The 288,358-nt window shown below is 33.1% G+C and overlaps 6 protein-coding genes across 7 annotated transcripts; 3 read left to right on the forward strand and 3 right to left on the reverse strand.

Moving 5' to 3' along the window:
- The first annotated feature begins 6,419 nt into the window (after positions 1 to 6,419).
- On the forward strand, positions 6,420 to 19,468 carry LOC126883507 (proteasome subunit beta type-2-like). The gene is made up of 3 exons (XM_050649116.1): positions 6,420 to 6,628; positions 14,512 to 14,705; positions 19,093 to 19,468. The coding sequence occupies exons 1-3, from the start codon at positions 6,538 to 6,540 to the stop codon at positions 19,408 to 19,410; spliced, it is 603 nt and encodes a 200-aa protein (XP_050505073.1). The 5' UTR covers positions 6,420 to 6,537; the 3' UTR covers positions 19,411 to 19,468.
- Positions 19,469 to 28,657: 9,189 nt separating this feature from the next.
- On the reverse strand, positions 28,658 to 71,449 carry LOC126883508 (minor histocompatibility antigen H13). The gene is made up of 5 exons (XM_050649117.1): positions 71,207 to 71,449; positions 48,827 to 48,996; positions 46,342 to 46,700; positions 37,293 to 37,602; positions 28,658 to 28,919 (listed from the first exon to the last, which is right to left on the reverse strand). The coding sequence occupies exons 1-5, from the start codon at positions 71,393 to 71,395 to the stop codon at positions 28,835 to 28,837; spliced, it is 1,113 nt and encodes a 370-aa protein (XP_050505074.1). The 5' UTR covers positions 71,396 to 71,449; the 3' UTR covers positions 28,658 to 28,834.
- Positions 71,450 to 72,280: 831 nt separating this feature from the next.
- Positions 72,281 to 116,906, forward strand: LOC126883509 (neuralized-like protein 2). 2 transcript variants are annotated; one of them, XM_050649119.1, is made up of 4 exons: positions 72,281 to 72,694; positions 91,635 to 92,057; positions 101,728 to 101,880; positions 116,650 to 116,906. In XM_050649119.1, exons 1-3 carry the CDS (start codon positions 72,445 to 72,447, stop codon positions 101,841 to 101,843), a joined length of 789 nt encoding a protein of 262 aa, XP_050505076.1. In that variant the 5' UTR covers positions 72,281 to 72,444; the 3' UTR covers positions 101,844 to 101,880; positions 116,650 to 116,906. The 2 variants fall into 2 exon arrangements, with proteins under 2 accessions (XP_050505076.1, XP_050505077.1); XM_050649120.1 differs by having other exon boundaries at positions 101,728 to 101,874.
- A 6,892-nt stretch (positions 116,907 to 123,798) lies between these two features.
- LOC114329016 (homocysteine-responsive endoplasmic reticulum-resident ubiquitin-like domain member 2 protein) lies at positions 123,799 to 165,853 on the forward strand. Its single transcript, XM_028278029.2, has 3 exons — positions 123,799 to 124,102; positions 140,207 to 140,589; positions 155,396 to 165,853. Exons 1-3 carry the CDS (start codon positions 123,971 to 123,973, stop codon positions 155,817 to 155,819), a joined length of 939 nt encoding a protein of 312 aa, XP_028133830.1. The 5' UTR covers positions 123,799 to 123,970; the 3' UTR covers positions 155,820 to 165,853.
- LOC114329017 (dentin sialophosphoprotein-like) lies at positions 165,762 to 185,734 on the reverse strand. Its single transcript, XM_028278030.2, has 2 exons — positions 185,306 to 185,734; positions 165,762 to 178,349 (listed from the first exon to the last, which is right to left on the reverse strand). The coding sequence occupies exons 1-2, from the start codon at positions 185,732 to 185,734 to the stop codon at positions 176,361 to 176,363; spliced, it is 2,418 nt and encodes an 805-aa protein (XP_028133831.2). The 3' UTR covers positions 165,762 to 176,360.
- Positions 185,735 to 185,851: 117 nt separating this feature from the next.
- LOC114329018 (uncharacterized) lies at positions 185,852 to 186,088 on the reverse strand. Its single transcript, XM_028278032.2, has one exon. The coding sequence runs from the start codon at positions 186,086 to 186,088 to the stop codon at positions 185,852 to 185,854; it is 237 nt and encodes a 78-aa protein (XP_028133833.2).
- Between the last annotated feature and the right edge of the window lie 102,270 nt (positions 186,089 to 288,358).

Consider the following 288,358-nt stretch of genomic DNA (forward strand, 5'->3'; position numbering starts at 1 on the left):
TATATTATGGACGTCGAAAAATTAGATGTATTTCACTTAAAAGTAATGTAAATAATACCAATATTTAAACAAAAAGTTTATGATTTCGCTTTTAAAATCATTGAGCATAACTATTTCAAGCCAACCTTGATTTGACGCTATTTTTTTCTTTAAAAGTATCACAGGAGCTAAAATGATGAAAGTATCACAGTTGAGTCTAATTTTCAAATCGCGCGCGGTGATGACGTACTACCAAGCCTTTCTCCTCCTTTAAATACTATCACGTGACCACGGTACATGATTAACATAGTTGGTTCGAAAACTAAATTAATCGATTTATCGAATAATAGATACGTTTCGATAGGATTATTTTTTTTATATTATTCTGGTATTGAAATAGATTTTTAGTAAGACCAACTAGTTAATAGTAGAAGAAATTTAAAAACAAAAAGAAAATACGTAATACTAATTTAAAGTAAGTAGAATATAGTTTAACTGTAATTTAAAAATAATCGATTTTTAAAATCGATGATCATAACCACTAATATCAGCTTAGCTTAGCTTCTCACAACAAAAAGTGAAAGTGAAACGTGAAGAGCTTTATTTCCTTCGTTTTATTTTAGGCGGGTTTATTTATAATAATAAGATAGAGATTAGACATTTCTCAGACGTTTCATAAATGCAGATATTGCTCAACATTTTGGTTGCGGTATTTTACGGCTCAATTAAGATTAGTTATTTATCTAATTTGTCCTCAAAATCCAGAATTTAATTTAGATGGAAGAAAGGTTTGTATTTTCTTCCAAATATCGAGTAAGAGAAACAAATGATCCTTGAATGTTCTTATAAATAAAAGATTTTCCTGTTGCACTCTTCATGTTTTCCTGAACTAACGTCAAATTTTCTGTAGAAGTCAATGGATTTTGACATAAAACTTGTTTTAATAAACACAAATCGTCATCAGACGTAAATCTAATTCTTTTGCTACTGTCTGAGGTACCCATTTTAGCAAATTATTACGAATAAATTTGGTTTAAATGAAAGATAAACAACAAACATAACCTGAAAACGAAATAGCGCAACGAATACCGCACAGCGTAACGACTCCTGTAATAACGGCAGGCCGTATTTTCAATAACGCAGCGTAAGCCAGATATCACATCTGCGCATGCTCTACTGTCAAAATAACGCGTGCTGTAATACAGCAAGTGCAAAAAAGACTCAGCAATATCTCTCTAATGTCTTATCTACGTATTAACGTTTTCCTCACTGCTCGAGGGTTGAAGTGCCGATGATGCAATTAGAAAAAAACAAGAAAGTGTCGAAGTGTCCTTCTAGAAATAAAAAGTGAAAAGTGACCTGTGTACTCTGCCTGTGTTGTGTTTAGTGTTGGCAAATTCTTTAATGTGTCTTTAGGTCGGTACCATTTTTGGTTCATTATATTGTATAATAATAATTAATTATACAAGACAAATGTTTTAAAGTCTCTAAATTCTACTAAATAGATACATTGTTAATACTTTATATTATGCTTGTTTTATTTATATCATATGATAATAATTACGTGATTCATAAGTTAATTAAGGTCGAATTATTTACGTGAACCTAGGATGTATCTTTCACGTGAATACTAATATATACATTCCCTAAAAGATACGTTAATTAACACGTATTTGCAACGTGAATTTGCCGAAACATTTTATTGCTATTTAAGGTAAATAACACGTCTATTGAAGACGAGTTATTCACGTAATTTAAAGACGTATTTTCAATGTGACATTCCAACCAAATTTTCACGTGAAATTCACGTAAGCAATTTACGTATATTGGTGACAAATGTACCCAAAATTCACGTAATTAACACGTCGGTCTGTTTGCTGGGATGGTTCTCGCAGTAAAATTTAGGTTTTAAATGTTTCTATCTCGGTTATTTTTGTCGTAAAAAAATATTAAAAAAATAAAAAGCTTGAATAAAGTTAAAACTAAAATTTTGTTCTCTACCAATTTTTAAGTATATCGAGTATTTTTGGAGATATTATCAAAAGAAAATGAAATTCACGAAAATTTGAAAAATTCTAATTTTTTTTAATCGTATTTTTTTTTTCAAAAATATGCATTTTAAACCGGTCAAAATTGTTGAAGGTATTACTTATGTTAAAATAAATAAAGTATTGAATGGGTTACTATAAATTTTAATTTTTGTGGAAATGACGTAAGTTTCATTTTTCATTCTTCCCTAAAAAATCTGAAAGGGTCCTCTTATTTCCATCTTAACTTGCTTAATTTTGATGCTATCGACTTCTTATATAGCTTTTTGATAGTTACCTTTAAGTACTTTATTAAAATGTTTAGTATCTATATTTAACAAAGTGCATCGTTTTCCTGTTATTTAAGCTTGAATACTAAGATTTGAGTACTCGCGGAAAAAAAAATATACATTCAATTGCATATAACTCACTTTGTATATGTAATAAAGGATTTTTCGAATAAGGAGCTTATTTATTTTTATATTATCTTCGATTTTGGTACAACAACTTTTTTGAAGAAACTTATGGTTTTTGAGTTATTTATGAAAAACTGCTTTAAAACATGGATTTTTATCAGGAAAAATCAAAACTTTTGATCTTTAATAACTCAAAAACTATTGATTTATTGGAATTACTTTATATAACAAATTTTACTTATAATTTGTCCCTCTATCGATTAGTGGTATTATTTTTAATAAAATAATTTCCACCCCCGAGAAGGGGTGGCATCCCCCCCAGGGCAAAAGCGCAAGTTGGCACCATGTCACCTTTGTTTCTTGAGGTATCCTCTACATACTTACCAATTTTCATGAAAATCGATGGAGGTTCAACGAAATCGGAGGTGAAAACCTTCATTTGTTTCGAGCGTCTGTCATATGTTGAATAATCCCTGTATATTAATATTATACAACATATGACAGAAGCTCGAAACAAATGACAATTGATGAAAAGCCCTATTGAGTAGTGACTGCATCATTTAAGCTGTGAGACACTGTATATCAGTGGTGGCTTCGCTACATATTAAAATTATTTTGTTGATCTTTCCTTCCTTGATTTCCTTCTTTGCTTTCTTTAGCGTGCATACTAAACAAGTTATTTATGTACAGCAGCTTTTGTAGCCAATGGTTACTCTTGTTTGCTTTCTAGATTTTTTCTCATCAGGACTTCTGATTGCTTTTTGGTTTGTTACTTTCTACAATTCAGAGACAGAGTTTGGGGCTTATTATTCGTCCAAGTGTTGGAATGCTTGTGGGTTTTGATATATATGTACCAACTACCTACTAGGTTTGGGTTGAAAGGCTAAGGATTTGGTTGTGATAAATATTGTGGGATAATTGATTGCATTTGTGTGGATAAACCTGGCATCTGTTGATTTTGATCTTGGTAGTCCATCTTGAGCTGTGCAATTAGCACTAGGAAATAACTTTGTTGATATGACATATATCATTTACTTGATATCCAGTTTAAAAATACAGCACACCATTTTTAAATCCCTTTTTAACATCACTGCACTAGTAGTAGGATTGTTTCTGGTTTGTTAGTCGAAATAAAACACTTGTTTTATTTTTATTTATTTTGGCCACTCATAATATTAATAAAACTAATTATATTAATTATCAGTGTAATAATAATTGTAAATCTTCAAATATACAATAAGGTTTAACTAAAAACGCACTAAAATAATTTACATTTTAAAATTATTCACAGCCGAATGTTGCTAACTGCACCAATAGCTATTAAAAAATCTGAAATTCAAATCTGATATATTTGGATCATTTCTTCTTATATCTGCAATAAGAAATTGACCATCTGCATAATATAATACAGCAAAAAGTAATGGCTGTCAGTTCCTTTATAATTTCTATAGTATCCCTTCTGAGAGGTTGAAAGTTCACCATGTTTCCATCCATAGCTTCTAGACAATGTGAAAACTGCCATTTGCTATTAAATTTATTGCTAATTTAGAAAAATTATATGCAATTGTCGTGGAAAAGCTTACCCTTTTTAATGTGAGCCCTGTGCCTACATAGCGTAAAGCAACAATTAATCTGTAAAGAACAATATTGTTTAAATATAAATACATACTGTTAATTCAATCTTTGATTCGTACCTGTTCGCACTGTTGATGCTTTCACTCATAGATGTATTTTTTCCCAATGTCTTCTTGTACACAATTTAGTTTTTATTAGGGCTTTCATTTCATGGAAAAAGTCTAGGTCTAGCCTACATTCTTTCTTTTCTATTTTTTCTGCCTGATATGCCCGAACAGTGGTAATAGGTGCCCTACTTAGTACTTGACAACAAAGTAAAGTCACAACCACAACTGTCCACAAATCCCTTCAGCACTCCTCACTCCAGCCTTTTCATTTCATTTTCAATTTTCATTGTGGATTAGATTAAGTTCAAACAAGTTAGACAACTCTTAATACAGAAAATTTGATCAAACTAGACTGATCGTGAGAACACCGATTTTTAGAATTTCAACAAACTGCAATTGTGACGTCACTTTGACGTACTTCCTCAAGTACGTCAAGTTTGCTCAAACTGTTTGATCAAATTATTTGATGGTGAGACGCGGCCTTAATGTAAATGTATAGGTTAATATCGCTAAATGTTTTAGCTCGACTAGTTTTATTTCTTTTTATCTCACAACTTAATACGTTTTCCATCTTTTGTGCTATTTTGCCGGTTACTAGCGCGCTCATCACTGTATAATAAAATATGTCGTCGCTGTAATTCCAGTGTACTTAGCTGAACATGTAACGATATCCTTCCGCCCGGCATTCACCAGCTCGTCAGAAGAGACCCGTGCGCTCATCAATTCCAATGCACTTTCACTAGACTCCATCCACTCTATTGATGGAAGCCAGGCGTGGGGCCACCGAAATGGTATTTATTTAAAAAGAGAACCGAGGAAGAACAACAGTCTTGCGGCGATCAAGCTCTTAAACTCCCTGACTAACCAGTGTATTGAACAGCTAGGCCAATCTGGGTAGTGGAACTCTGTAGTGAAGAGATGCTCCGCTCGTAATTGAACAGGATCCGTGTAGTGGATATAGTGAATAGTTATTGATATATATTTTGATTGTGTAAGTATAAATAATTTGTACAAATTTTGTACTTACACTTGAGTAAGGTGTAAAGTTGACTTTACATTACATGATTTATCATGTGATTTGTCATATGATTTGGTCATGGAGTCGAATTTACATGTTTACACTGTGTGATTTGTCATATGATGTTGCATTGTTATATGGCTCGTTTTGTCATAAGCATTGTCATGCGGTTCGTCATGGGAAAAATCATATGATAAATCACATGATAAATCACATGATAAATCACGTGACCCGTCAAAATAGCCCGGTCAAAACAGCCCCGTCAAAAAAGGCCCGTCAAAATAGCCCGAACACAAAATAGCCTCGACAAAATAGCCCGCAAACAAAATAGACCCGACTAAATAGATCGCACACAAAATAGCCCCGGTCAAAACAGCCCCGGCTAAAATAGCCCCGGCAAAACAGCCTCTTATAAACAATTACAGAATTAGGATTTATATAAGGTGTCCAAAAACTTTTTTTAATTTAAGTTATTTGACAAAAAGGAAGAATGTATTTAATTTATTTAATTTAAAATGCATTTTACTGTTGCCCGAAAACAGAAAAAAATGTTTATATCATAAATTAATATTGATTTTCGCTTAACTTAAATGTTCAAACTTCCAAGAGGCAGGAAAAACAGGACTCGAGTTCTCTGAAAAGACAATTTTTATTTAATGTGGTTAAGATAAACATCTGAATAGAGGATAATTACCATTTCCGAAAAAATGTATTTTTAAGGAATTATTTCATGATGAATTCTGAAGGGAGCTTTTTTTTCGGGGCCATTTTGTCGGGGCTATTTTGTCGGCGGGCTATTATTCCGCGGCTATTTTGTCTGCAGGCTATTTTGTCGGAGCTTTTTTGACGGGGGTACCGATAAATCATGTAGTGTAAAGTCGACTTAAGGAGGTGCGAGTCTGTGCTTAATTGCTTCTTGTATTGCATTAATAGCATTTTTTTTGATAGTAATAAATACAATTTTATTTTTATTTTGCAGACGTCCGCCAAGGGAGCTTTCTCCGGAATGGGGCGAAGATAGAATACTATTTTATTTTATTATTTTAATTTTAAACTGTACATAAATATCCTCAATACATTTATTTTGTTTTAACCTGTGTTTTACTGAGTCTGTTGTCCTGAAACCTGAAAGAACTACCCGTCACAAACGATTCTAACTAAAAAGAAACAGACCTAGGACTTAAATATTTTGTGTTGGTAACATTTGACGTCACTATGACATGGATGACGTACAACGGTATTTATACTGTACGAACCATACAAATTTTCGATTCCACAAAATGCCTAAAACAACAACGTCAAACTGTCAAACATTGAAACGTCAAAGCATAAAACATAACCTATAATAAATAGCTGACTATCATTACATAGCGCTTTTTGTTATTGCAAATTGTCGGCCCGAGTTATTTTGTACAATGGAGTGTCTACTTGGTATCAAATTTAATGACTACGTTCTTGTTGCTGCAGATATGACTGCAGCGCAAAGCATAATTGTAATGAAAACAGGTAAGTCAGAGAAATAACATCAATATACATAATCATCATATAAGAGACCCTTCCTGCATTATTGGACATAGGTATCCAAAGTTCTCCATTCTCCTTTAGATAGTCTCCAGAAGATTCCCAGTATTATGTATTATTGCAACAGTGTCCCAAAAGATAGCAATACAGTCAGGATAAGAAAACTATTAACCCTCCCTTAGTCGCGTGGTCTACAATCCTAGACCACTCTCCTTTAAGTGGTCGCTAATTGCAGAAAACTGCACATACGTCCCCGTCCCGCTTAGTAGCTGCCACTAATACTTCCAACTTACTCTTCGGTTTGCTAAACACCGCTGATATGTTTGCATTAGGTATTTTTTTACCATTATTCAAAGAGCAGTGGTCTACAACTGTAGACTGTGCGACTAAGGGCGTTCCAGTTTTTAGTTGTGTATAATAAAGCTAATATGTAGCCTGCTGTGTATATAACGCTAATAATATAAATGAAAAAGATTCAAGAAGCGACTTCGTTAAAAACTTAGCATGGGAACTAATTAAACCGCAAATTGAATATGGGTCAACTATACTTTCCCTGCTAAGAGAACTTAGACGACGAGCGCATGTACTGCTCGGAGTTCAAGAAGTCATACCCCTCCCCATAATATTCCAACAAATTATGTGGGACGATGTTGTATTTGTGCACGAATTTGCAATATGTCAACAAGAAGGACATGCCAAAGATGTGACAAATTTGCATGCAAGGATCATCTCAGGGATATTTACACTGAATGTTTGACAGACTAAAATTGTGCCACTTTTACCATTTGATAGTGTTGTTCTTTTTTTTATTTTTAGTTCTATTCTTTATTATTTATCGCTATTGGTCATTCTATAAGTTCAAAGATAAAAAATATTTGTGTTTTTTACTAAGTTGAGCTTATTTTGGGGACCATTTTCATTTAGTTGTGAGTAAAGACCCAAAGAATCATGACCTCGTTTTTAATTTTACCACTGTCAAAATGAGAACAGCCAAGGAACAAAACATATCTAATATCAAAGTACGGACCTAAATAAATATGTTAAGTATTAACCATTAATTTGTTAATTTTGTCAAAATCCGGTATTATACGACAAAAACCTATTGGTCTACAATCTTAGACCGCACAACTAAGCTCATCAGCAATAACTGCGTGCCTAACGTAGGGTTGATTGATTTATATATCATACTTTATTTTTTGTCAGTGTTGCTTCTTCTTCTTAAAGTACCCTCTCCTCAATGAAGTTTGGCTACTACAATTATTGCAAACTCTTGTCTGTATTCAGCTGTTCAAAATTTAGCCCTGCTCATTGATGATAATCTTTTCACTCCTAGTCCTCTTTTTCACTATTAGTTGAGAGTGTTGATACTTATAGGGTTCGTCTTAGCCCCGTATTTATAGTCAGTACTCAAGACTGATCTCGAGATTGGTCTCAGCCAAGACGATCTTACGGCAACGTCGAGCTCAAGACCACGTTCTGTTTTATAAACGAGTCTTCGGCTGATCTCGGCCAAGATTGATCTCGAGGCTAGAAAATTATGGATTTTAAGCAATTTTGACATGGAACACCAACTAAAAACTGTCAATCGTCAAGTTAAATATCTTTACAATGTTTTTATATTTAATTTGTTTTTTGAAAATAGATTATTAAAATGTTTTCAGTTAAATAAATTTTATTTTATTGATTGAAAATTTACATTTTTATTTTTTCTAAATCTTACATGCTATTTTTTCAAAGGTTAATGACCTCTCATAATTTGTTTCCATTTAAGGATTTCTTTTCTTTGTGGTAAAGGATTGTATATTAAAGGAAAGTATAAATATATTCTTTGATATTACTCCAGTATAACAGAATACTGTGATATTACTTTATTCTTGGTTGGGAGTAATGGGGTTTAATGAAATATTCAAAGTTCTAAGAGAAAGCACTGGGAGATATCATTTATTTCTTATGAAAGAAAGCAAAGCAAATAAAACTCTGGTACTTCCTAGTATTACCTGCCTTTTTATTAATGGTGTAAGCTTTCTTCTATGTTTATATTCTTCATCTGACTTACAACAAAGAAGAAACCATGACAGGTGGAACTTGTATAAAATGCAATTACTATTTTCATGGGAATAAGCCTCAATTTAAGTTTGAAATTAAATTTATTTAATGTTTAAATTCTTAAAGACAGTCACATGCTATAAATTTTTTGTGACGGATATTATTGAGTTAAAGTTGATTTTATGTAATCGAATTAACTATATTTTAATAAAATCGTCCCAGGAATGCAACTCATAACTATTGGCGATTTTGTTTTAAAGTCATCTACTCTAAAATGTATAAATATATGTCTGAATGAGTCAGATAAAATTAAATTATTAGAAGAATTTTTATCAAGCAACTACAATATTGATATAAAATATTAACAATCTTACCCAAATAACAGCACAAAAGTAAATATAGCCTATCCATTTCTACTGGACATTAACGCTCCTCCTCCAGTTCTACACTTCTATATCATCCAAATCTCCTTACTGCTTCGAACAACTGGTCTTTCTCTTTTTTTTTTCCTCCAAAAATAATCTCATACATTCAAGTAATGTTGACCTAGCCACCTGACTTTCCATATATATTATTTTTTGCCAGTCCTAACTCAGAACTGCCAGCCCCTACCAGTACTATGTCTATTTTCATTTCATCTTTCTTATTCATTGTTTCAAGTGCCACAAGCATACAATGCCACTTAAAATAACTGCTTCATAATACATTTTTGCATTATAGTTGTCCTATATACATTTTTGACTTCAATCATATACCATCGATCTGCTTACTAGCTTACTCTTAGTAGTATCTTTTCTATTTCTTTTCTTCTTCCCATTTATCAATTATTGCCACTCCTAAATACTTGAATTGGTTGATATTTTCAATTTTGTATGCCTTTGTGCCTGTTTTTAGTGTGAAAAATTTATTCTATTTCATCTCTCCACACATTTCAATACACTTAATATTTTATTTTTGTTTCATTTATAGACATGCAATTTTCTTGCTTCACCTCTCAAGTTTCTAAACAACTTCAGCTTTTTTTCTTGTTAAGAGGACTATGTCATCTGCATAAATAATGGTATACAGTGATGAGCGTGCTATTAACTGGCAAAATGACACAAAATATGGAAACATATAGTACGTTGTGAAATAAAAGGAGATGAAACTAGTAGCGGTGTACAATTATCAATAGGAACCTATAAATTTACATTACATTACATAATTTCCCACCTTTAGACCTCTGTGACAGTTGTCATACTCCTCCCACACATCTAAAGGTGACAAGCTATGTAATGTAAATTTATAGGTTCCTATAGATAATTTTACATTTTTTTTATTTCACAACATATGTTTTCCATTTTTGGCGCTATTTTGCTGGTTATTAGAGTGCTCATCACAGTATTGCTGTTTACACGCCTGGACCTCGGAGGTAATCTACACTATGTCGACATGGTGTTTTTTTATTAGTTGGATTATACACATTGGTTATATATTATCATTAAAATATAGTCATATTGTCTTTCAACTAATTATGGGATATATCAGATTTTTATTAACATCCTAAGTGCTCTAAACTTTGTTGCAAACACACGCTACACACAGTTGCTCGAAATGACATAGTGTAGTTTACCTCCGAGGTCCAGATGTGTAATTAATTTTATATTTGGTAAGGAAAGGTTTGTCAAATAAATACTTATTTAAGAAGAGGGAAACTCATACTCATTTATTTTAAAATAAAATATAAAAAATACATATTAAGAAATAAAATAAAAAATAATATATCTAACATAATACAGATTCAATAATGTATTCTCAGAATAAATAAACAAATTCCAGTTGAACAAGAGAAAGACAGAAGGTTACTATATATTTATATTCCAAAAATATATGGCGAAAGTACAATAGTAGAGTAGCAGTAGACAGGTAGGTAAAATAAACGATGATAAATTGATAAAGCACTGGAAACAAGGATAAAGCACTAGAATCAGGCTAAATAGCATCTAAAATATGAAGACCAGAGAAGATATAATTTTGAACTATATAGGGCATACCACGATCCATATACATTCATCAAAATAGGATCACGTTCTAAGAGGAAAGATGGAAGCATATGAAATATAATTTTGAACTACGATCCATATACATTCATCAAAATAGGACCACATTCTAAGAGGAAGGATGGAAGCATATGAAATATAAAAAAAAAATACTACACTAGGGAGTTTTACTTCATGTTAATTTTACATATGAAATATAATTTTGAACTATACAGGGCATACCACGATCCATATACATTCATCAAAATAGGACCACATTCTAAGAGGAAGGATGGAAGCATATGAAATACTTTCCAAAATAAACACAGAAATGTCAGCTGGGCATATAACGAGAGAAAGACTATAGATTAGATATAAGGAACAAATAAAATAAGACATTGATATTTTAAAAATAAAAAATTGCAAGAACAAATCCTGAAATAGACTGGAATGGAGCTGTATTCCTCAAGAGACCAAAACTCAAATAAAAAGGGTTGTTGAACAATGATCATGATGACATTTTGAGAAATAATAGACAAAAAAATCAAACACAATAAGAGTAGGTATTCAATAATGTATTCTCATGCAAAATATTGTTGAAAAAAATGTCACCAAAAATTTAGAGATTGTTCCACATCATTAACATGTCTATTTACCACCAGATCATTATTTACCTAGATTGTAAGGTACTGCTGTAGCACATATATTATTACAAGACATGTATATAATTTGGTTGTAGACCTTGTTGAAGACAAGGAAACTCTCTTTTCCAGGTTCCAAATAGCTTTTCTACATTTCTTGTTCTCACATGAGTACTATTGTAAAAATATCTTATTTTCTTGATCATTACCTAAAAAGATATTTATGTCTATTAAATAACCTACTATTTATTTAGCAATTATCAATAAATACCTGGCTGTAATACTGGGGTAAGTAGATAGTGTCTGCATGCATACCCACTACTGTCATCTATTCCTATTAATAATCCTGGAATTTCACTTCTTTCCATTTCACAATTTCACTCTTAATGCTCTTAGATCAAATATTGAATGACTTGATAACCTTGTTGTTGAACAATAATATACATAATTTCTCTTCTAGTACCTACAAATTCATTTACATAATAAGAGCCTGAATAACATATATTGTATGTCTTTACAGTACCTGTACATTTTTGGAAAGTGGGCTTCCTCATAAAAACTGGTTATATTCCTATAAGTAGCATAAAACCTTTGTTGTTTAAGTTAATGCGCTGATTCGCTGATGAACTTCAATATTGTAATACTCCATTGTATTTTAGATTATATTTTTATCGCTTTTGTATACTTCCCGGGCGATTGTCTTCTCCAATATTATCAATAAACTCTAAAAATGCTTTTACTTCTTCATACATTTTTATTGTAATTAGAAAAATAAAATTATATGTTGGAACTGAATTAAAAATATTCAAAATTCAAACAATAACAAACAAAGTTAGGTTAGAATCGCGGTCTTGAGGAAGGTCGATCGATGACTTGAGATTCGGCTGTCATTTTACACTTCCCAAGACAGCGTCGTGTCTCGAGATCGATTTATAAAACACAAATTTGGTTCAAGGTCGGTCTTGAGCATCGACGCTGTCTTGAGACTCGACTATAAATACGGGCCTTAGGCTCTTGGATTAAATAATGTTGTGGAGGCTATTATACATATCTATTTGCTGCCTGAATTCTCCCTTTTAAACACTCCACTCTTTCAAAGTCCAAAGGCCATGAGTGCCAGAGTGGCCTAAGTGATAAGAACATTAGGTACTTTACATAATCAAAGAAAATGATCAGAAGCTCATAGGTAACTATCGTCCCATTTCTATTCTTAGTGCTATTCCTAAAGTTTTTGAGAGCATTATTTCCGATTATTTAAGTTATGACTTCTCGCCATTTATAGGGGTCCAACAATTTGGATTTACATCCAAAAAATCTGCAGAATTGGGTCTCATAATTGACTCTGTGTATACTGACTTTTCCAAAGCTTTCGACAAAGTTAATCATGAGCTCTTGATTCATAAACTTTATTTATACGGAGTTGATGGCCTTATATTGAAGTGGCTCAAGAGCTATCTTACGCAAAGATCGCAAATTGTCAGGGTTAATCATTACTATTCTCATACCATCTCTATTACCTCAGGTGTACCACAAGGATCACACTTGGGACCTCTGTTGTTTAATATATTTATCAATGATCTAATACCCTGTTACAAGTGGGTGAAACTTTGTTATTCGCTGATGATTTAAAATGTTTTAAAATAATCACATGTGAGGCTGATTCACTTAGTCTACAAGGTGATATTGATCGCCTATCTAACTGGTGTATGCAAAATGGTATGTGTTTGAATACATCCAAATACCATATTCTTCGTTTCCATCGAACTCATCATCCAATCATCTTCGAATATAGTATAAATAATCTGACATTACATTCTGCCTCTGAAACTAGGAATCTATGTGTGATCCTTGACTCCGCCCTTAGCTATAAATCACACATTTCCAGTACAATACAGAAGTCTATGAAGATGCTTGGCTTTATAAAAAGAACCACCAGAGACTTTACAAACATCTCAGCTATTAAATCCCTTTATTTCTCCCTGGTTAGATCTCATTTTGATTACTGTTCCACAATTTGGTCCCCCTATTACTTTACTCATAAACTGAAACTTCTGTCCAACACAATTTTCTGAGATATACTGCTACTAAGATGCATGTATCCTATGACTATTCTGTATTAGAGCGCATACTGAACTTACCTCCTCTTGAGGTACGCAGAAAACAAAGAGACTTAATAATTTTATTTAAAATTATCAATGGGCTCTGTAATTGCCCTGAGCTTCTCTCCAAAATATCTCTATTTGTCCCCAGTCGTTCGACTAGGCAGGTGCAAACCTTTTATGTCTCTTTTCATAGATTCAATTATTCTGACAACACATTTATTCCTAGAACTCTTCTATTAGCTAACTCATTAAATACCATCGAAATTTTTAATATATCAGTTTCCCGCTTTAAAAATCATATTTCTTCCCTAACTTTTTAATACTTTCGGCCAGAGCTTTTGTATTGTGATTAGTGTTACATGACCTTTATGTATTAGATAACTCAAAACTGTTACACCTTGGAACATTTCTGAATTGATTTAGGTGATATCTTTTGTTTGTAATTGTACTGACCTATATGTTATCTTATTCTTGGAACATTTCTGAATTGATTTAGGTGATATCTTTTGTTTGTAATTGTACTGACCTATATGTTATCTTATTCTTTTTTTTTTTTTTTCTTTTTTTGTAACTGTACTACTCATAGAATTATTTTTGCTCAAACCACTTTGTTATGTTATATTATGATAATTTGTTATATAATTGGTTAACATCAATGTTATATAATTTAGAACACTCTAACATTTATATCTGAATAGGGCTTGCCCGTGAATAAATAAATAAATAAATAAAAGAAGCTAACAATGTTCGATATTTTAGTAATTGTATGTTGACCAATAATCCTTTGTGGTCAACATAAAACTACTCAAACAATAGCAATAGGACATTGTTACCTTCTGATCATTTTCTTTGATTATGTAAAGTAATGGTCTAATTAGTTAGGCTAGTCTGGCTCTCATGGCCTCATATGGTTCTATTGTTACATTTTGCCCTATTCTTTTTTTGCCGTCTTTTTTGTCTGTTAATGCACATAATATTTCGTTTTCTCTTCATTGACCACTAGAACAGTTTTTTGCCTCTCACCCACATATTAATAACACTAAAAATAATTATATTTTTAGATGAAAACAAGCTTCATAAACTTTCCAATAAGCTTGTTATGGCTGTTTCTGGTGAGTCTGGGGATACTACACAGTTTGCAGAGTATATAGCAAAAAATATTCAACTTTACAAAATGAGGAATACCTATGAATTGAGTCCCAAAGAAGCTGCAGCATTTACTAGAAGAAATTTGGCAGATGCACTCAGAAGCAGAGTAAGAGATAATTATTATTTTTTCTAATTGTTCATACCCAAACACTAGAAAACTGTTTTTTTTTTCTAGTGTTTGTGTCTGATCAATGTTCTCACATATTTTTAACACTATTTGCTACATTTTCATGATTGATATAATCATAAAACTTCTCGAAAAACAAAGAGTGTGTGTAGTTTGTATGTACTTAAGAAATTATACTTCTTTGTCACTAGTTAAATAGATTTTAAAAATTTATTCAAAGTTACCTATTTAATCTTAACTCCACCCCCTTAATATAATTTTAGATCTAATAATTCGTTAACAAAAAACTGAACTACCAACTAGTCTACTAAAATGTAAATACCACAAAGATTGATTTTGATTGATTTCACAAGCAGTCACCCATCCAAATACTAACTACGCATGACACTGCTTGACTTCAGTGATTGGATGAGAACCAGTATATTCAGTGTGGTATGGCTGTTGCCGATTATAAATGAAACAAAATGAATTTTTGGGTCTTCTTTACCATTTTTTTCGTGAAACTAAACTTCAATAAAGATTTGCTAATAAATTATTATCAGTAGTAATTGCACAAGAGCTCTAAAATTATCGAATTTTTCTTGAGTGACACTTTGACAGTTTTACGGGCAGCCAAAGTCCGAAAATTGAATTTTTTAAGTTTTTTGGGTTATGATTGAAAATTATTCTCTGAAATCTTCTCTTTCCAACGATATATAACACATTATAGTATGCTTTTTCTCATGAGGATCTTTCAGTGCGTCACAGTTTTTCGATTTCTTTCTAACGCATTAAATTGCATGTGACAGAAAAAAACGCACGTCGGGGATTACATTTCGTCGGTGACATTTATAACATTTATTCTAGTTGTCAATAGATGGCGCTTTAATCGAAAAAAAAATTATTTACGAATTATATAATCTGTTCAATTTATAAGACTATACAAATCAAAGAAAATACTATTTTATAAATGCAATAAACACAATTGATTTGATCTTATGCCAAATTGCAAATAAAATGTGACAACTGTCAGATTTAACTAAAATGTCATGTCACTAAAATGTATATTATCATGGACTTACCTTTTTTTCTATCATTTGTGACGCACTGAAAAATGCTCATGAAAAGAAGCATATAAAATATCCATGGTTACAAAACTATTTGTTTTCTGAACGTCTGCACTCAACTTACCATGTACCGGTAGCGTTATAGCCTATTACGAGTGTTTTATGTTTTTGCGATTTGATGTCAGATATCTCTGGTTCCTTAGATGATAGAAGGTCCAAATTTTTACAGTAATTGTAGATAGATAATATCTAGTCCCGCGTAAATTTTTATTGAAAAATGTACAAAAACAAGTAAAATAAAAAATAAAATCGTAAACTTTTTTGGGTTTTTTTTGTAAGAGTATTTTAAAAAAATTTAAAATAAAATGTTTCTTTCGCTCTAACTTTACAAAAATCTACGCGGGACTAAACAATACATGTAGTTTCAAAATAAAACAAAAATTAGGTCTCTAAGTGCTTTGGTTACAGAGCTATATGACATAATGTTAACATTGTCGTTAAATGGGACTTTGGGTGCCCTTAATTTCACGACCCGAAGGGGAGTGAAATTATGTCAAAGTGTCACGAGGGCAAAAATTCGATAATAATTTTAGAGATCGAGTGCAATTTGCTGCGATTATTTCATGAATAAAACTGTTCAAAACCAAAATTTTATTGTAATTTATTTATGTAAATACAAATTAGTACAATTAAACACACAGTTGTTATAAAAATTTGACGGTTGAAAGTCATCACTTTTATAATTTTTAAAACATTAATTGTCATTGTACCGTATATTGCCTTGTATACCGTACGTAGGCCCTAGATATAGCAGACTACCCTGCTATACTCCCAAAGCCACGTGAGCGGTATAAAACGGGAGACTATTATTATTTATTTAATTGTCATTACCGTCACTGAATGTATTTTTTCGTAGCAACGAAAGGCATCTGACGTAATATACTTGACGACGGGAAATTATCAAAAATTATCGATTTAATTTAGATTTCTGTAGCTTTCTATTGGTCAGAATCTCCTATGAATGAAATAATCACTTTAATTTTTATTTCTGTAGCTTTCTATTGGTCAGAATCTTCTATGAATGAAATAATCAGTAAATATCTACTGATATCTATTTGCACTGATACATAACTTGAAAGATTTAGCAATTAACTTCAGTCTGTCATTTTTATCTTGTTGGTGTACACGGTCTTTAGACTGTCGTTTTTATAAAAATTCACTCTTGACATTTTTTCCAATCACTCCTAAAGAAGTATAACTTCAGAAATTACATTTTCAACATTTTTCAAGTAATTCAATAACACGTTGATGGACGGTGTGTCAAATGTATAAGCAAGTGTTGTGACATTATATGGATTTTGCAAAGTAGAATAGGGAAATTTCTGAATTTCTTTTAGCGCTTATAGATTATGGAAACAATGAGTTTTTTAACATTTTCGTAAACATGTGGACGACGACCATGGATGCTGTGTAACATTTTACCATTTTTACGGTCTACCGATTTTTTGTCACAACTCGTTATTTTAAAAATGTTGTCTATACTGCCTTCCTCAATTAAAACGCGGTATCCGCAAAAAAATTGAAAGTCGAGTTTTTGCTATATGTGGTTTCCTTGTGACTTTATTTATCCTTCTGCAATGTCTGAAAGCCGTATCATTTTATTTACTACCAAAATAAACAAATTGGAATATGCTGTCAACACATATCGAGTCCTGAGAAAAATACTTTGAGGGCCGACTTGTCGGTTTTAAGTTGGCTGCACATACCGCGTTTTATTTGAGGACAGCAGTATAGATGTTGTGTCACATTACATCAATGGAAATTAGATGTCTATAGACTTTCTGGTTGTCAATGTGTTAAATATTCAATATGATTCAAACCTATAAAGATTTTGGTCCTTTGTTTTTATAATTTAAAGGTGAAAACTTCGAATTTTTAATGATTTACAGGTCACACATCCCTTTCTAAACCATAACTCAAAGTATTGAAATTTTACAGGAGAGCGAAAACAAAATATTTGCTTTAATTATTTCCTACTATATTGTGTGTTCTAGTTCTAGTCTGTCTAGCAATTTTAGTACAGTGGAACCTCGATAACTCGGATTAATCGGGACCGCGGCCGATCCGGCTTATCGAAAATCCGGGTTAGCCGGAGAATATGGTAAAAATTAATAAAATACGGTATACTTACAGATAAACTCCGTTTGAATTGAAATAACTTGAAATATATATAAATATGCACAGTACCTCCTACACATCTAAATTACTAAAAACACGCAAACACAAACAACGTAAACAAACGGAACCAACAATATACAAGACTGTACTACACACAATACAGTCACAATCGATGTGATGTTATTTTTAAGAACAGTGAAAACTAAAGACCATTGTTTGAAAAAGAATTTTTTAAATAGGTAGTCTTTTAGTCTTTTTAAACAATGCTGTTTGAAATATATATTGTTTCTGCCGGCGCGGCGTGTGCCATGAGTCATTTTTACTATCGTATAGTTCAAATTACACAAATACACATTATCTCTCAAATAATATATTACATACATTTTTATTGCTGAAATGTTTATCTGATAATTAACTATGTATTTTGATAGGAAATAAGCCACAATTAAATTGAAAAATAATTTTATTAACATTTCGACGCCCAAATCGGGTGTCGTTGTCAAAATACAAAATACTGAAAATCAAAATCTGATAAAAATCGGTCCGGGTTAGCCGGACTTCCGGGTTATCGGGGGCCGACATATCGGGGTTCCACTTTAATTATTTTTGTTGTGAATTTAGTTACATTTTGACATATTAGACTTGGCTGGAAATTACTATACAACCAAAAACAGGTGCTCATAGCCAATATCAAAATGGGTCTGAGTTGACCGAACAGAGTTTATATGTCATTGTCTTTATTGTGTAACAATTCGATTTGCAATACTTTTTCCAGAAAAAAACAGTGAAAACACATTGGTTATTATAGTTATTTTTTTAATTATGTAATATGTTTTTCACAGCTAACTAGCTCTCCTTCGTGTTACAAGTTCAAGTGATACTGTTTGTACTGGACCATAAGCTTTGATTTTTAATTGTTACAATTATCATTTCGCTCCATCTACTGAAGTGCTTTTAAGGTTGCCATATTACAGTTTTCTGGGGAAAAGATGAGGCATAATGTATTTGATTGGTGAAATAAATACCAAAATAAAATTTTTTGAGTTAGTACACTTTTGAATGGGATGTGCGATGTATTTGTAATTATATCCTAATTTGTTTATTTTCAATTTACTTTATTATTTTAGTCTTTTACATTTTAGAGTGCATACCATGTAAACCTTCTTCTAGCTGGATATGATGACAAAGAAGGTCCTCAGCTATATTACATGGACTACCTAGCATCCATAGCAAGCGTTGATTATGCTGCTCATGGTTATGGAGGATTCTTTTCACTGTCAATTATGGATCGTAATTATCGGCAGAACCTTAGTAAAGAAGAAGGTTACGAACTTTTGAAAAAATGTGTGAAAGAAGTTCAGAAAAGATTGATCATCAATTTGCCTAACTTTAAGGTGCAGTGTGTTGATAAAAATGGCATCCAGGATATGCCTAATATCACTGCTAAGGATTTGGTTTAATTTAGTTTGATATAAGTTATGTATTTTTTTATTATTAAATAAACTGAATTTTCTTGTATTTTCTACCATTATTGTAGCATTTATTTCTATAGTAGGACAAGAAATTAGATAGGGTGGTATATGCTTGTAACAAAATTTACTAATTATACGGTAAACGCCACCCTACTAGATACATAGGAACATTGAGCTATTACAGTCATGGACCCTTCATTTGTTGCAGTGTTTGTTTTTATTTCAGAAAATGTATAGAAACTGAATATAGAACATATGTAGTAACAAATAATAGATCAGCTGTATTAAATATGGCTGATCTAATTTTGATGTTTATAGTTGTCATTTTGTTAAAGTTGTAAAAGTTTTAAAGTAAATATATATAATAATAAATATGGTGTTTGAATAAAGTTATTTTTTCTACGACCGTTTAATAATATGCTCATTATTCACTCTTTTTGAATAGATAATAACACCCATTACTTTACCCGTGAGTAATAGTTCATCACACACGGACTGAACTTACTCACGGGTTGAAGTTAGATTCAAGTGGTGCATGGCACTTTTACTAATATACTTATTATTAGCAAATAAAATTACTTAAACTTTATTAAAATAATCATTGTAATATATATCAAAAATTAACTTCGAAAAATGTTTAAAGGATTTTTAACTGTAACAATGATCAGTATATTTTTAACATTTAAATTTCAACATTTGACATTTTACGATTGACGTTATTAAAAGGTAAACATAAACAATGGACACTAATTCCGTAAAAGGGTTTACGGATATAAAATTTATACCAATGAATTGTGTTTCACTTACTGTTGATTGTACAATAGATTTTTATTAGGGGCAAACGTTATTTTTCATGTAATTGCCTTAAAATATGTCTTATTTTTAAAAGCCACCTCCATTACCTATATACCTACCATGACACTAATGACATTTCTATAATTCTAACAGTGTTGCCATAGTTATACAAAATATGTCTTCTTATGAAAAATAAAATCTAAAACAATTATTTTGAATAGTTTCTTGACAGTAACATGACAGGGATGAAAGTCACATCTGAGAACGGACCGGATTAGCTCATAAGCATAGCAATTAAGTACCTACCCATGTATCTAGTAGTGTGGCACTTACTGTATATAAGTAATATCTGTTCACACCATTGCAACGACTCCCTTTATATTTTAAGTAATATCAACGATGTGGGTATTTCAAGACTTCTTCTTTACGTGCCATCTCCGCGACGAAGGTTGGTAATCATCATTGCTATTCTCACTTTTGACACTACAGCCCGAAAGAGTTCAGTTGCGCTGCATCCAAACCATTCTCTGAGATTTCTCAGCCAGGACATTTTGCTCCTACGTATGTTGCGCCTTCCTTGAATCTTTCCCTGCACAATTATTTTAGGAGTTCATATCTGTCACCACGTGTTATATGACCCAAGTATTGAAGTTTTCTTATTTTGATGGAATCCAGTGTCTCCCTGCTGTTCTGTATTCTCCTTAGTACTTCCTCATTGGTTATTCTGCCTGTCCAGGAGATTCTTAGCATTCTTCGATACGTCTACATCTCAAATGCTTCCAGTCTATTGAGGCATTGTTTAGTGAGAGTCCATGTCTCCACACCATACAAAAGAACAGAAAATACATAACATTTTAGTACTCGCTTTCTAAGATTTAGGCTGAGGTCTCTACTGCATAATATTAGTGAATGCACTTCTAGCCTTTTCTATTCTAATTCGGATTTCTTTGGTATAATCGTTTGTTTCACTAATGTTTGTCCCTAAATAGTTATAATTCTGAACTCGTTTTATTATTTACGTGTAGATTGATGTTTCTATTATTTTTCTTTGATATAATCATGAATTTCAAGACTAGTCAAACATAACAAAAATTTTCAGGGCTTTCAACATTGCCAAGCAAATGAACTGTAGTTTTTTTTCAAGGGACATGTTATCACTATTTTGTTAGAGAATGGTAGAACCGTTAATGCTGAATGATATAAAAGCATTTGCTTACCAAAAGTGATGAGCTCCACAAAAACAACCGGAATTGTCGCAAATGTCTTGCATCAGGCTCATATAACATCCGAATATTTGAAGGCAAAAAACATCAATTTGGTGGGCCATCCTGCATAGTCTTGACTTGGTATCATTTAATTTATTTTTTTAAGACGCCATATGAGGCGGTCAAAGTGTAGTAAATTATTTTGGACTGATATAAATGATTTGTGGTTTGTTCGAATGCAAAAGTGTATTGATCTGAAAAGCAAATACTTTGAACAACAATAATTCTGAGTTTTCCCAAAATATGTCTTTCTCCTATTATTTTGCAAAACTTATAATTGAGAAAGTCAACTCAATGTGAAGACATAGAATTTTATTTAACAACCTACGTGCTTCGTGGAAGGTCATATAATGCCTTAGGGCAGATCCTTAGGGATTTCACCCATCCTTTGGATTTAATATTTAACATTCTAATGCAGTGATGGGCAAAGTACGGCCCGCGGGTCAACTCCGGCCCGCGAAAGTATTTAATCCGGCCCGCCGAGGGTCCATCGATATGGACAATATACATATATATCTTTAACACAAAAACCATTTTTTCTATAATTCTGGCACTACCTTATTTTTATGCAGAAACATTTTTTTTATCTTTAAACCGTTTTAATGCCCGTTCATTTTTTGTGCGTATTTCTTTTCTCTTTATAAATTATATAAAATCTGGCAACTGTGCAGTGTAGTACAACCCTCGCCACTCACAGCGGACGGGATGATCGCATCGTGCCAAAAGCTTAGATGGCTCGGCTGAAAAGAGAAAGATTTTACGGGCATTCTATGTAAGTGACAGAGATAGAGCTTAATTTTAATACACGTTTAATGAGACTATGTTAATTATGAGACTATTCGTGCCTGGCTCGACAAGGAAGATCTAATATTTTTTACCATGCTCATCATAGTGAATAGTGGATCGTAGATCCAAAAAGATTCTCGTACAGGGTAGTACATTAAATTTTCGAGTTTTTTTACGCGCTCGCTCGCTCGTTTTTGTATTTTTAATTATTACATTTTTAATGATTAAACTTTTTATTATAAACTATTTTTAAGTAATTTAAAATTTTTAATAAAAACCCGAGTTAAATTTAGCTTATCGTGATAGTCTAATTAAATACAATGAACAAGAAGTGGACAAAGAATCGATATGTTTTGAATCAAATTAAAAATTATATCAATATGGTTTTGTGGAGCTTTCGAGTTAGTTTTGAGAAATCACGACGAAAAGGAAAATTCAGAAAATAGAGGCATCTTTATGGAACTGTTCAACGTTAGCCGAATTAGACAACGACTTAGGTTCATATTCAAAGTTCCATATCTTCAAAAGCATGTACCTCAAAACTCCGGCATGCGGGGCTCTGGTGGAGTGGACTGCAATTCCCTAGCTACTCGTGGGAACAATATGGACAAAAATATGGAAACCAATATTCACGAACAACCCGTAGTAGAAAGCCCCGAAGGCACTACTACGCAGATAGCGAAACCGACCACAAGGAAGGCAGTCAGAGTCACCTCCTTAGAGGAGGTGGATCTGATGACAGACGAGGAGGTCCTTCATGCCAGGCTGGCTGGGGCCTCCAAGAAGAAGGTAAAAGATCTGGTGGGAAAAGGCCAGGATTACATTGAAGCCAAACGCTCGGTGATCAAGACCAATTTTACCAAGGTCTTTGGACGACAGGAGGGCAGTGCCGCTAAGTCTAAAGAGAAGGCGGAGCAAAAGCTGGAAATGGAAATGGCTACGCAAAAGCCTACAAAGAAACGGCAAAGGTCGGACCACAGCACGCCGCCAGCGGAAGTCAAAAAGAGGCCGAGAAAGTCAGAAATGACTTTTACACAAGCCCTTTGCTCGGCAAAGGTGGCGGTAGTATGTGATGGCTTCCCCGAAGTCAAGATGGAACCCACAAAGCTTAAGGCAGTGCAAACATCCATCTTGGAGGCTTTGGAGAGAACGCCAGAAGGAGGGCCGCAAATCAGGCTGCTAAAGAGCACGTTCAAACCCGGTTACCTGGTAATGACGTGCGCGGATAGTGCAAGCGCACAATGGCTCATCGACACTGCTCCCGCTCTAAAGCCTTGGGAAGGTGCAAACCTCCAGGCTAAGGACGAGAGTGAAGTCGAGAGGCCGTGTTCTTGCACTGTCTACATCCCAGACGAGGACGGAAAGAGGTTGGAGGCGGAAAGTGTGCTGACTCGATTAAGGGTCAGCAACCGAAAGCTCAACACTCTTTTATGGACCGTTTTGGGCAAAACACCTGCAGGAAAAGGGCAGGTATGGGTCCTCTCAATGGACAAAGAGTCCTTTGAGGAACTCAAAAAACTTCAAATGTGTCCTTACTTTGGCATAGGAAGAATTAAATTTCGTGTCAAGGATGATGGGCACATTGAGAAGGTTGCAGAGGCCGGACCAAGGGGGTTGCAAGGCGTAACTGCCACAACCTCGGCAGTTAAGTCTAAGCAAAAAAGAAAAGAAGTCAAACCTTCAGAGGCGCAAAGCTCTAAAGTAGCGTCAAAGAAGGTTAAGACTTCGAGCAAAAGCAAGGCTCCCCCTAAGGATGATAAGTCAAGGGAAGGAGCAAAAGAAGGAAAAATCCCGGAAGAAGTCCGCACCGACTTGCAGGGGAGTGCTACAGACCCGCCCAGAAGGCTAGAAGCCACTGAGCGTGTGGTCTCTCCCATGGAAGGGGTAGAGGACACGGGAAAACCCGAAAGATAGCCTTCAATTTAGAGGAAGGCAGAATAAAGATCCTGCAGGTCAACCTACATCATGCCAAATCTGCGTCGGCGGTTTTGTGCAGAAGGTTTGATATGGAAGGCCTGGACTTGGCCCTACTGCAGGAACCATGGCTCCACGGAGGGAGAGTTGCAGGCTTAAAGCCGCAACAAGGTAAGTTACTATACGATGCGAAAGGAGAGACACCTCGAGCATGCATTGTATATGGCAACGAAGTAAACTGTACACTGATTCCGGATCTTTGCTGCGGAGACTTTGTTACAGGTATTCTAACCGCTTCCACCGAGGAAGGTAGTAAAAGATGGTTGGTCTATTCTGCCTACTTCGCTGGAGAGAAGGTCTTCCGCCCAGGCATAGTAGAGGACGTTATAACCTACAGTCGAAGGGAGAACCTTCATCTAATACTGGGATGTGATGCCAATGCCCACCATCTGGCATGGGGGAGTACGAACATCAATAGTCGAGGTGAGTCTTTACTACAGTTCATCTTAAGCATGGGTTTAGAAATAGCCAATATAGGAAATAAACCTACCTTCGTTACGGCCACGCGCAGAGAAGTCTTAGATGTAACACTTTGCAGTGAAAAAACGTATGATACTATAAAGAATTGGCATGTGTCAGAGGAACCTTCATGTTCCGATCATAGGCACATTCGATTCGATTTAGCTACTTCGATTCGAATGGTGGCAAGATTCAGGAACCCGAGAGAGACGGATTGGGAAGGCTATAGAGGCTCACTCGAGAAGTCTCTCGAGGGAGGAATCGGCACCATAAGAGATAGGGAAGATCTCGAGCTGGCAATTGAAACGGTGAGCGGAGCTGTTCTGACCTCTTACCAGGAGAATTGTCCAGAGAGAGAAAAGAAAGGAAAGAAAAACACACCCTGGTGGAATGAACACTTACAAAAGCTTAGGGCAGATGTAAGAAGGCTATTCAATAAAGCCAAATTCAACCAGGAGTGGTCCATATATAGAGAAAAACTGACGCAATACAATAAGGAGATCCGAAAAGCCAAAAGAGACTCGTGGCGAAAGTTCTGCGAGGAAGTCGAACAGGCTCCCGCATGCTCCAGAATCCACAAGGTCCTGGCTAAGGATGGTATTGTGAATCAGGTCGGCCTCTTGAAGAAAGAGGACGAAACGTATGTGGAAACCCTGGAGGAAAGCTTAATAATGCTCACCAAGGCACATTTCCCCGGCTCATCTATTGACAATAATCCTCCGGTAGAGCTAGCTTATCCCAGAAGGCCTACTAAGGCGGACTGGAAATTAGCTACCGACATCACGAGACCGGAAAAAGTCAGGTGGGCGATCAATAAATTCCAGCCATATAAATCACCTGGAATGGACGGGATCTATCCAGCCTTCCTACAGAAGGGACAGGATGTGATTATCCCGCATCTAACAAAGATCTTTAAAGCTAGTTTGGCATGGAGATATATTCCAACTGCATGGCGAAGGGTGAAAGTCACATATATCCCCAAGGTTGGTAGGGTAATGGACCAGACCCCCAAGTCATACAGACCAATAAGTCTATCCTCTTTCCTAGCAAAAACGCTGGAAAGATTGATAGACAGGTATATTAGGGACGATGTGCTGATGGAAAAACCACTTAGCGATCGTCAATATGCATACCAGCCAGGAAAGTCAACTGACTTGGCACTGGATGATCTTAACAGACTGCTCTCAAAGTCGCTAGATGACACAGAGATAGCGGTGGCGACGTTTCTGGACGTGGAGGGAGCATTTAATAACGTCTCCTTCGAGTCTGTAACGGAAGCGCTTAAAAGGAGAGGAGTTCCTGCCTTCATATGCGAGTGGACAAAGACGACCTTAGCAAATAGGATCATGGTGTCCTCGTTAGGTGAAGCCACCATTGAAGCGAAGGCAGTAAGCGGCTGCCCACAAGGAGGAGTTCTATCCCCATTACTGTGGGCAACGCTTATGGACGACCTACTTAACACGCTGTCCAGGGAGGGTTTTTACTGTCTGGGATATGCGGACGACTTGGTAATTGTAGTTCGAGGACGCTTTACCAAAGTAATTTCAGAGAGACTTCAAGTCGCTCTGAGGATGGTGGACAGCTGGTGTGAGAAAGAAGGCCTGAAGGTTAACCCTCAAAAAACATCCGTTGTTCCCTTCACCAGGAAAAGAGCACTGCAAGGCTTACAGCCACTAGCGCTCAAGGGAGTAGAAATCCCATTCACAAGTCAGGCCAAGTACTTAGGTGTAATATTCGACCAGAGGCTGACATGGAATGCACACATTCAAAAAGTCACACAGAAGGCCATTATGGCCCTGAACAGATGTAGACGAATGTGTGGCAAGAATTGGGGGTTAAATCCTAAAATGAACCTCTGGCTATACACAAGGGTTATAAGGCCCATGCTAACTTACGGTTCAGTGGCGTGGTGGAACAAAACGCAACAGTCCGGGGCGATTCGATTGCTCAGTAGCACACAAAGACTTGCATGCTTGAGTGTTACGGGAGCCATGAGAACAGTCCCAACGGACGCGCTAGAAGTTATACTAAACCTACCACCTCTACATATATACATACAGAGTGAAGCCAGATCAACAGTACATCGGTTGATCCAGGGCCAAGCTCCAATAAGTATGATGCAGGGAACTGATAACTTAAGGCTATACCAGGACATAAAGGCAGACCCCGTTCTAGGAATGCCTGTAGACCGAATGGTTACGAGGTATAGTTTTAACAAAAATTTTCAAGTCACAATACCAAAAAGAGAGGACTGGGAAGCTGGTCCGCCGATAACGGCAAACTCAATATGGTATACGGACGGCTCCAAAACCGATATAGGTACAGGGGCTGGAATATATGGCTTAAAACCAAGGACGGAAGTCCGGGTATGTCTAGGGACATATGCGACCGTATTTCAAGCCGAAGTAGCTGCTATACAAAGGTGCGCTATGGAACTAATCAGTCGGAATCTAGATAACGACTCCATCGTTATCTATTCGGATAGTCAAGCGGCTCTGAAGGCTCTCAGTTCGGTACAGGTCGATTCATGGCTGGTATGGAACTGTTTGAGTGTCCTCTCTCAGGTGGGAAGTCGAAACAGATTGACACTTGCCTGGGTGCCGGGACATAAGGGTTATCGTGGCAACGAGAAGGCCGATGAATTGGCCCGAGAAGGCGCATCTACGCCACTGGTTGGTCCGGAACCCGTCTTTGGAATCACAAATACGATAAAAAGAGCAGCTATACAAAAATGGGCGCAACAGAGGTCTCTTGAATGGTGGAACAACTCCCCAGGACAGAGGCAGGCCAAACAGTTCATCAAAGGACATTCGGCTAAATTTACAACAGACTTACTTTCGCGCAGTCGAAGCACTGTCAGAATGATAGTGGGTCTGCTGACTGGACACTGTAGACTCAATAGACACTTGAGTCTCATAGGCCTGACAGAAGAGGACACCTGTCGGTTCTGTCTGGAAGAAGAGGAAACCGCTCTACACGTTCTGTGTCATTGCGAAGGTCTCGCACGAGTGCGGTTTCTAGAACTCGGTGAGGAAAAACCGGAAGCACCAGGCTACATGAAAAGGCCACTATCAAGGCTGTTAAGTCTCATTAAGAGGACTAAGCTAGATGAAGTGCTTTAAAAGAAAGGGGAAACACAATAGATCTACTAAGGTCGCAGTGTATCAGGCTCTATTGGCCGCCCCATTTTCTACATTCTACATTCTAGGTTCATATTCAAAGTTCCATATCTTCAAAAGCATGTACCTCAAAACAACACAAAATGAACTCCTTCAGTGCATCTTAGATGTTTATCACGAGGAAATAAGGAAATAAATTGAAAATTATCTTTGTGTTGCAGTGATTGACGATGAAACGACAGACGTCGCGTCGCTGGTGAATTTCTGTTAAGTTATAGTTTTCCGATATTTGTGTAAAGGGCGATAAGTTGAGAGATTTTACTTGTTGGACGGACATGATGCCAAATCAATCACTGAATGCATTTTAAATGTTTAAATTTCTTGACATCCCAGAAATGGTATATACCTACATAGTGTAAAAGTATCCGTACCTATTTTTTTAAATTTCTATTTTATACCTTTTTTGACAATATCGTGAACCCGTCACTAAAAATTTAGGCAGCTGCCCGAATTCTGGCACTACCTACTTAAAGTGATACGAGCCGCCACTGCCCTACTGTAGAATTTTTTGAACTTTGTGGCCCCCATTAAAAAAGTTTGCCCCAGCTACAGGAAACTCTTCCTGGTGGATTTTAAACATCATAGAAGTTTTCATGGACTTTCGTCCCTCGATAATAATGTAATCTTTCATTCTGCGTTTAAATTTTAAAAAAATACTTATTAGTTTTCTCGGGATTTGAAAAAAAAATGAATGCATTTAAAAAGCATTGACCCGAAATATTGCGCCTACGCTCTTAAAGTTACAGGTTCACTTCGTTGGTCGAAATAAAACACAAATTTTGATAAATAGGTTTCTAAACATTTTAATAGAAAACATAAAATAATTTAAAAACAACGTAAATTGCACTAGATCAAAGATGTTTTAAACAAATTTTTAATGTGCAGAGAAACAATTATAAAAAATATGGAAGAATGTGTCTGGTAACACATTGATTGTAACATCAATTTGTAGAACTATTTTACTTTTTTCACTTCTTGTTTATTTTCTGTTCCTTTTTTCTTTTCTCCTGCTTTTTTCTCTTCTGGGGCGTCCTCATATCTAAAAAGAAGTAAGTTTAATATCGCATATACATAGTGCAATCTTCAACAAAAATCTCAAACCGAAAACAGTAAATGTTTTCATTGGAAAGAATAGGACATTGAAATAAAAGTGGAAGAAACTGGAAGGGTCCGTACACCGTCTTGTAGGAAATACACTACCTAATCTACTGCATTGAGTTTTCAGCTGGAAGTAAACCCAAAGTAGTTCATATCGAGAGATTAGCTCGAATATACGACACCTAAATATTTAGGTATATTTAGGTAAAACCTCCGTTAACCGAAACCTGTTTAACCGAAACATCGTTTATCCGAAATGGGTGACATTTTCAATAATTTCATCAATAAAAAGTAAATTTTAAAAAAGCAATAAAATTAAGGAAAATGAACATGTTTAACAGTGTTTTTTTAAGAAATCTTCTATTTTCTTTTGTGTTTTCCTTTGACAACAATATTTTGCAGCTATATCTCGCCAATACTATGTTATTTGATACAAGAAGAATACAAAATACAATGTTATTTTTAACCGAAATTCTTGTTATCCGAAACGGCTTCACCCCCAATTGTTTCGGTTAACGGAGGTTTTACTGTACCTAGATATAATCCCAACATTGTTTTCTAAACTAAAACTCAATTAGGCATGCTATATAGTCATATATTTACTGACATCATAACCCACCGGTACAAACTTGACGGCAAACAAATTCAACAAATTTTTGCCAAAGCACGATTTCGAACTGATATTGGCGAGGAACCGCAAAGTGGGCGACGCCTGGTGGCGAATTTGAAAAGCATCAACTCTAGGAAAACATTGACTTTGTCATTAATTTGTGTACATATTTGCGGTCAGTTTATGTTGTAATTAACAATGATTTCGACTTAAAAAAACTACTGCAGTGTTCCTCAGTATTCATTCCTATTAAACTCTATGTAATGACGTAAACTAACCAATGCCAAATCACACATTTTGTTAATTTAACGTTTGTATTAAACGTAGTATTTTTTATTGTTTAAGCGACTGCAAAATTAAATAAATAAATAAAATGTAGTGTATATTCTGTACATGAATGTACATTGTTATGCAAAATATTCCGACCACCTCATAATTTCCAGAACACAATTATTATAAGATAAATTCACCTACTTAGTTTCCAGTTTTTATTTAATTAAAAATTGTTATCTGTTGGTGTAAAATAAATTGTAGTGTACCTATTAACTAAATTAAAAACAAAATTAGAAATTCTAATATAGATTAATAATTTTTAAAACGCTGTGTGATTATCGGGGGGCCAGATTTTTTTATGAAAAAAAGGTAAAAACAAATTAGTAGTTAGCATCAAATTTTAATGAATGCATACAGATGAAACATAATTTTGAGTCGTCTTTAACCTATAAGATGTCTTAGTGGTTACTTTGGCAAAACACTCGTGTAAATGATTTTAATTTAACGTTTTAGAACTGTGAGGTCAAATGACAAAATGAATTGTTTTCCTAGAGTTATCGTCCATATTTGAAATTTTGAGTGCCCTCTGACGGAATTTAATTTTGCGAATACGTATACGAGAAGAATTTGCACACTGCAAATTCGAACAATCAAAACTCAAACAAAAAAAAAGAATAATTGATAGTTGTACTTAACCGGTGATTTTGTCATCTAAACCGATTCGTAAATTCGATTCTTGTAAATTAGCTGAAAGGAGCAAAAAAGGGGCATGAAATACGGTGGTTCAGTATCGGCCGAACAAAAAGAGTTGAGCGAATCTATTGAGACGCATCCAATGCTAAAAAGGAAGTTCAATGTAAAAATCTGTATAAACTGAATGTATGTATAAACTGAAAGTCAAATAATTAGGAATGCACGTAGATTTAATGACATAACCCACCAGTACAAACTTGACGACAAATTCAACAAATTTTTCCTCATATATTAGTTTTTTTGCTAGGGTTAGGTTTAGCAGGAAAGCGCTGTTGCCAAATAAAAAACATATATGTATTTACCACAGCTGCTACCGGCTACACTGTAATGTACTTATTTCTCTTTGTCTTTAAGAGTGTGAAACAAAGATAACTATTTGTAATATAAGTGTCAAAGTCATGTCCTATAGAAGGTTATGTAAGATTTTGTTTTTTTTTATTATTTTTTTCTTCTTCTTTCATGGCCTTTCGAAGCTGTGTCCATCTAGCCAGCAACATTTCCTAAAATTAACGCCTAACTAAACCTACCACACAAGACTATTACGAACCTAATCGACCAATCAAGAATAGGGAAGGAAAAGTGAAGTTGGTTAAAAAATAAACTGTCGTTAAAATATAAACTAAATGAATAAAATATAATTTGAAAACAATAATTTGACATTACATTTAACCTCCAATATTATGATAGAAGTCAGTTACCATTTACCATTTACCATCTCACCAAATATAATAATGACGTCATATATACTCGTCACTACTTCTAGCCAATGAAATGCTCGCTGTAATATGAATGGCATGTCAAGAAAATCTGATTATTCCCTATATATTTTTTCAAATTTAAAATATGGCAACAAGGTGAAAATTACGTGCGAGCCTTATTGTCTGACTTTGGCCATATTTTTATTTTCATAAGTTATTTTCTTGGATCACAAATCAATATAAACAAAATAAAAATATTGTCAAACACTGACAGATATCAGGTAATCATTTTGAAGTATATTTACCAAATACTATAGATTGTAATACACACAACTCTTGACATTTCCCATTAATTTTGAGGAAGCAAAAAATAGCGCCATCTAGCGGTATGAGTATGATAACCAGAGCAATCTAACCTTACATTTATAAAACTGCTTTATTATTGTTTTTGTATAAGTGTTTGAACTATTTTTATTTTAATTTAATTTAGCAAAATTAGCTCGTTATTCAAAAATTTATAAAATTAAATTTGAATGTTTACGTCAAATTTTACGTTGTCAAAACGTAGTTCAACTCAAGCCGACAGTGGCGCTAGTGGCAACGTGCTTCCAGATTTCTGTGGGAGTTGGATGTATTACAGTCAATAGTATTTGTCTTTACCGACTACGAGAAACATTGACATATATCGTCGCCTTAATACTATAACTTGATAACTCGAAAATTGACGTTTTTGAGATAACTAGTTCACAAGATGTATTTTATTTGCCTCCATATTGTGTAAAAACTTGATAGCTCGCTCCAAACGAGTTAAGTATTTATTTATGACTGACGAAAGTTGATAAAACTTAAATGCCCCTAATATTCAGTGCTGAAAGTTGACAAGATAAGTTATCAAGCTATTATTTAATCGAAATAATCGTGAATACGACATACACTGAATGCTATAACTAGATATCTCGAGTTATCTAGTTGTAGCACGTGTTTTTTTGAAACCATTGAGCTTACCACATAATTGCTATCTGTTTATTCGGTTCATTTTAATGCAAGAATTCGAAAATTGTTAGCAGATCTGGCAGCCCCCATAGCAGAGGGCTAATTTTCAACAAAATAATGTTTAAAATATTAGTTGTGTTAAAAAGTTCACTTATATGCAACTTGGCACAACATGCGACATTACCAAATGTTAACATTATGGTAGTGCTAAAAGTTCATAACTTTAATTTTTCATGGTTTTTTCCATATTGGAAAACAAATTTGCACCGTATTCGTAAATAGATCAGTTGCCAAAAAGTTAAGGAACAGTATTTTAGAGCCGCAGAGTGAATTCCGTATTTACCAACATCATGGTAGCAGCACAAATATCATTAAAATCTTTAAACTCTCTTATCTCAAAACTACTAATTTCGAGTTATCAAGTTATAGTAGTTCTGACTGTTCTGAGATAAACCGGTTTAAATATTTTACAGAGATTTGTGCTGCTACTATGATGTTGGTACGTATGGAATTCAATCTGTAGCTTTAAAATACTGTTCCTTACCTTTTTGGCTACAGCCTATTCCACGAATATACGACTGTTTTGGATTATCGCGACAACGAATATTTTAAAAAATACCAAGTTTTTTGTAAAAGGTATATATTAAAATACCCTAAATAAGGGTCACAATACAAAACGTTTTCGGATTAAGGAATCCATCATCAGTGTTTAAAAGCCCTAAAATTAAGTATAACCTAATAAAATGAGATAAAAGTTAAAATTGACAGAGGTTTTCAAGAACAAGAGGCCATACTTACAAAATTTGCATGCCTGAGCCACCAAAATTTATTGGGTAAAAACCCTTTAAATGTAAATGATAAAGTTATTTTACATATTTATATAAAAATCATCTGATGTTAAAGATAAACCTGGATGTTACCCAGGGCAACACAGGACTCTCCCCACGTGGTTGGAACTTTTTTTGGAGAAAACCTCACATATTGGATTTCAATGGCCAACTGACAACTGAATTCAAAAGCAACCCAAAATGACATTAAGAACTGTCAATGCAACCTAGTTGTAATATTACTTCAGCCACAACGTTAAAGATTATTTTGAATGTTTAAGATAAAAAACAGTATCAAATTTACATATATTAAAATTAAAGATGTTCGCAAAAGATGAAAAATTTTTCCTTGAAATAATCCATTAATTAAGTATTCAAATATGAAAATAAAAATAAAATGTTTACGTTACAGGAAGTTATGCAGTCAACAATACCAATAGGTGTTGTATTGGTGGTATGAAATTATCAATACAATTAGACAAATAATGGTAAAGGCCTTATACGTGTAGACGTCTAAAAGCACAAAATAGTATGTAATGTGTACATATGTGTACGATTTTAAGAGTATTGATTAAATGATAATTGTTTAATGACTGATAACTTGCTTGGTAGTCGACCAAACATAAATTGCATAATGGTAGAAAAGTGATATGATAATTATAGAAATACTGTTTTGTTTTTATCTGATTGAAAATGAGACTAGAGTGGCTTGATGAAACTGAGTCCTCCAGAGACCTGACATCAAATTGGTTATAAATGAAGTGATCCTAAAATATGGGGGGGGGGGGGGAGTTGGAAGGTATGAAAAGTCTGACAGAGTATGTTGTGATATTGGACCATGGAAGATGTGTAATGTGTTGTTATGATATGAGAGTTATCTAATCTATAAGCTATGAGATAAGACTAAGAAGACAGGTTAGCTGGAATGAGACTCAATTCTGATGGATGTGGTTGTATATGTGATGTAGAAGCTAAATTTTGGAAAAGTAAAGCTGGTGTGAAATAATGAGAATGTAGGAGGATGAAGTACAAATGAATATTAGAGAGTTAAAGTAAGATGTTGCTTATCGACAATTGGGAGTGAAATAGATGTAAGTGGTAGTCATGTTTGGTGAAGCAAAGAAGAGAAAATTGTATCTGATGTGGTTTATGAAAAAAGTTGACGGTGTAGGGGTTGAAAAGCTCGGTAAAATGACACATGGCGATTGACACAATTAGGACTTCTCTGCTTCTCTTTAACTATTTCTAAGTCTTCATACAGGTCCAATTTTAGGAAGTTTTTTTTTGTGAAATATTATGTAGTAACGAGACATCTTCTGGGATATTAAGTGTATGTTTGTTTTGTACAAGATGTTGTGAGAAAGTAGAAGTGTTTTCTCTTTTGGTGTGCTCTAAGGTGCGTGAAGATAGGGATCTACAGGTCCTACCTATATGTGTAGCGTCACAATCAGAACATTGTAATCTATACACACCACTACGATCCATGTAGTTGATTGGGTCTTTGGAATTGGTAAGACACTGTCCTAGATTGTTGGGTACTTTTAAAGAAATGTGAGTATCAGTGGCGGTTATCCCTTTAGGTCAATTGGTCAATGACCTCCCTGTAATAATTGTACAATCAAACGATTATAATGTAATTATTTCCTTAAAAAAAGAAAATTTTCTGTATTAAAAATGTTCCGAATACAATAGTATCGTTCAAAGTTAAATTTTGCTTTTATTGTATTGTATTAAGATGCCGCCAGAAGATTACCGATAAATAAACATGAAATACGAGCTGTTTGACGATACCGAAAAGCCAAATTTATCTTTGACTGAAACTACACCGCAATATTACTCTTAAACAGCTAAATACGAACATTCACGATGGTCAAGAAATTTATTTGACCTCACTGTGAGAATACAGCATTGGGATTCCGAACGTTCACGAAAATACGCATTTATGCAAGTTGGTACTAAATCGTGGTCATTGACCGTAGACCGTATAACGTATAGTAGGTATCGTTTTCGTGACTATCTACGCAGGGAGTAAGTGGAAAGTGAACGTTGCTTTTCTACGTTAAAACGCATCAAGACGTTTTTAAGAAATATACTATGGGAGAGGACAGGTTGTGTGCTTTAGCTATGTTAACTATGGAGAAATCTTTAATTCGAACGATCACAAATTTCAACGAGCAAGTGATCGATCATTTCGCAAAATCTAAGGCCAGAAGAATCGATTTACTTTTTAAATCCGCATAAAAATGTAAGTTTTTATTTATTTTAGGTTTTGAGTTTAAGTAGTTTGTTGATATTCTGGCTGTTATAATTACATATTATATCATACTATTTATCTGATTTATTTGACAATTAGTAATGAAGACTTGTTCCTTTTACTTATTTCATATTTACTTGTCAAAAAAAGATCCGCTTAAATTTAAACAACATATTGCAAAATAAGTTATAAGAAACCAATACAGATGATGGAATAAGAAATTATTTAAAATGGGATTTGTAGGTCTTGTTTTTCCAAAAAAATCTTGAACCACCGGATATGACCTCCCCCTTCACTTACAGACCAGCCGCCACTGGTGAGTATTATCAACTCCTCTTTTAGGAATATATCTAATGTCTCCAGAAAGACGTTCATGAAGATATGGTAAGGAAGCATATGAGGGTTTGATGGATATTTTAGTATGCAACATATGAAGTACGAAAGTAAATTGCTCTAATAAGTATTCCAATAAACAACAATAATTTGCAATTTACTTTCGTTCTTCATATTCTGCACAGTAAAATATTCGTTGTCGCGATAATCCAAAACAGTCGTATATTCGTGGAATAGGGTTTACTGATTTATTTAGGGATACGATGCAAATTTGTGTTCTAATGTGCACTAATTTAGCACTACCATTATGTTAAAATTTGGAAATGTCGTGTCAAGTTGCATCTAAGTGAACTTTTTAACAAAAGTAATATTTTAAGCATTATTTTGGTGAAAATTAGCCCTTGTCAATGGATTATTACGGGTAGGCTACAGTGTTATTATTGACCAGCGTAAGGGCTAAACTAACATAAAAATAAAAAAAAGCATAATAGTGATGAAGTTGATAAGTTCTATAATATTACTCATATTCATGTTTCGTCAGTGTTATAATCGTTAATATCGTAATGTGGTGTCCAAAATAAAAAGGCAAGTTTGGGCTGAGCGACAATTTCTTTTACTAAAATCCAATCGCCTAAATACTAATGACAACCTGTTGAGGTTGCCAAAGCTGCTAAAAATTATCGAATTTTAGCATTAACATGAATCAAATCAACGGATAGCAATCAAGCGGTAGCCTCAATGGTTTCAGAATAACATACGCTACAACTAGATTACTAGAGTTAGCTAGTTGTAGCATTCCATGTACGATTATTTCGATTTACACCGATTCAAGCAATAACTTGATAACTCATCTTGCCAAGTTTTAGCGCTGAACGTTAGGGGCATTTTAATTTTATCAAGTTTCGTTAATCATAAATAAATCCTTAACCTGTTCGGAGCGAGTTATCAAGTCTTTGCACAGTATGGAGGAGCGTAACATACATCTTGTGAACTATAGTTATCTCAAAAACGCCAATTTTGGAGTTATCAAGTTGTAGTACTAAGACGACGGTATGATGTCATTAGTAATATGGTCCAATGAAATGTAAATTATAATGTCAGTGGTTTTATAATAGTCTTATTAATCCTAGCTTATCCTGTCACTGTCACATTCAAAATACGACCATGAGTGAAATATGACGTGAATTTTTTTTATTTAGCTTAAATGCCTAGACAACCATTGGCATGGTACAGTTGATTTCGCAATCAGATAGTGTAATGTGTAGTGTGTGTGTTGAGTAAATGTCTTGTTACTTAGTAAAGTCGACTTCATTGTCTTTACAAAGAGACGCTCATTGTATCCGAACGTCTGCGGTCCCTCCGGTGAGTACCGATCCCACAAGGATAGAAATTATTTTCATTTATTAATTTTTAATAAATGAAAATTTTCCTACTCAGCTGGGATTCGAACTCACAACCCTTGGATTGAAAGGTAAGCTCTCTTACCACTGAGCCACATAGGGGGAATTGAAAATTATTTTAATCCAAGTATATAATTTGTAGACTCTAGTTAAAAAATCTAATGTTTACTTACTTAAACATAGCAGTCAAATCTCCTTTAATTAAAGCTAATCCAAGAGGGGTTCCTATACATGCTGGAACTAAGTACAGTAAAGCTGGTTGTGCATGTTTGAATACATGCATAACTAACATCGTCGCTGTCAGTCCAAGAAAATATGCGATAACGGAGGCATTGAAATACGTTCTAGTTTGGCGTTTCAAACTGTTATCAAATCTCAATAATAAAGCTATGAATATACCAGGAATGATAATATCTCCTAAACCTAACATGGCAAAATTGTTAGCCGCAAATCCGTTTTGGAGTAGATCTTGTGGAAAGACAACTGAAATAGAAGAAAATATTTTAGCATATCAAAATATTTAACTTTTGGACAAAGAAATCAAACAAATATTCTGCTTTTTAGTCCAGGGTAATAAGGATTTTCTTGGGACACTCAAAGATCCAGGTAGCTGACTACTTTTTTAGTTATTGTAGACTTATAGGAAGAAAACCTACCTGTTTCCTGCCTAGAGTTCGCGTCCGTTTTTTAATTATTAACAATTTATTGCATATTGCAAATTTGTAATTGCATATTTGTAATGTACAGAAAAATTACATACAAATAAAAAAAGAACGATCAAAATATATTCAGTGAATCCCGAGATATAGAAAATGATAGTAGTTTTAAGTTGCCTTTTTTAGTTTTTGAACTCGTGCATTTGTCGGCTCCCAGCTCCCCCTTCACTTACCACGACTAGTCATCAATTGAACTACATTTTTAAAAATTCGTGTAAAATACCAGCTTTTCTAATATGTAAAATGACTTTTTCTACGGACAATATTTTTAAAGTTATTCTAAATGTTTATAAACTACAAAATTTCACAAATTTGGCATTAGGATTTTTGACTATATCAGATAACTTTTTTATCGTTTTTTAGTACATTTTGATAGTATCAGTTTTCTACTTTCATTTGGCATACGCAGAATTGGCCTATCTTCATTATTTTCTGTCTTACGTTATTGCAAAATAAAGGTCTCTGGGATAAACAATTAGAATAACTCTTAAACTAATTAATGGATTCGCCTCAAATTTTGAGGGTTTGTTAAGTACCCCAATACCCAACTTTGGGTGAAACACTAAAGTTCTAAGGTAGTTCTAGTAAAAGTTATGAACAAATAACTATTTTCACTTATTTTGCAGTTTAGTCTCTCATCAGGAGGCACATATGCTGCTCTCTCTGATCCAACCAAAACAAACCCCGACGTGCAGTCACGGATTGCAACGAACGAAATGGCATAGATGCCCTAGCGGCAACTGCTATCAAAAGACTAAGTTTTCAATCTAATGGCATATAAAACAACATGTTACTCTACATCCCACCAGACTGAAAACAATGGGAACCTTCTCTGGTTACACCTGGGAGGCTTCTACAATTTGCAAGCCATAACGGATGCTGAGACTAAGGAAGATATACATATATGCCTCTTGATGAGACTAATAAGTTTCGAAACCGGTAGAGGTGCTTGCTGCACTCTCTGATTGGACTAGAATATGGTGCGGCTGTATTTTCGTTTTGCAACGAAATTGAAAATGGTTATTCATATTTGATTTACATGTTTACTCTGATTGGAGTACGAAGGGAACCATTCTCGTTGGAACTTTACCACGCTGAGCAGATGGGACGTGAATTATAAATTGTAAAATTCCCTCATCTTCCTTAGTCTCAGCATCCGTTATGGCTTGCAAATTGTAGAAGCCTCGGAGGTGTAACCAGAGAAGGTTCCCATTGTTTTCAGTCTGGTGGGATGAGTGACATTATGTTGTTTTATATGCCATTAGATTGAAAACTTAGTCATTTTTTTAAATAGTTTTGTTCATATCATCAAATGATTCATTTATAGATTTATATAATTGTACGCAACAAATTCAGTCAAGTACAAGACGTCATTACTCACTTGTAAGGTTTTAGCTTATTATCATCTTATCAAGCGAACTTTTATTTCTTTTCACTACAATATAATTTAAAACAATACCTACTATAATTTACGAGTATACCTAAATTTTCTTCTACAACAATACCCATAGTGGGCGTTTATTGTTTAAATGTTAACTAAAAATTAATTTTCACCTGTCTTGAAGGTCTTGTCACTTGTAATTAATTTCCACTTCCTGATCTAGTCAAGCGAGGTGTGAGACAGGGCGATACTCTCTCACCTAAATTATTTATAACGGTCCTAGAATACGCCTTTAAAATGCTAAAGTGGGAAAATAAACGAATAAAAATAGTGTTGTTCTGAAGCTATTTCCTTGTGGCATTTTTATAATTAAGTATTTTCTCTGGGAAATAAGAAATATATCTTTCCATACTGAAAGAGGAAGTCAATAGAAAGAAAATACCACGATTAGTAAGTCAATAACATATCGAGTTAGTACAAATTTTATATTTTAGTATTACTTATTGTATATCTATGTATTATTAATATTATTTATAATTTAAACATATTAAAGTCAGAATTTGGTATTAGTTTTTTGAAGGTAAATGAAATGTAAGACCAAATACTTACGATGTCGGGATAGTATCACGAGGTTTTTTCCTGGTTTTCCCTCGTGATTTACTATGGAATCTCTAACGCGAGAATTTTACTGTCATCGTTGCATTTGGTTGTCTTTTTAAAGACAGATCACATGCTATGATTTTTTTGCGACGGATATTCTTGAGTTGGGATTGATTTCATGTAATCGAATGAACTATCTTTTAGTAAAGTCGTCCCAGGAACGCAACTCATAAATATTGGCGATATCATTTTAAAGTCTTCTACTTTAAAATGTATAATATACCTCTGAATTGCCAATATAAATGAGTCAGATTAAATAAATTATTAGAAGAATTTTTTTACTTAGCAACAACATTTTTGTTTATTTTAATAGTATTTTGTTTTTTGACAATGAAACCCGATTTGGGCTTCGAAACGTTAATACATTCATTTTTTAGTAAAATTGTGGCTTATTTCCCATAGAAAATACTTAAGAATAAAAATAGATGGAGAAATGCTCAATCATCTGCGTTTTGCCGACATAGTACTTATTACCGAAGATCTGGGTGAAGCACAACAAATACTACAAGAGTTAGAAAACGTATCTTCAACAATAGGTCTAAAAATGAACATCAGTAAGACCAAATTTATGACAAATTTAGTTCCCAGCGAACACCTAACCATCCAAAATCAAGTGGTAGAATTGACAGAAAAGTACCTACATATATCTTGGTCATGAAATCAGAATAGGCAAGGACAATCAGACCTGAGAATTTCAACGACGAATAACACTTGCTTTGGCGGCGTATGGTCCACTAAGAGACATCTTTAAGCCAAGCCGCACACCAAAGAAACATGAAACGAAAAACATGAAACATGAAACGAAAAACATGTTTCATGAAACTAAAACACTGCTAAACAAATCTCAAAGTCCGCCTACCAATGAAACGAGTGTGATTCATGCTTATGACACATTTTTATTTTCGGAGAGTTTCATAAATGGCCGGACGTATATTTGTTTAGCAGTGGTTTATTTCCATGAAACGTAATTTACGTTTCATGTTTCTTTGATGTGCGGTCGGGCTAAGAGCAACATCCCGATAGCTATGAAACGGAGGACATTCGTCCTATAACAGTATTGCCTTCTCTTTCAAAAATCTTGGAAAAAATTATGTACAATAGACTGTATACTCATGTTTCAAAAACTTTAATGGAAGAACAACATGGTTTCATAAACAAAAAATCAACTCAAAAAAATCTGTGCATTTTCAGTCACTATATTGCTTCGTCTATAAATAATTCTCAAGTTGATGTTATCTTTACTGATTTAGCAAAAGCCTTTGATAGAGTAAATCATTCAGTACTATTAAAAAAACTGAGGTCATATGCACTTTCTGACAAGCTTATAACATTTTTTGAATCTTACCTTACCAACCGTACTAATGTAGTCAAATTTGGGAACTGCTACTCAGACAGTTTTATAACCAGGTCAGGTGTACCGCAAGGTTCCATCCTTGGGCCTTTACTTTTTGTTATGTTCATAAATGACATCACCGATTATATAAAATTTGCCAAGTTTCTTCTATTTGCAGACGATTTAAAATTATTTCTTACAATAAAGAACGAACATGACTGTATTAATTTACAACAAGATATTCGAGGTATATCCACATTTTGTAAAAATAATGATTTGAACTTAAATGAGTCAAAATGTAAACTATTGACTTTTTCTAGAAAGCGAGAAATCATAAGAACAGATTATTTTATTAACGAAGTAACACTTGAAAGGTTAACAAAAATCAGAGATCTAGGGGTGTTATTCACTAGCAACTTCTCCTTTAATGAGCACATTCTCAAACTAACTAATGATTGCTAGAGACAGTTAGGCTTTATCCTAAGATCCAGTAAAGAATTTTATTGTGACACTACAATTAAGCTTTTTAATGCATATGTGAGGTCAAAACTCGAATACTGTTGTACCATATGGAGTCCCTCCACCATATCACATGGTGATATGATAGAGGATTCAGAAGAAATTTTTGAGGTCTTTAAATTTGAGGAAATTTGGGATTTATCCTTTTAAGGTTTCATATAACTTGCAGAGAATGCTTTTTGACACTGTGTTATTGAGCGAAAGACGTAGAAATGCCCAAATCATTTTCATATTTAATATAGTTTATCAAATCATAGATTCTCCTACGATTCTTTCATTTATAAATTTTAATGTACCAGACCAAAGACTTAGATGTAGACACACTTTATTTAAAATAACTCCAGAATATGCAAACTCCCCCATGGCAAACTGCTTAATGGCAATGAACGATTTTATCGTGAGTGAAGACCTTGACGTATATAATATGAAAAAGAGTACTATGCTCTACATAAACTGTGATACCCTTATTTATTGTTTTAACGTGTATTTGTTTTACTGTATTGTATAAATTATTGTATGTTCTTATTGTCTTGTATTGACCAACTGTGCATTTATAATTGGCATCATTGCTGTAAATGTGCAGTATAAATAAATAAATAAATAACATTTGACCAATGTGTTCTTCCTATTATGACATACGGAGCAGAAACTCTCACGCTCACAAAAACAACAGCACTAAAAATGCGAGTGGCACAAAGGCGCATGGAAAGATCGATTCTCGGCGTGACAAAAAAGACAAAATAAGGAACCAAGACCAACGTTATAAAAAGGTTCATTACTTCGGTCATATAATGAGAGGACCTCAATATCGTTTACTTCGGTTGATCATTCAGGGCAAAATCGAAGGAAAACGCTGGGTTGGAAGAAAACAACTGTCCTGGCTGCGTAACTTTAGACAATGGACAGGTCGAACGGTCGAGGATTTGTTTCATATAGCTGCCGACAGAGAAACATTTCATCAGCTTGTTAATACGACGACAGCCAACGCTTGAAAACAAGCACGGCACACAAAGAAGAAGAAGTTGCAGATGTATTATACCTACGTCCTTATTTGGTAATTTGTCTGAGCAAGACCATAAGTCAACCATTTTTGGGCTTTTCCTATCTCTCTAACCTGGTCTTCCTATCTGCACTTTGGCCTTAGACAAAATAACAGACCGGAAAACTCGCTGAATCACGTGAATTCTTATTCGTCTTAAGGTGCCTTCTCCATTACTGAAAGTTGGCTATAACTACAGCAAAATTCTCTCTATCTTGAGCTGTTCTTAGTATCGAACGTGTGACCATACCTGTCCAGTCTCTTACATTCTTTAGCCAGGAGCATTTTCTTCTTCCTGGACCTCTTTCCTTTTCTTTTCACTTCCAATATGAGTCATAGAAAGTTGTATTTTCCTCCTCTGTAAATGTCCTAGATAACTCGTTTTTCTGTATTTTACAATAATTAGGAGTTCTCTTCTCAGCACATCGTTGTTGGTCACATGCTCTGTCCAAGAGATCTTCAGCATCCTTCGAAAAACCCACATCTCAAAGGCCTCTATACGCCTCATACTTGTAATTCCGAGAGTCCATGTTTCCACTTAGTCCATTGAAATATTACATTTTTTAGGCCATACCTTGCATTTGTTAGCGGAGTCAATTTTATTTTTTTAATGTGTAGGAGGGATCAGTAGAAGCTTAAGTTCAAGTTTTTGGGGTCGCCACCCTTGTGCCCCGACCGCCATCTTGGAAGAGGGGTGCAAAGGGGTTTCGCGCTATATCTCGTAAACTACCAACCCTACGGAAAATCTAATAAAACATAAAATGTAGCAAATTACATTTTCTACGATTTTATTTCTATCACTTTTTATCGTCAGGTGACCAACAAAAAAGATATAAACAAAAATAAGTAAAATTTTTTTAACAAGTTTCCTTTTGAAGGTTCTAACTTTTTTTCAGTTCATTTTACAATAAAATAACATTATAGCAATTTTGTAGAGTTTTTCAGCGAACAATTTCCACTATAAAGATGTTTAATTCTATTTATTTATCTAGGTTTGACAGCGCTCCAAACTTGACCAGATTCTCGTATGCTCATAGGGATACAATAAAAACAAAACGTTAGATACAATACTATTATTAATCTACTTTTGACCTTTCTCCCCACTATAAAACCTACCCTAAGCATATATAGAAAAGGCCCAAGAAGTCGTTTGAGGACAAATTCGCCGGTCCAAAAGAAGAATGACGAAACCGAAACATGCAAAATTCTTCAGAAGAGCAAAAAACGATTTTTAAATATTTAAAATAGGGATTAAATGAAGAGTAATCGTTCAGGAGCATCGGTATGGCGTTTGTTTTTTGACAACGATGGCTTTTATTTTCATCGATATTGGTCCGAATTTCATTATCTTAATTTAGTCGCCCCATTTTCAACCCTATCTACAGTTGAACCCTTGCGTCATTATGCATCTGAAACCTATCTACCCTATCTACCCTTGCGTCATTATGCATCTGAAATAAGCACATTTTTACAGTTCGGTATTTTTGTATCATCTTTACATAGTATTTTAGAAGTTAATTGCTCAATAAACAGGAATTGACAAATTCTGCAGTTGTCATTTTTCTTCCGTACCGGACTGAATATCTGCCTGTTATTACTTTTATTATTATAATTTATCCTAAGTGGCACAGTAGTCGGTCCCCCTCTACTTAACTTATTCTTACAGTTGTGCTACCTATTTGGCCACGTGCAGTCGTATTAAAAATTGTGAAAAGTATTTTGAGTTTTATAGATAATATATTGAGAGTCTTGTGGGTAAAATTTATATTTTTGCGATTAGATAAGCATTTTGTGTTTTGTAAGCCCAGCCGCACACCAAAGAAACATGAAACGTAAATTACGTTTCATGGAAATAAAACAGTGCTAAACAAATAAACGTCCGCCCATTTATGAAACTCTTCGAAAATAAAAATGTGTCATGAGCATGAATCACACTCGTTTCATTGGTAGGCGGACTTTGAGATTTGTTTAGCAGTGTTTTAGGTTCATGAAACATGTTTTTCGTTTCATGTTTCTTTGGTGTGCGGCTGGGCTTAGAGCGCATCATGAGTGGTGCTTATTTTATTTGTAAGAAACCTCTAGGGAAAATTATTTGTCAGTGGGAAAGTCGAGCTAACTTTACTCACTGTTGTCGGCGAACGTTTTTCGTCTCTTTATATGGCGGAAATAAAGACGATTCTCGGGAAACCCTGAGATACAAACGATTCGCTAAAACAGTGACAAAAATGCATTAAATCTCTTCTCACTTCCTCCAATACAAGATGCAGCCCGTTTCCACAGACTCCGAGTATATCACCAGATTCAGTCATGGCTTGGTAAACATTGTGATCCAGAAAATTGGGACTGGAAAAAGCATGAAAAATTTTGGATACCAATCCAAACTTCCAAGCCTCCAGTACCACCGAGCTTAAGAAATTCATCTTTAGCAGATGCAATGTTCTCAAATGTTCAGCGGTGTGCCTCTATTGTGGTGGTGAAAGTTGCAGCAACATCGTGGACATATCAACATTAATTATTGAAGATGAATTACCGACAATGACGCCAACTTTAACTCTCATTATATCACAAAAATTCACCTCGGATACTGATTCAGATCTTGACTCGCAGCTTGGACCATCGAAAAAAATGAAAAAATAATAACTATTGTAGATCTTTTTCAACATATAATAATAAATAATATTATTTTGTCTAGAAATTGTGGGATACCACACAAAAAACGGGCCTCCAGACTCTACCTCATAGGTGGCCGGGAAAAGGGTCAAAAATAGCTTAATAATAGCATAGGAATGTTAAAATTATAATAAATAAATATATAGATAGAAAAGTAAGCCCAAGGTTTTGTTTTTATTGTATTCCTGTATTGTATTGTGAGAATTGCGAGAATCCGGTTAAGTTTGGAGCACTGTAAAACCTAGACAAATAAATAAATAAATAAAATTAAACAACTTTATAGTGGAAATTGTTCGTTGAAAAATCCTCTATAAAATCGCTTTGATGTTATTTTATTGTAAAATGAACGGAAAAAAGTTATAACCTCCAAAAGGAAACTTCTTACAAAATTTTCTCTTATTTTTGTTTATAACTTTTTTGTTGGTCACTTGACGATAAAATAGATATAAAATTGTAGAAAATTTAATTTGCTACCGGGGACAAGGGCGGCGACCGGGGACAAGGGCGGCGACCTCAAAAACTTAAACTTAAGCTTGTACTGAACCCCCCTATACATTAAAAAAATAAAATTGACTCCTCTAATAAATGCAACCCTAAATGTAACATTTCCATGGACTAACCCCATATAGCAATATATAATAAATTAATGTTTTTACAAATTGGTATCGGATGTCCAACGATAAGGTAGAGCTTATTAGGATTTTTTCCATTCTTTGAAAAGCGGACCTAGCTTACTTGGTTTCCAGCAACCAAAGATACTGGAATCTTTGTATGAGTTCTATCTGTTTGTTATAGATACGAATATTAATGTCGGCATTTGGTGAAAGTGTAACAGCCTGAATTACATTTCATAAATCGTTTATGCTAGATTAATATTTATGTAGTATATATGTACTTTACTTACGTTTAATTGGAGCCTCAAAGCTCTTGGCGACAGTAACCATAACGTCTGTACCAAATACCCAAAATATATCATAGACAAACAGTCCTCCGAGTAGAATACAACCAGTAGCAACATTATTGAGATGCAGCAGTTCAACGCCATGAATTGCAAACGCCAGTCCAAACAAATTATTAGCCACCCAATGCTTCTGGACCAAGTACCAGGCTCCTACTAATGAACATGCTATCAATGCTACAATGTCGTATGTGGAAAACCTATAGTCTATTAAGTACTCCGTATTGTCACCCTCTCCTTGTGTAAACATTATATGAAATGGAATGTTTGGTATTGCTGCTGGCACTAATTTACTTACAACAGGGCTGAAATTTAAGAATATTTATTAAAATTCAATTTTTTCCAAATATTTTTGGATATTTAATGGCTAAATAAATGTCTCTCTGTCTGTCTGGTACCGTCTCTCCTATTGGAGCTACGCTAGATCAGTACACCTGCTTCAAGATGTCTTAATAACTCTAGTACCAACAACATGGCGATCCTGCAAGTAAAGAGATTAATTTTTTCTATAGTACTTCCACTCTAACTTTTCCCATGCATGAAATTATTCACGAATTACTTTTTATACTAGGTCTCTTTTATACTCACACAAGCTAGTATCGCAAAATTAAGCCGCTTGTCCATAGAAACCACTTAATAAGTTAAACAAGGATAAACAACATGTTGTTTACTCTGAATTGTGACGTTTATGATTTAAGTGGCAGTGTCATTAGCACATGTGTTGGTTATTATTTGAATTTATTGTTTATTGGTTTTTCAACTTATTTAACTTTTAGTCTTTATATATTATTATGTTATTGTAATTTTTATTTTCAAACATAATTATTGTTATAACGACTAACTACTGTCCTCTCTTAATTTAATTACTTCCGGTAAGTAAGTACCTATTTATTCTTTAAGGAAAAGTGACAATAGTACATTTAACATTCCTGGACGACTGTGAAGATTGCTAAGTCGAGGCGCAAGCCGAGACTTAGCAACACAGAGTCCAAGAATGTGGCTTTTCCTACGAGGTAAACATACTATTTTTCCGCAAATCGTTTAAAATTCGACAGATATTGATTGATTTAAAAAAAACGCGATAATTTTATTCCCAAATAAATGGTGCTTTGAAATTCCTAATAAAATTACTTGGGTTACTATGTTTTCTATCATTTATGTAGAACACTAACAACTGTACGGAAATATCATTTCCTTACAGTAAGGAAATGACATTTCCTTACAGTAAGGAAGTCCTGACTTTTTCTTCAAGAAATTTTGACAGGAATGTCAAAATTTCCTGGCGATTTGCGGAAAATAATATTTATGAGTGTGGCTATAGTTCTGTCGAATGGAAACTTATTTGTTTATTTTCGAGATTATTGTTTACCTTTTGTTTTTTTTTCTAATTTATTCATTACAATTCTATATTTATCGCTATACTAGTGATACTCGGTATGATGTTCAGGCTGTTTAATGTTGAGTCGATCAATTCTCTCAATAGTGCAAAAAGATTAATACTTCAATAATTTAACTTTATAAAATACGTCGACGGGATAATAGCCATTTTCTAATTATTACCACTGACAATGACATATGTATCAATAATACTACATTTCGACGTATGTTTCAATTAATGTTTTGATTTAACTTGTTTGACAATGAATCGTGCATGGGAAAAGTTAGAGTTGAAGAACTATATCCGCTTTACATAAGTGAAATAACAGGAAAAAGTCTGTGGCCCTAGGCTGTCCCTCAGGGTAGGTAACCACCAAAATAAGGAGAAGGAAGAACATATCTTCATCTACTAGGTGGGGAATAATGGAGGAACATCAGAGGTGACCGAATCAAAGGAAAAATATCCGTTCCCGAACTACTAGGTGTTGCCGAGTTCACGCTGTGACTCATTGGATGGACGTTATATTCACATTGGAAGAAGCAATTGCGAAACCACATCCGTCATTAGATATGCAACTTCAGAGCTGCCGATGATAGATACGTCAAATCCGAGACCTAACAATTCATAAATGAATGGACAAAGGCACATTTGAAACATTTATGTGAGTAAATTATATTTTTCTCTTTCTCTTAAATACATTTTAACACTGTGTTTAACAACTAAAATATTAAGTTAAAAATAACGCAATTGTAAGGTACTTTTTTCTTTTTTCTCGAAAAGGAAAACCTAGAGAATAATTATAAAGTATATAAAATTATGGGTAGATAAGAATATAGAGATACATATATCAACTTTTTTTAAAAATCACATCTACATAAATTTATAATTTTATTCATTGCATTAATATTTAATTATATACATATATGCAATATGAAGACATACATGTCTACGATAGAGAAATAAAAGTATCAATATTTTAAGCCTATTTTCGACGAAAAATCTCAAGAGCCTAAACAATTATGTATGTATGTGTAATGTTATTATGTTATTTACCTTAATAAATGAGTTAGAGCTAAGACACCCAAGAAAAAGAAATATCCTGTTAACAAAAGATTTATATATTCTTTTGAAAATAATTTAAATACTATGTAGAGTCCAAAAAGGGAACATGAAGCTACAATTGGAAATACTGCTGCATCTCTTTTGGTCATTTTTTCTACTTTCTGAAAATAAATATAAAATTAGTGTAATTTTTATCTGAAAAATTATTGTTTGCTTTAAATTAGATTGAGAACACTAAAGTGTTATGTGTGGTCTCTGTTACTATATGGCTGTGAGAGCTGGACATTAAAAGAGTATGACGACAGCAAATTGAATTCATTTGAAATGTGGATGTACCCCCAAATGTTAAGAATAAGCTGGACCAGCGGAACTACGAATGAAGAAGTACCGAAAAGAATGAACACACGTCTCATCTGGTCAATATTATAAAAATTAGAAAGACATCATATCTACACCACATAAAGCTGCATAGAGAATATAAGTAGCTTGGGTAGGTAATACAGGTAATAGGTAATATTACCTACTTGAATAGGTATAATGAGTAGGTAATATTAGAAGGCAAGATCGAAGCTAAAAGATAGATAGATAAGGGGGCGTTCAAGTATTACGTAACGCGATTTTTGAAGATTTTTGACACCCCCTCCCTCCTATGTAACGCACCTTAACGGGGCATTCAAGTATCAAGTAACGCAATTTTTGAAGATTTTTGACCCCCCTCCCCTCAACCTGCATTACGTAATACTTGAACGGCCCCTAAATAGATAGACATCTTTATTGAAGTTATACTTGTTTAGGCGCGATTGAGAGTAAAATTTCATAATACTGCGCGCATGCGCACACAGACAGTATGCCGTTTAGTTGCTGAATATTTCAAGTTATGTATAAATATATCAGTGCAAGAAAAGGTGTGAAAAGAATATATTAGTGTTTTTAGTAAATGTATTATTTATTATAATTTTTGTGTCTTTGGATTTGTCTTCCTCGGGAATAAGATATTTTATAATAATAGTAAGTATATTTAAAGTATTTTTGTAACCTGTCAAAGCAAAAGGGATATAGCTCAGTGGTAGAGCGTGTGACCGGAGATCAAGAGGTCCCGGGTTCAAATCCCGGACGATTCATATTTTTTTATATATTTTTGGTATCGTTTTAATAAAAAATTTTTAAAAGTGGTAGGTAAAGAAAGTTAGTTTAATATTTAAATAAAATACAAATAACCTGTTAAGTATATTAATTTCGCTGAAATCATAATAATAGAAGTATAACTTCTTACGTGCGTACAAAGTACACATACATTCTTTTTTTTCAAATAGGTAGCCTAATATACAAAAAAATTTGTAACAAACAAATTTTTTACATATAAACAAAAGAACATCAATCAATAAAATGTTTAACAACAAAAAAAAGTAAATAAAAATATATAAGAATATTGTGTACTTTCACTATCAGTTCCAATATCACTATACAGGGTGGTGAATCGGAAAACGGGCCATAGGAAACTCAATGTAAAATTTTAAACTGTTGAATTCCTGCTTCCCTAATTTTGTTACATCAAATGTCATGAGAAGTTATTTGTAGAGGACTGAAATCTGCATTAAAAACCAAAGTTACAATTGTTCTACGATTTCAACACATTCCAAAATTTTGAAAAATATAATGTATTTACCGCAGTAGGTATGTGTGGGCATGTTAGGCCACACGTTACTATTTAACTGACAGTGAGAACACTATTGACTGAAGAAAATATCTTTATTATTAATACTTTCTCCTTAACTGAGGGTATCTGATCAACTTTATTGTGTTTTAAACAATAAATGATAAAATAAATAAAGAAATTGACAGTTCAAATTGTTAATATAATAAATTCATTGTCACCGAATGCAATTTTATACACATTATTGCACTGTGTGTGGCGTAACTTTGGCGTATTTCTCTGAAAATTGTATTATATTTTTACAAAATTTTGAATAATTATTATTCGTAGAAAAATATTAACAGTTGTTTTCAATACAGATTTCAATTCTCTACAAATAGTTTCTTATGACTTTTGATGTAAAATAATTAGGGAAGCATTAATTCAAAAGTTTAGAATTTTACATTGAGTTTCCTATGGCCCGTGTTCCAATTCACCACCCGGTATATCCCAAGAAAAACATTTAATTTATTCATAAAATCAATAACAAATTGCAATCAATTCAACAAGTTCACCAACTAAAAAGAATCAATAAAAATAAACAAAAAATATTGTGCACATTCTCTGCCAATTTAAATATTACTTTATATTTTTAAGGAAAACCTGTAATAATTTAATAATTAAAGGGTTTCCTTAAAAATATAAAGTATTATTTAAATTGGCAGATAATGTGCACAATATTTTATGTTTATTTTTATTGACTTTTTTTATAATAAATTAGTTATCTTAACTCTTAACTGTCCTGCAGTGTTTTAATTCATTAGACAATTCATTAAATTATATTAATGAGTTCAGTGAGCTGCTATAATTCACTTTAGAAAAGTATGTCATTTTTATTTCGAGCATCATGTAGGTATGTGTGTATTAGAAAAATTAATAAATTGCTGAAAATAATCTGGCGCTATATTGTTTTTAATTCTATCAAGCAAAATCAATGCAAAATCTTGAAAGCTTTGATATACCGAAAACCAGTTCAATGTATTAAGCATTAAATTTATTTGTGTCAATCGGCTAATTCTTAATATTATATGCATACCAAGATTTTGTAATTTCTGAAGTTGCCCCATTTTATTTAGGTTGAACCAACTGATGCACAATAATCAAAATGAGGTTGGATTATTGAATTATATACAGTAAGCCTAGTTTATAATAATAAATTTTTTGCTACTCTTCTAAAAAAGTATAATTTCTTGCTGATTTTTTTGTGCATATAAACAAAATGATCTTCCAATGAAAGAGTGTTATCAAGTTGAAATCCTAAGTATTTAATAGTTATTTCAATCTTTTCACCATTTATGGATAAATTAATGTTATTTATATTGATTTTGTTTTACTTATATTTACTGCTTATGATTAAAAGGGGTATAGGAAGAAAGAAAAAATCTTGGCTGTAAAACATCAGAGAGTGGACCCATACAACAGGAAATTACTTAATTCATCAAACCCAGAACAGAGAGAAATTTGCCATATTGATAGCCACCCTCAATAGAGAAGGCACTTAGGAGGAGAAGGCCTTAAATTATATGAATATTACAATTAAAAATACAGTAGAACCCCGATTATCCGGGTGCGGATTATCCGTGCTGCGGATTATCCGTGCTATGATTTTCTATTACTCAAATTGCATTTTTGAGGTTTCATCAAAATAGCGTCATCGTAAATCACTTAACAGAAACTCTATACGCCGAAAGAGAGGCTCATAATGAAAGATTTATTTTTTCTGGTATCTTTTCATGGTAGGTATATAGGGCAGTCAATGAGGGTATTTGGCTCCGAATTCCATCCTACTACATCGATTTACTTGATATTTTCACAGTAAGTAGGGAATAGCTCAAGAAACAAAGTCTACCCTATGCCGATGTGCACTTTTATCTTGGGGTTGGTTCCCACCTTTTCTCGGGGATGAAATTGTTTTGGTTAAAATAGCCACGGAAGAGCCTAGAGAACCTAATTTTAAGCAAAAACTGTTCTATAATTATTTTTTGAAAAGTCAATACTTTTTGAGTTATTCGTGGCTGACAATTGGCCATTTTTATTGAAAAATTACACCTTTTCGGACGGATTTTTGCGAATACCTTAAAAACTAGGCATCTAACAAAAAAAACTATAAAAAACATTTCTGTAGGTTATAAAAAAACAAGAGATTTGTTCCTTCAAAAATGTTCTAGTTAAAATACAAAGAGGGGTATGGTAGGTAAGAAGAGTTTGTTTTGTTGCTGCATGCTCAAATCGGTTTATTCAACTTGAAATAACAGAGAAACTATCGATTTTAAGTGTATAATGATACTAATAGCTTTTGTAGGGCTTGAAAAGACCTTAAAAATGAGCAATACTAAATGTCGATCACATTCAAACTAAGCGAGATATTCTGCAAAAAAGTTGATGACTAATGTATTTTAAGAAGAAATGAGAAGTATATTTAACCCCTCATCCATCAGAACTTAAATACATCGTTTTGCTTCTACAATACTTTTTACTATAGTGTTATTTCTATGTTCAAAAAGTTGGACTGGATTAAAATAAACGGTTTTGGAAAAAAATAAGATTAAATTATAGAGCGCATTTTTAAATTTTCTTAAAAATCTTCCTTTTCCTCCATGTAACTCGAAAAAGATAAGAGATACGAAAAAAAGATATTACACAAAAATGTAGGGCATTTTCAGATATAAATTTCCTTTTCATTTTACATTACTGTATTTCTTATCATTTTCAAGCTAAATGGAGAAAAAGGAAGATTTTTAAGAAAATTTAAAAATGCGTTCTATAATTTGATCTTTTTTTTTTCCAAAAACCATTAATTTTAAACCCGTCCAACTTTTTGAATATAGAAATAACACTATAATAAAAGGTATTGTAGAAGGAAAACGATGCATTTACATTTTGGTGGATGGGGGTTAAAATTACTTCTCATTTTTTCTTAAAATACATTAGTTATCAATTTTGTTTGCATCATATCTCGCTTAGTTTTAATGTGATGGACCTCTAATATAGCTCATTTTAAAGGTATTTTCAAGCACTACAAAAGGTATTAGTAGCATTATACACCTAAAGTTGACTGTTTCTCTGTTATTTCAAGTTGAATACACACAATTTGAGAATGTACCAAAAAACAAACTATTTTCACCTACCATATATCTTTTTGTATTATAACTAGAAGATTTATGAAGGCAAGTGTCTCTTTGTTTTTTTATAACCTACAAAAATGTTTAATATAGTTTTTTTAGTTAGATGCATAGTTTTTAAGGTACATATTCGCAAAAAACCGTTCGAAAAGGTATTTTGTTTCAATGAAAATGGCCAATTTTCAACCACGAATATCTCAAAAAGTATTGAGTTTTCAAAAAAAAAATTATAGAACAGTTTTTGCTTAGAATTAGGTTCTCTAGTGAATTCCGTGGTAATTTTACCCAAAAATTTTTCCACCCCTAAGAAGGGGTGGGAACTGCCCCCAAGATAAAAGCACACATCGGCATAGGGTAGACTTTGAATTCGGAGATCAGTAGAGGCTAGGCCCAAAATTTCATTAAAATCCATGCAGTAGGATAGAATTCGGAGGTAATATCCTATTCTTGCTCCCATTGACTGGAGTAATATATGTATGTGTATATACAGTGGAACCCCGATAAGTCGGCCCCCGATAACCCGGAAGTCCGGCTAACCCGGACCGATTTTCATCAGATAAACATTTTGAATTTCATTATTTTGTATTTTGACAACGACACGATTTGGGCGTCGAAACGTTAATAAAATTATTTTTCAATTTAATTGTGGCTTATTTCCCATCAAAATAGTTAATTATCAGACAAACCTTTCAACAATAAAAATGTATGTAATATAATATTTGACAGATGTGTATGTGTGTAAAAATGACTCAATGCACACGCCGCAGAAACAACAGGCACCTGTCTGTAGTACCTATTCCTTTTTATTTCAAACTGTCAGCATTGTTTAGGAAAGACTATTTAAAAAATTCTTTTATAAACAATGGTCTTTAGTTTTCACTGTTCTTAAATAACATTACATCGTTGTGACTGTATTGTGTGTCTTGTATTGTTCGCTTCCGTTTGCTTACGTTTGTGTTTGGTGTTTTTTTTTTCAGTAATTTTGATGTGTAGGTACTGTGCATATTTATAAATATATTTCATGTTATTTCAATTCTAACGGAGTTTATCTCTAAGTACACCGTATTTTATTAATTTTTACCATATTCTCCGGCTATCTCGGATTTTCGATAACCCGGATCGACCGCGGTCCCGATTAATCCGAGTTATCGAGGCTCCACTGTACTTATGTATTATACATAAGAAATACATGTTCGGATTATCCGTGCTTTCCAATTATCCGTGCCACCTCCGGTCCCGAGGAGCATGGATAATCGGGATTCTACTGTATTACTGAATTTCGACATTTGAATGCTATGCTAGAAATATGTTGTAACCGCCAATAGTTGCATATCGTCTGTGTCTTTCTAATACCTTGCAACCCCAAAATCACGATTGTTCAGGAAACGAGAAAAACTATAGCTATTCATACTCTCAGCAATGGGAATACGAGCTATTAGAAACCCATTTAATAATATAAGTAATGAAGTATGGCTTACAAGGTTTTTTGAACACGCGAGTTTAGCTTTACATTAAACAAATCTGCAAAAAACACATTTTCCAATTTTTGTGGGTTACGAGGTATTAGAACGACACAGACGATATGTGGTTTTTCTATGGAGCAATATTAGTATAGTATAGTTGATCCAAAAGATGGCATAACCCAGACATCCAAAGTGAAAGTTATCCTTCAACACCAAATTGTTCTATATGGTCCACACAATGTCCAGAAAAAAGTCACACTATTTTGAGCGTCGGGTTTGGGGGGGAGAGGGGGGAGAAATCGGTAAATTCGTAGCTTTTTAAGTTTTTCGAAAGTATTTCTAAAACTATGCGGTTTAGCATGAACAACCCTCTATACAAAATTGTTCTACATTGAATTTGAAATAAAAAGGCCCTATGCATAATCTTTCTAAAATGAATGGTTCCAAAGTTACGGAGGTAGTATAGTATAACTGGTCCAAAAAAAGGCCTAACCCAAACATCCAAAGTAAAAGTTTTCCTCCAACACCAAAATGTTCTGTATGGTCCACATATTGTTCAGTAAAAAGTTACACCATTTTGAGCGTCCGGTTTGGGAGGGAGATGGGAGAGAAGCCGGTAAATTAGTAGTTTTTTTACGTTTTTCGTCAATATTTCTAAAACTATGCTTTAGCGTAAACAATGTTATATACAGAAATGTTCTACATGAAATTTAAAACAAAAAATGTTCTATACATAATTCTTATAAAATCAACGGTTCCAGAGTTACGGAGGGTGAAAAGTCGAGGTTTTTGATACTTTTTATATTTTTTGGGCAATATTTATGATATAACTATACCAAAAACCCAGACATCCAAAGTGAAAGTTATCTTCCAACACCAAATTGTTCTATATGGTCCACATAATGTTCAGAAAAAAGTCACACCATTTTGAGCGTCGGGTTTGGGGGGAGGGGGGGAGAGGGGGGAGAAATCGGTAAATATAAAAAGTATCGAAAACCTCCACTTTTCACCCTCCGTAACTCTGGAACCGTTGATTTTATAACAATTATGTATCGAACCTTTTTTGTTTTAAATTTTATGTAGAACATTTTTCTATAGAATATTCCTTACGCTAAAGCATAGTCTTAGAAATATTGACGAAAAACGTAAAAAACTACTAATTTACCGACTTCTCCCCCATCTCCCCCCAAACCGGACGCTCAAAATGGTGTAACTTTTTACTGAACAATATGTGGACTATACAGAACAATTTGGTGTTGAAGGAAAACTTTTACTTTGGATGTCTGGGTTAGGCCTTTTTTTTGGGCCAATTATACTATACTACCTCCGTAACTTTGGAACCGTTCATTTTAGAAGAGTTATGCATAATACCTTTTTTATTTCAAATTTAATGTAGAACAATTTTGTGTAGAGGGTTGTTCATGCTAAACCGCTTAGTTTTAGAAATATTGACGAAAAACGTAAAAAACTACGAATTTGCAGATTTCTCCCCCCAAACCCGACGCTCAAAATGGTGTGACTTTTTTCTGAACATTACGTGGACCATATAGAACAATTTGGTGTTGGAGGATAACTTTCACTTTGGATGTCTGGGTTTGGGTCTAACTATACCATTTTCTATGCGCGAAATAATGTGCCTACTTCCAGTTGTGGGGAATATTATGAGACTTTACTTTATGCATCCTATAGTCTATCATATGCTTATAAAGATTCCTTTTTCCAAATGATCAATTATAACAAGTTTTTCAATTTGTTGACAAAATCTGATTTGGTGCTAACAACATTGTTTCAGCATAGTTTCAACTAACAACATAGGATTGATTCATTTACGGTCTACGCAGTAATGATTACTGCCTACACAGAAACCATAAGGGCATCTACATAAATATTATTTTACTAAACTATTTTTAATGCGACTAAGCCACAATTTTACCAAAAAAATGATTTTATTAACGTTTCGAAGCCCAAATCGGGTTTCGTTGTCAAAATACAAAATACTACTGATTTTTGTATTATTTTGTATTTTGACAACGAAACCCGATTTGGGCTTCGAAACGTTAATAAAATCATTTTTTTGGTAAAATTGTGGCTTATTCCCATTAAAAATAGTTGATTATAAAAATGCCACAAGGAAATAGCTTAAGAACAACATTATTTTACTCAATTAGAAAAAAGGCACAATTAACCATCAGATTGTATACCAGATCGAGATGCATGCAGCAGAATTAGGGATTGGATAGATAAATGGAAGAAAGCAAGTGGTGTGTTGTGTGCAGTGGCAAAGCATCCATGTAACCACTGTTACCATTGGTAACAGTTACAAATCTTGCAAATAAATATTTTATGACTACTACGAAATAATTCCATTTATATTTTTTACCAACAGAAATACTTGTTAATAGTACCTAATTCAGTAAATAGCCAACTAGACGCACGAAAATATTGGCGAGATATGTGAATCCATGGCACGTTATCATCGCTATCGCTCGGGACTAGCTCTGAAAATTTTGAAGGAACGACGGGTCTAGAGACGGCACGCGGGCATGCTGTGCATATCAGTATTGTAACCATTTTGAAGATTGGTAACGTTGGTTTAGTACCTATTACAGATTATAGTGTGCGTGCATTTAAACATGGAAGAGTGTTGCTACGTATTGCGTAATTGATCAACTACTTGAAAAGTCATTCTACTTGTATATTTTTTTTATATATTATTTTAAAGAAAAAAATGATATTATTGAAAATGGAAGAATTAAAATATAAACAATAGTTTTCAAAATCTGTTCTTTTTCCTACTTGTTCATTTTTTTATGTTAATTTTATGGTAAAATAATATGTTTAGTTTGTTTATTATTTATTGTTATACCTGTTACATATACATAATTACATACATATAATTTGGGAATAGTGATTTGTTTAATTTTAGCCCACAGGATTGAAAACAAAAACATATTTGGGAGGTTCAAAATATTTTTTTTAAATAAGATTTTTTTACATCTGGTTTTGGTAACACTTTAGAAAAAGTCACGCGTCGCCAGCAGTGGCGGCCGGTCAGGGTCGGCAGTGCCGACCCACACATTTATAGATATAGATTTTTTAAATATTTGTATCATGTGAAATAAACAAAAATCTATCAGATAATACAGACTAAATTTTATTCATGGGTTTTAAAAGAATTTGATCAATCCGAGCGTTAAGTGATCCCGGCGCATAACAGACTTCTCAAAAAATGAATGATCCGAGCCATTTATCTGACTTTTCGGCTAGCCGTCCCTAACATCCGTAGCTTGACAATTTACACGTAAAACTCAACGACATAACAAGTCGATGAGCAAGCGAACATTACTTCTCTCCGTGGGCAATAGCAGATACGGCATGGCAGGTTAAGCAGCGGCAAGTACGGCACATTTCGGTCTGCCGGTCGGTGTTTCATTTGGAAGCATGCATCGGTAGAAATTGTCAAAAATAATCACGCCGTTTTACGTCGTTTAATTAATATTGTAATTTTTTTAAGTTGTCAGGAATTATCATTTAGTGGACATGATGGATCGAAGCATTTGTTAAAAATCAAAGTAATTATAGAGAATTAATAAAATTGTTTTAGAAATACCTATTTACTTTCTGATTCGAAGTGTATTCGTAATACAGAATGAACTAATACATATAATCAAATAGTTAAATTTTGAATAACGTTGTTGAATCTGAGATTTAGAAAACCATTTGCTTTTCACTGAAAGTAGATGAAACTTCTGATTATCATGTCATTCACAATTATCAATTATTTTGTTCGATACGCGTTACGTGGTATTCTCCTTTTCATGAACATTTTTCAGTGCGTCACAAATTATAGAAAAAAAGGTAAGTCCGTGATAATACACATTTATGACATTTATTCTAACGTGACATTTTAGTTAAATCTGACAGTTGTCAAATTTTATTTTCAATTTGGAATAAAACCAAATCAATTGTGTCTATTGCATTTATAAAATGGTATTTTCTTTCATTTGTATAGTCTTATAAATTGTACAGATTATATTGATAATAGTATTATTTTATTTAATAAATAATTCTTTTTTGATTATGGCGCCATCTATCGACAACTAGAATAATCACCAAACTAGAATAATTACCAAAGTATTCACAGACGTGCCTTTTTTTCTGTCACATACAATTTAATGCGTTAGAGAGAAATCGAAAAACTGTGACGCACTGAAAGATGATCATGAGAAAAAGAATAATATTTATGAGAGGTTTTTAGGTTTTAGAGATGTGAGTAAAAGCAATAAGGCAGAATATATTTTTGTTGTTTTAAAGAACAGATTCAAATTTTGATACCAAAAATAAATTGGTAGGGCAAACTGGGGCAATCTTATGACGGCGTTGCTGTGATGAGTGGTGAATTGAATAGTCTCCAGGCAAAAGTTAAAACTATTGCATCACAAGCTTTATTTACTCATTATTATGCGCATATAATGAATTTAGTTTTACATTATACGTGTAAAAAATAAAGAATATCGTCTTTTCTTGCCAGTTTACCTCACCTAAACGGATTACTGCTTTAGAACAAATTTGTTTCGAAAAAAAAAAAAATCGAACAGTTTGTCAGACGCGATGAAATTTTAAATCTCGGTTAGTTTTATCTAAGCAGATTATCTCTTATAGTTTTAGTATCTGTAGCAGATTTTCGTGAACAGCTTTTGGAAGTTTTTGATTTTATTATCGAAGGCGATGATTTTGAAAGTGGCGATACCTCGATCCGTGAAGCAATCGGTTTGAGAACTTTATTAAATACTAATGATTCTTTCAATATTTTTTTAAATATTTTTAAGAGAGAGTTTGCCCAAGATATTCCTTGTTGTTCAAAATCAGTCAACTGACATTATTTATTCTAAAAATAGAATACGAAAGCTGGTGCAAAATCTCAGAGATTTTCGTAATGATAGTAGTTTCCAATATATACGCAGTAACGTTTTGGATTCGCTTGATATTTCCGAACCACCCCAAAAAAGACAACGACATGATACATATCTCGAAAAACGAGTAGGTATATCTTGAAATTTTGGATACCTACTATTATATGCAAATAGATACTCGTTTTTCGAATTTTGAAGATTTGCAATTTTTTGACCTCTTTGACGATTTAAAATTTAAAAGTTACGTTCGCCAAAGAATTTCCAAGATATTTATTATTACAAGTTAGGTACTTAAAAATTATGCTGGTCCAAATATTTTCAGAAAGTGGGATAAGTTGCACAATATGTATGTATAATTCTATGTAGTAAGTACTGCAATTCATTACAACAAACTGTTTATCAATTTTCTTATTACCACCAATTTCTGCCTAAAAAAAACGGGATTTACCTTGTCTCAAAAGAATCAACACGTATTGTCGAAACACCATGAAACAAGAGAGAATGTCAAGTACATCAAATAAAAAAAAAGCAAAAAACAAAAAAATCTCCTATGATGAATTAAGCCTTTTAGTTTGATGGTATACCTATATGAGGAGACAAAAAAAACCTTGCCGACCCTGTCTCCAAGGCCACGAGCCGCCACTACGTCGCCACTGGTTGTGTGATAGAAAAATTCCAATTAAGCTGAAGGGAAAATTCTATAAAAAGCCATAAGTCTGGCTATTATGTAGGGAAAGTGAATGCTGGAAGCAGTTAAAAAGAAAGAGGAACAACAAATGCACGTGGCAGAAATCCGTTTACTAAAATGATCATCACAAAACTGTCACTGGATGATCACAATTTTTGTTGGAACAGGCGGAAGGAATGCAATCAAGGATGAACAAGATGATCAAGGATGCAATCAAGGATGATCATTTTTTTTGTTAAGACATATTTTGTTCACTAAGCAGGAGCTTGATCGTTATGTGATATGACATTTAGTTTATTTTACATTATATTTTAGTAAAATATATATTACAAACTGAGCAAATCAGAATATGAATACACAAATTTGTCAGGAAGCGGCTCATAAGGAAGACATAAGTCTTAAGTGGTAAGTAGAAAAAAGATATATTTTATACTTGAATAAGTGAGTGTTATAATTTACAACCCCATGTAAATAATAATTATCAATAAGGCCATTTTATTTGCTTTCACATTGTTATTTTCAATTCTCAATTGCATTTGAATGTGAAAAATTATAGCAACATAAAGTACAATGCTGCTTGAATTATCTCAAGTGTGCACGTTAAGGGGTTAAAAATTAGTATACAGTAGAACCCCAATTATCCGTGTGCAGATTATACATACTATGATTTTCTATTACACAAATTACATTTTTGGGGTTTTATCAAAATAGCGTCACAGTAAATCACTCGACAGAAACTCTGTACCCCGAAAGGGAGACTCATAATAAATAGTACATTGTTTACCGGGTAGGAAAAGCTTAACATTCCTGGACGACTGTGAAGATTGCTAAGTCGAGGCGCAAGCCGAGACTTAGCAACACAGAGTCCAGGAATGTGGCTTTTCCTACGAGGTAAACATACTATTTTTCCGCAAATCGTTTAAAATTCGACAGATATTGATTGATTTAAAAAAAACGCGATAATTTTATTCCCAAATAAATGGTGCTTTGAAATTCCTAATAAAATTACTTGGGTTACTATGGAAACGTATTGAGGTTGAATTATCATTTATGTAGAACACTAACAACTGTACGGAAATATCATTTCCTTACAGTAAGGAAATGACATTTCCTTACAGTAAGGAAGTCCTGACTTTTTCTTCAAGAAATTTTGACAGGAATGTCAAAATTTCCTGGCGATTTGCGGAAAAGATATATTATTTGTTTTGTCATCTTTTTATGGCAGGTACAGCTGGTTCCAAAAAAAACTGATATGACTCTTAGTAAGATTTGATTATTTTGAGCAGTGTATTTGATTGGTCTGACATTATATTATTTTTTTTTTGTTTTGATTCTGGCCTTGGTTTAGAACCTTTAGCCACATAATTACATTATATTATATTTTCCGCAAATCGCCAGGAAATTTTGACATTCCTGTCAAAATTTCTTGAAGAAAAAGTCAGGACTTCCTTACTGTAAGGAAATGTCATTTCCTTACTGTAAGGAAATGATATTTCCGTACAGTTGTTAGTGTTCTACATAAATGATAGAAAATTATTAATAATCCATAAAACGTCTGTATGCATTTTCGTAATTTTCTCTTGATTTCTTTGGCAATAATTCTAATGAAGCAGTATTCACTGCCTCAACCAGCTCTGGAGGAGTCCCAGGAATGGAAATTTCATCATCACTTATCATTTTACTTTCGAGAACACCAGCAATTAAATTTATAAGCGTCAAGTTTGACAATTCAACCTCAATACGTTTCCATAGTAACCCAAGTAATTTTATTAGGAATTTCAAAGCACCATTTATTTGGGAATAAAATTATCGCGTTTTTTTTTAAATCAATCAATATCTGTCGAATTTTAAACGATTTGCGGAAAAATAGTATGTTTACCTCGTAGGAAAAGCCACATTCCTGGACTCTGTGTTGCTAAGTCTCGGCTTGCGCCTCGACTTAGCAATCTTCACAGTCGTCCAGGAATGTTAAGCTTTTCCTACCCGGTAAACAATGTACTATTATTATGACAGAAAAATAATAAAATAAACAAACAACTGATTACGTGTTAATTCATATATTAAAATAATATAAATATCAACATCATATATTAAAAGGATTCTCTTCTAATCTCTCAAAAAGCCTACAATCTTAATGAGCGGTAGATATTTTTGGTTTTCCAGAACCTTGCTTTTTTTGAGACTTTCTTGTTCTCTCCATCTTTTATTAACATTAAAAACTGTCGTTCTGCTTACGTTAAAATGGTTCGCTATGGCAGATAATGACCAACCATCTTCTAATTTCGTTACAATTCTTGCTTTTAGTTCTTTGCTAGCATGTGGAACCATTTTTTGAGGTTGAACAAAATAAGTTATCTGACAAATTTTAAGATTTGGCAGTGACAGTGACAGTATGTAAATAATAAGTATTTATCCTTCAAAATACACTGCTCAATTTTCTACAAAATACGCTTTAAGAGTCGTATCAGTTTTTTTTGGAACCAGCTGTACATTATGTATGTATATACTATTGTGTTTTCAATTTATCAATCAAAAGCAAAATGAAAATTAAATTAAGTTTTTTTTAATAACGCGGGCACATACATTTGATACACCCTGTATATTGAGCTGTAAATATTTATTAGAATTTAGTTTGGATGTAAGTGGATTTCTCTTTTAATGAGCTTTCCGATGAACCAAAAGACTTTTGTGAATAATTAAAGTGAAAAGGACGATGTATTTAGATTTAAAATGGAAATAGATTGTTTATTACGAGAACTATAGAATCCACAGGTAGATGTAATTATCACTTTCTAGAAAAGGTGGTTTAAAAGAATGTTTGGAATGTTAATATCTTTGTTTCAACCCGAGTAAATATTGTAGGGTTCTCCGAAAGTAATTAGGATGGTCGGAATAATTTTGAAAATGACTGTTTGTTTGTCGAATGGAAAAGTCGATGTTTCTGATTCTTGGCAATGTGGAAGGGGAAAAGTGGATTGGATGATTGAGAGAGTTTGAAAAAGAAGTCAGTATGTTATTTGGCAGCGCTGAGGAGCGGTCGACGTTGATAAGTAGTTAGCAAATACCAGTGGTTGTTTGATAGTGGAGAATAGTGTTGAAAAGTGGAACGAGAGACAGATCAAATTGAGACGAAATACCTCTTTGATTCTGTATTATTGTGAGAAGGAGAGCAGAGAATTTTTGGAGTTTTGTTTGAATCGAGTACGTGTCAAAAGAGGCCCGGCTTGTTGGAGAATTGGTGCTGGTATGCTGATAGTTTTGAAGCTGGAGAACGGAGAGGGCTTTGATGAGTAGCCTTTAACATAGTCAACGAGGGAGAGCTGTTTTGGGTCACGAGAAGACATCAGAGTGAGTGAAGCAAAAGGTCAGTCAACTTATGTGAAAGATATTTTTATGTTCGGAAACTAAAATTTGGAGTAAAAGGCATATGAATTAAAATTCCAATATTTCTAAAAGTAAATAGGAAGTATAGCTAATCTTGCGAATACATAAATTTGTTTTGTTTAGTTTGTTTTACCAAAGTCATCGGGAACAAACCAATAAATTGTTTTTTTTTAACTATAATAAATTTAAGTGGTAAAGATTTCATTCGGACATCTGTGTCCACAGGTTTTAGATTTGATAGATTTTAGAGTATTGATTTTGACAAATAAAAGACAATTCTGTATGTTTATTTTAATATTTTGCTTTATTTCTTTTCCCTATTTTATCCCGATTAGGATCAACTAAGAGATACTGAACCCACGAGAGAAGATAAGTATAACGTGAGATAATTTAGATTTTTTTTAATAGTATAAAAAGGCACCCTGAGATTTTTTATTCATTTTTATGTATGATTTGCGACAATTAAATAATTAATCAGATAAATAATAATTAATATAAAATTAATAAAAAGCAGATCATAACAATACGTACTGTTATATAATTTTTATGGGGAAAATTTAGAAAATTAATTTATGTCAAAGACCATGAGATCATAGATTTTCATCGCCCTGTATATGGCCAAAAAAATTGTAAATAGTATTAGTTAGTCATAAGCAGTGTTTCATTGAAAGTAAAAATCGTTCAGTATTAGTGTTTCTAAGAACAGACTTATAATACAAACGGTCGGATTAGAAAGTACATGTATTCGCTTTGCAGTGAACAATAGGACATTTATAAATGCTTCTTGGAAGGAAAGACGGTAAATACCATTATTGTTGAGTTTTAGAATATATCGGGTTTTTATAGCATGTAGAAACACAAAAGTAATTTGGTGTCTCCTGGAATTTGACAAAATGGAAAAGTTGTATACAAAATTAATTTGTTCTTAAGAAATGAAAGGCGGGATGTAATGTGTAGAGCGGATGTTTTGGAAAAACAGGAGAGAAAAAGTTTCACTGTGTAATGAAGATCTGAGGAGAGCAGTCCAGTTTTTGAAAAGTAAGAAGTCTGTGTAAAGTGGTGAAGTTGGCTGCCGTGTAAGCAGAATCGTGTTGAAACGAAATCATTGATCGAGTTGAGAAGTTAAATCTCCTTGTGTCTGAAGAGATTCCTGTTTCTGTCTGGAGCGAGTAGCGGGTTGGTATCAATTTGCATAAGATATAGAGCAGAGAGAAAACTGAGGAGAGATTTCGAGCGAGTGCTGTTGTTTGTTTGTGAAGCAGTTTGAATGAGAAGGATTGTTCGCAGTCGCACATGAGAGGAAGTAAAGAAGAGAAAAAAAGGTTAGTCAGATTATTAGATAGATGATAGATATTTATTTATTTATCATAATAGATAATACACAAAACAGAAACATTACACTCCACACCTGTACAAATTACATAAGAATTGTCAAGGCAAGGTATAATTATCATAAAGTATTACAAAAATTTTTACAAAAATTAAAAACATGAGACTAAACAAATAAAGAAATAAGCATTGTCAAATTAAATTAATCAGAAACATTCAATATATAAATAAAAAAAGAAAAAAAATAAAATAAAAATAAAAACACTGGAAGTACAACAAACATTGCCAATTGGTTTCTAGGTCTTAGTTTTAATATAATGGACTAATAATATCTTAAAGATAGTTGCATTATGGCTATTTTTAATGTGATAAGGTATATTATTGAACTGTACAATTCCTTTATGAAACAAGCTTTTCATTGAACTGGACTTGTTGGTTGTTCTAACATAAAAATTTATTGAATTTGCAGCTCTAGTGCTATGCTCATGAACATTTGCTATCGGGACCAACTGACTGTTCAAATACTCAGGCAATAAATGGTTTACCATCTTAAATAAGAATGTCATAGATTGGACATACATAAAATGTTCAACCTTTAACCAATTTAAAGTTTTCAGCATATCTTGAATTCGAGTATATCGATTGCATCTCAATATTACTCTCATAGCCTTATTTTGGAGAATTTGAAGCCTGTCATAATTAGAACATCCTGTATAACTCAATGAACAACAATATAAAAAGTGAGGTAATATTAACGAATTATAAATTGTTAATTTAGTTTGAAATGTCAAAAATGGTGATACTCTTCGAAAAAAACCTATTTTTTTCCCTATCTTTCTGCAAATGTAATCAACATGTTTACTAAAAGTTAGTTCCCTGTCCAATATGAATCCCAAATACTTTATTTCCTGAACCATTTCAATTTTTTCATTATTTAATTTAATGTGAACATCCAAACTTAAGAATTTCCCGAAAAGAGTATTATTACCAATAAACATGTATTTGGATTTTAACCAATTGACTTTCAATTTGTTTAACTTAAATCTTTCAGTTAATAAATGCAATTCACGATTCATCGTGTCCACTACATCAACAAAATCTTCCCCATAAAAATATATTAATGTGTCATCAGCAAAAAGATGAATTTTACATTTGCTTAATACGTTTCCCACATCATTAATGTATAATATGAAAAGTAGAGGTCCAAGTACACTGCCTTTGGTACCTATTTGACAGATAATTTTCCAGCCAATTAAAAACTGCCCCGTTAAAACCATATTTCTTTAATTTCAAAAGAAGTATATGACGATCTATTGTTTCAAATGCTCTTTTGAGATCTATAAAAACTGCGCATATACCGACCCCTGTCGTATCTAAAATACTTTTCATATCTGAGACAACTAACTGTAATGCGGTCTCACATGAATGAGAATTTCTAAATCCAGACTGGTAATTATACAGGATATTATTTGAAGTAATAAATTTAATCAGCTGATTGTACACCACAATTTCTAAAACTTTTTCACAAAATGGGAGCATATTTATTGGACGTAATTGATCAAGTTTATTAGTATTAGGAACTTTTGGAACAGGAACTATAGTTGATATTTTAAATTGCTTGGGCACCAGGCCCTTCTCTAAACTCATATTAATTAAATTTAATAAAGGATAACCTAACACATGAAATAGATTTTTGATAATATCAAGACCTACTTCATCTGTACTATTTTTTTTTATATTGTAATTTGATTATATCATATAGTTGGTTTAGTGATATGTGTTGGTATTACAATTCTCTATTGTAGACTTTTATGTGTTGGCAACACCTGTGAGTGACACAAGTGACAAGTGTCAATGTCAACAAGAACTTTGTAATGTAACCAGGAATTTATCTTAAAATAAAAACGTTTATTTTGTCATCGTATTATTTGATTAACTATTTCCATATTTAACCATCGAGGCTTCCAACAGAGTAATATTAGTGAAAATGTGTATGCGCCAGTAGCAAGAATGGCTACAATTAGGGTATTATTGTCATTGTATGTAGAATATGATCTTTTTGTAAAACAGCTAGATATTAAGTCCGCTTTCCTTTATGGAACGTTGAAAGAACCAGTATATATGTATCAACCAGAAGGGCTTGAAGGATATGATAAAAATTTAATTTGTAAGTTAAGCAAATCATTGTATGGTTTAAAAGAAGCTCCTAAATGTTGGAATACACTTTTTCATTACTGTCTAACTGATCTTGGTTTTCAACGATCTAGGAAGGATCCTTGTTTGTATTTTAAGGATTTTACATTTTTACTTATATATGTTGATGATTTGATAATATTTTCAAAAATTGAAGATAATATTATTTTTATAAAATCTGAATTAAAGAAAAAATTTAAATTAAAAGAGTTTGATAATGAAAAACTAGTATTTTTAGGTTTACATATAAGTAAAATTGGAAATGAAATTTGTATCTCACAAAAAGAATTAATTAAGAAAATTTTGCAAAGATTTAATATGAGTGATTGTAAAATGTCAGATATTCCAATGCAACCTAAACTTAATCTGTCAATCTGTAAAGATAAAGATTTGGTAGGAAATCTTAAGCTACCTTATAAGGAATTGATTGGTTGTCTTATGTATGTAATGTTAGGCTCTAGGCCAGACTTAAGTTTTTGTATGTCATATTTTAGCCAATTTCAGAATAATTATACTGAAGAACATTGGAAAAATTTAAAAAATGTTTTGAGGTACTTGAAATCTACAGAAAATTATGTTTTAAAGTTTGTTAAAAGTAGAAATAAAGAAATAGAGATAATATCCTATGTTGATGCAGATTTTGCAATCAGAATGACAGAAAGAGTATTAGTGGTTATGCTATAAAGCTTAACAATAATGTTATTTGTTGGAAAACTAAAAAGCAAAATGTAGTGTCACTATCTAGTGCAGAAGCCGAGTATATGGCATTATCTTCATGTGTTACAGAAAGTTTGTTTTTCAGTCAGATGTTAGAAGAGATTTTTAAAACTATTTATAATATACATGTGTATGAAGATAACCAATCATGTATTAAGATGGCTTCTACATTGGAATCAAAAAGAACCAAACATATTGATGTTAGACATCATTTTATTAGAGATTGTTTAGAAAAGGAACTAATTAATTTAAAGTATGTACCATCTGATCAGCAGCAAGCTGACATTTTTACAAAGTCACTGCCAAAGACTAAATTTACATATTTTAGGGAACTTCTAAATGTTGTTGAGTTATAGTTTTAAATAGTTTTGTCAAGTTTTGTATAATTAATATAGAATTGCAGAAGGGTGTTGGTATTACAATTCTCTATTGTAGACTTTTATGTGTTGGCAACACCTGTGAGTGACACAAGTGACAAGTGTCAATGTCAACAAGAACTTTGTAATGTAACCAGGAATTTATCTTAAAATAAAAACGTTTATTTTGTCATCGTATTATTTGATTAACTATTTCCATCTATAAGCAGACTATTTCCATCACGCATTCCTAGAATATGCTCTCAAAAGTTTCAAAATTTACATCAGATGAAACAACTGTCTGCAAATTTAAATTAATATCACTATTTTGGTCAAAACTTACAATAATATCTTTAGTACTATCAACATAATATTGATTTAATATGTTTGCCAAATTTACACTATATGTTACACCTTCATGTTCAAGACTTTGAAATTGTGATATAGTTTTATTAGTTCCTACTAACTGTTTGAGATGTTTCCACATTTGTTTAGAATTACCCCTATTTCTATCAATATTTGACTCATAAAATCTAATTTTAACTTGTTTTAAAATTCTAACACAGTTATTTCTTTCAATTTTATAGTTATTCCAATCTACGCAATCGTTTGTAAACAAAAATCTTTTATAAGCAATATTTTTATTCTTAACTACTTAACTTCTTTATTTGTGAAACGGAGAGAGTTGTTTTATATCACATACCATATTGGTTTATTTTTTATTGAACAGTTCTACAGCATAATTTAGTCATTCATAAATTCAAAGAAGAAATAAGTAATCTAGTCAAAAAAGTGAAAAGTGAATTTTGTTTGAATAGTAAGAACAGTCTAACGAATTATTTAAATGAAAATTTTGTTAGAAAAAGGAGATAGCAGAATTAAAGATTAATTTATTAGATAAGAAATAGTTGCAACAAAATTAAGTTTAGCATACATTTAAATCTTATATTTATGGTATATTGGATAAATAAATAATATTTATAGAATTTATATGACATTGAGTATATTTATTTTCCCTGTTTTGTCCTGGATGAAGTAAGCAACTAGAGATACTAGAAGCCACAAACTAAAGGTAATACATTGAAATAAATTAGCCCTGAGAATAAATTTTATTGGGAAGTTTTATTTAATTTTGGTTTTGATTTCCACAAGTAGTAATTAAAATAAATAATTAATTAATAAAAATAAGAATATGCTGATTAATCTCATAACAGAGAGAATATACAGAGCATAACAGTACAATATGTAGAATATATGAGAAATAAATGTTCAGATTTTACGTGCATTTCAATTATATGTGCCACATCCAGTCCCGAGGAGCACGGATAATCAGGGTTCTTCTGTATTAGAGGAAGTCTACTGGTGGCACTAATTAATGCCAAAATGAGAGAGCATAGGTTAACGACGTTCTACACCTTCGGCAAAGAATTAAGGATTTGCATGAAATTTTAGTATGTTATAGTTTACTTCAAAAAACTAAGACTTGATTTTTTAAAAATTGTTTTACAGTGCCATTTAATTACTATTAAGGTTCAAAGTTAAGTTTTAATATGGGCTCTTATGGGAATTCTTAAAAAGTTAATAACTTTTGACCCAAATTTACGATTTTTAATTATTTGTGCTTCAATTAAAGGTTTTTTTTGTAAGGAATAACATATTGAAAAATGGGGATTGTTTACCGTACCATTATTAAATAAAAGTGAAAATACTGTTTCGAAAATACTGTTTCGTTCTTAAAAAGTTAATAACTTTTGACCCAAATTTACAATTTTTAATTATTTGTGCTTAAATTAAAGGTTTTTTTGTAAGGAATAACATATTAAAAAATGAGGATTGTTTACTGTACCATTATTAAATAAAAGTGAAAATACTGTTTCGAAAATACTGGTCGCTTGCATATAAGTTTCCCCCCCTTTCCTCTGAGAGGCATACCCCGCAACAAAGGTGTAGAACGTCGTTAAGATGGTTTGGTCATGTTCAATGACAAGACATTAATCTCCCAATATGAAGAATTGCTGAACTGTGGATTCCTGGAAGGAGTAGAAGAGGAAGACCAAAGAAAACCTGGGTAGACACACTTAAGAAGAACGTGTCAGTAAAGGGGATTGATAAAGGCAAAGAGAATGATGATGTACCAGATGGAGAGCACGCAATTATTGGCCAAGATTCACGAATATTTGTTACAAAAATGGAATTAAATGCAAAACATAAAGCATAAAAAATACTGTACCTAATAGAATATACAGCAACCTAACATAAAATTGCACTGTTATCAAGTGCAGAAGAGCAAGAGATGTTTCTAACGCAGGAACAGACAACAAAAGAATAGATAATGGAGATAGTTGAAATTATGGACAAGGGATAGCTTTAAATAATTCCTGCCAATAGTAAATACTTTAGTAAATAAATTGATTAATACTAAAATTTCTGTTTGAGTACATCAATCTGGTAACAATCACATATCTAAAATATTACATTCCAGTTATATTAAACAAAATCTGGTAGGTACTTACATTATCCTTATGGTAGGACACAGATCTAAAAGAACCAAAGAATATTGGAAGTAAGGCCATTACAACTAAACTAATATATGCAACGGCCGTTCCTTCTGGTGTACTAGGAGTCTTTTGAGTAGCATTTTTGGCATTTTCTGTTAAATTTTCGGACGCTTGAGCAACAATAATGTTAAAGAGATTGGCCATGTTTTCAAATGAACGACCAGACACGACAAATGTTTAGAAATAAAAGGTAAACGTCATAATGTCACTGTCAAAATAAACGTCAGCAAAGCCAGAGGCCACGTAATTAAGCACTTTTTAGCAAATAGCTGTCAGTTAGTACTACCCACAGAATAGGTACCTGGTACCTACTATGACGCAATTACATCTTAAATGACCATTTTGCAATGTTTACAGTGTAGAACGTAGAACCACCGAACAACCACCGTTGTTCGGTGGTAGAACTCCTATAAAAATGATATTGCTATTTGGAAATAAATGCATTAAACTGCTTTTATAGAAAACAAAATTACAAATAAATTAATGAGCAAACACAAAGAACTGATAGATAACATTTTTTATGTTTGCCTACCGCTGTCAGATTGATGTTAAAATTGACAACATATAGGGCTTTTCATCGATTGTCATTTGTTTCGAGCTTCTGCCGTGTGTCACATAATATTAATATAACTACGTCATACGTCTTTGGTTTGTATTATTGTATATACCAATAACGTATGTCGTAAATATATTAATATTATGTGACACATGACAGAAGCTCGAAACAAATGATTGTGAATGAAAAGCCCTATTCTAATGGCCTATGATGTTTCAATAGGTTTGTTCTAGCAAACAGTTAAACTAGTCAGAAACCGTCAGCAAACAGTTGGTCAGTGAGAGAACATACCTAATACAGTAAAGTGCTATCTCCTCTACTCGCTCTGGTCGACTATTCGCTGATGGTTTCAAACAGTTTGAAAGTGATGCTAGAACAAACCTTATGTTGTCTATTATTGTTTTATGTCACTCACATTGTCACTGTCATCTGTCACTGTTTGTCTGTCTGTCAGTTACAGTTCGTTAGTTCCTTTACTTTTCACTTTTCAGTTGGTAGACATAGAAAGAAGTATGTCAATGTCACACAAAAAATCACAATTTTATGAAAAACTGGTAAACAATCATATTTTGTAAGCATTAATTAACAAAATTTATGGTCTCAAATAAACTAGCAAAAACAATTATCAAAGTATAAAATGGTTCAGCCAATGGTAAATACTATAAACACACGATTTCATCCTTATCATGGTGAAAATATAATATTATCGGAAAATAACACAGTAGCATATAGAACAAAAAGTTTCGCCAATGCAGTAACTTTTAGTGAAAAACCTCTAGCTCCCGGTGAAATTTTTCTGCTGGAAATAGAACAGAATCAAACCGGATGGAGTGGGCATATGCGATTAGGACTGACTCAACTGGATCCTTTGACAATGTTGAAACCGGGTAAGTGGGTCCATAAAATTAATTAAACTTCTTCTTAGCCTTCTATCGTGCATTTCTGGACATAGGCCCCTCCCAACACCTTCCTTTGATCTCTATCCTCAGCAAAATACTTCCAATTTTATTTATTCTTTAATTAGAACATACCCACTTTGATAAATCTTTAACAAATGAGTACAGTAGAACCCCGATTATCCGTGCTCCACGGGACCGGACGGTGGCACGGATAATTGAAAAGCACAGAGATAATCCGAACATATTATTTCTTATACGTGATATATATTGTACACACATACAGTGCACAAATTGTGAAGTGGCCGATGGGGATGGCGTCTATTCACAGTATTGTAGTCGGTGTATGAGAGAGAAATATGCGAAATAATAAAATAACGAATTTTATATTATGTGTTATTTCATTATTTCAAATACTTTCTCACACACTGACTATATCCCTCTCTGACACCTTTAGAATCTGTGCACTCTACATATCGACCCATGCAACGAAGACTATCGTAACTCAAAAAACGTTACATTTGACTTACTTACTTACTTAGTCCTAAGCCTTTCTACCTTTAGGTGTAAGGCTGGTGGAGTTGAGTTTGGCATTGTAGTCTCCATGCTTTCCGATCTTGCGTTAGGTTTCTTGCACTTTCCAATGTCAATCCCTTCTTCTCGATTTCTTTCCTGATTTCATCTACCCACATAACTCTTGGTCTCCCTCTTTTGTTTTTCCCCTGCACTCTCGTTTCGAACACTCGTTTTGTTAGCCTCTCGTTCGACATTCTACACACGTGCCCGAACCATCTAAGTTGTCCTTCTACTATTTTTTCATTGATTGGTTCTAGTTTTAGGTTTTGTCTAATTGTTTTGTTTCGTATTTTGTCTGTCCTCTTTCTGTTTGCTATTTTCCTCAGGAACCTCATTTCCGTAGGATTGACTCTGGATTTTTGTCTCCCCGTCAATGTCTATGTCTCTCTGCTATACATGATTGTTGGTCTAACTACTGATTTAACGACTGCCGTTTTTACTTTTTCCGATATCTCTTTTTTCCCAAAAAATGCTGTTTTCATAGTGTTAAATAAGCTTCCTGTTCGTCCCATTCTCTCGTTTATTTCCATGTCTTGTTTACCATTTGATTCGATTATTACTCCTAGGTATTTAAAATATTCCACTTGCTCTAGTTGTTTCCCGTCTAATTCTATTGCGTGTGTCTTCCTCGTATTTGAAATTATCATTGTTTTTGTTTTCTCTGTATTAATTTTCATATTTATGTTTGATAGTTCTTCTTCTAGGATTTCAAGATTGTTCTGTAAGTCTTCTCTGTTTTCTGCTATCAATACCATGTCATCTGCAAATAGTAGCTCCTATAGTTGAGTCTGTTTCATTTGCCAGTATCCTAATGTTAGTTTTCTCATTCTTCTCTTGGCTTTCTTTATTGCTTCATCCAGTACCACTGAGAATAGCAGTGGACTCAGCACGCATCCCTGTTTGACGCCTTGACTTGTAGTAAATTCTCTGGATTCCTCGTTATTGGTTCTTACTGTATGTATATAAGTAATGTAATAAGTGTTTCATCAAGTTATTAAAGTCGATCCTTTAAATGATTTCCTTTCACATATCTTTTTAAAGAGTCAGACATGGATATGAATTTTTGTAGAATTTTGTATTGTTTGCTTGCATTCCGATTCTGTTTAAAATCTCTTATGTTTGTTATACTGCAGCAGTGCTCAAATGGTTGATCGTGATTGACTGGTTGATCGCCAAAGTTTTTGAAGTCGATCGTGATTCACGGAAAAAATACACATGGAAAAGGTGGAGACTGCGCTAACTTGTGGATGATATGAAGTGCCATGCACTTCATCTAAGTAAAATTAAGATGAAAGACATCTTTAATTACAACTCTCTGTAGTTACAACGCTTTATCAAACAGAAATGTAAAATAAAATTTTTTATTTTCAATTTTTTTTACTAGCAGTCGATCGCTGGACGCTTGCAGTTTATGTGGTAGATCCCATGCACTGTAAGTCTGAGCACCACTGTTATACAGTGTATAGAGTTTTCCGTCGAGCGATTTATGTTGACAATATTTTGATAAACCCTCAAAAATGCAATTTGAGTAATCGAAAATCATAGCACGGATAATCCGCAGCCCAGATAATCTGCACACGGATAATCGGGGTTCTACTGTATACCAGATTCACAATTATAGTACCTGGACTTATGCATAATAGGGCACTTGCATAAAATTTTTAATTCGAAAAAATGTTATAAATCACAACAGAACATAATTTAAAACATGTATCAAAGATAAAAAAGTTGTTTTGGTGTTCTGTTTGGCCCCTAAAGATGATTCTAAATTCAAATTGTAAATTTAGAAGTTCAAATCAAGAAGACGAAGTTGTCAAAACTTTAAACACGTTTTTCTCAAAACTGCTTTTTCAAAGGCAGTGGACGTTGTAAATAACTAAACTCTAACTAAAACTACTTGACCAACTACTTTTTTCTATTATAAATAATAACATAAACTTAAAAATTGCTGATCAATCTTTATTAAAATGTGATAGCTATCATCCAGCCTTGTCCTTTGACATTATTGGAAATATTATTTTAGACTCTCTTAGCTATGATTATTTCTATTTTGACTTTAACAATGCTAATTATATCCTTATTAATGAATATTTAGGTTCAGTCGACTGGGATAGGGTTATTGATGAGACAGATGTAAATAATAGCATTGATAAATTTTATGAAGTGTTCCTGTATTAATCTATTTGTACCAAAAACTAGATGCAAAAACTCAAAATTTCCGAAATGGTACACTCCTCATTTAAAACATATATTATTTCAAAAGAAGATTGCTCATGCAAAATACAAAATGACAGGATCTAAGAAGGATTATGATCTTTTTTCTAATTTTCTAATTTGCGTCAAATATTTAGGGATTGTTACAAAACATGTCATCAGATTCACCTAAATAATTTACAAACTGCTACTTATGTATGATAAAATAAAAAAGATTTTTGGAATTATGTAAATAATAAAAGAAAATGTTTTGATTTGCCAAACACAAAAATATAGCAAATTTGTTTAGTAAATTTTTAAATTCAACCTGTTACTAGTAATACAGATTATCTAGCTGTAAACTCTGATAATAGTCTTTGTGTTGAAATTTGTGATATTACTCTATTAGATGTATTTGAATTTATATCTAAGATTGATCTAAAAGCAAGTTCTGGACCTGATAATATATACCCCCCTGTTCATATTTAAAATTAAATTTTGTAGATTTATTCTGAGTTATATTTTACAAAAAGTATTTAGTTTGTCATTGGGCTCACGTGTCTTTCCAGAGATATGGAAGATAAGTTATATTACCCCAGTCCATAAAGGTGGTAATAGAGAAAATACTGAAAACTACCGAGCTGTATCTAAAATTTCAGTTTTTGCTAAATTTTTTGAAGGGATTGTAGCTGCAAAACTTGGTTCATTATTGAATCCTACTTTACTGCCCGACCAACATGTTTTATTCCAGGACGTTCTACTACTACCAATCTTTTAGTTTTACAAGAATTTTTGTTGGATGCTCTTGAGGGTATGACCAGGTTGATGTCATTTATACTGACTTTTCTCGGCATTCGATAGAGTTAATCATACTGTCCTAATCTCTAAACTTTATAATGCTGGTTTACATGGAAGATTATTAGGCTGAATGGAGAGCTATTTCACAGATAGAACTCAAGTTGTAAAAATTAACCAATTTTTGTCATCTACTATCAATGTAACCTCTGGTGTTCCACAGGGTGGACATTTATCTCCTCTGCTTTTTAATTATTTTGTAAATCATTAAAAAAAATTTTTATCATAGTAATATTCTTCTCTATGCTCATGACCTAAAAATTTATTGTCATAAAAAATTTCGATGACTAGTTTATTACAGAATGATTTAAGTAGATTATTGGATTGGTGTAACTTAAATGCTTTGAATTTGAACATAAATAAATGTAAGGTAATGCGATTTTTTAGAAACAAACATCCGATTTCATTTGAATACCATATTGGACCGAATATTTTTGAGGTAATCACAACATTTAAGGATCTTGGGGTAATTTTTGACCCTACAGTACGCTTCAGGGACCACTTTTCTTACGTTTCAAATAGATCCATTAGGGGAGTGCAATTAGAACGAAAACATGCATTGTTTCGGAAAAATTCAAACAAGCTTATATTTTTCTAAAACTCTTTTTGTTAGTTTATATGCATGTTAAAGTAAAAAGTTCTACTCGCGGAATTGGCCGCTAATTGTTTATTAATTGTTTAAACAATAACAATTGTTTTGTATTAATAATTTTAAAAATATTGTTAAATTCATCCTTTTACTTTGATCAAATATGTTTCTATTTTGTTTTTGATTATACTGAATCCGAATACGGCATTGCAATTTATTTATTTATTTATTTACGGGATTACCCCCATTACAACACATACAGTATAAAATCAATCTCTGTAATATCTACTAAACTAGAGTAAAATAAATCTTAATTACATACTTATTAAACAAAAACGAAATATTAATAGTTATCCATTACACATATTACATCTATTACACAAATCAGTTCAAATAAACAAAAAGTACCTGTCAAGCTCTTTTAATCCGATTCTTAAAACCAGCCAAGGAGACACCAAACATTTCCAAGTTATTCTCGTTTATAATTTTTAGTGTTCGCTCAATGGGCGAATGCATACCATAGTTTGTCCGATGAAAAGGTATATAAAACAAATCAACATGTCTGAGACTTCTGGAGGGAACATATAAATTAATAGATTGGAGAAGTTCAGAACAACAAATTAAACCATTTATTAATTTAAACACAAATACCAAATCAGAGTTATCTCGTCGAGTTTTTAATAAATTCATGTTGAGTGTTTTTAAAATATAGGTATAATCATGATTAGTAATGATCATGTTTAATTTGTATGCACAATATCTCAAAAATTTATTCTGCAATCTCTCCAACGTAGTAGAATGAGCTTGGTATTGTGGAGACCATACAATAGATGCATATTCCACTTTAGATACAACCAAAGCATAATATACCGTTCTTAAAGCCCCTACAGATAGTCTCAGACAGTTGCGAATGATAAAGCCCAAAGATTTTGATGCATTTACTGTTACACTATTTATATGTTGCACAAAACGCAACTGCTCATCAAATGTGACTCCTAAGTCTTTTATTGTTTTAACATAAGACAATTCATTTTCATTAATTGTGTAAGAAGTATCATATTTTTTATTACCTCTATAAAAGCTTATATAACAGCATTTAGCAACATTTAAATGCAAAATGTTATTCTCACACCAAATACTCAACCGGTCTAAATCTTCTTGAATTAATGTTACATCAACATTTGAATCTACGGATTTAAATAATTTCAAATCATCTGCAAACATCAGGAAATCGCAATTTCTAAAACACTCTGATATATCGTTCACAAATATATTAAATAACAAAGGTGAACAGTGAGCTCCTTGGGGTACTCCTGATGTCACATGAATTATATTTGAATTAAAACAACCTACTCTCACCTGCTGTGTGCGATCTCTTAAAAAGCTATTGAACCATTGTAAGGATTGATGACTGAAGCCAAAAGCATTTAATTTTCCCAATAACATGTTATGATCTACTCTGTCAAATGCCTTGGAGAAGTCAGTATAAATAGTATCCATCTGACTTTTATTCTCCAACGCGTTTAATATTTTTTGTTCAAAGAGTACTAAATTTGTTACCGTTGATTTATTCTGAGAAAATCCATGTTGATTGTGTATTAGACGCTCTTTACAATAAAATTTTAATTGATCGTGCAATAGTCTATCAAAAAGTTTTGGTATAGAGGATTGTTTACAAACGCTTCGATAATTTGTTATGTCTTGTTTATTACCTGATTTAAAAATTGGACAGATATAAGAGTGCTTCCATAAAGTTGGGAAAACTGATGTCTTTAATGATGACTCAAAAAGAAGATATAAAGGATTAGTTAGTGAATATATACAGTTCTTTAGAAAGTAATCGGGAATACCATCTGGACCACTGCTTAACTTATTGGGTAGGGATAAATTGTTGTTGAAAATATCTTTCACTTATATTGAAAAATTAGGTATAAAAAGATTGTTGTTTCCCTTTACTTCCAAGTTATTAATATTTGATTGTGGCGAATAAACTGTTGAAAAAAATTGACGGAAACAGTTTGCAATCTGTTGTCCGTTTGTTCCTATAGCATTACCATAGTACATACTGTTTGGTAAATCATTTGATGCTCTCTTACTGTTTACAAACTGCCAAAAGTACTTAGGATTACTGCATAAATTATGATTTACTTGATTCAGATAAGTGTTATAACATTGATTTGATAGATCCTTACACAATCTCCTAAGTTCTGAAAAAATCACATAATCCTCTTGATTACAGGAAGCTAAATAATTTTTATGAGCAATTTTTTTCTGTACAACTAAATAACGCAAGTTGGCATCAAACCATTTCGGATAACTAGAAGTTTTAAATCTTTTCACCGGTACAAACAATGATAGTGACATATTAAGTATGTTGTAAAATTCTGTTAAAGCATCATCAACATTTGACAAATTCAAATGGTCTTCCCAAGGTATCATTGAAAGATAGTTATTGAGACCTTCATAGTCTGCATTTACAAAATCATGATAAAATTCAGTATATTCTAATGACTTACCTCGATATTCACACAAACTAATATTGTAAGTGTAACTTATGTGATGATAACTATTTTTAAAAATCGGATCTGAGGCTTTTGCTACTTGTAAATCACAAACATTTGTAAATATTAAGTCTAAAAACACATTTCTTTCATTTGGAATATTAATCGTCTGGAAAAAATTCAAGTACCCATAAAACTCAGCTAAGTACAATGCATGTGAACCTTGAGGACAATTCACCAAGACACCTGATTCATTGTTATCCCATGAAGCTTCCGGAAGGTTGAAGTCTCCGAATATATATGTCTTATGATGATTATACCTTTGGGATATATCTTCGACTGATAAACAGTGTTGTTCATATATTTGTTCTACGGATTTTGGTGGAATATATACCCCTCCAATTATAAAATTTTCTTTACCAAATGAGCATAAAAGAAAAAGTTGTTCAATAGATTTGTACAAGGGTTTCAGCACAGTTACCTTAATGTAGTCTTTAACAACAATCAAAATACCTCCTCCTCTTGACTTATAACTATTATCACGATCACATCTAAAAGTTCTATATGAAGGTATTTTAATTTCACTATCTAAAATATCCTCGTGTAACCAACTTTCAACAAATATAAAAATGTCATAATCAGAACATAAAATAGAACTAATCAGATCTTGAATTTTTGTACGAAGTCCTCCGACGTTCTGACAATAAACTTGTAATGGGGATGAGATTAGTTTTTTCCTTCTTTCTTGAATGATTCAATTTTTGGTACACCATTTCTGTATTTTATGGCAATGTCTTTTTCGCCTTTATTTTGTCTGTCTTTTAATTCTTTCCAAGCTTTACTGAACATATCCCTTTGCATATTTGTTTGATCACTATTTATTTTGATTGTTGAGTTCTGTAGTCTTTTCTTACTCCTTAAAATGTCCTTAACAACACCATTATTGGAAAAAATAGCTCTAAGTGGACGAGACTTACCACCCGTGTTCTTTCCTACTCGAACAACCTTCACTAAATCCTCCAACGCTTCATCTTTTCCCATTTGTTTCATAATTTCCTCGACTTTGGCTTTGTCTTGTTTTATCCTATCTTCAATATTCTCAGAGTTCAATTCGGGAACATTGAATAACATAATATTGTTAGATTTTACAATTCTATCATTTATTTCTATGAACATTTCCTCAAATGGCAAACCTGGCGCATTGGAGTTGCATTTCAGTTCATCAATAGTCTTCCTTAGATCACAAATCTGATTATCCTTTTCGTGTAAGGATTTTTCATTGGCACACTTAAGTTTCTCTACCTCAATCTTTAGATCTTCAACCATAGACTTCAAAATTGGTACTAACAGTAAACCTTGCTCACAATCCTCAGAGAAATATTTTAATTTCCTAGTATCTGCTGCCAATTGAAGACATCTTACTTCTGTAGCTGTTATACTGGCACAATTAATATGTATAGCCCTCTTACATCCATCACACTTGAAAGAAGTCTTATCCTCTGCAGCATCTTTCTTGCATAACAAGCATTTGCCCATATTTGAATATTCAACAAAATGTCAAAAATAAACCCTTTAATAAAGATAGTAAGTCACTTCACTGGTATATGGTAATTACTTATCTATCACTATCAATTTGTCCTAATTGCTTCAAGTTTTTGTTTAAAAAAGAAAAACTAAAGGTACAAACTTTGCATTGCAATTATTGCAATTTACAGACAAACAAATTGTTTTTCCAAAAAAGAAAGATGATCTTCAAATTCCTTGTACTAATTCAGCTTATTTGATATAACTTTAATAATTAATTGTTGATATTTACTTGTAAAACAACAGTTTTTTAGGAGCAATTGCTAATTACATCCATCGAGGTTGATTTCTAATTTAACTTAACTTGAAAATTTTTATAACAATTTGAAAATTCTTATACAGAAGCTCTTATACAGTATGTCTGCATAGCTAGGAACCACATGGAAAACTTTTTTATTATCAATTTTACAAAAAAAAGTTATTCTTCATAAAATGCTCTGGATAGTCAAAAATCTAAAACTCGACCATCAGATATCAAATTTTATCAATTTTATACGAGTTATGTCAAAAATATGAATTTCGTTAAAGAGTAAAGTATCTTTATATTTCAGAATATCAAAAAATGCTATTATGAAAAGTTGTTTGAAATTAAAAACTATGTTTAAATATAAAATTACATTATTCTAATCGAAAAAAATTTTCAATTTTTTTTCAAATTACGGACAAGTACTCATCATTTTATTACAATTATGATAACTATGTTATTATCACTTTTACGAAAAAAAGTTATTCTTCATAAAATGCTCTCCCTGGTCAAAAATCTAAGATACAACCATTAGATATTAAACTTTTTTAATTTTATACGAGGTATGTAAAAAATATGAATTTTTCTTAAGAGTTAAGTGCCTTTATCATTCACAATATTTTAATTAGAAGGATAACACTAAAACAAATTTTTTAATTCCAAACAACTTTTATTAATAACAATTTTCGATATTGTGAAATTTAACGATACTTTACACTTGACTGAAATTCATATTTTTTGATATACCTCGTATAAAATTCATTAAATTTGATATTTGATGATTGCATCTTAGATTATATACGATGCAGAGTATTTTATAAATAATAATTTTTTTCGTAAAACTGATAATAAAAATGTTATCAATAGGTTTCAAGTTACGCAGACATACTGTACAAGAGCTAAAAAAATTTTTTTGCTGAACATTTATTATTCTTGAAGTTTATTATTAAATGTATTTTAGGTAAGTTTTACAGAAAAAAGTTTTGATCACTTTATATAAACATTTTTTTAGCTGGTAATTTTCGGTTTTTGTAATACATTTTTGTTATCTTTCTTTATTTTATCTCAAAAAGATATAGTCTATTTCATTTCTAAAGTAAAATAATGTAATGTATTTTAAAGATTACATCCTAAGCTTTAAAAAAGCACTTATAAAACAGTAATAGATCTGTTCAAACTTGAGTAATACCGTCTTAAAGTGGTGGTAATTCTATAAAACTACGAAGATTTAAAAAATTACATTTTTTAAGACGTCATATCATTTGAATTCAATTTTTGAGATTTTTTTTTGAACGAAACATCATTTAGGACGATGCTTGAAAGGTAAGTTGTGCAAAGTTGAGGGTTTTATAAGAAAAATTGTATTAGTTACACATTTTTAAATCCTTTTTTAACAAAATTCATGTAACGCTCACTTTCCGCCTCCACCGTACGTATGGTCATACATTTTATTTCTTTTTATTATAACCATAAGATAGCTTATTTATTCTTCTTTTGGGTTCAATTTGTAAAATTTCATTTGATCCATTAGTTAAAGAATGACATTAAAATAACTCAACCATGCACTTCGCTGTACGCTAGTTTACAGTGCGCCAATGTTTGTGAGACGAGTGTTATAAATAAAAAATTATAGAAGATACAGATTTAATTTTAGAAAATTCTTTATATAAGGTTTTTTTTTGTAAAATTTTCTGAATTTTTCAATGGTTAAGTCAGTTTTGTTCTAAAATTTATATTTTCGGAGTTATTTAAAAAAACATCAAACTTCGTAGTTCATTTGTTTAATAAAAAATGAAGCACCCACTTTTCGAGTAGAACTTTTTGATGTTTTTTATTAATCATTTCAATGAAATTACAAAAAGTTCTATCTTGTTTGATTTTTTCCGAAGTGAAAGTCTATATGCACTCCCCTACATGAAACTTTTAGGTTTCATGAAACGTAGTCTCTCTGAATTTGATAATATGTATTTATTGTCTCAAAAATATCTACTGTTCCCTTATTTGATCGGTTTTGGAATATGGTAGCAATATTTGGTCTCCGCATTATAACTGCTACAAAGATCTACATATTAGAAAGAGTACAGAGAAAGTTCTTAAGATTGTTTGTAGATCTTGAGATTGAATACATTGTTTTACAATATTTAAAATTGCCTACTCTTGAAGAAAGGCGAATATTGCTAAATGTAGCATTTATATATAAATTAATACGAGGAGGCATTGATGCTAGTGCTCTTTTGGAAAAGGTATACTTCCGTACTCCCTGTAGAGACACCAGATCCCAAGACTTATTTTATTTAGAATTTCATAATCGAACTTATACTGTAAATAAACCCTTACAGAGAATGTGTAGAAATGCAAACAAATTTAATAGTAATAATTTTTTCGTTTATCACTAAGTACTATTAAGAATGAGATCGAAAATACCTTTTTATGTAATCACATTGTGCTTTAATAGTTTAGTTTTTAAGTTGATTTGTAAAAATTCAAGTTGATTTGTAAAAAATGGCAAGTCCGTAAATAAACATTACATTACATTATTGGAAATTTTGGAAATGTTACCTGAAATTTTGCATAGATTTTCTTTGTGTGTGAATCGTACTTAATAAGGTTATTTAATTTAAAAATAAAATATTTGTACCACAGTTTAAAAAAAAATCACAAAAATGTGCTTCAAATGTTGATTTCAAACCATACCCTCCTCTTAAGGGCACTAAATGGTGCCTGATATTTATCATAAAATACTAAGGTACTAGATGGGAGTTGTTAGACATGTATATTACCTAGTCGTTCCCTAAACTCGACACAACTGGCTAGTGATTGTAGAAGGTAATTTTTTTGTTTTTTGAGAATTTTGCCGAAATTGGAAAAATTACTAATTATTTAGTAATAATTATTAACTATTTAGAAATTATTTTTTTGTCGAATTGGCAAAATTATTGACTAAAATCACTAGCCAGTATTGTGTCTGTGTACATCTTTCTAATGGAAAAAAATATTTGAAGATTTTTCTCAAATTATGGATACCAAGAACATTTTTATTTATAACTCTTTTATTTTTAATTTGACAAATAAAAGTTATTCTTCATAAAAAGCTCGTCTTGTTCTAAGATTTATGATGCAACCGTGTCCCAAAAGTAGGGGAACGGTCGAATATTTCGCGAACTAAACATCGGATGGAAAAACTGAAAAAGACGTGTTCAATTATTTTCAAAAATCTATCCAATGACACCAAACACCAACTCCCACTACACCCCCTGGAGGTGGGGTTGGGGTAACTTTAAAATCTTAAATGGAAATCCTAGTTTTTCTTGCAGATTTGCATTCGTTACGTAAAAGTAAGCAACTTTTATGCAAGACATTTTTTCGAACTGTGGATAGATGGCGCTATAATTGGGAAAAACGATTTATCCTGATACCATATAGAAACGGTCTAATATCTCGAGAAATACACTTCCAAATAAGAAACCAAAAAACAGGTTTTTAATATTTTTCGAAAAGCTATCGATAAACACTAAACATGACCCTCCAACCCACCCCCTGGAGGTGGGGTGGGGGGTAACTTTAAAATCTTAAATAGCAACCCTCACTTTTTATTGCAGATTCGAATTCGTCATGAAAAATTAAGCAACATTTATTCGAAACATTTTTTAAAAATGCTGATAGATGGCGCTAATAAATCGTATTTTTCCAATTAAAGCGCCATCTATCAACAATTCTAAAAAATGTTTCGAATAAATGTTGCTTAGTTTTTCATGACAAATCCGAATCTGTGATAAAAAGTGGGGGTTGCTATTTAATATTTTAAAGTTACCCCCCACCCCACCTCCAGGGGGGTGGGTTGGAGGGTCATGTTTAGTGTTATTCGATAGGTTTTCGAAAAGTATTAAAAAAATTTGTTTGGTTTCTCATTTGGAAGTGAATTTCTCGAGATATTAGACCGTTTCTATAATTAACCCATGCGCCAATTATAGCGCCATCTATCCACAGTTCGAAAAAATGTCTTGAATAAAAGTTGCTTACTTTTACGTAACGAATCCAAATCTGCAAGAAAATCTAGGGGTTTCCATTTGAGATTTTAAAGTTACCCCCACCCCACCTCCAAGGGGTGTAGTGGAGGTTGGTGTTTGGTGTCATTGGATAGATTTTTGAAAATGATTGAACACGTATTTTTCAGTTTTTTGATCCGATGTTCAGTTCGCGAAATATTCGACCGTTCCACTACTTTTGGGACACCTTGTATAAAATTTTATTAATTTTATACGAGGTATATAAAACATATGAATTTCGATCAAGAGTAAACTACCTTTATAGTTCATAACATTTAAATTAGAATGATTTAATTGCACATTAAAACATAATTATTAATTCTAAACTACTTTTCATAATAGAAATTTTCCATATTATGAATTAAAATACGTAAATATACAAAGTTTTCGTTATGACAATGTTCGCATTTTCAGCTTGTTTATTTTTATTTCAATTATTCTAATTGTATAAAAGTAGTAACCTTTGCATCTGGGGCTTTTCGTCTTCCTCGTATTACAAACATATTTTGTTATCTCTGTTATCTCTAAAGGATTTGTGCAAGTTTGAAGATGTTTTGTTTTAAGTAGCCAGAGGAATTTCTTTGTCGATACTACATTAAAGATTTCATTTGTTAATCGTCCTGTGTAATCAGTTAATGGCGTCGTAATTTCTTTGTTTTGCTGTGCCGTGTTCCTCTCTAAAGAATAAATACGGAAAATTCTTTAATGATAAAGAGTCCTGTAAGTGTAATACTGTCTTCCCCCTATTTGGAGTCCCGTGTGAAGATGTCAGATAAAGTTTTGTACTAAGGTAACGGTTTTTTAAGAATAATAATACAGTGAAATGGTCTTCCTAGTTAAAATTTTTAGTATCATAGTGAATTTTATTGCTTTCATGATGAGTTAAAGGTATTGTAAGGAAATAGAGGGTTAAAAAATTAACTTAGAAAAATATTAATTTTGTTATTCTTTGTTGTATTCTATTAGCTGTCTAAATAATTTGTTTAAAAATAATAAGCTCTTATAATGTAAAATTGAATAATATGACGTGATAACTGAGAGCAAGATATTTTTGAAACTAGATCATGTACAAGGTTAAGTCAAAAAGAATTTTGATAAACATTGATAAATTCATATGTTTTTCTGTCATAATGTTAAGGGGAAACAGTAGCGATCAACAGGTAGCGAAAACGCGTTCCAAGATTGCGGCTGTAATTTTGAATATTTTTTCGAGTTATTTTTGGTACACGTATTCGTAATATAATAAAGAATGTCGGTACAGAGCCCAATTTGAAGAATATATTAATATGTGGAAATTACTCTATAATTAAATACAATATTAAAAAAACGAGCCTGTACCGCCATTAAGAAGAACAAAAAAATACACTTTCTTCAAGTAAACTTTTTTATCCCATGTCTAGATTTTGTGTCATTTTGGACCTACTAAAATTTTTTGTTTCTAACAAGAAATCGAACATATATCTAATAACTAACTAGGCAATGTAGAGAAATTGCCACTGTCATTTTGACAAACCTGCGTCAGATTTTCTCTTATCTGTTCTGTTATCTTTATCGATATCTGTTCAGTGCAGTAGTTTTCATTCATTTTAAGAATTCGCTATTGCTGTTTCATAGGAAAGTAGCGTGTATTTATAAAGGGTGATCCATTTAGAGGTACTTTTTTAAAAAAGAAAAAACAATGAAAAAGATTAATTTTATTTGAAAATCTTTATTGTCGTAAAAAAGAACCATTCTTTACAATTACTTCTTAAAGATAATTTCTTTCAAATGTTGACCATGACTGCGGTTAAGACGGTCCATTCTGTTCTGAAGGTCTAATTCTCGATGACGCGTTCGAGCTTTTCGATTGGTATTTGACCAGTGACTCGAGTAATACTGGCCTCCAATGCCTCAATCTTAGCCGGTTTATTCATGTAGACTTTGGACTTGAGGTAGCCCCAGAAAAAAACGACTAGACGTGTGATGTCACAGGATATAGGCGGCCAAGTCACTGGTCCGAAGTGTGAAATAAATTGCTCACCGAACCGTTTTCTCATAAAAGCCATGCTTTCACGGGATATATCGCACTATGAGTGCAATACTATCGTAAGTCAAAAAAAATATTTTTTGAGATAATCGGGAAAAATGTTTCATTTATAGCACTTTATATGAGTGCAAAACTATTCTAACTAAAAATTTAATTTCCATGGTATAATTCCCAAGTTAAGATACTATAATATTCGCGTGTAAGGCTTATCGTTTTTGTGCAAGACTATCACATTAGAAATATGACATCTAATTGCCGTACGCGGCAATAAATTTGGGTATCTTATATCAAAATGTGATAGTATTACATCAACAATATTTACGAATAACGACAAAAATGCAACTAGTCTGCTCTGAACAGATTGGCAGTTTCTTAATAAACTTTATAAAGAACAATGACAGGTACACTGACGTCATATTTTATTCAGATAATTGCTCCGGACAAAATAAAAATAAATTTATAGCAGCAAGATACCTTTACTTAGTCAGTATTTGGAGAATATAAATACCATCTCCCACAAATATTTAATTGCTGTTCATACCCAGAATGAGGGTGACAGCATGCATTCAGCAATATAATGGGAAAAAATAGAATGTTAAAGGTGGTTAAAGGCAAATAACATTTATAGTAAACAGAAAAAAGATGGGTTACTATCTCTGTGTAAGAAAAAAATTAAAAAAATACCACGACTTTGAACCAGATGAAGCAATATTAGGTTATAAGTGAAACACAATTTGTTATTTGTATATTCTTAATCTCATGTCAATGGTTTTATTTAATAAATTACGTTTTGTTCGGAAAATAATGATTCTGACTTTTATTATCATTAGATTAGGATCGTATATGCCAAAATGTTTAATATGATGACTGTGTTATGTTCTCTCACTGACCAACTGTTTGCTGACGGTTTCTGACTAGTTTGACTGTTTGCTAGAACAAACCTATTATTTCGTGCAAATACCTATGTAAACATAAAATTTTCACCCATTTTGGTTTATTTTTATATATATGTATTTATTAATAACAAAATTGTTTTCTATTATTTCCATTTAGCCCGCCTATGAGTTAATGTCACATTCAAGTTATGTCAAAGAATTCCGAAGCACTGTTGCCAAAGTTTCGCAGACCTTACGAATAAAGGTATGATATTAGAGAGTTATTGCCAACGTCTTTTAGTCGACCTGTAATAAAAGATCCTTTATTTTGACATATAAGCATGCGCAGTATTGCGTCTTTTATTTTTGTCTTTTAATAAAATACAGGCCGCCTGTATTTAAGGAAAATTAGAGGACACCTTTATTTTAATAAAAGTTCCTTTATTTTGACATAACGTGTCAAAAATGTGAAGAAAGGTCTAACTTCACTTGTATTTTGAATTTATCTTGTCGCTTCTTTGGATTGATAATTTATGTATTGTGGGATTGATGTTTGATTAAACTTTCATCATTAAAGTTGTATGTTGGGTTTTTTTTATTAAAAACAACTCTAAGTAATATTCTGAGATATAGATTATTGATGTTTTGACCCAAACGAATATAGAAAAGAACATTTTATTGAAGCTTGAGTTATTACAAGAAGTTGTAAAAAGGAATATTACGTAAATAATTTTAAATTGTTACTAATTACAATGATCAGACTTAAAATATCAGTAACTCATTTATTAAACTCAATATATTTTACATTTTTCTATAGAAATAAATATTTATTGAAGATATAAGAGATTGAAGATATAAGATCAATAAATTTTAATGAAAGTTAGGATTTGTTAAAATTCTAGATTCAAAATAGAGTTCTATTCAACAGATATATAACAACAGGTTAACAAAATAAAACAAAGGTTCAAGTATTTATTTTTGAAAATTTAATCTTTTATAGATTAGTATCTATAAAGTTTTTAATCAAAAGTATTAATACACTTTCATTTTCATGCCATCTTCTTCTTTTGGTTCTTATCCGTCTCGAATGTTGGAAATCATATAGCAATCGTAACCTTGCTAGCTGCGATTCGAAACAGTTCCATTGATATTCTCCCTCTACCAGGTCTTCGCTTACCTTTGACTGTACCTTGCACTATATGTACTGCAGCAGGGAGTAACGGTGCTGATTTATCATATGTGTCCCAGATACTGCAGTTTTATGCGTTTAATGGTAAACACAATCTCCAATTCCTTCTTCATTCCTCCTTGTTCGTGATCCATTTCATGCCATCAGTATTTGTTTATTTAAACATTGCCAAAAAAATTAATAAAAACCAGCATAAAGCTTAATTCTTCTATTATCTTTTTGCATATCGGGAAGTTTATCTGACAGATTAGAGGTCTTTTCATTTTCAGATAACTAATTATTGGGAAGTTTATATAACAGTATCCTTAGTATCTGTCTTTTGAGCACCGGATAACTAGTTAACGGGAAGTTTTTCTCTGTCAGATATCTATTAGTATCTAATCTGTCAGATAAACTTCCTGATAACTAGTTATCCAGAGGTGAAAAGAAAGAAAGAGATAGGGCCATAATGGATAAAACATCAAACGCCAATAGCATGTATGTATATATTTATAAATTTATTATTTAAAACCTGCTAATGATCATAAAATACTTAAAATCAGTCACCAATATAATATTTATATTTATTTATAAATTTATTAACAAACTGCAGTCCAATAAAAATAAAATTAGTTTAAGCGCTAGCTTTAAATGTCGAACAATAATTTTAAACAAACACACACACAATTTAGTCGCATTAGATTAGCTCCTGGTTGAAAATGTACTGCCACAGCTTCTATATCAATATCAACAGCACACTCATTTGCCAGTATTTCAACGTTTTCTGTATTATGTACTACTGCAATATGTAAAACTGAACAAGCTGATATTATTCTTTGAATAAAAGGTAACTTGCATCTCATTACATATGGTAAAATGGGAAATCTCTTCACAATACCAAATGTTCTTTCAATAACAATTCTTGAAGGGATTTGTGATGGATTATAAAAACACAACTTCTGTCTGAAAATTCTGGAATGGTGTCATTCGGTAGTTGTAGTTGAGGAATGGATATCCACTATTCCCTAATAATACATTCTCCAGAAATTCCCCATTACATATACCCATAATGCAAAAGTATTTAAAAACTCCTAAAATAGTATTTCCAATTTATTGCACTTCCATATTATTGAACGATGAGTATTATGGGATATATTATGTTGTTCTCTAAACATCTTTAAATGACAAAATAATTAAATTTAACGTTTTACTCTTCAATTATCTTGTTTTAATTTATATCGACAAATGGAATTTTATAGGTTATTTTTATATTTACAAAAATATTTCATGTCATTTGTCAAAATAAAAGATTCTTTAACTGCGTTTGCAATACCACTCTTTTAGACCCGTCCTGTATTTGTCCTTTATTAAAGTATCCTGTAATAAAGGATCCTTTATTTGCCGGTGGCAATAACTCTCTACTATCTCCCATATTGATGACGCGCTACTGTATTGGGACCGTGCAAGTTCGGAAAAGCGACACCTGGTTTCTTCGCTCTGCACTTTTATTCGCACTTTTAATTATATTGGCCAATCCTATGGTCCTGGTTACTGGATAATTGTCAAGGCCATAGTCCAAAAAAAATAATAAGAAGAAAAAATAAGATTTAGGTTATGTTATTAAAACGTAAACAATTGTATGTAGTAAATAAAATTAGTTATTAAAATGCAGTACTGCAAGCAAAATACAATTAATTAAATTTACATTTATATAATAATTGCATATCATATCAATATTGTGAAGCAATATATAATTTTTCTTCTTAAATGGCAATAGGTATGAAATGTACGTCAATTTGACAATTTCAATTGACAATATGAATTATTTAAGAAAGTTGCAATATTTCTCCGCTATTCGCGCACGATCGTTTCGCGTATCCCTTCCGAGTACTTGCACACCGCGAATACTCTTAATACAAAAGTATCTTTAACACGTAGAATATACAAAAAATGTCAATTTGGTCAATATATACACATAAATATAAATATAAAACATAACTAGTGCAATCTGGATTCTGGATTTTAAACTGGTTAAAAAAAACAGCTTAAAATATCCCGGATCAGGGACCAATTATTTGTTATGTACACCCTCCTTGCTCAGTGTGTTAAGTATTATGTTTATATGGGATTGAGCCACATTGATTACATTATACAATCTTCCCAGAATTTTTGGAATAATCTTTTTTGGGGGCGATGTTCAGAGTGGAAATCCAATCGTTAAACAGTAGTTAAGTAACTTTGATTATGTTGTTATATTTACTTTTTTCTTTTTAGATTCCATTCCGATGTATGCTTTACCAGATCTTTTGGATGTAGCAAAATCTTGGATATATGGAATCAGTAAAGCACAAAACAGTATTTTCGAATATGGCGAAGGAAATGGTTGGAAATGCATACCTGCTGGCACAAAAAAGGAAAATAGCAATCATAACTTTATCAAAACATGCAGAGGTTCAGTACCTGTGAGTTTGTTAAAGCCTAGTATACCAGGACCCATTCTTCCTACAGACAAAAGTAGTAGGATTGGTGTGATGTACATACCTACAGATGAATTTGAAGCAGATATGCATTACATTATCAATGGAGAAGATCAAGGCGCCTGTGTTAAAAAAATTCCTTATACAGAAGCACCTTTACATGTTGTAGTTGATGTGTATGGTGTTACAAAAAAAGTTAGGATTATTCAGTTATATGAAGGTGGGTATCAAAAATAAAAATTTATTAATTTATTCACGGGATGTCCTGATTTTTAAAAAAAATTAACAAAAATAGAATATTCTAAAAATAACAAAAACACTTAAAGCTAAATACTAAAATAATCATTAAATAATGTTAAACATGTGATTAAATACTAAAATTAAAATAAAAACTAAATACTAAACTAAAATAATAATTAAATAATGTTAAACAAATAATGATCAAATTAAACTGAATTAAATTTTCTTGAATATCATATTTTAATTATATGTAATGAAATAAATACTATTTCTAATCTTCGATCCCTAACATACTCAATCAAAGAGTGCTTAAATCTTATAGATTTTATATCCACCAGATCATAACATCGATTAAAGTAATTTCTGAGTGTCTGAATTCTAGGGAACTGATAATTTAGCCTTGACCTTAGTTCCATGAAAGAATTGTTCGTAGTTTAATCTATAAACACAAATCCGGAGAAATTGATTTTTATATTTTTCAAAGGTGTAAATATAATTAAAATAGTATGCTGACCAGACTATAAAAGCATAAGACAGATCTCGAGAGTTTCTTGTGGCAAAACATGGATTGCAATGTGCTTTATTTGACAACTTTTTGATGTGAGCGATAAATGACAACTGTCAAATAACAACCCCAAATCTCTTTATTTCAATCACTTTTGGGAGAAGGCTTGTATACGCTGTGAGCTCGTACGTAGAAGGGATATTTACAAATTCGCGAGCGCCAGTAGTGACAAGTCTGTAAACGATTACTGGAAATTTGACATAAATGTCAAAGTGATTAATTTAAAATTAAAATTAAAAACATTAATTATAAAAAATATTAGTTTGTCAAAGCTGTGTTATATATTTTTACCTTAAATATACTTACGTTTTAAATACTGAATTTAAATTTTTTTAATGTTCCGTAATATCTAATTATAAATTAATATATTAATCTTACCGCCATCTACACGATAATTGTGAAAGTATCCGAAGTAAGAAATTCATATTTTATGAATAGAACGTCAAAATGATTAGCAAACTCTTAAAAAAATCGATTATAATTTAATTACTTTTTTGCGTTGTAAATATTAAGCGATAACAATTAAATAATAAATTTAAAAATTACCAGTGAAAGTTGATTAGTAATCCGCTAGGAGCGACACCAGCGAAGCTCACAGCGTATAGGGCTTTTCATCGATTGTCATTTGTTTCGAGCTCCTGTCATATGTTGTATAATCTGTGTATAATATTAATTTACACGGATTATACGAAATATGACAGAAGCTCGAAACAAATGACTGAATAAAAAGCCCTCGTAAGGCGGTGCGGGGTGCAAATGCACCTCGTTTTTCTCACCTATCTTTTTTAATAAATTTTTTTTTGATTTTTTTTAAATTTTTTTATTCGTATTAAATTCAATTCTAAACGCATTTCACCCATTACACCGTTTAAAACTCTTAGCGCTTAAGTGCTTTTTTGGAAAAATGACTGTAGGGTACAAATGATAAAAATTTCATATCTTAAATTGGACGTTTCTGATGGTCCACCTGGAGCTAAGAGAGCTAAGGGACAAGGTCTTTGTTATATATCAGAGAAAAAAGACCGAAAGTCCCGACTTAACGGTATTGTGTGTAAAAACTTTGTGTTGCGCACTCTGTGAAAAATTTCATGTGCTTGTCTTGCAACGATATTTTTTTTTAAGAAGATATGAGTACTGTTCTTACGATGTCAGTTGGACCAGAAGCATTTTTGGGGTCCGGTCAATAATTCTACGAAGAGCATAGAAATAAAGATAAACCATATAAACATTTGCTTGCTTCAAAATTGATCACTCCTTGTATTAGTCCACATGGACGCGGGTGTGGCTTACTACTTTCTAACGTATCTTATTGGGCAATACTGAAGAGTAATTGGTCAAATTGTTCGGAAGTGCTTAGGCTCAAATCATATCGTTATCTGGTCAAAATACCTTCTCATGTTTCAAAGGCGGCAAGCAATATAAACACTAAATAAACAGTGTCGTCGTCATAACTTACAATTATTTTATTTTTATAATACATTTTTTGTCTCATTTCTTTAGTACTTAAAAAATGAATAAGCACATTAAATTGCATTTGTAAGTATTATATACTTTTAATGATCAATTTTAAATTTTATTGTATTGTATTATACTGAAACTGTATTGTTTATACAGGATGTCCCATATATTATGCGAGATTTAATGACGTCAATTTGCTCAGTCCGCTGATTGGATAATGTAATTAATGGAATTTTTCATGTTTCATATTTTTATTTTTTCCATATTTTCCTTTGTATGTGTCCATGTCTAAGAGCCATATATGAGGAGAGGGAGTGTACATTGATTGAAGACTCTTGATTTTAGGTATTGGGGGTATTTTTTTTTCTTTAGAATAAAAGACAGTTTTCCGAGTGATGCCCAGGCCAATTTTATTATTTTTTTTTATTTCTTCGGTCTGATTTTTTTTATTTAATTTAGTGATTTGTCCTAGAATATCTCTTTTACCTGCTTTATTCTTGTTTGTGCCACTGTAATTATTGGTTCTCCTTGTTGATTAGTCATGGCTTTTGTTTTACTGTAAGCGATGTTCAGTCCCATCTTTGTCGATTCACTCACTATCTAGTGCTTCCATCATTCTTGGTAATTCTTCACTATTTTCTGTTTTAATACAATATATATACTTACAAGTCAAAAGTGACATTTGGAAAAATTGTGTAGCTCAAGTTCAAGTAAAATAAAAATATTATCTTGCTTTGTCACCAATATTAATGTCTTCTTCTTCTTTTCCTTCTTCTTCTTCTTGTGTAGACATGACTGTCTGTTTTTCAATGTGGCTCCAGTAAGTTGTCATTCCATCGTTTTCGTGGTCTTCCCACGTAGTTTTGGATCCCGCGTATGAAAAAAAAGTTGATTAATAGCAAGCTGAAAATTTTTTAATAGCTTAAGGGTGTGTAGTTGGAGAAACTTTGATATATGGGAACACTGGAATAGGGGAAGTTTTAATTGTGGAACAGGTTAAAAATTTGGAACGGCCAGACCACGAAAACGGCACATGTATTTTGTCCGACAGAACAGACTTAAACTCTCCCAACAGAGATTAAACTCTCATGCAAAAATCAGCCTACTATTTATTTCCAAATGGGCGTTTTAATGAGTGGAACATGTAGAATATGTCAAATGACAGGAATTATGACAGCTGATAAATAGCAGTCTGATTTTTGCATGAGAGTTTAATCTCTGTTCGGAGAGTTTAAGTCTGACCGTTCCAAATTTTTAACCACAATTAAAACTGCCCCTGTTACAGTGTTCTCATATATCACAGTTTATCCGACTAGACACCGTTTAAGCTATTAACAAATTTTCAGCTTACTATTAATCAACTTTTTTTTTCATACGCGGGATACAGACCTAACTGATCGTCTTCCTATTGGGGATCCGTCTCTCGCCGTCCTTACTACTTTGTTTTTTGTCATTTGGCTCATGTAGTTGTTCCATTATACTCTTCTGCTTTTTACCCAGTTATTGATGTTGTCCACCTTGCATATCTGTCGTATATCTGCACTTCTACCTCTTCCCATATCCCATCGATTTTTCAAAGTATTTTCATCTCTGCTGTTTCTAGCATTCTTTCTGTCCTTTCTGTATCAAGTCGTGTTTCTGCCGCGTATTTATGTCATTACTGGTCTGATAACTGTTGTGTAAATTGCGCCTTTCACTTCTTTTCCAATATTGGTGTGGTAGTTATAAACACGACAAGTGTCGAATCAAGTTCTGAACACACGGATAGTGATATATTTCAACTTGTCAAAAATATGTCCTATGTATAGTATTTTTACTACAAAAGCGATATTACGTAGGTCAAAATTTTTGACGTAAGAGAACTGTCAAAACATTAGAATGTGAATTTTCATTATTGCCATGTTTATTATAAACATGGATATAATGAAGAGTCACATTCTAATGTTTTGACAGTTCTCTTACGTCAAAAATTTTGACCTACATAATATCGCTTTTGTAGTAAAAATACTATACAGTAGTAAAAGTGATCTCTTCATTAGTCATGAATTAGACAATTCGACTGGAAGAGGAATTGTTCGTTTTCATGTATTTTATGTGTATATTCAAAGTGTAGTCTTATTTCTTTAGTTCTCAAATTAATAAGCACGTTAAATTTCATTTGTATTATGTATTTTTAATTATCTTTGGTGTCAATGTCATAAAGAAATGTGAACAGTTAACAACATTATTACTGTTTAACAAATATTGAACCATAATTTAAAAATAAAAGTTTACTCATTAATTTCTATTGCGCCGCCTATGTTTTACAAACGGTGCCGACAATCGGTGTCGAATTTTGTTTTTATACTTGTCCAACTGACATCGTAAGAACAGTACAGTAATACCCCGAACTTACGCGATAGGTGGGACCGAGCGATAATCGCGTAAGTCGAATTCGCGCAAGTCGGGGTATAATTTCGTATATTGTATGTATGTTTGGATGACATTATTACTCTTTCCAGTCTTCTTAGATAAGATATAAAACAAAAAATCCCTTTATAAAAGTTACAAACACCCACTCCATTAGACAAAACTGTAGATAAGAAATACCTAATACAAAATAAAATCGCTGATTCCATGTGAAAAGTTCAAACATGTATAATACATTGGATGAGCAATAGTGTGTGGGTGGAAATTCTATCTCGTCGATAACTAAACGATTGTGTGGTGCTTAAATAATGAATCAACAAGATTTTAAAATCGCCTATCAAATAACAAATCGACAAGATTTGAAAATCGCGTAACTCTGGGTTCGCGTAAGTCGGGGTAGTGTAAGTCGAGGTATTACTGTACTTTTTTTGTAAAATTATTTTTCATCTGATAATAAACAAGTCCTAATTATGTTTTAAATCAATTTTTCCGACGTTTACATATAAAAAAAATGGATATAAAGATGGGGTGCAAATGCACCCCGCACCGTTGTTTACGTAAGAATCTAAGCACCGCCTTACGAGGGTTAATGTCACACATAACATTATTTTTAGATTTGTTAAAGAATTTAACAAAACTCTTATCTTTTTTCAACTGGAGACCTTTGAAAAGAGACCAATTATATAGGGAAGTCAGATCTTCTTGGATCTTTAGACAGTTGGAGAACCAGGTTTGAAACTTTGAAGTATGGCTTAAGCTTACGGTCATCAGCAAATAGCAAAAATTGGCAAAACTTTATTACCATATTTGGAACCTTGTGGGGCCCCTGAACTCACCAATATAGGAGTCGAGAGTGAACTATTTATAAAAACAAACTACTCTTTCATCGAGATACTTTACCATGAAAGACACCACTCAGGACAGCCAATACATCTTAATTTAAAGGTGAGCAGAGAATGGATTACTATGTCAAAGGCCTTCGAGAAATCGGTATGAATGGAATGCGCTTGGTACCCAACCTCGAAAGTTCTGACAATGTAGTCATGACAAAACAAGTGCAAAACAAGATTTATAGACATAGGTTTACTCTGCCCAAATCTATATTGCTCACTCATCAAGAGATTTCTACAATGCAAGTAAATTATTTGATTATAATTAGTATATATTCTAATAATATTAAATAATAATATTTGCGGGTCAAGCGACCCCGCAGAAACCTTATGGGAAATGGCTCTCTGTCAAATGCTCTGAAACTTTGGGTTCTGGTAGTCTTTGATGTGTAGAACAAAAGACTCCATGGGCGCATAGCTCCAAAAAATCATGGATTTAAGATATAATCCTCTGAAGTTATAGGTACAGTGAGGACGTTTGAGATTGGGCGACTGGAGATAAATTACAAATCAGGTCGATTTTTATTTATAAATTATAATTTTTTGGCATATTATCATACTAGTGACGTCATCCATCTGGGCGTGATGACGCAATCGATGATTTTTTAAATAAGAATAGGGGTCGTGTGATAGCTCATTTGAAGGGTTATTAAATTCTCTATTCAATAATATAAACATTAACAATATTATTTATACAGGGTGCTCAAAAAAATTTTTGAATTAAATTAATTGAGACAAAAAGAAGAATGTATATAATATATTTAATTCAAAATACATTTTACTGCTGTCAGAAAACAGAAAAAATGTTAATTTGAAAAATAGACATTGCTTTTCGCGTAAATTAACTGTTCAAACTGCTAAGAGGCAGGTGGGTGGCAGCTTTAATATTGAAATAAGCGAAAAACAATATTTTTATTTATCAAATAAATATCCTGGTTTCGGACAACAAATGTCCTGGTTTCGGACAGCAGTAAAATGTATTTCGAATTAAATAAATTATATACATTCTTCTTTTTGTCTCAATTTATTTAATTCAAAAAAATTTTTGGCCACCCTTTATAAATAATATTGTTAATGTTTATTTTATTGAATAGAGAATTTAATATCCTTTCAAATGAGCTATCACACGACCCCTATTCTTATTTAAAAAATCATCGATTGCGTCATCACGCCCAGATGGATGACGTCACTAGTATGATATATATGCCAAAAAATTATAATTTATAAATAAAAATCGACCTGATTTGTAATTTATCTCCAGAGTCGCCCATTCTCGAGTAAATGAATTTATTCCAACTCAAACGTTCTCACTGTACCTATAACTTCAGAGGCTTATATCTTAAAACCATGAATTTTTGCAGCTACGCGCCCATTGAGTCTTTTGTTCTACACATCAAGGACTACCAGAACCCAAAGTTTCAGAGCATTTGACAGAGAGCCATTTCCCATAAGGTTTCTGCGGGGTCCTTTGTTCTGCTATTTTTACGGAGCTCTAAAAATGTTTGCTTTTGAAGAAGTTATCAAAGTAACATTTGCATAAGTGTATTTAAATTTTTTTAAGAGTTATACTATTTTTTTATCTCTCTCCTGGTATTTTGGACTCTACAGAGTGTAAAGTGAAATGCGTAGTAGTAATTTCATTTCATATACAAAAGTGTGAGAGCATATTAATATTGCTAAAAAACAGACGAGTCAATGGGGTATGGTATGACAAAACAATTGAATGTTACGGTTACTTAACTGCTGCATTGATTACTTCTGCCTGACCAATAAATGGCTGTTGAATGTATTTTTAAAACTAGTGTTGCCGTAAATATTGAAACAAGTGTAAATGAGGCTTGTATAGCTGACAAACTGAATGCAGCTGAAAGTTATGTTGACATGTACAGTGTACAGTCTAGTTTGTCTACAGAAAAAAGGAACCATATGCTCATATTATTTATTGCTTTTCATAAGTGTGGAGTAGAAAAAGCTCGTATTTTTGAATTGCTGTAACTGTTAAATATTACGCGTGTTTTTGTGTATCATACTAATAATAGGTCTGGATCCCGCGTATGAAAAAAGAATTGATTAATAGCAAGCTGAAAATTTGTTAATAGCTTAAGGGTGTCTAGTCGGACAAACTTTGATATATGGGAACACTGGAACAGGGGAAGTTTTAATTGTGGAACAGGTTAAAAATTTGGAACGGTCAGACCACGAAAACGGCACATGTATTTTGTCCGACAGAACAGACTTAAACTCTCCGAACAGAGATTAAACTTTCATGCAAAAATCAGATTGCTATTTATCGCCAAATGGGCGTTTTAATGAGTGGAACATGTAGAATATGTCAAATGACCGGAATTATGACAGGTGATAAATAGCAGTCTGATTTTTGCATGAGCGTTTAATCTCTGTTCGGAGAGTTTAAGTCTATTCTGTCGGACAAAATAAATCTGCCGTTTTCGTGATCTGACCGTTCCAAATTTTTAACCTGTTCTATTATTAAAACTGCCCCTGTTCCAGTGTTCCCATATATCAAAGTTTATCCGACTAGACACCCTTAAGCTATTAACAAATTTTCAGCTTGCTATTAATCAACTTTTTTTTTTTCATACGCGGGATCCAGACCTATAAGTTGTTTTTGAATACAGGAGGACTAAGTGACCGTAAGAGATCCGGGCGAAAAAATAATGACTCGAGAAATGGGTTTTTTTTCCTGGAAGCCGTCTGTTGTGAACCGGTTGTACTGCAGCCACTTGGCTTATTGTAAATCAAAACGGCAAACGGCGTATGTTCTCAAAAAACTTTTGATAGTGTGTAAAAAATGTTTTATTATCAGCTAAGTACTTTCAACACATAACGTGCCATCATCAGAGCTTCCTAAAAGGACATTTAAGATAAGATTTTTTTATACCTATAAAAAATGAGTGAAAAACTTACGTCCTCTTATAAAACCTTCATAGAAGAGCAATTGCTAAACGACACAATAAAATACATGGATACTGGGCAAAAGCCACAGATATCGGGTATAACAACCCCTTAAAATGAATAAATCACATCTAAATTCTTTTATATATTAAAATTTTTTTTTTAATTTTTTAATTTTCCTCCCAAAACTCCTTTAATTTTCATCCAATTAACTTTAACTGCTCACAGATATGTTGATAACCTGTAGTCAGGCTCTGGAGAGGTGCAACAGGAGAAAATTTAATTTTATTGCATGATAATGGACCCCACATACCCTTAGAGTGACTACAGACATCATTGAAGCAGAAGGTATCCCTTGTTTGGAGTGGTCTGCTTGCTCTGCTCATCCGAGCTTAATCCTATAGAGTATTTGTGGGATATGCTTAAAAGAAAAATTAGAGCTCGCTGGGATAATCCACAAAACACTGCACGGCTAGTACAAGCTGCTAATAAAGGATGGAGCAACCTACCACAACAAAATGTTGATAATTTGATTAGGAGCGTGCCCACGCAAACTGAAGCTTGCATAAGGACTAGAGGTGATAACACTGACTACCACAAAATACAAAAAAAAATAAAAACAATTTAAACATTATTCGTTTTACATTGCAATTTTGTATGCTATTGACTTTAAAACAACTACTTTTAATTTGTTTGTTAAATACTTTATTGTTTTATTTAATTGTTATGTATTTGTTATTAAATTGCTTTAAAACAAATATTGTTTGACTTCGTGTGTTCGTTTTTCTAAATTCGCACGAAATAATAAGAAATATCAGATGATTCCATATAAGTTTGGGTGTGTAGGTTGGTCTGTGTGTTCTAGTGTATTACCATTCCACGCAATTTGGAGTTTTCGCTTGGCTTCCTTTGCGCGAAGGTGGAAAGCGCAGACTTGGGTTTTAGAGGGATTGGGTCTCGGGGAATTCTGCAGATAGAATTCTATAATACTTAGCAGTGCACTATCTTTTTAAGGGAGTTAAGTTTTATTTAATATTCACGTGTAAGGATGTAAGTCTTAAAATATTTACATACAACTAAGTTTATTAAAAACAGGATAAACTTACTGTAAATACAAATTTAAAAATTTGTTTGTGGACTGTATATGTTTCTCTTTATCTTGAGGTGAGATGGGGAGGCTGACAGGTGTGTGGTCAGCGATTTCTTTAAACCTGCTATTTCAGATTAACAGTTGGCACAGGGATGCATTTGCACAAATAATTAAGTTGTGAAAATCCTCACTCTAAATGGACCTACTGTGGGGACGAGGGGCTGTACTCTGTACCCCCTAATTACACTGTACTTAGTATCTACATTTGCCAACATATTTAGGATGTCCTCACACCAGCAAGTTTTGATTGTATCTTATTTTCCAGTTCCTTCACTTCAATCCGCCTGCAGGGATGCTATTCTACATAACATTTCAAAAAAGGCTGTTCTTTCCTTGCCTCTTCCAAAATTTTTGAAACAATATCTGCTGTACCAAACCTGAACGAAAATCCTATACTGATGTATGGTTTAAGGTAATTGTAAGTATATTGTTATATATTTAAATTTTCAAATGTAGTTCTGCTTTTGTTTTGGATAACCTTAACTATGATGACGACACCATGATGTCATGATGACGTCATTTATTTTTGAAGTTATACTTCTTTAGGCACGAGAGTGAATTTTTACATTCCCTGGCGCATGCGCACACCGACAGTATGGTATTAGTCGCAACATATTTTAAGTTATGTAGCGCAAATAAGGTGTGCGTGAAAATAATATATTATTAGTGTTTTTAGTAAATATATTTATTATAATTTTTAGGTCTTTGGATTTGTCTTCCTCCTTATAAGTATTATTGAAAATGTTTATTTTCAATTAATGTACCTGTCACCGTGATTGTAACTATGTCCGAGAAATCCTGACCAAGTCATATCCTTTTTTTTTTAATTTTTGGTATTCTTTTTGTTCTTTCTAAAATTAGTTTAATATTTAAATACAATACAAAAAAACTGTTTAAAGTAGATAGGTATATTGATTTCGTTGAAATCATAATATGAAGTTAGATTATATTATAATAGAAGTATAACTTCTTACGTGCGTACAAAGTACACACATATTCTTTTTTTAATGGAAGCTTTCTTTATTTTTTGTGGGATTATACTCTAGCCACGTCATATAAAATGCATACATGCAATTTCATGAAAATGTAAACATAAAACGTATAAAATTACAATAGATAAGTATGTACATAATATGTTATAATAGATTAGTAAGTAAGTGTACATAATCAATTGTGGTTTAATTCCATATAAAACAGTATTTACTCACAATCGGTTAGTAATTTATGGATTTCTAACCTTTGAAGTAATCAGGAAGCGACTTATTACTTACTTTACTTTCCCAGCTAGCCGGGAAAGTACTTTCCCGGCTAGCATCTTTCACTTTTCTACCTGCAAATGTCAATGTCATTTTTGATTAAAAGATGGTTTAGAAAGAATAGAATCCACTCAACATTTATTTAATTAAGAAACAACAACAACAATAACAAAAAGAAAACTATTTGGAATTATAAATATTAATAGTTACATTGGAATTATGATTACTATTAACGGTTAAAGTAAGACCGTGTTGCTCAAAATTATGAGCTTCAGAAATAGATGATGACGCCGACGTTTCTGGATTTTCTACATGAGACAATATATTAGCAATTTTTATTTGTCCATGTAATGAATTCTCCACATATCCCTCTGCTACGGTATTTTGCGTATTTACTAATATCTACATTATGCTTAAAGTTTAATACTGCTCGCAACATAGAATATCTTGACCATAATGTGGAGGCTTTACTTTGTTTGCTTATTTCACAAAAATAAGCAAGAAGTACCGTCTCAGAGGTATGCTGCACACCTTTAGCCACGCACCATTTACTGTATAGTTCATAGGTGTTTTCATACCTCTCCCTGCTTTTTTCAGGAATTATTCCTTCAGTAGCTCTCTCTGCAGCTACCCGCAGTTCTGGTGGCGTACATTCAAATTCACTATCAGACATTTTTGTAAAATAAACACAATTTGATTATATGTACAATTAATGGCGTCGTGTATCGCCTAAATGTCAGATTCAACAAACTTGTTTTGTTACCTAGCAACGATCTCACAGGTTACTTAAAATAATTCATCTTAGCACATAATGAAAATGGATACAGATATTTGAAACGAAATTATTATTGGTAGATTGTGAGTATTAGAAATCCATAAACTACTAACCGATTGTGAGTAAAATAGTATACAAACCTCGCGGGAACTCATTCTAGCCTCGCGTCTGTAGTTTACCTCGGTGCTTCGCACCTCGGTAAACTACCTTGCCGCTCGGCTGAAATAGAGTACTTTCCCGCTAGGTATGTAATATACTATTACCTTAAGGTATCTATAACAATTTCCAATCAACCCTCTCAACAAAAACTGTGATAGCTCTTTTTTTTCATTTTTGAGTTGTTACTACAACCACTGCACCACAAATTTCTTCCAAATATATTATAATAACTCGTATCTTAATATTGGCAACACAATGTGCATTAAGAGGAAACAGTAGCGATCAACAGGTAGCGAAAACGCGTTCCGAGATTGCGGCTGTAATTTTGAATATTTTTTCGAGATATTTGGCACACGTATTCGTAATATAATAAAGAATGGCGGTACAGAGCCCAATTTGAAAAATATATTAATATGTAGAAATGACTCTGTAATTAATTACAATATTAAAAAAAAGAGCCTGTACCGCCATTAAAAAGAACAAAAAAATACACTTTCTTCAAATAAACTTTTTTATCCGATGGAAAAAAAGTCTGATAAAAAAGTTTATTTGAACAAAGTGTATTTTTTTGTTCTTCTTAATGGCGGTACAGACTCGTTTTTTTAATATTGTATTTAATTACAGAGTAATTTCCACATATTAATATATTTTTCAAATTGGGCTCTGTACCGCCATTCTTTATTATATTACGGATACGTGTGCCAAATATCTCGAAAAAATATTCAAAATTACAGCCGCAATCTTAGAACGCGTTTTTGCTACCTGTTGATCGCTACTGTATCACCTTAATGTAAATGTAGTATTGTCCTTTTCATGATCATTTTTCAGTGCGTAACAAATGATAGGAAAAAGGGTAAGTCCGTGATAATACACATTTATGACATTTATTCTAACATGACATTTTAGTTAAATCTGACAGTTGTCACCTTTTATTTTCAATTTGGAATAAAAACAAATCAAATGTGTTTCTTGCATTTATAAAATGGTATTTTCTTTGATTTGTATAGTCTTATAAATTATACAGATTATATTTGTAATATCTAATTAAAAAAAAATATTTTTTTATTATGGCGCCATCTATCGACAACTAGAATAACTAAAATAAATGTTATAAAAATGTCACCGACGAAATGTAATCACCGACGTGCCTTTTTTTTCTGTCACATACAATTTAATGCGTTAGAAAGAAATCGAAAAACTGTGACGCACTGAAAGATGATCATGAGCAATACTGTATCTCAATTCAATCTCTGTACTGTACCGTGAAGAAAGTATTTCGGATAGGCCAGGCATGTTGGTAAAAATGGAATTCTATCATTTATTTTAATTTTAAAGTTGTTGGTGGCAAAACCATTAATATTTTCCGATACTGTTACAGTCCCTGGTTGGTTTGAGGAATAGAAAAATGGTAGTTTGAAATCTGGTAAGTGATTTTTTTATCCCTTTCTTGTTTTCTGCCCATTGAGTCCGTAGACAAACATGTTTTTTTGTAATACAGTAGACTCCCGCAAGTTCGGCCACCTCGGGACCGGACCCTAGGCCGAACTTAAAAGTGGCCGAACTAACCGATGCTTATCTCAAAAATGCCCATTTATTGTTTGTATGGATCTAACAAAAACAAAACACTTGTACATTAAGTAGGAGACAACACAGAGGAATACTCTGACATATTTAACACATATGAAAAGATAGACCGTTACAAAAATACTACAAAACAATACTTACAGAATTCTAGGCCTAATAAAATTTAAAAATGTTATTGCACATTGGTGGTTTGACTTCTTAAACACTTAAAAAAGCCAGTAATTTTTTTCTGAATTTTCTTTTCCAATGATTTTTGATGTGCAAAGCCACGCCACTTTTTAATAATCATTACATCGATGGCAGTTGATTCTTTTTGCTGTTCGACGTAGGTAGCTGCCAGTTGCAAAGCTGCTTTGCCTTCAGCGTGGCTCATTTTATTTTCTTCATCTTCCTCTTCATTCTCAGAAGCATATGTGTCGTTATCCTTCTCATTTTCTTGGCGAATGACACACTCGGAGATTTCGTCGTCGTTCAAAACCTTGTCTTGTAGCTCCGTTTCAAAGTTGATCCACCCAAAACATCTTCTTCAACAATGGGACCACAGTTCCGTAGTTGCTGAAGGTCGTACAATAGAGCTGCATTGCCATCAGGTTCGTTAACAAGAATGTTTTTTGGCTCATCTGCTGATGTGTTTGCTTGGACAATCTTGTCTTCTATATTTGGCCAAAGTTGTTTCCAAGACTTTACAAACGTCGACGGTGGTATTTCGTCGTATGCCTTGGCCGACATCTACACAACATCCTTCATATTAACTGACTTCAGCATTTTTAAGAGGTCTAAGTTGTCATCAACCTCCAGTTTGGAAAGAACTTCAAAAAGCAGTTTTCGGCGATACTTTCTCTTGAAGCACTCAATGACCCCTTGGTCCATTGGCCGTTGAAGACTGGTTAGATTGGGTGGCAGGAACAGCAGTTTAATTTCTTTTTGAAGACACTGAAGACCTTCCTGGTGAGTAGGCGTGTTGTCAAGCAGTAGAAGTGCTTTGATGGGCAGAGCTCGCGTCTGGCTGGCGCTCGCCAAGTGTGTGACTAATGCTCAGAGAGCCGGCCGGACTAAGCGGAGACCGAACTAACCGAGGCCGGACTTACGGGAGTCTACTGTATTTAGACCACCACTTTTTAAATTCAAAAATATTCTAAAGACGTGATATTCTTCTTTTAGTGGCTATTCGTTTCGAATATTGGCGATCATTCTGGCTATAAATATTTTATTAACTGATGCTTTAAATAGATTAGTTGTTGTTGTGGAGAACCATTTCCTCAGGTTATTTAACCTTGATATTCTTCTTCTCCCAATTCCTCGCTTTCCGAATACTTTACCTTGAAGGATTACCTTCAGTAATCTGTATTTAGTGCCGTTTCTCATTATGTGTCCGAGATATTCTAACTTTCTCCTTTTAATGGTATACATCACCTCTCTTTCTTTGCCCAATCTTCGTAATACGGTCTCGTTGGTTATCTTGTCCGTCCATGATATCCTTAGGATTCGCCTGTATAGCCACATCTCGAAGGCTTCAAGTTTTTTCTCCATTGCTTCAATGAGTGTCCAGGATTCAAGACTTGATATAATCCATAATAAATTAAGCAACTTCATTACAACACTTTCGGGCTTGACTTGGTAGTCGTAAAACATCCCCTGACTTTTTGCATATGTTGTAGGTTAGTTGACGTATATAAAAAGGCTCCTGCACAGAAATAAGTGAAAGTTAAAGATTTTGCTGTTGAAGATTGAAGTTGAAGATGAGTCGATCACTCATGTGGTTTTAAAATGGAATAGGTATTTGATATAAGCTGCTGTTTATTACAGCAAGTCGGAATTGATGTTGTTTCTGCTTGGAATGGTGCGTTAACATACGTGCATTAACACATATACCGGGTGGTGAATCGTAATACGGTCCATAGGAAACTCAATGTAAAATTCTAAACTGTTGAATTCCTGCTTCCCTAATTATTTTACATCAAAGTAATGAGAAGCTATTTGTAGAGGATTGAAATATGTGTTAAAAACAAAAGTTAAAATTGTTCTACGATTTAAACACATTCAAGAATTTTGAAAAATATAATAATTTGCCACAGTAGGTATGTGCGTAAAAATTAGGCCACACGTTACTATTTAACTGACAGTGCGCACACTATTGACTGAATAAAACGTCGTTATTATTAATAATTTCTCTCCAGCCGAGGATATTTTATCAACTTTATTGTTTTTTAAACAATAAATGGTAAAATAAAAATATTGACAGTTTAAGTATTATTTAAATATTATTAATAAAAATTAGCGTCTCTTTGCAAAGACAATGACGTTGACTTTGCAAAGTAACAAGACACTTACTCAACACACACACACTGCACATGACACTATTAGGTACCTAACTGTTCAAAATTACCGTACCTACCATGCCAATGGCCATTAGTTGTCGAGGCATTAGCTAAATAAAAAAAAATATACAGGGTGTAACGAAAATACAGGTCATAAATTTAATCGCATATTCTGGGACCAAAAATAGTTTGATTGAACCTAACTTACCTTAGTACAAATGTGCATATAAAGAAAGTTACAACCCTTTGAAGTTACAAAATGAAAATCGATTTTTTCCAATATATCGAAAACTATTAAAGATTTTTTATTGAAAATGGACATATGGCATTCTTATGACAGTAGCATCTTAACAAAAAATTATAGTGAAATTTGGACACCCTATAAAAATTTTATGGGGGTTTAGTTCCTTTAAACCCCCCAAACTTTTGTGTACGTTCCAATTAAATTATTATTGTAGTACCATTACTTAAACACAATATTTTTAAAACTTTTTTGGCTCCTAGTACTTTTTCGAAAATTCAGTTTTTATCGAGATATTTTGAATATTTGTCAAATCCACCACATATTTGTACATGGTTAAGTACGATTATGGAGACTTGGTAATAATATGAAAATTTATGTACGATTTACATTTTTAGGTATATTTTGAACCGTATTAAAAAAGAAGCCATATCTCGATAAAAGTTGCCTTCTCGAAAAAATAGAAAGAGGCAAAAAAGTTTTAAAAACATTTTGTTTAACTAATGATATCGCAGTCATAGTTTAATTGAAGCGTACACAAACATTTGGGGGGTTTAAAGGAACAAAACCCCCATAAGATTTTTATGTAAACATATTAAAAAAGAAGCAACAACTCGATAAAAAATGCCTTATCGAAAAAATACTAAGAGCCAAAAAAGTTTTAAAAATATTGAATTTAACTAATGGTACCACAATAATAATTTAATTGGAACGTACAGAAAAGTTTGGGGGGTTTAAGGGAACAAAACCCCCATAAAATTTTTATGGGAAGCACAAATTTCACTATAATTTTTCTTTAAGATGCTCCTGCCATAAGAATGCCACATATCCATTTTCAATAAAAAATCTCTAATAGTTTTCGATATATTCGAAAAAATCTATTTTTATTTTGTAACTTCAAAGGGCTATAACTTTTTTTATGTGCATATTTGTACTAAGGTAAGTTAGGTTCATTCGAACTATTTTTGGTCCCAGAATATGTGATTTAATTTATGACCTGTATTTTTGTTACACCCTGTATAATATCTTCATTGTGACCGAACGCAACCGTTATTACACATTATTGCACTGCGTGTGGCCTAAATTTGGCGTAGTTCTCTGAAAAATGTATTATATTTTTCAAAATTTTGGAACATGTTTAATTCGTAGAATAATTTTAACAGTTGTTTTGAATACAGATTTCAGTCCTCTACAAATAGTTTCTGATGTCTTTTGATGTAAAATAATTAGGGAAGCAGGAATTAATCAGTTTAGAATTTTACATTGAGTTTCCTATGGCCCGTTTTCCAATTCACCACCCGGTATAAAAAATTGATTTATGAAGAAATTTCAATATTGTCAAAAATTTACTCATGTTGTTTCTGAAATGACCGATTAAAGTTGCGGTTTTACACACCTTTTTCAACACAATTTCTTTTCTCGTTAATCTTTTGAAAACGTCAAATATTTTTTAGGTAAAAATGTAATATTGTCATTACAACCAAACTGTGGCTAATCCCATTATAAACATAACATTCAACTTAACATGCCACAAGAAAACAGTTTCAGAACCTCAGAATAATTCTAATTGTAATATTTACTAGGTGAAAAAATGAGAAATAAGAGATAATTAAAAAAAATTGCAGAATATCACTTTTTAAAACGTTTTTATTTTAGACAAGGCGAAAACGGCGGGTTCGTTGGGAAAAATATTCCCATGAGATTTTTTTGCATAATTACATTCGTGAGACATCCCAGAATAAGGTTCAAGAAGTCGCCCACGTGAAAAGTGGGCCAAATTTTTTTTAATCAAATTGCAAAAATCGATATTTTTGGCCCTGACAATTTTTTTGTAGGTTTTTTGGACCATTGGATAAAAAAGATCTCTTATAATTTTTCTCTAAAGTTGATAGTTTTCGAGTTATAAGCAATTAAAAAAAACGAAAAATGGCGATTTTCAAGGCTTAATAACTCGGTTAAAAGTTATTATGAAAGTCAGAAAGTGACTAAATCAAAGTTTAATGCCCCCCTACAATATCCTGAAGAAATTTTTGTCATTATTTTATTACTAAGCTGTTATTTTTAAGTAATAATAATGAGCGCCATGCACGTGGTAGGCGGCCGTAAATGTGAGTGCAAGTAAGATGCACAATTGGACTGCCGGAGTGGCATCTCTCTCGCACTCAGCATTTACGGCCGGCTACCACGTGCATGGCGCTCAATATTATTACTTAAAAATAACAGCTTAGTAATAAAATAATGATACACCTATACGACCCCGGTGTAAGTCAGATCTATTTCAGGGACGCGACCCTGCTCACGCAAGCCATGGCTATCCCCCAAACCCAAATAGGGGAGGTCATGTCCCGATCCAAGTTTCCTACCAAATATCCAAAAATCCTTTCCGATTATCCAACCCACAGGAGTAAACCTAATGCACCAGAAAAATCATTGGGGAAGGCAACGAGAAACCACTCCAATTATTTCTCCCGAGTAAAGTTAACATGGCGCAATCCAAACATAATCAGAGTATTACTGATCATGGATCTCGGAAACCAAGATCCGGCAGGGAAGGGTGCGCACCAGACTGTAGGGCCTTCCCGGTCGTCACCACACGAAACCCCTACAATTTAAAAAGTACGACAACTTTAAAAATGTCTAGCAGTACAATCAGATTAGGCACATGGAATGTTAAAAGCCTCTATGCAGCAGGCAAGCTCAGTAACTTAGTTCAAGAGGTTAAACGCTTAAAAATTGATATAATGGGCATCAGTGAGCTCCGCTGGCCTGGAGCGGGAACATGTGAACAAAATGAAGGCACACTATACTATTCTGGAAGTGTAGAAGATGACGTACATCATAGGAATGGAGTTGGCATATTTATAACATCTAAATTCAAGAAATATGTAAAAAATTTTGTGCCTGTAAATGACAGACTAGCGATACTCCAATTAAATAGTAAACCATTTAATGTCAATGTTATCCAGATATATGCCCCTACTTCAGAAAAGAAATATGACAATGATGTTGAATCATTCTATAGTCAATTAAAACACACACTTAACAATCTAAAAAGGAACGAAATCACATATATTATTGGAGATTTTAACGCGAAAATTGGTCAAGGACGAAGATCTGACCTGATAGCTGGATATGGACTAGGGGAGAGCAATGAAAGAGGCGATAGATTATACCAGTTCTGTCAAGAACATGACATGATAATCGCAAATACATGGTTCAAATTACACAAAAGAAGATTATATACATGGAAGGGACCAGGAGATAACTCGCTTCATATAATTAGAAATCAGATAGATTATATTCTAGTAAACAAGAGATTTAAGAATGGTGTCAAGAGATCAACGACATATCCTGGTGCAGATATCGGTTCAGACCATAACCCTCTAATAGCTGACATCCAAGTGAAGCTCAAAAAAGTCGAAGAAAACCCCAAAACACCAAAATTACATATATCAGCATCCAACAAAACGCTAATAGAAAATGACCTGAATAATCAGCTAAAGAATTCAACAAACGAAAACAATACAGAAATATGGAACACGTTTAAAGATCTTACCTGGAAAGTAATGGAAAAATATACGACAACGATGCAGAGGCACAAAAAACAACAATGGATGACTGATGAAATCCTGGAATTGATGGAGCAGAGAAGAAAACTGAAAGATAACAAAACAGAATACAAAGAAAAACAAAAACTAATTAAACAAAAAATAAAGGTAGCTAAAGAAAAATGAATGGAGGATAAATGCAAGGAATTAGAAAAGTTGAATGAAAAACATGATACGTTTAATATGTTTAAAAAAGTTAGAGAAGTAGCTGGTCTTTATTATAAGAAAACTCCACATACTATAACCGATTCGTCGGGAAAAATGATAATAGACGAACACGAAATCCGAACTACCTGGTATAATTATATAAATGAACTGTATAATGATGATAGACCCGAAGAACTGGACACTTTAGATGAAGGTGAAGGACCAGAAATACTAAAATCAGAAATACAACATGCTATAAAATTGGCAAAAAACAAGAAAGCCGTTGGTCCCGACAACATACCTACAGAAATGTTGAAGCTCATAAATGAGGAAAACATTGGAATACTAGTTAAACTTTTCAATGATGTTTATTCGACTGGTGATATCCCTGAAGATTGGTTAAAGTCCGAATTCATAACCCTACCAAAAAAACAACGTCCGAAAAACTGTAGCGACTATAGAATGATAAGCCTTATGAGCCACACCTTGAAAATCTTTCTACGTATCATCCACAGTAGAATCAGAGATAAATGTGAAGAAGACCAGGATGAAACACAATTTGGCTTCAGAAATGGACTGGGAACCCGGGACTCTTTGCACTAAATGTGTTATTGCAGAAATGCCGAGATCAAAGGAAAGACGTCTTTGCTGTATTTATTGACTATGAGAAGGCCTTTGATCGAGTCAAACATCACAAATTAATTAAAATACTAAAGGATAAAGGAGTTGATAGTCAAGATGTACGAATCATAGAAAAATTATACTGGCGTCAAACAGCGACAGCTTGCATAAATGGAAAATCAACAGAAATATGCAAAATACAAAGAGGCGTCAGACAGGGTTGTATACTGTCCCCACTGTTGTTCAATTTGTATTCAGATAGAATATTTAAGGAAGCGCTGCATAATTTGGAATGGGGTGTGAAGGTTAATGGAATTCTGATAAATACAATCAGATATGCAGACGATACACTTATTTTAAGTGATGATATGAATGGATTACAACACCTTTTAAATGCCATTGACAGAGCGGGAAGAGAGCTTGGCCTAAATATAAACTGTTCAAAAACAAAGTACATGGTATTTAGCCGTTTGGCCCATCAAGATTCACGGTTATATGTTGATGGTCATATGATTCAAAGAGTACCCAGTTTTAAATATCTTGGTTGCCATATTACTGAACAACTAGATCCAGATAAAGAGATAAAATGTAGAATCGAGATAGCCCGCACGACATTTTTAAAAATGAGGTCATTCTTCTGTAATGATACCTTGCAACTTCAACTTCGAAAGCGCATGATTAAATGCTACATTTGGTCAGTCCTCTTGTATGGTGTCGAAGCATGGACATTAAAAATATCCACCATTAACCGTTTGGAGGCCTTTGAAATGTGGCTGCACAGACGTATTCTAAAAATACCATGGACGGCTATGCTGACAAATGTGGCAGTTCTTAAGTAAAGAGAGCAAATGCTACCCGCGAGCTGCTTGATAACATCAAATATAGAAAGATGGCCTATTTTGGACACGTAGTAAGGGGAGACCGGTATAATATTCTTCAACTTATTATGATGGGTAAAATCGAAGGACGCAGAGGAATTGGTAGAAAGCAGGCCTCTTGGTTGAAGAATATCCGGGAGTGGACAGGAATAAAGAAAGCAGAACACCTATTTAGAATAGTTCGAGACAGAGACAGTTTCGCCATGTTAATCGCCAACGTCAAGGGGACTTGATAGGGCACGTTAAGAAGAAGAAGAATAAAATAATGACAAAAATTTCTTCAGGATCTTGTAGGGGGGGCATTGAACTTTGATTTAGTCACTTTCTGACTTTCATAATAATATCTTTTAACCGAGTTATTAAGCTTTGAGAATCGCCATTTTTCGTTTTTTTTTTTCAATTTTAAATTGCTTATAACTCGAAAACGATCAACTTTAGAGACAATTTATAACAGCCCTTTTTTATCCAGAATGGTCCAAAAAACCTACAAAAAAATTGTCCGGGCCAAAAATATTGATTTTTGCAATTTGATTAAAAAAATTGTTAAAAAAAATTTGGCCTACTTTTCATGTGGGCGACTTCTTGAACCTTATTCTGGGATGTCTCACGAATGTAATTATGCAAAAAAATCTCATGGGAATATTTTTCCCAACGAACCCGCCGTTTTCGCCTTGTCTATTTACTTTACTTGTTCTTTGTCACTGTGTCCAGAAATATCCTCTAATCAATTTTAAACATACTTCCAGATTACCTAGACATCTGAAATTTTCAGAATAACTCAGAACTCGATGACAATGCAATATTCAACAGTTTTTACATGGATGCATTGAGTTTCATTTTGCATTTTAATCCATTTTAAGACATTTAGATCCCGTTGTGAAGTACGTTAGTCAACAGCGCAGCGGATATAGCTCAGTGATAGAGCATACGACTGCAGGTCGAGAGGTCCCCGGTTCAAACCGGGCTGTTCTCTATTTTTTATTTTTTAGTTTACTTTAATTAGCTTATTAATATTTCATATTTTAAGAAGTTGATAAGTTAATATAATCCTATTTTATTAAGGTAATATAAGATTAGCTATATTAAGGTTTGTATATCACAATTATTCTTCCGAAACAGGTTTAATAAATTTTTGACCATTTTAAACATTTTCTTTGATTTATATGAGTTTAAAATCGATTACAAAATTCTTTCATGGCATAGGAATTGAAACAACAAAACAGTTTATAATTTTATATTGTGTCCTATAAATAAAAAAGAATGTGTGTACTTTGTACGCACGTAAGAAGTTATACTTCTATTATATGATTTCAACGAAATCAATATACTTTAAACAGTTTATTTATATTTAATTTAACTATTAAACTAATTTTAATACTTATTACTTTCCAAAATTTTTTATTAAAACAATAACAAAAATAAAAAATTAACACACACAAACACATTGAAAAATGCCACAAAGAAATGATTTCTGAACAATAATTGTTGCCAAAAATTTTAGCTAAATACGTATTTTCTGAAAAAATTATACAGGGTGTTTCATTAATAATTGTCCATATAGTAACTGGAGAAACCTTAGTACAAAATACAAAGATTTAACCTAAAACACTTAAATAAAATGTAGCTCCTTACTGTGTTACAAGGTGTTTTATCTACAAATTTAAAAAGTATTTTTGCTCAGCATTTTTAAACTATTCGACGTATCCTTTTCATACTTGGCAGGAAGTATAGGTACTATACAAACTACTAAATTATGTTAAACAAACGTTTCTGTATATTACCAGAGGCGTACGACGGGGGTAATTGAATGGTTGACCCTTTCCAAATTCTACGCCACTGGCGGAATTTCAATTTTAGTTCAATTTTTGGATTCTCCAATACTTTCTATGAAAATAGTACACTCTTCATTCGTAACGATAAAGTCATTCGTTTTCGAGACCTTTGAAGGTAAAAATGAACCGACACGGTTATTTGGATTAATGTATTGTGTCGCTTCATTTTTAATTTCAAATATCTCGAAAACTAGTCATTTTATCGATACGAATGAAGAGTATATTATTTACATAAAAAGTATTGAAAAATCAAAAAATTACACTAACATAGCAATTTCTTCAGTGGCGTAGAATTTGGAAAGGGTCAACCAGTCACTATCCCCTGTCGTACGCCTCTGGTAGTAGCTAGAAACGTTTATTTATCTTAATTTAGTAGGGTATACAGTACCTACACTTTCTGCCAAGTATAATAAGGATTCGCCAAATAGTTTTAAAGTACTGGGTAGAAATATTTTTTAAATTTTAATCATATGAATCATAGCATAAATTAATCAAAATAACTGTGCCGTTTCATATTTTACTTCAAATATCTCGAAAACTAATGACTTTATCGTTACCAATGAGAAGTATATTATTTACGTAGAAAGTATTGGAGAATCTAAAAATGGCACTAAAATAGTCAACCATTCACTATCCCCTGTCTTACGCCTCTGGTGGTAGCTAGAAACGTTTGTTTAACATAATTTAGTAGGGTGTATAGTAGTCGCACTTTCTGCCAAGTATGAAAACAATAAGTCGAATAGTTTTAAAATGCTGAGCAAAAATAGTTTTTAAATTTTTTGATAAAACACCCTGTAACTCAGTAAGGAACCACATTTTATTTAAGTGTTTTAGGTTAAATCATCGTATTTTGTGCTAAGGTTTCTCCAGTTACTATATGGACAATTATTAATGAAACACCCTGTATAATAATATACTTACAATCATAAAATGTATAAAAAAAAAATAGTAACTTGTATTGGGGATCGAACTCGCTTCCCGTCGATCCCGCCGATCGAAAATCGAAGTGCTTTCCCATTGCACCATCTTCGCGTTTGTGTCATGTGGGAATATACACCAACTGAACGTTTACACCATAAACTTTTTGACAGTTATTTATTACTTATATGAATTTAATCAAATTAGTTTGATTTTTGTGGAATTAAAGGAATATTTTGTGGAATAACAATATATTAGGTGAATATTGGTAGAAATTATGTAAATCAAAGCATTACATACTATTTTGGTAGATTCATTTTAAATTTTCCAAATAGGTAGGTACCTATGTAATGTTTTATTAGGATACTGAAACATTTACAATTATTACGTACCTGTTGAACTATTTAAAAATCACTACAATTATAAACTTCCTTTTTTCTCTGCCATCACAACAATAAAAACAAATATAGGTACACTTGTTTATCCATAATCTCCATATTGAACAATTATTGACTGATGATTTTAACACCCAATCAGATCCCGTATAACGTTTGAGCGACTATAATACCATACTGTCGGTGTGCGCATGCGCCCGGGAAAGTAAAAATTCACCCTCGTGCCTAAAGAAGTATAATTTCAATAAAAACGTGGTATTATAAAGAGTTCTTTGTTATAAAAGTGTAATTATTATAATTATATTTAAACACAATTATCTCGAATAAGCGATTTTGAGTTACGACAGTTTTCGTTGAGACAGTCGCAATATGAGTGTGAAGTCTGACTTCTGTACTCTACCATAATTCGATTTATGTAGGTATATGTATTACTTATTTTGTTTTGTTTGTTTTAGATTTGGACTGTGTATCTATATAATATTTCATATGTCTGTATATTTTATACCACTCAACATTTGGCAGACCTTCAAACAAATTTAGAAAATTATTTTCTGAATTGCGTTTAGCAAGACTGATCTTGATAGCATCCCAACATAATATGCATTATGTTTTCTTTTTATGAATTGTGATTTGATTATTTTAATATATATCTTTTATTTGTAAGTCTTCTTTTGTTAAACTTTTCTATAAAATATAGAAAATGGCTTATTTATTGTATTTTTTAATACCTAATCTTCATTTGTATAATTGACCAGCTACACAGGATCGCATTATAAAGTCACTGTCCACTGAGGCGACATGCAGCGTGACACACAATGGGATCAACAGTGACGAATTTGACGTACTTACTGGAGTCAAACAGGGATGCGTGCTTTCTCCGTTTCTTTTTAATATAGCTATAGACTATGTTCTCTCCAAACTAGACTCCGACACAAAAGGGATACAATGGACGTTAAACACACGCCTAAGCGATCTAGAATACGCCGACGATATCTGCCTGTTAGGACAAAGATTCCAAGATGTGGCCCACCAATTGGAAACACTTTTCACTGAAGCCAATAAAATAGGTTCGAAAATCAATATTAGTAAAACCAAATCCATGAGAATTAATGCAAGGAACAACACGCCATTTACTATACGCTGTGAGCTCGTACGTAGAGGGGATATTTACAAATTCGCGAGCGCCAGTAGTGACAAGTCTGTAAACCTTTACCGGAAATTTGACATAAATGTCAAAGTGATTAATTTAAAATTAAAATTAAAAACATTAATTATAAAAAATATTAGTTGGTCAAAGCTGTGGTATATATTTTTAACTTAAATATACTTATGTTTTAAATACTGAATTTAAGTTTTTTTAATGTTCCGTAATATGATTTTATAAATCAATCTATCAATCTTAGCGCCATCTACACGATAATTGTGAAAGTATCCGAAGTAAGAAATTCATATTTTATCAATAGAACGTCAATATGATTAGCAAAATCTTAAAAAAAATCGTTTACAATTTAATTAATTTTTTGCGTTGTAAATATTAAGCGATAACAATTAAATAATAAATTTAAAAATTACCGGTGAAAGTTGAATTAGTAACCGCTAGGACCGACACCAGCGAAGCTCAGAGCATATAGGGGAGTGCATATAGATTTTCACTTCGGAAAAAATCAAACAAGATACCTAGAACTTTTTGTAATATCATTAAGAAATGTTTAATAAACAACATATCAAAAAGTTCTACTCGAGAAGTGGGTGCTTTATTTTTTATTAAACAAATCAACTACGAAATTGGATGTTTTTTTAAATAAATCCGAAAATATAAATTTTAGAAAAAAACTGACAACCATTGAAAAATTCAGAAAATTTTACAAAAAAAAACCTTATATAAAGAATTTTCTAAAATTAAATCTGTATCTTCTATCATTTTTTATTTATAACGCTAAAGTCACCCTTCTCACATACATTGGCGCACTGTAAACTAGCGTACGGCGAACTTCACGGTTGAGTTATTTTAATGTAATTCTTTAACTAATGGATCAAATGAAATTTTACAAATTGAACACGAAAGAAGAATAATTAAGCTATCTTATGGTTATAATAAAAAGAAATAAAATGTATGGCATAAGTACGGTGTGGGCGAAAAGTGAGCTTTTCATGAATTTTGTTTAAAAATTATTTAAACATGTGTAACTAATACAATTTTTCTTATAAAACTCTCAATTTTGCACAAGTTACCTTTCAAGCATCTTGCTAAATGATGTTTCATTCAAAAAAATCTCAAAAATTTAATTCAAATCATATGACGTCTCAAAAAATGTAATTTTTGAAATCTTCGTAGTTTTATAGAATTACCACCACTTTAGGACGGTATTACTCAAGTTTGAACAGATCTATTACAGTTTTATAAGTGCTTTTTTAAAGCTTAGGATGTAATCTTTAAAATGCACTAAATTATTTTACTTTAGAAATGAAATAAACTATTTCTTTTTGAGAAAATTAAGAAGGATAACAAAAATGTAATACAGAAACCGAAAATTACCAACTAAAAAAATGTTTATACAAAGTGATCAACATTTTTTTCTGTAAAACTTACCTAAAATACATTTAATAATAAGCTTCAACAATAATAAATGTTCAGTAAAAAAATTTTTTTTAGCTCTTATACAGTATGTCTGCGTAACTTTGAACCTATTGATAACTTTTTTATTATCAGTTTTACGAAAAAAAGTTATTTGTTATAAAATACTCTGCATCGTATATAATCTAAGATGCAATCGTCAAATATCAAATTTAATTAATTTTATACGAGGTATGTCAAAAAATATAAATTTCACTCAAGAGTAAAGTACCTTTACATTTCACAATATCGAAAATTGTTATTAAGAAAAGTTCTTTGGAATTAAAAATTTGTTTTAGTGTTCAATTACATCCTTCTAATTAAAATATTGTGAATAATAAAGGCACTTAACTCTTAAGAAAAATTCATATTGTTTACATACCTCGTATAAAATTTAAAAAAGTTTGATATCTGATGGTTGTATCTTAGATTTTAGACCAGGGGGAGTATTTTATGAAGAATAACTTTTTTTTTGTAAAAGTGATAATAAAATAGTTATCATAATTGTAATAAAATGATATGAGTATCCGTAATTTGAGAAAACATTGAAAAAATTTTTTTTTCGATTAGAATGATGTAATTTTATATTTAGACATAGTTTTTAATTTCAAACAACTTTTCATAATATCATTTGTTAATATTCTGGAATATAAAGGTACTTTACTCTTTAACGAAATTAATATTGTTGACATAACTCGTATAAAATTGATAAAATTTGATATCTGTTGATTGAGTTTAAGATTTTTGACTATCCTGAGCATTTTATGAAGAATAACTTTTTTTCGTAAAATTGATAATAAAAAAGTTTTCCATGTGGTTCCTAGCTACGCAGACATACTTTATAAGAGCTTCTGTATAAGAATTTTCAAATTGCAATGCCATATTCGGATTCAGCATAATCAAAAACAAAATAAAAACATATTTGATCAAAGTAAAATGATGAATTTAACGATATTTTTAAAATTATTGATACAATTAGCGGCAATTACAATTTATTAGCGGCCAAAGCTGCGAGTAGAACTTTTTACTTTAACAAATATATAAACTAACAAAAAAAGTTTTAGAAAAATATAAGCTTGTTTGAATTTTTCCGAAACAATGCATGTTTTCGTTCTAATTGCACTCCCCTACTATCACTATCGACATGCAGATTGAAAAAGGGAAAACTTTATGTATCTTGGAAGTGCTATAACAGAAAACGAAGCTACATAAGACGATATTCGTATGAGGATACGAAAAGCTCAACAAGCATTCAGCATGCTCAACCGTGTTTGGAGCACTGGCGAATATACTACAAGGACAAAGATCCGAATATTCCAGTCAAATGGCATGTCTGTTAAGTGGGATTGGATCGGTCACACACTCCGAAAACATAGTTCCAGTATTGCAAAGACTGTCCTAGAGGGAATGCCTAAGGAAAAAGAAAAAGAGGTCACCCAGCACAAACTTGGAGAAGATCCATCATGGATGAGAAAAGATGAGATGAGATCCATCATGGATCCATCATGGTCAAGGAAAGTCTTGGAGTGAGGTGAAGGCCTTAGCGCAAAATAGAACCCGATGGCGCATTTTCACTGAAGCTATATGCTCCACTTAGGAGTTCAAGAACATTATATATACAGGGTGTTTGGTAGAGCTTAACCTTAGATTCCTGAGAATAAAATAGGTCGATCTAAGCTAACTTACCTTAGTACGAAAGTTGATAATAACCGAAATGTCAAAGTTAAACTTTTATTTTATTTATTCTTGAATATTTCCTAACGAAGCTAGGACAAATAATCTCCGGAAAATTATCCCGGACAAAAAATCCCCACAAATTATCCCCGGGCAAAAAATCCCCACAAAAAATCGCGGACGAATAATCCCACAAATTTTTTGGACAAAATATCCCCACAAAAAATACCCAAGAAATATTTGCTGTCGAATAGTTCTCTAAAAGTTTTCCCGAAATTTTACCAAATTTCGAATTACAATTCCATGCTGAAAACTTCAAATTTTACATGACAAAGGAGTGTAGTTTTTTCAAAAATCGTGGAAAATATGGGGAATGAGACAATTATAACTACATACATTTTACTTGAGACCGTTCACATGTCAATGCGCGTTTTAATGACCTAAAACGCGCGTTGGCATGTGAACGGTCTTAAGTAAAATGTATGTAGTTGTAATCGCGCGTTAAGCGCCTGTCAAGCAAACGGGGCCTTAGCTCATTCACCATATCTTCTACGATTTTTTGAAAAAACTCACACTCTTGTCATGTAAATTTTGAAGTTTTCAGCATGGAACTGGTATTCAAAATTTGGTAAAATTTCGGGAAAACATTTAAGAACTATTCGGCAGCAAATATTTCTTGGGGATTTTTTGTCCGGCATTTTTTGTGGGGATGTTTTGTTCAAAAAAATTTGTGGGGATTATTTGTCCGGGGATTATATGTCCGGACCCCTTTCCTAACAGGCATGGTATAATAACACAAAATTTGGTAAGCGGGAGTTTTTTGGGACAAGAAATTTAAATTCGCCATCAAAAATTATGAATTAACCAGAGGGCGCCACATTCGTCTTTCAGCGCGCTTTTAAATAGCTTCAATTTTTTTAATAAACTGATATTTTCTTGATTATTTACGAACCGATTTTATTTTAAAAAAATGTGTTGAATAGACGATCGAAGACCACATCCAAAACTATAAAAAATGTACAGGGTGCTATTAAAAAAATTAAAGTTGGGGGTTGTAACTAAGGGACGAATATTTAGGGGATGATTTTTTATACTCCATATTACAGTGTATTACAAATGGAATAGATCAGTTTTTGTCCCATTCGAAATTCTATATTCGTTTAAGAGATATAGTCTGGGTAAATTAGTCTGGGACACCCTGTATATTACAAACAAAATCGTTTATCAAAAGCGTGTCTAAAATCATCAAATTCTCAACATGAGTGAACTATAACCCATCTATGACCATACATAAGCATAAAGGAACAAATTACAACCGAGCAACCATCGAGTAATAAAAAAAGATTTTTTTAAACCATCGAGTAATAAAAAAGACTTTATTACTGAATGAGAGCAACTAACAAGCACTTATCTAAATTCTTGGAAAGTAGCCATTGTCGTATGGTACTCTCTTAACAAATCATAAATGTTCAGAATTTGAAAAAATCGCATATGGACCACGTAAATAAAAATATCTTAAGTCCGAAAGTCGACAGCCACTTTGAATTAAAAAGCATTCCCGGAACTACTTTATGACTACAGCTGCAAAAGGGCAGTTTATATAATAAATAACATTTTCTGGTATTTTTTTTTTAGATTGTTTGGATTATTATAGAATTATCTAAATCATTACTATTTATTTTTTGAATTTATTTTCGTTTTAAAAAAAGTATTATCATCAGTGGCCTGCTTTTGGCCGCCCCTATAATCGGCCGCCCGTGTGGGATGCACACTTTGCACACATGGTAGCGGCGGCCCTGGGTCCCGTAAACATAAAAATTTAAGTAGGTAGGTATAATAATAAAGGAATTTTCACTAGTAATACCACTAGAGGTCAAATTATTTCCGGAAATTTTTTTGAGATCATGAATATTTTGAAAATTTCCCGAGTCGCAAACGAGGGAAATTTTCTAAAAATATTCATGATCAAAAAAAAATTTCCGGATATTAATTTGACTTCGCGTGGTATTCGGTAAGAAAATTCCACACCAAATTTGCATTTGAAAATCCAAATCTGCATGAACAGATTAATAGCGCGCCATAGCTTTGTCAGCAATTATTTAGGCTTTCAAATTCGTAATTTCTACTCATTGTAGTTGCATGGGAATACCATTTCAAGATAGAAAATAGTATATTCTTCAATTTTACATAAGTTTTGAGTAACTACAAGTGATAGAAAATGAATCAAAACTAAATTATGTAAACAAATAAAAACCAGTCTGTCAAAAATGTTCTGTTATTGTAAACGTCAAAAAATTTCCACTATAATTCGCTGTTGGGTACCCCACGAGCAAAAAATTTCCGATAAAATACCTCCGTTGCCATGGTGATCTGTCAAAATAACGTATTTTGATTGGTTCAAAATTACAGGTGTGGAATTTTCTTAATAACTTAGTTATTAATCATTCAGCCAGTCGCAATCAGATTATAGTGTAATGGGTGTGTTAGTGTGTTGATTAAATGTCTTGTTACTTAGTAAACTCGACTGCATTGCCTTTGTAAAGAGACGCTAATTGTATCCGAACGTCTGCGCTGCCGTCCCTCCGGCGAGTATCGATCCCTCAAGGATAGAAATTATTTTAATTGATTAAATTTTAATAAAGAAAAATTTCCTACCAAACTGGTATTCGAACTCATGGCTCTTGTGCCCAAAGATAGGCTCTCGTACCACTAATGCTTGGTTGCACCAACAAATCTTAAATATTATAAGCTTAGCTAAGCACAGCTTATAGATCCATAATTTTTGATTTTTATATAAGCACGTCTTAACTGAGAGGAAGTTTAAGATGCAATCGACGTCATTGATCTAAGACTCAATGGGGCAACGCGTATGTTTAGTAAGCTTAGCTTAAGGCACGTCTTAAGCTTAAGATATGTTGGTGCAACCAACCAGGCATTAGCCACAGAGGAAAATTAAAGGAATTTAAATTTTGCAAAAAATTTATTTTACTTATTTTCTAAAGCTCAAGCCGGTCCTGAGACAACTACAAATCACCATCATAGACGTCCTGGAAGGTCAAATCAGAATAAAAACAAAATTCTAAAAACTGTCGCGTAATTTATAAACCACATAATTTTACAACAAACTTACTACACCTTTTAATATTAAAATTGCTTTAAGATGTAAATGTTAAATCAAAGAGATAGGAAAAATGCTAAAAAGCATTCATTTATTTTGATTTCACGATCGAAAAAAATATTTTATGTCCGACACTGAATAATTGACATTACGTCATTTCTTGACTGTTCCATTTTAACCAATCGCAAAACGACAGACAAGCCACAAAAATAAATATGGGTGATTGTTGATACGAACATTGATAGAAATTATTGATAATGTAATATAATATATTCGGTTGATTAACGTAGAAAAAGCTAGAAGCAGTAAAAAATTAACTGTTAAGTGTTGTGAATATTTAGTGGGAGTTAAATAACAAAACCAAGAAAAAATGGAATCGTTTGTTACGTTAATAGTTAAAGCTCCAAATCAACAAATTGAAGATCAGACAATACAGTGCGAACCTTCATGGACAATTCACAAATTAAAGCAACATCTATCGGAAGTGTATCCCAGTAAACCCGTAAGTATTTAATTGCAACTGTAGACAAATGTTATTAATTAAAAGTGATACAAAATGGGAATATTTATATTTTATTTTCCATTTAATCAAAACACAATTACATACTATATTAGTGTAGCCCCACTTTGATGATTGCTATATTCGAATTGGCATTAATATCTAGACTTATGGACAGTGTCATCAAAATTTATCCTTGTAAGTTCATTATGTACATCATATTTAAAAATACAAAATTTCATTAAGAGGACCTGAAATCACCTGACACCTGATGATTAATATTTTAGCAAGGAATGTATTATGTATCAATGAATATAATAATGTACCAAAGAATTCTATATGGGTCTATAATATTCCTGATTGTACTTTACCAGTGTTCTCTTTTTAACATTTCTTTAAAAAAGTGAGCAAATGTTTTGACTTAATTGTAAGATGACTTAATCTATAGAAACTATTACCAAGGTTTTAAAAACCACAAAATTAGGCCTTTCATTCCACTTTTCAAGCTAAACCCCAAAAACTTAAGCATTTTCAGTCAGGGTTGGCATAGAATTTCCCCATCTTATAAAACCCAGCGGGTTTTTTTCGGGTTTTTCAATTGATAAAACCCACTATTATTGGGTTTTTTGGGGTTTTTTCAAAAATAGCAAATTTTCAGTTGAATGAACGTCATATTTATTTCTGAATAAAAACAAAAACTAGCATAAATACCATGAAGTAAGTAGTAGGTGAATACAAAACGAGAGAAACTGAAACTAAACTAATAAAACACTTATTTTAAACATGGTATATAGACAAATAAAAAAATAAACAAGTTTCTTGTTAAACAAAGCATCAGCAAAGCATATTAGTTATCAGGAAAATCAGAATCTGTATTTTTGTCACATTCCCAATTCCCATTCGTTATTCGTTAGACTCGGTCGAGGACGAGGACTCGGTTCTTAAATGATAATATATTTTTACCAAGTTTGCAGCTCTATCGGCACCTAATCTGTTGCGAAGCTTAATCCATATTAATCCATATGAAGAAAAAATCCGCTCAATAGATGCAGATGAAGCTGGACATGAGAACAAAGATAACATATAAATACAAAATTCATATGGTATTTTATTTGTTTTTTTATTTTTTATTGATATCAGCTTCCACCATTTCTTTGTTGAGAATTTTTTAACAAGTTCTTCTTTGAAAAGTGTTGCGGGGAACATATCTGTATCCTTAATCTTGAATGATAACATCACTGCCAAAAACTCATCAGAAAATAAAAAACTGAAAATCCCCAAAAAAACCCGAAAAAACCCTAAAAAACCCAAAAAAACCCGTCGGGTTGGGCTTTTAATAAAAAACCCGGGTTTTTTCCAACCCTGTTTTCAGTGACCCCTACTAACGAGGAGTTTTACCTAATACAATAACTGGTAATAAACACCATATCATTTTTAACCCTTTAGAACGGGTAACGTCAATAGATGTTTTAACATAATTTGGCAATTAGCCCTGTAGCAGTTAATAAGCGTTTTTTTTGTCTAAAATGAAGTCTGCCTTTGAACAATAACAATGATTCGTCTATTACCAATTTTTGAAACAGGTAACAATATGTTAAAAATTTGGTTGTAATATTTTCAAACACAAATCTTTTTTTTCATAATTAGTCATTTTCGACCAAAACCAGGACTAAAAAATGTGTATGACAAATAAATTTCTGTGTTTATTTATACTCAACAGTTGTCACCATTATCCCAATAGTAATGACTATAATGAGGGAAAATGATCAAATGTAAAATATTATCGTATCATAGATTCTATGGTCATAGATGCCCTAGCGGCAACTGCTAGCAAAAGACTAAGTTTTCACTCTAATGGCATATAAAACAACATAATGTTACTCTACATCCCACCAGACTGAAAACAATGGGAACCTTCTCTAAATTTGCAAGCCATACGGATGCTGAGATTAAGGAAGATGAGGGAATTTTACAATTTATAATTCACGTCCCATCTGCTCAACGAGGTAAAGTTCCAACGATAATGCTCGAGAATGTGCCTCCTGATGAGAGACTAATAAGTTTCGAAACCGGTAGAGGTGCTTGCTGCACTCTCAGATTGGACTAGAATATGGTGCAGCTGTATTTTTGTTTTGCAACGAAATTGAAAATAATGCTTATTCATTTTTGACTTACATGTTTACTCTGATTGGAGTACGAAGGAAACCATTCTCGTTGGAACTTTACCACGCTGACCAAATGGGACATGAATTATAAATTGTAAAATTCCCTCATCTTCCTTAGTCTCAGCATCCGTATGGCTTGCAAATGGTAGAAGCCTCAGAGGTGTAACCAGAGAAGCTTCCCATTGTTTTCAGTCTGGTGGGATGTAGAGTAACATTATGCTGTTTTATATGCCATCAGAGTGAAAACTTAGTCTTTTTTCCATTTTTGTATTCAGTGTATATTTCTTTCTCTGCATATACATTTTTTGTTCATTGTATGATACAGTTGTAGCGTTTTCTGTACTCTGCTATTGATTTCTGCTTCTATACTAAATTTACAATCAAGATGCAGTAGAAATAAACAAACCAAGACATGTTAAATGCTACTAGGAGGAGCACTCCCGAATCATAATTTATAATGTATAAACTTTGGAAATCATGATTTGGGATTTACAATGTATATACATTGTAAATTATGATTCAGGAGTGCTCCTAGCAGCATTTAATGTGTCTTGGTTTGTTTATTTCTACTACATCTTGATTGTAAATTTAGTATAGAGATCCTGTTTCTTCTATAGGGCTTTTCAACGCTTCTCATCGCATAATATATGGAGACTCCAGGCTGCTAATTGGGATGTATACACCGCTACCCTTGAAGCAACAGAACCAAAATCATCACTAATGGGCATTATCGACAATATTAACAAAGCTGCCGACAAAGCAATTCCGTTACGAAAATCAAACGCACAAAATAGAAATCATTGCTCAAAGGACTGGTGGAACGAAACCTGTAACATAGCTGCTAAAGCAAGAAAACAAGCTTTCTTAACCTACACACAGGCTCCAAATCTTAATAATCTAACAGAATATAAAAGACTTGATGCAGTAGCTAAAAAAACTTTTAAAGAAACTAAGAAAAAAAGTTGGATAAATTACTGCCAAAATCTAAATCAAAATACACCAATTAAAGAAGTGTGGAACAAAGTAAACCGATATAAAAACCGAAAACAAGCGAATATACTCCTAATGGACCCCAAAGAAGACTGGATAAGCGAATTCCACACAAAAATCTCACCTCCATGGGTCGAAAACAACATTACTCAACAAATAGCTACTGTAAATAGGAACACTTCTTTCCTACAATCGTTATTTCAATTATGGGAACTCGATCATTGCATTAAATCAACAAATAATAAATCTCCCGGGGCGGATAACATTTCATACAATATGTTGCATAAAATGCCCTTAGACCATAAGAAAGCCCTGTTGGAATTGTTCAATTCGATTTGGATAAATAGGATTCCTTTTCCACCGATGTGGAAAGAATACATCATAGTACCTATCAAAAAACCTGGAAAACAGAACGGAAATGCAGATTCATATAGACCCATAGCTTTATCATCGTGTATATTTAAAACCATGGAAAGAATGATAAAGAACAGGCTTGAATATTGGCTAGAAAATGAAAAGGTATTACCTGAATCACAATATGCTTTTAGAAAGGGAAGATCTTCCTTGGAACCCCTAACGATACTAGTAAATGACATCTATCTAGGATTCACACACAAATACAGCACTTTGGCCACATTTTTGGATATAACTTCAGCATATGATAATGTTCAAATGAATATACTAGAAGAGAAGCTCATCAATATTGGTCTACCAACCTCCTTTGCCAACTTCATAAAATCAGCTTACTCTAATCGATCAGTTTCCTTAAAGATAAATCAAGAAATTTCGGAATCAAGAATATGTAGATGTGGATTACCACAAGGTAGTATCCTGAGCCCAATCCTCTACAGCCTGTACACAATGGATATAGAAAATGTTATATCACAAAACTCTAAAATTATTCAATACGCTGATGATGTTGTTATTTACACCAGTAGCAAATCAGAGGACAAATGTATAGAAAATATCAACACTGAATTTATAAAAATCCAAAAATACCTAGACAACATGGGACTTTCCATATCCGAGTCCAAAACCAATATATGTATTTTCTCTAGAAACAGAAACAACTATCAAAGACAATTATAGGAAAATATAAACTCTGTATTAGTAACTCTGTAAAATATCTTGGTCTGCATCTAGATAGAAAACTATTATGGAAGGACTGTATCCACCAAATTATCAAAAAAACAAGTAATTCTATAAATATCCTAAGAGCGTTTTGTAGAGCAAAGTGGGGAGCAGACCCAAATACGGCTTTACTATTCTACAAAACAATGGTATGATCTATAATGGATTATGGAAGTCAACTCTATGGAACAGCAGCAGATACACATCTAAATAAAATCGAGATACAACAAAATAAATGCTTGAGAGTTTGCCTGGGATATCTTAAGTCAACGCCCATAAACATTATACAAGCTGAAGCCGTGGAACCTCCTCTTAAACTAAGAAGACAACTATTGAGCAGAAAATTCATGATAAAAACCATTTCAAAAAAAAACTTCTTACCTCAATAGTGTACAGTCACTAACAGTTCAAGTTTTGACCCATAGATACTGGCACTTCAAGAAAACCCCCCTCATAGTAGAAACTTTCTCAGAAATAGCTGACATTACAGATATACTCTATTCCAACCAACTCCCTCCAGTTTTAATTTACTCACCTGAACAAATTTTTTCACCTGAAATTAGAACCTATTATTTTGAAAGTGAAGAAGTAGCAAGTATCAATCAAAGTTCAACGAAACAAAAAACAAATACTGGCCAAATTACGATTCTATATTCACTGATGGATCAAAGTCAAAAGAATATACCAGTTGTGCCTTTTACCATTTTGAGGAAAATACTGACAAAAAATTTATTTTACCAAAGGAAGCTTCCATATACACTGCAGAACTAACAGCAATAGTGCAAGCTATGAAATACGTACTCAGCTCTAACCACGACAAATTTATAATATGTACGGACAGCAAAAGTGCAAATAAATGAGATGTGGCAAAACCTATACAGTGCATCAACAGCCGGAACAAACTTTTGTAAACACCAGCCAAGGATCCCCAGAAAACCATGGTTTCACAAAATACCAAACAGAAACTTTGTCGCCACAATAAATCGAATACGTGAAAACCATGCACTAACACCTTATTATAAGCACAAAATAAAAATTACAGACGATCCACTGTGTAGTTGTGGTAAAATGGGTACATTGGTACATGTTTTACTTGAATGTCCAATAAATATTGTAAACATTAATAATCTATATAAAAACTTAATTCACTACAAGATAAACCTTCCAATAGACCTAAATTGTATTATTTTTTCAGGAAATAATAATATACTTTATGTACTTCATCAACACATCATAAACTGTAAACTAAAATTGTAAAATTACTAACCAATTTTGTAAGCAATTCTGCAAAACAAACTAAATGTAAAGCATTAAAGGAAAAAAAAAGGTGAATACAAAAAAAATAATAAAAAAAAATAAACCAATTAAAAAAAAAACAAAAAAAAAAAACAAAAAAAAAAACAAAAAAAACAAAAAAAACAAAAAAAAAGAAAACAAAAAAAAAATAAAAACATACACACAAAGAGGGCTAAAACCTCCGCGGCGTTGAACCGGGTTGATGTTCTAGCGCGGAAGGAAAAAAAATTAAACACCTTACACTTTACTAATGCTACATATTACTAACAAAACAAATGAAACATCATGCTCAAGTTTGATACTATGAAACAATTTACACAAACTATTTATACAATCTAACATAGTCTGGCTAATTGGTTCTCACCAAAGCCATAAATTCCACGGAAAAAAAAACGCTTCTCATTTGTTTCGAGCTTCTGTTATATGTCGTATATTAATATTATACACGGATTATACGACATGACAGAAGCTCGAAACAAATGAGAAGCGTGAAAAGCCCTATTATTACTCCTAAGTATGTAAACGTTTTAACTTCTTCTATTTGTGTTACTTCAATTTTTATATTAAAGTAAGTTCTTATCTTGTTTCTCCTATCTGCATAACTTTTTGAAAAAAAAAACTTTTCAAAAAAAAGTAATTTATAAAGTTATCTAATTTTTTGTGATCTTAGCCAATTCTTTTATTTTGTCTCGATAAACAAGCAAAAACGCTACCTAGAATTGAAAAACAGGTTGTAGAATACAATATTTAATTTAATTTGTTTTAAAAAAAAAACCAAACACCAGATTTTGGGGTCATAAAAGTTTTCCAAAATATGAGAATTATAATAAATAAAAAGTTCAAATATAAATAAAAAATACCAATTGTGTTAAAATTAGATGTACATATGCTAATCTTATATGAAATACTTGTTTATATTATCTTATCTCAAAGCTTTTCTAAATAAATAGTAATCTTAATGTTTTTTCCTTATTTACCTAAATAAACCATTTTGCAAAATGTGACGCAAATCAAGATATTAATATCAAATTTTTGATCTTGAATGTTTTAATGCATTTTATTTTTAATCCCACAATAATTCAATCTTGTAATTATTTAAAGTATTCCACCCTTTAAAGGGCGGAACACTAGATGTCGGGGTAGCTGGATTGACTGCAGGGTTGAAAGTCTTTTTCTTTGTCTTTTTGTATAGACATGACTCTGTCTGTTTTCTCAATGTGCCTCCAGTAAGTTGTCGTGTCCCATCGTTTTCATGGTCTTCCCATTGATTGTCTTCCTATTATTGGGGAACCGTCTCTCGCCGTCTCGCTTTCTTACCCAGTTATTAATGCTCTCCACCTTACATCTCCGTCGTATATCTGTACTTCTAGCTCTGTCCTATAGTGTCTTACCATCGATTTTTCGAAGGGTTTTCATTTCCACTGTTTCGAGCAATCTTTTTGTCCTCTCTGTGTCGGGTCGTGTTTCTGCCGCGTATGTCATTATTGGTCTGATGACTGTTTTGTAAATTCTGTCTTTCATTTCTTTTCCGATATTTTTATTTCTCCATATTCTGTCATTCAGGCAACCTGCGGCTCTGTTTGCTCTATTCACTTGATCTTCCACTTCTGTGTCGAGCTTTCCGTAGCTGGATAGTGTGATGCCTAGATATTTAAACTCCATCAGTTGTTCTATTCGACGGGGAAGATCGCCATTGGATCAAATATTTACAGTCAAACAGATCTTGAGCAAATCATGGGAACACGATATTGATGTGTTTGTAGACTTCAAACAGGCATACAACCCAGTCAAAAGGAACAAACTATACTATATATTGGCTGAATTGGCAATACCACACAAGCTAATAAGACTCATTAAAGCCACAATGGATGAAACTCAGGCATGTGTACAAATACAAAACCACTGGACAGACTTTTTCAAAATTTCGCAGGGACTAAAGCGGAGAGTTGGGCTGGCCCCAACATTGTTTAACCTGGCACTGGAGTATGCGGTTAGGCAAATGCAAACTGGACGAGGAAACCTACCGACCAACCGAATGGTTCAACTGGCCGCTTATGCCGATGATATTAATATTATAATTAGAACATCAACAGGAGCACAGGAAACATACGCAGAGTTAAAAACACAAACAAATATGCTAGGTCTGGAAATTAACAAAGAAAAAACAAAAATAATGACTCAGACGAGAAGAAATATAGTCACACAAAACAATATACATGAAGATGACATTGAAACAGTTGGAAAGTTTACATACCTGGGAGTAGAAATATATGCAGAAGATGGAGAATGAAATATATCAGAAGATGGAGAAATACGGAAGAGAATAACGCAGGCAAATAGAGCTTATTTTGCCCTCTCCCCTATATTTCGGTCTAAAATTGTCCACCGAAATACAAAGATGAGAATCTATAAAACTTTAATTCGACCGATAACATGCTATGGCAGTGAAGCCTGGGTCCTGAAAGAAACATCCAAAAACAAACTCGACACATCCGAAAGGAAAGTACTGATGAGAATACTGGGACCTGTGAGGGAAAACGGAATCTTCAGAAGTCGATACAACAATGAACTTTATCAACTTTATAAGGAAGCACCCCTGTCAGACATCATTAGAATACAAAGATTGCAATGGGCCGGATATGTGATAAGAATGGGAGAGGATAGGCTACCAAAAAGAGCACTGAATGGTAGAATGCAGGGAAAGAGACCGGTTGGAAAGCCAAGAAAGCGCTGGGAAGACACAGCAAACAGCGACGCACAAGCCCTTTTAGGAGTCCGTGTATGGAGAAGAGCAGCCACAGACAAGCAAGGGTGGAGGCAAAAAATAAAGGAGGCCAAGGCTCAATTTGGGCTGTAGTGCCGTAGAAGAAGAAGATCGAACCTGACTATCCAGCTCCAATTTACACGTTATTGGATTTGCTGTTATAACCATGCATTTTGTCGTTTTTGGTGAAATTAACATGTTAAATTTTCTGTCGGTTATATTAATTTGGTGCAGCATATGTTGTAAATCTTCTTCACTTTGAGAGATCAGTATTGCATCGTCTCTTTGACAGTATTTGGTATCCTTTTTTAGTTCTTACTTTTTTTATTATTTCATCCATAATCAGGTTGAACAATAAAGGACTTGAGGTTGAAAGTGATGAGGAAATTTCGACCAGAATAGAACTTTCACGAAAAAGCTTTATTATCTGGCGTTCTGTATTGTGCAGTAGAAGTCTGCCATTGACCACGCGTCTAAGAGTATTGAAGTGCTACGTCTGGTCCGTTTTGTTCTATGGATGTGAAACCTGGACAACAAAAATGAAGAATCTTAATAAATTAGAAAGGTTTGAGTTGTCGTGTTACCATCGCATGCTCAGAATCCCGTGGACAGCACACATATCCAACGTGTGCTGGAGACCACGCACAAAGAGCGAGAATTGATCAGCATCATAAAAATGAGAAAGGTTCAATACTTCGGTCATATAATGAGAGGACCTCAATATCGTTTACTCCGGTTGATCATTCAGGGCAAAATCGAAGGAAAACGCTGGGTTGGAAGAAAACAACTGTTCTGGCTGCGTAACATTAGACAATGGACAGATTGTCGAACGGTCCAGGAATTGTTTCATATAGCTGCCATGCCGACCGAGAAACATTTTTTCATCAGCTTGTTAATACGACGATAGCCAACGCTTGAAAACAAGCACGGCACACAAAGAACAATTATTTAAATTTTAATATCTAAATATAAACTTCTATTGTAATTGGTATAATTTTAATTTATTAAAATTTAAAAAATCCGAATCTAACATGAGTGTTTAGAATGTTTTCGAATCTATCAGCTCATCTTCAGTGGACTCATTTTACTTGCTAAATAGCCCCAGAACCAAACAGTGGTTGAATTTGGTATGCAATTTACACTATAAAATCGTAAAAATGACACGACTTAAAGCTGATGAAACTGGATAACTAGGTATCTGGGAACATAAGATGTCCCTACTCGAATAGTATTAACATGTACGTATTGGTCTACCTTGGTCTACCAACTTGTAATTATTATTAGTTCTTGGCACTACTAACCAGGAGTACAAGCGTTCTACTGATCCAATTTCCGTGGGGCTCAAACCCCATTTTCTGTTTTCTGTTCTATTTCATCACATATTCCATGATTTTGTCTAGTTTGTAGTTTTCGTATCGAGATCAAGTTCATGTTCTCTACTTATATCTGATATGCGGGACAATATTCTTTTCAAACCATCTAAACTATTTGCAAAAACTACTGCTTCGTAGGGCTTACAATACCGGGATCCCGAATACCGGGATCCCGAACGATTTTTGTCCGGTATTCGATACCGGTATTTATAATAAAAATACCGGTATTTCGGTATTAACTTAATTTATAAAAAGTGAATTTATGCACAATAAACTTTCTTCTAAGATATTTTTTCTATTACAAAAAATTATTTTTGAAGATAAACAACCAATATCATTGTAAAAAATATTTATTAAACAGGTTTATTACACATACAAGTCAAGTATAGCGCTTTCTAAAAGCGTGAATGTCGTTAATTTAAGGCGAAGGGTTGTATCAGCTTCTACAACCAAATTATTAAATCTCGTCTAGACAAATTAATACATAAAATTAGTTATATAAAAATTCTTAAATATTTAAAATTATGACTACTTTATTTTATAAATAAGCCGTAAGATTTATTAATCAGAATTGTTTTTACATTTTCAGATCTATTTTTCATTTTTTTGTGTATTCTGATGTATAAATTAGGATTACTTATTTTCTGAATTATTAATAATAATTGAAAATATATAGCGGTCTAAATACAGAGTAATCCATATAAAATATTTGTCACAGTAAGTTAATCTTTATATTAATATATTTTAAAGTTAAATTAATTTACAAATAGCAAATTTCATAAGTAAAAGTACTATCCTATTATGTATATGCAAAATTTATCCTAGAATCAAATATATAGTTTTTCTATTTGCACATTTTTTGTATCATCTATCCCTACTCTCTATGTAATGTTATAAACAACATCAACTCATTTCAAAACAAAATTTAATAGGTTTCATATATTATTTAATAACAAGTCGATATAACAACTGAGGATAGTATAAATATAACGTGTATATTTTTTATTCGTAATACCGGTTTTAATACCGGGATCCCGGTATTTGAAATTTTAAATACCAAATACCAGTATTGAGATTTTGGCTCGGTATTGTAAGCCCTACTGCTTCGTCGGCATATCTAATATCTTTTAGACGCACTCTATTCTGCGTGCGTGAAAACGTGAGATGTATTGTGCTGCCCTAGCAGCACTTGTGGTTGTTCCTTAGTTTTCTGAAGGCGTTTCAGTAGCAGTGGCGGCATATTTGCCTTGGGGGGGGGGACTACCAATAAAACACCAACCAAAAGACATAAAATAGATACCCAAACTACATAAAAGACATAGATAATAACTTATATGCAATAATTCCCTTATTTTTCCTAACTATCGAGTTTATTGCGTTGAATTTGTCTGTCAGTAGTTTAAGTTTCATGTCAGCTAATGTATTTTTATGTTTCAACAATTTTTTCTTTACTACTGGACCGTGTTACGGGGAGGAATTCCCTTATTCCCCCAGCAGATCCGCTACTGTTCAGTAGTTTTCTAAATATAAAGGTCGATTCTCACTATACCTTCCGTTTACTTTCCATATCCGTGGCATTCCGTTTCCATAAAATATTATTAAGTACAAATCATATAGCATATGCCCACTTTTCGTTACGTTTACCTACCATTCCCGAAGCCTTGCGTTCAATATCGGCCACGTATTTTTCGGCGAAGTCTCGGATACCCTATTGATAGTGTGAATATTGCTATTACCTCGCGGTTCAGTCACGTATTTTTTTCTGCCACAAGGTGTGACTTGTCGGGTAGGTTAGGGTATGGATAGGGAGAATATATTTACATAGTGGTTCAGTCGAAGTTGTTGAGATAAATTTGAACGACAAAAAATTTATAGAACTTGTTTGGCATGCCTTTATAATTTTGAAAATTAAAAAATACAGTGATAATACATTTAAAAACAACATAATTTTGGCCGGCTGTTGCCAAGGAATTAAAATATTTTCTTAATCCAATATCTTCTTATTCCCCTTTCTAAGCAATTCTGCTTGTTCATTGGCAGATTAATAACCTCTATGCAAGATTGTCACTCCATCTTTTGCTTGGTCGGCCGATACTTCTTCTACCAATTGGTGATTTATTTCTTGTTATTTTGATTACACCTGTCCTTCTATTCTGCTATGTTGTTCTTTTTTCTTCTATTTAATGTCCATTTGTTTATACATTGTACGTTACATTTTTTTCTAATGTCTTTACTCCTCTTTCGATCTCTCAGCATATTTCCTGTAATTCTTCTCAGTACTCTCAATTCTAGTAGTCTCGTTCCAGTAGTCTTTGTGTTGTGGCTGTATCGGGTCTTGTTTCTGATGCAATATGTCATTATGCTCAGTAGCTTGACAATGTAGTTCCAAGGTATTTTATTTCCATTACTTGTTTAATACTGATTGGTTATGTACTGATTACTTACTATTGTTTTAGTTTTTTCAAAATTTTCGTTTTCTCAGAAAACTAAAACAATAGTAATCAGTAAAGAACCAATCAGATGTTGTTCTGAAGCTATTTTCTTGTGGCATTTTTATAATCAATTACTTTTAATGGGAAATAAGCCACGATTTTACCAAAAAAATGATTTTATTAACGTTTCGAAGCCCAAATCGGGTTCGTTGTCAAAATATGTTTCAGTAGTATTTTGTATTTTGACACCGAAACCCGATTTGGGCTTCGAAACGTTAATAAAATCATTTTTTTGGTAAAATTGTGGCTTATTTCCCATTAAAAGTAATTAACCAATCAGATGTCAAGTAGAAATTGATGGTATCAGTATTGAAGTAAAATACCTTGGAATTACATTGTCAAGTCACGGAGACCTGGACAAAGAAGTGAGAAGTCAAGTACAAAAAGCAAATAAATTACAAAACACTGTAAGACTTGTACACACTTCTAAGTAGGTCAAAACGGCAAACAGGTGTATGTTCTCAAAAAATTTTTGATAGTGTGTAAAAAATGTTTTATTATCAGCTAAGTACTTTCAACACATAACGTGCCATCATCAGAGCTTCCTAAAAGGACATTTAAGGTAAGATTTTTTTATAAAAAATGAGTGAAAAACTTACGTCCTCTCATTAAACCTTCATAGAAGAGCAATTGCTAAACGACACAATAAAATACATGGATACTGGGCAAAAGCCACAGATATCGGGTATAACAACCCCTTAAAATGAATTAAATCACATCTAAATTCTTTTATATATTAAAAAGACAACATGGCTGAGTCAAACCATTTTGAGCCCACGTGAACAGCTGAGGAAGACTGTAATTTATTAAAATGATAAAGAATGAACAATCTTATGCGACCTCTATATTCGTAAATAATCATCATCATCATCCAACCAATTTACGTCCACTGCTGGACATAGGTCTCCCCCAATTGTTTCCACACTTCACGGTTTTGTGCTGATTTTAGCCAGTTTTTACTAATCCGCCTGATATCATCTGTCCATCGTGTAGGCGGCCTTCCTCTACTTCGTTTATCTTCTCTTGGTCTCCACTCCATCAGCCTTCGTGCCCATCTTGAATCTTTCAGCCTGGCGACGTGTCCTGCCCAGTTCCATTTGAGCCTGGTGATACGTTCTACAACATCTGCGATACCGGTTGTTTGTCTGAGATCTTCATTTCGTAAATAATAATTAAAATTAATTAAAAATTGAAAATGACTAAAAAGCCATGTATAGGTTAAATTAATTTTAAGTTAAGATACTAAATAATAGTAATTTTTTGAAAATTTAACTTTAAAATTTAGTATCTTAACTTAAAATTCATTTAACCTATACATGGCATTTTCAATTTTTAATTAATTTTAATTAGTATTTACGAATATAGAGGTCGCATAAGATTGTGGTTCCTTCTTTATCATTTTAATAAATGGCAGTCTTCCTCAGCTGTTCACGTGGGCTCAAAATGGTTTGACTCAGCCATGTTGTCTTTTTAATATATAAAAGAATTTAGATGTGATTTAATTCATTTTAACGGGTTGTTATACCCGATATCTGTGGCTTTTGCCCAGTATCCATGTATTTTATTGTATCGTTTAACAATTGCTCTTCTATGAAGGTTTTATAAGAGGACGTAAGTTTTTCACTCATTTTTTATAAAAAATCTTACCTTAAATGTCCTTTTAGGAAGCTCTGATGATGGCACGTTGTGTGTTGAAAGTACTTAGCTGATAATAAAACATTTTTTACACACTATCAAAAATTTTTTGAGAACATACACCTGTTTGCCGTTTTGACCTAAAAAGCAAATAGACTGCCTTAATAACATTATATGGCGAAACCGACATTAACACTGAGATGAAATCAAGAATTTATAAAGCCAGTGTAAGACCAATAATGACATAAATATGCATCAGAAACAAGACCCGATACAGCCAAAACACAAAGACTACGGGAAACGGCAGATATGAGAGTAGAGGAAATACGCTGAGAGATCGAAAGAAAAGTGAAGATATTAGAAGACAATGTAACGTAGTGTATAAACGGATGGACACTAAATAGAAAAAAGGATGAAATAACCGCATAACCAGAATGGGGGAGACACGTGTGGTCAAAATAACAAGAAATAAATCACCAATCGGTAGAAGAAGTATCGGCCGACCGCGCAAAAGATGGAGTGACAACCTTCCATAGAGGTATCAATCCATCAATGAACAAGCAGAATTGCTTATAAAGAGGAAGAAGAAGAAGATCATTGTTTCAATCCAATATAATATTAAATTTTCTTCAGTCCACGTTTTATCAGACCGGAAAAAATACACGCATTGCTGTCAAAAACTTAGTAAAAATGCAGTGATATGGGAGAGAGTGGATATGACATGCGGTAAACTAGATGGGATCTGTTTCACAGACAAAAAGGGGAAAGCAATATGGCGGAACGACTCTTTGATAGTATATTCTGTTCTATATAAAATATATAAGTATAAAATTATATTATATTATATAAATATATTATATAATTAATAAGTTTAATAATTAATTAATAACATATATATTCTATATATACCATATAAAAACCTGCCCGCCGTTATATTGCTTTACCATAGTGTCAAATCAATTAGTCCCATTTAGTAAATACAAAAGCATCGTTTATGTCATATCCACTCCCTCCCACATCACTGTAAATGTTATCAAACTGGAACAAAATACAACATTTAAACGGCGACGGAAAGTAAACGCGACGTCTACTGAGAATGGTAGTTAAAATAATGGGAGGTGTATGGAACGGGTATGGGAAGTAAACGGAACGTATAGTGAGAATCGAATTTTAATGGGAGGTGTATGGAATGGGTATGGAAAGTAATCGGGAGGTATAGTGAGAATCGATCCTAAGGTGGAACTACAGCTATGCTGGTATTGGATAAGTGTGAAGCATTCATGAAAACATGATAATTCTTATGTTGCTCTAGCAGCACATTTTCTATCACACATCTTCAGTTTTTTGGGGATTTTTCGGAGGTTTTCTAAAGAGTAAGATACGATGCATCGAATGCACGAATTCATATACAACACGCATATGCATTCATATGCATAAAGAAAATGTGTCTCTCTTGTTTCAATAATAAATATTTTCGTTCACTTGACCGTGAATTAGTGCACTTAACGTAAACTGAGCACCTGAATCCAATGACTTCAGAAGGCTGTAACTTCAGAATAATACTTTTTCAGACCTAGGTCCCATGGACTTTTTTAATCTACGCACTGAGAACTGTCATTGACCTAACTTTCATTAAATTTGACTGGGGCCACTTTTCCATAAGGAGTGTTGCGGGGTCCTTTATTGACGTTATTAATAGATGAGTTTGCAAAGTTGTAACTATTCTTCAAAAAAGATTGGCATGTAAAAATTTTGATGAATGAAGGGATGACAAATCGACTCATAAGTTAGTGGTTCTTAAAACTATAGTCAAACAATCATTTTACGAGGGTGACTCATCGACACAAACCAGATTTTAATCCTTCAACTTTGATGACACATGCAAGCAACAAATGCGATTTTGCATATTTCATTCAATGAATTATTGTTAACTTTGTAAAAACCTGTAATGCATTTTTAGCTTTATAAGTTTAAATATTATGCCAAACTCTATAATAGATACTGTTTAGTTTTAAATTAGATTTAGGCCCTATAAATGGCAACACTGCACGCCGTCGAGTACCAGACGGTCCCCACTTCCCACGCTAATGTCCGTCCTCCGCCGTCATTAGTCATAACGATAGTGGAATAAGCAATGTTGCCAATTTTGGCGCTTCCTTCAGTGGCCTATATCTAACTCAAAACTAAACGTATTGTATATTCTAATTGAGCACTAAGTGTGTTTCATTGTTTTTAAATTTTAATAAAATTATTTTTTACAGCCTAAACACGAACAGAAACTAATATATTCAGGTCAGTTACTAAACGATACTGTAACGTTAAAAGAAATATTACGACAGTATGAGGGACAAGAAGCACATACAGTACATTTGGTCTGTTCCTCCAAGTATATGCAAAATGTTCCTGAAACCAAACCAGTATCTCAGACTAGTACACCAAATAATACCCAAAATACAACTAATTCGACGACATCGAGTCCAACCACAAACGATAACGCCTCTGGAGGACAAAACACAGCTGGTTTTCCTCCAAATATGCCATATTTTAACATGAACAGCGGCCAAGTTGATCCAAACCAGTATGCTATGCAGTTGGCGTGGATGCAGCAGGCTTATTTCCAGTATATGAGTCAATATATGCAACTGTGAGTATGATTTTTTACTAAATGCGAGGGCGGGTCAATACTAGTGCGGTCAGATAAGTATTTAGCCTACAACAGAAAAGCGAACATTTTCGGAAAAGTGTTGATTTATTTCTGTACATTTCTGTGGAAAAGTTGCTTTTACATCCTGGAAGAATCAAATTTTTCATAAATTGTATGATCATCATAACATCGACTTGTAGTCATAACATTTTAACATATTACATTATGTAAACCATATATGATGATGTTAACACTATTTACAGTGTGCTAGTTTCAAAATACTCGGCAGGATGCACTGAAGATGTTCTGTTTAGAACGAAAACGTTCTGCAATCGATGACATTTTATAGTTTTAAATAAACGATTTTATACCAGAATACATCTCGAAGTTTTTACTTCTGTATTGGTTTGTTAATCTCTTAGTGTATTCGTGGTCTGACATCCTAGCAATGTGTGCAGCCCATCTAAGTCTCTGCAACGAATTTCACAATATCTGGATCGGTGTATACCGTTCATTTGAACTGATACAGTTCAAAGTTGTATCTTCGACGCCATAGCCCATTTTCATTTACTGCCCCAAAAATCTTTCTAAGAATTTTTCTCTCAAAAATACCAAGAAGTCATCACTTTGAGATAGGGTCCACGTTTCAGCTCCATATATCAAAACCGGTTTTATTAAGGTCTTGTATATATTGAGCTTTACTGCACGTTTTATATTTTTATTTTTTAAATGTTTATGGAGACCGTGAACAGTTCTGTTGGCTATTGCTATGCGTCTTTTTATTTCATCGCTTGTCGTGTTTATTGAGTTTACTAGCGATCCAAGATATGTGAATTCCATAAAGTGTATGATGTTTATTCAAATTTTGGCATAACGTTACAAAATGGGTAATTTCATTATACAAGTTCTCTTTGGTTTCATCAACATCGTTGTTATGTTTCTCGCATAAAGTATTAATTATTGACTTCTTGACTGCTTCTTTATCTCTAGATTAAAAAACATCTAAAAGCTGATGTTACATCCTTGTAGCATTTAATTCACGATTCTGAAAACAGCGACTAATTTTCTAGACTCTAGAAATTCTGCGACAGCGATTTTTTTTGTCGCTGCGACTACAAATCGCAAGTGGAGTGTTAGCCTTAGAGGCCACTGTATAATGCCAAATTGCAATTTTTGTAATCGCTTTACTTTTGAATGTTTAAAAGAGTGTGTACCTATTGTTTGGGTATTGGCATTTTCGACGCATTTTCGGATTTTAAATCGCTTATAACCTTAAAATTATTAACTTTTGAGCAAAATGACAAGAAACCTATTTTACTTAGAATGTCCTGAAAAATCTAAAAAATATATTTTTCGGAGGAAAATAGGAGATTTTTGGAAAAAGTGTGCGGCGCACCGGCAAAAAATCGGATGGACACGTATAATTAACAATTAAATAACAACGGTGTAAATTGAGTTAGTCCCGATCAGTCTGCAGAATCTTGAAACTGAATGTTTAAACTACAATGCAACTACTTGGCAACCTCAAAAATACTAATTTAAATATGAGTTTTTAAGTCTTGAAAATGCGTATTTTCGCATTTTTCAGATTTTAAATCACCTATAACTCGAAAACTCTGAACTTTTGAGAAAAATCACAAGATACATTTATTGTTTAGAATTACCCAAAAAACCTAAAAAAATATTCTTCAGGTCAAAAAAGGTGATCTTTTGTATTTGTTTACAAATATTGTTTAAACAATTTCTGCCCAAAAATTTCGCCCGGCACCCTTCAGATTTGTTTAAAGGGGACATTTTTGAATAGGAATCCACAAAGAAACACATGGACTATACACATTTGAAACGAGCTTACGTTTCTCACTTACTACTACTACGTGATAAGTTAGGTCTAAGCAGTATGCCCAATGCAGTGTTGCCAGGTCAAATTTATAAAAGTTACTAGATTTCACTGAAAAAAATCACTAGAATTTCACTAGATTACGCGCATGCGCAATAACATATAATTATGCGCAGTAGGGATAGGGCTTTCCTAAAATTTTCAGGGGATCTCCCTACTTTTGAATTATCCAGGTTAAAACGCAAAAAGATCTTACAATTATGCTGAAGTAATTATTCCAAACAACCATAATAAGCCTGGATCCCGCGTACCAAAAAAAAGTTGATTCATAGCTAGCTGAAAATTTGTTAATAGCTTAATTAACAGTGTCTAGTCGGACAAACTTTGATGTACGGGAACACTGGAATAGGGGAATTTTTAATTGTAGAAAAGTTTAAAAATTTGGAACGTAAGAGTAAGAAAACACTCCATGTATTTTGTTGGACAGAACTTCCAATTATTGATTTGTTAAGACCGCGTCTCACCATCAAATAATTTGATCAAACAGTTTGAGCAAACTCCGGAAGTACGTCAAAGTGACGTCACAATTGCAGTTTTTTTGAAATTCTAAAAATCTGTGCTCTCACTATCAGTCTAGTTTGATCAAATTCTTTGTATTGAGTTGTCTAACTTGTTTGTACTTTATTTAAAATTAAAATGTTTCATTATTATCCACAATGAACACTCAGGATGTGACGTCACTAACTGTCACTTTGTGTCACTAACTGTCAAGTTTGATAAAATTATTTGATGGTGGGACGCGGCCTTTACTGTTTCATTAAACTCTCATGCAAAAATCAGACTGCTATTTATCACCAATATAATTCCTATCATTTGACATGTTATTCGTGTTTTATTAAAATGCGCAGTTGGTGATAATACCGCAGTCTGATTTTTGCATGAGAGTTTAATGAAATGATAAGAAATCAATTGGAAGTTCTGACCGTCAAAATACATGGAACGTTTTCGTAATCTGACTTCCAAATTTTTAACCTGTTCCACAATTAAAACTTCCCCTGTTTCAGTGTTCTCATACATCAAAGTTTGTCCGACTAGACACCGTTAAGTTATTAACAAATTTTCAGCTTGCTATTAATCAACTTTTTTTGGTACGCGAGATCCAGGCCTACAATTCAAATTTAATTGATAAAATTAGCAAGCTCTTTATTTAATAAAGAGCTTGCTAATAGGCTAGTGATTTTTATCAAGGTCAGCCATTATGATGAAACAATTTATTTTGGGGAATAGCGGGGAATCGGTAATAGGAAATGAAGATCATAATATTTATTAAAAGTTCATTTCGCATCTGACATTGAAATAGATACCACAAACATGATTCTCTTAGTTGGGTATGGATTAAGTTCACACTAAAAGAAAGCCGCACCACCATTATTTTTTATTTATGTAATTTTTCTTCTCTTGACACTTGAAACTATTGAGTTGAGGAGAGTGTCCTAATCGTGAACTGACTCATCACTTTTAAGGACTGCCATGTTTATGTTAAATTTTGGTATGTTATGATTAGGTATTAAATTGCCATCACAAATTTCCGGGGATTTCTCTTTCTTTGCAAAGTAATTTTTAAACAATACAGGGAAGTATTAAATAAATTTTAATACAAACTTATTAAAAATATACTATTGAAAATATAATTTTTTGTTACAATGTAGCAAAAATATTCATTATAATGGAAATTTCCAAAAATCACTAGAATTGGGTCTATTTTGAAAAGTTATCACTATTTCACTAGATTGTTAAAAAATCACTAGATCTAGTGAAATTTCACTAGACCTGGTAACACTGGCCCAATGTATAATCAAAGAATATTTATATACTCTCCTAAAAGAAGCTTTTATATGGCACAGATGGTCACGCTTATTCGTCACTTCAAGTTGTCAGGTCTATGCACCTACTCAGTGGGAACTGGGAACACAAAATCCTATGCTAAAACGTTACAGGGCAGTACCCTTCTACTCACGTCTATATTCTTTGGTATAATAGTAAAAATTTAAATAAAAGTTTGTCAAATAGTTTAACTGTTATTTTTTTTGTTGGTAGTCCGAGATAAATTTATTAGTTCTGTGAGCTAATAAATCATACATAAGTAATGAAGTGAAGTCAAAATGAAGTTACTATGGTGACAAATATACAGTAAAACCTCGATATAACGGACTAACTGGGGGGGACGGTATGTCCGTTAAAGCCGAAAGTCCGTTATATAAAAATAGGTTTAAAATCAATCATTTTTTTTAGAAAATATATGCCGTAGTACTTTAGATACAGTGTCCAAATCTCTGAGTTAAGAAAGGAATTAAGTTTTGTTTGCTACTTTTTTACTTCTCGACTTCATCTCAAACCTTTCTACAATATACTCGTTTGGTTGCCAAAATTATTCACTGATTCATGAGTTGAATAAACTATGTATTTTTTGGAAAAACAATTCAATTAAAGTTTCCATCTTCTGAATGACGAATATTTTCAGGGGGATAAGCAGGAGTGTTGTCTAAAATCAATAAACAATTCACCTCTATCGGCGGCATTTTCAGTTTCTTCTCTTGAAATTTTCTCACTGCAGGTAAATTCTTTAAGAAAACCAATTTTTGAAAATATCTGAGGTGAACCAGTCCTTATTAGAGCGATAATATGAAACGGGCAGATTATGTATTATATCTTTGACAACTCTTCATAGATTTACGAGATTTGCCAATAATTATAACAGTCAATCCATGCGATCCATCGGCTTTAGTACAAACTAGTGCCGAGATCCTTTCCTTGCTAATTTTTCTTCCAGAATTCGACTTTTCATATTTCTTTTTAATTCAAATTTTTTTTTTCATTCGATCGAATTTTTGTCCGTTATATCCGAAGTCCGTTAAATAGAGGTCCGTTCTATCGAGGTTTTACTGTATTATTTTTTTGCTTTATTTTTGGTCTTTGTTTGGAATGTTTAGCCACGTAATTACATAAAGGTCAATTCGCTATCAAAGTTTATATGGTAGACTAGGCAAAAAGTAAAATTATGTTACTGAATAACTTGAATAACTAAACAAAACAGAAAATGTATACCCAGCAATTATATATGTTGTAATTATCTAGAATACATTATTAGCATCGCTATTAAATAGTTCAAAGTTTAACTTAAAACTGACTGTTCATTATTAGTTCTCAATGACAATGCTTTACGCATGAATAATTACCTTACTGGTATATGCTAGATCAGTGGCGGATACAGAAAAAATACAAGGAGGGGGCGCTAAAGATATCTTAAGCTTCTTCTTCTTCTTCTTCTTAAAGTGCCGTCTCCTCAATGGAGGTTGGCTACTACAAATGCAAACTCTTCTCTGTCTTCGGCTGTTCTTATTAGCTGTTCAAAATTTAGCCCTGTCCACTGTCGGATGTTTCTGAGCCACGATAGTCTTTTTCTTCCTAGTTCTCTCTTTCCCTCGATCTTTCCTTTCACTATAAGTTGAGCATATTGGTACTTATTATTTCTCAGTATGTGGTCCAGGTATGATGTTTTTCTAACTTTCACTGCGTTGAAAAGTTCTCTTGCCTTGCCTATTCTATGCAGCACTTCTTCGTTTGAGGTATGCGATGTCTACGAAATTTTGAAAATTCTCCGGTAGATCCACATTTCAAAGACCTCCAATTTATTTACGGTTGATGTTTTAAGGGACCATGTATCAACTGCATAGAGAAGAGTCGACCAGACGTAGCATTTGGATAAACGTAGTCGAATTTCGAGTTTTATTCGAGAATCACAAAGCAGTTTTTTGATTTTTTCGAAAGATTTTCTGGCCTCTTCTATTCTCGATCTTATTTCTAGATTAGGATTTAAGCTGCTATCGATCCAACATCCCAAGTACTTCAATATATTATTGACCTGTTCTAAAATGTGCCCGTTTATTGTGCAAGGTTGAGGTACGTTTTGGTTTTTTCGGATTGGCATCACTTTGGTTTTTTTTAATGTTTATTTTCGTACCAAATTGTTCACAGGTTGAGTTGGTCCTGTCGATTAGTCGTTGTATACCCAAGTCAGAATCCGCAATCAAAACCGTATCATCGGCGTATGGCGATACGCTTTAATTACTATTTTTGCTAATTTTAATTTTAATATTTTTTCTCAAAACGAAATAATATGGGACATATAAAGTCACCGTTCATATACAAACCAGACGCTAAGAAAGACATGGTTTTACGAAACGAATGCATCCCCTGACCATATGTTTTTGGAGTGTCAGTTTAACAAACTGAAGTCCCCATAAATTAATTACCATATCAGACCATTATGTCAACAACTCAATTTGGGACATGCATTCGTTTTTAAAACTGCAGAAGTGTGTCTGTTTTTATGCGTCAGATCGGAGTGATTTATTGTCCTCTCCGGGCCATATTGTAGAAAGGCATAACATCGATATAATAGATTGTGGCTTTTCTTAACAGTCTATTCACAGCGTGCAACCGAGGCACTACTCGCTAACGACCGACCCTTTTTAGAGATCTAACTAAGCAACACCTTTTTGTTACCAAAATAAATAAATGTTTTACTGTTCGGAATTAACTAAAAATAATAAAAATAAGTTAACAAAACTTATTTTTATTATTTTTAATTAATTCCGTCAACTCACTCCTACCGGAATAGGCGTATCTGATGCTGTTGATATTTACGCCATTCACCTTGACTCCATCCTTGAAATCCCCCAGTGCCTCTTTAAATAGAAACTCGGAGTAAAGATTAAACAGCAGAGGAGACATAACACATTCTTGTCTAACTACCCTCCTAATTTCTACTTCTGTTCTGCGGATGTGGAACCATCGATCCTAACTCTGGCGTTTTGGTCCCAGTACAAGTTTTTTAGTAATTCGCTGTCTTTTCAATCTAAACCGACTTCTTGCAAACGTTCTAATAGTAGGTTGTGTCTTACTCTATCAAATGCTTTTTCGAAGTCTATAAAGCATATAAATATATCTTTCTGTTAGTCGTAGCATTATTGGGCGAGAACTAGTAAATTGAAGAGGGCTTCTCTCGTTCCAATGCCGGCTCTAAATCCATTATTATGTAATAAAACAAAAATGTGCAAGTTCCCTATTCATATGCGACTAGGCTGGTATATCTAATGGCTTAAGAATTGCATAAAAACTATTTAAAAGATTGACCTTGACCAAAAAAAAATTTGCCAAAACTGTTATTTGCATATCTCCTACTTCTCAGATTTAGTTTATCACTTTTACGAGTTGACCAGCTGCAATAATGGCGAATTATATAATCGCATCGCGATATGTTATGTCTGCTAGGTTCAGAGAAAGTAAGGCGCTTGAGGTTTTATAAACAAAAAAAAATCATTGTAGTGAAAGTGACTAATACGATACAGTCGAGATAATAAACCGCGTTTACTAGTCAACGCTGTATCGTCGCCCCCGTTAGGTAAATTATTCCGATTCGATTTTTTTTGCACAAACTTACTCAAAAAGAGGTCCTTATAACAAATCCACATGGCGCCAGGCGATACCGCGGTCGGAAAATTGTTTAAACAATTTATTTAAAGAAATTCACAAAACTAATTTTTTCACTTCGAACAAAACTTTTTTTTTAGATAATTTGGGTTATTCTGAGCAAAAAAGGTCTATTGTGATTTTTCTCTAAAATTGATTGTTATCGAGTTATACGCGATTTAAAATTTGAAAAATGCGAAAATGGCCATTTTTAAATCTTAACAACTCGGTTGAAAATAATTCTTATGAAAGTCAAAAAGTGACCAAATCAAAGTTTAAAGCCCCCTCTACAAGATCCTGAAGAAATGTTTGTCATTTTTTTTTACTAAGCTGTTATTTGGCCGTCCAATGGTGCATCTCACTCGCACTCACATTGACGGCCGCCTCCATACACGCTTAGCGCTCATTGTTGATTATTAAAAATAACATCTTAGTAATGAACTAATGACAAAAATTTCTTCAGGATCTTGTAGAGGGGGCTTTAATCTTTGATTTGGTCTGTTTCTGACTTTCATAAAAATTATTTTCAACCGAGTTATTAAGCGTTGAAAATGGTTCTTTTTGACTTTTTCAAATATTAAATCGCATATAACTCAACAATAATCAATTTTACAGAAAAATCGCAAGAGACCTTTTTGCTCAGAATGGACCAAAGAATCTAATAAAAATTTGTCCGAAGTGAAAAAATATTTTTGTGAATTTGTTTAAAAAAAATTGTTTAAACAATTTTGTGACCACGGTACCGCTTGCCATCCTGTGGATTTGTTATAAGGACCTCTTTTGGAGTAAGTTTGTGCAAAAAAATCGAATCGGAATAATTTACCTAATTGGGGCGACGATACAGCCTGTACTATACAGTCGGGATAATAAAACGCCTTTACAGATTAAAATCAGAATATTATTTTTAGGAATTGGAAATAAAAATACATGATTCCTATTGTTTTAAAAGTTCCTGATAAAAACTGGATAATTAACGATGAACAGGGTCGGTTTCAGAGAAAATTTATAACCAAATTGAATTTTTTAATACGTAGTCAACTTTAACAACAACTAATTCTATTATTCAAAAAAGGAGATAAAAGCAGCCAGACAACTACAGAGATATCAACTTGTTAAATACTACCCTAAAATTTTCAACTAAAATTATACAAGAACTAATGAACCAGAGGATAACTTTAGCAGATGAACAACAGGGTTTTCGCACTGGAAGATCGTGTACAGATGCAATATTCGTCATAAAGCAAATTACTGAGAAATCACTAGAGTATAAAAGACATAGACCAGCATTTCTATGTCTGACTGACTTGAAGACACCATTTGATAGAGTAAGCCTCAAATATGTCATCTATCTTCTGCATAATAGAGAAGTCACCCTAGTTATCATAAAATTTATTGAAAATATCTACCAAAACAACACAATAGAAGTCAGAATAGATGGACAACTTACAGAACCTATATACATAGGCAGCGGAATTAGACAGGGAGACTCATTGAGTCCTATGCTCTTCAATTTAATCATTGATGAAGTAATAATCAAAAGCGTTAACAAAGGAAGAGGATGAAGAATGGGAAACAAAGCAGTGAAAATACTCTGTTACGTAAACGACGCAATATTGATAGCCCAAGATGAAGATAGTCTGCGCAAAGATTCGTCTACAGATTTAACATAAAAGCAAAAGAATTCAATATGACAATTTCATCTCAGAAAACTAAAACAATAGTAATCAGTAAAAAAGAACCAATCAGATGTAACATAGAAATTGATGGTATCAGTATTGAACCAGTAATGGAAATAGAATATCTTAGAACTACATTGTCAAGCTACGGAGACCTGGACAAATAAGTGAGAAATCAAGTACCTACAAAAAGCAAATAGACTGGCAGGATGTCTTAATAACACTATATGGCGAAATCGACATATTAACACTGAGATGAAATCAGAATTTATAAAGCCAGTGCACGACCAATAATGACATGCATCAGAATACACGCGATACAGCAACAACACAAAGACTACTAGAAACGGCAGAGATGAGAGTACTGAGAAGAATCTGAAGAATTACAGGAAATACGCTGAGAGATCGGAAAAAGAGTGAAGACATTAGAAGATAATGTAACGTACAGTGTATAAACGAATGGACACTGAATAGAAAAAAAAAAGAATGGAATAACCACATAAACATAATGGGGGAGACACGTGTGGTCAAAATAGGAAGAGATAAATCAGCAATCGGTAGAAGAAGTATCGGCCGACCGCGCAAAAGATGGAGTGACAACCTTCCATAGAGGTATCAATCCATCAATGAACAAGCAGAATTGCTTATAAAGAGGAAGAAGAAGAAGTAGTCAACTTTACGTCACATTTATACACGCTTACATTACAATCGTGATACACGACCTCATTACGACCCCATTAAAATTAAAATAAAAATGAAATCACCTAATAAAATTTAATTTTTTTTAATATACTACAGTCCGTATAGGTCTGGATCCCGCGTATGAAAAAAAAAGTTGATTAATAGCAAGCTGAAAATTTGTTAATAGCTTAAGGGTGTCTAGTCGGATAAACTTTGATATATGGGAGCACTGGAACAGGGGCAGTTTTAATTGTGGAACAGGTTAAAAATTTGGAACGGTCACACCACGAAAACGGCACATTTATTTTGTCCGACAGAACAGACTTAAACTCTCCGAACAGAGATTTAACTCTCATGCAAAAATCAGACTGCTATTTATCACCTGTCATAATTTCTGTCATTTGACATATTCTACATGTTCCACTCATTAAAATGCCCATTTGGTGATAAATAGCAGTCTGATTTTTGCATGAGAGTTTAATCTCTGTTCGAAGAGTTTAAGTCTGTTCTGTCGGACAAAATAAATGTGCCGTTTTCGTGGTGTGCCCGTTCCAAATTTTTAACCTGTTCCATAATTAAAACTACCCCTGTTCCAGTATTCCCATATATCAAAGTTTATCCGACTAGACACCCTTAAGCTATTAACAAATTTTCAGCTTGCTATTAATCAACTTTTTTTTCATACGTGGGATCCAGACCTAGTACAATATACATACCGTTGCACGTCATTATCTACGTCAGAGATCTAAGTTGACATTGTTGCCCAATTACAAAAAATTCTTGAATTCAATTTACATCAAATATATCACATAATTATTGCGAAGTGGATTATACGACAAAACAAATTAATATTCAACGTAAATAAATAAAAACATTAAAAATAGAAAACAAGAATTAAGTTATAATCTTACGTTAAAGTAAAGAATAAAAACAAATCTGAAGTGTCAATATCGCAACTGTCAAATAAATGTTACCAATTTATGCCAAAATGTCACCTTTGTTCGATCGCAGTTAGAGTGTAATCCGAACAAGTATGCTTTATACAAACGCTTTATACGCTGTGAGCTCGTACGTAGAGGGGATATTTACAAATTCGCGAGCGCCAGTAGTGGCAAGTCTGTAAACGTTTACCGGAAATTTGACATAAATGTCAAAGTCATTAATTTAAAATTAAAATTAAAAGCATTAATTATAAAAAATATTAGTTGGTCAAAGCTGTGGTATATATTTTTACCTTAAATATACTTACATTTTAAATACTGAATTTAAGTTTTTTTAATGTTCCGTAATATGTAATTATAATTTAATCTAAAAATCTTAGCGCCATCTACACGATAATTGTGAAAGTATCCGAAGTAAGAAATTCATATTTTATCAATAGAACGTCAAAATGATTAGCAAAATCTTAAAAAAATCTATTACAATTTAATTACTTTTTTGCGTTGTAAATGTTAAGCAATAACAATTAAATAATAAATTTAAAAATTACTGGTGAAAGTTGAATTAGTAATCCGCTAGGAGCGCCACCAGCGAAGTTCAGAGCGTATATTTCACTTATACAAATTAAATGAAACAAGTTAGGATATGTTTCTTTAAATTTACATTAATAGAAATCTTCCAATATTATTTCTATGCGTATATAATAAAATATGTCTACGGGCTGTAATTCCAGTGTACTCAGCTAAACGATTCTAAAAAGGAACACAACTACGAACTTATATTTCATGTTAATATCATGTGACGTCACGTGCTATGACGCGGATGAAGTGCAGCGGTATCTATATTGTATGGACTGTATGTAAAAAGTCTTCTTCTTCTTCTTTTTATATAGACATTACTCTGCCTGTTTTTCAATGTGCCTCCAGTAAGTTGTCATTCCATCTTTTTCGTGGTCTTCCCACTGATCGTCTTCCTATTGGGGAACCGTCTCTCGCCGTCCTTACTACTCTATTTGTTGTCATTCGGCTTATGTGGTCGTTCCATTCTACTCTTCTGCTTTTCACCCAGTTATTAATGTTGTCCACTTTGCATCTCCTTCGTATATCTGCACTTCTAGCTCTATCCCACAGCGTCTTACCATCGATTTTTCGCAATGTTTTAATCTCTGCTATTTCTAGCATTCTTTTTGTCTTTTCTGTATAAGGTCGTGTTTCTGCCGCGTATGTCATTATTGGTCTGATGACTGTTTTGTAAATTCTGCCTTTCACTTCTTTTCCGATGTTTTTATTTCTCCATATTGTTTCATTCAGGCAACCTGCGGCTCTGTTTGCTTTATTCACCTGATCTTCCACTTCTGTTTCGAGCTTTCCGTAACTGCATAGTGTGATGCCTAGATGTTTAAACTCCATGACTTGTTCTATTATTTGACCCTCCAGCTCTAATTTACACCTTATTAGATCTGCTGTTATAACCATGCATTTAGTCTTTTTTGGGGAAATTATCATGTTAAATTTTCTAGCGGTTATATTAAATTCGTGCAGCATACGTTGTAAATCATCTTCACTTTGAGAGATTAGTATTGCGTCGTCTGCATAGCAGATTATTTTAAGTTGTTTTTCTCCCATTTGGTATCCTTTTTTTGTTCTTACTTTTTTTATTATTTCGTCCATGATCAGGTTGAACAACAGAGGACTCAGGGAATCTCCCTGTCTTATCCCATTACCAGCTTCAATTGGGTCAGTTAGTTCTTCATCTACTTTTATTTTTATTGTGTTGTTCTGGTAGATATTTTCGATCGTTTTAATTATTCCTAGAGGTACCTCTCTTGCGTACAATAAATGGGTAACGTCCTTTAATTTTTACCCTGTCAAATGCCTTCTTAAGGTCCACGAAACATAAGTATGCCGGTTTGTTGTATTCTAACGATTTTTCTTGAATCTGCCTCATTATAAATATAGCGTCGGTGCATGATCTTCCCGACCTAAAACCTTGTGGTTCTTCTGCTAATGTTATAATTTTATTCAGTTTGTTTGTTATCACTTTGGTCGTTAATTTTAGTGTTGTGTTTAATAAATTAATTCCTCTGTAATTCTCCGGGTCCGATTTTTCTCCCTTTTTGAAGAGAGGTATTAGGATGCTTGATCTCCATTCTTGTGGTATTCTGTTTTGTTCTATTATTTTTTGGATTAGTTTTAATAATTGTTTGGTCAGGTCTTGTCCTCCATACTTTAGGAGTTCATTCGATATTCTGTCCTCTCCTGGTGATTTTCTATTTTTTTAATTTCTTAATGCTTCCGTTATCTCTGCTTCTTCAATATTTATTTCTTCGTTTGTTGTCACTTCAGGTGTTGGTGGTTCGTTATCGTTATCTTTAGCAAACAGAGATCGAAAATAGTCTGCCCAAGTTTCCTTCTGAATGTGTTTCGTTTTTATTAGTTCGTTCATCTCTTTTCTTTGTCCTCTGATCATTCTCCATATTTCCTTTTGTGTTCCGTAGAAGTCGTGTTCCATCTGTTTTGAGAAACTCTCCCAGTGTTCTCTTTTTATTTGTCTGACTAAAGTGTTTGTTTCGTTTCTAATTCTTTTATAGTGGTTGTATGCCTGTTGTGTTTGTTGTGTTCTGTATTGTAAAAAGGCTTTCTTCTTTTCTTCACATTTTATCTTCACTTCCTCACGAAACCATGGGGTTTTCTTTTTTGATATATTGGTATTCGTTACTTTCCTCTCTCCAAGTGATTCTGTTGCTGCGTTAATTATGTTACTTTTGAGTTTTTCCCAGCTTTCCTCGATGTTATCGTTTTCTAGTATTTCATTATCAGCAATCTTCTCTGAAATTCTTTTTCTATATAAGTACTCCGTGGATTCCGTACTTAGTCCTTCGACTTTGATTTTTGTTTGTGTTGGTGCCACTCTCTTAGGTCTTAGGCATTTCATGGTGATTCTAATTTTACATAAGACTAGGCTGTGGTCACTACCTACATCTGCTGAGTTGAGGCATCTCACGTCAATTATTTTTGATGGATGTATATCTCTGTTAGTTACAACCTAATCTATCATAGATCTTTGTCCACGGGTATTATTGAATGTATATTTGTGTTGGTCTTTGTGGTCAAAAAAGTGTTGTTTATTCGAAGTTCGTTATTCGTGCAGAAGTTTATCGTCAGTTCTCCATTTTCGTTTTTGACATTCTCATTATGTTTTTGTTTAATTCCAGGTATTACTTGGTTGCCTATTCGCGCTTTAAAATCCCCCCGTATTATCAACTTTCCTCTAACTTGATATCGAACATAGAATATTTCCCTTGTTGTTTGGGGCTTACTATTTTCTGGGTAAAAAAGTATACGTGTATAATATGTAAATTAGCTCTACAGGCCATGTATGTCCATGACTTGATGTTATTCTGACGATGATGTCCTTGGTGTAACATGACAACCTCTTTGGTGTAAGGAAAGACTGCTTAAAGTGTCTCACCTCAGTTTTTCATCTCTCTTAAAAATATGTCAAAACATATTTTTAAGTGGACCTTAGTGGGTATGACTGTCACATTGTTTCCATTGCATTATAATTTTCGAACTCCATTCATTCCTGTTTATTGCGGATTTTCAGATTTTCCATTTTTTAGGGTTATGGCACTAACGAAGCCTGGATGCGACATACATCTGTACATACATACATCTGAAATTTTATATTCGTTTATAGATTAGTATTTACAATTGGAAAGGTTTTAATCAAAATTTATGAATATACACTCCCATTATTCATGATTATTCTTTTTTATTCTTCCTCTTTTTTCAATGAAAGAAATCTGCAAGAGTAGAGGTGAGAGGTAGGAATTTTTGTGTTGTATACCGATATATCCGATAATGAATCTGTCAAAATATTTTCACGTTGAGCAAGCGGACATTGTTATCATCATTAGCTGTTTTGAATCTAGTACTGAACATAGACCTCTCGTAAATAATTCCATTGCATCGAAACTTGAGTTTGGGCGGAATCGTTGAATTTTTGGTAAAAATAGATCATCTTTGAAATTTGTTGCATTAGAGAAATTATCATAAATGTGGAATTTGAATAGATATTTACAACTACATACATAGTTCTGTACCATATTTGGGTACTAACCTGTTATTTTTATTTTTAGGGCAGCAAATTCATATGGAACAGCAGGTCAGGCGATACCAAATAATGGAGATCCAGTTCCCAACCAACCAGAACAACCTCCAGCAGCTCCTGCAGAAGCTCCCGCCGTTGCCAGAGATCCCGATAACCCCGAAAGAGACTGGCTAGAAGTATTTTATATGTTAACCAGAGCCACTGTTCTATTCATTGTTATATATTTCTATTCCAGTCCTATTAGGTTTTTATTTGTTCTTCTCTTGGGTTTCAGTTTATACTTATATCAAATAGGCTTCTTTAGAAATATGAACAACAACAATAATAACATCAATGGCCCTCCCGAACAAGCCCAAGTAGAAGAGCCGGCTCCGTCGAGGTTCATGATAGTGTGGACATTTTTTGCTACGTTTTTTGCATCCCTCATTCCCGAGATTCCAAACGCTATTTAGTTATATTAAATATCGACTCATTCACTATACACATTGTTTAATTTACCATGTTGATATTTGTTTAAGAATTTCATGGGTCAAGACAAGGTAAATGAGAGTATCCTACCTGGTGGTTAGTAACAGGTCGTGAGATAAACAAAATAATTTATTGCCCGATATTTTTATTGGTGCAGGTGTAATTTTTAAATATATAAATTTGCGATAGTTGACATTTCAATATTTAGATTTACTCCAGTTATACCAATTTTTTTTTGTGTTTGAACATGTAAGGTTGCCAAAATATACATTGCAACATTTTTTTCAAAATCTGCACATTTTATGTATTCTTATGTTATTGTTTTTGTCTTATGGCAAACGATGAGATGTGTATTTGTATGCTGCTATTCTATGCTATATCTCAGATATGCAGACGACACCGTACTGATTGCTTCCAATGAAAGAGTTGCAACGACATATGAACAGGGTGACCGAAACATATGTTGAATATGGATTAAAACTTAATACTTCTAAGATAAACCTTTCCGAAGCCCTGAAGGGCAATAAGGATTATGAGAAAGAAGAAGATAAACCTTATGGTTGTCAGAAAACGGAGTTACAACCAATCCACTCCAAATGGAGTAGTGTTCAATTAACTTTGTATAGCCTCTGAAATAAGTTAGAATTTACATCAAATGTTTGTGGTCCCAAAAGTCGTACGGGAACAACATTATGGAGAATCCTCTTTTATCAGTGAAATATGTACAACGAATTTTAATTGATCAGAACAAACTGTTCAATATAAGTAAATACAAGTAATTTAACACACCAGGTTTAAACAACCTTTAATATTCTCGACAAAATATTTTCCTTTGGCCAACCTTTCATTTTCAGGCCGGTTATTCAACTGAAACCTACAATACGTTTAGATTTGGATTAGATATAGCCCACTAAAGGAAGCCCTGAAATCGGCAACATTGCTTACTCCACTATCGTGGGCGATGAAGATGATAATGACGGCGGAGTGTCAGAATCGGCGCCAATCAGGTGCATTAAGAGGGAAGTCTCGTTTATAGTCGACGGGGCGCTGTTGCCAAGTATAGGGTGTATATCTAATTTAAAACTAAAGCTATGTCGATAATATTCTATTTTGTTTCTTGTACCTGTTAATTTGTAGACTCTCTCAACATTGAGAAGTGTTGCTGGTAACACCCTATTGAATAAACAATATACTAATATTATATCTTGTTTGAAACAAGCATAATATATAGGATTAGAGTTTTGATTAAAGCGCGGTATATTTTACATTTTTGTGTAAAAGGCTGTCTTTATCTAAGGCGGTAACTACCAAAATAGTGGTGATCACATTTTTCCCAGTATGGAAGCCAAAGTTCCTATTATACTAACTACTAAAAAAATGTTCTGTCAAATCTACATGTATGTAAGATATGACTTCTTTTGTGAATTTAACTCTAGTGCACTTAGATAAAACCTACATAAGTATAGGCTTATATGGGACTTACCATAACTTAGAGAGGGAAAGATAAGGTGTCAGGTCAAAGTCAATCTAAAACACATAAACGCTAAACGTAAATAGAATTAACGTTTTTATATTGGTATTTTAGCTTATTCTAAATTGAATCGCTGATAAATAACAATTTTTTCTATTACACAATCATAGTAGGGATCCAAGTGGTCCAATATAAATTAAGTTGGTTGCTTGACTATTTTTAATATTTTTTATTTTTCTGCCTCTTAAACTTCAGTCCGTAGAGAGTACAGAATTCCAGTTATTTTATTTTTAAAAAACACTATTTCTTAACATAATTTTGATAGTGAAGCAACTGCTCCTTGTCTATTGTTGGGTATTCCCACCTCGCTTTTGTTACCAAATTGAAAGCAAATCATATTCTCATTATTCTATGTTGTTACTATATACAGGGTGTTTCATTGGGAAACGGAAACACTTTAATGGTGAATAGAGGTCACCGTGCCGGTTCTAGATATAGTACATTTTTTGCCCTACCGACTTTTATAACCGAGTTACAGGGTGTTTTATCGATTTTGCCCATTTCTTTCCTAAGCCATAACTTTAGAACCACCCAGTATATTTTTTTGATATTTGGTACACATATGTCTCATTCAAAACCCAAACGACCGACATACTAACCATAAGAAAAATCCAGGTCCGGATTAACAAAAAATTATAAAGTAATTGTGACCTTAAAACAACACTCTGTATATTGAAATTTTGAAAATCTGTTTGCATATTTGAAAAGAGCACAAAAAAGTAAGTTTAATGGTTCGCTTCAATTTTTCGGCCAGACAATTTTATGACTTTCATTTTGAAATTATATTGAATTTTTTAAGAACTTTGACATTAAAAAGCAGATATTATTAACTTTTAGTTATAAATTATTAAAGTTAATGAATAAATACTCATTTTAAAAATAATCAATACTTATTTACCACATTGGAACGACCCAATTACTAATGACAAGAAAAATCCAGGTCCGGATTAAGAAAAAAATACAAAGTAGTTGTGACCTTGAACCAACACCCTGTATATTGAAATTTTAAAAATTTGTCTGCGCATTTTAAAAGATCATGAAAAACTGTGATTAAAGGCTTATTTTAATTTTTTCGCCGTTGATTTAATTACATCAATTTGAAATTATATTGAAATTTTAAAGAACTCTGACCTTAAAAACCAGGTATTGTTAACTTTTAATAATAATTTAATGTTAATGAATCAATACTTATTTTAAAAATACTTAATACTTATTTACTACGCTGGCTTCATATTTATATTCTCTGGATCTGTAGCTATATGCACATCATTAAAAATTAGAATTGCGAGAATTGGCATATTTTAATGATTTAGTAAAGAATTAAAAAAAACTGCTACATATATCTAATTAAAGCAAAAATTCATTACAATTCAACAATTTAACATAAATTAAAAATATTTGAAATATAACAGTTGCTCAAAATGTCCGCCATTTTGTTCGATGCATTTCCTTGCTCGTTTTAAAAGATTTCGAATCGATTTTCTAATTACATTGGGATTATTCATCATTTTCCTGGTAGCTTCTTGTGAACTTGACAGAATTAATCAATATGATTTCAAAATTGCCGTAATTAAATTATCTGCGCAACAATTTGACATGCACCTTTTAACGCAGTTCTTATGCTCTTTTAAAATACATAAACAAATTTTCAAAATTTCAATATACAGGGTGTTGTTTCAAGGTCACAATTACTTTATATTTTTTTCTTAATTCCAGACCTGGATTTTTCTTGTCATTAGTAATTGGGTCGTTCCAATGTGGTAAATAAGTATTGATTATTTTTAAAATAAGTATTTATTCATTAACTTTAATAATTTATAACTAAAAGTTAATAATATCTGCTTTTTAATGTCAAAGTTCTTAAAAAATTCAATATAATTTCAAAATGAAAGTCATAAAATTGTCTGGCCGAAAAATTGAAGCGAACCATTAAACTTACTTTTTTGTGCTCTTTTCAAATATGCAAACAGATTTTCAAAGTTTTCAATATACAGGGTGTTGTTTTAAGGTCACAATTACTTTATAATTTTTTGTTAATCCGGACCTGGATTTTTCTTATGGTTAGTATGTCGGTCGTTTGGGTTTTGAATGAGACATATGTGTACCAAATATCAAAAAAATATACTGGGTGGTTCTAAAGTTATGACTTAGGAAATAAATGGACAAAATCGATAAAACACCCTGTAACTCGGTTATAAAAGTCGGTAGGGCAAAAAATGTACTATATCTAGAACCGGCTCGGTGACCTCTATTCACCATTAAAGTATTTCCGTTTCCCAATGAAACACCCTGTATACACACACACAATACAAATCAAAACGGCCTTCAATATAAATAGGATTAAGTTTCAATTTTGATTTTTTATAATCCAAATCTCACTTTCTCATATTTGTGCCATTATATGTATTAAAAAACTGTTCTATAAATTCTTCAAATTGAACTATAACAATTTAAAACATTTGATACACCATCTTGGCTTTCTCATTCTATGATGCTAACATACCAAGTTAAAATTTTTATAAAATACATATATCTATATCCAAAGATTTCACTAAATAGTTTACATTACTGTATAACTTCATCATTATTCACTGATCCAGTAATGTAGAATTTTAATTAAAATATCTGTGATAATAAAGCAATATTCTTTTTTTACCACTCGATGGTGTCGCAACATCTTTTTAGTTTTCATAATTTTTTGTGGACCAGTCTACAATAGCTATTGATTTGATACCTATGTTTCTTGATACCTAGGCGACACCTTGTAAGAACTATCATAAAAAATACATTTAACCTTCCGTTACTCGCGCCAATTTTTTGTGATCGAAAACTCGCGTACGGTGCAGAAGTAAAAATTTTTTTTTGCAAAATTGTGTAGTACAATTACATTATTTAATGAATATATCATCATATAGTTTTGTAGATATGCGTTTGTGTTAACATTATATTACTTTAATAAAAAGCAACTTTGTTCATCATCATCTTCATACGTTTCCTCGTCAGTCGATACTTCCTCAAATAATTTTAATAATTTTTGCTTCCCCTTCTCGTAATCCATATCTAAATATAAATAAACAAATATATAAACATTGAAAATAAGAAAAAGATCTTAAATTACCTTACTAATTAAAACTATCGATATCTGATCCAAACACAAAAATTTGTGCACAAATCTGTACGTTAGAATTGAAAGAGCGTAAGTCACTTTCACTTTGTTTTGCAGTAGATCAAAATTAGTGCTCTTAATTTGTACACCATAATTTTAAATGCCTTTAAAATTATCAAATGATGTTGTAGCTTTATGATTTAAAGGAAAGTGGTAAAGCATGCTTTGTATTTTATTTTACAGTAACATAATCGGCGTTAAGTTGTTTTGTATTGAAATAATAAATAATTTAGGACTACAGCCTTTTTTGTTCTGTGGTACTATATCAATAAAAAAAAAATAGGACAGCCGCCCTTTTGGTATGATTTTATTAGAAAAAGAACGTTATAATCAGAACTTATCATTACAAAAATAATATAAAACTTCAATTAAAAAGCATTTAATCATCTTCGGAACATGAAGAATTGTTTTCGTTAACGACAACTTTATTTTTTGTTGTTTTTAAAGATTTATAGTAGGAATGGTAAATAGAAGGTACCCATTCTAGCAATTCCATTAGGTGATTATATTTTGAACTATCAATTGGAATTGAATTTTCATTATTTATTTGGTCCGATGTCTTTGGTAGATCATCGAGAGAACTTCTCATTTTCATTTTAAAATTGACAGATTTAAAATTTTCCTGGGAAAATGTTGGTTTATAAAAGATAATGCCAGGGTGGTCTCTTTCGACTTTCAAGTGCACAATTTTATCTGTGTTCCGTTTCCGATTCACAAACGAACTTGTCGATTCTTTGCCCATTTTTTCAAAGTTAAAAAAGTCACTTGTTTTCATCTCATTAACAATAAGTGGTTTTAACGAACTGCAGATCCTTATAAACTGGGCCCATTCATGAGGTAGGTACAGAGATATTCATAGTAGGCAGTCTTTTCTTCTTCCTCTCAATTAGTGCATGTATTGTGTCTGCTTCGTTGTGTGTATGCCCCTTGAGTAAATATTTATGATAGATTCTAACTACTGAGGTGTTATGGACAGCCCACATATACATATAAAATAAAAAAAAATCGGTTTTGGCCAGAGCAGTTGTCTGACCAAAATGTTACCTATTCTGTTGTAGAAGGTAAATGTTTTAAACACATTATTACAGTGGAAGCTATCTCGTTGCCACCCCTTTTTGCAATAGACTCGTCCCACATGAAGCATGAACCTTCGGCAGTACTATCATTATAGACGGTAAAATTAAATGTCCATAACTGCTTTAACTAAAACGATTTTCCATTAGTTAACATAGGTGTAGGGAGGCATTTTTGCAAATCCATCATTGCCACGAATTCTTTTAAATTCTGCTTGCATCTTATCTTATCCTGCCTTTTCAACTTGTATCTGTTATCTGCGTCGTTCAAATGATCTGCTTTTTTCTTTAAAATATCTTCAACATTAGGATCTGCCTCTTTTTGCATAGTTTCAAAACTGTCACATGTATCAATGTTAGGGGGCTCGAAATGAAGATTGAACTCAGTAGAACCATCTTCTTTGCTCTTGATTAAGACATTTTTGGTTGTTATTTATTATCACATTAATCTCGATAAAGAAAAAGTTACTTTTATCTATAAACCATGCAAAAACATTAGCTTATAACCTCAATTTTTACACAGCTGACATACGGTTGTCCATAGAGATTGGATTACCGTCTTTTTAACAATCAGTGTGCCACGCAAAAAAGACCGGTGTACCACATAGGGCTTTTTGCAACAAATTTCACAGTGGACATCTGACTTGCAATTTTAGTAATATTGCCTGTACAACCACCTATTAACCACCATTCGAAAGATAACACCTTTAAGTGTATTATTGGCTGCATATCTCCATTTACTGTAAAATTGGACTACCGCCCTTTCAATTCTAACGTACAGAAATACTCACACCCGGTGTACCGCACCGTGTTGCCTAATAATAAAAGTACAATACTCTTTTTTACACTGCACGTGGACTTCACCCACAGTTGACTGATTGCTGAAGAGGTATATGCAGCAGCAATTCAAAATCAACAGCAACAGCAATCCACTACAGAGTTACAGGAAGTTGTTTAGAGGGCCGGTCTCACACACCCTGTGCGAGTAACGGAGGGTTAATAACAAAGTAGGACTTTTCCATATACATTGTTTAATTTTTAATACAGAAGCAAATCTTACAGTATTTTTTTATTGTTCTTAGGAACATCAGCATTTTGACTTCTTAAAACACATCAAGGGTGTTCAATTTCCTTATGTGGTCGTCTTGATTCTAAACAAACTGAATTATGTATTCGTTTTAAACTCCTTCTGTGACATTATTTGAATTAGTAAAAATTTTTTAGGACTATTCTTATGACCTTTGATAAGTAATTTAAGTAAATGTTGCATGTGAGGTATGTACCAGGTTCCATTTTGCCTTATTAAGATAGAGTAAAAATCTTATAACCCATCTGCAGTGTTTCTGGAGATTGAACTATTGTGGAAACATAGGTAACTTGGTTTGTTTAGAAGGCAAAATGACATCAAATTATACTAGTACATGTAGACCTGCCTATATTCCATATAGTAAATATTTGCGATTTGGTGTATAACGCAGTGGCGGCTCGTACCACTTTAAGAAGGTAGTGCCAGAACTCGGACAGCCGCCAAAATTTTTAGTGACGGATTCACGATATTGTCAAAAAATTATACTTACAACAAAAACTAGAAAAATATAAGCGCGGATACTTTTATGTATCTAGATTTGAGGTGCCAAGCAATTGTCCAACATTGATCAAAACAGTTCCGTAAATTAATTAATAATAAAAACCTCTTAACCTACCACCAGCATTTACTGCTGATAGTGCTTGAAGTTTGTTATTACGATTTAGTCTCTACTTACCAATTTATAAAAATAATACTATTTCATTTCACACACATGCACAAATTTTTGTAATGGCACTTTTAAAGTTTACGATATATGAAGTTCATTCTGCTATTTTTTGATTGCAAAGTTTTCAATGAATTTATTATTAAAATTATCAATACAATTTACAAAATGCTTTTCTGCAGATAGCATACCTAAAGCACTGTTTTAACATCGAAAAACAGCGTTCTGCTTCAGATGTTGATATAGGAATGGTAACTAAAATACTTAAAAGTTTAATAGTTTCTTCAAATGTGCTTTTTAAGCCTTCCCCCTACAATAAAACAGATAGCGAAACAGCCCCAGACGTAGTACTTAATTCGTCTCGCTAATACAGTACCTACTTCTAATTCAGTTTTAAATCGAGTTTTGCTTAAAAATTAAAATTGTCTCCATGTTTCATTAAGAAATGATTCGGAGAACTGATGCTTATAAGCAGAAAACTTCTCCGACATAAATAAATTAGAAGCAACTAAATGTCCGGAGAAGGTAGACCTTTGAAAGATCTGGTACTTTAAATAATATGTAGGGGAGACTGGGTAACAGTGAGACACTTTTTTTTCATTTAACCATAAGTCCACTACTGTGACATGTATAAACAAAATTTCTTCAGGATTGTACTCTCACATGTGTTCATTACACAAGAAAAAGTCAAATTTTAATATAGCTCGGTTTGTTTAGTTTGTATTCCACGCATAAGGTTAAGTTGTCATTTGTCTCGGTGTTACCCATGCATGGGTAACAGTGAGACAGTACAATATTTATAGGAAAGAAAACATAAAAAAACATTTAAATTACAAAGTATTTATTTATATGAAAAATAAAACAAATAAAAAAACAAATTCAAGTTACAAAGTACTTATTTATTAAAAAAATAGGAATCGGAAATAACGTACATTTATTAAATTGAAATTTATCTCTAATGAAAAAAAATTTGCCGTTTAGTATGACGTTAACAAACTGGCCTTGGCAATATCATCTTAATGCCTTTTACTACAAATTTTAGAAAAAAAAAATACAAAATGTAATTTTTTATAACATCTGCGTAACAGTGAGACATGTCTCAATGTACCCCGTCTCACTGTTACCCATTTGCCATAAAATTTAAAAAATATTATTTTTGTTATTATAAAACTTAGTTTGCATTGCTAAACTGTGCTATCATGTTTACTAATCTATACACAATGTCATAGTAATACTAGAAAAATCCTAATAATTAACATGCTTTTATAAAAAATTCTCAAAATCCCTGTATTATTTTACTTAGTGCCCACCAAACACACTTTATCACGATAAATCCTAAACTGAAACTGCACGGCCGCCGAACATATTAGTAATCAGTAACCAGTAAATACAGCAATCATGCGTAAGTAATAATATCTCCACGTGGCGAAAAGGAGGGAAGATATTTCAAGTGTCTCACTGTTACCCATGTCTCACTGTTACCCAGTCTCCCCTACCTTTAAGTCGTTGTCTAATTCGGCGTTAAAATTGACCAGCTCCTTAAATATGCCTCTATTTTCTGAATTTTCTTTTTCGTCGTGACCTCTTAAAGCTAACTCGAAAGCTCCACAAAACCTTATAACATTTGTAGTTTTTTTTAAATATTAAAAATATTCTTAAAAATTTAAATTTCTTAAAAATTTTCTTAAGATACTAATCTTCGTTGTCAATTAATAAATTAAACTTAAGAAATAATCAAAATATTATTTATACTACACCCACGATCATGATGCACTAAAAGTTTAATTATAAATACAAAAACTTTTGAACAGAAAATATACATAATAAAAGTGACAAACTAGCACGTAAAGAAACTCAACTTCGTGCCCGGCACAGAGATTCTCATTTTAAGGTATACTAATAGTCCAATATAGCTCTTTCTCTGCCACTTACATAGAATGATCGTAAAATCTTTCTCTCTTTAGTCGTGCCAGTACTGACTTTTGCACGAAGGAGATTCTCCTGTCGAATAATCTCCGCTGTCGGCAGGGATTGTATTACGCCCATAGTTGCCATATTTTATAAAATTTATGAAGATCAAAAGAAATGCACAAAAAAATTAACAGGAATTAAAAAGTTTTGAAGATAAAAAAATATGTTTCTGCATAGTTAGCAGGGTAGTGCCATGGCTCTATGGCACTACCTCACGGGCCGCCACTGGTATAACGTAACAGCATTGTAATCAGGTACACAAAGAGCGTCAATGTCAGTCTACTTAATCAAAACTCTTATACCACCGTCGTATATCCAGTGCCCTTAGTCTCAAGTTTAAAACATTTTTAGGAGTAATATTTATCCTAATACTGTGTAGATACAAATAAAATTTTCTAATTTTTTAAGATCTGCTAAGAAATGAAAAGCAAATGCAATGTTACATACTGTGCTTTAATTGTACATATTATTAGTTTTAGTAAAAAAGATGTGATTTAATTAATAAAATTATATTATACTTTTATAAGTGTTTTATTTATAAAATAATAACATACCTAAAATATTTACGAGCTTCTTCCCACGCCAGTTGACATTTTCAACAATAAGGACACAAATCGCTAAAAATCTTAGGTTTTTTTCAACTCGATACACAACCGTATTGCGCGTACGCGTAACGATTCAAGAACGGTTTTGTATCGAGTTTGAACAAACCTCTTGACTTTTCATTCACCTACATCAACATTGGTTGATTTTTTTATAATTTCCTTAAAACCAGAGGTAGCTGTGGAAAAACGACATTAAAACAATTTTCAATTAATGGAAAATGTATTTTATGATATTGTAAAGCTTATTGCTTTTGTCAGTTTTAAATTGGCCGAGGTAAAATTATCAATGAGAAAATTTCTTCAATCATTATTAGATTCTTTAATTCTGGAAAATCCAAGTCGGAAATCGCGAATATGCTGCAATTGTTACGGTATAGTGTAATAAATATATTCCGAAGATACAAAACTACAGGTTTAGTCGTCACAAAACATAGAAAATTAAATAAGCACTGAGGAAACATCCTGCTAGGTCTGCCAACGAATTGAAGCAAAAATTACAAGAAAAATGGTATACGTTTCCAACAGAATTTTGGCAGAACTTGGTATGAACCATACCGTAAAGAATTGTGGATATAGTTAAAAATAAAAGGGATGTCACTAAGTGGTAACTTTCGCATTTTTTTTTGTTAATATTACATATTCTATGCATTTTTTAATTGGCTGTTATTGTATAGTTACTTGTTTTCATTAATTTAAAATACATATTTATGTTTTTAAAGGAAATCCAAAATGTTGTTTGGCAAATTAAACTTTTGTTTTTGTTCTATAAAATTTAATTTTCTTTTCAATGTAACGTCGGATCAACTGACATGGGAAGGGGGCTCGAGTACAAAAATATCACTCCACGTTCAAATCTTTATTTTGTAATTATTTAACCCTAGATTACTGAACATTTGTAAATTTTGTAACACTTCCACTTATTCGAAGTATTTTTGGCGGTTTACAGTCAGCACTTGTAATGCGGTGCTGTCATTTAAAATAAATGTTTTGCACTACCACATCTTTTTGTAGGCTAAATAAATAATAAGTATAATCTTGGGTTAAATGTATACATAAAAAATAATACATATAAGTATTTAAATTTTATACAATGATTTTTCAGTAAAGAAGAGTATCTTCAAGTAAATAATAAATGTCTCAATACATTAGTTTATGAAAATTTCATTCTGCCCAAGCAGCTAAAATCTGAAACCTTGTCCCAATTTTTGCACACAACCTTACCGTTTTTTCAATGACTCTACAGTATGATCACCAAATGCTTACTAGATCCAGGTAAAGGCTTGCTTGAAAAAAGACAGAAAGTGTTATAAGCGAGACCATGATCATAAAATACTTATTAGAAATCAATCAGAATCTATCCATGACAATAGCCATTTTTAGGATTAGGGGAAAGGACATGGAAAACTTTATTTTATAGAGCATTGTTTATTTCCACAAATAAACTAAGCTTAAATATAGAATTGAGCGAGGAATTAGACAGGGCGACACCATCTCCCCTTAACTATTTACTGCAGCTCTGGAATATACATTTAAAAAACTGTATTGGGCTAAAATAAATATTCTAACAATAAAACACTGAAAACGTTTGCTTCCTATACTTCCACAAAATTTATTACAACTATGTGCCTACAGCTGTTTCGGCAGAGTGCCTTTCTCAAGTGATTTAGATTACTATGGGTTTGCCTTTTTAAAGTCTTTAACTGAAGAGGTTGAGGAGTGGGGAGCTGTTTGTCTCGAGTTGGTCATTCATAGTTATATCTGTATTTTTCAATTTATTAATTTCCATAGATTCTAATAAAGATAGCCTAAGGCCTTTATTTTGAATATGCAGAATTTGAAACTGTTCATTAAAAGAATGATTATGATCTAGAAGGTGAAGTGCGTATGTAGAAGTGTCTGTTTTCCTATTGTTGAAAGCCCTTTTGTGTTCTGCTATCCGTTTGCCAAAGGTTCTGCCAATTTGACCGATGTAAGTTTTCGGACAGTCACCACAAGTTAGTTTGTAAACACCACTCTGTAGTTGTTTTCTCTTTCGGCTCTTTATTGTTCTTAATATATTTGCTTAAGTTGTTGTTAGTTCTGAAAGCTGGTGTTATTCCTTTCTTTTTTATGCATCTGGCTATTTTTGTTGTTATCTTGCCAGTATATGTGATAGAGCATATACAATTAACAAAATTTTAAACCAAAAACTCCATAAGAAAGCCCTGAAATTAGTCTATCCACCACCACAGAAAGAACCCAGTACCTTCTGCTCTATCGCATACTGGCAAGATAACAACAAAAATAGCCAGATACATCAAAAAGAAAGGAATAACAAAAGTTTTCAGAACTAACAACAACTTAAGCAAATATATTAAGAACAATAAGAGCCGAAAGAGAAAACAACTACAGAGTGGTTTTTAAAAACTAACTTGTGGCGACTGTCCGAAAACTTACATCGGGCAAACGGGCAGAACCTTTGACAAACGGATAGCAGAACACAAAAGGGCTTTCAACAATAGAAAAACAGACACTTCTACATACGCACTTCACCTTCTAGATTATAATCATTCTTTTAATGAACAGTTTCAAATTCTGCATATTCAAAATAAAGGCCTTAAGCTATCGTTATTAGAATCTATGGAAATTAATAAATTGAAAAATACAGATATAATTCTGAATGACCAACTCGAGACAAACAGCTCCCCACTCCTCAACCTCTTCAGTTAAAGACTTTAAAAAGGCAAACCCATAGTAATCTAAATCACTTGAGAAAGGCACTCTGCCGAAACAGCTGTAGTCACAAAGTTGTAATAAATTTTGTGGAAGGATAGAAAACAAAACGTTTTCAGTGTTTTATTGTTAGATAAAATGAACTTCCATCAAGTAACAGTCGAATCCATCAATTATTTAAAGGAATAAATATTGATGGTGAATATCTGAGCCGAGAGTTTAAATGAAGCTCACAAAATGGTGGAAGAACTAAAACAGGTAATAGAACAAGTAGGCCTGAACATAAAGTTTCAAAAAACAAAATACATGACCAATTTATTTCCAAGTGATGTTATGAGAGTAGGTGGGCAAGAAGTACATCAGGATTTTAATGAAATTAGAATAGGAAAAGATAATCAAACTTGTGAGACTTAAGGCCGGTTGTTCGAACGCTAATCAGCATTGATCACTATCAAATATTTACTTACTGTCAATGTCAACTTTGGTTGGGTTGCTGAAAACATAGTTAATTATAATTATGAGATTAGTTAGTCAATTAACATAATAATTATTAACATAATTGATTAACTAATTTCATAATTGTCATCAATAATTATGTTTTCGGCAACCCAACCAAAGTTGAAATTGACAGTTGTGACAGTAATTAAGTATTTGATAGTGATCAATGTTGATTAGCGTTCAAACAACCGCCCTTAGCGTCATATAGGCTTCGAATGGGCAGCATTTTGTTTGAAGAAAAAAGTTTACAACCAATGCATACTGCCAGTAATAACATATGGTTCCGAAACAATAACTTTGACTAAACATTCTGCAAATAAATTGAGAATAACCCAAAGAAAAATGGAAAGAGCAATGCTGGGAATACCAAGAAGAGATATGGTACCAAAGAGGATAGTGAGAAAGAGGACTAAAGTGACAGATGTCATAGAAAAAATTGCACAGGCCAAACAGAGATGGGCTGGACATGTAGCACGTTTAAATGATAATAGGTGGACCAAAAGGCTCATAGAATGGAGACCTAGAGAAGATAAAAAACACTGAGGTAGAGCACCAAAAAGATGGATGGATGACTTGAGAAAATCAGTGGGAAATTGGATACAGAAGGCACAATATAGAGGAACAATGGAAGAATATAGAGGAGACCTATATCCAACAGTGGACGCAAGAGGTTGAGGAATGATGATGTTTATTTTCACAATTTCACGTTTGATTTGATATTTAAGTTACACCGCTTGGCTTGATCTTGTCTGAGTTTGCAATTTTCCACACCTCCAGTACCACAAATTTAATCCAGTTACATCATATTATCACAATGGCAAAATGTTCACAAATTAAAAACTTTCTAATTACGTATTTTTATGGGAAATAAGCCACAATTTTACTAAAAAATGAATTTATTAACGTTTCGATTTAATGACAACGAAACCCGATTTGGGCTTCGAAACGTTAATAAATTCATTTTTTAGTAAAATTGTGGCTTATTTCCCATAAAAATACGTAATTATAAAAATGCCACAAGGAAATAGCTTCAGAACAACATTAAAAACTTTCTCTAAAATTAAATACAAAATGCCACCAGTCAAAGTTAAACTACCCTAGGAAAATTATTTTAAGTCATAGATTTAAAACAAAATTGAGTAAATACACTTAAAGTTCAGTAACAGCTAAACATATCGAAGTACTAAAAACTTTACATAAAAAAATTAATCCATCCTATACATAAATAGTTTCCCTTCTATATGTAGCTCTACTTCAAGATACCGAAATAGTTTGAAAAACACTTAATATACATGATGAAGAAAAATGTTGATCAGATTTGTGCACAACTTGTTAAGTATTATTATATTATGGATTTTATATTGCTGTGTTAATTTATAGAAGTATATAAAGATAAAATAAACTGTATTTAAAACATAAAACAATTGTGTAGAACTCATTTGTTTAATATCTTTATATTTAATACTACTTAAAACATCTGTAATTTTTTTCTGATCATTCAGCCATATGAAGAGTGGATATAATATATAACGGACCAAGTGACAAAAAATCAATATTTCTGTTTTTTCCATTATAATGGCCTATGCAGTATTATGGGCCAAGTGACAGTTGCATTGGAAACAGCTCTAAATAAATTCAACAAATAACGTCCACCGTTAAGTATAGTGTTCCGTTTCCTGATAAAAACTCATTTTTCTCGATTGTGTATATTTGTCACTTGGCCCATTATATAAGGTGTCCCAAAAGTAGCGGAACGATCGAATATTTCGCGAAATGAACATCTGATGGAAAAACTGAAAAATACATGTTCAATAATTTTCAAAAATCTATCGAATGACGCCAAACATGACCCCCCACTCCTCCTAAAATCTTAACCTTTGTCGAGCGGCATAATTTTACACCGTTAACAGACGGCATAGGTACAATTGTACCTGTTATATATTTTCTTAAAAATTCGTTAATCTAAAGGGAAATATATGTTAATTTTAAGATAATAAAATAGTTGAAGATAATATTATTTATTACTAGCATAACTGGTAAAAAATTGTTGAATATTGTTGAATATTGCAATAAATAAATAATAATATTCGTTAATTTGTTCTTGTACGGATTTACAAACAAAGATTAGAATCCGCTATAACGTGACCGCTCTTATCTATCGTAAATTGTTTAAATTACTACAACAATAAATTTGAAAATAGTGGTCGTAAACAAATTCTAGGAAGAGTAGCATTGTATTGTATTTCAATTGGAAACATAAATCTCATCCCCATTTAGTTGTTTGGTGTTTATCAATATGGTCCAAGAGCTGTGAGACATTTTTGAGTAGGTATTTTAGGCAACCTGAAAATTTTCCAGGTGACTCTTCCATGATAGCCTAATACAAAAATGCCGATCTGGCTGAAGGGTAGCGGTTATTTTCCCCAAAAATCCCCCCCAAAGTTAAACAAAAGGGTAAAAATTGATATTACAAAAAATATCATTCACGTGACTTTAAAGTAAATTTAAATATTCAAATATAAAGAAAATAAACAGGCCAGGCGATTTGAGGGCGATTTTAACTCTGCAAGATACTTGCATGGGCGCCCCAGGATTATTTTCAGGGGATGCATCTGAACTTCAGAAGATTTCATCTGAATCTGTACATACTATTAACGAGTATAAAATAAACAACTATACATGCATAACTATGTACATTCCTTCCGGACAGGGAAGTGCAATTGTTATTTTGACAGGGTATTTTTTAATATTAAAAATAAACATTCTAAAAAAGACAGTTTTTTTTTTGGTGAAATTTTCCAACTGCCAGGTGATCAAACAAATTACGCTTGCCTATAAATGAAAAGCGCTATAGGTAAGCAGCAGTGTGAGAAAGAGCGTATACCGATAGCTGTTTGCGTCCTCTGTTGTAGCTGAGCGAGTCCGTTCGCTCCAGAAAAATCACGTGACCTAGCGATATCCATGTTGTTGTTCCTCGAAATGTTAGAGTATTTATTATAATATATTATAGTTTTTTAAGTAACTTTTTTTTAATTAAAGAAAAATAATACGTACTATACAATAGATTTTGCAAATATGATAGAAAAAGACAAATTTATTAGATATTATAAATATATAGGTAGAAAAGTATAAAACTATGAACTAAATTAATTCTGTGTCCGAATCTTGTACTTCTTCTTCAAACTCCTCAGCTGAGCTTAAATATTCATTCTCTTCTTCCTCGTCAGACTCCCCTCGAGACTCAGATTCCTCTTCTACGTGATCTGTAAATAGTTGTAATATGTATTTAGAATTAATTAAAAATAATAAGTGATTAACTAGTTGAGTTGCTACGTATTCTCCATCCTTTTATACGGAGTCGAAGCCTGGACAATCACGGGCGCATCTGAAGAAAGACTTGCCGTTGTTGAGATGTGGAGTTATCGAATAATGTTAAATATATCATGGACACACGTAACAAACACGGAAACATTAATAAAGATGAAAATGCAAAAGAAATACTCAACACTATGAAGGAAAGAAACATGAGCTACTTTGGTCATACCTACAATAAGAAATAAAAAACGTGATGTGATTGGTTATAATAGGAAAGTATTAAGCATTGGTAATTTTTCATTAATTCTAAATACATATTACAACTATTTACAGATCAGGTAGAAGAATCTGAGTCTCGAGGGGAGTCTGACGAAGGACAAGAGAATGAATATTTATTTTAGCTCATTTTTCTTTCCTTCATAGTGTTGAGTATTTCTTTTGCATTTTTCATCTTTCTTAACGTTTCGAGGCACAACATGGATATCGCCAGGTCACGTGATTTTCTCGAGCGAACGGACTCACTCAACTACAGCAGAGGACGCAAATAGCTATCGGTATACGCTCTTTCTCACACTGCTGCTTACTTATAGCGGTTTTCATTTATATGCACGCGTAATTTGTTTGATCACATGGCAATTGGAAAATTTCCCCAAAAAAAACCTGTCTTTTGTAGAATATTTATTTTTAAAATTAAAAAATACCCTGTCAAAATAACAATTGCACCTCCCTGTCCGGAAGGAATGTACATAGCTATGCATGTATAGTTGTATATTTTATGCTCGTTAATAGTATGTACATATTCAGATGGAATCTTCTGAAGTTCAGATGCACCCCCTGAGAATAATCCTGGGGCGTCCATGCAAGTATCTTGCAGAGTTAAAATCGCCCTCAAATTGCCTGGCCTGTTTATTTTCTGTATATTTGAATATTGAAATTTACTTTCGAGTCATATCAATGATATTTTTTGTTATAACAATTTTTACCCTTTTTTAACTTTGGGGGGGATTTTTGGGGAAAATAACCGCTACCCTCCAGCCAGACCGGCATTTTTGTATTAGGTTATCATAGAAGAGTCACCTGAAAAAATTTCAGGTTGCCTAAAATACCTACTCAAAAATGTCTCACAGCTCTTATACTAATACGTGTATACCTAAAAATTATCATGAATAGTGATTATAGGTACATCTGGTATACCGAAATGGCTACAAAGTAGGTGTACATAGAAATAACAAAGAAAACTTGTGCGAGGTAAGGATGATAGAGTATCCGCCAATGATACATGCAGCAATGTCAAATGTCATGTAATTCTTTCAATACCATGCTAAGATTTATATGATTTGACAATGAAAATATCCGCGAAGAACGCAAAAAACCTGATAAAGCTGCACTCATACGAGATATCTAGACAATGCTGAATAAAAATTTGCAACAAGGCTCCAAACCATCCAAATGCATAACTACCGATTAACAATTGCGTCCATTTAGAGGCCTTACAAATTTTACACAATACCTTCCAAACTCGCTAAATATGGGATCAAAGTGTTTTTGGCTTGTGATATATCAAAGCTCACACAAGATCATCTTTATATTGGAAAAACAGCATATGGTTCCCGAGAAGTTAACGTTGGCGAACAAACAGTTTTAGATCTGATCATGTCTTATAAAGGTTAGGGACAGAATGTTACCACAAATAACTTTTTTACCAGTATTGAATTCGCTAAATTCTTGAATTTATGGCACATGACGTTACTAGGGCTAGTAGGCAGAGTTAGAAGAAATGAGAGATTTCTACTCACCAATATGTGCAAGCAAACAAGGAAAGAGCTAGTTTTTCCACAAATTTTGCATACAATCCAGTTGATACTGTATGCCCTTAGGTAGGTATATGTGCCAAAGAAAAACAAAGCAGTAGTGTTACTCTCGCCCATGCATATGACAGGAAAAGTAGAAGACAGTGAAGTAGCGAAGCCGGAAATAATCCAGTATTACAATAAGACCAAAGCGGGATTGGTAACATGGATAATATGCTGGGTAAATATTTGATTAAATACTCACCCAGCATTTTATGTCGAACATTGCGTTGGCCCTCAGCCTTTTTTTATATGATTGACTTCACTGGCTTAGCATGCTACATTATAGATCGAGAGCATAATCCATTACAAAAAACAAAGGACTAACGCAGGAAATTTTTGAAGGATCCTTCTAAAGATATTACCTTAATTTCAATCTCAAAGTAAAAACCGGATGATGTTGAGGAGTCATTTTCTTCGTAGTGCTGTAGAAATGGTCCTTGGTCGCAACAGAGTATGTATTTGCTGTAGATACTCCTCCTCAAGTATCTCAAAGCATTCGTGGATCTACTCCAGTAACCGGAAGTTGTCATATTTGTCAAAACGAGCAGAAAAACAGCGTAAAACGAGAAATACTTGTGTAGTATGTTTTTTATCTGTGTGTGACGAACATTCTTTGTCTAAAACGATATGTATGTGTTGCGAAAATCCACACTAACATTCATTTTTGTATTTTGATTCAAATAAGCTATCATTTAAATACAAAATATATTGTTTTTTTAAATTATTTATTAAAAAAAAACAAGGTACAAATGTACCTATGCCGTCGTTTATGGGGGTAGGAATTATTTAAGCCGCCTGCTGGGAATTAAATGAAGATTTTTTTGTTATATTTGGCTCACATAATCTACTGGATAAATGTAGAGATGTCACAAAAGTTCAAGTCTCTACCTCTTTGAAAAAAAAAAGTTATCACAATTTGAAAACTCAAAAGTTACAATTGTACCTATGCCGCCCGACAAAGGTTAAATAGAGACCCCCTGTTTTTATTGCAGATTTGGATTTCTTACGTAAAAGTAAGTAACTTTTATTCAAGACATTTTTTCGAATTGTGGATATATGGCACCATAATCGGAAAAAACGATTTATCGTGATAGCATAGGTAAATTATAGAAACGGTTTAATGTCTTGACAAATACACTTCGAAATGAAAAACCAAAAAACACTTGTTTAATATTATTCAAAAACCTATCGAATGACACCAAATACACACCCTGGAGGCGAGGTGGGGGGTAACTCTAAAATTATAAATAGGAACCCCCATTTTTATTGCAGCTTTGGATTCCTCATGAAAGAATAAGTAGCATTTATTCGAAACATTTTTTAGAATTGTTGATAGATGGCGCTAATAAATCGTATTTTTCTGATTATAGTGTTATCTATCAACAATTCTAAAAAATGTTTCGAACAAATGTTGCTTATTTTTTCATGACAAATCCAAATCTGCAATAAAAAATGGGGTTTCCTATTTAAGATTTTAAAGTTACCCCCCACCCAACCTCCAGGGGGTAGAGGTTGGGTGTTTCATGTTATTCGATAGGTTTTTGAAAAATATTACACACGTATTTTTTAGTTTTTCATTTGGAAGTGTATTTCTCGAGATATTAGACTGTTTCTATAATTTACCTGTGGTATCACGATAAATCGTTATTTCTGATTGTAGCGACATCTATTCATAACTCGAAAAAATGTCTAGAATCAAAGTTGCTTATTTTTTCATAGGGAATCAAAATCTAGAATAAAAACTGGGGGTTTCCATTTAAGATTTTAAAGTTACCTCCCACCCCACCTCCAGGGTTGGAGTGGAGGGTGCTATTTGGTGTCATTCGATAGATTTTTGAAAATTATTGAGCACATATTTTTCAGTTTTTCGATCAGATGTTCAGTTCGCAAAATATTCGTCCGTTCCGCTACTTTTGTGACACCCTGTATATCTCCACTCTTCATATGGAATTTATTTTACTGAATACAAGCACTTTGTAGTTTCTGAATGTTACACTTTGATATTTTCCTCATTTGATGCAATATTTAGACATCATCAACTACAAATCTGTTAACTGTCTGTATGTGACATATGAGACAATGAATCTGTTGTTTGGCTTGAGTCTTCATCATTTAGAGTTTTTGTTTTGGTGTTGTTCTCAGAACAGGTAGTATTCATATCAGGTTTGTGAGAGGATAGATTATCACTATCATCTAATTCGTCATCACTTATGATTGATCTTGTCTTTGTTTCATTTTTCTGTGAATGATTGTCACTATTCAAATCGTTTTCTTTGTTAGAAGGATTTTGAGTAGATACATTATGACTCATATCACCAGAGTCTTCATCACTTAAAACAATTTTTTTCGTAGATTTTCTTTGAGAATGTTGGACAGCAGTAACACATTCATCATCACTATCCAAAATATCTTTTGTATTTGGTTTTGACGAACTCTGAGATAACTTACTATCTGTATCATCTGTTAATATTCTTTTCTTTTTCTTTATTTGAACACGTTTTCTATTGTCATCAGAAACTTCAGAAATCAAACTATCCCTTGTACTGTCAGAGTCGTCACTTAAGATTCTTCTTTTCTTTGGATTAATTTGAGAATTTTTTGAATCACTATCAGCTCCATTCAAATGTTTTCCATTAACGTTTTTGGACGATCTATCACTGTCATCACTTGAAACTACCCTTTTCCTACCATTTTCATTTGAAATATTAGATCTTTCAGAAGATGAGCTACTACTTGTATCATCTGAGTCATCATCACTTATTATTTTCCTGTTATTTCTCGGGGAACTTTTCCCTGATTCAACATCACTATCTGAATGTTTTCCATTAACATTTTTGGACGATCTATCACTGTCATCACTTGAAACTGCCCTTTTCCTACCATTTTCATGTGAAATATTAGATTTTTCAGAAGATGAGCTACTACTTGTATCATCTGAGTCATCATCACTTATTATTTTCCTGTTATTTCTTGGAGATTTTTTCCCTGATTCAACATCACTATCATCACTTAACACTGCCCTTTTCTTACCACTTTCATGTGAACTATGAGATCTTTGAGAAGATGAGTTACTACTTGTATCATCTGAGTCTTCATCACTAATTATTTTCCTGTTATTTCTTGGGGAATCTTTCCCTGATTCACTATCGCTACTCAATTTGTTTATATTACCCTTACTCTTTTTCTTCTTTCTATTTCTTGGCAAATTATGCTTAGTTTTAGAAGATGTTGAATCATTTAATTCGTTTTCACTTTCACTTGAATCAAATTTCTTCTTTTGGGACTTTTGACTTTGTGAACTACTTGCTTTCTTTTTTGGTACCAAATGATCTTTCGAAGTGGAAGGCTTTGGATTAGAATCATTGTCACTGTCACTTACTCTGATCTTCTTTTTCGCAACACGTTTGTTCTTCTTTTCTATCAAAGATGTCTGTAAAACTGCACTATTATCACTCATGCTTGTGTCATGATCACTATTATGGTTTTCAGAATCAGAACTACTGGCAAGTGCATTTTTCTTGTGTGTTTTGCTTACATTCTGGGATATATTTTCTTCTCCCTCTTCACTATCACTAGCAACAGTGTTTTGTTTAATAGCATTAGAAACTCTTTCTTCAATAATTTTCTGCTTAACTTCATCTACTTTTGAAATGACTACTGATGTGCTTTCATCATCTTCATTTATCATATCTAACACGTTATCTAAACCCAACTCTTGTTCATGCTCTACATGTACTTCTGTAACTTCATTGGAATGGTTTTCACTTTGACTTTGGAAATTTGATACTTGACTTGACATACCCCCAATCCTGGACATCCTTTCTTTTCTAATAGCTTCAGCCCTGAGTCTATTCTGTCTTATAATTTCTAGTTGTTCCTCATTGGGTTCGGGTTCTTGAACAGATTGTGGCAAAAGTTGATCAAACTGATCTACATTTGGTTCTACAAAGCCCTTGGTATCAATTTCATCATCACTTGCTATTTTCCTGTCTTCCTCAAGAAAATCTTCTAATCCCATTCTGATTTTTCTTAAATACACCTGAAACAAATTTAATCGTAATGTCCATCAAGCATAACAATTTTAGATGGAAATATAACATACATTTACAATTTATTCCCATTTAGACAAGGCGAAAACAATTTGTTTAAAAAAAATTAATATTTTCAACTGGCCAATTTTTTTTAAGTTTTTTGGACCATTCTGAACAAAAAAAGTCTCTTGTAAACTTTGATTTAGTCACTTTCTGACTTTCATAATAATAATTTTTAACCGAGTTATTAAGCCTTCAAAATCGCCATTTTTCGTTTTTTTCAATTTTAAATTGCTTATAATAGGTCTGGATCCCACGTATGAAAAAAAAGTTGATTAATAGCAAGCTGAAAATTTGTTAATAGCTTAAGGGTGTCTAGTCGGATAAACTTTGATATATGGGAACACTGGAACAGGGGCAGTTTTAGTTGTGGAACAGGTTAAAAATTTGGAACGGTCACACCACGAAAACGGCACATTTATTTTGTCTGACAGAACAGACTTAAACTCTCCGAACAGAGATTAAACTCTCATGCAAAAATCAGACTGCTATTTATCACCTGTCATAATTCCTGTCATTTGACATATTCTACATGTTCCACTCATTAAAACGCCCATTTGGTGATAAATAGCAGTCTGATTTTTGCATGAGAGTTTAATCTCTGTTCGGAGAGGTTAAGTCTGTTCTGTCAGACAAAATAAATGTGCCGTTTTCGTGGTGTGACTGTTCCAAATTTTTAACCTGTTCCACAATTAAAACTGCCCCTGTTCCAGTGTTCCCATATATCAAAGTTTATCTGACTAGACACCCTTAAGCTACTAACAAATTTTCAGCTTGCTATTAATCAACTTTTTTTTCATACGCGGGATCCAGACCTATAACTTGAAAACGATCAACTTAAGAGCCAAATTACAACAGACCTTTTTTGTTCACAATGCTCCAAAAAAGCTACAAAAAATTGTCCGGGCCGAAAGTATTGATTTTTTGCAATTTGTTTAAAAACATTGTTTAAACGAATTGGGACCACTTTTCGCCTGGGCGACTTCTTGAACTTTATTCTGGGGTGTCTCACGAATGTGAATACGCAAAAAAATCTCATGAGAATATTTTTTTCAACGAAGCCGCCGCTTTCGCCTTATCTAATTAGTCATAAGATGCCTCTGCAGACTCACTACAATTCATAAGTTAGTTAATTAAAATCACATTTTTATATAGGTACATTTAAGAATACGAGAAAAAGTGGCCACAAATAGTTTTTTTATATCAAATAAAGCTATTTTTTTCTAATACGATGATATAAGGTTGCCTGTGAAAAAATGGCTGTCAATTAGGGTTGCCAGCTGTTAAAAACGTGAGGTATTTAAGATAAAGTGAAAGAAAGTTAGCACGCCACACTACTGGTTTGAAAATGGGTTAGTTTGGACGAGCACAGCGGCTGGCTAGCTGAGTAAGCGATAGCTGTCAGACAACACCGCTGGACTGAGAGATTTACTAAGCTTTCGCTATTAGTGCTGAACTACTATGCTGCTTTGTATTGACAGTCAGCCACTGTGGTCATCTGAACGGATCTAATGTTTAATGGCGAATGAGAGTTGTTAAAGCAGTCATCTTGTCACACCAGAGGCGTTGTGCTCTAGCTTTCTTTCACTTCATTTCTGATATCTCTAATTTGTGATAGCTGGCAACTCTAATTTGCAGCCATTTTTTCACAGGTAACCTTTCTCATCAGATTAGAAAAAAAAATTAGCGTGGTACATCCCAGCCAGTAATATTTTGGTCTTCTTTATTGATATATTTAGAATATTATTTGTATGTTCACAATTTACTGTTATTTTTTAGATCAAAGCAATAAACACATTTAGTAAAGATTTTTAAATTAAAAAAAGGAATGCTGCCTGCATATTTTAATGAATATGTTACATTGAGGGGTCAAGTTCATTCATATACCATGAGAAATATTGAAGATTTTGATATCCAAAAAACTAATAAACATAGCACAATGACATCCTTGTTTTACAAATGTATGAATGAATTTAACCGGTGTTACCTTAGCCATAAATTCCATCCATAAATTTTTTTTTTCATATTTTCACAAAAATTTGGTATAAATTTATCAAAAATGAATAAAACAGATAATATTGATAAGAAAAATGTTATATATGTTATATATGTTTGGAAAAAAAATTTAAACGGGCGATGTATTGACGGTGAGTAGATAATGCCACTCAAATTCAAAAATCCTTTATGGATGGTACGTTAGTCAACTTTTTTTCTCAGTTTTTTGTTAAATTCTCAAAGTAAATATAATAAAGCATAACATATAAAAAAATCGTGATGGAGGTATTTTCCAAAACAAGCAAAAAAAATTCTGAAACTTAGATGTATTGCGCGCTATTCGTTAATACGTCTCAAATTCAAAAATCCTTTATAGATGGTACGTTAGTCAACTTTTTTTCTCAGTTTTTTGTTAAATTCTCAAAGTAAATATAATAAAGCATAACATATAAAAAAAACGTGATAGAGGTATTTTCCAAAACAAGAGAAAAAAATTCTGAAACTTAGATGTATTGCGGGCTATCCGGTAATATGTCTCAAATTCAAAAATCCTGTATGAATGGATCGTTAGTCAACTTTTTTTCTCAGTTTTTTGTTAAATTCTCAAAGTAAATATTTATAATAAAGCATAACATATAAAAAAACGTGATGGAGGTATTTTCCAAAACAAGAGAAAAAAATTCTGAAACTTATATGTATTGGGGGCTATTCGGTAATACGTCTCTCATTCAAAAATCCTTTATGGATGGTACGTTAGTCAACTTTTTTTCTCAGTTTCTTGTTAAATTCTCAAAGTAAATATAATAAAGCATAACATATAAAAAAATCGTGATGGAGGTATTTTTCAAAACAAGCGAAAAAAATTCTGAAACTTAGATGTATTGCGTGGTATTCGTTAATACGTCTCAAATTCAAAAATCCTTTATGGATGGTACGTTAGTCAACTTTTTTTCTCAGTTTTTTGTTAAATTCTCAAAGTAAATATAATAAAGCATAACATATAAAAAAATCGTGATGGAGGTATTTTCCAAAACAAGCGAAAAAAATTCTGAATCTTAGATGTATTGCGCGCTATTCATTAATACGTCTCAAATTCAAAAATCCTTTATGGATGGTACGTTAGTCAACTTTTTTTCTCAGTTTTTTGTTAAATTCCCAAAGTAAATATAATAAAGCATAATATATATAAAAAAAAACGTGATGGAGGTATTTTCCAAAACAAGAGAGAAAAATTCTGAAACTTAGATGTATTGCGGGCTATTCGGTAATACGTCTCAAATTCAAAAATCCTTTATGGATGGATCGTTAGTCAACTTTTTTTCTCAGTTTTTTGTTAAATTCTCAAAGTAAATATAATAAAGCATAATATATAAAAAAATCGCGAAAAAAATTCTGAAACTTAGATGTATTGCGCGGTATTCGTTAATACGTCTCAAATTCAAAAATCCTTTATGGATGGTACGTTAGTCAACTTTTTTTCTCAGTGTTTTGTTAAATTCTCAAAGTAAATATAATAAATCATAACATATAAAATAAACGTGATGGAGGTATTTTCCAAAACAAGAGAAAAAAATTCTGAAACTTAGATGTATTGCTGGCTATTCGGTAATACGTCTCAAATTCAAAAATCCTTTATGGATGGTACGTTAGTCAACTTTTTTTCTCAGTTTTTTGTTAAATTCTCAAAGTAAATATAATAAAGCATAACATATAAAAAAAAACGTGATGGAGGTATTTTCCAAAACAAGAGAAAGAAATTCTGAAACTTAGATGTATTGCGCGGTATTCGTTAATACGTCTCAAATTCAAAAATCCTTTATGGATGGTACGTTAGTCAACTTTTTTTCTCAGTTTTTTGTTAAATTCTCAAAGTAAATGTAATAAATATACTTTGAGAATTTAACAAAAAACTGAGAAAAAAAGTTGACTAACGATCCATCCATAAAGGATTTTTGAATTTGAGACGTATTAACGAATAGCGCGCCATACATCTAAGTTTCAGAATTTTTTTCGCTTGTTTTGAAAAATACCTCCATCACGATTTTTTTACATGTTATGCTTTATTATATTTACTGTGAGAATTTAACAAAAAACTGAGAAAAAAAGTTGACTAACGTACCATCCATAAAGGATTTTTGAATTTGAGACGTATTAATGAATACCGCGCAATACATCTAAGTTTCAGAATTTTTTTCTCTTGTTTTGGAAAATACCTCCATCACGTTTTTTTTATATGTTATGCTTTATTATATTTACTTTGAGAATTTAACAAAAAGCTGAGAAAAAAAGTTGACTAACGTACCATCCATAAAGGATTTTTGAATTTGAGACGTATTAACGAATACCGCGCAATACATCTAAGTTTCAGAATTTTTTTCGCTTGTTTTGGAAAATACCTCCGTCACGATTTTTTTATATGTTATGCTTAATTATATTTACTTTGAGAATTTAACAAAAAACTGAGAAAAAAAGTTGACTAACGTACCATCCATAAAGGATTTTTGAATTTGAGTGGCATTATCTACTCACCGTCAATACATCGCCCGTTTAAATTTTTTTTCCAAACATATATAACATATATAACATTTTTCTTGTCAATATTATCTGTTTTATTCATTTTTGATAAATTTATACCAAATTTCTGTGAAAATATGAAAAAAAAATTTATGGATGAAATTTATGGCTAAGGTAACACTGGTATGAATTTAACCATCTTCCCCCCAGTGTTAAGAATGCACTGACAGTTCAAATTTTTAAAAAATTACTGAAGACATATATTTTACCTAGATAAAAAAAATAATTTTTAATAAATCTGTATGTGTTGTATAATATTGCATGTATTGTATATTGTATGTTACATTTAATTAAGCAAATTCATATTTAAATATTGTTAGTAGGATTTCTATTTCAATAAAGAATTTCAAATTTCAAGATTAAGGTTACTTCTGTGACTTTTTTGATTTTTTCAAATTTTTCTTTGTATTCTTGATTATTTTTATTGGAGTTCTATACACCCCACTACACTAACTGTGTAATATTTACCCACTATATAATCTTTAGACTTTCTACCCTCTCGGGTGTAGGTATACCCACTGCACTAACGCAGGGATAATTAGGTAACTTATGAACGTAGCAATTGTGCAGTGGGATCTTGTACTAAATGTTTCTTCTAAAAATGTTCACATTTTTGTTTTAAAAGTTAAATAAACATTTCTTGTTCTTTAAATATGAGTTTAGTACATAAAGCATAGGTTCTTATGACCAACTTTAGTTGTTTAAGGAAAAATGTACCATACACAGGGCAAGAAAGAGAATTTTGCACACTGTTATGACATGTGCTCATAAGAGTGATCAAAGCTAATTTCTTTAGTTTCCTTTACTATCATTTTATATTTCTCACGAGAATTTAAATATTTTACTAAAGGACAAACCTTGAAACAAATAAAATATAATAAATAAGATTCAAAATATGACAAGCTACAATAAAATTGACAGAAATATAGCAAATCACGTTCACAAGTGTATTAACCAATGAACTGTCAATACGGATGGAATGGCCCGGTCCCATTCAAACAGTGAAGCGAGATTGCCACCAACATACAAGAGAGAGGTCCTAGAGAGAGAGACAGAGAATGGGCAGGAAAATTTTACAGGCCGTGTAATTTGAGTTGCCTATATAAATGGACCCGATTGAATCAGTATTGACAGTTCGTTGAATGGACCTCATATTTTAACTTTAAGGCTAATTGGCAGTACATATTTCAAAATTTAAATACTTTTTTGTATTTACAGAGTAAATAGAGTACAGAGTTTATATAAATATATTAAATAAACATACTTGGTGTTTAAATACTTTTCAGAATTGTTATTTGTATTTATCAAAACAAACACTTTCCTAAAGTATTTGGGAGTTAAATAATTTTAAAACTATTTAAATACTAAATTAGTGACTGTTTTATATTAAGTGAAGAAGTCCTTGATTATGTTTTTATATTTAGAATTTTATAAGAATTACATGAGGTCCATTTCCTCGATTTGATAGTTGATATAGGCAACTCAAATTACACGACCTGTCAAATTTTCCTGCCCATTCTCTGTCTCTCTCTAGGACCTCTCTCTTGTATCGTGGCCGCATTAATTTTCTTCGTGCCTATTCCATCCGTATTGACAGTTCATTGGTATTAACCCGAGTATTAACCCAAAATAATTAATTTTTGTGTTTATCTCATCAACAAAATGCCTTAAACCTTATAAATATTTCAGTAGATGGAGCAAACAATATGTCACAATTAAAAATCAATGGTCCAGTACAAAGAGTATTACTTGAAGTTGTGACAAGAAGTTGCATTATTTTCCAGTGAAAAACGTAGTAAAAAAAGTATTAATTCAAAAAGTGACCATAATAACACCTATGTGTTTTAGCATTTCTTTCAGGAATACGTGTTGTAAATCAAATTTTTTGGAGAAAAACAGTTTTACTTATTTCAAATCAAAATGTCATTTTTTAGTTGTTATTTTTTTAACAAATATTTTTTTTAGCTTATTTTTTTTGTATGGCTGTTGTCATTGGCTATACTTTTGCTCCATACAGGTAATGTTTTCCACCATGTTGTGGACGGTTCTTTTTGGTTTTCTATGGTGAGTGTTGTTCCATATCAACTCATGAAGTGCTTTTGTACCTTGATTACCCTGAGGTATTGTATTTCTGTATCACGCAGACATGTACTGTATCTATGTAGGTACTGCAGATCCTAACCACTCCAGTTATGCAACTTTCGAGAGTCGTATCGCAAATAGGCGAAAGCGCTATGATGAAGGAACCATCGAATTTGATAGTAAACTTATAAAAACGGTACTTAATAGTGGAAAAATAATGGAATAATTGTTAAATGCAAAAACTTGTACTTACTTGAGTTGCTTTTTTGTTACCAAGCCATTCAAATCTTGCAATAGCATCATCAAAAGTAAATTTAGGATAAAACCTATGACACCAATACTCATAGGTTTTCATTAATATATTTAAATCATGTTCTTCATGTCCCTTTCCCTTATATTTTATGTCTTTGAAGTGTCCAGAAATGGCTGGCAAACCTTTAGAACTCCTTATAGTTTGTATATCAAATTTAGGCTGCGGATTTAATAGTTTTCTTTTGGGCTTAACTTCTTTTTTCTTGGCTTCATCATCATCTTTTTTACTTTCATTTTGCTGGTTATCTTCAACTTGATTCTCATCGTCATTCCTTTCTTCCTCTATGTTATTAACACTTTCTGATCCAGAGTGTTGTTCAGTTCGTTCCCCAACTTCATTTTCACCCAAAGATTCGTTATCAGAAGACATATTCAAGAGAGATTTTATAAAATAAAACTTGTATGGTGATACGGATTATGTATGGAGTGATCTGTTCCCGCGATTTTTAACTACTATTTTAGGTTATATTTATATGTCAAATTTGACTTACTGAAAATTATTAGTATCACTTTCGTTCCCTTTTTCTTCATTTTCATCATCGACAGCGTTAAAATTATAGTTAGATTGATTAATTCTTGTAAGAAAAGACTGCAAAAGACGCTTGTTTAATTTATCTGTTTGTGTAATTTCACGCACTTCCGTGGGCGGTGGTTGATTTTGAGTCTCTTGGCAAACAGGTTCATTTTCTGGTGTATGTGTTTCTGTATTTTCTTTTACGGGCATTTTATATTAATATTTATTTAATTGTATAAAAAATATTTTTATAAAAATATAACCACAAAATAGGGAGTAACTATGACAAATGACAATGCCAACATGGAATTTGACAATTTCGAATGAGAAAAAAAATAGGCATACTCGCCTATTCAGCCAGGTGATAAGAGTTGCCTATATTAAGGGTTTATTAATGCAAAAGAGGCTGCATTAATACGTCGGAAAAATGAAAGAATACCCATGAACGAACATATAAAACACGCTGTATTTTCCTGTCACCGTGTTCCAAAGAAAATTGTCCAGTGCAAGTACATGTAACAATAATTATTACATGTACCTACTTGCGCTGGCCAATTTTTTGTGTGACACGGTGACAGGAAAATACAGCTTGCTTTATATGTTCGTTCATGGGTACTCTTTCGTTTTTCCGACTGTTTGTAATATTTTATCTTATCTTTTGATGTTTTGCAGAATTGCGTGGATGTTAATTAAACACCGAAGTACTTCTAGTCAGTTTTATTTTAAAAGAAAACTCAATAATTCTACAAATAACTTAAACATCAAAATCAACATTTATTTTTCCTTGACACTTATTTTTGCTTACAGTTGACATCTGACACTTATATAACATTGTTTCCAACTACATCATACAATAACAAAAATCCCCTAGATTTGCCATTGCTTATTTTTACTGGGTATTCAACACCCCCCCTCAACGGTAAATCTCCTAGATCTAAATTAATTTTTTATTCTAAACCTAGCAACTCTCTAAATTTTTTAAACAGAGTTAAACCTAATGGTTTTGTACATATGTCAGCCTGTTGGTCACTTGTATTAAGATATTTTAATACAACAATATTTTCCTTAATTTTATCTCCTACAAAATGAAATCTAATATCAACATGTTTTAGTCTCTTATGAAATTCCGGATTTCTACTAACCCTTATAGCGCTTTGATTGTCTGCATGAATTAGAACCGCTACATAATCAGGTTTTATTTTTAAATCATACATTAAGTATCTTAGCCAACATGCTTCACTCACACATACACTTAGTGCAACATATTCAGCTTCAGTAGAGGACAAACTGACTGTAGACTGTTTCCGTGATGCCCATGACACCGTGCAATTAAAAACTTTGAATACATATCCTGATGTAGATTTTCTATCAGTACGGTCACCTGCCCAATCTGAATCTGAGTACCCTACTATCAAATTTTCCTGTTTATATTTATGTTTATAGTATATCAAACTCATAGTAACTGTGCTTTGAATATATCTCAATACTCTTTTTATTGCTACCCACAAATCGTTACTTGCACATGTTTGATACCTGCTTAATATACCTATAGCTATACACAAATCTGGTCTTGAGCATAACATTGCATACATCAAACATCCTATAGCAACTCTACATTTCTTTTCTATCTCTATGCTCTCAGATTTTTTTCGTTTGAGAAAATCGTGGTGAAAATTATTATCCATTGGTGTTGTTGATGGTTTGCAGCTTGACATGTCAAATTTCTTCAAAACATTTTTTAAGTAAACAGTTTGATTAATTTTTATTTTGCCTTCAGACAAATTTTGAGTTATGCACATACCCAAAAAATGTTTTATTTGACCTAAGTCCTTCATTTTGAAGTTTTTGTTTAAAATGTATTTTATTTTCTCAACTTCTTGATCATTTGTACCTGCCAACAGCAAATCATCAACATACAGCAAAATGTATATCCTACCTTTTTCATTTACTTTAATATAAAGACAATATTCATATTCAGATCTTGAAAAACTCAAATTTTGCATCAAATTATGAAATTTGTCATTCCAATTTTTAGGTGAACTTTTCAAACCATATAAGGATTTTCTTAATTTGCAAATAGTGCCCTCTTTTTCTTTAAATCCCTTTGGGAGTGAAATAAAAACATTTTCTTTAATATCCCCATTTAGAAATGCACTACAAACATCTACTTGATGAATTTTCATATCAAAAGTATTACACATGGCTAAGAAAATCCTTATTGATGGTAATTTTGCTACTGGACTATAAATATCATTAAAAAACATACCAATTTGTTGAAAACCTCTAGCTACCACACGAGCTTTATATTTCACTACTTTACCATTTTCATTTTTCTTTTTCTTGAACACCCACTTGCACTCAATGACTTTTTGACCATCACTACTTTGCACAAACTCCCATGTTTCATTTTCTAGCAACGCATTTATTTCTGATTGCATAGCTTTCTTCCAATTTTTACACTCACTACTGGCCACTGCATCATCATACGTCTGGGGTTCTTCATCATCACTAAAAGTCAACAAACTCATTTCGTCATCATCCAGAACATAATCATCATATCTTGAGGGTCTTTTTATATGTCTTCTCAGGTCATATCCATGCTCCTGCTCTATTTCATTCACATCTTCAACACTGCTATCAGTTTCGAGGTCACTCTCACTGCTTTCTTCTCTATTATTTTGAGGTTCTTCTGCTTCACTGTCATCTTCTTCTGACTTTATCTCCTCACATATCATCTGTATGTTTTTATTCATGTCTGTCTCCCCATTTTTTATTTCTATGGTTTTCTCGGGCAAAAATATGACATCTCGATGAATTTCAACTTTATTTTTGTCTGGGACAAATATTTTGTAACCTTTTACATCCTCACTGTAGCCAATAAAGAAACCAAACATATTTTTTGCATCCCATTTTAATCTCTTCTCTTTTGGGACATGCACTGATACTCTAGAACCAAAACTCTTGAGTGTAGAAATATTATTGACTTTCTTTTTGTACCATAATTCATAAGGTGTCACATTTTTTATGCTACTAGGGCCTGTTCGGTTTAAAACATACACTGCTGTATGTATGGCCTCTGCCCACAAGTTTTTATTCAACTTTTGCCCTTGTATCATAGTTCGGGCTGATTCAACTAGGGTTCTATTTTCCCTCTCAGCCCTACCGTTCTGCTGAGGCGTATACACTACTGATCTCTGATGTTTTATGCCTTGATAGTCAAGCATCTCCTTTATTTCTTGGTTCATAAACTCTAAACCGTTATCTGATCGTAAATTTTTCATCTTGCAGCCTGTCTCTCTCTCGGCTAATGATATAAAATTTTTAAGGTGTTTCTTAACTTCTGATTTATTTTTCATGAAATACGCGTACCTATAATTTGTATAGTCATCCTTTAACAACAGGAAATACCTATTTCCCCCTAAAGACTCTTCTTCCATAGGGCCACATACGTCTGTATGCACTAATTGTAATGGCTCACTTGCTCTTGATTCACTTAACTTGAATGGTATTCTGTGTTGTTTACCTGTTAAACACTGTTCACACACGAATTTTTCGTCTATAAAATCAATGTTATTTTGCCTTAAAAAGTTTCTCACATATGTAGTATTTTGATGTGCTAGTCTGCAGTGCCAAACTCTCAAACTTTCTGTTGTTTTTGCAGAATTACACTCTGATAAAAATACATCTACTAAACAGCTGTTTTCTTGAACTTGACCGTCAGACAAGTTTTCGTTAGGGGTGCGTTCCGAAATTAAAATATTTGCAAAGGTTTCAGTGTTTTGTTCTTGTGAGAATAACATTTTGTATAATTTGTTATCCCGTGTTGCCAATGCTCTTATTTCTCCTTTGTCATTATAAAATTCACATTTTTCATTGTTTGAAAACATCTTATAACCTTTATCTAAGGCACATCCAGCTGAGAATAAATTAAATTGTAAATCTGGCACAAATAATACATCTGACAGGGTTGACTTTATAAATTTCTTACCATTAAATGCCCATAGAGTTATTTTTCCAATACCTTTAACTGGTAATTTTTCTCCATTTCCGACTTTTACTTGTTTTTTATAGCTTATCTCTATCAATTCTTCAAACAGATCTTGATTCCAGCACATATGTTCGCTAGCTCCTGTGTCCAAGCACCATTCATTTTTATTTTTCTTACTCCCAGTATATACCATGAATGCATTACTGTCAATTTTATTTTCTTCTCTGCTTGTCTGTTGTTTTTCATTTTTATTTTTATTAAACCAACACTCTTGTAAGTTGTGTCCTCGTCTTTTACATTGACTGCATACTTTTATGTCTTTCTGGCTATTATTATCTCTCTCTTTCTTCTTGAAAAAGCAATTTTTCGCAATATGGCCACCTCTGCCACAAAAATGGCACTTTAATCTGGTTTTCTTTTGCCCTTTAAATTCTCTGCTTGTATCACTTTTCATCGCCAATGCTGTGCTGCCCTGTGCTGACTTACTTCTTTCTTCTTCGATAAGTAGTCTTGATGTAAGTTCATCTAGGGTTTGTTTATCAGATGGTACGGATTCCCATGCGGATCGAAAATGCTTATATTCCTCTGGCAATGCCATAAGTATTTTTGTCATGATCATTTTATCGGACAGCTCTTCACCAGCTTGCTTTAGCTTATTTTTTATCTCTTCAAGCTGTGATATGAATGAGGCAACATTTTTACCTGATGAAAACTCAGAGAAAAAACTTTTGTTGCATTAAATGAATGCTCACCTCTGACTCTTTGTCGTAGACAGACTTCAACTTTGTCCACATATCTTTCGAGGTCTCACAGGATAAAATGTGTGTCATAGGGCCTTGCTCTATTCTGGTTACTATAAATTCTTGTGCTTTTGAATCACTAGCATCCCATTTCTTTTGGTCATCTCCAGTAGTGCTCGGTCTCACAGACTTTCCTATTACTATGTCATAATAACCACGGCTTTTTAGCACTACCCTTGTTTGAAATTTCCAGGCTACCCAGTTGTCACCACCACTAAGTTTCAACGCAGCCGATGAATTTTCCATTTTTCGGATTTATGTTTTTCTTTTTTTTATGTATATATACTCGAGCTTCTTTTTCACCTTTTTTTCAGCTTTTCTTTTTTTTATTTTCGTTGGCCGCGGCAAACTACCGACACAGGCTCTTCAACACTGACTTTTTTACTGGCGAAATACTCACGAAACAAGTGATCTGGGCCATAACCTGATGTTTTGCAGAATTGCGTGGATGTTAATTAAACACCGAAGTACTTCTAGTCAGTTTTATTTTAAAAGAAAACTCAATAATTCTACAAATAACTTAAACATCAAAATCAACATTTATTTTTCCTTGACACTTATTTTTGCTTACAGTTGACATCTGACACTTATATAACATTGTTTCCAACTACATCATACAATAACAAAAATCCCCTAGATTTGCCGTTGCTTATTTTTACTGGGTATTCAACATCTTTGTTTAAAATAAATTGTAAAGAATTTAGAGTGGGTGTTCGTTATTACAAATTTGGAGAACCGAAGAACCAGAGAATGAGAATGGATGCAAGGCTTAACTGTACAGATTCCTAAGAAGGGCGACACATCCAAATGTGTGAGAATTGGAGACCGATCACCTTGCTATCCACAAGCAAAATAAAGGCACGAATCATGCTTGAAAGAATGAAGAAGGAATTGTATAAAGTTATAAGAGAAAACCTTCCGGGCGCGATTCTGAGACTTCCGAGAAAGCCTTTGATCGTGTAGATCGCAAAGCCATATGAAAATTACTAGATAAATAAAGAATACCTCCCAAGTACCTATATAAGAATTATAAAACTGTTCTATGAAGAGTCCACAGCACGCATAGTCCACGAAGTTAACGGAACAAATAGATATTGGTACAGGAGTAAGGCAAGGCTGTGTGCTCTCTCCGACCTTATTCCTGATAGTAATCGACTGGATGATGTCCAAGGCTACTAGTAATAAGACTGGAATAAGATGGAATGTTTTTAACCAACTTGAGGACTTGGAATTTGCAGATGAAATATGTTTAAAAAAAAAGAGACAACACATGCAACGCAAAACTGAAAAAGTAGCAGAGGCAGGGAAGAAGGTCGGACTTAATTATAAACGTCAGAAAAACTAAGATAATGAAAATCAATACACCAAGAGAAGTAGGAATATCATTGGGAGGCACGGAATTATAAACAACAAAGGAGGGACGGAGGAGGATGTAAAACGGAGAATAGGAATAACTCAAAACGTATTCCATATATGTTAAGGAAAACGTGGCTTCACGTCAGATGACGAGTAAAACTAACATACGATTATTCAATATCAATGTGAAGACTGTGCTCCTATAAGGAGCAGAAACTTAAAAAGTGTCAAGAAAATGTATCGGAGCGATGCCGGTGTTCATAAATAAATGCCTAAGGAAGATTCTTAATATATACTGGCCTAGACATATCAAACCAAAAGCTGTGGACAAGAACTAACCAGGAACCTATATCTAAGACAATATGCAAAAGGAAATGGAGTTGGATGGGGCACACACTAAGGAGACCTGACACAGACATAGCGAGGCAAGACCTAAAATACATACCACATGGAAAGAGAAGACCAGGTAGACACGTAGAAACGTGAAAGGAAGTGTCGAGAAAGATATTTGTTTTCTCCTGGAAGCCGTCCGTGAATGCACCCCGGTCGCACTGCAGCTTTTCAGCTTATTGTGCTTGAGAAAGGAATTAATGCTATTGGGAAAAAACCTGATAATAAATATCATAAACCTGATCAAAAATAAAGATCAGTGCAAAGGATAGGACAGAATAGAGACAGACATTTGACGCCCTATGCTACGTATGGAGTGAAGAGGAATAACTAAGTAAATCAGTTATTACATAATATATGTTTTCTTAACAGAATTAGATGAGTCTAGCGTCTCTGTCGCTCCTAGAGCCAAGTCCGTGAGAACTCACTATTCCGAATGCCCCATCTGATCCCAATTTTGCATTCCAGTTGCCCATTATTTTTTTGTCATCACTTTTCATGTGTCGTTTAGCTTGTTCGATGCCGAGGTAAAATTCTTGGTATCCCCAGTTAGTGCATATTTCTGTATCATGTCTATATTAAATGGCTGCCTGTTCAGTCTGAGCAGTGAGGCACGGTTATTAGACTTTATTAATGTCTAAGAACCGTGAGCAGTGAGCAGCAAAAAATCATCACTGATTGGTAGAAAACTCATAATGGACTTTGTAACTATCGCAGTGACTAGAATTCCAATACAATTTAAAGACGGGTTGACATTACTAGTGAATAACGAACGTGACTCACGCTTAAGTATTTTACCCGTGCCATTGTTAGATATTTTATAATCTATTTTCAAACTCGAGCAGTACATTTGTATCTATGCGTTGCTTTAATAGATATTTTAATTTTTCTACTGGGGACGCTTAGGTTCCCCTGACTATTAAAAGTCTACCGGGCACACGGAACCAAATTCTGATTCTGTATTGGCATTGTGATTTAGTTATAAAATAGTATGTACTATGGTTTCCCATTTGCATTTTGCCACTATGCTGTTGACCGTCCTGGGCAAAAGAACGCTCAGGTTTGGTTTAGTGGCAATAACTAACAAGTAAAATTGGACTTCGTAAGTCCTAGGTTTTCACCCAAAGTAATCGAAAGTAGAATTGGAAGTCGATATTTGAATTATTCGTGTAACTTTGCGTGGATTACCTAATATACAAATTTACTAATTTTGAGTCATTTTTACTAAACTGTTTACACAGAAATAACTTTAAAGATTCAAACCTTTCAATACGTTTCGATTTATGTGTTACATATACTATTTCTGAGTCTATTGGGACCGTGCAAGTTCGGCAAAACGACACCTGGTTTCTACGCTCTGCAACTTTATTCGCACTTTTAATGATATTGGCCAATTATATTAGTCCTGGTTACTGGATAATTGTCAAGGCCATAGTCCAAAAAAATAATAAGAAGAAAAAATAAGATTCAGGTTATGTTATTAAAACGTAAACAATTGTATGTAGTAAATAAAATTAGTTATTAAAATGCAGTACTGCAAGCAAAATACAATTAATTTAATTTACCTTTATATAATAATTGCATAAAATATCAATATTGTAGAGCAACATATAATTTTTCTTCTTCAATGGCAGTAGGTATGAAATGTACGTTAATTTGACAATTTCAATGGACAATATGAATTATTTAAGAAAGTTGCAATATTTCTCCGCTATTCGCGCACGATATTTTCTCGTATCCCTTCCAAGTATGTACTTGCACACCGCGAATAATGGCATTTCCGGTTATAACTTTTTAAGCGGAAATTACGTAAAAACCAAAATTTTACATTTGTTCTCATCTTGCTAAGCCACGTTGAATAATATATCACTTATTCTCTTTCGGTGACTTTAAAATAGTAAATACTTACGGTTGCAACTCTAAAACCGGAACTCCGACGTCAAATTTCTCATCTTTAATAATACCATCCTTAGGTTAAAAGCTTTCATTCGACACCGCATTTGTCATTCTATCTGTATTAATAAGGGAGGAGTTGTATTCGCGGATAGACAGACAGACGGACAGACAGCCTAGGTAAAATTGTTCATCTTTAGTACCATGCTTGAACTATAAGCTATCATTTGGCACCTCATTTGTCATTATACCTGGTATAATGACGGAGGATTTATACTCGCGGTCGGAGGGATCGACGGACAGACAGCTTAGGTCAAATTTTTCACCTTTAGTATCATCCTTGGATTATAAGCTTTCATTTGACACCTCATTTGTCATTCTACCTCGTATATTGACGGGAGCTATATTCGCGGTCGGACGGACCGACGGTCAGACAGCGTAAGTCAAATTTCTCACCTTTAGTACCATCCTTGGATTATAAGCTTTCATTTGACACCTCATTTGTCATTCTACCTGGTATAGTAGAGGAGTTATATTCGCGGTCGGACGGATCGACGGACAGACAGCCTAAGTCAAATTTCTCACCTTTAATACCATCCTTGGATTACAAGCTTTCATTTGACATCTCATTTGTCATTCTACCTGGTATAATGACAGAGGAGCTATATTCGCGGTCAGACGGACCGACGGACAGACAGCCTAAGTCAAATTTCTCACCTTTAGTACCATCTTTGGCTTATAAGCTTTCATTTGACACCTCATTTGTTATTCTACCTGGTATAATGACGGATGAGTTATATTCGCGGTCGGACGGACCGACGGACTGACAGCCTAAGTCAAATTTCTCACCTTTAGTACCATTCTTGGATTATAAGCTTCTATTTGACACCTCATTTGTCATTCTACCTGGCATAATGACGGAGGACCTATATTCGCGGTCGGTCGGACCGACGGACAGACAGCCTAAGTCAAATTTCTCACCTTTAGTACCATCCTTGGATTATAAGCTTTCATTTGACACCTCATTTGTCATTCTACCTGGTATAATGACGGAGGAGTTATATTTGCGGTCGGACAGACCGAAGGACAGAAAGCCTAAGTCAAATTTCTCACCTTTAGTACCATCCTTGGCTTATACGCTTTCATTTGACACCTCATTTGTCATTCTACCTGGTATAATGACGGAGGAGCTATATTCGCGGTCGGACGGACCGACGGACAGACAGCCAAAATCAAATTTCTCATCTTTAGTACCATCCTTGGATTATACGCTTTCATTTGACACCTCATTTGTCATTCTACCTGGTATAATGACGGAGGAGTTATATTCGCGGTCGGACAGACCGACGGACAGATAGTTTAGGTCAAATTTCTCACCTTTGGTACCATCCTTGGATTATAAGCTTTCATTTGACACCTCACTTGTCATTCTACCTAGTATAATGACGGAGGAGTTGTGGTTACAGTCAGACGGACAGACGGACGTGGATAATCCAAAGTTTTCACATTTTTTCAAAATTGGGTGAAAACAATAACATCTTAGAATTATTACTTAAAGATCAATTATTACTTTTCAGATCCCAAGCAACTCGCTGATTTCAGTGTTTTGTTTCTTCTTCTTGTAGTTTGATGACCGTTTTCGATCGTTGGATATCATGTTGGCTACCATATTCGATATCGCAACTTTATTGACAGTAGCTCTGAATCTGAATAACGATGTAGCCGATTTTCTTTTTCTATGAGGATCATGTTTACCTCGCATCTTTCCCCGAATGAATCAATGGGAATTTTGACCCCAATGCATGTTTTTATTTAATAAATTCAGAAATATTCTCAATTTTAAACTCATTATTTTTTTATTTCACTTTAATATCATTCTAGATACCCTCACATTTTGTAATAAAAAAAATTCCCTATACTTTACGAAAAAATTTTATTTTCTGAATTTGGGGTCAAAGAAAAACTCCCTTGGCCTTGGCCCAGGGCCGGCGATAACGGGCCTGCAAGGGATGCACTGCAGGCGGGCGCCCCTGTTTGGGGGGCGCCAAAATGAGCTTGTTTCTGCTGATGTTATGTAAAATACTAAGATAAAAAAATTCATTTTTTAAATGTGGTTTAAATTCGTCATACCTAATACCCTAATTTGTGTTTGTTAATTTTGCATATCACACGACATGTAAAATATACAAAAATATGCAATGCGGCAAAGAATTCTTTCCATGTAGTAATATAATTTATTGGTCAAAGATATTATATCTCAACCAAACAACCTTGCTCTTAATGGGAATGCTTTGTTTATTTTCTCCAAATTTCTTGCAAGTTGTAATTTTGTCAGCAGTTATGAGAGGAAGTGAATCATTTCTAGTAAAATAAACAAGATTGTGATACTGCTTTCTTGCGGCTTGTCTAATTTAAGTACATATTATGTATTTTACCTCTTAATTTAAGTATCGAGTTAAGGATTAATTCCATAAAAACATATGTATTTAAAATAAACATTTTAGTATTATTTCATGTGATTATAATACAGAATAGTTTTTCAGTTGTATTACTCTTCATCTGCAATCTGCAGTTAAAGAATCCAGTGTTGTATTCAATTAATATAAAATTATATTTGTTAAATACTCAGTAATATTATTAAATTACACTTTCACATTATTATAGAAGCATAATCTTGAGGTTTTAAAGTTATTATTTTTATGTAGGTAAATAAAAATGCATTCAAAAAAAATTAGCAGAAAAGCCGAAAAAGAAGAAATGACAAAAAACAATCTTAGTTCTTTTAGCTAATTTCTTAAAAGAGTTAAAGTGAAGTTGTTTTGTCAGATGATGGGTTCAATAAATCTGTACCGAACTTTATTTACCGGGGACATTTGCGAATAGCGGGACACCGACTTAGTCGGTGCCCGGAACACACATTTTTAGGACACAATCCAAAATCAAGCATTAATAGAGAGAAAAGCTCTTCTAGCTACCCCTGAAATCAGGTGGTTTAACCATATAAAGTAAACCGAGGTAAACAAGGGCATCTTAGCAAGGGCATGCGAGGGCATCCAACGTAACGTTTAGTACAAAGCCTCCTCATTCGTTATATACTGCGACGGGGGGAAGGGGGATAGTGGTATAGCTTGGGGGTCAGATAGGTTACAACTCTAGGTTACGCAGTGTGACCGGTTTGATTTTCGTACATGTGGGTCTCACTGTTCCATTAGAACCCACATACCCACATAATGTCCCCGAGGCTGGGGTTGTATGAGTATCTGTGTGTATGTGGGGGGGGGCGCCTTTGCTAGTTTTGTAGGCGGGCACCTTATACCCTAGCGCCGGCACTGCCTTGGCCTTCCATGTTTTAATTTTATATTAAGTAAATACCGTCTATGGTGGTACTCCACCCTCAGGAACATCCTAGGTTAGTTGGGGTAGTTACCCCCTATAATAGGGGTTGATGACGTAAACACTTTTACTGAATACTAATTTATTTACCAACTCTAAATACCACAGTAACTAGTTGGTGCGTTCGAAATCTAGCTGTCTAATTATGTATCTGAATCACGAATGATAATTGATAAACTAATGGAAATATAATGATCCACAATGCTTTGCTGTAACTATAAATAAACTCAGAAATGTTGATGTTTTTAATGCTGACTTCAGCTTGACCGTGAATTAAGAATAATATTGAACCGCTGACGAAGCGTTATTGAAAACTGGTGCACTTGTGTTAAGTAATCGGTGTCACCTCAATTATTTAAAAACAAACGTGATGTTTGTTTTGTAGGACATTTAAAAATTAAACGAATATGTCTTGCTCTTATTTTGGATGATGATAATCCTGTACACGTCTAGTATGTGGAATTGTATGTAAGAAACATTCCAGTATTGAAAAAAATTGTTTGTTAAACCTGTGGCGACGTAAATTAGTATATTTTAAAATTTCTTTATTTCTAAGTTCAGAACGATGATTCCTGTTTTTGCTCAGTTGTAATTAAAAATATGTTTTACTAATATTTATTTATCATTTATTGATACAATAGTAACATTAAAATTACGAATACATTATTTTATTTCTTAAAACAACTTAATTTTTTTTCAATTGTCATTTTTACCTGGGGTCACTTTTGACTCCCGTTGGTCATCCGTGTAACAAAAAAAGGTTGGTCATCGGAAGGTTAAGTTCAGAACTCCAAAATTTTTTTTAGTATCGCATGGTATCGCGTCCAAGATTTTTCCAAAAATACTAAAAAGAAAAGTGAAAGTACTGTGGTTCCACGGTAGAAGAATTATTTTACGCAGCAGCCGATAGAGAACGGTTTCAGGAACTTGTAAACATGATGACGGCCAACGTCTGAATAGGGACACGACACCTAAAGAAGAAGAAGAACTGAAAAGAAATATAATGTATGTGGTATTTTTGAAATGGTAGTTGGACGATCTTTAAAATTAGGCATCACTCAAGCCCCCTTTTCATTAAAGATTTTGAGCTTGTGTATACCCCCGCAAGAGGGTTGTTGTAATTTAGTTGAAAACTTGTCAACAAAATGTCTCCATATGCAAATAAATTTGACGTGTTTTTACATATTTTTAGATTTTCTATAAGAACCAAATTAGAGAGGGTGGTACCTTTTAAAATTGACACACTGTATGTATGACATATTAGTTGTGAGTGCTATATCAGTAATTACTCAATTGATTAGTGGTTATTTTCTAAAAAGAATATAATTGACGATCCTGTATATTCTCATCACAAGGAAACAACTTGTCAGAGGACCGCTGATTGATCAATTTATTAATTGCATTTGTTGGGAAAACTTTTATTCTTTTAGATTTTCCAGTACTAAAAATATACAAGCAAAATCAACGATGACGTAAATCACTGCCAATAATGCAGTATAAAATTTGTTTAGACAAGACCCTGTGGCGGGTAATGCATCAAACGGGGAACGTAAGGACAACAATGAAATATTGATTCAGAAGCTCTAAACACATCGTGGGATGATGGCGAAAAGTTATGGAAAATGATTTCAACGATAATGGATAGATATATATATTTGAAGCGACGCGACGGTATCCCTATTCCACGAACATACGCCTGTTTTGGATTACTTCGACAACATTTTACTGTGCAAAATAAGAAGAATGAAAGTAAATTGCAAATTACATTGTTGTTTATTGGAATAATTATTAGCGCCATTTACTTTCGTACTTCTTATGTTGCACAGTAAAATATTCGTTGTCGAAGTAATCCAAAACAGGCGTATGTTCGTGGAATGGCCCATATATTATGAAGTGAAAGGGAATTTTTTCGATATACCTACCTCAGCCATTTGGCTTGCGGAACCATATCTGAAAAGTTTTCCGGGAGTTTTGTAATTTGGTAATTAAACTAATCACAAAAAGGATCGAATAATTTTTAAAACAGAAAAAAGTTTAAAAGTAATTATTTTTAATTTTTGGCTAAATGTTATAATACTCGTCTATGGTCTCCTTTAGGGGTCTACAAACACAAAATATTTCAAGTTGAAGCGTGTTTTTGCCAAAAACAGTTAAACAAAACGTTGATAAGAGAGAATATTTATTTTGGACATTATTTGTCTCCGAGAATTTGATTTGTGCAATATGTCTGCTTGATTTTTCGAATGAGGAGAATTGAACGCCAGAACAAGCAGCCCAAATCGTAGCTTTATTTGAAGGTGGACCACCAATCCACCAATCCAGCGTTTCAAGAGCTTCCAGAAAGTAAAGCTAGGACAAATAATCCCCAGACAAATAATCCCGGACAAAAAATCCCCACAAATTATCCCTGGACAAAAAATCCCCGGACAAAAATTCCCTGGACAAATAATCCCCGGACAAAAAATCCCCACAAAAAATCCCGGACAATTAATCCCCACAAATTTTTTTGGACAAAATATCCCCATAAAAATCCCGGACAAAAAATCCCCAAGAAATATTTTCTGTCGAATAGTTCCCTAAAAGTTTTCCTGGAATTTTAATAAATTTCGAATTCCAATTCCATGCTGAAAACTTTAAGGGCCGGTTGTTCGAACGCTAATCAACAATGATCATTATCAAATAATTAATTACTGTCAATGTCAATTGTTAAAATATTATTAATTACAATTCTGAGACTATAATCAATTAAGATAACAATAATTATTAACATAATTAATAATAAATCTCATAATTGTAATTAATTATGTTTTCAGCGACCCAAACAAAGTTGACATTGACAGTTTTGGTGACAGTAATTAAATATTTAATAATGATCATTGTTGATTAGCGTTCGAACAACCGGCCCTAAATTATACATGACAAAAAGTGTGAGTTTTTTCAAAAATCGTGGAAAATATGGGGAATGAGCTAAGGCCCGGTTTTCATGACAGGCGTTTAACGCTCATTTTGAAAACACGCGATTACGACTACATACATTTTACTTGAGACCGTTCACATACCAACGCGCGTCTTAATGACCTAAAACGCGCGTTAGCATGTGAACGGTCTTCAGTAAAATGTATGTAGTTGTAATCGCGCGTTATCAAAACGCGCGTTAAGCGCCTGTCATGAAAACGGGGCCTCAGCTCATTCCCCATATCTTCCACGATTTTTGAAAAAACTCACACCCTATTCTCATGTAAAATTTGAAGTTTCAGCATGGAATTGGAATTTGAAATTTGTTAAAATTTCGAGAAAACTTTTAGAGAACTATTCGGCAGCAAATATTTCTTGGGGATTTTTGTCCGGGATTTTTTGTGGGGGTATTTTGTCCAAAAAATTTGTGGGAATATTTTGTCCGGGATTTTTTGTGGGGATTTTTTGTATAGGGATTATTTGTCCAGGGATAATTTGTGGGGATTCTTTGTCCAGGATTATTTGTCCGGGGATTATTTGTCCGAACCCCCAGAAAGTGTAGAGAAACTGGAAGGTATACAACAAGATCATTTCCAGGAATCCCAGGTGCACGAATCCCGGAGGTGACCGTTATTTACGTCTGCAAACTTTGCATACACTTCATGTTACAGCTAGACAACTGCAAAATTATTTTTTCATTGTCCGCAGTGTTCCAATAAGTGTCAATTTGATTAGAAATAAATTAAGAGAATTTGGAATCAGAGCCAGAATGTCTGCTATTGCTCAATTGTTAATGAGGGCACAGGGCACACCGTAAGGTTCGCACGAGAACATACCGATTAGGATATTGACTATTAGCGCTAGTACTGTTTTTACTGATGAGTCGTGAACAGCCGTAGCGCAGCGGCATGATAACTGGCCTCATAAGCAAGAGCGCCCGGGTTTGAATACCGACACAGACGATCCATTTTCATTTCTAAAAATGATACGAGCTGTTCACAGTGCCTCAGAGAGTACGTTAAGCCGTCGGTCCCCCTGGGCTAGTGTGTACATCGACACTAGTTATAGGGGAGTGCAATTAGAACGAAAATATGCATTGTTTCGGAAAAATTCAAACAAGCTTATATTTTTCTAAAATTTTTTTTGTTAGTTTATATACATGTTAAAGTAAAAAGTTCTACTCACAGATTTTGCCGATAATTGCTTATTAATTGTTTAAACAATAACAATTGTATTGTATAAATAATTTTTAAAATATCGTTGAATTCATCATTTTATTTTGATCAAATATGTTTCTATTTTGTTTTTGATTATGCTGAATCCGAATATGGCATTGCAATTTGAAAATTCTTATACAGAAGCTGTTATACAGTATGTCTGCGTAGCTAGGAACCACACGGGAAACTTTTTTATTATCAATTGTACGAAAAAAAGGTATTCTTCATAAAATGCTCTGAATAGTCAAAAATCTAAAACTCAACCATCATATATAAAATTTTATTAATTTTATACGACTTATGTCAAAAATATGAATTTCGTTCAAGAGTAAAAACCTTTATATTCCAGAATATCAAAAAATGCTATTATGAAAAGTTGTTTAAAATTAAAAACTATGTTTTATTATACAATTACATCATTCTTATCGAAATTTTGTTTTAAATTTTTTCTGAAATTACGAATACTCATCCTTATTTTATTACAATTATGATAACTATTTTAGTATCAATTTTACGAAAAAAAAAAAAAAAAAATTATTCTCCTTAAAATGCTCTACCTGGTCTAAAATCTAAGATACAACCATCAGATATCAAACTTTTTCAATTTTATACGAGGTATGTAAAAAATATGAATTTTTCTTACGAGTTAAGTGCCTTTATTATTCACAATATTTCAATTAGAAGGATGTAATTAAACACTAAAACATATTTTTTAATTCTCAACAACTTTTCCCAATAAAAATTTTCGATATTGTGAAATATAAAAGTACTTTACTCTTGAGTGAAATTCATATTTTTTGACATACCTCGTATAAAATTAATAAAATTTTATATTTAATGGTTGCATCTTAGATTATATACGATACAGAGTATTTTATAAAGAATAACTTTTTTTCGTAAAACTGATAAAAAAATAGTTATCAATAGGTTCGTAGTTACGCAGACATACTGTATAAGAGTTAAAGAAAAATTTTTTGTTGCACATTTATTATTGTTAAAGCTTATTATTAAATGTAGTTTAGGTAATAAACATTTTTTAGCTGGTAATTTTCGGTTTTTGTATTACATTCTTGTTATCTTTCTTAATTTTCTCAAATAGAAATAGTTTTCATTTCTAAAGTAAAATAATTTAGTGGATTTTAAAGACTATATCCTAAGCTTTAAAAAGGCACTTATAAAACTGTAATAAATCTGTTCAAACCTGAGTAATACCGTCTTAAATTGGTGGTAATTCTGTAAAACTACGAAGTTTTCAAAAATTACATTTTTTGAGGCGTCAAAAATTAAATTTTTGAGATTTTTAAAGTAATACTTCTTTACGCGCGATATGAGGGTGAATTTTTATATGTTAAAACCTACGATCCCGGCGCATGCGCATTATAACTTTGTTCTGATTGGATGTTCAAATGACATGTCAAAAATTATCCAATATGGCAGCTGTGGTTTCGACGGTTGACGGTTTGGTTATGTATGGTTGTTGCGTTTTAAAATTTGTGGGAAGAGAAACAACAAAAGTTAGTTAATAGTTATACTGCTTTTTTAAATACTTTTCATATTATATTTTTGAAGTTATACTTCAAAATGTTTTAATTTATGTATGTATCAGTCCAGAAAAGGCGTGGAAAGAATATATTAGTGTTTTTAAATATATTTTTCTACAAACGTGTTATAAATGCAATTTTTAGGACTCCATAGGAGCGTTAAAAATGCTACTTTAAGGCACTAGTGCTTTAAAATTTTTAAGGCACTGCAGTTAAAAGTGAATTGTCAAATTGTGAAACGTCAAAATATTTATATTTCATTTATTAACATTAATAATAATAATACAACTTGCGCAATTTGAAAAAGGTGGTTTAAAAGGTTTTTTATTATAATTTTGTGTCTTTGAATTTGTCTTCCTTGGGCGTAAAATAATAAAACATCTGTTTTTATATTTCACTTGTCACGGTGATGTATAATTATGTATATCTGAAAGGTAAGTAGCATGCGGCTTGATGGCCTTGTTGGTAGAGCATTGGACCAGAGATCAAAAAATCGTGAGATTGCGGGTTCAAATCCCGGACGATTCATATTTTTTCTTTTTTTTTAATATTTGGCATTGTTAAGTTTTGGTTCATTTTTGGTAATTATTGTTAATTTTTTGTATTGTAACTGTTAAGTAGGTATATTTATTTCGTTGGAATTATATTATAATAGAAGTATAACTTCTTACGTGCGTACAAAGTACACACACATTCTTTTTTTTTTTTTTGAATAAAGCATCGTTTTGTAAGATATTTTAAAGGTAAGTCGTGCAAAATTGAGAGTTTTATAAGAAAAATTGTAATAGTTACACATTTTTAAATCATTTTTAAACACAATTCATGGAAGTCTCATTTTACGCCCACACCGTATTTATGCCCAAACATTTTATTTCTTTTTAGTATAACCATAAGATAGCTTAATTATTCTTCTTTCATGTTCAGTTTGTAAAATTTCATTTGATCCATTAGTTAAAGAATTACATTAAAATAACTCAACCGTGCACTTCGCCGTATGATAGTTTACAGTGCGCCAATGTTTGTGAGAAGGGTGACTTTAGCGTTGTAAATAAAAAATTATAGAAGCCACAGATTTAATTTTAGAAAAATGTTTATATAAGGTTTTTTTTTGTAGAATTTTCTGATTTTTTCAATGGTCAAGTAAGTTTTTTCTAAAATTTATATTTTTGGAGTTACTTAAAAAACATCTAATTGCGTAGTTCGTAGTTCATTTGTTTAATAAATAATGAAGCACCCACTTCTCGAGTAGAACTTTTTGATATGTTGTTTAATAAACATTTCTTAATGAAATTACAAAAAGTTCTATCTTGTTTGATTTTTTCCGAAGTGAAAATCTATATATGCACTCTCCTATTACTTTAAACAGGGTTAAAGATGTAAATGGCGCCGGAACCTGTCCGACAGGATCTGCCTGGCAAAAATGCCATATGATATTATTATTATTACTGATGAGTCAAGATTTACATTTTGTGGACCAATAGACGTATTTCAGTTTACAGACGCGCCTATAAGCGATTTTCTCAGTGTAACATAAGAGCAGCTAGAAATTTTGAACCTAGCTTGATTATGATATGATTATGATATATCTGCTTTGCAGGTCACACAGAAATAACAGGGTTTCATAGGGGGTCCCTGACAGCTGATTGGTACATAAGAGAGGTCCTTGAAGAAAATGTTGTGCCTTTTGTTCCAATTATTGGAGATAATTTCGTCCTTAGACAAGACAGCGCTTGTCCGCCCGTTGCTAGAATAACAATGCAATACCTTCAAGATATTGGTATTCAAGTTCTTGATTGACCAGCGGTCAACACAGATCTAAACCCAATTGAGCATGTTTGGGATTGTCTAGAAAGATGCATAAGAGCCCGTACCGTCGCTCCAGATAACCTTGATGAGCTGGAAAATATTTTAACGGAAGAATGGGAAAATTTTGATTTGGAGTAGGTACATTCGATCTCTGACAAGAAGATTTCCACAGAGAATGAGGGATGACATTAGGGCTAGAGGTGCTAATAGCAAATACTAAAATGTTTAATTTGTCCTTGAAATTTTCCTCTTTCCTACTCACAAAAACTGAAACGATTAATTTAAGCCGCCTGGTCATACACAACACCATGCACTGAACAAACACAGCTATACAACGATGGTGATGATCTGTGATTGATTTATCTACTGACAACTGACAACGTCAAAATGTACGATGGTAACACTAGCCCAGGGAGACCGACACTTAACGCAACTTTCGAAGAACGGTGAACGGCTCGTATCATTTAAAAATGAAAATGTCGTTGCTGGTGTTGAAAATCGAACTCGTTGGCTTATGAAGCCAGTATCTAGCCGCTGGGCTAAGGTCTTCCACTATATGCCAACAAATGACACAAAATAAAAGTATAAAAAGGTCCAATATTAGCCATTTGCAATAATTTCTGTCTTTACCATTTTTGTCCAAAAGTTGAAAATGGCGGAGATTTTGAGCAAAAACGGCTCTTTAAAACAGTCCTTTAAAAGCATTATAGCGGGCTAAAGCAACGGCAAAATTTGATCGCCATTTTAAATTTACGCTACTATTAAACCCAACCTCCTATAGGTTAGAATAATACAATCTTGGGCAGCTCGCCATGCAAAATGAAATGCTATCCCGACTGGACAAATATATTTGTAAATGTAAAGACTGAAATAGTTTTGTACACACTTATGAATACAGGTAAATAGGGAGAAGTGTACTTTTGAAGTGTGTAAATTAAATAATTCCTAGCTGAGCGCTTTCGGCTTATACAGCCATCTTCAGAGCTATGCTACAATAAAAATAAGGTCTCTAATGAATAATTGATTTTAGAATTCAAAAGTTTAACTTACGTCAAAAGGTTCAAAATACCACTATGAAGAGAGATGGATCCCAAGTACGATATAAAAATACTTTTATTTTCTTATGCAGTTTTTTAATTGATGGAAAAAAACCTTGTCTGACTGTTGAAAAATGCTCAACTTTGCTGTGGTTTTTGAGGTCGGAAAAGTTAAGAACATCTATTACAAGCACAAAGGACTTTCACACGAAAAATTACGTTACATAAAACGAATATTTCATCATGGTAAGGTCAAGAAACCTTACCATCTGAAGTCTACGGTGTCAGCATGCAGAATGGCGGCATGTGGCATGGATGGAGGCTTTTAATGACAGCCGACTCATACAAGGGTGTGCTCGTTAAGGTGCTTTCCCTTTTTCTCATATCAAGTGACAGTTGACATATGACATTTTAGCAATCGAAGTGAACAACTTTTCAACAAAGTCTGTAGTTACATAAATCTAGTTTTTAAAAAAATATAATGAAATACATATTGAAAAAAGACTTACAAGTCCGAGATAAATCAGTTGACAAGTTATCATTCAAAAACTGAACTCAAATCTTTTTTATATTTTTTAAATAGTACAGGATATAAAGAAGCTTGATGGTGAAGTTTTTCTATTATTGAATAAGTCGCAAATTTCATTAGGTGCACTATGGGTGTCTCGAAGATGGAAAATAAAATAAGAATCAATTTTGATAAAATATTGAAATATTGATTAAAATAAAAAAAATCAATATTTGTAATGAATAATTTGGCAGCTTATTCTTTAAAAATCATATTCTCAAAAATTCATTCTTATTTTATTTTCCATCTTCGAGACACCCATAGTGCACTTAATGAAATTTGCGACTTATTCAATAATAGAAAAACTTCACCATCAAGCTCCTTTACATCCTGTACTATTTAAAAAATATAAAAAAGATTTGAGTTCAGTTTTTGAAGAATAACTTGTCAACTGATTTATCTCGGACCTTAAGTCTTTTTTCAATATGTATTTCATTATATTTTTTAAAAACTAGATTTATGTAACTACAGACTTTGTTGAAAAGTTGTTCACTTCGATTGCTAAAATGTCATATGTCAACTCTCACTTGATATGAGAAAAAGTGAAAGCACCTTAACGAGCAGACCCTTGTCTGTGTCGGCTGTCATTAGAAGCTTCCATGCCACATGCCGCCATTCTGCATGCTGACACCGTAGACTTCAGATGGTAAGGTTTCTTGACCTTACCATGATCAAATATTCGTTTTATGTAATGTAATTTTTCGTGTGAAAGTCCTTTGTGCTTGTAATAGATGTTTTTAACTTTTCCGACCTCAAAAACAACAGCAAAGTTGAGCATTTTTCAACAGTCAGACAAGGTTTTTTTCTATTAATTAAAAAACTGCATAAGAAAATAGAAGTATTCTTATATCGTACATGGGATCCATCTCTCTTCATAGTGGTATTTTGAACCTTTTGACGTAAGTTAAACTTTTGAATTCTAAAATCCATTATTCATTCGAGACCTTTTTATTGTAGCATAGCTCTGAAGATTGCTTTATAAGCCGAAAGAGATCAGCTAGGAATTATTTAATTTACACACTTCAAAAGTACACTTCTCCCTATTTACCTGTAAATATATTTGTTCGGGGTTCGTACCACGATACAGTACAACACGATACAGTTTTCAATTGCATGCAGGCAGCAGGACTTGACCACTACGATATAAGATTGCTAAAATAATTATATTACAATCAAGTAGCCTCTACCAAAAGCGGTAGTCGTACTGAAAAGCTACCCATCAAACGTGGAGTGTGGCAGGGTTTTGTTTTGTCACTCAGTCTCTTTAATCTGTACTCTGAAGAAATCTTTAGGGAGGCTTTGGACGACAGACAGGAGGGAGTAAGACTGGGCGGAGAAGTAATCAACAATATCAAGTACGCTGACAACACAGCCATTCTTGCAGAAAATTTAGTCAGACATTAGTAAATCTAGTCAGTGAAGCAAGTTATAGGAGAGGTCTAAAAATCAATATTTCAGAGACAAATTAAATGACAGTTGGAAAGATTAATGTAGCTCAAGGTGTGCTTTCTCGTGATGGAGAGGAGATAGAACGGGTAAACCATTTTACATACCTTGGCAGTTGGTTAAAGGTAAATTGCGACTGTGATAAAGAGATAATTACTAGGATCGAAATATCACGTAAGGCTTTTATAACACCTGAAGTGTTATGTGTGGTCTATATTATTGTATGGTTGCGAGACATGGACGTTAAAAACCGCAATGCTAAATAAATTAGAATCATTCGACTTGAGGTGCTATCGACGAATCCTAAAGATATCGTGGATTTCGCACACTTCTAATGAAGATTTTCTCCAAATGATGAATTGACAACGTCTGCTCATAAACATCATAAAGAGGAGAAAAACAGAATACTTCGGCTATATAATTAGAGGACCTAAATACCATCTACTTTGCCTTATAATACACGGAAAAGTGGAGGGAAAGAGATGGATTGGTTGAAAGAAACTTTCATGGTTGCGTAATATTAGACAATGATGTGGTTCCACGGTAGAACAATTATTTCATGCAGCAGCCGATAAGAAGGGGGAGAAAGGTTTCAGAAACTTGTAAACATAATGACGGCCAACGTCTGAATACGGACATGGCACCTAAAGAAGAAGAAGATGTATCCTTCTCTTAAATTGCGTAGATATTTATACGATTCTCTTATATCGTTGCTTTGAAGATTTCTTTCCATTTTCTGTATATTGCCGTTTTCGTATTTTGTTTTCTCTGTTCGGTATATTTTATCGGCCCTAAGGGAAACTTGGTAATAAATAAATTACCAATAAGCCATATAAATAAGGAATTTCACAGCCAAGTTTAATTACGATATTTTCTTCTTCTTACTCATGTGCCGTAGGCTCGATTATCGGACATCCTCTATCAAATTGGCTAGAGTAATTTTGTTGACGGCAGCTCGGAAAAAGGATGCAGAGGATCTGTTAAACAATTATCTTAGGTTTTTAAGCCATGACGTTCTTCTTCGATCTGGCCCTCTTCTTCCGTCTACCTTGCCTTGTATTGTTAAATGGAGTATATTATATATCTCTGGGTGTCGCATAACATGGCCAAAATATTCAAGTTTTCGATTTTTAACTGTTGTGACGACTTCCGTGACCTTTCAGATCCGATGCAAAACAACTTGTTACGAACTCTATCCACAATTTTTTTGAATACTATAATATATTGATGTGATCTTTATTATTGATATGAGATAATATTCTTATATGTTACTTAATTTAATCAATGTATTAATACTAATCTAATTAATTAACCAGATCACATATCAATATGTTTTCAATCTCAGGGCGAATTATAAATTAATTACTTACTTCCGTGGCTTCTAAATATTTCTTAATGGTTCCTAATCGGGATAGAAAAGAAAAGAGTAAAAAAAATACACATATGGGTTACAATTATAATCAAAATATTTTTTATTTTATTTAAAAAGGCAATCAATGCTTAATATTTGCTATTTCTTATTATTCTTAAACATAACATTTACAAATGGGAATCTTATTTCCTTTTGGTTTTCAATTGAAAGTTTTTATTAACATTTAACTATTAGGAGTTATTAGGAACAACTCTATTTAAGTTTGATGAAGCTTTTCTGATATTATTGATTATGTTATTCAATTTTTTATGTGGAATTTAATACGAAAACCCATACATTCATGTCCAAACAAATGAGACTGACCTTTTCCTGGTGAACTGAAAATGTCCTCACACAAGACCCTTTCCTGCTATCCTTGGCTGCGATCAAACCTCGTCCTGGCTTCCAGTGATGTTCTCCTTTGAAAAACTAGCTCGAATAGCTCTCGTTCCTGCTTTTGTCGTGATGCTGTGTTCTACCTTTTTCGAAACTGCTATCAGCTACCGGGACACTCTGGGCTCAAGGAGGTTCTTTTACTCTCGACCTGGCCTACTTCTCGTTCCACGATAAATACTCCACACTCACGGAACTACACCGGCTTTCTCACTCCTCGAACACTCCCGTCTACTACTCGACTTCACTTCTCGACAGCTCAAAACATTCTGATCTCACTTTGTCATTCATTCACCTACTTTCTAAATATCCCTTCCAGATTCACAAATCAATCTTCCACCACCAACTCTCATTCGTAATATTCCTCAAAACCAATTTTTAATCTTTCTAAATATGCTTAATGGATTTCAAAAGAAAATATTTAATTCCCATTCTAAAATACTTTCTAACTATTTACAAATTTTAATGACCTATTCTCTCTTTCAAATGAGTCTTATTTAGCATAGGCTAATGATCGAAACCTTCCGCGAAAAACGATAATGAACTATCATCTATTTCACTGAGTTTTATTTAGCATAGGCTAATGATCGACCTTCCGAGAAGAACGATAATGGTACGCGTCATTCACTTTGTTTATCTAAGCACATTGTTCCGAGTTTCGTACGCTTATTCTAATCACTTCTTAAAATTAAATATAACAATTTGTTGTATACAGGGTGTTCTAAATTTATATGCCCGTGGTTGAGAAAATTGAAAATATTTTATATTAAATTGCATTTTGTTTATAATTATCAAATTTTAATTTTTATATCAAATAGAAATATAACAAATCCCCGCCTTGTATTCGATAAAATTTATCTGCATTTTTAAATAAATTTTCTCGAGGCAAAACCAACTCCCTGTATATTTCCTTACTTTAATCTACGTCTTATACCCCTTCTTCTTGTATTACTCTAATTAGTCCCACCTGTAGAGTAATTGTTTCCTTATTTTCAGTGTCCTCATCCTGTGTTAGAGTGTCGGCTATTATGTTGTCTTTCCCTTTTTCCCATATTAATCTTCTGTCTTTTTCCTCCGATTTTTCACATACTTTTATCGTGTATTCTGCATCCTCGTTTTCATATGCCTCCTCTTCAAATGCCACTGTTTCGATCATATATTTTTCGCTTTCATTTTTTTGCTTTATTTCTTCTTCTCCTGCGCTCGTCTCTTCTTTTGAGGAATCCCAGGTTTCCTTTGTTTCTGATACTCTCAAATTTTCTTCTTCTGGGCTCAACTCTTCTTTTGAGGAGCCACAGGTTTCATTTTCTTTTGTCTTTTTCTGACTTTTTCTCCCTTTTCTTCTTTGTCCTTGCTTCGTTGCCAAATTCATTTCCACTGTTTGTTCTTTACCTGATTCGTCCGTATTTTGTTTCTCCTGTTCCTTGTCCTGTTCTTCTTCTTTTTCTTCTGTTAGATTCATCGTATTATTTTTAAAATTTATCACTACATGTTTTTCTGCCAATTCGTCAACTCCTACTATCATGTCATGTGACATGTTTGGCATTATTACACATTGTAGTGCATACATCTTCTTACCCAGTCGTACCATTACTCGTATGCATTCATTTATAGTTGCCAATGTCCGTTTGTTTGCGCCCACTAAATTTACCCTAGGTATTTTGTAAATTAAATTTGTTAAGTTAACTTCTTCTATTAGTTTTCTGTTGACCAATGTTATTTCAGATCCAGTGTCTATCATAATTTTAATTGGTTTCTCGTTGATAAATCCATCCACAAATTTTAAATTTACTCCATTTTTCTTTTCGTTGTTTCTTGCCAATTTAATAAAATCCTTGGGGTTACAAAAGATTCCTGTTTGATTTTTGGTTTTTAGTGAGCGCCGTCGTGAAAAAACGCCGGTTGCTCATCGTTGTTTATATTTTCGTCATAATGTCTCTCTCCGTCATATCCATCTGTCTGGGTATTATTTACTTCTCTTCTATTTTCTCTTGGTCTGTCGGATCTGTTTCGGTTTTCTCGATATCCCTGTTCATTTTGTCTACCATTATTTCTGTTTTCTTGATTTGAGCGTGTGGTGTTTCTATTCTGGTATTCTCGATTTCTGCCCTCATTCCATTGCCTATTTCTTTGTTCATAATTTCCTCTTCCGTTGTCTCTATTTTCGTTTTCCCTTCTGGGATTAAAATCTCGTCTTGTATAGTCCCTCCTATTTTCATTTCTATCTCTGTACTCCTGTGTTTCTCGGGGCCTGTAATCTTCTCGCGACCTTCTTGATTTTCTTTCTCTTAAACGCAATTCTCTTATTTGTAGGAATTGGCATAAACTATCTATGTCTTTGTAGTTTTGCAATGTGATATGGTCTTCCAGCGTTTCTTCGAAATGTCTTGCAATCAGTTCGACTAATTGTTCCGATGAGTAATTATATTGTAAATGTTTTGCGTTATAGTAAATTTGTAATGCATATGTCCTTTCTGATATACCCATCCTATCATTGTATTTCCCATTTTGCAATTCCTTGTTAATTTCCAATTGTTGGACTTTTCCCCAGAAATAATTCAAAAATTTTTGTTCAAATTCTTGCCAACTGTCAAATTCTTCTTCTTTGCAATCGAACCATAGGCTTGCTTCATTTTTGAGATGGTTTCTGATAGTTTCTTTTGCTGTTTCGAAACTTCCGATGTGCTGTGTTTTCTTTTTCAAGCTATTTATGAACGGCACTGGGTGTAATCTTCTTACATCCCCGCCAAACCTTATCTTCACGTCATCTGTGCTATTTATAACCATTTCTCTTCTTTCTCCTACATTTTGTTGAATATTGATTTCCGCAATCTTTCTTTCCATTTCTTCTCTGATTGCTTGAATAGCGTTTTCCAACTTGTTTTCCAAACTTTCCATTTCTTTTTTCTGGCAATTCGTTAACTCCTTCATTTTATTTTGAATTTTCATTTCTTGTTCTTTCATGTGGTCCTTCATTCTCATTTCTTGTTTTTGCATGTGATCTTTAATTTTCATTTCATACTTTTCTATGCGTTCCTCTATTTTCTTATTGTTCTCTTCTATCGCTTGTTTTGTTTCCTGTTGATTGTCATCCATTTTTTTCTCCACTTTATCCATTTTCTGATCCAATTTTTGTTGTGTTTCATCCATTTTTCGATCCACTTTTCGTTGATTGTCATCCAGTTTTTGTGACTGGAGTTGCATCAGTTGTAATAGTTTATCTATTCCTGATAATTCTTGCTGTTCTGATGCCATGATTGTCGTGTCTAAAATATCTTCTTGGTCTGAATGTTCTTTTTGTTTTTTGTTGTCCTTGCTTTGGCTTCTTGTCACAGACATTTGTTTTCAAGAAGTATTATCCCCGCCAAATATGAAATTTTACTAGTATGTTACCAAGACGACTTTTTTTTTACCCAAATATTATAAATTGTCAATAAATATATCAAATGTAAATATCGTAAAAATAAAATATTAAATCAGTTATGTAAAATTTGTACCTAAAGAGATCTAAAATTTTATGTTATCAAATGTAAGTATCTCACTTTTTACCACAGGCATATAAATTTTCAAATACCGGCTTTACTCTTTCTATCCTTCAAATTTGCCACTAGAAATACTTTACAATGCTTTCCACGTTGGACGACAGTTGATGTGATCTTGATTATTGATATGAGATAATATTCTTATATGTTACTTAATTTAATCAATGTATTAATACTAATCTAATTAATTAACCAGATCACATATCAATATGTTTTCAATCTCAGGGCGAATTATAAATTAATTACTTACTTCCGTGGCTTCTAAATATTTCTTAATGGTTCCTAATCGGGATAGAAAAGAAAAGAGTAAAAAAAATACACATATGGGTTACAATTATAATCAAAATATTTTTTATTTTATTTAAAAAGGCAATCAATGCTTAATATTTGCTATTTCTTATTATTCTTAAACATAACATTTACAAATGGGAATCTTATTTCCTTTTGGTTTTCAATTGAAAGTTTTTATTAACATTTAACTATTAGGAGTTATTAGGAACAACTCTATTTAAGTTTGATGAAGCTTTTCTGATATTATTGATTATGTTATTCAATTTTTTATGTGGAATTTAATACGAAAACCCATACATTCATGTCCAAACAAATGAGACTGACCTTTTCCTGGTGAACTGAAAATGTCCTCACACAAGACCCTTTCCTGCTATCCTTGGCTGCGATCAAACCTCGTCCTGGCTTCCAGTGATGTTCTCCTTTGAAAAACTAGCTCGAATAGCTCTCGTTCCTGCTTTTGTCGTGATGCTGTGTTCTACCTTTTTCGAAACTGCTATCAGCTACCGGGACACTCTGGGCTCAAGGAGGTTCTTTTACTCTCGACCTGGCCTACTTCTCGTTCCACGATAAATACTCCACACTCACGGAACTACACCGGCTTTCTCACTCCTCGAACACTCCCGTCTACTACTCGACTTCACTTCTCGACAGCTCAAAACATTCTGATCTCACTTTGTCATTCATTCACCTACTTTCTAAATATCCCTTCCAGATTCACAAATCAATCTTCCACCACCAACTCTCATTCGTAATATTCCTCAAAACCAATTTTTAATCTTTCTAAATATGCTTAATGGATTTCAAAAGAAAATATTTAATTCCCATTCTAAAATACTTTCTAACTATTTACAAATTTTAATGACCTATTCTCTCTTTCAAATGAGTCTTATTTAGCATAGGCTAATGATCGAAACCTTCCGCGAAAAACGATAATGAACTATCATCTATTTCACTGAGTTTTATTTAGCATAGGCTAATGATCGACCTTCCGAGAAGAACGATAATGGTACGCGTCATTCACTTTGTTTATCTAAGCACATTGTTCCGAGTTTCGTACGCTTATTCTAATCACTTCTTAAAATTAAATATAACAATTTGTTGTATACAGGGTGTTCTAAATTTATATGCCCGTGGTTGAGAAAATTGAAAATATTTTATATTAAATTGAATTTTGTTTATAATTATCAAATTTTAATTTTTATATCAAATAGAAATATAACAATATATACAATATACATACAGTCCGTATATTATAAATACCGTTGCACGTCATACGCGTCATAACAAGTGACATCACATAATGCCAAAATGAAATATTTGAGTCGTAGGACCGTTTCTTTTTAGAATCGTTTAACCGAGTACACTGGAATTAAAACCACTAGACATATTTTATTACATTTGCGTAGAAATAATATTAGAAGGTTTCTATTAATGTAAATTAACGAAACATACCCTAGCTTATGGTAGGGGAGCCCAAGCGGGGATTTTTTCAATAACTCGAGCGCGTCAGATTATTATATGGGGAGAAACCTGGTAGTCTATAGATGTACCTCTACCATATATTGGCTCTAAACACAGGGGCGTTCGTTAAGGGGGGCCGAAAAAAATTTATCCTTAGAAAAACTCGAAATCGTCAGATTAAGATAAGTTAAGTTAAGTACATACAAAACAGTGTATATTTAAAAAATCTGACGATTTGGGCGGGGCGTAAGGAAATGGGTGAGTCACAAAGTTCCACAAGAAAAAAGCGAATATTTCGCGAAATGAACTAAAAAATACGAGCTCAATATTTGTCAAAAATCTATCCAATGATAACAAAGACGACTCACCACGGAGAGGGGGGGGGGGTAAATTTAAAATTTTAAATACGAATCTCGCGAAATGAACATTAGAAAAATCTATCGAATGGCACCAAACACGACCCCCCACGGAGGTGGGGTGGGGGTTACTTTAAAATTTTAAATAGTAGCCCCCATTTTTTATTGCAGATTCGGATTCCTTACTAAAAATAAGTAACTTTTATTTGAGACATTTTTTCGAATTATGGATAAGTGGCGCTATAATCGGAAAAATCGATTGCTGGAAATGGAAAATTAAATTAAAAATGGAAAGTCCCTACTAAAATGGAAAACTTTACTTAACTTTGTTTGGTTTTAGAACCTACTCTTCACAACCCAATAGGTCCGCAAAGCGCTCGAGTGACTGCACATTTAGCATACCTTCCTTCCCTACTATTATTTCATTTAACTTGTATAAGTGGAATATAAAGCGTTTTTATACAGCACACTTGATCGGATTACACTCTAACTGCGATGGAACAAAGGTGATTTGGCATAAATGGACCGCGATAGTCGTGACGTCAAAACGTCAAAAAAAGGTTTCCAAACACGTTGTGTCTAGGTACACGCTAAAATGTACGCAAATAAAAAAGTTAAACTTCATCAAGCTAGCAACTATTTAGCGTGGGCAGGGACTGTATATTTTGATACACGCTATTTTGATATGTTTAATGTTTGTTTGATAGAAAAATATTTGTTATGACGCGACGTTTAATTCTACCTAACTATTTTATTTGCGTATACGTTAGCGTATACCTAGACACAACGTGTCTGGAGACCTTTTGACGTTTTGACGTCACACTATCACGGTCCATTGGTAACACCTATTTGACAGTTGCGGTGTTGACACTTCAGATTTGTTTTTATTTACTGTACCTATGTGTTTTATTTATTTATTGTTTCTACTATTTAGTTTAACGTAAGATTATAACTTAATTTTTGTTACAGTAGGAAAAATGAAAGAATACCCATGAACGAACATATAAAACACGCTGTATTTTCTTGTCACCGTGTCACACAAAAAATTGGCCAGCGCAAGTACATGTACCTAATAGTTATTATTACATGTACTTGCGCTGGGCAATTTTCTTTGTGACACGGTGACAGGAAAATACAGCGTGTTGTATATGTTCGTTCATGGGTATTCTTTCATTTTTCCGACTGTATCTAGGGGAAAGTCGCCTATGATGGCATAGCGAGTATATCTTGGAATGCAGCCCATTTACAACTGCTGTATTAGTAGCAGTGGCGTACTGATAGATCAGCGGGCCCTGGTTCCAGTTGGGTGTGGGCCCGCCAGCCCAATAAAAACACACATTGTATATCAAAAGTTTTTAATAAACATTAAATATAAATCATCATTCATAAAAATATATCATTATTCATAAAAACTCAAGCTGATTTATAGTTAATTTACTCACGGTTTTTCTTCCAAATTTTGAAGAACCGTTTGGATTGACATGAAATTTGGCATACACATAGCTAACATGTCAAAGAAAAAAAACTGATATTGTGCCGATGTGTGCTTTTTCCCTGGGGGTGAGTTTCACCCCTTCTCGGGGGTGAACAATCACACGTTCACTATAAGTCCGGAATTGGATAAACTAACTAATTCTAAGCAACTTTAGTTCCAGAGATTGTTTTCACTAAGTCAATACTTTTCGAGTTATTTGCGAGTGAATACGTTCATTTTTCAACAAAAAAAAACTACGTTTTTACGTAGTAACTGATTATATATAGACGGCTTTTCGCAAATAACTCAAAAAGTATTTTATTGAAAAAAATATTCTTGGTAAAATATAGCTTATAAAAAATGAAAAAAAAAAATGGTGTATGTATAAGTATACGAAGTCTGTAGACCCAGCAGGAGCAGATTCGTAAGTAATGAAATGTAGGCTCTTATTCGTCAAATTCCAAATCGAATATTTCAACGTGAAATAACCAAAAAATGAAGCATTTTTCGGGAAAAACTCATAATACCTTTTTTTAAGGTATTTAAAAAATCTTAATTTTTGTTTTTTAAAAAAAGTTTCTAGCATCAAAAGTAAGCAAGGTAGGTACGCTCAAAATAAATTTGGTCCCTTTCTTTGGTAAAAAAATTGTAATTTTAGAGTATTTTTTTTTTAATTTTGAAAGAATTTTTTTAAATACCTTAAAAATTATTGGTTAATCCAAAAATCTCAAGTAGTAAAACAATAAAGGTTTTGCTATTGTAACTATTTTGAAGTTTTTGTTTTCCTGAAGAAAAAAATTGGTTAAGATATGGCTGTTCAAAATTTGCATGCACTCGGATTAGTGACACCTTTAAGCCCATTTAGCTACAGCCTTTTCAAAAATAAGCACTCTGAACTAATAAATCTGTTTGTGTTAGCACGTGCTTAGGCAGGAACCGGCGGTTATTCTACAAAAGTGTTAAAAAAGGGCTTCGGTTTAAGAAGGTAAAACGACAGGAACTTACAAATACTGTGTTTCTAAATAATTTTGCTTCCAAATTTTTTTATGAATATTTCAAATTTTTTGTTGAATAGATATTTTTCATTTTTATTAAGTATTAAGTACCTACACAAAAATTAAAATTTATTAAGCAGTTACATTTCCTAATGTGTACTTGTCTAGTTCAAAATGTCCCCATCAAATTGGAAACAAAAGAAGCAAAAAGCATCTTAGAGAGGGCCCCTGCGGGGCCCGGGCCCTGGTTCCGCGGAACCCGCGGAACCATGCGCAGTACGCCACTGATTAGTAGTTATAGCTAGTTAGTCGGTTTGTAGTTTCATATAAATTTAATGGTGCTCTGATGCTTTTTGTGAGAGTAGGAAAATTATACATTATTCGGGAAGTTCCGTAGTAACATTACACAAAACTAAAATTTAGAATTCCGTATAGTAAATAGGAGACAAGCTTAAATATTGCCTTGAATATCTTTGTTAGACATATTATGTTTGTTGTGTGCGTTATTTTAAAGTTATCTTTCCATTTAAGATTTTTTATTTTGTTTTAATAGAATGCCGATTTTTGCCTATGATGGCACATTTCGCTTTAAAAAGCGAAAAGCCAGAAAAGCGCTTATAATCATCCACTATTCACGCTGAAATACTAATAATGAAATATTTTCGAAATCTGAAATTAAAATGCCAGAAGCTAATGTGCGTGGACTAGGATCCAGCAGCATTTTCAATCCAGCTGAATTTTTGCAAGATTGGCCTAAATCCAGCTCGGATCCAGCAAAATGTTGAATGAAAATAAAAACACGATTTTAATGTTTTTTTGTCTGCATTCTAAATTTCTAAACAACAGAAACCTGAATTATTTAGTTTTTTGGGAGTGAGACATTAAAAAACATATTTTATCTATCGTCTAACCTACTTCGCACAGAACTGCACATATAGCCGGTTGCGGAGAAAGCCCTTTCAGCCTCTATGCTGGTTGGTTTTAAGGTCATCAAATAGTCACAGACCATGGACAAATGATCGTCTTTCACTCACTGTCTCATAAACGGCTATTTCCTTTTCCAAAATATTTTCGTAATCTTTTAGAGAACCAGTTTTTTGGTTATAAAATTTTTCTCTTTCTCGTTTCAATTAAATCTCAAGTTCTTATTCCAAATTAAACTTCACGGGCTCCGGATTAGTTGGCACATCTTCTTCGATTATGTCTTCTTGCACTGGTTCCACAATCACTTGTTTATTTATACGACAACAAATTTTTCATCTCTTGTCGCATTGCATTCTTTTTCGGCATGGGGAAATAACCAGGATTGTTTAGTTCTTCATCATACTTTTTTGAATTTTGTAGGTACATTAATGTACCTATAATTTCAGAGAGGCGCCGTTCCGCGATTCCTGGCTAGAGGAAGTCTTGAGTACTGGCTATTTAGTTTGTCTAAGACAAATTTCATGGTTGTGTCGGCCGTTATCAAAGTGGACTCTCTTCTCAAAAGAGCTTCTACAGCCAGTTTCACCGGTTAAAGAGTGGCGATCAAGTCATTGATTGTTGACCACTCGCCAGCAGAGAATATTATCGCCGAATCAATGTCTATCAACGCTTTATCTATGCAAACTTTTAGGCTGTAGAAACTTTCCAGCATACTGAACTACATACTGCTAGCGCGATATAATGGAAAGTTACCGACTAACGGCTTTTAATAAAGAGGCCAATGAAGACATTAAGTAGCTTTTTTCGAATTTGACAGGTTTGCGGATCCGCGTGCTGGATGCAGCACGGTTTGCTGGATCCAGTATGTAAAAGAAGCGCTGGATCCAGCTGGATTGTTGGATGCTGGATCCAGCTATTGCAATCTCTAGCCTGGACCCTCATTTGTGCAAGAAATATATAAACCAGAAAATGAAAAAAAAAAAAAACGTGGGAAGACCGGTATGCTCAATTCTACTCCAGACCTGATCTGAGCTCAGACAGAAGTAAGAGGAAAATGAAATTTAATAAAGAAAAAAACTGACAAGAAAGGTCAAGAAGAAAGATATCGTGAAAAAAATAGCAGTGAAGAAGAAGAAGAATTGGAATTCTGGAATGATCTTAAAGATGACAACTCTGATGCTGATGTGAATTGTTTGTAGGTATTGCAATGAACTGTACTCCCTATCTAAATCAAAAAGAAATAAATATGGATTCGGTGTTAGACATGCCATTCATGGTGTAATGCAGAATGTGCGGATGTGAAAAAAAAAATAAACAGTTTATATGCGAATTTTGTTTATACAGTGCGGTGGAATAAGTGTTGCCCTCCCCCCTGTTAACTTGTTTATTTTAAGAATATAAGCAAAATGCTCGGACAGGTCGATTTTTAAACTTCTTCTTCTTCTTCTTCTACGGCACTACAGCCCAAATTGAGCCTTGGCCTCCTTTATTTTTTGCCTCCACCCTTGCCTGTCTGTGGCTGCTCTTCTCCATACACGGACTCCTAAAAGGGCTTGTGCGTCGCTGTTTACTGTGTCTTCCCAGCGCTTTCGTGGCTTCCCAACCGGTCTCTTTCCTTGCATTCTAGCATTCAGTGCTCGTTTTGGTAGCCTATCCTCTCCCATTCTTATCACATGCCCGGCCCATTGCAATCTTTGTAATCTAATGAAGTCTGACAGGGGCGTTTCCTTATAAAGTTGATAAAGCTCGTTGTTGTATCGACTTCTGAAGATTCCGTTTTCCCTCACAGGTCCTAGTATTCTCCTAAGTACTTTCCTTTCGAATGTGTCGAGTTTGTTTTTGGATGTTTCTTTCAGGACCCTGGCTTCACTGCCATAGCATTTTTAACTGCGATTTTTAAACTAACCATATTATATTATAGCATCAACGTTTCGAATTTTACGCGATTCCTCTTCAGGTGACAGCCATAACTTTGATTTTTTTAATTGGGAAAGTACATCATGTGACACCTCATTTAAAAGCTCTTAAAATACTGATTTCAAAAATGTATAATACTTTAATCCTGTTTCGAGAGCGCAGGCGCAAAATTTTGGTCGAATTCTTTCTAAATGCAATCATTATTTTCGAATCCTGAAAAAACTAATAAATATTTTTGAAAAATTTAAACGCAGAATGAAATATTACAGTATTCTCGATGGTACGAAATCCCTGAGAACTCCTATAATGTTTATTTTAATAAGTCACAGTGATGAAAAAAGAGAAAATTTAGTGTGATTTTTAATTTCAAATATATCATTCAAAAGAAACTTTCTGTTTATTCTAAGGGACTGTCAGCCATCGGTAATAATCTAATCTTTTATTCTGCGTTTAAATTTTTCAAAAATACTTATTAGTTTTCTCAGAATTCGAAAAAAATAAATGCGTTTAAAAAGAGTTCGACCGAAATTTTGCGCCTACGATCTCAAAAAGGATTAAAGTGTTATACATTTTTAAAATCAGTATTTTAAGAGCTTTTAAATGAGGTGGCACATAATGTACTTTACCATTTAAAAAAAAGTTATGCCTGTCACCTGAAGAGGGATCGCGTAAAGTTCGAAACGTTGATGCTATAATATACTATGGTTAGTTTAAAAATCGACCTGTCCGAGCGTTTTGCTTATATTCTTAAAATAAATAAGTTAACAGGGGGGGGTTAACACTTATTCCACCGCACTTTATATAAATAATATTTGGTTAATGACCTTTTAGTTAAGTTAGTAAAATATTACGCATTTATTTTTTAATTTTTGTTATTTTTAGTAATAAAACATAAAAAATTACGTTCTTTTGCTTTAAAATAAATGATGTGCCATAATAGAAAACGTGTGTCACTTATGATAGTATACTTGCTAATTAAAAAAAAAAAAAAATTAAAAGCGTGCCAAAAATAAACATAAAAATGGAGTTAAAATTAGGTATGCCATTATAGGCGACTTTCTCCTATTTCTAATGTTTTTATTTATTTTCATTGAATATTAATTTGTTTTGTTGTATAATCCACTTCTGCAATAATTATGTGATATATTTGATTTAAAACTAATATATATATATATATATATATTGTATTTGCGTCCCTCGTGGCTTCTGTATAGTTTTGACTCTTCGTGACTTCCGATCAATATACAGCGTGTATATTAACAAGAATAATTTCATACAGTTAGCGCTCGCTTTGGCATCCGTTATACTGGCAACAACGTACTTATAATATCAAGTAAAATATTTAACCTTGGTCGTGTTTAAGTGCAAATTTAGTTGTAGAACCCAGACAAATTCTATTTATAACTTTTGCCAATTAGGTGGTTTTGCTCGGATATACGATAAGGATTTGCTGTAAATTGTTTGTTTTCGTTTTTTTTATACTCTTAAATCAGGTTAGAAAAACTTATTTCTTGGGTGTAGTTATGAATGATGTATTTTCTAAACTTTTAGATTTTCTATTTTATTTCGATGGAAAAAGATTATGGATTTCGGAAGATTTCGATGGAATAAGTTATATTGTAATATACTTAACAATACCACTATATACCCTTGACAAATTTTTATTTTTTAAAGTTAATAATTGTTTGATGAGCCTTTCGATAAGTTAGGTTAGGTATATTATTAAATTTTATTTTGATAATAATCGGTACTGTTTCTCTCTCTCTCTCTCTCTCTCTCTCTCTCTCTCTCTCTCTCTCTCTCTCTTCCTGTAATCCCTTCCCAGCGCATCCTTATCTGTTTTATTCTTTCGAAATTTGCTATACAAGTATTTTTCATTGCTCTCTGTTTCTCGCTCTCTGTTTGACTTCTCTCCATCTCAGGCCAATTCTTTCATGATCTCTTATTACAGTTCTTCTCCAGCTATTATCAGGTCTTCCTCTTCTTCTTCTTTCGTCTGGTTGGTATTCGAGTGCTTGTTTGGTTATATTATTTCGATCCTTCCTCAGAGTCCGTGTAATTAATTTCCATTTCCTATTTTTAATCGTGACTGTTATTTTCTCTTGTTTTGTTCTTCTCCGTAGATCTATGTTTTTTATTTTATCTGGCCAGTATATTTTTAGGATTTTCCTCAACGATTTATTTATAAAGGTTTTTAATTTTTTGCTAGTTGTTTCTTCCTGTCTCTTCCTGTAAATATTTTGATTTTGGTTAATTCTGATATATCGCGTGTGTTCAAGATTTTCCTTAATGCATTATGAATATATAATGAGTGCATATTGTGCCTTTACTATCCTTTTTTCTACATCTGATCTACTAGCGCCTTTTTTTCCATGGTTGATCCCAGATAATATGTAAAGTTATCTACCTCCTGTATTTGTCTTCCTTGTATTTTAATTTTAGTTTCTTGGTTGCTGTTTTTTAAGTTTTGTTTTTTTTTGTCTTTATCTTCAGGCCCATTACCCTGGAGTATTTTGCAAGCTTCTTTTGCTTATGGCTGCTATGTTCGGTTAGGGGAAAAATGTCATCTGGGAACTACAAATCCTCCAACTAGTCATGCAATTTCAATCTAATACCTGTTTTATTATTGCTTACTTTCTGCATGATCCAGTCCGTCATTATTAGAAATAATGTCGGGGATAGCACACATCCTTTCTTAACTCCGCTTTGTATAACTACATCTACTACCATTTTTCCCGCATGTTTTAGTCTGGCTGTACATTTCTTGTCAAATAGTCTGATTAAGTTGATGTATTTTATCGGTAGTCCATATAGTTTTAGAATCTTCCACATTTGTTCTCTGTTTATACTATCGAATGCCTTTTCAAAGTCAAAGTCAAAGTAAACATTATGTTTATATTTTTTTGCCATTCACTAGCTTGTTCCAAGATAATTATAGAGTACAGGAGATACAGCGGTACAGGTACAAGATACAGAGGTGCTGATAGAGTACAAATGTGGTCGATAGTGGAGCGTTTTGCGCGAAAGCCTTCTTGGTTGCTTCTTAGTCTTAGTTTCTTGTCTATTTCTGGCTTCAGTCTATTCAATATGATATTTGACATTATTTTGAATGTGGCACTGAGCAGTGTTATTGCTCGCCAATTCTCGCATTTATTTAAATCGCCCTTTTTTGGTGTCTTAATGGTTACACCCTCGTTCCATTTCTGTGGGAGCTCCTGGTCGGCCCATATCTTGAGTTTGTGTAACATTTCTACTAATTTGTTTGCGCCCGCCTTTATTAAATTTATCGGTAGGTTGTCGCTTTCAGCGGCTTTGCCATTTTTTTAGTTGATTCAGTGTGTTTTGTATTTCTTCTTCCGTAATTTCAATTGTTCTAATGTTTATTTCCTGTATTACGTTATCTTCGTCTATATCTGGTGTTTGGAGTATATTTCCTCGCAGTGTTGTTTTCATCTTTGTATTATTTTATGTTCTGATTTAATTATATTTCCTTGTTTATCTTTGATTTGTTTATTACTGTTTAGTGTTTTCCCTGTCAAATTTCGGATGATATTGTACTGTATCTTCAGGTCGTTTTCTTGCGCAGCTTTTTCTGACATTTTTACCATATCATATACATAGTATCTTTTGTCTTTCCTGGCTTGCTTTTTAACCGCTATATTTTTTCTTTGTATTTCCTTTCTACTGCTTTTTCCTTCTTCGGTTGCTTCTTTTTGTAACATTTTTTTTTTAAGTTTCTTTCTTTCTTCTCTTAGTTGCAATAGTCCAGAAAAATAAGGTTTTTGTCGGGACACTTGACCAGCCAGGTTGCAAATGGGTTTTTTGGAGTTATACCTATTACATTATAAATACAACAATGCCCGTCACAGTTCGGACGAGAATTTTAGTAATTAACAAATAAGGGTCAAATATGACAGTTTTTCGTTTAAATCGCTACAGGTAAAAATAAGGTAATTAAATATCTTATTTAGATTATTCACCTTTTAGTAGATAAGCAAAGGTTTAAAATTTTTTAAATTTTGATCCGATTATTTGTTACTTCGGAAATTGCAAAATAAAACTAAATTTCGAAAATAAAAAAATTGTTATAACTTATAAAAAAATTGTTATAAAAATGAAATTAAGACTTTGATATTGCATGAAATGTTGAGTCAAACAGTCCATAATGCACAATAAATTTGAAGACGATTTGTCAATTAGTTTAAATTTTATTCGATTTGTTTATCACAAAGAGCTTTTTTTGCAATGTTATTGTTCAGAAAATTATAATAATACAGCAATTCTGTGGAAACCACAGGAAAGAAGAATACTTATATTTTTAACTTATTTAAAAAATCAATAAGAAGTCATTTTTAGCATTCTGAAAACATTTTACGAAAGTAGAATCACTTTTGGCTTCTAAACAATTTTAATAACCATATTAACATATTGACTAAATCTGCGTTGGGATTTGAAAAGCTGATATTTTTACACGAATTTTCAAAAAAAAACTTTTCGCCTAGGTTAATTACGAGCAAAGTTAGCCACTTTTATTACTTATTTAATTCACAGTTACTTCTATGTACATAAAATTCTCCTGTAACAGTGTTACTTATCATATTCCTCCGAAACGGCTTGACCGATTTTTATGAAATTTTACACGTATATTTTGTAGGACTGAAAATAGGTGGTAATCTATTATTTACACCCATACGTTATAAGGGGGGTTGCCCCCTGCCACTTTTTTATTGTTTTGGAGAAAATTGTCTACCTTCATTTTATATTATGTACCATTAAAAATATATACAACCCTTAATTTTCACCTTTCTACCACCAACCCCTATTTTTTAATAGTTATCTATTTATTTACATCTATAAAATTCTCCTGTCGTAATGTTAGTTGCCATAATCCTCCGATACCGCTTGAACGATTTTTATGAAATTATATATGTATACATATACTTGTATATGTATACATAACATTTTGTATTGTTAGGTGGGTATATGTGTACATAACATACTCTACAAAACTACAGGTATATATAAATTAAAAAAATAATGATCAAAGTCCATCAACAAACTCCGGAGATATTAAGCGCAACATATCTTTGAAAAGTTAATTTCATTTTTTGAGTGCACGGATTTTAATAATTCCGCTCCACAGACCACGAGTCGATTTCGTTAGGACGTCATTTTTAAAGATATATTAACAACTCTGTTCAAGTTTACTCAAACTTTTACACATAAACTATATACATACCTTGAACTTTAAAATAGCGCTAGTTAGGTTTCTTAATTGTTATAAAGAAACTAGCTGTGAATTAAATAAAAAAAAGTGCCTAACTTTGACCGTAATTAATCAAGGTAAAAGTTTTTTTAACATTTATGTAAAAGTACACATCGAAAACAATGTGATAACTACAGGGGTAATTTGTGTTACTAAAAGATAAATTTTTCATATCTACAGTATTTTTTGATAAAATGCATATTTTCCGAGGTATTCTCAAAAAACCCTCTAAAAAAGTCGATTTTTTCGTCGAAAAACTGTTACTTTCAAGCGCGAATAACTCGAAAAATATTAGTTTTACGAAGAAAATGTAAAAAACATTTCTTTCTTAGAATTACTTTTTACATCGATTTACATGGTTAAAATGCAATAAAAATTTCCCGTCCCCGAGATGGGGTGGCAACCACCCCAAGCTTTTAGCGTACAGCGACATGATATAGAAAATGATCTTTGGCCTATTCCCTACGCCCTACCTTCTGTGAAAATTTCAAGTAAATCCATGCTGGACGAAAAAATTGCGAGTCAAAATGCTTCATTTCCTCGACTATAGAAGGAGGAGAAACAATCAGTAAATGTAACGAATATAAATACCTGGGTATGAATATGAAAATCACGAATGATGGAACACTAGACGGAGCCGTTAAAGAACGAAACACTCAGGGCAGGAAAGCAATTAGGCTCCTAAACTCAGTACTCTGGGACAAGCAGGTAAACAACCAAAACAAGAAAAAGATCTATAACGCCGTAGTGAAAAGCATTATAACATACAGCTGCGAAGTATGGCATATGAAGGAAAAATCAAAACGAATGTTAGAGGTCACCGAAATGGATTTCTGGAGAAGGGCTGCAGGAAGATCAAGAAGAGAACATGTCACCAATGAACGGATACGAGAAATAATGAAGGTCACACATACAATAAATGACGAAACCAACGAAATACAACTACGATGGTTTGGTCACGTATAAAGAATGCATGAAGATAGAATCCCAAAACAAGGGCAAAAATGGAAACTGCAAGATAGAAGAAGATGAGGTAGACCGAGGAAAAGTTGGCAGGCAGGAATAAACAAAGCCATGGATGAAAGAGGTCTGCAAGTAGATTAATGTACGGACAGAGAGGAATGGCGAACGGGTATCGGAAGACGAAGAACGTTATAAACCGATAATATAATAATAATGTAAAAGTACCAGCTTTTTAAATCCTAAAGTCTAGGGATGGCGCTTGTTGAACAAAAAACCGGTTTTTGGTTATACCGGTTTTTTTAACTTACGGTTTAACCTGGCGGTTATAACCGGTCAAAAAATCGGTTGTTCCAAAAACAGGTTTTCGGTTTTTTTTAATCAAAAGCAAATACTCAATAAGTTATAATGTTACATTTATATTGCACTTTGCTCAATTTTCCTCCCGAAAAATTCCCCAACCAATTCAACCTATAAAAATTTTCCCAGGCGCTTTCAAGTTACCCTAAAAATGGGCCAGAGTACCCCAATCTCTGATTCGTCGCTCGTTGTAGACGGCGTCGGCGTATATTGCGTTGTCAATAATTGGGATATTCCCAAAAGTGATGATCCTATCGATCTATCAAAATGTCCCTTGGATCTATCAAGTTTTAAAAAATGTCCAAATGACTTATAGGTATTTTACAAAATAAATTCGATAAACCAATTCAGTATTTACTTCTCTATTGCCATCAAAAAATTTCAGTAGGTAATATTTTTTAATACGTTTGTATAATACCTACCATTTATTTCGTAAGAATTATTTATTGTTTAAAAATTACATAATGGAGATTCCTAATCGTATTTCGGTATTCACATTATACAAGAGTCTCAAGTCTCAAGTACTCAAGTATAAACAATTTTTTAGCTGATGATGGTTGGAATATCGATTTCAAGCAGATCACATACTTTTATGTAAATATTATCATCACATGCACCATTTCACCAGTCTTTGAAATATTTATTAATCTAAATAACTATTCTCAAAATTGTTTCATAAAAGCTGATGTGACACTTTCGTCCAGTTCTCTATTAGTAAATAAAAGTTGAATTATGGTTGTTTGGGTTAATTACTTCGCATTTATTATTTATAATATTATATGATTAAGATCGAAAATATATAGAAATTTCTTCATTTTTCTCTAAATTAATTTTTTTCCACAGGCAACTTATTCGGTTTTGCAATGGTTATTACTTTAAAAAGAAAAAAACCGGTTATAACCGGGACAAAAAAACAACCGGTAAACGGTTGTTTCGAATTAAAAAAACTGGGTTTAGGTTATAACCGGTAGGTTTTTTCCATCCCTTAGTCGATTAATTTAGTTTGCAGTCAATACTAACAAAGTTATTCAAATTGTTTATAAGCCAAAAATGACTCTACTTTACTAAAATATTTTCGGAATGATAAAAATGAGTTTTTATTATTTTTTTAAAAACTTTGAAAACATAAGTATTCTTCTTTCATGTAGTTTCCACAAAATTGCTGTATCATTATTATTTTATGAAGAAAAGCATGCTTTATCATTGCAAAGAAAAGGATTTTTTATTAAACAAATTGAATAAAATGTAAACTAATTGACGAATCACCTTGAAATTTTTTGTTATATCTGGACTGAACATGGACTGTTTGACCCAAGTTTTCATGTAATATCAGTCTTAAGTTTATTTTTGCAAAAGTTTATTTTTGCAACTTCCGAAGCAACAAATAATCGTACCAAAATTCAAAAACTGCCATTTTAAACCTTTGTTCATCTACTAAAAATGAATACTCTATCTGATATAAGATATTTAATTACTTATTTTTACCTGTAGCGACTTAAACGAAAAGACTGTAATTTTCAGGGCCGTGCCGTTCTATGATGCGGTGAGGCAGCCGCATCAGGCGGCATCACAAGGGGGCGGCATAATCAGTAAAATCTAATATCTTCTTCTTCTTCAAGTGCCGTCTCCTAATCGGAGGTTGGATATCATCATCACTATCTTTAATCTATCCACCTCTGCTCTAAAGAGTTCTATACACCCCGAGCTTTAGTGGCATCTGCGTGTGACACTCAATATGACAGGGAAACTTCTTCCTCGCTTTCTTCATCTTCATTAGTCATTAGGGTTGCCTTGAGGTTGAACCAAGTCTACAATGTATTCATCCGTAAATTCTTCGCTCCCTTTGTCGTCAGCTTCAATCCATTCTGTAATTACACTTTCTTCTTAGTTTTCTGATCCATCTTGTATAGGGGAACGGGGAAAAATGGAGCTTATTCAAATTAGAAATCAAGCCATGGAGTTAACGACTAAGCACAAATGATGACACTGGCTCTGCATCAGTGACATCAATCTGAGATGGGTGGAAGAGGGAGAGAGACAGGCACAGCGACTCAAAATCAACGACAAAGTAAACTTTCAATTATTAGTTAGGCTAACTTTCGGATAATCCGACCTTTTCGGAATCCGAACAGGCTGTCCCCCCAATTAGTTAGGATTTGCGGGGTATTACTGTATATAGGTACCTACTATAATATCTGCGTTCCAATCGGCTGGTAGTCTGTTTTGTTCATATTTTTTGTTGTATTAGCTGGTTTATTTCCTTATGTAATTCTCTTCCTCTGTATTTTTTTCCACTGTTATTTCATTTTCTTCTGCTGCTTTTCCGTTTTCTATGTTTTTAATATTTGTTTTTGTACGTTTCCTTCTGTGAAAATTTCTACTTCGTTGTTATCTTGTTCTTCTTCATCTGTTTCCTTCATACCGAATAGCATTTTTTCGTAATATTCTTCTCATATTCTGCTGATCTGTTTGTCTTCAAACAGGGTTTCTCTTTTTTTTTTGTTTTTTAGTACTCTTGTTTTAATGCTGGACGTATTTTTTTATCTGACTTTTTTGTAAAATTGTTTTATTTGATGGTTTTCTGTCTTTTTTAATGTCCTCCAGCGAAACCCGTCATTTTTCTTCTTTTTATTTGTTGAGTTTGCTGTGTTTCTCGCTATTTTTTATTCTTCCCTGTTTTGTTTTGACGGATTGGTTGTTTATCCACGTCATTCTAGCGTAGTTTTTTAGTTTTCTGCGTTTCGCAATCTTGATCGTACGTAAATTACACATTTAAAATTGAAAAGGATTTATAGGTTCCAAATTAGCTAAAAGACGGTGTTTCAATCCCTGTTTGTGTATTATCGCTCCAAACCCTTCTTGGCAGTAGCGCACCCAGGGGGGAGGGTTTGGGAGTTAAACCCCCTTTCCCCCAGGGCATATGAAAAATATATAAATAATAGCAGGAAAATGTAACTTGTCTTTCACAAAATATAGAAAAAAATTTCGACGCCCAAGCCAACCCCCTTCCCCCCAGAGAAAAATTATAGGTGCGCTACTGCTGCTTGGATGTGTCCCGTTTTTTTCAAATTTATGATATGGTCACACTACAGTAGAAACGCTTCTTAATTCACGAGAGTATTCTACACACTTGTTCTTAATCCAGGATACAGTTTTTTGTGTCAAATTAGAATTTCATAATGGTAGATAAGTTTATTTTAATTTTCTAATCTATTTCAACAGTAGGACCCCCGCATACTGCAGACTTTTTACCTGCCGATAGTTTAGTCGGGTTGGGCCAAATTAAAGATTTTTCTTTTTAAAATATGTAAGAATGTAGTTCGTTTGGTATGGCATGAGTGCTTTAATTTTTTTTAAGTATGTATTCTATTTGTTTTTAATTTTGTAGACTAGCAGACTTAACTACTTTATGTAATGTGAAATTTAAGACTTACTCCTATATTTTAAATATTTTTCAAAATATTATTTTCTATATCCTTACATAAAAAAATATATTGAGTGTATGAAATAAGTAAGCAATGTTTTAAACATTTTTATTATTTTCCAGACACCTTTGCACCTATTAGTTGAACAAATTATATTATTAAAAATTTTGTACTTACTTTACTTAAGCCGTCCTCTTGTACCCTACGCTGTCGAGGTAAAAGTTTTGTAATAAAAAATTAAGAATTCAATTTTAACACTTCTATAATATGTTACAATTGAGCAATTAGACCAGCAGATTCGGCAACTGGTTATGAGAAATTCATCAATTTTAATGAACATACTTTTTAATTTTTTATTTTTGCAGTGAAAAAAAAATACATTGTTAATTATACAAAAAAATATCATTAATATATCACAACAATATTTTTTTCAACATACTACAATAATCAATTATAAAAATATCCGAAGTCTAAATTCCAACATTTGAGGTGACAACAGCGCAGTGGAAGCCATGAGGACATAAACTCAAATATACGGAGACCACTACAACCGCAAACTGAATAAATATATATTTGGATGCCATCAAAACCGTTAAAGTGATTTTAGATATACAGCAAGCGAACATGGCGCGCCTGACGGCAATTGCTCCAAGTAATGTGTATATTATTATACAGATAAGGTGACTGAGGACGTCCGGCCAATATTTTGTGTAAGCATTGTAGGAAGTGGTACCTTTCATTTGCGATACATTTTAGGGAAAGTCCTCGTGGCAACCGTATATCGGAGTTCACGAAGACCTGGAAGCCACGAGAGACTACGGTTTAACATGGGGGGACGTCATAAGATGCTAAAAATAAATATATATATATATATATATATATATATATATATATATATATATATATATAACTATATATATATATATATATATATATATATATATATATATATATATAACTGTATATATAACTATAACTATAACTAATATAATAATAACTAATTCAGTAATTTTTTGAAATTGGGCAACAATATCAATTTAGATCTCTGATGTAAATAATAACGTGCAACGGTATTTATAATGTACGAACCATAGTATGTATTAATTTTAAAATATGTAAAACTTTCTAGCTTTTAGCTTACTAATAGTGCAGTCACTGAAGGTGGAAATGAGCTACTACCTCCGATTTCGTTGAACCTTCATCGATTTGCATCAAAATTGGTGAGTGGTTAAAGGATATCTCAAGGGACAAAGGTGACATGGTGCCAACTTGCGCTTTTACCCTGGGGGTGGATGGCACCCCTTCTCGGAGGTGAAAATTATTTTATTAAAAATAACGCCATAATTCGATAGAGGGACTAACTCTAAGCAAAATTTGTTATATAAAGTTATTGAAATAAATCATACATTTTTGAGTTATTAAAGATTAAAGATTTTAATTTTTCGTGAGGAAAGGGCATGTTTTAACGGATTTTTTATAAATAATTCAAAAATTATAAGTTTTTACAAAAAAGTTATTATTACCAAAATAGAAGCTAATAAAAAATGAAATAAATTCCTTACTAGAAAAACCTTTTAGTGTTAACGAAAAGTGAGTTATAGGTAATTGGTTGTATATTTCTTTCGGCGACTACCCAAATCTAAGTATTCAAGCTTAAATAACGGGGAAACCATGCATTTTATAACATAAACTTATAAAACATTTGTCAAAGCATTTAAAAATATCTATCAGATGAGCCCACGGACAAGTTGATAGCATTAAAATTTATGCTACAAAATTTTTCAAAAGTTACCTTTTAAAAAATTTTCCAAAAAATGTTATGATTTTTTTAATAACTTCGGTAATTTTAAGGTATCAGATTCTATTAAAAACCATTCGAAAGCTAAAACTAAGGGCTTTTAAACCACGTTGAATTTAATCTTTTAAACCCCTTACTTTTTTTTAAAATAAAAGTTTAAATTGTACCGGTTACATGGCTCTCGAAGCAAAATTTAAGATTTAAACGTTTCTATCTCGGTTATTTTGTACCCTACAGAAACAGTAAAAAATATTTTGTACAGAAAAAACTAAAATTTCTTTGGGTCATTCCATTTCAAATCATTCAATTTTGGAGCAAAAAAAATTTTGGACCTCCGAGTTGTCTGAAAATTGGTATATAGCTTCTGCAGGACGTACAAATAAGATATTTAAGGTCAAAAAATCTTCTTCTTCTTTTTTTCTCAAAATGTTATTTTATGCGATTTTACAGTGATTTGGTGTTTATTTATACAAATTTGCATTTTCTATCGTAAAGTATCAATGAACAAAGTATCGTAAAGTACAATTTTTGTCGTGAGGTCGATATTTTCGAGTTAATTTTACTTACAAGAGACGCCTATATTTTTGACTATAATATTGCATGTAACTTTTTTGGTATTGCAATATAATTCAAATCCTTCTCACCACTTAAAGTCCTATGTTTTGTCTATCTGTGGGCAAATTTTCAGCCAAATCGATGATGATATATTTTGGGAATGGAGGAAAATGTAAAAAACGGTATTTTAACGTTTTTTACACTATAAAATTTGATCAAAAACTTGTTTTGATTCAAAATAACTTGTTATAATGCCATATAATGACATTTTTGAGTCCTTTCTATTAAAATATTATGTTTTTCATTGATACTTTACGACAGAAAATGCAAATTTGTTTAAATAAACACCAAATCACTGTAAAATCGCATAAAATCACATTTTGAGAAAAAAAGAAGAAGAAGATTTTTTGACCTTAAATATCTTATTTTACGTCCCGCAGAAGCTATATACCAATTTTCAGACAAATCGGAGATCCAAAATTTTTTGCCTGAGTGATTTGACATGGAATGTACCCTTTATATATCATTTTTTTCGTATATTGAGTATTTTTGGAGTTTTTATTAAAAGAAAATTATAATTACGATAATTTAAAAAATTCTGATTTTTTAAAATTATATCTTTTTTTCTAAAAAATATGCATTCTAAACCAGTCAAAATTGTTGAAATCATTACTTATGCTAATAAGGATGTGTAAGGATTTCTACAAATTTTAATTTTTGTGGAAATGGCGTATGTTTTATTTTTCACTTTTTCCAAAAAAATTCGAAAGGGTTCTCTTATTTTCATCATAACTTGCTTACTATTAATGGTATGAACTTCTTCTGGAGCTCATTTGATAGGTATTTCGAAGTACTTTGACAAGTGCTTAGTAGGTATATTTTATAAAATGCATCGTTTTCCCGTTATTTAAGCTTGAATACTTAGATTTGCGTACTCGTCGAAAAAAATAACTCACTTTGAATTAACATTAGTGTAGTTCTTTAAATTATAAGTGTGTTCAATTTTTTATTATCTTTAATTTTGGTAATTACAACTTTTTTGTAAGAGCTTATGGTTTTTGAGTTATACGTGAAAAACAGCTGTAAAACATGCATTTTTTACGAAAAAATAAAATCTTTTATCTTTAATCAAAAATTATCAATACTCAAAAATTATTGATTTATATTAATAACTATTTATAACAAATTTTGCTTATAATTTGTCCCTCTATCGATTTGTGGTATTATTTTGAATGAAATAATTTTCACCACCGAGAAGGGGTGACATCCACCCCCAGGGTAAAAGCGCAAGTTGGCATCATGTAACCTTTATTCCTTGAGGTATCCGGTATCCTCTAACTTGAAGTATCCTCTAACTCACCAATTGTCATGAAAATCGATGGAGGTTCAACGAAATCGGAGGTGAAAACCTTTAGTGACTGCACTATAATAACGTCTTTAAAACATTACTTTTTTCACCATCAAAAAACAAGATAACGGGAAACTGCTAAAGTTTTGAAGTTTTCCGGAACTTTGAACATTTCCTTCAAACCGCTATTAAATTAACTAAAGTGACTATTTTAACAGAACCTTTAAATATATTTCTTAAATAGTAGTTACGGTAAAAGTTAAATTTAACAAGACTATTAAAATTAAGTATACTCAGTTAAAGGGCTGGTTGATGTTTGTTGAAGTTTACGACTATGGGAAAGTTCTCAACAAGGAATAAACTTCTGTTCTAGTAGTAGCATTCAGCTTTTATCTATAAAGTAAATTTGTATGTAACTTTCTGCAGTAGATATGTATTAAGGCTATCAGGTACAGAATGTATTTCTACTTGTTTTGAAATTGTATGAAAGTTTGATAGAGGTTTCATTGCTTTTTTACTAGAATATTTAGTACATTCAATAAGAGTTGCACAAATTCATCCAGAGATTATCCTAACAACTGACAAATAGATCGGAACAAGCAATTAGACTTCGCAAGTTCTAGATTTTCAGCCAACAAGACCAGAAGTAGAACTTCGATGTTTGAATGTCGATATCTGAACTCTGCAAAATACTTACTTAAACGGAGACAAAGTGGTTATTAATAGAGACAGAAATAGATAAAATCAAAAAGAAATTCTGACACCAACAAAACCAGATGACGGAGGAAATCTTAGATTTAATGGAAGAAGGACCTCAACATAAAAAAAATATAATCAGATGTACAAAAATGTGGATAAACAAATAAAATCCAAAATTAAGCCTGCAAAAGAACAAAGGTTAAAAGAACAATGCGCAGAAATTGAAAAATACCAGAAAAGACATGATCGTTTTGACACACAAAAACATTAAAGAATTAACTAAGAACAACAGAAAAAGGAAACCGGGAATACAAAAAGATATAAATGGGAAACTTGTGTTGAGTACTAACGAAAAATGAAAGAGATGGACAGAATACATAAATGAATTGTTCAAAGACAATAGAACAGAGCAGATGGAAGTAGAAGTAGAAGATGATAGGTACGATTTTAAAGATGTTAAAAGAGAGTTAAAACAGCAAAAATGATAAAGCGGTAGATCCAGACCAAATCCCAGTAGAAAGCTTAAAATGCATAAATGGTGAAACCTTAGACATTATCGTAGAGTTGTTTAACACAGTGTACAAAACAGGAAACATACCAAAACAAAGGTGTTTTATCTTTTGTGCTATCCCTAAAAATACAAACACTTAAAATTGCAGTGAATACAGAACAATATTATTAATAAGTCACATTCTCAAATTATTCTCAAACAAAGAATACATGGTCGTATAAATAAAAAACTGGAAGAATGAATAAATGATAGGCAGTTTGGTTCAGAAACGGACTGGGAACCAGAGAGGCGTTATTTGCTTTTAATGTGTTAGCTCAAAAATGCATGAATATGAATGTGGATGTGCGTGTTTGTTACGTTGATTTTGAGAAAGTATTTGACAAAGAAGGACATGAAAAATTTGTCCAAATTCTAAAGACAAAAATAACAAACCTTTACGGGAGTCAAAGTGAGTTTAGCTCAGTTAGCTAGAGCTTAGTAACAAACCTGCCATATTTTTGTGAGTTTAGCTGTTGCCGATCTGGCCATGGTCATGCGTCAATGGATCTTGTCTTCGCATGCTCCACTGAAGTAAAAACGGAGCCTTAGTAATTAAATTGTTTGACCACTTCGTAACCTGCCATGTGTCTTATCTTTGCCAAACTGTTTCTGTCTGCGACATTGTACATGCATGTAAAGTTTCATGAATGGCGTCATTTCTATTTCAAAGATATTTAGATGTTTCTATACTTTATTCGAACTCTGTATACAGGGTGGGCCAAAGAAAAGAGTCCACCTCGATATTTGGCAGTACTTATTAGATTTCAAGAAAATGCCGAAAGTGGTCGATTTTTATTTTTATATTGCAATTTTTTGGCATATATTTCATACTAGTGACGTCATCCATCTGAGCGTGATGACGTAATCGATGATTTTGTTAAATGGTAATACGGGTCGACTGGTAGCTCATTTGACAGGGCGTTCAATTTTCTGTTGTTCTGAAGCAATTTTCTTGTGGCATTTTTATAATCAATTACTTTTAATGGGAAATAAGCCACAATTTTACAAAAAAAAATTGATTTTATTACCGTTTCGACGTCCAAGTCGGGTGTCGTTGTCAACAACAATTTTGTTACTTAGCAACAACATTTTTGTTTATTAGTATTATTTTGTATTTTGACAACGACACCCGACTTGGGCGTCGAAACCGAAACGTTAATAAAATCATTTTTTTTTTTGGTAAAATTGTGGCTTATTTCCCATTAAAAGTAATTGTTCAATTGTCTATTCAGTAATATAAACATTAATATCATTATTTATACAGGGTGACCAAAAGAATAATTTTTGAATTAAATTAATTGACGCAAAAAGAAGAATATAATATATATGCTCAAATGAGCTACCACACAACCCCTATTCCTATTTAAAAGTCATCACGCCTAGATAGATGCCATATTCAAAATGTATATTAAAAAATTGTAATTTAAAAATAAAATTCGACCTGTTATTGGGTATTTCCTTAAAATCTAATAACTACTGCCACATATCGATTTCTTTAGCCCACCCTGTATACTATTAGAGTTTTTTCATAAACTGGTATTTTAGTCCTATTTTCAATGATAATGATGAAACCTTGCGTGAAATAAAAATTGCTCTATCAAATTGATTCAATGGGACATTTTTATTCTTAAAATGTCGCCGCAATAATTTCATTTTCGTTGGTATATAACCACCAGATTATAACTAATATAATACATATCTGAAGTTGTAACTTGTTGTTTAATAGCGTGCCCTTTGGTTTCATAGAAGTGTTCTAGGGAGACAACTTGTCAGGAATGTTATCGACAAATTAATTAGTTAATTATATCAGGCGTACTCATCAAACCTGTGTTAGATGTGGAAGTGATTGTTGATATTAAATCATGTACAGAGTATGTGATATATTAGGAGTTTTCACTTAATAGTATAAACATTATTTTATATTTTTTTATTTAATTTTTATCTTATTCTCGTTTTTTTTAGAATAGCGGTATACTCATGTTCAGTAATTAATCTTAGTGTTGGTTATGGAAATTGACATAAATCCAGTTTTGAGTATAGAATTTAACATGATAAAGACAGGAACAATCAATCATTATGAGATGAATAATCTAACTAACCAATTTAATTTTAAAAAAGCCAATTTTCCTATGTTGTGTGATTTATTGAGGAACTGTAACTGGGATAATTTAGGATTTATACAAGATATTGACATTGCAGTTGACTATTCTTATCATAAAATTTATGAAATATTTGAGGTGTGTGTACCTAGATTTCGAACTAAGAGTAGAATAAACAAATTTCCTGTGTGGTTTACTCCAGAGATTATTCGTTTGCAAAGGGAGAAAGAGTTTCATAGGGGTATGCAAAATGTAGCGGTTTATCATGTAACTGAATATAAAAGACTGCGAGCACTTTTAAAAAATAGGATCAGGGAAGCGCATGAGTCATACATACATAATGCCGAAAACAGTATCAATACTAGCCCTAACTTATTTTGGAATTTGGTAAATAGAAACAAGAAAACGAGTATTGACATTGAATATATAATTAATGGAAACAATGAAATAATTTCTGACAGTAAAACAATTTCCCAAGAGTTTGCTGATTATTTTAAGTCTATATATGACCATAAATCTTCTACATACGATTTAAATTTTATTAATTCTAGTCACAATAATTCTCCTTTGCTCAGTTTCACTAAAGTTACAGTGCGTGATATACATAACGCATTTTCAAAATTAAAACCAAAGTTTTCTTCGGGACCTGATGGTATTCCGGGGTATATATTTAAAGCATGTCGCGACTACCTTACATATCCTCTAATAATTATCTTCAAAAAAATAGTAGATAATAATTATTTTCCGAAATTGTTTAAAGTGACTAAGGTAACTCTTATCCATAAAAAAGGTTCACGAAATGATTGCAAAAATTACAGACCTATTGCAATTTTGAATTGTATAGCAAAAATGTTTGAACACATCTTACATGAAAAAATGTATGCACATGTACAGAAAATGATATGCCCACAACAATATGGATTTTGTAAAAATAAATCTATTGAAGCTAATTTATTATTATTTACTAATTATATTAATGATGTCATAGTCAACAAGAACCAGGTAGACGTGGTATACATTGATTTCGCCAAAGCCTTCGATAAGGTCAACCATGATATTCTATTAGAAAAATTATTGTACTTTGGGCTAAGCAATTCATTGCTAGAACTTTTTGTAACATACTTGACAGATAGATGGCAATTTGTATCATATAAAAGAGATAAATCGGAGGTTTTCCTGGTGGAATCAGGTATACCACAAAGTTCAAATTTAGGACCGCTATTATTTTTACTGTTTGTGAATGAATTACCTTCTTTAATTACATCTCGGTGCCTTTTATATGCGGATGATTTAAAAATATTTAGAGAAATTAAAGATTTGAATGATTATTTTCAATAACAGTACGATTTAAACGAGATTTATGATTGGTCAATACGTAATAAACTGTATTTTAATTTGAACAAATGTACGATCATAACATATAGTCGTCAGGCAAACCCTAGTTATTTTATGTACAATATGGGAAATAATAACTTACATAGGGTCAATGAAGTGACGGATCTTGGTATTACGTTTGTAAATAATTTAAGTTTCAACTTACATGTGCAAAATATTATGTCTCAGTCATACAAAATGATGGGACTTATTAAACGTGTAATATATAAATTTCATAATATCGACTCAATTAAACGGCTCTTTAATTCATTTGTTAGAAGCAAATTAGAATTTGGGAGTATTGTCTGGAGTACCTTATTAAATAGTGGTCACATGCGGCAAATTGAATCAATTCAAAACAAGTTTATTAAATATTTATTTTACAAAAAGCATAAAATATAGCCAGAATATGATTCGTATCAACCATTAAGAAAAGAATTTAATATAAAAAAATTAGAGCAAAGAAGACTTTAACGTTGTTTAATTTTTCTCCATAAACTATGTAATCACTCAATAGACTCGCCTGATCTTTTGGGGCAAATACAATTTTATGTCCAGGATCACAGAACCCGTCCAAGAAACATATTATTTTTTGTAAATACTTCTAGCCCACTTAATAAAATGTGCCAAATTTACAATGATTTAACAACAACCACTTGTCTGGAATTATTTGGAATAAACTTGCAATTATTTAAACGTCTATTGCATGAATAATATAAAGAGTTTTTTTTTTATTATTTTTAACGTTTTTGCTGGTAAACATCTGTCGTTTTTGTCTCTATTACCTCGATTTATTACATTTTGTGCATGTTGTACTAAACTGTTGTCATTGTAGATACGGATACATGTAAGTAGGGAAACCTGTTTGTATCTGTTATTAATAAATAAATAAATAATATTATAAATAAATTTTTTAGTGTTTTTCCCTTGCAAGCGTGTAACAGGCAGGTGTGTAACACAAAAATAAATTAAGGCCTTGCTGCTCAGAATGGGAAGATATGTGTGGGTGGTTGTAGAAAAGAATAATTAAAAGATGAGAACTACTAGAGCTAAACTAGAAATATTGAATAAATAAAACAAAGAAAACAAGTTAGAACTAAATTTCCAAAAAGGTCGCCGTTTTTTCTTTTATTTGAGAGACAAAGAGACACAATCAAAATACAAATATAAATAATGACAAGTAACCAAAAAACAAGTAACAATCACACCTACTTTATTTAGTCTTAAGGTGATACAGTAGCGATCAACAGGTAGCGAAAACGCGTTCCAAGATTGCGGCTGTAATTTTGAAATTTTTTTCGAGATATTTGGCACACATATTCGTAATATAATAAAGAATGGCGGTACAGAGCCCAATTTGAAAAATATATTAATATGTGGAAATTACTCTGTAATTAAATACAATATTAAAAAAACGAGCCTGTATCGCCATTAAGAAGAACAAAAAAATACACTTTGTTCAAATAAACTTTTTTATCCGATGCCTAGATTTTGTGTCATTTTGGAACTACTAATGAAATAAAAAATTTTAGTACTTCCAAAATGACACAAAATCTAGGCATCGGATAAAAAAAATTATTTGAAGAAAGTGTATTTTCTTGTTCTTCTTAATGGCGGTACAGGCTCGTTTTTTTAATATTGTATTTAATTACAGAGTAATTTCCACATATTAATATATTTTTCAAATTGGGCTCTGTACCGCCATTCTTTATTATACAGGGTAGCGAGAAAGTATGGAAACACGGTGATTTCTCGGAAACCGCTTGAACGATTTTTATAAATTTTGGTGGGTAGGGGTGTCCTAAGGCGGTCGATATTATAGTGGTAATTACATGGTTGTCAAATCTTCCGTTTTTCTGAAAATCTAATGGACTTTCTTATTTTAAATGGAACACCCTGTATATTTTTTGAGTTTTGAAGTTCGTAAGAAATACTAATTATTTTTCATGTTATGTTCTCTATACCTAAATGATACAATTCCGGAGTTATTGCTACATTTACTAAAAAAAAAATTTAACAATAATTTATAAAAATCAATTTTTTCGCCCCATGTAGACATTATTTTAGGTTCTTTTGGTCATTGGGAATAAGAAAAGTCTTTTGTAATTTTCCTCAAAAGTTAATCGTTTCCGACTTATAAACAATTTAAAACTGAAAAAAATCGAAAAATAACGATGTTTAAGGTTCAAAAACACAAGTAAAAAAATCATTTTTAAAATTACAAAGTACCTAAATTCAAGTTTAAACCTTTTTCTATCAGATCTCTATAAGAATTTTTGGCATATTTTATTCTAAAACATTGTTTTTTTAATTGTTAATAAAGCTCATATGTGAGGACGGGCTATTGGGCTGAATTAACTAAAAAATAATGTTTTATAATGAAATAAGACCAAATCACTTATCGGCATATGATAAAATAAGGTTTGAATTTAGGCACTTCATAGTTTCAAAAATAATATTTTTTACTTATGTTTTTGAACCCAGAAAATCGTCATTTTTCGATTTTTTTCAGTTTTAAATTGTTTATAACTCGGAAACGATTAACTTTTGAGGAAAATTACAAAAGACCTTATTTGTTCCCAATGACCCAAAGAAGATAAAATAAGATCTACCCGGTCCAAAAAAATAAATTTGTATAATTTGTTAAACAAATTTTTTTTAATAAATGTTGCAATAACTCCGAAACTATGGCATTTAGGTATAGGGAACATAACACGAAAAATAATCCGTATTTCTTAAGGACTTCAAAACGCAAAAAATATACAAGGTGTTCCATTTAAAATAAGAAAGTTCATTAGATTTACAGAAAAACGGAAGATTTGACAACAATGTTATTACCACTATAATATCGGTCGTATTAGAATACCCTTACCCACCAAAATTTATAACAATCGTTCAAGAGGTTTCCGAGAAATTACCGTGTTTCCATACTTTCTCGCTACCCTGTATTACGAATACGTGTACCAAATATCTCGAAAAAATATTCAAAATTACAGCCGCAATCTAGGAACGCGTTTTCGCTACCTGTTGATCGCTGCTGTTTCCTCTTAATAAAAATTTATGAAAATTGTGATTTTGCTGTCTAAGAGAAAAAGAGATTATCAAAAAAATTAAAATACAAATTTCTTACATACACATACAATAACTATTATTCTAACTAGTGAGACTAGTGAGGAAAGTGATGTTTTCCCGCAGGCGATTGCCATTGACCCGAACCACGCGAAGCGGTGTTCGGACAAGCAGTCGAGTGCAGGAAAGATACTTTCCGCATGAGTTAGAAACAATATTTTTTCTACGGCCGTACGTTTGGAAAAAAGCCACAACAAATAGAGTTATATCAACAAATACAACATACAACAATACGTAAAACAAAATTTTAAGTATCGATTCTTTAACGTCGGATCCCTCTCTCTCTCTCTCTATCTCTCTCTCTCTCTCTTGTCGTTTCCCCATTACTGAGGATCGTGATTTCTTCCAATATTCCTAACAATGTTTCTCCATTGGTCTCTATCTTCAGCTGCTCTAAGAGCTTCGCAGAATGAGTTTCCAGCTGAATGCTTTATTTGGTCAGACCATCTAGTTGGTGATCGTCCTCTTGATCTTCCCCCCGGAACGTTTCCAGAAACAATTAATCTCTCCAAACTGTTGTCACCTCTGCGAACCACGTGACCAAAGAATTGCAGAACGTTGCAGACATATTGTGGACAGCTTTTTTTAATATTGAGTTGGTTTAGAATGGAAACGTCTGTCCTATGAGCTGTCCAAGGTATGCGCAGCATTCTTCTCCAGCACCACATCTCAAAGGCATCAATTTTTTGGCGCTCGCATGAGAAAAGAGTCCAAGTCTCTGCTCCGTATAGAAATATTGAGAATACAAGGGCATTCACGACTCTCATCTTGATATTTTGAGAGATAGATCTGTTTTTCCAAACTTTAGTTAGGCGACTCATCGCATTTTTTGCCATAACGAACTTCTGCTTCACAGTTACCATCGTTAGTTATACTAGAATCGAGATAGATAAAGGTGTTTACTATCTGGTATTCCTGTAACATGTGAGTCAGTTGAATAGTGTCGAATCTGACGACCACCATTATTTTTGTCTTAGCGTTATTGGTTTTCAGACCAACTTTATTGCTTTCGTACTCAACTCTTGCAGAAGATCAAACATTTCTTGCTCATTTGCTGCTATAAGTAATTTCCCCGTCAGATACGGGGTTACAAACATCTACATCTGCGTAGAACGATCAGTTCAAATCCATATCATCTTCAGCCAATCCGAAGGATTACAAGCCGAATTCAAGGATCAGCTTGCGTCTGTGATAAATTTGCAAAATGCCACGAAAAGCCGGAGTGGAAATCAAAACGTCAAACATTTAGTTAATTAAAAGTTTGATTTTCATTACACTAATAATTGCGGCTTAATCCCATATAAACATAATACTTAAATTAAATAAATAGTTTTTTGTTGTAATAACCAAGCTACAGTTGAGTCCGCGAATCTTTACTGCAAGCGTCAAGCGATCGACTGCTAGTAAAAAAACAATGAAAATATATGTAGCTATTTTCCTAGCTATTGCGGAAAGTGATACTTTCACGCACGAGACTGCCGTTGACCCGAATGACGCGATAGCGGAGTTCGGGCAAGCATTCGAGTGCGGGGAAGACACTTTCCGCATGAGTTAGGAACAATATTTTTTCTAGGGCCGTACGTTTGAAAAAAGCCACAAAAAATAGAGGTATATCAATTTTTATTTAGAAGTGAAAATACACAAATTAATTCTTTGACAAGGTTCTCAAAACTAAACTTTCAATATAATGGGTTACCACAACGACGATATTGGTTTCCATGACGACGATTCAAAACCATTGTAATTGTCTACTGATCTGATTTTTAAATATTATGTCAAAATAATTTTATTTCATCGAATTATCAGTAGTAATTGCACAAGAGCTCTAAAATTATTGAATTTTTCCCGAGTGACACTTTAACAGTCTTAATTTCACGAGCCAAAGGCGAGTGAAATTATGTCAAAGTGTCACGAGGGCAAAAATTCTATATTAATTTTAGAGTTCGAGTGCAATTTGTTGCGATTATTTCATGAATAAAACTGTTCAAAACCAAAATTTTATTGTAATTTATTTATGTAAGTACAAATTAGTACAATTAAACACAAAGTTTTTATAAATATTTGACGACTGAAAGTCATCACTTTTATAATTTTTAAAACATTAATTCTCATTAATGTCACTGAATGTATTTTTTCGTAGCAACGAAGGGCATCTGACGTAATATACTTAACGACGGGCAATTATCAAAAATTATCGATTTAATTCAGATTTCTGTAGCTTTCTATTGGTCAGAATCTCCTATGAATGAAATAATCGCGCTAACTTCATTAAAACATGAACACAATAAGATAAATTTGAAATAAATTAGTAAATAATATCTAAATATTAGTTTATTGCATGTATTATAATATATTATAATGCCATATTACAAGGTATTTTACTTTCCCGCACGCCGTGCGGGAAAATTTACTTTCACGAACGCCGTGCGGGAAAGTGCAACTTTCGGAAACGAAATGCGTGCGTGAAAGTGGCTCTTTTAGCACGGCCGTAAAAAACTTTATTGCCCATTTCTATTCGATAAGAAGTTGTAACTACGGAGAGTTGTAATTAAAGTCATGTTTCATCTTAATTTTATTTGAATGTTGATGCATGGTACGTAATTACCGATGGCCAAAAGCAAGCATGATGAGAGATGTTCGTCAATTAGCCGATTACGATAATTTGATTTCACGACCATCATTTGGGAAAATGCAGACTCACAAAATTACATTGATCCAAAGAATACTGTGAGCTGCAGAGCTACCTGCATCAAAGACAGATATTTGTCAGACGATATCAAAGACCAAAATTTCGTATCGGTTGCTCTGGATTTAAGGTGTAAATCCGAAATTATTTTCAGTACCTCATTTTGAACGGAAATAATCTCCATATTGAAAGTAATGGATATTTCAGTAGCAATTTTTTACATCTCTTCATAAGAAAATGGATTATACATGAATGTTACAATATCTGTCAGTTTTTTAAAATCAGCTAAACGTCTTGCAAACTCGCTATGAACTGCCTGTAGCTCCATCTCCTAATAAACTTTTTTTCAACGATGGAAAGTTGTTTAACTCCTTTCTGTTCATTGGATTAATCAATATTTTCAATTTTCTGGTTGACAAAAGAATGTACTGCGCTCGTCATATCGATCATTGTTTTATTCGTATCCTGTAGTTCCAAATTAAGGAGGTCCAAATGATTTGTTAAATCTGATACGAAAGCCAGATCACTGAGTCATTTTTCGTTTTGAAGTAAATTAGCATCGTCCCCTCGTTCTTTTAGAAAAGAAATTATTTCCGTAAGTAACTCCTGGAAGCTATCTGAAAATTTTCCACGGCTCAACCACCTCACATCTGTATGCAGAAGTAAATCGGTGTGTTCCGCAGAGTCGCCAGCTTTCAATTGCCCTTTAAAAAGACGTCGTTCCAAGCTTCACGCTCTGATTGAATTCACAATTGTTTTTGTGATCTTCATGATGTCGTTCATATTTAAAATTTTGGAACACAAAACATGGTGGTGAATGCTTCGTTTAGATTCGTTTAGATTCCTTTATTCATGTCAATAACACAAGTGTTTAACACATGTCAAATAAAATTACACAAAGATTTGGACGCAATACAAATTAAAAAGATGCACAATACGACTGAGAGTATTAATAACATTAAATACTAACATTAAAATCACATTAAATTTGACTACATTAACAATGGACATTGCTTAAAGTCATAAAATCCTAAAATTTAAATGCAAGAAATTCCTCATTACTATAAAAAACATTTTCTAACAAAATATCTTTAATTGTATTCTTGAATTGATTTAATGGAAGACACTTTAAACTATCTGGAAGTTTGTTGAAAAATTTAATAGCCCAGTATCCTGGCCCAGTTTGACACCTCCTCAATCTCCAGTAGGCTGGCACGAGATGGTGTTTATATCGGGTGTCATGTTGGTGTATGTTCTCATGGGTTTCAAAGTGCGCCCCTCCCCTCTTGATAAACATTAGGTTCTCAAGTATATATAGAGATGGAACAGTGAGAATTCTTAGGGACCTATATGCTTGCCTACAATCATCCCTATACCAAAGACCAGCAAGAACTCTAACTGCCTTACGCTGCCAACCAAAGACTGTCAACATTTCTGCTGAATGACCCCAGACTAAAATGGCATAGGCTAGCTGAGACTGAAAAATTGCATGGTACGCTGTTATTAATACTTTATGTGAAACATTAGATGCCAGATTCCTGAGTACAAACAGATTTTTTGCTAGCTTTTTACTTAGACTGTTGATATGTTCACCCCATTGAAGCTTGGGATCTAATAATACACCCAGAAATCTGACACTGCTCATACCATCATTTACATTCTGTGTGTCTCTGAGAGAAAAAACAACTCTGTTGGTTTTTGCTGCATTGAGCAGTAATCGGTTTACGCAAAACCATTCATTGGTCACTGACTGTGCAGACATAGAACCCTCAAGCGACTCCCCAAGTGTATCAGTTGTAAAAGACACTGTGGTGTCATCGGCGAAAAGTGTGTACTTTGCATTTGCGTTAATGCTCGTAAGGTCATTAATATAAATTAGAAAGAAAATGGGTCCCAGAACAGAGCCCTGGGGAACCCCAATATTAACAACACTCTTTCCCGATAACACCCCAGAGACCCTCACAACCTGTGTTATGTTTTCTAAGTAAGATTGAACTAGTTTTACACTGTAAGGACAGAAGTTGTATTTTTTGAGTTTTTGCAAGAGCATTCCATGATCTGCACAGTCAAATGCCTTGCTCAAGTCACAAAACAGAACAGTATTAAACTGCAACCTATGAAAGGAGTCTACAATATGTGAGACCAAGTCCAGTATGCCAAGTACTGTGGATTTGTCCTTTCTAAAACCGAACTGAGAGTCTGAGAAATAGTTATTATTTTCAAAAAATGTGGTTATTTGTACTGCCATAGCTTTTTCAACAATTTTAGAGATTATTGGAAGCAGCGAAACAGGTCTATAGTTTTCTGGATTCTTAACGTCCCCTTTTTTATAAATTGGTGTAACAATTGCTTTTTTAAGGACTGATGGAAATTTATTTTCTTTAAAGCATAGATTTATTAGTTTAGTGAGTGGGCTTATAATAATATTTTTAATCATTTTAATAAGGTTAACATTAAATCCATATATATCATGGCTATTTTTATTCTTTAAGCTGTTTATTATATCCCTCGTTTGATTAATAGTACATTGTTGACCGGGTAGGAAAAGCTTAACATTCCTGGACGACTGTGAAGATTGCTAAGTCGAGGCGCAAGCCGAGACTTAGCAACACAGAGTCCAGGAATGTGTCTTTTCCTACGAGGTAAACATACTATTTTTCCGCAAATCGTTTAAAATTCGACAGATATTGATTGATTTAAAAAAAAACGCGATAATTTTATTCCCAAATAAATGGTGCTTTGAAATTCCTAATAAAATTACTTGGGTTACTATGGAAACGTATTGAGGTTGAATTGTCAAACTTGACACTTATAAATTTAATTGCTGGTGTTCTCGAAAGTAAAATGATAAGTGATGATGAAATTTCCATTCCTGGGACTCCTCCAGAGCTGGTTGAGGCAGTGAATACTGCTTCATTAGAATTATTGCCAAAGAAATCAAGAGAAAAGTACGAAAATGCATACAGACGTTTTATGGATTATCGCATGAGTAAAAATACGAGTTCTTTCTCAGAAAATGTTGTAATGGCATACTTCCTAGACCTTTGTTTAAAGATGAAATCTTCAACATTATGGGCCAATTATTCAATGCTGAAGTCAACCCTTGCACTTAAACACAATGTAGATATATCTACATACTCAAAACTTCGTTCTTTATTGAAACGGCAAGCTCAAGGTTATAGGGCAAAGAAATCTAAGATTTTAACGAAGGAAGAAATTGAAAAATTTATCCAGGAAGCTCCAGATAATAGTACATTGTTTACCGGGTAGGAAAAGCTTAACATTCCTGGACGACTGTGAAGATTGCTAAGTCGAGGCGCAAGCCGAGACTTAGCAACACAGAGTCCAGGAATGTGGCTTTTCCTACAAGGTAAACATACTATTTTTCCGCAAATCGTTTAAAATTCGACAGATATTGATTGATTTAAAAAAAACGCGATAATTTTATTCCCAAATAAATGGTGCTTTGAAATTCCTAATAAAATTACTTGGGTTACTATGGAAACGTATTGAGGTTGAATTGTCAAACTTTAAAAAACACTAACAACTGTACGGAAATATCATTTCCTTACAGTAAGGAAATGACATTTCCTTACAGTAAGGAAGTCCTGACTTTTTCTTCAAGAAATTTTGACAGGAATTTCAAAATTTCCTGGCGATTTGCGGAAAAGAAAATTTAATGATTAAGGTAATTTACAAGGTTTTAATAGCAATGTGTTTTCTATCATTTATGTAGAACACTAACAACTGTACGGAAATATCATTTCCTTACAGTAAGGAATAGCTATTTGTATAACAATTGAGCAAAGTGCTACTTTTCCTCACGAGAATGAAGTTTACTACCCGACGCGTAGCGGAGGGCAGTAATCATTCAAGGGAGGAAAAGGCACTTTACTCCCATGTTATACATATGGTTTTTCCACCTTCCTCAAATAACAAGTCATTTTTTTATTTTTACTTAATTTATTTATGTAACTAACCAACAAAATTTATTAGAACTAAAACTAGCAAGTAGGTACAATATAACTGTCAACTGTCAAATATAAGTCAAATTATTAATGTAAACATTGTTAAATCAAAATAACAATTTACTGTTTTTTACCATTCTGCAAAATAATTCTGTTTTATAAATAAACGTTAAATGTATAGATACTTACGTAATAGAAAATAGATATTGTACAGGGCGTCAATAAGTTATATTTCATGAATGACGTCACTTTTACTTTTCCTCCCTAGGGAGGAAAAATATTTTCCTCCCTAGGGAGGAAAAGTACAACTTTGCTCCCTACAATCAGGTCCGGAAAAGTATACTTTCGGTAGAGGTAGGTGGAAAATGACATTTCCTTACAGTAAGGAAGTCCTGACTTTTTCTTCAAGAAATTTTGACAGGAATGTCAAAATTTCCTGGCGATTTGCGGAAAAGGTAATTTCAAGAAATGAAAAGGTGTCTGTATGATTGACATAATTAATTTTATTAATAAAGTCAATATTTAATTTTGGAATGTCTTTAACTATATTAGTGGCAATTTGGGAAAAATAATCATTGAACTGGTTTGGCGTGATCTTGTGATCTTCTAATGAAGACCCTGATTTTCCTCGATATTTGTTTATCATGTTCCACATGGTTTTCTGTCGATTTTTTTGAATTTAATATTATTTGGTCATTTGACCTCACTTTGGCTTTCTTAATTTCATTTTTATAAATTGGTTTCTGAATTGTTTAAGTATATGATGGTTATTATCATTTTTATGTTGCCTATAAAATTCTTCTAAAAATTTTAGATGTTCCCGCATTGCCTGTAGGTCATTTGTAAACCATGTGATTTTTTCAGATTGGTCTGATCTTACTCTATATTTTTTTTGTGAAAAAGATTCTAAAAAACAACTTTCAAGAATATTCATAAAGTGACAGAATTTTAATTCAACATCAGTGTTATCTTCATAGATAAAATCCCAGTTTACTTCCGATACTTTGTTGAAAAATATGTTCTTACCTTTTTCAGTTATAGGCCTAATAAGCATAGTTGTCTCAGTAAAACCTGTAACCTTTTTTTGAATCTCAAATTTGACAATCTGGCCTTTGTGATCTGAAAAACCAGTCTCAAAAACCTCAGCAGAGTACAGGGGCAATCCAGGATCCATGAAAATGTTATCAAGACACTTATTACCCCTTGTCGATTCATTTATAGTCTTGACTAGGTGAAAACCTTCAAGAACGCCTTGAAGTTTACGGGCACTTGCATTGTCAACAAGAAAGTCCACATTGAAGTCCCCAGCAACAAGGACTTGTTTACTTGGGCTTAATGTGCCTAGAACTCCTTCAAGAGAGTCCAAAAAGATGTCAAACGGGCCAGAGGGGCTATGGTATACTGCTAAAACTAACAAGTTAAAATCTTTTAGACATATACAACAATATTCTATACAAAAATCAATTATAAAAGTGTCATTATTAACAACATTAAAACATATAGTATTTTTGACGAAGATCGCAGAACCCCCTCCTCTATTTTGTGACCTTGCCGTGTAGTTGGCCAATCTGTAGCCCTCAATATGGACTGTTTGGATTTCCTCGTCTGCCAGCCAGTGTTCTGTAAGGCATAGAATGTCAACATTCTTGTCCTTGATGCATGCCTCCAAGAGACCAATCTTATTTCTCAGTGACTGCATATTGAGATGAAAAACACTAAGAGGTATTGGAGATTCACTTGAGTTTATATCTTCTTCATATTTTGTCCCTGGTGGCTCTGGATATTCATAAAATGGTTGACTGAGATCCCAATTGGCCAAAGGGACGTATCAACAATTTCATTTGCCTGATCTGTGGGAACTCCTAGCTTGAAGGAACTTCTTTGATCATCCTTTTTAGTGTACATTTTCTGGCAAATAAACCCTGCTTTCATTCCATTCTCCATTAAATGAGCCTTAACGGCTGCCGAGTCCACTGAGGGGTGGAAGCCGGTTATAAAGAACCAAGTTTTGGGGGATGGTGATTCAGCTACCTTGAGTGTTGTGACACTTGCAGCTGTGCCTCTGATTGGTGCCGGTCTACGATTTTTAGGGGCTGCTCTCTTTCTGTTTTGGACAATGGTCCAACCTTCAGTAGTTTCACTCTCATTGGTATTTGTTAACTGATGTTTTTGAAGTTGAGATATTTTGGACTCAGAATTATTGATTTCCGAATCCAAAATCTGTTTTGTTTTTGTTTTCTTTGTCATGTCGTTGACGTTGACATTATTGACTTTGACTTTTGGCGAATCCATTGCTACCAACTGTTGTTCGTTGCGTTCGATTTTCGTTTCCATCTGCTCCGTTTGATCCGGTTTCAATGCGCCGGCGCCTGAGACGTCATCGTCAGCGTGAGAGGATATGATGAAGGCAGGCGAAAGGTGCGGAGAAGAGGACGAAGGATGTTTACCTTTCTTTGAGCGTGAAGTCACCGGTTTTTTTATGGCATTCTCATACTTTTCCTTCCACAGATTGGCATTTTCCTGTAGAATCTTGTTTTTGTCAGTTAATTCATCCACTAACCTTCTCAAATCTTTTATGTTCTCTGGTGTTACATTTTGGCTATCTTTGTCTTCTTTAACCTCGGTCTTCTGAGCTTCCACATCACAACAGTAAATACGACTTTTGTCGACGAAAACTACTTTTCCGGCCCAATTTCTGTTCACACAGGAATTGTGGAAAAGGCTACCGCACTTAACACAGATTACCACAGTAGAACTTTTCGTTTTGCAGCATTTAAATGCCGTTTTATCGGGAGCGTCGTCTTTCGCATGTTTCACAGCTGACGCCATCTTGACAGATGCTGCAATGAAATGAAAAAAAAAAACGATGGAAAGTCATCGTTAACTCGACATAATGCAAGAAATCCATTGTTAACGCCAGTCATGGATGGTGCACCATATGTTGTAATACACACTAGCTTGTAAATCGGCAGCTCGTATTGTTTTACAAAATTTAAAAAAACGTTGTTACCTTCTCCGCGAGTTTTTTCTTTCAGAGACAGCATTGTTAATTAACAATGATCCTTCTTTAGCCAACATATCAGAAAATACCATCCGAATGAAAATACACAAATAGGCGGTATTGGCATATCGGTTGCAAATTGCAAAGAAAAGTAATATACACTTCATGATATCACGGTTAACTTTGCTTTCCAAATCTTTGCCCATGACTTCGATACGTCTAGTAACCATTGGACGTTACAACCGGACTTCTTTGGTAGCAGACCTAATACCTTTTCCATTTTTATTTTTTTCGCGAATCGCGATCGACTTCAAAAACTTTGGCGATCGACCGGTCGACCGCGATCGACCGGTCGACCGCGATCGACCCTTTGAGCACCGCTGATTTAAAGCATACGAAATAAGTCGATGATAAGTCGGAAATTGAAATTTACTAAACGCAACAGCAAGTCACTTACTGTCACTTGCTGTTGCGTTTAGTAAATTTCAATTTCCGACTTATCATCGACTTATTTCGTATGCTTTAAATAATCATGGGTAAAGATTCGTCTTTTAAAGTCTTTTAAATATTCGTCTTTTAAAATAATGACGGGTAAATATTCGCGGACTCAACTGTATTTTATTATCAAACACCAAGTAAAACCACTTATTTAGACTAAGCTTCAAAAAGATAAAACATATCTAGGATATTATACATTTTTTTTAAATGCTAATTTGGAAAATTACAGTTACTTTTATAGTCCAGAGAAATAAGATTTTTCTCGTTACACATCCCCCTCCAGGTCTAAACCAAATTTTTGAGTAGTATAGACATTTATAATAATAACCTATAATATGTTTCCTGCAGCCGATATTGATGATATACATAGTTATAAACAAATGAAGATCAAAAAACTACTACTAAAAAGTGAACCATTCTAAACAAATTTAAGAATAGGAAACTCATTTTTTTTTGAGTGAATTTGATGGCCTTGGCCGAGCCAATATTTAGGAAACTCATAAACCATATAAATAACTTCAATATGGCGTTCGCTGAATTTGTCTATCCTTATTTGTTGCTTAGAAAATTGCAAAATAGGTCATACATTTTGAGATTTTATAAATGTTCATAACTTATGTAAAAATTAAGTTAGAGCCTTCTTATTACACGGAATGTTGAGACTTCTTGTGCTTAAATTACATGTTAAATTTCAAAGCAATTGGTCAAATAGTTTAAAAGTTATTTAATTTATTTATCCCAAATTAATTTTTTTGCAACACTATAAGTCAGAAAATTATGAGGTTACAGTAACACTTCGGACAGTTTATGAAAGAAGAACATTTATACTATTAACTTAAGAGGAAACAGTAGCGATCAACAGGTAGCGAAAACGCGTTCCAAGATTGCGGCTGTAATTTTGAATATTTTTTCGAGATATTTGGCACACGTATTCGTAATATAATAAAGAATGGCGGTACAGAGCCCAATTTGAAAAATATATTAATATGTGGAAATTACTCTGTAATTAAATACAATATTAAAAAAACAAGCCTGTAGCGCCATTAAGAAGAACAAAAAAATACACATTTCATTAGTAGTTCCAAAATGACACAAAATCTAGGCATCGGATAAAAAAGTTTATTTGAAGAAAGTGTATTTTTTTGTTCTTCTTAATGGCGGTACAGGCTCGTTTTTTTAATATTGTATTTAATTACAGAGTAATTTCCACATATTAATATATTTTTCAAATTGGGCTCTGTACCGCCATTCTTTATTATATTACGAATATGTGTGCCAAATATCTCGAAAAAATATTCAAAATTACAACCGCAATCTGGGAACGCGTTTTGGCTACCTGTTGATTGCTACTGTATCACCTTAATTAAAAAAAATGACAAAAAGTAATTTTAAACAGTGTAAAATTATTTTGAAAAAACATGTCGATTTTTTGCTTACTTACAAACAATTAGAATAACTTTTTAACCGTTACCTGTAGAAAAATTATTTTTTTCATATTTAGAAAGAGTTAATTTTTATACACATTAAGAAAGAAAAATAATTGTCCTAGGACAATTAGGGACGAAGTTAGCCCCCTTTTTTAATTCACATGTTCTTGCAAAATAATTTTGCAATATTTAGAATGATTTTTTGTCATTTTTTTAAATTAAATTATTAGTGTAAATCTTCTTCTTTCATAAACTATCCAAAGTAATACTGTAACTTCATTATTTTCTGACTTATAGTGTTGCAAAAAAAATTAATTTGTGATAAACAAATTAAATAACTTTTAAACTATTTGACCAATTGCTTTGAAATTTAGGGTATGATTTAAGCACCAGAAGTCTCAGCATTCCTTGTAATAAGAAGGTTATAAGTTAATTTTTACATAAGTTATGAATATTTATAAAAACTCAAAATTTAAGATTTATTTTGCAATTTTGTAAGCAACCAATAAGGATAGACATATTTAGCGAACGCCATATTGAAGTTTTTTATACGATTTATAAGCTTCTTACTCTCAAATTTGTTAAAAATGCTTCACTTTTTGGTAATAGACGAAAAAAGCGAAAATTTACCGTTTTTTGATTTTCATTTGTTCATAAATATGTACATCATCAAAATCGGCTGCAGGAAACATATTATATAGGTTATTATTACAGATGTCAATACTACTCAAAAAATTTGGTTTCGGCCTGGAGGGGGTTGTGTCACCAACAGGATATTTTTTTTCCTTATTTCTCTGAACTATTGAAATACTTCTTTGTGAGAATTTTTATTCAAAGCTTTTGAAATTATTTAGCGAATACGACAACTAAACTAAACAGTAATTAAAAGCTTTTGCAGTTTCAAACTTTACTTTAGATATTTTGAATTAAAACTAGCTTGACTAATTAGTAGAGCACATCGACAAAATTCATCAAACATTGGAATATAAACTTTTGGCTTAATGGGGTGAAATAAAGAGTTTGTGGTTTATTCATTTTAAATACATGTTTTCATTAAGTCTTGCTCTGTCTGCCTAATTGGAATACGCGGGTTTAGTTATAAGATAATTATTCCAACCACAATTTATTAACACACATTCGTTAAAAAAGTAATATATCCAGTGATGAGTGCGCTTAGAACCAGCAAAATAACACAAAAAATTGAGAACATAACACTATCATGGCAGTCCCGATGGAGTACGTACAGTTCAATAAGTGGTACTCAAAATCACACATTAAAAGTGTGCTTTAAGGACTTCATAGCAGCCAGTCTGGAGAACATTTTAGAGTCGAAACAACAACGGCCAGAGTTCGAGACCGATTTTATTGGATTAACTGTTGGCGAGATGTAGAAGATTGGTGTAAGAAATGCGACTTATGTAACGGTAGAAAAGGCCATAGAACAAGAAATCGTGGTAAAATGGCACAATATCTTTCCGGAGAGCCTTTTGAACGATTTGCATTGGATATTCTTGGTCCACTTCCGACGACAGAGAGAGGTAATAAGTACTTAATGGTTTCAATGGATTATTTTTCAAAATGGCCTGAAATTCTATCCCTTCCTAATCAAGAAGCGACTGCAGTAGCAGAAAAATTCATAACACACGTAGTATCAAGACATGGAGACACGTCAAGGACGAAATTTTGAATCAAAATTATGGCAAGAATTAATGAAAATCTTGGGTATTACGATAACTCGAACTAAGCTTCTCCAAACACAAGCAGACAAAATGGTCGAAAGATACAATAGAACTATTTGTCAAGGAACTTTCTATCTTTCCTTACAAACTATCTTTCCCTCTGTTTGTGGCAGATGGCTCCCTATGGCTCAGTAGTGGCTCTCTGTGGCTCTGTAGCTGGCTCTCTATGGCTCTCTGTAGGTGGCTCTCTTTGGCTCTGTAGCTGGCTCTCTATGGCTCCGTAGTTGGCTCCCTACGGCTCTGTAGTGGCTGTCTGTGACTCTGTAGCTGGCTCTCTATGGCTCTGTAGTCGTTCTCTGTAGGTAGCTTTATAGGTGGCTCTTTAGGTTAGTATCAAAATGCTAAGGACAAAAATAGACACGGGGAGTAGGTTGCCACAATAGCCGTGCGCCCTACAAAAGCGGAGGAACTACGCAAATATAATGCGATGGTGATAGGCTGAGTGTCATGCCCTATATTGGAAAGATACACCTCCACAAGGTGTTACAAGTGTCTCCACTATGGACATAACACCTACGAATGTAAGGGGGAGAGCAGGGTAGCGTGCTGCTACAACTGCTTTAAAACGGGGCATATTGCGGTACAGTGTAGCAGTGCGGCATACTGTCTAACCTGTAAAGAAGAAGGACACAGGATGGACCGTATGCAATGCCCAGCCTATAGGGCGTGGGTGTACGGCAGGGGAGGAGATGGGAACTCCAGAAGGGTGCGTAATGAGAAGAAAAAAAGAAAGAAAAGTGAAAAGGTGAGAGATGGCTTTCTGGAGAACGGGAGTGGGCCCCTATACAGTCCATTACTGAAACAGGAAGCCACCTCTCATAGAGTTTCGCGAAGAATAGACTATATTGAAAATGTTTATGTATTTCATTTATTTATTTTATCTATTTCATTTTAGTTATTCTATTTACCTATTTATATAATTTATTTATTCAATAATTTTATTTATACAAATTTTAACTATTTTACCTAAAAATTGGAAAAAATCCTTTGTAAAAGGTATAACATTTTATTAAAATCCCTTTAAAGGGCTACATCACAAGAAAACGTTTTTGATTTTTATAAAAAATCATCATCAGTGTTAGATCTAAAAATAAGTATAACCGATTATTTATTTTACCTACTTATTTATTTTATTTATATTTATTTATTTATTTATTTTAGTTTGTAGCAATTTTAATTCAGTGAAAAGGGCGCGCCGAGTGCACGACCCTGTACTCGCAAAAGCCTGCAAGCCAGACATAGACCTGCTCATCGTCCCCGAACCAAACATAAAGATTACGTCGCACAGTGGTTCCAAATGCTGAAAACGTGGTCATGGTGCGAAAAAGGAGTCCCTATTTAGGGATTTTCATGTTTACATTATTTGTTTTCTCATACTATCGTAGAGTCCTAATATGCAGGTATGAGGATCAGACTGGATGTATTCTGGTTCACAACTCAGGAACAAGTGGGCCATGTCCTGGTTTATTTTGGCCGGCAGAGAAAGTGAAAAAGAACTCGTATATTGAAAACGCTGTAAAACGTTTTGTAGTTTATCAATTTTATCGCTGTAAAGCAGATTCTTGTTTTTTAAGTATGTAGTAATGTAAGATGTAACTTGAATCAACATTTATTAACAATAAATGCCTTAAATTTGTTAATGCAGTAATAGTGAAAATATACTTGAAATAATTAAAAATTTGTAAAGATGCATTCCAAAAGTACAAAATTCTGCATAATTCTGCGACTAATGTTTATTAATCTTAAAATATATAGTAAGGAGATACAGAATCACTTTGGTTTAGCTGCTTATAACTGCCTATGCATTGCTGGAAGTTGTTTGAATACAAAAGTGGGAAATGACGCATATTACATGATTCTGGCGATTGTTGAGTATGTATGGGCAGTTGTACATAAGTAATAGGTTTTGAATATTGTACTTCATTAAGAAAATGTATTGTTGATCAGCAGCTTTAAAAGTCCCTTACAGTATAACATTTTCCTTTCCATTTAAAAAATTTCCTTTTTGATTGATATTTTCAATTTCTTTCCGCCATGTTGGATCCGCCATTTTGTTTTTCAGAAAAAATAATTACAGATTCGTAATCAGCGATGCCAAAAACCCTTAAGAACGACAGTAATTCCAAAATGTATAAACAATATACGCTTTTAAAGGTTCATGACCACGTTTTCGGCATTTGGAACCACTGTGCGTCGGGCGGTGGTTGGGTTCAAAATAATGGAAAGAACGTGGCAATGATCATTAGAAATAGGGATGTGGGAGTGCAGAGCATTGTCAGGGGGAAATCATATCCTCATAGAATCATATCAGATTGAGGGGTTTCAACCTCCTGGCATGCTACATATCTCCGAACATCCCTATGATGGGATACGAAGCCATCGTTGATGAAATAATGAGCACCGCCATAAGCGAAAAAAAATATTGATCGCCGGGGATATTAATGCGAAGTCCAGATTATTGGGTTCCCCATAAACGACAAAAAGGGGGAACTATGGAATGAATGGATAGCCCAGGCTGGCCTCCAAGTATTAAACAACGACAAACCTACATTCGTAATGGGGGCCAGCCAATCATATATAGACGTCACGTTCGCAAGCGAAGGGCTATCCAGAAAGGTACACGGATGGGACGTCCTCGACGAAGAATTATTTACCTACCACCGTTACATACAATATGAGATAAAGGTTAAAGGGGGATTAAAACGGACGATAGGTCATACAGAATCTTACTTCAATAAAAGCAAGTACCTGTGGGAGGTCAGAAAAATAAACGAGGAAGAGATTTCTGACCTTGGCCAACTGAGAAGAGCTTTACAAAATGCCAAAGTTGGCCACCGTTAAGAAGAAAAACGATAAAAAATCCCCCTACTGGTGGATGGATGAGATAGAAGGTTTACGGAAGAGATGCGTCAGAGCTCGAAGGAATTACACGAGAAGCCAGGGCAACCTCGAGCTCAAAGGAATATATAAAGACTTAAAGAAAACATTAAATAATAAAATAAAACGAGAGAAAAAGGAAAGTGGCAAACCCTGATAAAAGCACTGGACGAGTGGGCGATGCATACAGGATTACAATGAAAACCTTGAAGATAATGGCCCCATATAAACTCGACGAAGACCAGCGGATAAGATCAGCCGAGCTCCTCTTCCCCACTAAGCGCCGGACTCCACTTGCGATTTTGTAGTCGCGCGATTGTTTTGTCGCGAAGATTGAACACACTGTTTCAAATACAAGTCAATCCACGATTATTTAGTCGCAAATGGATTGACTTGTATTTTAAACAATGTGTTCAATTTTCGCGACAAAACAATCGCGCCACTACAAATCGCAAGTAGAGTCCGGCGCTTAGGAACCACAGAATTTTATTATGGTACTTCCTACCATGGTCGAGGAGTTCACGGAAGAGGAAATAAAAACCGCTGGTCAGGAAATGAAGACAGGGAAAGCTCCCGGCTCTGACGGACTGCCACCAGAGTCAATAAAGATTATAGCAACGGAGAAACCAGGTTTTATCAGAATAATATGTAATGATCTACTGCAGAAACAAGAGTTTCCCAGGGACTTAAAGGAAGCGAACTTGGTTCTACTCCTAAAGCCTGGGAAACCCCCTGATTTACCAACTTATTATCGACCTTCTGGACTGCCTTGGTAAGTTCTATGAAATATATAAAAGGCATTATATTTAGATAAAAGGCGTTATATTTAATTTCGATTCAGAGATCATTACCATCTTTCTATGGACCATTTCGAACTCTTTTGTTCTCATCAGGAAAGCAACTGTAATGATGCTCTAAGACCTGCTTCTATGAAATACTTATCAAGAAGAGGCTGGAAGGCATGTTGGAAGGTGAGAGAGAATTTTATCTAGTAAACAGTATGGGTTTAGAAAAGGTAGATCGACAGTCGATGCCGCTACCTGGATAAATGATGCGGCTAAGGCAAGCAATAATAGATGGGTGGTTCTTGTTCTGTTAGACATAAAAAATGCTTTTAATTTAGCAAACTGGGCCTCATAGTGGACCGAATAGTCGAATGTGGGGCTCCGGAATATGTGTCCAACATAATAAAGGACTATATATCTGAAATATCCGTAGGCATATCGAAGAAGAAAAAGAAAGAAATGGCCGCGGGAGTACCCCAGGGGTCAGTCCTGGGACCCTTACTTTGGAATATATTATATAACGGTGTACTAGAAATTCACAAGAGAACAGGAGTTAGAGCGATATAATACGCGGACGATCTAGCCTTATTGGTGGAAGATGATATGAATCGGGGTATAACGGAAAACGTAAATAAAGCGATAGAGAAGATCGCGGCGTGGATAGAGAAAAACGATTAAAAGTTAGCAGTAGACAAGACAGAAATAATAATCTTGAGGGGACCAAGAAAAAGAGACGACACAGTTTTCAGATATCAAGGCTCCGAAATAAGACCCCAACGGACAGTAAGGTATTTAGGCATAACTTTACGCGGCAGATTGACATTTGGACAACATGTGATAGAAGCATGTCGAAAGGTGGAGGAGAGGACCTCAACGCTGAATAAACTAATATTAAATATAGGGGGACCGGATCCCAGAAGAGGCTATAGTGATATTACAATCAATACTATCCATAATATTATACGGGGCCCCAGTGTGGCATGAGGTCCTCCCGATGAAAAAGTATAAAGACATGCTTCTGAGGGCTCAAAGGAAAACCCTGATCAGAGTGAGCAGCGCGTACAGGACTGTATCAACCATTGCCTTACAGGTGGCGGCTGGTTCTGTGCCGGTGCACATCCTGGCCAGGGAGAGAGTCCAAATGTATCGAAGGGGCAACGGGGCGATAGGTTCAGGGCCACTGGAGAGAGCTAGAAGTTTAGAGACGTGGCAGAGGGAATGGGCAGAGGGAAAGTTGGAAAGGCCTCCTGGACGAGATTCCTGATCCCGGATGTAGTGAGGAGGTACGGATGTCGATATCGGCGCGTCAACTACTACTTTACACAGTTTCTGACGGGGCATGGATCGTTTAGACAATATACCCATCGTATTGGGAAAACTAGGGACGATCTAAGTCCCGAGTGTGGTGTGGTGTGGTGTGGTCGGCGGCATGTCGTGTTCGTATTAGGTCTGGATCCCGCGTATGAAAAAAAAGTTGATTAATAGCAAGCTGAAAATTTGTTAATAGCTTAAGGGTGTCTAGTCGAATAAACTTTGATATGTGTGAACACTGGAACAGGGGTAGTTTTAATTGTGGAACAGGTTAAAAATTTGGAACGGTCACAGCACGAAAACGGCACATTTATTTTGTCCGACAGAACAGACTTAAACTCTTCGAACAGAGATTAAACTCTCATGCAAAAATCAGACTGCTATTTATCACCAAATGGGCGTTTTAATGAGTGGAACATGTAGGATATGTCAAATGACAGGAATTATGACAGGTAATAAATAGCAGTCTGATTTTTTCATGAGAGTTTAATCTCTGTTCGGAGAGTTTAAGTCTGTTCTGTCGGACAAAATAAATGTGCTGTTTTCGTGCTGTGACCGTTCCAAATTTTTAACCTGTTCCACAATTAAAACTACCCCTGTTTCAGTGTTCCCATATATCAAAGTTTATTCGACTAGACACCCTTAAGCTATTAACAAATTTTCAGCTTGCTATTAATCAACTTTTTTTTCATACGCGGGATCCAGACCTATATGCCCTGAGTATCGTGCGGGGCGTACCGAACTGCAGCTGGGTCTGGGATCACCCCTGGGAAGAAAAAGAAAGGCGGCTGCAAGCGGGATGACCGCTTATATTTATTTTCTTAAAATGTGTTTGCGTTGTGGTCGGGCAGACAGCGGGAGGTGGACTCTTAACACCCAAACCACGCTGACTGCCTAAATGTTGAATGGGTCCCATTTAAAAATCCCCACTTGGGCTCTTCTACCATTAACATTAAATCTTCGAAAACTATTGTGTAAATTCGAACTTGGCAAGCACGTACACACGCAGCATTTTTATTAGAATAACTACACCGAAGGTACAGTAAAATCTCAAGTAAATTTTATATTAGGAATTTTATATTAGGGCTTTTCATTCTCGTTTGTTTCGAGCTTCAGTCAGGTGCCATCTAATATTAATAAATCTACGTCATACGTCTTTGGATTGTATCATTGGTATATACCAATAACGTATGACGTAAATATATTAATATTAGACGACACATGACAGAAGCTCGAAACAAATGACGATCGATGAAAAGCCCTATTGCAATAGAATACTCCTGGTAGAAAATATAATAGCTGTCTAAATCAATTTTTCTTTTTTTTTTTGGGGAGATATGACTCTGTCTGCTTGTTCAATGTACCTCCAGTAAGTTGCTGTTCCATCGTTTTCGTGGTGTTCCTCCCACTCGTAGTCTTCCTATTGGGTAACAGTCTTTCGTCGTTCTATTTGTTGTCATTCGGCTTATGTGGCCGTTCCATTCTACTCTTCTGTTTCTTACTCAGGTATTAATGTTATCCACCTTGCATCTTGCATCAGTATATCTGTACTTTCTGTTAATGTCTTCTGTTTCCACTTCTGTTTCAAGTTTTCCGTAGCTAGATCAGAGGCGGCTCTAGCCCATGTAGCGCCCGTGTGCAGTCGATGCGCTGGCGTCCTTTGGTAGACGAGCAGTCAAAATGGAATAGTGGAATAGGTACCTACCTAGCACTAGTACATAGGGTATTAGAGGGTATTAAGTACGCTTATAATGTAAATACAAATCCAGATGCAAATAGTGCAATATTAAATGATGTTGGGAACCAATAGGTATTCACGGCTTCAGAACAACCTACCCAAATCAACGTCAAAGTCAAAGTCAAAAATGAACTTTTTTATTAATGAAGTAAGGTTGAAAATTGGTTGAGGAAATTTGACAGGTTTGAGTACACGAGTGAATAGTACTTTTAGGAAGGAATTGGTTAGATGGATAAGAAAGAACAACTTTGTGAATATTTAATAATAATTTATTAACAAATTTATACAGGACTTACATACTACAACATATTACAAAAAAGATACTTTTCGTGCTTTTCCATTAGCAAAATCTTAAATAATATCACTTACTTCAATTTTTATTTCATGTTCAATACTTACTAGTGATAAATTTGTCAATCGACTTTGCGACAATGCTCCACGCTCTGACTCCGCTGAGACCCTCAATAATTGTGGTAGTAATAAAAGAAAGCCTTCCTTTTAAATAATTTTAATCAAAAGAAAAGCCGAAAATTGGACAATACAGAAGAAACCTGAGTCAAAAATAGAAGCCATGGAGATGAAACACTTAAGATCGTAGGAAAATCAAAATGGGATAGAATAAGAAATGAAGAAATAAGAAGAAGCACTGAAATAGAGCCAATATTATATCATATCTAAAATAATCACCTATAATGGTATGGACATGTGATAAGAATAAAACCAGAAAGGATGTCCAGGAAAATTCTGGAAATGGGAAACACGACAAAAAGGAAAAGAGGGCGTCCCCGAAAGAATTGGAGGGATCAAATAGAGGACATAGGAAATGCACGAGGGAAAACGAAAGAAGAAATGAAACGCCTAGCCAAAACAGAATAGAGTGGAAAAATGGGTGAAAGAAACAACGAAACATAATACGACGACGACGTCGTAATAGGCATAAGAAAAAAAGACGACAAGAAGAAGAAAAGCCGCTTTACTTTATATTTACATGTTAACTTAAATTTAATACTTCATCCATTCCGTCAAAGCTTATTTCGCAAAATTATCCCGCGACAGGTGTACAAACGCCTTTGAAAATGCCCGGCAAGTACCAAGCAATTTGACCTTTATAGGTTCCACAACCGATTTCGGAAATATTGTCGGTATGTCTTCAAATGCATCAAAAGATTGCCGCCCGTCCGTAGGACGGACAGCCGGGCGGGCGGCAATCTATAAATCGCGCTTAAGTGTCAATATAATTTTTTATTATTCGTTTTAAAGCATATTTTATGTTAGAACAAAGTAAATTACCCGATCTTTGGCGCTCGGCGCCCCCAACATCCCGGCGCCCGTGTGCACCGCACACCCTGCACAATAGGTAAAGCCGCCTCTGAGCTAGATAATGTGATGCCTAGATATTTAAACTTCATTACTTGTTCTAATTTACATCTTGGTAAATTTGCTGTTGGAAGACCACCTACCAGACCGACGACATTAAAAAAATAGCGGCAAACTGGATTGCAGCTACGCAGGACAGAGAAGGGTGGACACATCTTGAGGAGCAGTACTGGCGCTAGGGTATAAGGCGCCCGCCTGCAAAAGAAGCATAGGCGTCCTTGGGTTTCTTTTAAATTAGTATTTTGTATAGCACCGGCAGAAAAAAAGCTCATTTTGGCGCCCCCCAAACGGGGGTGCCCGTTTGCAGTGCATCCCTTGCAGGCCCGTTATCGTCGGCTCTGTTGAGGAGGCCTACGTCCGACAGTGGACAACTTTGGCTGTGTGATGATGATGAGATTTGCTGTTATAACCATGCATTTTATCATATTATACTCATTAAATTTTTGGCATGTATATTAAATTGGTTGTTAACATTCGTTGTAAATCATTTTCACTTTGAGATATGGTATTGTTGATCTGAGAGATGCATTACATTCGAGAGATTATTTTAAATACTTTTTCTCTTTGATATCCTTTTTTAGTTCTTACTTTTTTATTATTTCATCCGTTAAAGCAACTCATATTAAACAAATATATATGTACTTATATATTTTCTGTAACGAGATAAAATTAGCTACAATTTTAAAATAACAATCCAATAATATAAGATCAAAAGAGCGGAAAACAAAGAACAGAAAATGCATGGATTGATTTGTAACGCCTTTTATTTAATTGGGTTAAAAACTCTTAACTATCTATGTAAGTAGGTAGGTACACATTGAAATTCCGATTTCGAGAGATTCGTACTCAAAGACCCTTAAAAAAATATACGAATGAGATATCAAAAGAGACTTTCCTTATAGTAACGGAAGACTTTGGAATACTGATTCGAATATTTAGAGTTGGGGAGAATTGGATTATCCTCAATTTGAGCTAATTGTAATCTCTTATTCAGTATGCTTGGGAATCTTTATATATTTAACAAATTCAATGATGATCCTTTTATCCACAATATATTACATATTATGATTAAGGTTAAGATAACTATTTAAATATAGCTTTGGTTTATGTTTTAGAGCAGGGGTCACCAATTATATTTCCTGAGGGTCCGTTTCGAAAACCTATGACACTTCCGGGGTCCGGAGTTAACACTACCTGTCTGGTTGTTCGAATTTGGTAAACAAATCAGAAATGGTGCAGTGCGAAACTCTTAGGCAGAAATTGTTTTTAACAGTTTTTTAATATGTAAATCCAAAACATCACCTTTTTTGCTCACCAAAATATGTTTTTCTACAAGCGTGCAGAAATGTCTACTTTCGCGCACGCATTTTAGTTTAGAAAGTTTCACTTTTACGCACGCGTGTTACTTTTCCGCACGCGTGTTACTTTTCCGCACGCGGTTTTTACTTTTCCGCACGCGTGTTAATTTAGATATGTTAATATGGCCTTAAAGTTATTATAATACATGCAATAAACTAATATTTAGATATTATTTACTAATTTATTTCAAATATATCTTATTCTGTTCCTGTTTTAATGAAATTAACGCGACAATTCGATGAAATAAAATTATTTTGACATAATATTCGAAAGTCAAATTGGTAGACAATAACAGTCGTTTTGAATCATCGTCATGGAAACCAAGATCGTCGTCATGCTAACTAATTATATTGAAAGTTTGGTTTTGACAACCTTGTCAAAGAATTAATTTGTGTATGTATTTTCATATTAATTAAATTAATTGATTAAGATTTGGTAATTTTTTAAAGACTCTTAGAAAAAATATTGTTCCTAACTCTTGCAGAAAGTCTCTTTTCCGCACTCGACTGCTTGCCGAACTCCCGCTTCGCGTCGTTCGGCAAACTGCAGTCGCGTGCGGAAATGAATGACTTTCTGCACTTGTTAGGAAATAGTATATTGTGCAACAAGTGCAGAAAGGTACTAATTTCTCACGAGTTTGAAAAGTTGCGGTACGAGCGCAAGCGAGTGCCGCAATTCAAACGAGTGAGAAATTACCTTTCTGCACGTGTTTCACACTATACTTTTTCTACAAGCACAGTTTTTCCTAAAAATAAAAATCACAATTTCCAAACGACGATTAATTATAATAGGTACCTATGTGATAAATTTTAAACTGTATTTAATTAATACCTACTAATCAATTTAAATTCCTTATACCTAAATAAATTGCACAGAAATCAGTTAAAAAATTAATGCACTGCCTTAATTTGTTTAAATTTAAACAATTATTACACATTATTGACATTATATTTATGCAGTCACGGATTTACACAAAACCTACTTCATTCGACGTCTCTTGCTCAGGTTGCTAAATCCTTATTGGTTATTTGATAATTATAAAATGTTTAATAAGAATAAAATTGTAAAATAAAACAGTTGTAACATCCATAATTTAGTTTCTATGCTATAGTTAAATATAATAATTGTCTTATAGGTTATATATTTGTCTAAAGTTTAACCACGGATGTAAACAGAATATAACGTTACTCAGAATGCGGTAGTCCACGGATGTAAACAGAATATAACGTTACTCAGAATGAGGTAGTCAACTGTGCAGAAAAGAACTTTGCGGCACAGAAACGTCACTTTGCGGCACAGAGACGTCACTTTTCTGCACACTAATGTCAAATATCTTATACTGTGAGAAAATATCAAGTTTGCTAACATAAAACCGTGCAGAAAAGTGTACTTTGAATAGTGGTTGTAGAAAAATAACTATTTTAGCATTTTTGGGTCATCTTAAACAAAAAATATTTTCTGTCATTTTTCATAAAACTTTATAGATTTCAAGTTTTAAGTGATTTATATTCTGAAAAATGCGAAAATTAGCATTTTCGAAGCTTGAAAATTCATGTGTGTCATTATTATTTTTGCGGTGGTCAAGTGCCTAAATTGAAATTTAAACATTCAATTTCAAGATTCTGATGAGTTATCGGGGTTTATAATTACTTTATTATTAACATATATTATATGTTAATAATAAAGTATAAAATTTTAATAAATTTGAAGTATTTGTTGGGCATTCTTCGCATAATTACGTATCATATGTGTAATAAGTGCGACAGCGACGCACCATAAATTGCGATGTGCGGCGGCTTAAAAGTCGAGTGGACTCGCATAATGAGCAATTAAAAAAACAACGGTATATATTTAAGTAAGCCCCGATTACTCGTTAGAATCTTGAAATTGAACGTATAAACTTTAATCTAGGAATTTGGCAACCTGAAAGCTAATAATTTACATATGAGTTTTCAAACCACGAAAATACATAAGTATTTTCACATTTTTCAGATTTTAAATCGCTTATAACTCGACATCTATGAACTTTTGAAAAAAGCGACAAGAGACCTTTTTTTAATATAATTTTCGGGGCTAAAAGGTAATTTTGAATTTGTATAAAAAGATTGTTTTGCCCGGCATCCCGGGCCCCTTCTGATTTGTTTAAGGGGACATTCTTGAACAGGAATCCACAAAAAAAACCGAATAATAAAATTTTTCATTCGGAAGCGGCCTCACAACATGGAATAATATGGAAAGGAAACCTAATAATATCCGATTATTGTTTGGCCACTGTAGAGTTGAATGCTTTCCTGGTACAATAAATAAAATATAAATTCATTGTGTATTGTTTTGATGTTATTATCAGTAACACAGAAGAAGTATTGTAAATTGTTATTGAGAATATTTTACAAGGTAGGGATTTATAGTTTGGATGTTAATAAAGCCTTTCTCAAGTTTTCTCAAGACATCTTCAGTTTTGTACATTTTGTACTTTCTTGAAATCCAGTTATTAAAACAGAAATTTAAAATAAATAATCACACTTAGTACGAAATGGTAAATAATCTGTTATTTTTTCTACATTAGTTTCAATGCAAGCTGTTTGTTGCAAACTTATTAAATCTGAAAACTATTTTTTTGCACGATTGATCATTTTTGACTGTTTACCGTGACAGATTTTACGTCAGTAGGTGACATTTACTAGCAACTCGACGGTAAGTAATCCAACTCGACGGTAAGTACTCCAACTCGACGGTAAGTAATTCACTTACCGTCGAGTTAAAAAATCTCCTAATTTTAATTTATTTTTTGAAAGAATAAAGAAAACTAACGAATTATTTATTAATATTGAAACTTATGGTACAATTTGTTAAATTATTTGTGAACTAGAAATTCTTCATCCGGTGCTTCCATCAGAAATTTTTCAAATTGCTCCCGTGTAAAAATGCTCGCTTTCTTAGGCCTATAGCCAACATTTTTTCTCTTCAAATACGCGATCAAAGTTGAAAACTTGGAAATATCAATGCCATCATAAAGAAAAACGGTGGATTTAATCATTGAATATTCTGCCCAGAGGCTTCCAGGAGCTTTCAACTGCATATGTCTTTGAACGAAATATACCAATAGAGACTTTTCTTCGATTCTTAAATTCTTGCCTTTGCACCATTTTTTAAAACTTTGGTAGGTATTTTGATAACGGATTTTGGATTTTTCGGGAATAATTGCGGAACACCCTTCTTCCCAAGCCCGTTCAATTTCTTCAAATTCACTTTCGCTCATATTTTAATTTATAATAATCAAAATTGTACTTAAAATTATTGACAACTAAATAAAAACTCAATTCTCCATTGTTGTTATGCACCCTAGTTACTACCTAACAACCAAAGTATCTAATTTTATAATTTATAATGGTATTAGACAAGGCGGAAACGGCGGGTTCGTTGGGAAAAATATTCCCATGAGATATTTTTGCATAATCACATTCGTGAGACATCCCAGAATAAGGTTCAAGAAGTCGCCCACGTGAAAAGTGGGCCAATTTTTTTTAACAATTTTTTTTAATCAAATTGCAAAAATCAATATTTTTGGCCTCATCTAATTTTTTTTAAGTTTTTTGGATTATTCTGGACAAAAAAGGTCTCTTATAATGTTTCTCTAAAGTTGATCTTTTTTGAGTTATAAGCAATTTAAAATTTGAAAAACGCGAAAATGGCCATTTTTAGACTTAATAACTCGGTTAAAAATTATTATTATGAAAGTCAGAAAGTGACTAAATCAAAGTTTAAAGTCTCCGCTACATGATCCTGAAGAAATCTGTGTCATAAATTTACTACTAAGCTGTTATTTTTAATTAAAAACAATGAGCGGTTACATTGTATTGAAGCGGTTGTAAATGTGAGTGCGAGTAAGATGCACAATTGGACTGCTGGAATGGCTTCTCTCTCGCACTCAGCATTTACAGATGCCGCACACGTGTATGGCGCTTATTATTTTTACTTAAAAATAACAGCTTAATAATAAAATAATGACAAAAATTTCTTCAGGATCTTGTAGGGAGGGCTTTAAACTTTGATTTAGTCATATATTGACTTTCATAATAATAACTTTTAACCGAGTTATAGTCTTGAAAATCGCCATTTTTCGTTTTTTTTCAATTTTAAATTGCTTATAAGTCGAAAACGATCAACTTTAGAGAAAAATTATAAGAGATCTTTTTTGTTCAGAATGGTCCAAATAATTAAAGAAAAAACTGTTCGATCCAAAAATATTGATTCTTGCAATTTGATTAAAAAAAAATTGTTAAAAAAAATTGGCCCACTTTTCACGTGGGCGACTTCTTAAACCTTATTCTGGGGCGTCTCACGAATGTGATTATGCAAAAAAATCTCATGGGAATATTGTTCCCTTCGAACCCGCCGTTTTCGTCTTGTCTATATCGATCGCTCAAAAAACGTTATAAGCATGTCGAACGTTAAAGGGTAACCGATCTCAGACAATAATTGTCAAGACAAACAATTGTCTTCGATCGGTATAAAACCCTTACCGTTCTCCATACTTAATATACTATAATTACATACATGCACACCTGAAAAGTACTTCCACTTAACATAAAGTAGAGAGGAAATGAATATAAAAACGCACATGACAATTTTATATTACCTAGAGTTTACTTAAATTCAAAATTAAGGATTATAAAAAATATAACAATAAAGGTAAAACTCTTTACAAAATTAAATTATCAGTGAGAAAAATGACATTTTTTATTATGTACAACCTGTCTGAAGTTTGGAGTGAGTTTGGCGCAACTGATTCTCGTTGGGGAGTTGAGATATTCATCTGTTAGCTGAGATCTGTACCGATTTTTAATGAAGTCCATTCTTGATAAAGCGGCTTCGCACACATAAGTTGAGTCAAACATAATATACAATTTCATGGCCAAACATTTTCAAAATTGCCAAACGCTATATTTTGAATTTAATGACGGTCCGCACAAAAGTAACTCACGGTCCGGATGCGGACCGCGGTCCGCTAATTGGTGACCCCTGTTTTAGAGCACAGGCGCAAATATTTTACGGCTATCCCTACTTTTTCTTCCTTTACACGGCAAATTACGTGTAGTAAAATTCTCACTGGTATGGATATGTACATAAAGATTATTTGACAGTGACATTGTCACCATTAACTTAAAGATGACTTTTTAATGTTCTTGGATAACCGTTACTTGTATAATTGCATAAAATATTAAGTCAGTTAATTAATATATTTTTTCTATGGAAGCTATACAATGTGCAACTTCTCTCACTACTTACATACATTCAAAACGAACAATTTCTCAGGCTGTGAGAAAAGTCGGCCATTGCAGTGAGAAATATTTTTTCTCACGGGATCCATACGTAGAATCGCGGTTTCCATGGTAACATGCACAATACAAACACAAATATTATGTCAAATAAAATGTGTCCAATTTAAACTTACCAAAAATTACCTTTCAAAACTGTTCAAATATAACTGGTAACTATAATTTTAAATAAATAAAAGTATATAAATATTAAGAATATTAAATACCTACTAATGTGTATAATATGTATTTTATTTCCATTTTGGCATATAATCTACATAAAAGCAACTAAATTATTTAATTTTGAAGTTTGAACTCTTCACAAAAACGCATCCATAGAAAAAGTACAGTGTACAACACGTGAGAAAACGACATATTTCTCCCTCGCTTGATTTGCGGCCCTCGCCTCGTACCTCGGCTCGTGCCAACAAACTTCTGCGCTCGTGAGAAATATGTCTTTTTTCTCACTTGTTGTACAATATACTATTTTTCACTATGTATTCAGTGATTAAAATAATCTATAGGTATACTATGCAATAAAAACTAATACTTAATCGAGAAAAGAGGAACAGTGATAGTAATTTTTTTAATATACAGAGTGAGTTTTATGTATGGAAACCCTCAATTATCTCGGAAACGGCTTCCACGATTTTTATAGATTTTGGTGGGTAGGGGTTTTCTAATGCGGCCGATAATGTAGTGATAATTACATTGTTGTTAGATTTTCCGTTTTTCTGAAAATCTAATTAACTTTCTTATTTCAAATGGAACACCCTGTATATTTTTGCATTTTGAAGTACTTAAGAAATACTGATTATTTTTGATGTTATATTCTCTATACCTAAAGGTCATAATTTCGCAGCTATTGCTACATTTATTAAAAAAAAAAAAAATTAAACAAATTATAAAAATCAATTTTTTTGGCCCGGTTAGATATTATTTTACGTTCTTTGGACCATTGGGAATAAAAAAAGTTCTTTTGTAATTTTTCTCTAAAGTTAATCGTTTTTGAGTTATAAACAATTTAAAACTGAAAAAAAATCTAATAATGACGATTTTCAAGGTTCAAAAACACAAATTAAAAATATTATTTTTGAAACTGCGAAGTACACAAATTCAAGTTCAAACCTTATTTTATCAGTTTTCAATAAGTAATTTGAGCTTGTTTCATTCTAAATTATTATTTTTTAGTTGTTAATGAAGCCCGATCGTCCGACTTCTCATATGCGCTTCATTAACAATAATTATTAAAAAGCAATGTTTTAGAATAAAACGTGCCAAAAAATTTTGTAGCGAACCCCTAGAAGAAGGCTTTAGCTTAAATTTGGGTACTCTGCAGTTTCAAAAATAATATTTTTTATTTGTGTTTTGAACCTTGAAAATCGCCATTATTGTTTATTTTTTCAGTTTTAAATTGTTTATAACTCGAAAACGATTAATTTTAGAGAAAAATTACAAAAGACCGTTTTTGTTCCCAGTGATCCAAAGAACGTAAAATAATGTCTACACGGGCCGAAAAAATTGTTTTTTTAAAATTTGTTTAAATTTTTTTTAATAAATGTAGCAATAACTTCGAAACTATGGCATTTAGGTATAGGGAATATATCATAAAAAATAATTAGAATTTCTTAAGGACTTCAAAAAGAAAAACATATACAGGGTATTCTATTTGAAATAAGAAAGTTCATTAGATTTCCAGAAAAACGAAAGATCTGACAACAATGTAATTATCACTATAATATCGGCTGCATTAGAAAACCCCTGCCCACCAAAATCTATAAAAATATCCCGGTGTATCCTCTGCTTGGAATCTTCCATTAATAATAAACAATAGATAACTTTTTATTAATTTCACGTCTTAAATAAATTATTTATCAAATACACTATTGATATTATTTAATAAACAAGTCAAAATATTCCCCAAGCCGTGTCAAATATCTAAAATTGTCACTGTCTGACTGAAAATATGCTGACAATATTCTACTATTCGAATGAGTGCGTTGTATGACAAAGATAGATTTGGAGAATAATAGCACGGACATTGTGTTCATTTTTTTCGAATCCTGTAATAGTCCAGGGCGCATCTGTTTTGAGATGGACGTTGAGAGGTGACTCAAATTTTTTTGCAGAAATTGCTTGAAAATAACTCAAATAATAATATTTGAGTTATCCTCCCACTCAAAATGATCCGGAACATTGTTTAAATATTCAAAATCTCAAAATATGAAGGAAAAATTCGATTTTTTTATTGGTTTTCTGATTATAACTTTAAAACTATTCATTTCTGAGAAAAGTTGTACTGACATAAAAGTTGTGTAATTAAATTTTCTACAATATAGATTTGGTTGGAAATTTAAAAAATAGTCACCCTTGTTGCAAAATAGCAATAATTGCGAAAAAACCATACAAAAACAAGTATTCGCCATTTACGTTTTTCAACCATTTATGCTACACATAGGACCTTCATATTTTACCCAGAAAAACTTTATGATATAGTAAAACAACACTGTAAATTTCATTAAGATCGGTTTAATAGATTTTGCAAAATAAATTTTTCAATTCAGCTTTCGCTGAATTGAATTTTTTTGCGAAAGCTGGATTGCAAAATTTATTTTGCAAAATCTATTAAACCGATCTTAATGAAATTTACAGTATTCTTTTACTGTATCATAAAGTTTTTCTGGATGAAATATGAATGTCCCAAGTGTAGCATAAATGGTTGAAAAACGTAAAATCCGAATACTTGTTTTTGTATGGTTTTTTCGAAATTATTGCTATTTTGCAACAAGGGTGACTATTTTTTAAATTTTTAAGCAATTCTATATTGTAGGAAATTTAATTACACAACTTTCATGTCAGCACAAATTTTCTCGGAAATGAATACTTTTAAAGTTATAATCAAAAAATGAAGAAAAAAATCGAATTTTTCCTTCATTTTTTGACATTTTGATTATTTAAACAATGTTCCGGACCTTTTTGAGAGGGAGGATAACTCAAATATTATTATTTGAGTTATTTTCAAGCAATTTCTGCAAAAAAATTTGAGTCACCTCTCAACGTCCACATGTACTAATATTTTTACAGATGCGCTCTGGTCTATAAAGACGAATAAATATTTTTGAAAAATTCAAACGCAGAATGAAAGACTAAATTATTACCGAGGGCCGAAAATCCCTTAGAATGAATAAAAAGTTTATTTTGAATGAGATATTTGAAATTAAAAATCACACTAAATTTTCTCTTAGTTTTTCACCGCTGTAACTTATTAAATTAAACATTATTTTAATAAGTTACAGGGGTGAAAAACTAAGAGACTTTCGGCCCTCGCTAATAACGTAATCTTTCATTCTGCGTTTAAATTTTTCAAAAATACTTACCTATTAGTTTTCTCAGGATTCGAAAAAAAATGAATCCCATTTGAATAGCATTGGAGTAGAAACTATGTACCGATCCCCTTAAGACCACAATAAACGAAGGCATTTTATTTTTGCTAAAAATCAAACCTATGTGAGGTAGTACAAAAAAGTACAAAAATGCATGGATTTGATTCTGACCTGACTGCGTGTAAAACCGAGGTCATAGTTCTTAAGAACCAAGGAAATTGGACGGGATAACATTCGAATGTGCAGGAAAGAGAGTGGTTCCAAAGAAATGCGTAAGATATTTAGGTGTAGAGTCTGTAGAGTCAGAACTGAAGGTTGGAGAAGCAGGTGAAGGCGGTGACATATAGAAGATTTTCTGCGCTGGGGAGATCATGCCCAACATCGGAAAACAAAAATCTGAAAGGATGATGATCCTTCATTCTGTTATGAAATCGATCGTCCTCTACGGGGCAGTCGGCTGCGTTACTAGAGTTTTAACAAAGGCATATAATAGAAGGCACCTCACCTGAAAAAATCAATCGAGTCGATTTAGGGTGGCATGTGCATTAGGGTGGTGCAAAAAAAGTCAAGTTGATAATTCCGTGTCGCTATAATGCGGAAAATTTGCGATGGGTAATTACAAGAAAAACAATAGTATATTACTTTATGAGGCGGAGAAGCATGACTTTTCTTGACGCGCCCGATATTACGCGCCGAACGAAGTGAGGCGCGTAATAGAGGGCAAGTCAAGAAAAGTCGCTTCTTTGCCGAATAAAGTATACTATTTTTTCTTCAAACGTAGCAATTTTCAACCATAAATTACAATTCGTACGCTATTTTTACTCGAAATTAACTGTGACAACTATCAAAGTCGTCTAGATGTTAGAAATTAAAATAATTAAGTCGTCGGTGGGATTTGCGTCTCCCAGGTTACAGTTGTTTGACAGTTGTTTGCAATTATTAAAGACAGCTTATTGTTGTTGCAACCGCAAGCGCAAATTTAGTGCGAAAATGGAAAACCTAAACGAAATTGAGTCCGCGGCTAATGATGCAGTAGCACGTTTGGGGCCCTCCAAGTCCGGAATGAAGTATCGGTTAGCGTACAAGCACTTCCAAGAGTGGTGCGATACAAGAGGAGTACGACAAGTTACCGAAGACGTTTTACTGGCATATTTTAATATAATGGAAAATGAAAATAAATGGAAATCTTCTACAATGTGGTCACGATACTCTATGATAAAATCCGAGTTAGTTATTAGAAAAAATGTGGATATAAGCAAATTTTTAAAGTTACATGCCTTTCTGAAAAAGACAAGCGAAGGATATACTGCAAAGAAGTCTAAAGTTTTCACTAAAGACGAGTTTGATAAATTTTTGTTTGAAGCGCCAGATAAGTTGTATTTAGGATTAAAGGTAAAAAAAATTATATTGCAAAGCATGTAGTATACTCTACTAAATTATAAAAATATTTCAGATTGTTTTGTTAATTGAGGTTGCCGGCGCCTGTCGATGCGACGAAATGGTAAAAATGAAGACTGTGGACATTGAGGATAAAGAAAATGTAATAATTATCAAAATCCCAGACAGTAAAACACGACAAATTAGATCTTTTACGATAATTGGTCAAAACTACATTAAACTGTATAAAAAGTATGCATCACTGCGGCCTGAAAATTTCACAGAAAACCGATTTTTTATCAAGTACCAAAATGGAAAGTGTTACCGAAGCGTCATGGGAATACATTAGATCAGCGCAGTAGCCCAAAAAGAAGCTAGTTATTTAAATTTAAACAATTCAAGCGCATACACGGGTCACTCTTTACGACGAACTTCAGCAACACTTTTAATTGATGGAGGCGGAAATCTAGAATGCCTCAAACGACATGGGGGCTGGAAATCAAGCACGGTTGCCGAAGGATATATAGAGGATTCAATAAGAAATAAGAACGATAATGCTCAAAAAATTTTAAACCCTCATGATTCGCCAACATCGGGAATGATTGCTGAAAGTTGTGCTCGACCATCAGTATCATCAACAATTACCAATGCGTATCAAGAGTCGGGAACATTTTTGCACGGTTTCAATTTTGAAAATGCCTCATTAACTAATTGTACTTTTAATATTACTCTAAATAAAAATGATGTTTAATTGTTGTTAATGACATTTGTATTGTTGCTTTGTGACATGTTTCATATTGTTGCCATGACAACATTTTTCCCTCCGCCGTAAAGAAATGGGAAAAAAAAACTGCTGTCGGCGGAGACATCAAACTTTGACAGGATCAAGTTAGATAAGTAATGTCATCATTATTTGACGTTTGAAGAAAATAGTTATTTTCCTAACAAGTGCAGAAAGTCATTTTTTTCCGCACGCGACTGCAGTTTGCCGAACGACGCGAAGCGGGAGTTTGGCAAGCAGTCGAGTGCGGAAAAGAGAGTTTCTGCAAGAGTTAGGAACAATATTTTTTCTAAGAGTCTTTAAAAAATTACCAAATCTTAATCAATTAATTTAATTAATATGAAAATACATACACAAATTAATTCTTTGACAAGGTTGTCAAAACCAAACTTTCAATATAATTAGTTAGCATGACGACGATCTTGGTTTCCATGACGATGATTCAAAACGACTGTTATTGTCTACCGATTTGACTTTCGAATATTATGTCAAAATAATTTTATCTCATCGAATTGTCGCGTTAATTTCATTAAAACAGGAACACAATAAGATATATTTGAAATAAATTAGTAAATAATATCTAAATATTAGTTTATTGCATGTATTATAATTACTTTAAAGCCATATTAACATATCTAAATTAACACGCGTGCGGAAAAGTAAAAACCGCGCGAGGAAAAGTAACACGCGTGCGGAAAAGTGAAACTTTCTAAACTAAAATGCGTGCGCGAAAGTAGACATTTTTGCACGCTCGTAGAAAAAAAAATAATTATTCAAATCGGACTTTATCTTCCGATCCCGCAACAGGCCTAAAAATTATGAAAAAATGAAATTTTACCTTTTTTCAAAAAATTTTTATTTATCCTTCGTGTACGTTTTATTTATCGCTATAGTAAAATTTATTTACAGTTTGCATGGTAGAGTAATAAAAAATAGATTTACGCATTTAATGAATATCTTCCGATCCCGCAAGGTCAATCAAAATCTATAAAAATGAAAAATGAAATGAAATCTATGAAAATTTTGATAATTTTGATAAATTAAAAAACAGTTAGTTATCTCATTTTTCTGTTACATTGTGAAGCTCTTCGTTTGTCTAGATATTGTATGACAATATTTAAACAACCCATAACTCAAAAAGAGGGGGTGGTGGAAGTTCTAGCTCCACGCGCACCCCTGTCTCCAACCAACCAACGAGTGTGTGTTTTTTACATTATTTACATATGTACATTTCTTTTTCATCTGTTTGTGTTTAGCTCTTAAACATCAACTTTGTATTGTGATTTCGAGGTAAAATCTGGCAGCATGGACCTTGATTTAAATGTTTTCCTGATGAATCCATCTGTTGATTGGGGCCCACATACATTAGCATTAGACGATGCTTCCATGGGCAACTTTAGAGACCGCTCGTCGGCTTGCATGTGACAGGGATAGTTTTGTACATTCCAGTCTGGCATATCTCCCGATGTAATGCAAGAAGTTATATCTTCATTTGAAACTCTTCGAAGAACTGGTGGAGAAGATAGTTTTGTAACATTCCAGTCTATTATTTTAGTGTAGTCCTGTGCTTGAAAATTTAAAGTAGGAGGGATGAAATTTCTAATACTTTTGCCCTTGGCTTTAGTCTGTCCGGCTTTTAACACTCCTCTCCTTGGTCCTAGCTCTCTAATGTGTTTCCTTTCTCCCTACTGCTTAAAAGTTTAAAGCACAGGACTAAACTAAAATAATAGACTGGAATGTTGCAAAACTATCTCCTCCACGACTTCCTCGAAGAATTTCAAATGAAGATATAACTCCTTGTATTACATCGGGCGACATGTCAGACTGGAATGTACAAAACTATCCCTGCCACAAGCCAGCTGATGAGCGGTGTCTAAAGTTGGCCACGGAAGCATCGTCTAATGCTAATGTATGTGGGCCTCAATCAAGAGATAGATGCATCAGGATAACACTTAAATCAAGGTCCATGCTGCCTGATTTTACCAAGAAATCACAATGCAAAGTTGGTATTTGAGAGCTGGACACAAACAGATGAAAAAGAAATGTACGTTTATGTAGATAATGTTAAAAACACACACTCATTGGTTGGTTGGAGAGAAGGGTGCGTGTGGAGCTAGAAGTGCAACACCACCTCGTTTTGAGATCTGGGTTGTTTAAATATTATCATACAATATCTAAACAAGCGAAGAGCTTCACAATGTAACAAAAAATGAGATAAATTATTGTTTTTTAATTTTTCAAATTCATCAAAAATTTCAAATTTTTATAGATTTTGATTGACCTTGCAGGATCGGAAGATATTTATTAAATGCGTAAATCTATTTTTTTTATTACTCTGCCATGCAAACTGTAAATAAATTTTACTAGAGCGATAAATAAAACGTACACGAAGGATAAATAAACATTTTTTGAAAAAAGGTAAAATTCCATTTTTTACATAATCTTTAGGTCCGTTGCGGGATCGGAAGATAAAGTCCGATTTGAATAATTGTTTTTTTGTTTTTCTTGTAATTACCAATCGCAACTTTTCCGCACTATAGCGATACGGAATTATCAACTTGACTTTTTCGCACCACCCTAATGTGCATACAGCACAGGGTTTGTCGAGGTGCTGGGAAGCGGGTGTATTATGATCCACGTGCTAGTGAATGAAATAGGTGCACACGACAGAAGAAATGAAGACGTAGCAAGGCAAATCGGAGGAACGTAGGAGGTGGGAAGCAATAAGTTAGGAACTGGCGGAAGAGATGCTTAGGTCGTCGGATTGGTGGGGAGCAGTTCAGAGATATCTGACGTGATCGCTGGATAGATAGAGAGAGAAAAAAGGCGACCCAACTGGAGACAGAGTGCCTAGCAGAAAGGATGAAGATAAGGGATAGTGAGAGGTGGTGGGATTGAACACGGAGTAGGAGAGACAGAACAAGAGAAGAGTTAAGGATGTGTAAAAATCGTGCATGAGCAAGAAATCAGGTTGATTCCGAGGATATGCCCTAACCCGGTTCGAGTATGGTCCGATAGGTAATGCATGGTTGAGAAGGGTGTTGTTTTTAGCAGGTAGGTCTCTGGAATTGATAACAATAGTGTCAGAACAACCCCTGCGGTTTAGAGTATCAACGTGGACTTTATCATCATCAATCACCCAATCGCGTCCACCGCTGGGCATAGTCCTCCCTCAGGTCTTTCCAATGTTCACTACACTGGGCTGCTTGTAGCCAGTTTCCTGCTACCCGTTTTATGTCGTCGGTCCACCTAGTCGGTGGTCGTCCTCTGCTTCTTTTATAGTTTCTGGGCCTACATTCCATGATTCGTCTTGCCCACCGTCCATCTTGTGTTCTAGATAAATGCCCTGCCCATTTTTACTTAAGCGTCGTAGCTCTTTCGATGATGTCTTGACTCCTGGACCTCGATTTTTGACCCTTCGCTTTGATATCGAACGTATTCGCTTCGTATACTAAACAGATACGAAGTGAATACGTTCGATAACGAAGCGAAGTGTCAAAAATCGAGGTCCTGATCTTTGCCTGATTTGTTGGTTTGTTATGTGGTCTCGAAGGCTCACGGTCAGCATTGCACATTCCATGGCTCGTTGTGTAACTCTGAGTTTATTCGCGGATTTTTGCATCAGTGTCTCTGCTCCATAAGTTTGTAAAGGCAAAACACATTGGTTATAAATAGACTTAGACAAATATGCAAATAAAAAAGTAAGAAATATGCGCATAAATATGCAGTATTTTATACAAAAATATGCAGTATTTTATGCAAAATATGCATATTTATCTAGAAAATATGCATACAATAAAAAATATTTACAATATTTTTTTATTTACAAAAATACTTACAATATTATAAATACATAATATACAATTATTTTAACATATAAATATTATTTTGAATTGTAGTAACAATAGATTATCAAATGATGTTGGAGAAGTATTGGAGAATCTAAAAATTATGCTAAAATAGCAGTTACATCAGTGGCGTAGAATTTGGGAAGGGTAAACCCTTCACTTTCCCCTGTAGTACACCTCTGGTATTAACCATAAACGATTATTTAACATAATTTAGTAGGGTGTATAGTACCTACACTTTCTGCCAAGTATGACGCGGATATGTCAAATTGTTTGAAAGTATTATTTTTTTTTAAATAATTTATTCTTTATTTAAAACTTTAGGAATTATTTGTGCCCGGTACTTTAAAACTATTTGCCATATCGTTATGATACTTGGCAGACAGAAAGTTGAGGTACTATACACTATACACCCTACTAAATTATGTTAAATACTCGTTTCTGGTTAATACCAGAGGCGTACGACAGGGGAAAGTGAAGGGTTGACCCTTCCCAAATTCTACGCCGCTGTCGTAACTGATATTTTAGAATAGTTTTTAGATTCTCCAATACTTTCTATGCAATTAATATACTCTTCATTTGTAACAATAAAGTCATTAGGTTTCGAGATATTTGAAGTTAAAAATGAAAAGGCACAGTTATTTTGATTAATATATTGTGATCCTTCATTTTTAGCTTAAAATATCTCGAAAACTAATCGCTTTATCGTTGCGAATGAAGACTATATTATTTACATAGAAAGTATTGGAAAATACAAAAATTGCACTAAAATAGAAATTTCGCTAGTGGCGTAGAATTTGGGAAGGGTCAACCATTCACGTCCCCCCGTCGTACGCCTCAGGTAGTAGCCAGAAACGTTTGTTTAACATAATTTAGTAGGGTGTATAGTACCAGCATCACTTACCAAATTTCGTGTTGTTGTTCCAAGCCTGTCAGGAAATATTCAGAAATAAATAAAATAAAAGTTTAACTTTGACACCCTGTATTTAGGTTATTATCAACTTTTGTACTAAGGTAAGTTAGCTTAAATCCACCTATTTTAACTTCAGGAATGTGCGGTTAACCTATGGCCCGTTCTTTACCAAACACCCTGTACGTTATTGAATTTAAGAAGTCATGTTTATTTATGTCTTTATTGAAAAATAAACATGATTAGTTAAAATATTGTTTTGTTTGCTTCCAATCCAGATCTTCGTGGTTCATATTTTTGATTAGGACAACACGAACACACACTTTGGGAATCTGAGTAGGCTAGGGTGAACGATAGCTATCACGGTTGATTGAAATATTGTTTTTCAATAATATTTCAATAATTATCTGAAGTAGTTTAGCGCTTCAATGCTATTATCCCAATTGAAACACCCTATACAGGGAGGGCCCTTGATAGTACTTGTACAATATAGGCATGTAGATATCTGAAATAATTAGTATAATTTCAGAGTTGTGTAGACTGTATGTTTTTAGGTTTTGGGTTCAAGGTAAATTTATAGAGGGAGATTATGATATACAGATAATATTAGTATCCAGCATGCAGCCATCGTCCTCTTTATATGGTAAGGTTTTCAGCCTTACCATGATCAAACTTTTTTAATGTGTTTTTTGTAAGAGTCCTTTGTGCCCGTAATAGAAGTGTTTTTAATGTAACAAACCAAAATTTCACAAACGATAACAAAATGCAGTGGAAAATAGCTGTCAACCCTGACAAAACACAGGCCGTCATGTACCAAAAAAGAAGAGGCAGACCAAATGATGTACTATCCTCATTTGATACCCAAATTGAATGGTCAAATTAAGCCAAATACCTAGGCATAATGCTGGGCAAAATGCTGATCTTTACAGAATACGTGAAAAAAACGGTCAACAAAGCTAAAGCCCTTAGAAGTCAACTCTCAGCGCTAATAGGTTGAAAGAGTAAACTGAAATTTAAGACAAAGATACAACACTAACATACGCCTCAGCCGCATGGGGGCGCACGTGTAAAACCAACAAGAAAAAAATGCAAACAATCCAAAATCACATGGTCAGAGAAGCTTTCTGAATATACCTGGATATGTCCCATTAAGATACGTATTTGGACATAAGTAACAAAAAAAGTCCTAAGAATGATAGACGAAAGAACACACAAAACATTCAACAATATCAGGATTATAAAGAACCATCCTAGCAGAGTATTAAGAAAATTGACTTACTATGACGAAAACCAAAGAACGGTACATAGACAGTCCAGACAGCAGTTAGCTGGATATAGAGAAAACCATTAAGAATGAAGAATTTAAATAGCCACGGGACAGTCAAACGTAATAACCTTCCGTTACAGCAGTCTGACATCACCACTATGATATAACTTAGATCATGCAACAAACAAATACTTTAACTGCAAGCACACGTCGCTTTTCAGGCACCAAGTATCCTTCAGGTAGGTCAAAATGGACCATAGTAGTGGAAGTTCAGCATAGAGGTAACGTACTGACAGACGTAGGCTTGATGGCCACACCTTTCGGGCGCTCAGCCGTCGAGGAGAACAAAATTTATTATCTGCAATGTTTACCCTGTTAATAACATAACCTAAATCTTACTTTGCATTCTGATCATTTTTTTGTGCTATGGCCTTGTCAATTTTCCAGTAACCAGGACAATTATAATTGACGAATATAAAAAAGTGCTAAAATGTTGCTGAGCTATGAAACCAGGTGTCACTCTTTCGAACTTGCACGGTCCCAATATGCAACGCATTTGGGAGTAATAGTGAATGGCCAAAATAAGAAAAGTCAAGAAGTAACGGAGCGAATACTAGCAGGCAACAAAACGTACTGGAGATATCATACGCTAATGAAGGACAAGAACTTTTCCAGAAATACAAAACTGGAAATATATAATATATAGAGTTGCAATCAGACCAGTAATTACGTACGCAGCTGAGACAATATGCCTCACAGAAAAAGATGAAGAAAAATTGAGAATATTCGAATGGAAAATCCTCAGACTGATTATGGGCCCGATAAGAATTTGACAACGGAGAAATGAGAAGAAGAATGAACCATAAGTTAAGAAGGATAATGAAGGGAGAAGTTAGATTATTTATTAGGAAGGTAAAGGTAAAGTTTTCATCGATTCAGAGTGCTGGAGTGCGCTCCTTATTCTAAGTGAAAAATAAGATTTTTTAGCCTTCGCATGGCAACTAAATAAAAAAAATGGTATACATTTTTATTTTTAGATTTATTAAAGCGCAGTGACTGAGATGGCTGGGACACATACAGGGTGATTGATTAGTAGGGTAAAGCTCAATAGCTCCGCTATAGTAATAGATAGCAATAAAAGATAATAACAAAAATTTTAGCCACCTTTGAGCTTCACATTACAAAATTAGTTAGAATGTTTCAGGGTGTTCGATAACACAGTGGCAGACCAAACTTATATTTTTTTAAATGGGACACCCTATATTTTATTTTAAATTCGAAATCCTGTTAACTTCTCCATCACAAAAATGTAAAGGTTTGTTATGTTATACAGGGTATTTACAAAGTTATAACCAATTTTATATGAAAATCGTAACAAGTTCAACTCCCTGTATAAATAAAAATAAGCAAAACAACAATGGTTTATTAATGCCATATTTTTTAACGTATTGTCAAAATTTTCAAGAATGGTCGATATTGCTAATTTTCTTTATATCAAATACAGGGTGAGTCAAAACGCAAGTACATTATTTTCTCAGTAATTTTAAATGGAACACCCTGTATTTTATATCACTATTGAAAAGTACCGGACTTTAATTTTTAGACAACATTCCCTATGTCCAAATTTATTAGTTTTCGAGATATCTTCATTTTTCAATGGACCAGTAGCTTGGCCACCCAAATCACCAGAATTTAATAAACTGGACTGATTTTTTTGGGGTTACGTTAATAACGAAGTTTATAAAATACCTCCAACAACAAGGGATGAGATGAAAAACAGAATACAAAGTGTATTTCGATGTGTTAATTTACAAATGCTCCGTAGAGTAAGTAGCTCATTCAATGATCGTTTTTAGGCGTACATAAATGTGTTAGGAGATAATTTTGAACACCTTATGTAATTAAATATTAAAAATATTTTATTAAACGTAGCTTCTAATTTTTTCAAACATGTTTTTTTTTGCAAAATGTATTACTGATAAATTATGTTTCGTTCTTTATTTGTTATATTGTTACCTTTACATACAAAAGTAGTGTTTAATTGTCTTCACAAAATATTGTATTTTGTGTTTGTGTGTTTTTTTGTAAAATTTATTGCTAATTTTCTTTGTTTATTTGTTGCATTTACATAAAAATATAGTTTATAATTGTTTCAAAAATGTTGCATGTAGTGGTTGTGTTTTTGTTTGTAAAATGTATTACATGCTAATAAATTATTTTTATTTCTTTATTTCCTACAGTGTTACATTGATTACCGGATTGATAATCGGTAATCTTCAATTGTCAATTCAGTCATGGCTTACTTAAAATTTAGATGAATTTAAACACCTAAAATAATTTGCTCTGAAAAATGAAAATATCTCGAAAACTAATAAATTTGGGCATAGGGAATGTTATATAAAAATTAAAGTACGTTAATGTTACTTTTCAATAATGATATAAAATATAGGGTGTTCCATTTAACATTACTAAGAAAATAATGTACTTGCGTTTTGACTCACCCTGTATTTGATATAAAGAAAATTAGCAATATCAATATATTCATAAAAATTTTGACAATAAATAAAAAAATATGGCATTAATAAACCATTGCTGTTGTGCTTATTTTTATTTAAACAGGGAGTTGAACTTGTTACGATTTTCATACAAAATTGGTTATAACTTTTTAAATACCCTGTATAACATTATAAACCTTTATATTTTTGTGATGGATAAGTTAACAGGATTTCGAATTTAAGATAAAATATAGGGTGGACCATTTAAAAAAACAAATTTAGGTCTGCCACTGTTTTATCGAACACCCTGTAACATTCTAACTAATTTTGTAATGTGAAGCTCAAAGGTGGCTAAATTTTTTGTTATTAACTTTTATTGCTATCTATTACTATAGCGGAGCTATTGAGCTTTACCCTACTAATCAATCACCCTGTAGAGAGAAGGAAAAACGACCTACTGACCAGTGCCGGTTTATCCACTGGGCGCAAGGAGCGGGCGCCCAGGGGCCCGGGCCCCGGAGGGGCCCGAAGATGCCCGTTCCTTTTAATTATAAAAAAATAAAGTCGCTAAATAATCTACATATTTTCCGAAAATAATCTTATACGCAGATACGCCAATGCACTGCAAATGCCTATGTTTTATTGTTACATATCTTCACGCCTATACACAGTGGCGTAGCCTAGACCCACAAGGGCCCCGTGTCAACATTTGTGGCAAAAAACTACAGAAAGTTGTCAGAAAGGTGTCTCGAATTGTAGTGAATTTTGCATGTGAATCCAGCTTGGAAGCAACTAGTTATTTCAGAACTGTTCAAAGTATCTACACGTTTTTTCGGCTTCTCCTCAAAGGTGGAATTTACTGAAAGAAAGCGGCAAATGTTGTGTAAAAAGATTAATTGAAACTAGATGGTCCGCCCGATTTGACGCTGTAAATGCATTATTTAGAAACTACAGATCCATCAAACCTATTTTTTCCAGTTAAGCAATAATAGAGATGAAAAATCAGCAGATAGAAGTGAAGCCAAGGCACTGTGCAATAAAATGGATACCTTTGAGACAGCTCTATTGACACTGATTTGGGCAAGAATTTTGGAACGAGTGAATGCAACAAGCAAAACGCTAAAAACTGTGGACTTAAACGTAGAACTTGTCAATTGGGGTAGAATTAATGGCATCTCTTTTGAGCTTTGTTGGAGACATAAGAAATAACTTTAGCGAAATTGAACAAGAAGCGAAAACTTTCTATTGCGAAGGCGAGGATATCTCAAACATCTACTATACAACTGACCTTCAAAGAATAAAGAAAATAAAAACATTTTTCGAAGAAGGTGAAAGTCAAATCATTTTAAAGGAGCAAGAGATATTCAGAATTGAAGTATTTAATGTTATATGCGACAATATTACTCAAAATCTTTTAAAGTGAATTGACTGCTACAAGGATGTAACATCAGCTTTTATATATTCTTTTACGCTAGAGAAAGAAGAAGTCAAGACGTCAATTAATACTTTATGCGAGAAATATATAAAAGATGTTGATGAAACCAAAAAGAGCTTGCATAATGAAATTACCCATATTGGGACGTTATGCCAAAATTTAAATAAACATGCATTTTATGAAAAATTTGATGTCATCCAGGATGTAAACGAAACTGTTCCCAATATTTTAACTGCAAATTTATTTGGCGATCCTAATCTCTAATGCGTCAGGCGAGCGGTCTTTTCGGCTTTAAAAAGAATAAAAACATATTTAAGGTCAAATTTGGGTCAAGAAAACCTAGATGCATTATCACTATTGTATATAGAGAATGAAGAACTGGAGAAACTGAATTGTGATAATATTATATGGCAGTTTGCGAATGCTAAGTCAAGAAAAAAAGTGATCTAATTTTTGTCTTTATGTATCTTTTAGAATATGTTTTTTGTTTGTCATGGTGTTGTTTTGTGAAACTTTCTGTTTTTGATTTATGTTTTTAAATGTATTTTTTGGATTATTTTTTATAATAATAATATCCCGTTTTATACCGCTGACGCGCCTTTGGGATTATAGCAGGGTAGTCTGTTATATCTAGGGCCTACGGTATACAAGGAGGGTAACAGGGCCAGTGCTACGCTTCAACCGCCTATTATTACCCCTGGTTTTACCAAAGGTACTCATTTTATTTAAGGCTGAGGCGGCCTGGGGCCAATAGACATTTTAAAAATGTCTAGTTGTTCTTGTCGACGCTGGAATTTGAACCCCAACCTACCAGCACGCGAGTCAAGCATACTACCGCCTGAGCTACGCCGGCCCGGGATTATTTTTCACGTTTGCTATTCTTCTTGCTTGTTTAAAAAAATATTTTATGGATTTTACAATAAGCCTTTATAGTTAATGCATGTGTTTTCTTGTTAAAAAACTGACAACGAATAGCAATGAATGGGGCCCCTAAACCTCCAGCGCCCAGGGCCCGAAGTTAGGTTAAACCGGCACTGCTACTGACTAAGAAGATCACCAGATGGAAACCAGATACTGAAACACCAGGGAGAAGACCCAGAGAAATGGGAGGACCAGGTCTTGAGAGATATCAAAATTCTGAAAGTGAGAAACTGGAGAGCACTATGCACATATCGAAATGAGTAGAAGAAAATTGTAACTAAAGCCAAGTCAAACAACAAACTTTGACAACACACAAGTGGAATGTGGAGTGATACAGCGCAATAAGCGAATCAGAGAGCTCTTAGTAAGAGCGGCAAACATTCAATCCACAATGTACAGCCTTGATGATAATACGCAACGCTATCAGAAAAAAATAAGTTATTCTTCACAAAATACCTATCTTTTAAAAAAGCGTACGACAGGTACACGTTTATCTAAATTGGTAACATGCTACGCCGATACGTATATCTCTGAAATATTGCCCCTTATACAGCAAAAATATTTTTTATATCTGGATAAAAATGGATGTATGTTTTTTTATTTATTTAAACGTCACCGCATTCCGAAGAAGAAATATGAAGCAAGAAAACATTTCATCATCTCCACATCGCCCGCACAATCGTCATAATCTAATAAACTACAAAATAAAATAAAAGAACTACGAATACGCCAAAGCTTGACTTTCGTAAGCAATATTACCGGCAGATTTTCTCAGATTCACTGAAGTGCTTTTCTAAACGGCAAAATCCACACATTTACCGACCCGGCTTCGCTATCAACTCAATGCTAAATCTCGAATTTACAGTAAATGTTGCATTTTTCAGTTAATGCTGTTGCAAGCGAAGGTTTTACTTTAATAAAATATACAATAATATCAAAATAAAACATTATTGGGACCATTTTTCTGGTAACACTTTCGTGGCTTCTAAACATTTGCAAGCCAAACGAATGCCGGAGCAAAGAAAGCTGCGGGAAATCTAATAATTGCATTTCACTTCAACTGAAATATAACACGGCTTTTTTGTCATTTTGCAACGAAAATATTATTTCTTTCTATTAGTTTTACTCCTAACTGAGTATGGGGGACCATTTTTCGATGGTTTTTTTCCGCGTTGCACAGGACAGAAGTGAAATACCATTATTAGATTTCCCTCAGCCTTCTTTTCTTCGGCATTAATTTGACTTTCAAAATTTTTAGAACC

Source organism: Diabrotica virgifera, chromosome 4, assembly GCF_917563875.1.
Source record: "Diabrotica virgifera virgifera chromosome 4, PGI_DIABVI_V3a".
In the NCBI taxonomy this organism is placed as follows: Eukaryota; Metazoa; Arthropoda; class Insecta; order Coleoptera; family Chrysomelidae; genus Diabrotica; species Diabrotica virgifera.

Excerpts from the sequence above, each read along its gene's own strand:
- LOC126883507 (XM_050649116.1), top strand. The coding sequence starts at position 6,538 with ATGGAGTGTCTACTTGGTATCAAATTTAATGACTACGTTCTTGTTGCT. Across the intron at positions 6,629-14,511 it reads CATAATTGTAATGAAAACAG|ATGAAAACAAGCTTCATAAA; the intron begins GTAAGTCAGAGA and ends TTATATTTTTAG. Across the intron at positions 14,706-19,092 it reads CAGATGCACTCAGAAGCAGA|AGTGCATACCATGTAAACCT; the intron begins GTAAGAGATAAT and ends TTTACATTTTAG.
- LOC126883508 (XM_050649117.1), bottom strand. The coding sequence starts at position 71,395 with ATGGCCAATCTCTTTAACATTATTGTTGCTCAAGCGTCCGAAAATTTA. Across the intron at positions 48,997-71,206 it reads TGTCCTACCATAAGGATAAT|AAAGTAGAAAAAATGACCAA; the intron begins GTAAGTACCTAC and ends ATTTATTTTCAG. Across the intron at positions 46,701-48,826 it reads GCTCTAACTCATTTATTAAG|CCCTGTTGTAAGTAAATTAG; the intron begins GTAAATAACATA and ends CTTAAATTTCAG.
- LOC126883509 (XM_050649119.1), top strand. The coding sequence starts at position 72,445 with ATGGTTCAGCCAATGGTAAATACTATAAACACACGATTTCATCCTTAT. Across the intron at positions 72,695-91,634 it reads TTTGACAATGTTGAAACCGG|ATTCCATTCCGATGTATGCT; the intron begins GTAAGTGGGTCC and ends TTTTCTTTTTAG. Across the intron at positions 92,058-101,727 it reads GATTATTCAGTTATATGAAG|TTCCTTCACTTCAATCCGCC; the intron begins GTGGGTATCAAA and ends CTTATTTTCCAG.
- LOC114329016 (XM_028278029.2), top strand. The coding sequence starts at position 123,971 with ATGGAATCGTTTGTTACGTTAATAGTTAAAGCTCCAAATCAACAAATT. Across the intron at positions 124,103-140,206 it reads AAGTGTATCCCAGTAAACCC|CCTAAACACGAACAGAAACT; the intron begins GTAAGTATTTAA and ends TATTTTTTACAG. Across the intron at positions 140,590-155,395 it reads ATGAGTCAATATATGCAACT|GGCAGCAAATTCATATGGAA; the intron begins GTGAGTATGATT and ends TTTTATTTTTAG.
- LOC114329017 (XM_028278030.2), bottom strand. The coding sequence starts at position 185,734 with ATGTCTTCTGATAACGAATCTTTGGGTGAAAATGAAGTTGGGGAACGA. Across the intron at positions 178,350-185,305 it reads GTAACAAAAAAGCAACTCAA|GTGTATTTAAGAAAAATCAG; the intron begins GTAAGTACAAGT and ends AATTTGTTTCAG.
- LOC114329018 (XM_028278032.2), bottom strand. The coding sequence starts at position 186,088 with ATGCCCGTAAAAGAAAATACAGAAACACATACACCAGAAAATGAACCT.